Here is a 288358-nt window from a genome sequence, read left to right as displayed (position 1 = left end):
CAAATTTGTTTAAAAAAATAAATCTGCTTTAATTTAATCAATGAAACTTAAACTGCTTGAACTTAATCTTGTATAAAAAACCACTTGAAAATAAAGGGAGGCAAAACCAAAGTGCAAATCAAAACCTAATCTGGCCAAGCGCAAGGCTGGGTAAAAAAGATGTTGAGGATTTTAAACAACCTTTGAATCTGTGTGAAAGACGCAGTCGTTTCCCAAAAGACTGCTAAGAAAGTAACCTAACTACATGCCATGTTTCAAAATACAGCAGGACATCTGCCTACCCTATTTTGTATCTGACATTGCAGTCAAGTACAGAAGTACATGACTTCTTACGTGCAGTAAGAAGTTCATGGAGCTTGTAATAATAACTCTAATAATGAGAATTCAAGAGGCCATGGTTTGTCACTTGAATTTTGGTGTAAAAATTCATTATAGAACAAGAAAGTCCTCTTTCATTAAACACTCTTTTGTGCTTCTCCAAAGTTGAGCTTATTAAACTGGTCCAATGATACATGACCCAAACACCTTAGCTTGATAATTATCAAGTTGTTAGTCTAATCCTGGCTGTGGCAATGGTACAAAAAAAGGTGTGAAGGCTTTTTAATCAAATTATTGACTGAATAGGGTTCTGAAGAAGTTATATGAGGAAATATTTTTGTTATAAGATCACTTGAGGATTTTGCTACTGAACTGAAATGGGCATAGGTAATTCTTATTTAACAAAATGTTCAAAAACATTAGGGTCATAGAAAGGGGCATATAAAGCCTAAAAAGGGGTATTTTCCACCTGTGGATATAAATGGTGGAAAACATGATCGCACAAATCAGTAAAAATAGATTAGATTTCACCTGCACAACAGTCATTCAAAGCATGATTGATTGTCTGCCTAAAGAAGAAGGCTGCAGTCATTATTGGTTTAAGCTTGTTTTAAGCTTCAGGCATATATTAGAAAAATTCTATGCTTCAGGAAGGAATAGAATAGTGGGCCATGTCCCTCAGCCCTTCAGAGCCCCTCAATGTAGGACAAGACAAGTCTCCTTGCTAAGACTAATGGTAGTGCTGTGCTGGGGGACTTTTGCACAAAAGCTCAAGGTGAAAATAGAAAACAATGCATTTAAAGGCTAGAAAATCACTAACAAAGAGTAACATGCATTTCTCTAAGATACACAATGGCACTGAGATCACTGAGACAAACAGCCTCTAGGTCAAAAAAAGCCAGAAAGGTCAGACAGATCCCCACAGCTGAACTGATCTACCTAACAAGTCAGTAAGCCTAGCCTGAAAGTTCCCTATCGACAAAAGCTGTCACTGCCAGAAGAACGTCACTGACACTGCTGTCCCAGTGCAGCTAGAACATGGTATATTTGACAAAGGGTCACTGGGACTGAGCTTCAAGAAGTTGAACTGGCTCGGTTCCTACTGCCGGCTTAAAAAACAAGGTAGAGAAGCAACCCCTGGCACCAAGACCAAGTGGCAGTGGTGAGCACACAGCCACACTGCCAACACCTACATAAATTTGGTCTTAGAAGGAGCCAGCTGGAGAGGTCCAAAGCAGAGCTAGGGTCCAGTGCTCAGGGTCACTCCTTTTATTTAACTGTAGAGACATAGCCATCACCATAATACTCCATAATGCAATATCTGGCTAAACAATGTGTGTTATTTGTTTTACAGGCCTTGGAGATGGCCCTTTAGACAAGCAGTTTACAAGATGTAATGTACATAACATGACATTATCCCACTTCAAAGAGAGGAGAGACTCATTACTTACACTTATTACTGAAGTCTGATCTGAAAGCTTTTTTTCTTCTTAACTCTGAGGTTCCTGTCCAACCTAATGTTACACGGTACTTCTGAAGTCTTGACATAAATTAATAATGCTGTTCTGTGGCCATAATCTGACTCCCAGCACACCATTTCCCCAGATACTATTATGTAAAAGCATTTTGTTATTTATAGTTAGGCAACTCCATCCACTTCTACAATTTGAATTAAGAATGGTCTAAATAATTAGACCATTACTGTTCCCCTAATGATCAAATCTGTTTCAAGTGTAAACACAAGGGGAATAAAGCAGGTCAGTCTTGTTTTCATTGATTTTTAATGAAAAAAACATGAATTATCCTCTAACCTAGTTTGTACCTTCCTTTTTCAGATCAATAAGAAATCAGTAATAGTTTTGCTTTCAGCAAACACAGATTGTGTTCATTAACACATTTTGCTTCTCCAACCTTGATCTTACTGAATATATTAAAAAGTAGGTCACTTGGCAGGTCTTTTCGTTTTCTTTTTAATTGAAATCAATGAAGCTGACCCTGGCAGGTAAAACTAATTAGATCATTAAAGAAGTAGCAATGTTTTTAATTATGAGATATCTTCTATTCAACTTGGAGTTCTTTTTAAAGGAAATGAATTTGAAGGCAATGTAAGGGAGAAGTTCCTGAAAAAAATTCTATGAACTTTGAGGAAGAACTTCAGATTCAGCCTTTCATAGTCAGTGGCATTGTAACAAAGCTGAGTATGACTCTAGCACCTCTTCTCCACTCATGTAAGCAGAGGAAAATTCACAAACACAAGGTTATTCTGTCTCCTTCATTTGGGGATTAAACCTCTTGTGACTGAATTTAATAATGTCACATCTATGGACCAGGCAGTCTGTCAGCTCTTGTGTCCTTCAAAACGTCTCAGGCCCCATGAAAAAATGCCAACTTCTGGATGAGCTTTAGTTTGAGTGAATCAACAGGCAGTGCATAAATCAGATCATCATGGTGGCAGTGGCTTGTTTTATATGGCAACAAAAAGAGTCCAACCAATACTTGCCCATCAAGAAAATTTGCATCACTCACCTAAATGATTTTATTTCGATAGAGAAGATAATCAAATATTTGAAAAACACATCAAGCAGGCTAATTAACAGATCTTGAGGCTATCCATGAAATTCATTCAGATCATGAGAAACTGGATAAAAATCAGGCTTAAAAAAATTACTTCATTATCCTTACACAAAAAACTTTCAAGCAGCTCCATACAAGGACTGAAATGAACTCTAAGGTTAGCTTACATTGCTGAATAATTGCAAGAGCTTTCTGTCCATTCTGATGCCCTGAAGGAATAAATGCATATAACACTGTTCAATTTTATGCATAAAATGTAATCAACATCATCTAATACATTTTTTGAAAGTGAAGGGATTTTCACAATTTTTGAAAAGAGACTATAATTGCACACTCAGTTATGCAAAATTAGCTCATCTTTCAGGAGAACAGTTATTAGTGGAATGAAAAGCATTGTGCTAAGTAAACAGCTATAATAACATTGGCACAAAAGCCAAACACATTTCAAAAATAAATAGTTATTAAAAAATAAAATAAAGATAGCTTATGGATAATTTTGGAAGTTGTTTGGGTTTTTTTTTTTTGTTATTAGTTACAAAAAAATAGTTGTAATATAGATAAAGCAGAGGAAAACACAAACACATGAAGGGGAGGAATGGGTTCAAAGTAAATACATTATTAAAAATAAGCCAGAAGAAAAACTGTAGAAAATCAGTAATGAAGTATTTATTATGAAGAAGTTGTTAATATAGTGTATGCATTTTCTGTATTGCGTGGCTGAAGAGCATCTCTCTCAAGGAGCTATTTTCCTAGAGCAATGTAATTAATATGGGATTTAACAGCAGAACTGAGGCATTCAAATGCAGGTTCTGAGTGACATAAAATCAAAAGCTGGGTGATATGCAATAGGACCTCTGAGAGTCCATCACCTCTCTGAAGTGGCCCCTAGGCCAGTCGGTATCCCCAGGAGCATTTGAAATGGCACTTGACATCTGTGTATGGGGAACTGAAACCAGCACTGAAAGGTAGCACTGAACACTTTGGGAGGGATTTACCCTAGATTGTGTGTTTTCTAAATATGAACTGGGTGTCTAAGCTCCCATTTCAGCCCATGGCAACATAGTCAAGGCAACTGGAGACTCAAGAGTAGCTCATTCTAAAGTAGACATCTATGTCCAGATAGCTGATTGTCTCCCAGATTCCAGAGACAGTGACTTTTGTGACTGTACTGGACATAGAAATTATTTGGGTAGTATAAAAAAGAGATTGTATACACAGATTTGAAACTCTCCACTGCACTGGGATTTTGTTACTTGGTATTATTGACAAGTTTGTTTGGGAAAGGAAGATGTGGGGAACCGTATCTTTAGAAAGCCTTGACCTAGCCCAGGTAGAAATAACTGCAGTATCCAGAAGCTCATTAGCTCTCATCAGACAACACATCATATTAAAAAAGACCCAAATGTCCAGCTGAATCACACCCCAAAGCTTTCTCTGATGAAATACAATTGTTGCTGGCGTGGAGCTAATTCAAAGCCTATGAAAGTACATCAACTTCAGTAATCCAAGAGGAGAAAGGGAAATAAATCTCTAAATACTATACTTAAAATACCACGCAGAGTTATGGCTCCCCATAAATGTTTAACAAAAGGCATCAATAATAAATGCCTCTTCATTTCTACTCACATCTGACTCTGTAAAGTTTTATTTTGGAAAATTTAATCTACCTACTCCATGGAAGTGGATTGCTCTCTGGTGATCAGTGAAGGAACTTGGCAGGCAGTGGCCGCTGGGCCACGCCATGGCTGGGATTGCTCTCTGATGCATGAATCCCCTTATTCAGACAGGGAAGAAGTGCCTAAAATGTCAGAAGACATATTGCATAACAAGTCTAAGTCTTTCCTTAGGAGCAAGCATGAAATTCCCACGGAAACCAGAGTTCTATGGGTAAATGACTATCCAGGGTCTGCATAAAGCCCAAGACTTTCCATAAGTCTTAACCAATGGTTGTAGGAGACCTTACACTTCAGAGTATAAAACTCAGCTCCTTAGACTTCTTTAAAATAGAAGCATCTGCTGTGCATTTCACCTGGAGCATTTCTGGTCCCCAGAAATACATCCATTTGTTTCCTTACTGCATTTTGTCCCCAGCTGCAATTTTGAAACTCCATCTGACATGCCTTCCACTTTAGGTGACATCCAGGACATGCAAGTGCTTCAACATCTCTCTCAGGGTCCAAAGTGAGGGTTTAAGCAATTCTAGGATTTAAATTCTGAATATGTAAGGCTAGTGTCATGCTCTTTATTTAGAAATACACTCTGCTTTCAAAATTACTCAGAGTGCATGAAACAGTTCAATTTCAGATTAGATGACAGTGTTGCCTATTATTTGTATTAACAATTAACATTTATTTATGGAAGGCTTAGAAGACACAACAAGGTAAAAAGCCTTTATTCTAAAACAAAGCGTTCATCTTTTTATTCTTTAAGATGTATTTTTGGGTGTTTTACTGTTTAATGGATAGTGGAAAACCAATCTCTCAGTCTATGCCAACAGGAAATAATCACAGGAATCAATTATGTATTCCAGTTTATGAGGAATAAACCCAAGCTTGTTTCTTGTTTATGCTGGTGTGTGTGTTGTGGTTTAGAAAATAGTATTCTCCAGTTTAGTTCTCTCAGTAAAACCACACACTGCTCACTCCCCACTGCCCCATCCCCTGCAGGTGGCTGGAGAGGAGAACTGCAGGGAGGTACAATAGGCCAAGATCACCAATTAGGATAATAACAGTTTACAGGAGACAGCAATGAGATAGGAAAATTAACAGTACCAGCAACAATAATAATTTTTTAAAATGTACAAGAGACAGGCAAGTGATTCACATGCAAATGGTCAGAATTAGGGTTTCCCAACTGCTCCCTCCAACACATTTACTCAACAGGAAAGAACCCCTTTTCCCTGGAATAGACTCCCTTCCTCTGGCAATGGCGTGAGGTGGTGTAGAGCAACTTTCAGGTCCTAGCCATGCTCCCTTTGCTACTGCACAAATCAACCCTGTCATTGCTGGAACCAGGACACAGTCACAGGTGCTGTGATAAGGCTGCAAAAACTCTGGAAGTGAAAGTGAGAGCACTGCAACTGCCTTTGTGCTGGAAGATCCTTACCCAAGAACATTCGTGTAACAGCCTGTAAGGAACTATTCTCCACTTCTCCCTTTCAGATATTTTAGGATCTTTCTTATAGGTAACTTTATTAAAGGCATTGCCTGAAAGCATGATCCTCATCAATCACCAATAATTCTGATATGCCCAAAGGAGAAAAAAATACATGGAAAGATCTCTTTCACAGATAGATAAAAGAACTGCCTTGTCCTCTTAATGGCTATAGTGCCCTTAATCTAACCAGAGAAACTGCAGAAAACTAGGAGTTGCTTCTGAATCACTCATTTTCACATGAGCAGCTAATTTGGTTTTGACGTACAGATGATAAAAGACAGAGTTTGTATTCAATGGTGTAAAAAGAAACTGTCTTTGTTCATATTTCAGACTGCTGCAATATTGATCTTAGGGGTACTAGGCATGAAGATGCTAAAAAGCATTATTGAGCATTCTTTTTTTGTTCCTTCATATCAGTGTGTTCCACTGCAAAGCTACAGAATCCTTTCTTTTGCCAGCTGAGTTAGATATATCACCTCTTAGATATGCTCTTATATTTTTCATCCTTACCAGTAACTTATGCTTTTACTGTCTGTTTTACCCTGTGGTGCAGCGCAGTAGAATCCAACAGCCTGCTCATAATATTAACATACATTAAATAAGCTGTCCCATGCACTGGGAATGCATCCCATTACCACTCTACTGCAGAGAATATGTGAAGACTGATGCATATTTTAACCTTAAATGTGTGTCTCAGACACAGCAAAATCAGGCCAAAAGACCTACTCTGATCTAGGTAAGCACCCATTTCAGAAGAAAATTGAAGGCACTAACTTTATTCCAAATGTTCAGCCAGGCAGAATTATAAGATGAAAAGCAGTTCTTGATGCCACAGAATAGAACTTTGCTTACTTTAAACAAAGCACCTGAATCTTTGGTAGAGAAGTTACTGGAAACTATTCAATGTCTGAATCCTGAAAAGAGTAGGAGACTTGTCTAGGCAAATTGACTCTCTGGAACCAGGTTTGGCACAGCTGCCAGGGCAAAAACAAACAGAAAAGCAAGGCAGGATGACTGTTTTTCAGTATTGTCACAAGTTGTGCCTTGAAACACCTGGTAGGATTTCCAGACTTGACACACCCTGTGAAAAAGAATTAAAGCAGCAGAAGCTGTGCCTGATAGATTACAGCACTGCCTTGCTTGCTTCCATACTAGTTGCTGCAGTAGACTGGGATTTTCTTACCATCTCACTACCTCCTCCTGGTGTCACAAAAATGGTCTGTGCCCACCTGAGACAGAGTTCACACAACCCCCCAGAATTTGGGCATTCATGTACATGCAGGCATCATTGAGCCCTTGCTGTCTTCAAGTTTAAGTGCATACACATGAAACTATATTTCAACACTTGTCTCAGAGATACAGCATCCGTTCACCACTAACTGGACCCTTTCAGTCTTAGACTACAAGAAAACAGGCTGGTTTTATATACATTTGGAATTGTGACACTGGTGATTTTCTTAATAGGAGAGCAGAGCCCAGAGGGATAAAAATAAGTAGCTTTTGATTCTGAGGATTTAATAAAAACAGACATGTCTGCTGTGAAAAATTCAAAGGTTGAAAATTTGTTTTGAAATCCTAGCCCCATGGAAATCTACATTTTCCATTTGCTCGAATAAAGTCTCTGTTTCATTTCTATAAGTCAGCTGTCGCTCTCTTTGGCTTGCCAAGAGATATTTCCTCATCAGAGATGTCCACATTTCATATGATAAAAAATAGCATTTTTTTACCCCTGGGCCCCTCTGTATCCTTGTCCTGCATAGCCTGCTGGTTGCAGTCAAAGGCAGGGTACAGGACTAGACAGCCCTTTAGTCTAAACGAAATGTTCCTGTGTTCTTAGAAGACAAAAATGCTGCATGTTCTTTAACACACCATTAACTCACAGGAATATTTTTCTTGCATCAGCACAGATGGATTACCCTTGTCCAACTGATTTTAATCACACTACAAAGTCACAATCCATTTAATGGGTCTTCTCTGGTACTCTGCTTATGCATGTTATCTTTTAAGCCTTCAGACATCTCCTGTGGTTCTTGACACTATATTATGCTGAGCTACTCTGATCTTTCACTGAGGATGGTTTGGGAACTTGTCTGTCTTTCTGAACTTGCAGGGGGAATTGTAGGACTGCATTAGTGGACCATTAGCTCTTGAGAATGACTTAGCCAATATAAATGGAAGTGGCATCTGAGCCTAACTGGACAGATAAATTGATTTAAATATGAAGCATCAGCACAGTTAGATAAGAGCTAAAGCTGGGAGAACGTTACCATTTAAAGACTCAAAATCTCACTGGACACTCATAAGGCACTAACAGTCTGAAAACATGGGAGCAGAAGGACATCTGTTTTCTTCTCTAAACAGAAAATGCAGTAATGGAAGGAAATGCATGGATCACAGTGATAAAACCCACAAACATCACAGGCACCCACACTATCCAGTCCTTTTCCTTCTCTGTTCTATCTAAAAAGTAATTAACTTTCTCCCATCATTTCTTCAGGAAGGCAGTCACAGGCCCCCATTGCTTCTAATTTCCAGTCCAAATATATTTATTCATAGCCCCTAAATACATGGGAATTAGAATGTCAGCACTGAGAGTTGTGACTGGGAGAGCCTAGAAACAAGAAGTCTTTTACTAAGTCTTTTACTGGTGTCTGGGGATCCATTGGCAGATCCACATCATCATCTGTGAGCAAAACGTCTCACAAACAGCATGGATGACGAAGTCAGTGACTGTTGTTGTTTAAACCCAGCTGGAAATTAAGCACCACACAGCCACTCACTCAGTCCCCCCTTCTCTCCACCCCTACCCCAGTGGAATGAGGACGAGAATCAAATTAAAACTTGTAGGTTGACATAAGAACAGTTTAGTAATTGAAAAAAAGTAGAATAGAGTAATAATGGTAAATAAAAATAATGATAATAAAAAGGGAGAAAACAAGTGATGCACAATACAATTGCTTACTGCCTACTGACCGATGCCAGACCAGACAAACCAAACCTTCCTAAATCCAGATGGATCCCCCTTCCAGGTAATTCCCCCATTTTATATACTGAGGACTGTGTTCTTGAGTGTGGAATATCCCTTTAGTCAGTTTGGGTCACTGTCCCAGCTATGCTCCCTCCAGTTTCTTTTGCACACTTCCTTGCTGGCAGAGAACGAGCCAAGGAAAAAAGGTCCTCGACTTAAGATAAACACAACTTAGCAAAACCAAAATCCAGTGCATTATCAATACCATTCTCATTCTGAAACCAAAACATAGCACTGTAACAGATACTGAGAAAAAATTTACTCTACTGTAGCTGAAACCAGGACAGTAACACACCTGGTACTTGATTTCCAGAGATCTGCATGGAGACATTTGCTTAAAAGTCCATCAGTTGAGGAGTCTTGCTACAAGAATTTAACTCCAGCTGAAACCCAGTGCATGGTCCATCAAAAAATTAAGAAGGAAAACCACTTGCTCAGGGGCTGTTTCTTCTTCAGCAGTTATGAATGAAGAGAAACCCATCAGCAAGGACAGTAGTCTGGCGGTTCTTGTTTCAGCCAAGTCTGACACTTCAGGGCTGCAGAAGGGGAAAGGGCAGGAGACAGCACCTCTGACTTCACCATGGACAGGTAAGAAACATCAGCCTCAGTCGTGGTGCAGCATTTCTCAAATTGGTGTTTTCAGTAAACACTGAGAGCTGGAGCCTTCCCAAAGGCTTGCTGCAGTCCAAAATCAGTCTGGAAAAAATCAGATATACCATTCTGATATCAAGGAGTATCAGCCCGAGTTCACACATTCACACTTTCCTGGGAATTCACTGGGAACTGGGTGAGGGATGGCTGTCTCCTTAGGCCCCAGGTTTGTCAGCAAGCTCAAGTATTCAGCCATGGGTGCCACAAACCACTGAGCCCATCCAAATGTATTGTAATGCCCAGCAGTGGGGAAAAGGAAGGTACCATATTGAGTCTGTCACAATAGGACACGAAATGATGACATGGACACTGCTGCTCTCTAAGTGAACAAAAAAGAGGGACCGTTATTTTTTGACTCTAACATTTATAGTTTTCTAAAAGTGACAGTGGATTGGAGGGTGACAGTGCCACCTCTCCAATGACACTGGACAGACTAACAGTCCATCAATTCTGTCTTCCTTCATGAAAAAATGCAAAACATAAGTTATTTATAGAATTGTGTGTGAGAAAGTTTGTTACAAGAATGCAAACATCAGAAGGCTTAGCAAAATTTTAAAAAATCCGAGTGACACTGAGTCTGCAGCCTCCAAAGCTCAAAACACATCTGTCTTTCCTTCTCCAAAGCAAGAGGGCTCCTAGGAAAAGGAAAACATGCTTGAGCCTGGGAGAGAGGCAGATTTACTCTCACACCAGGACACAGCCAAGAGTTCCACACAGCTTTGGTGGCAGTGCTGGGATATAGCCCTGGGGACGTAGGACCCTCAAAGGCTCTTGAGTTTTCTACCCTTTTAGAAGGCACAGGGTGGTTTGTTCATTTTTTACCCTGTACACTTCATGCACCTGAATGGTCCTAACTGTTCAATTTGTGAAAAAAATCAGAAGTTCAAACCAAGCATTTACCTTATGGTGCCACTTGATGTGATATAACGTGACATATGGTGCCAGCTGCTGTCACAACCTATGCCCTAAAATAACTTAATAGAGTGTGTCATGACATGAAATAATACGAAATTATGCATGACAAATTAATACCTAAAAAAGCAGTAGCAGCTGGATGTGCAATCCCTTCTTTAACAGTTCTCACAACATGCTTGTTGGAACAGTTTCCCATCTAAACAATAAGAGACACTGCACATCAACTCCCTTTGCAGTACACCAAACCATGGCAAATCCCTTAGCTTTACACTGCAAATCCTTGGCTTCTGAAGCTTTTACTTTTTAATTGGTAAGATACAGGGGGATCCTCCTACCAAGCATTTTCACAGTTCACCATTCATGATTGAGAGCACCAACACACCAGCTTCGATTTTGGTACAGATATTTTAAAGGCTGCCAGATTCTGCTTGATTTCAGGGAGTTAATGTGAAGAGTTTTCCATGCACTCCTTAACCCAAAGCATTTCAGGAGCACTTGAAATGTCTGCATTGTAAGACTAAGTACTGCTTCACCTTGTTCTTTGTCAGTCTGCTTAGACTTGGTGTATGAAGGGTACTTTTTAGACAATATAATGCTTTAAAGGATGTCTAACACAAGTAAAGGTTCTTTCCTGACACTGACATTTCCCATCACACCTGCTGGACAGCATGGAAGGCTGCAAAGAGCACAGGATTGTCCTTCCCAGACAATGAAATGTGCTGCTATTAGATTTTGGGAGGAAGATAATATACTTTATATGTGCACCAAAGCAAATAACCAGTTCCATAAACAATTGGTTTTTCAGGCAAAAGAAATGTTTGTACAGTTGCAGAAGTGAACCCACTGGTTCACATTTTTATGGATTAACATGGGCATGATAATGGCACATGTTGCAGCAGACGCTGTGGTCTTAGGCCACTTATGTTGTTTTAGATCAAATAAACTACATGTATTTTTATTTTCTAGCTAAACTTCACTACTGTGGTTGTTTAAACCTCTGAGGTGAAAAATGTGTTATTAATTACAAGCCATTTTAATAAAGAAGTATTTTACAATGAGGAGGTTTTATATAAATATATATAAATATACAAATATTCTATTGAATAAATATGAAAAATAAACAATTTTAAGCAGATGCAAGTATCATCTTTGTGGAAATTTATTCTTCAATCACATATTCTTTTTTTTTATCATGTGTTACAGATGATCTGGAGTGCAGAGTCATGTACCTCTGTCACCAGCAGGCTTTGAAACTTCACTATCAATAACCACATTGGTTGATAAGAAGGAATGCATCCAGGCTTCAGAATGATTTTATTTCCCACAAGCCTTTTAATCTCCTTATTAAGAATCTGAATATCTCTCATATTTAGAGAACTGGAAAAGTCAGTTCTCTTGGATTCCATTCCCTTTTATTGACTACCTTAGCTTTTTCACATACTGATTATTCCCTAGCATTACTTTGTAGAGTCACAGACATTATTCACCCTGGCATGACTAACACTGTGTTGCTGTATCTCTCTCCTGTGTCTGGCACATTTGCCCTACACCCACAAGTGCCCTCTGTTTGAGTTAGGTGCAGAGCACTCAGCCTCTGGAGCTCAGGCCAATAAAAATTCCCATGTGCTACGAAAAACCAATCTCCAAGTCAATCCTGCTAAGACATGCTGTGAGTAACTGTAAACCAAACATGCATATATACTCTTAGCAAGTTAACCTTGAAGAGGAGGGAGAAATAGGAACTGCTGTTTCATTCCACAGAATGTACAAGGTTTGTGGCAAACAGATCAGTCATTTTAAGCCTTCACACACTAAGCATTTTTCTACATAAAAGCCTTTCTGGACTTAGGAAAGTCAAAGAACCTGCCTGATCCTTTTATGGAACTTTATTTTCAATTTTGGGAAAGGAACCACAAATTCTGGATCTTTACCTACAGTGCTTGAGCGCTGCCAGTTCTATAAAATATAGAGCAAAACTAAACAAAATTTACTGATAATCAAACATAACAAAAAGTTGAACAATGCAAGCTTTCTGTGAAAATATTCTATTCACTGTTCATCATATAATACTTAAAGAGGCTTCAATCACCAAAGGTTAGGCCAAAATACTAAGAAATAAAATGTTGTCTAAGCCAGCTTCAGAATTATGAAGACAAGTTGGGAATTGTCAAATACTTCAGAAAAATGCTATCAGCTGACATATTGAATTTTCCACTTCATACCTTCAAGGATAACAAACAGCCTGTCACTTTAGCTCCTGGAATGCAATTAGCATTAATAGCTGCATAAAGTAAGCAACTACTTTCAAAATGTGATGGACACAAGTACAGTTTCCTTACCATAACAACCTAAGAGTTCCTCTTTAAAACCCCAGCAATTCATCTTGAATGACTCATGTAATATTACTTCTACAGTTCAACCAGCAGAGGATGCTGATTCAACCCCAACAATGCCTTTGCTTTCAGAAAAATAAAATCCCCAGAGGCAATTTTCCAAAACAAATATTCTTAATCCCCCATTTTATGTGAAACAGGGTGACAATATCATCACACAAAAGTTTTAAATGTATGGATTTAATTCTTGGTCCGTGGAAAACTTTGGTCTCTGCACTTTTCCCTTCATAAACACAAATGTTTGTGACAACCTTGAGAAATCAACTTTCCTTTAGGAATTATCATGGACTTCAGTATACATGTCTTGGCAGAGATGCTAAATAAGGGTTTAAAATCAAACAAAAATTCAACCAAAAGTATAAGCTTTCTTTTTTGTTGCAAATTTAGAAACAATTTCATTGCATTTTTCAGTGTTTTCAAGCTCAGCTCTCAAAGAAAATATAAATAAATTGATTATACTGCACCCAAAAGTAATCTGTTTTTAGCAACATGAAAGAGATAGTGATAACAAAGCTTAAAAACATAATAGAATATTTTTTACAGTATTCAAATTTGTCTTTGAAGAAACAAAATCTGCAATGTACAGATATGGTCTAAAGCACAAACCCACTGGAACAAACAATTTCATTTTGAGAAAACAGCAAAATCTCTATTTGTAGTACATATACACAGGGTGGGAATGTCCTGGCTGCACTTTTATTTCAGAAGAATCAATTAGAATAAAAGCACAAATATATTCATTGTATTCCTGATACGTTTTGTGAGACTTTACCCTGGTTTATCAAGGTAGTTTGGATTTCTGATTCTATCCTTCAATGTGATTTCTGTACCTGCAAGGTACACTTTTATTTTTTCATTGAAGTCATTCATGAAAATACTGAACAGCCTCACTCCATTGAAGTACTTTTCTCTGCACAGTCCCCCGTGTGACAGTGAATGACAATGAGGGACCTTTCTCTTGATGTGGCACGCTCTGCAGTTCTGCTTTCACTTTGCAGTAGTTTCAGCCAATTCAGATTTCCTTAGTTTCTTTATGACACTGTTAGAAGAATATGACACGGCAGCATCAGAGATCTTCCTAAAGTCATGGTAACTTTCTGTTTACTGCTTATTGACAAAAACAAAATTAAAACTGTGACCTGATTTTACATTGATGGAAGATAGGCATCATGTTTGTTCATCTGTCAGAGCTCACTCAGCCTCCAGGAGTTCTCAGGAAAAGTTACTACACACTCCTAGCTGCCTCAGCCAAATTTGCTGCTGCTGGGATTCTATTATCTTGAGATAATGTGATGTGGAGTGGTCTGAGTAAAACAGAAGATGTTCTGCATTTCCTGGCTTTGAACGAGCTGCCTGCTGTCAGACACAGCAGTCAGCAGAGCTACAGAGTGCCCACCCTCACACCCAGAGAGGTCTCCTCTGGAACTTCCAGCATTACTGAATCACGCAGCTCTCCACTTCCCCTGCCCACTGATAGCTGTCCTACAACTTTCAACAGCCTAAAACAAACAACTGAAACTAAGGAAAACTTCAGGTCTGGCAACGCGATAGTTCAGATCCCAGTAACAGCCAACTTCTGCAGCTCCCTTCTCAAGAGCTTTACAAGAACATAACTTAGACATTTTGAAACTTCCTGCTGAGCAGCTAGCAAACCAAAACCTCCTGCTGAACAGCTATCTGGTGGAGAAATCAAATCAGAATTTTAATAATCTATTTTTTTTTTCTCTCTCTCTCAAATGAGACAGATACAGGAAGTTATTCCTGTGGAGATAGAGGCAGACTAAGAATCTTCCACCAAAGACAAGGGAGCCTGGAAGTCCAGAGACTTCCACAAATTTCCAAAGGTTCTGAAGTCAGAATCTCTGAGCCCAGGGCTTCCATGGTACTAGGAGGTGGCAGATTTCCAGCAGGATATCTGAAATACTAAAACATATGCTTAAAATCCAAATAATTATTGCCTTTTCATTTGCTGGATGACTTAGATTACCTTTTACATACTTCCAATGACAAAAGATTACAAAGGAAATTACTGAATGTTTGTCATGTGATTTTCACAGCAATTCTTTCCACCAGTTAAAAACAGGGTGGGGATTTTTTTTCAAGGAGCATTGGTCAAAATTTACATTAAAAAATTAATTAGACTAAAACCAATGGACAAAGGAATATGTCAATTAAAAAAAAACATTATTTCAAAAAACCACATAAATTAATTTGAATCATTTCAATTTTCCATGACTTTCTGAGTTAGAGCATATTGTTTCAGATATGATTAAAATCATATTTGCTTTGTGTGACTCACTCTGCTTAACTATGCAAAATATGCAAACTACCATTTAATTAAGTTACAGTTAGAAAACATATTTTGCATTATAATATCTTGATGTTATCTGATTAAAACAATTAAATGATTCTGCATATTTTTCTCATTCTGTGTGAAGCTGGTAAATGATACTTTCTGTTTGATTGTCAAGTAAGTCAAATCTGAAAGTGTCAAAACTAAATTATAATCTTACCAGCTCTGAGGAGAAGAGAGAAATGTACACACCCTAAGTACAAGTTATGGTATTTCCATCCAAATGAAATGCTTATTTATCCAACACAGGTGAGACAAAAATTTTACTTAAACATCTAAATTTTGTTTGCATTCTTTCAACAGCTAGTATGGCTGGAGGGAAGCTGCTTACATGTGTTTACACATTTCCTACCTGTATTTGTTTCTATTATTTCCTATAATGTTTGCAAATCCTTTGTTATAAATATCTTTCCATGCTTTGTTCTACATTTCATGCCAGTATATGATAGTTGCAGACATAAGGAATTTTACAGGTAAAAGCAACTGCCCTGGTTTTAGACTTAGGGCTAAATTCTGGGCCTCTCTTTTCTACCCAAAAAACCAGTGGGATGAGTCCTTGGAGAGAGTAAACAACATCATTCTGTTAATTTTAGAAAATCCCGAGGATCAAAACTTCCACACCCTTTACAGAATGCAAGCAGGGATAAACCCACTGTCATTATTATGTGAGAGAAAATTAGTCTGAAAAATACAAAATAATCAACTTGGCTTTAGAAATACTTCAATTTTTTTAAAATTATAACAATCACTACAATAGAATGAAATATATGATGCTAATACAAAATTATAAGCACTGTTATCCAATACTGATATTTGTTCCTTGGCTCTGGAAGATTAGAGACTTCTTTCAAAAACTGTTGTGCAGGTAATTCCACTTGTACAGAGAAAAGGCCTTTTTCTTTCAAACTAACCTTCAGAAAAAAAGAAGGAGGGAATTACATTTGAGTATCATCTTGAGATGAAGCTGAGATATCACCTGAATATGTATCCATACATAAATGGAGAAGCACTCCCAGTTCTCAACATTTACATGCAGCCTGGCTGCTCAAAAGATAAATAAATAAATATAATCTCTAAGTACCATGGGGAGTCAATTGCTCAGATGTGTTAAAAATAACCTCCTGACTTCTCTCCTGTCAGAGCAGATTTGTTTGTAAGGATGTGAGACACAAGCATGCAATGTAATACAATCTAGATAATCCATTTATTAGTATAGGCAATTATTTGAATAGCCTGAATGAATAAGGAGATTCCTAAAAGGACTGTTTCCAAGAGATCAGTGGATAAATGGACAGCTGCTGTTACAGAAACCTTTAAGGAAGCTTAGAGAGACCTTAACCCAGGCAGAACATCAGGTACCAGCGGCATCCCTGAAGGTAAAGAAGACCTGTCTAAAGAGAAATGGTACTTAACTAATTCTTTCCTTACCTCTTCTTCATGGGAAAAGGTGTACTGTGTGATAGGATATCTCTAAATGACAGGAGAAAAGAACAAAAAGCTGATGATAAAATTAACATAAATGAATTTTGGCTCTCCTCCATATATCCCACCTAATTTAGTGTTAGTAATTAACAATGAAATTAGGTACACACTCAGTTTCCATGAGATGATAGGCAGTGTTTGCTGACTGTCTCTGTAAAGTTAGAGGCATGAGAGGATTCTGTCACCAAGTGTCAGTGAACTTGAGTCTAGAATTCTCTACATAGAAATTTTCATAAAGATTTCTATTCAGCTGAGGTCTCAGCAATAAAACCAACAGCTGAATACTTTAAAGCCTGATTTCTACTGCAGCACTGCCAGCGTATTTATTCAGCTTTAATAACAGCTGCTGGTTTATGATTCTGCTGATAAAGTAGAGCAAATACACAGTACCCTTCTTCTGATAAGAATACAGAAATATCAGTATGTGATTTTGTAAACAGATAATCTTTAAAGAGAGGTTTGGTTTTTTTACCTAGACCTGGCAAACAAAATTTGATAACAAAAGCACCAAAAATAAATGTATAGAAAGGCTTTTTAAAGGGAAACGAAAACTCAGAGGAATTTAGATACTTGAGTAACATCAGTCCCTGTTATGCTGGTGATGGGCACGAGCTAAAATAGACAATCACACTTTTAATTAATTATTTTCACACTTCTTTAACTAAATATTTGTTTTGGACAAATATGCAGATTATTTGTTCTGGAATCTGCATCCTAATCCAGGAGTCCCTATGTTCTGGCTGATATACCCTGGGAGCTGAGAAGGGCTCATGCCTGAGAGAGGCTGCTCAGCTCTGACAGCTCCTCTGGCACGGTGTGCTGGCCCTACCCACGATCTTTCTGTGCCAGTATTCCTTCCCATCTAGGTGCTGCAAACATTTGCTAAGGAATTATGAATGAGCCCTTTGCATATGCAGCAAATCAAAGGCTTTGGGGAGGTGGCTATTCTGGGCTGTGGGTGGTCTGTGTGTGCAGCTGAGACTGTGCTTCAGGACGTGGGGGCTCAGGCCCAGCAGCTCACTCTTACACTCAGAGGCTGCTGATGGTGACTGAGTTTTAGCCTTGCTGTCCTTACAGTGCACGCTCATCCAGCATGTGTGCTCAAGGTGTGTCTGCAGCTCACCAGATACATGCCTGGGCAAACATACAAACTCTCCCAAAGTCCTGCCCGAAAAATAGGAGGATAGGTCTTCAGTGCTCACAGTGTGCCAGCTCTGAGGCTTGCTCTGAGTTTTCTGTGGGTGTTTAAGAGAGAAACAAACACAAATGTCTTTGGCTCATCCAAGCTGGGCAGGATCATACTCAAGAGGGACACAGGGAGAGGGTAAAGTAAAACAAACCTCAGAATTTGTCTTTCCATATCTGGGGCCACACTGTAATGTGACTTCCCAATCTCACCCCTCTAAACTACAGTAGCCCTTCTAAAAAACAGGTGGCTACATCTGTGCACAGACAGAACCTTGCAGAATATGAGAAACCTTTCCCCCTCTGGTCAGCTTTAGGTTAAACAACTTCCCCTGCTTCTCTAGAAAAGATCACTGCACTGGGCCAGTCAGGTAATGCATTTCATGAGCTGCTGGCAAGGGATCAGCTCTCCTGTCCAAAAGGCACGGAAGTTTTCTGCTTTTCCAATCTCAACACCCAAGGCAGAAAAAAGCGTCTGGAGGCAAGAGGCTATTCAGCTGCTCCCTGAGCAGAGACAAGATGCCCTCTCACAGGGTGGTGGCAGGCAGAAAGCAAGAGGAAGCCACCTAAGCCACAGGCCAGGCAGCAATCTGCTCTTAGCATTTAGACACCTATCAAGTGCTTTACAAATGTATTATATCCCTACTTAACCTCTCTTCAGCTCCAGGTCCCCAAGCTTCTTCAACAACCTGGTGGCTGAGCTGGAAAATGTATTTCTTGCTGGCTTCAGACTTTGCCAGGAATACAGGTGCTACTTCAGTAGCTCCCTGTAGATGCTCTTCACGCCTAGAAAAAATAAACTGGGGTTTTTTGGGGGTTTTTGTTTGTTTTGGTTTGGTTTTGAGAGCGGGTTAATTATAGGGAATTCCAAGTAATAGAAAAGGCAAGTGCAAAACACCCAGCTTCAAATTTTAAGGCAAAAGGATAATCCAGGGTCATCTGTATTTTCTTTTCTCTGCCATCAGTACTAGGTTATTTCCTACTGCCCCTTCAGCCAGAGGATTAGAGTTCGCCTGGATTTTATTCCACTGTTCTGAGGAATCTTTTATTCCACCATTTCTGCCAGCAGTACTCAGCTAAATCCTTTTTAAAACATATAAAATCAGTGGGGCTCCTTCATACTCCATCCAGACAGAATTTGGTTCAGGTTTTTCCTTTCCTCTAGAGACCCTGATGTCCTTTCAGCAAGCAGCACTATGCATGAGAAGCACTTGTCTGAAAGGCTCCAGTCTAACATGAGCATTTAGGCTGAGTCCTCTAGGGAAGAGCTCCATAGTGGTTTTGACAATTTCCATAAAAACTTCTGAGTGTCACATTTTGAGTGAACTTTGCCTCAAAATATCACTTTTATAGGAACCACAGATGGTAAAAACAAAGCAGACAGCACTCTGATTCAGTCTGGACAAAGTTCAGACAGAGGGTGAAGGAAATAAACTCAATGTGCTGAGAGGAAAATCATCAACATCTTCTAGGTGGCATTACAGGACAGCACTAGCAGGCACCAGAGAGATTTACCTTAGGCAGAATTAAGCTGCTTGTCTAGCCCAAGAGAAATTCAAACACTGAGCAACAGGGTAACCAGTAAGAAGGAATTTGTACCTGCTGGGATGCTGTTGAAGTTACCATTTTTAAAATTTCCTCTAGAATGCAACCTCTCTGTAAGATAGTTAAAGATTGCTGAGGTGATATGATCCCACACAACTCTAGACTTTAACATGAGTTTAACTTGGGGGCCTTCATCATCTGTTTTAGATATTTCCTTCAGGATTAGGAGAATTGCTCACTTTTCTCCTTTGACCACAGAGAGAGTTGGACAGCAAGCACTGATACAGAAGGCTGTTGTCAGCTGAACTCCCCTTCATCTGTCAAGGGACAGTTCTTAACCTAGAACTACCTTTTCAAACAAAACAAGCACTGCTTTTCCCTCTGCAGTTAGGAGGAATCAAACTTCAACAAACTGAGCTAATCCATTCTCTTTCTCCTTTTTGCCATGGATGAATTAAGAGTAATTGGTTTCCAAGTCAGGAGCAGAAAAGAGCTGTGACACAATACAAAGAAGAAAAGGGAAAAGGAGAAAGCACTTGAAACTGTGCAGAGAGGGATTTGTCCCAGTGTTGGTGCTGGAGGTACCACGCTGGTTCAGCTCCAGCAGGCTAAGTGTTGTATGAACCTGTGGATGAGGGAGATGATAGCCAAAGTAAAGCTACCCAGGAAAAGGTGAAACATGGAAATTGTCAACAGGTTTATCAACTGTATTAACTTTTGGGATCCAAAACACATACTTGAGCTAAAAATTTAGGTGCTTTTAAAGATCAATGTAGGAAATACAAAAAAAGAATATTTTACATTACGGGCTATGAAGGACCAGGAGGACTACGAAAAGGACAAAATGCTTAAAGAGGGGATATAGAGAAAGTGGCAAAAAATCCAAGAGGAATAAGAACTTGCCTGAAGCTGACAGCCAGTATGCTAAGTCTCCTAAAATGGAAAGAGCTTCACTTGAGCTCCATGAAACTTCACTTTATGTAAAGAGCTTAATTTAGACTTATTAAATACCAATAAAACACTTTTTTTTTGTCAAAACAAATTAAAAAAAAAATCTTTCTGGGAAAAGTATTTATATTCCTATATTGTGGTTCTAATGTCTGCATATTTTTTGCAACTTCATTTAAAAAAATTAAGTCAAGAAGAACATTTTCCTTGAATGCAAAAGCATTTAGATTTATTAAGAATGCAAAGGCATATATTCCAACCCTTGTGTCTGTAGACTAAAATCCAGTGCCCTGGTTTTAAATTGAGCAGAATGCCTGCACTTTCCATGAGGTTCAGTGAGGGTAATACAAAAGTCAGAATAAAGATTTATTAAAAAATCACCCTATGGGTTTTTCTCCCTTAAGGCAGTCAGTGTTTTTTTTCTCCTTGTCTGCTGAATTTTGGCAGCTGTACCAAAGGTGTCTGCACTAACTGGGACAACCTCAAGTGAAAGTGCCTTAGAAATGACTCCTGTGACTACTGCCCAGGCCTGTATCCAGCAGCAGGGACTAAAGGGGAGTGAGAGTTACACAAGCAGCACCTTGTGCTTACTCTACACTCTGCCTGTGCCAGGGAGCAAGCAGCTCACAGGGAGACCCCCAACCCAGTGCAGGATTTGGGTAGGGGCAGGGCAGTCTAGGAAGGGGTTTGTCTGAATTACACAGCAACCTGGCTTTGAAGGGTGGTCTGTATCAGGTTCCTCGAGAAGCCTTATTGAAGGCCTGTTTATAAACCACAAAAAGACTGAACAGACCAGAAAAGCTGAGATGACTTCCATCTGTTCATCCCCTCTGTGATCTTCATGTACCACAGAAAGAAACCAGCGAAAGAGAAGGGTAGGGAAGCAAAGTGGGGGTGAGAAACAGCAGAGAGTGAAGAGATGAGGAACTAAGAAAAATTTCAGCCCAATGTTTACATTTGGCAAAACAGTGAAAGAAGGGCTGAAGTGGATCTGTCTCTGTCTCTCTAACACAATCTTGTTACTGTGCTCTGGATTCCTGGTTTTGACACCACCCTTCACCTTGCATCAGTTTTGGTTAACAACCCCCAGCCACAGCTCTCCTGATCCCAAGTTTAACAGCCCTCTGGGGTTAAATGGGATCGGCACAGCTTGGTGAGACTGAGCGGGGCTGCTTGTTCAGTTTATGTCAACTCTCTGCCCTAAGGGTATTCTTCATCAGAGCATCTCATTTTCCATAAACTGTTCTTTTAAATGCTTGAGTGATCACTCAAAGTCAGTCATATGACCAGTCATGCACAACAGCTACAACAAAAGTCCAGGGAACAGAGCATTCATTCTCTGACGTCTTTATAAAATAGATACAGTTGTAAATAGACACGGGCTATTTCACAGCCAAGGTGGGCTTTTTACTTGCTAACCGACGATGGACTCTCTATGGGTGAAAATAGCTGCAAGAGGGATTTATCCAAAAGTCCTTGGGCATTTGCAGTGCACACTTTTAATCTTGACCCAGTTCTTATTCCTGTTTCCTCCACTGATCATCAAAGGCATTTAAACACTTAGCTCAAGTTCTCATTTTAGATACCTAAGGTTAATAGTCTCAAAAAGCCACTGCCCAAAATTTTACAGCTGATCAGGCTTCATAAACAGCACTACAGAAGAACTGCTGGTAATAGACCCAGCCCTGCTTCTGTATTTTCAGACCTCCTGTTTTCCTTCTGGAAACCCAAAGAAATCTGTCCTTCATCAGCTCTGCCCCCAATGCCAGTGATCTCAGCAAATTACCAAAACCAGCCTTTATCCCTTTAACAGTCTCTCAATGCAAACCAAGCTCAAGTTGCACTGTTTGGCTGCTGAGACACTGGATTAAAATTGAAATTGTGGGGATAAATTAGTTGTGACATTTGACTAGGAACATTAGAACCCCAGAATCTGAATAGAGAATTTGTGGACCATGAAAATGATACCCTGATGAGGTAAGAAAGGACTTCTGGATTGCTTATGGCTGTTTCTCCTCTTGCAGCAGAAACTCAGTCAAATTTCTTCAGCCTCTTACTGATTTTTTTAATGATCATAAATACTTCTAGCAGTAACCATGCCATTTTTTCTCCCTGAGACTTCATCTGGAAACTGGAAGTACATCCTGTTTCTTCTTATCTCATTTGCTGATTTTTCTGGAGTATTTTGAGCATCAGTGAAGCCTACATGGATTTGGATGAGTAGGTGTGCAGGGACTGGAGGAAAATTTTAGGATGCATATGTTTTTTGCAGCTCCTTTGACTGGAACTTGATGGAAATCTGGGTTCTTGACTGTGTGCATACACTGAGCAAAAATAACTGGGACATACAAGAGGAAATTTTCATGCACTTAAAACACATACACGGATTACTGAGACAATTGGAAATTAAAATTCCCCAGGGTATGGTATTGGGAAGACTGTCAGAGTGAATACAGCTTTGGGGAGCAGCAAAGATGCTCTCCAAGGAGAAATCAGATAAAACAGTTGAGCATGAAAAGCATTCACAAGGGCATCCCTGATCACGACAGCCATTGCACAGGAGATGGATCAAATCCATATTATAACTGAAGTAAAACCTGCAAAGGGAGCTCAGAATTTCCTCAGCATAGGGGGATTTTCCCCAAGGAGGAATTTTGCATAAACAGCCCTTGTAGAGGAGGTGGATATGTTACCCAAGACAGCATGAACAAATTCACCTGAGAGATGCTGTATAAATATTTGAAATGTGAGAAAAGCTTAACACAAGAACTGTCTCAGACGTAAGGAATATGCCAGGCTCCCCTGGCTGGGCAGCGGGCAAAATCACAGATCTGTGGTGAAATAAAAACAAGGGTCCATGCAGGAGAAACACAGATCAATGACCTATGAGAGATGAAAAGCCATCCAAAATCTGTCCTTGCTAAATCACAGACCCCATACTGAGGTGATGAACACCGAACCTTTCTGATGGAGACTGTTGTGTTGGAAACAGAGAACCCACACAGAAGAGAGATTTGGGAAACCAATCATATGGGGAGACCCCTATTCACTGGGGCAGTCCTTGCAGAAGAGAGGCCAAATTGCACCCAAAGATGATCCTCCTTTGCTCAGGCACCAGGAGTAAGGTGTATGAGTTCATGTGTAGGCACCTGAGGAGGCTTCCTGAGCACTTTGCAGTTGGAGGGACAGGGTCTGAGGAGATGAGAGAAGGATGAGGAGCAAGATGGGCATTGACAAGTGTTGTGACACCAGGAGAAAAGAGGCAAGGGGCTGGAATCTGTGTTTTATCTCATCCTGGATGACTGCTGGAATAAGGAATCCAAGAGAAAGCAGCCAGCTCCCAGCCACATGGAGGCATGTTGGAGAGAGCATCCAGGTGATGAATGGTGCCACATCCAGTTGGCAGCCAGTCACTAGTGGAGTCCCTCAGGGATCAGTGTTGGGCCCAGTCCTGTTTAATACCTCTATTGATGATCTGGTTGAGGGGATTGAGTCCATCATCAGTAAATTTGCAGATGACACCAAGCTGAAAGCAAGTGTCAATCTGCTGAAGGGTAGGAGGGCTCTGCAGAGAGACCTGGCCAGGCTGGATTGATGGGCTGAATCCAACAATATGTGGTTTAACAAGTCCAGGTGCTGGGTTCTACACTGGGTCCTACACTGGCTGCAATAACCCCATGCAGCACTACAGGCTGGGGACAGAGTGGCTGGACAGCAAAAGGGACCTGGTAGACAGCAGTTGAACAGGAGCCAGCAGTGTGCCCTGGTGGCTAAGAAGGCCAAGGGCATCCTGGCCTGTGTCAGGAATAGTGTGGCCAGCAGGAGCAGGGAGGTCATTCTTCCCATGTACACGGCGCTGGTGAGGCCACACCTTGAGTGCTGTGTCCAGCTCTGGGCCCTCAGTTTGGGAAGGACATTGAGATGCTTGAGAGCATCCAGAGGAGGCAGCAAGGCTGCTGAGGGTCTTGGAGCACAAGTCCTGTGAGGAATGACTGAGGGAGCTGGAGGTATTTAGAATGAAATAAAAAAGGAGGCTCAGGGGAGACCTTATCACTCTCTACAGCTACCTGAAAGGTGGCTGTAGTCAGGTGCAGGTCAGTCTCTTCTCCCAGGCAACAGCAACAGGATGAGAGGACACAGCCTCAAGCTGCGCCAGGGGAAGATTAGACTGGACATTAGGAAAAAGTTCTTTACAGAAAGAGAGATTGGGCATTGGAATGGGCTGCCCAGGGAGGTGGTGTAGTCACCATCACTGGAGATTTAAAAAAGACTGGACGTTGCAGTCAGTGCCATAGTTTAGTTGATGAGGTGGTGTTAGGTCATAGGCTGGACTTGATGATCTCCAAGGTCATTTCCAACATAGTTAATTCTGTGATTCCGTGATTTATTTTGCCCAGTGGTTGTTTCTGGAAAAGAGGGATGAGCAGGGAAATGCAGATGTTTTACACAGGTCTGAGAACTCTGCCTTAGTAATGCAAGGAGTTTTAAATGCTACATTCTTATTTTGTTTCAACTTTTTTTCATATCCTGCTCCTGGGAATTTCCAAAAATTCCTTCTTTGGAAACTGCATGTCTTGCATGCAGTACATTTTCATTTTCACAGGACACATTTAAATACTCTCTGTCCTGTGCTAGAGCAAAGGGTTAACACTCCAATATATTCCAGTACTACAGTAACTCCAGCCCTTGTGAAGTCTAGCATCTGTTCCTATTGCAATGAATTAATTTAATTAAGGAAAATTAATTAATCAACAAGTAATCCAACTTGCAATCTGCCCCTTGATAAGCATTTTATATTGAGATTCAAGTCATCAGAACTACCTCCAGCATAGTTTTTAAAACCTGATAAAATGTCCCCTGATTGGAGTTTTCTAGAGAAGCAAGGTGACTCCCAGGAGAGGGGGCATGGCTCTGCTGGGCAGTCACACGCTGGCAGTGGATGCTGACCCAGGCAGAGCGGCTTGATCACAACTGTTGCCTCTTCACAATGAGGGAAAAAGGGGGAAAAGTGATTCTGAGCTTACTGGGTCTCAGAAAGATGAAAATTTGGATTTCTCTAGCAGACAGATACAGGAATTTGTTCTGAGACTCTCAGAGCACTGCAAAGAAAATGGTACATCAGACTGAGGAGTCTCCTGGACCAGCGTTTTTTTGGAAACAAGAAATCAAAGCCAGATCCTGGACTGGCAGGACCCAGAAAGTCTCAGCCAATGGTGTCTGCCACAAGTGTGGCCAAGTCATGGAAGAAAATCTTTCTGTAAACACCAGTGAATGAGGCACAGATACACATTAAGTCATGGCAAGCATTGTGTTGATGACATTAAAGGTCAAATGGAAGAAGGAGACAGCCACAGGAAATGAAATCTGATTTAACAATGTATTTCATTGCAGCTTCGTTTAGTTTCAAAACATCCCCATGTACAGTTCAAATCTGTGTATGCCTATGTATATGTCTATGCATAAATATATACCTATATATATGCATATATAGATAGATAGATACAGACATATAAATATATAGATATGATTTCTGTCCAAGGTGAAAACCTAATTTCAGAAAGATATAAGCATGTCTTTCTCATAGAAGTTTAGTTTTGTTATGCAAAGGGGCAGTTCTCTGTTCTTACAAGAAAAGAACATCCCTGTTCTTCAACAGCAATGGCAGATGAGTTTTGATAAAAAAAACTACAGCAGTCTATCTCCTGCTATCATAGAAGACTTTCACTTATGTTCCCAAAGAGTGCTGATGGTGTACCCCTTATCTTCTGAGGTAATAAGCCACATCTTGTGTCTGATATAAAGAAAACCATATGCTGTTTCCAGCAGGTCATTCTCCTTTAGAGAAAAAAGTACACTTATTATTAAAAACAAAACCAAACAAAAATCCAAAACACAAACAAAACAAAACTAAGGAGAAAAAAAATCACACAAAACAAAATCTACAGCCAAAGTAATTTATTAAATTCAATGACTGTGCATTTTCCACCAAAAACTCCACAAATCCTGCATAACAACTCCCCCTCCTCAGCAGCTGTGTGTGTTCAGTATGTGAAGGACCCAGAGGCACCATACAAGTTGGCTACTTGTCAGTCTGTGAGCTGCAACAGCCCAAATGAAGAAGTGTTCTGTTTCAAATTTCTAAGAATTTAAATCTACAGGTAGTCCTGAAGGCATGGATGCAAAGGGTATACATTGAAACAAGCTGGGGGGTTCACTTTATATTTTCACCTTACTTGTAGATGTAAGAATTTCTTTGTCATCCTTTTAAATGCTTTACAGGAAAGAAGTCAGGACTGCCTTTCAGGATGGTATCTCCTGCAAACTGAAGGGGGAACCTCACTCTTCAATGTCTTGCAAAAAGGGAAGACTTACCATTCAAAACTTATTTTTTACCTATATCCAATCAAAATACATTTATAAAACAAACACAGAATGCTTAAAAATGGCATTCACATTCAAAGCTCACTATTCCAAATAGCCCTAAAGGCTCTCAAGAATTTTACTTTTCACATAGTCCAGAGAAAGGGCATTGGGATTTGGTTTGGGGCTTTTTTTTCCTGATTTTCCCCTGAAGTTACTCAAACTTTATGAAAATTTATGCTATCAAAAAAGAAAAAAAAATTTGAGTTAAGCAATTATATACCAAATGTGACTGCTGTCTTAAGTGCAGCACTAAAAGCATTACTCATAACAAAAACCTATTCCGAAAGCATTTACCCGCTCCAAGTGAGTCACAGAAAGTTTCTGCGATTCAGCAATTAGAAAAATAAGCCCATAAGCAGAACATGAGGCCCAAGGCCTGGGGCAGCATATTAAAACAGAAGCATTTACACACATACAGGCAGTTATAAAAATTAGGTAGGCTTGTTTCCAGGTCTGTAGAAGCAGCCACCTTTCTGTCAGAAGGTTGTATTTTAAGATGCAGAGAAATCGATCTGCTGAAAGCTGTGGCTTTTACTGCTTGTAATGGGATACTGAGGCCCAAGTCCTATTTGTATCTCAAGAAAAAATATCACATTCATGCAATTAAGATGTGCCAAATATTTTCTGTTCCTAAGAGGACTGCACTGTTCCAGCACTGGTATATTTATGGCATGCATCAAGAAAAACATTTTTCCTTGTAAAACAAAACCATCAATTTTGCCTGCTAACAACAAATGAATGGCTAAAGCCCCGTGTAGTTCAAGGTGCTCTTCTGAGTCCTGTGGGGCTGTACTGAGTGCAGACTAGTCTGCTACCATGAGGAACAAACCCTTTATGATTTTTAATGGGATATTAAAAAGGGATTTCAAGAGAAAGGGGGGGAAAGGTCATAAACAGTGACAAATGACACTTTCCTTGCGGAAATTTATCTCAGTCATCTCCGGAGATTTTCCACGTGCTCCAAAGCAATAGACAAAGGAATAGTTCTTTCCTCTTCCCGGTATTATTGTGAATTTAAGTCTTTAAAGTTTTTGCCTTCCAATTGCTTATTTTTAAACTTGACATATCTAGGTGTGGGTGAAACAACATCTGCTCTGTTTTCCAGAGACAAAAATTCCCTGTACTCCTGACTTACTGAAAATGAATATAGAAAAAATATCTGAAATGTGGCATCTACTGTACATATTACTGTTTAAAGGACTTGGATTTTGAAACACGTATTTTGGTCCTCTACTGAAAGAAATTTACACCTTTTGTATGCCAAAAATAAACATAACTAATACTATATCACGTCAGTTTAAGTATAAAGGAGATCTATAAAATATATTGGAGAAAAATAGGCAATTTTTAGATTATAAAGTAGTCTACTTTTCTTATTGCTGTATTTTTAAAATATATTTTATAAAACATTTTATCCTTTATAATTGACCTTCGTTTTCCATTTTACTGCGAATTTTCTTTCACTGCGATGGAGCAGATGATAATGTGAGGAATAGACTATCTTGCTTCTCATAGACCTTGTTTAAAGTATACAGACATTTGAAGAATGTACTTTGCTCTATCTCAGGAAGTCTGTACTTGTTATCTTGACACAATAATCACTTTTATTAAAGGAAGAGTTAACAGAGAGCTACTGCTTAGACAGAAGATGGTTAATTTATCATTTTGATGGTTAATTTATCATCTAAATCAAGAAAATGGGTATTCTCATGATGAGGTACCAAATTGTTGCTTTATCTTGCTAGAAACTTGTGTGGCTTCTAGCAAGGTGTGTCAAACCAATATCAACAGTTATTTTAACTAAGTCTTATTCTTGTTAGGAGCACATTCCTATGGAATTTCTTTTTGTCCTTGTTATCATTTTTAAACCTCAAAGGCCATGAAGAATTGACAAAACAATACCACTGTCCTGCCTTTGTTAGTTAAAAAAAAAAAAAAAAAACCCACCACAAAAAAACAGGGGAAATGTGACTGGATTATACCAATGAACACAAAAAGGTAATCAAAGTGCAATTAGAAATATCATAGACTTCATCCAAAATATATATTTTACCAAAAGCAAGCTTTTAAGCATGAGTTAGGTTTATTTCTTTGGCATAGCTTAAGTGCATGTTTACAGGCACATAATTTTAAAGAGGAGTTTATCATTGCTGTTACACAGCATTCATTACACCTAAGGTAACAATAAACAAATGGAGTTGAGGGTTAATATTGCCTGCTGTTGTCAACATTTTCCAAACAGGTCTCTGTTTAAAGTGTCCTGTACTAGTTATTATATTATCAACTTTCCCTACTGTATCAAGTGAACATTCCTCTTTCTGGTCATATTAGTTTAAAAAGTCATGCTGACATTTAAATACTTACATGGCCTTTTACAAGCACAATTCCTGTATCAAGTCCTGTAACATACACACAAAGTGCTTGTTACAAGTTTACTACTATAATAATGTCATTATTACTATTATTATTATTATTATTATTGTCAGGGTCAGTGTTGCTAATAATAATGTCAGTATCAATATGAATTTATTCTTTATATTGGCATAATTTCAAATCAAGCTTTCATGGCCATGAGCCTCTTTCAGATGATGAAAAAGCAAAGCTCTCATTGCAGATCCCAGAAGGTTTTTCATTTAATCTTCTAAATAAGGACCCGTGTTTCAACAGCCACAAGTCATTTGGAGACTGTGACACCCTCTTATCAACCTTTCTGACCTCTACCTCACTTGTCATTTCTGTGCCAGAAAAAGATGTAGGCCACTTTTCTCAGTGTCTGGGAGCAACAGGTGGCAGAGATACCAAGACAGTCTGTAAACATAAACAAAATATTTACAATAAACTATAATTGCATAAACAATTGATTATTTGCATAAACAACTGATTGCCACCATCCTCACCTGCCTGAAACTAATGCTGGCATGCATTTGCCTGTGCTTCACTCAGTCCCTACAGCCATATATTGACATGCACACTTATGGGCATTTATAGATATACTTCTACGTACAAATGCATGTTTATGTACTTGATCGGGCACATGTTCCTCTACCTGTTCCTTAGCTTCAGAATGCCCTCAGTAGCCACATCCCACCCATGAATAAGTTTTCTGGGTTTAGAACTCATGTAGCAGCAAGCTAAGGGTGGAGGGAAACAAGACACATCTGAATCCAAATGCAATTAGGCAAATTTCAGAACTCCTGTACGTCACATTTACCAAGGAGCAGAGGTGTGATTAGGTTTAATCAAGAGCTTGCTTTGTTAGACCTATCTTTTTTTTTTTTTTTTAATTCTGTAATTAACTTCAATGGGGGTGCAGGCTTTGATAAGAGTCTGACTGATTTATATGCCATTTCCATACACATCCTTTGTATTTTAATTTAATTCAGTTTGTCAGGCACCTGGACATCTCCAGTCTCTCTGTGCCCTCTGGCAGCCCCATTCCCAGCGTAAGCACGCAGCAGACATTAAGCACAGAAGAGATCTGAAGCATTCCTGAACAGCCAGGAAAGATATGAGAGAAAAGCTGTTCAACAAAAACATGCTGGGCATATAAAACTTCGCCAGATAATGGGATTATTGTGTAGAAACACCCCACTTCTATCTCTCAGGCTCACAGTAGCTACAAAAAAAAAATTGCAATAGTGAGTACAATGTTAGAGTTGCAGCTAGAGTGAAAGAATAACGAATAAGCGTGGTGTTAAACTTAAATCAGGCTCCCAGCTGGAGTTTTGCTGTAGTCTGCCAAGCACAACAGGGAAGAAGGCAACAAGGACACCAGTCTGGAGATCAGAGAGGAGGTGTCTGTAAAGAACAAACGATACCCAAATAGTATTGTTGGCTGCAGACACTGCACTGATAAGTCAGGCAGCATTTGGGAAGAGGAAACTCACAGGAGGAGAAGAGAAAGCAAATGAAGGTGGCAGAGGGATAGAAGAGAACAAAATGGTACGAATGAAAGATAATGAGAAAAAGAGTTGTAGTGTCCTTCAGCATTTAATGAGAAATCAGTGACACATTATAACTATTGATCAATGGGCAAAAAGAAGTACAGGAAAGAGAGAGAATACTGCTGGAAGGGTCAAATGTCTTAAGGGAGGGGATTAAGGTAACTGAGACCTACTTCAGTTTTGCAGACTCTTGGGACAAATGCCACTAATGAAATGCCACACTCTCTGTGGCATGACCCACATCTGTGTCCAACCAAGTGGTCATGGACCACTTTATGAACCAGGTCAGAGAGTTGGTGGGAAAGGCAGAGAGAGGTGGGGAACTTCTTCCCTCATAGTATTTCTTGGAGGAAGGTAAAAGGGGATGTTGCCTCTTGCACCATCTCATCTTGACCCAGACTGACTTGCTGAGGGGAAAGCAAGACAGGTTCTGAATAAAAATATCCCTACAAGAAAAATAATCAGTGAGGATGATACTAACAGAGACACTAAGCCCCACATAGCACAGTGAGAAGTAAAAAACAGAGTTTCTATAGAAGAGCTGGCATAGAGAAAGAAGACTGTAGCCATAGATTTCCCCCCAGAATAGTTTTCTTGCACTACTAGGATGTTTAAATCCACTTCCACTGGGAAAATCCCCACATTTTTCACAAGCCTTTTACAATTACTTGTCGTTCTCTACTCTCCTAGGCTTCTAACACTTAGACATATTTAATTTATTAGCAAAATTAATTTCAGTTGCTTCAAAGTAATGAGCAAAGATACTCTCTTTGTTTAGCTCATTACTGGATAACTCACTGCTGTAGGCACTAGCTTGTAAGTGATGCAGAGAACATGTGCATGCCTTGTCCTTTCATCCTACCCAGTTCAGTCCAGTAGGGCAGATTCATGCTCTATACCCACCCAAGAACACTGCTTCCCATGTGGAGAGGTTTCTCCCAAAGGAAAGGAATCATCTGGGAAAAGTTAGACTTCTTTGGAGAGTGATAAGCAAAGTTAAATATTTGTGCAGAGAATTGTCAACATAGAGGTGTCCTCAGAAGGATTTTCCCAAGTTAAGTTCCCTACAGAGCTTTTCAAAGACTCCAGCGTAGGGAGCAGTGAGTCACATGCATCCTAAGTGATTCTGTGGACATCACAGGTCAGCATGTCTTCAGCCTTATTTAGATGGAGCTGGCACATCATAAATCAGGAGTCAAATCACTGGGATGTTGGCTCTCTGAGAGCTTTTCCCAAGCCTTTTCCTATAATAAAGCACTCCAAGGACTGACTTGCTCAGATGCAGAATGACACAGGTTTCCAGAAGTTCAATCAAACTGAAATTCTCTGGGGTCTTGGCCTATAATAAAAGCTGCCCAGTAAGGTACTGAGTAAGCATATTTTCCTAAGCACTCTGGGTATTGCACCTTCATCCTGATTCATAAATTATTGATGTCTCCCTGTTTTTCCTGGTTTCTTCTTCAGTGGAGACTTCAAATCTGTGATGTCAAGAAACTCACAAGGGGCTGTCCCTGACTTATACAGACATAAGAACTTCCCTGTTGGCTCTTCAAAAGCACCATGCAAACCAAAGACACTGAGGAGGGGCTTGTTTCTCTTTTACACTTCCCAAAAATATCAGTGATAAATATATCCTCTATAGCCTGCGATCATAACCAGAAAAGGAGAAGCATTCAATTTTAAATTTAAAGAATGCAATCTGCCTGTTTTTCAGTTTTCACCTTTCTGGAAATTACTAGATACACATAGTTCCATAACTATCACTTTGTGAAAAATTGTGTTAAACAAAAATATTACCTGCTATAATATTAAAAAAAAAATTCTTATCTGTCAGCTGGGTCCACTTCATATGAGATAGCCTCATTTACTTTTTGGTTGCTGACTTCAGGATCAGCTATCACAGATGCTCCATTTTCATGTTCTGTGAAGTCCTCTTCATGAATATTAGTCTTGGGGGAAGGATGCAGTAGAAAAGTAAAAAAAAGCTAGAAGCTTTCAGCATCATTTGACAGAAATGAAACTATTGTGAAGGTTCAGCAGTTCAGTAAATTGTCACTGCAGAATCTATGCCTTCTAGGCACATTAAAAAACTGATGCTCTTTATGCAATCCAGGTCCATAAACCACAAAAATTATACCCTGCTCTGTTGTATCTGGAACTGGAACTACTCTATGCCAGCACCAAGTTGACAAAGTAGATCAAGTCACCACGAAAGACACGATCAAAAATGAAAATATAATTAGACTAGCCTCTGCCAATCCATAAACAGCTTGGCCTCACTTTTAGAACCTCTCTTTCCAACAGGATATTGACAACCAACTAAATATTGTCTTTTGAGATGAGTCTACTTTGAATTGTTTCATTGCGTGCTGCAACATTAATAAATCAGCATGGTATGTGACATGTCAGATATACCACCAAGACAAACTCAGGCTGTTTGTTCTATCCCTGCTCTGCCTCTTGTTGTAACCTTGTGGATCTCTGGCAGACAAAGACCTACACAGTGAGGGACTTTGCTAAGAGAAACAAAACCACCATTGCTGTTCGGAGAAGGATGGCTTCCCTTTCCTGTTTGAAAAATTCAGATGGAAAATTCTCTGTCACCTTCCCTGTGTAGACAAGATCTACAAGAGCACTGGGGAAAATGCAATAATTGTATCTGCCTGCACTCCAGAACTTTGATCAGCACATCTCATTCTGAAAGATGTCAGTCTCCCAATGGAAAGGGAGTTAACAGACTTGATTGTGAGTCTTGCAATGCCTGACAATAGAGCCAGCTTGTTACATCAGGATACAGCTTTTAATCAGAACAAAATCAAACTCTTGGGGTTATTGAGTACCTCAAAGAATATTGCTTGTGTTCCTGAACAGTTACAGATGAGAAAAATATCTAGAAGTACAGCTAAGATGCCATTACCTGTGAGCCAGTTTCATAAGCTTGACTAATTTATTCAGAAATTTTTTATCTTGGGAGATGTCTATCCTATAGCTATGATAATAAAAATCACAATGTATACTTGCAAAAAATATTAGAATCATAGCTGTTTCCTTTAGTTACACCCAAACAGTTGCAAGTTGAAGTAATGATGTCACTCTAAATTTGCCACTGATCCCATATAAACATATGAGCATTTCTTTCCCTCTAGTCACTAGAAACCATATAGCAAATCTTTCTACATTTATTCCAAACGTTTTTTTTTCCCTAGAATAACCCACTAAATTATTATCATCTCTAATCTTTAGGTAATTTTATGCTTGGTTCTTGGATACTGCTCCAGAAGAGTCAGGTTTGCTGATTTTTGGAGGGTATTAGCTTTCCTTTCACCATTGCTGTGTTGCAGCTGTGATGCCCAGTGTAGTTCAAAAGGACCTTGGCCCCATCACCACCACACCAGATACATTTGGTCTGCAAGAGCCTGAGACAGACAGCACCAGCCAAGTGCCCAGGCAGAGTAGATGATATCATTCTTAAGGGAGCAACAACAAACCCAGATAAAGCAGGGAGGCGTCAATCAACTGATTTGACTGACTGTAATGTTGGCTTTGGCATTTTTGTCTGGCATCTTTCTCTGAAAAGCAGCTGAACTCTACTTTGGTCTTTTTGAATACTCGACTAGATCGCTCTCATTTGAGCTTTATTACCAGTGTGACATGTAACACTAACTTTCAGACATGTAATTCACTCTGGAAAACAGCAAAAGTCATGAGTACAGGCCTTGTCTTGCATTGTCTTACCTCACTGTTTAGTTAGATCATATTTCCCACTAGCTTACAGGTTGTACTAAGAGTACTAATTGAGAGACAAAGGACATCATCACTTTTAAAAATTTTCCTCTAGTCAGACTATTAGAAGGGGCATTAATCACATTGCACACAGTGTCTACCACACTGTACTGTGAAATCACTAGTCCACCAAAAGCCAGATTCAGTTAAAGATTTCAGCTCTTAGCTACCCATTGCAAATGTTGATTAGGAAGCTGGGAGCTTGCACATCTTATCAAAGCTACAGGATGAATAAAAAAAAAGTTGCACTGCAAAGAAAACTGAGTACCCCATGATTCCATCCTCAGAGTGATGTAGTCTCCCAGTTTGGAGGGTTTCTAATGTAATAACAGAGGTATTTGAAATGTTTGCAAATATGCTTTTGCCTATGCATACTTGTTCTGGAACTGTATTTGTGAATTTTTTAATCCTCTTGCCATAAGATTTTGTAAGCAAACAATCTCAGAGAAAACAAAGGTTCCTTTCTGCATAAAGGTGTGCAAGCCCAACTTACCATGATGACCAATGGGATTTTATCAGTTCCCCACTATGCCCAGGTAATCATATCTACTGATATGATTATCTACTGACTCTCCTTTTGGAGAGTCAGTATCTACTGACTCTCCTTTTGGGCAAAGACCATTTTTATGCCTACTTAAAACAACAAGTACAATAGCATCTTGGTCCACGCTTGGTGCAAATAATAATCTGGCTTTTAGATCTTAGATAAAAGAGGTTTTCAATCTCTGTAAAGAACAAATTAATTACTGTTATTTCTTAAAGCGCCGAAGCATAACCAAATAGAAAAAAAAAACCCAGAAATATGAAGGCTGACAATGCTTTTTGCAGAAACCTAGAAATACTAAAGGAGAAATAGATGCCTCATATTACCTCAAATCAAAGGGAACTCAGGACAAATCGCCAAACCATGGTGTTTTGTTAAGCTGGAGTCATGAAAGCTGTTAAAAGCAATTGGAAAAGGCCTTATTATCTAAAGTTAGTAACAATGCTGAACCAAGGATTTCAAAAGAATCAAAACATTAAGGTGGACAGAGTTTTAACACAGAAGGATGGTATTATTTTTAAGCCATCCATCAAATCAAACTCAAATATTTCTAAACCCACATTGCAGGCCTGGAAATACCATCAGATGCTTTATATCAGCTTGATGTAAGACTAACTGGGTTAGTTCATTGTCTCCAATAGTCACTGTCTCTTATCTGTCACTGTTACCTTGCAAATTTAAAAGAAACAGTAAAATTCTAAAGTAAAGGTAAAGCAGTGAGAAAAGCAGTACATTTTCTGTTTTCTGATAATACCATCATGTTCTTTGATTTTACTTTGGACAATAAAGTGATTCTAAGTCTCCAAAGCACCCTGTTATTTCTGTTGATCCACAAAACTTAATCACAAAGTTTTCTGTAGCACATATTCTGTGTTCCTCTGAATCTTGGAACTATTTACATTACTCTAAGATCAAATAAATTTCTCAACACCTGAGCATCAAACTGCAGTCTAACTCTTGCTGATAGGAAAAAAAACTAACAAAAAACCAACCAAATAAAACCCCACACCTCTCGGGTTCTCTGCAGTCAGAGTGACCCCAAGAGTCCCAGCCTGATGGTCGAAGGAAGAGTTGGAGTTCTTCATCTCTGGTTCACAAGGTTGTTTATTATTTCTTATCTCTTACATTCTTTCTCTAGCCTGCCGCAGTCCATTCAGCAGGTCAGCTAGAGGCACACTGCCTGCCTCCTGGGCTGGTGTTGTCTTTTATACTAAAAACTACATGTACAATATTCATACTCATGTTCCAATACCTATCACCTATGGTAGACAGTCAGTCTCTACTCTGAACCAATCTAAAAGTGCCACCCAAATCACCCAAATCATGGAGGTTAGAAAGAAGAAAGAAGAAAGACAAGGCATCTTGGGACTTCAAACCTCCATTCTAAAATCCCCAAAATTCCATTTTTCACCCTGTGACAATTACTATTATGCTACTTAAACTTTTGTGACTTGTAATTCTTCATACAGAGTTGGTAATTTGCTCCATGGGCTAAGATCGAAACCCCACGTGTCTTTGGCTACATGCCAGGGTCTCAGAGCCCCCTGCCAGGGACTCGGGCCATCCAGGGCACCCAGAGGGGTGTCCTGGGTTCTGACACACACCTACACATTAAAAAGTGGCAGATCTTGCTAGACTTGATGATGACTCCCTTTGTCCTGGTGCACTCAGATCCAGACAAAGGCACATTGGCAGCCAGTGGCATAGAAATGAGTTGTTAAAGGTAAGACACCTCCAGCTGGTCCTCTGGGAGGCGTTACAGGCTGGAGAAGGTGGCCTTTTCCAGCAGGAGAAGCAGAAAGCTGTGGCTCCCCAGCCCCTCCTCTGGCATTTCTGCCTGGCCCCATCCTTTCCCTGCCCAGGAGACCGAGGCACAGTCAGGTGAGCAGTGGGGGACGCCTGTAAAGGGACTGGAGAAACAGCAGGTCATCACATGAGGCAGAGGACATACTCTGCTGCCTGTCAGGTCTCAGGGGAAGGTGGATGCCCTGTATTTAAGGAGAAAATGGGAGGAGGAAGAAAAAAAATCAGGTTCCTACACCCATCTCTGCTCTCCAAACTACTGTTCTTTTTCAAAGCCTCCCAAAAACTCTGCTGCTCTCTCCAGCCTAAATCATCCATACACCTGTTTCATATACTCATAATTATCTAAACCAAATATATTTCCTCTTTTCTCCTCCCATTACCCACCTGGAAGCCTCTTTGCAAACACTGAGCTTTCCACAGAGAGCTGACTGTCCCTTCCTACTCAGCATATTCTATGATTTGGAATTTACTCTGTGATTTGACTTCATCATTTTCTGTTGGGCATGACTCCTTCTTAATCGTCTGCTCTGCCTTCCTGTGTCTCTTTTCTTTCCTTCTCTTCCCCTTTTTCATCAGAGCATAAATTTTTTTCCACAGCAAGACTCAATATTTGAAGACAAAATTTTGGGGGTTTTGTTTGTTTGTTTGTTTGTTTTACCTCCAAGCATCTATTTCTAAACTGGCTGTTTGTTCAAATACAAAGCATCATGCAATCATAGATCTTAAACTTCTTCTTGTGTCCTTCTGTATTTTTCACTCTCGAGTGCCCTATCAAGGAGATCCACGTCTTTGCTTCTCTCTTGTGAGCTGTATGGAACCTCATTCTCAAGCTCAGCATTGACACCAGCACTGCCCTTTGGCCCTCCACTGCTGCCATGGCCGAGAGCAGAAGCACTACAAGGTGAAATCCAAATCCATGGGGCTGAGAATACTTTCTAAAGGTCTCAAACATCACTCTTGTATTGAAAGTAAGAGATATGATATCATATAAAAATAAGTAAAGATCTAAAGGTAAAATTAAATGTTTGATTCCATCCTTGAAAAGCAGTATTTCTTCCTGGTAAAAAGCAGAAGGCTGTTGAAAACTCTTTCTGTTAGGTGCTGATGAACTCCAGGAGCAAGAGGGTAGGTTTAGAAGCCTTATCCTTCCCAAATGAACCCAAGGGAACTTAAGGAAGGAACTTTCATCCCCAAGTTGTTATTCAGACTCAAGTTTCTCCTCGGAGAACGTAGCAAACCAAAGCTGAGCTCCTGTTTGTCCTTTGATGATTCCATCAGGGTTTTTGCTATGAAACATTTCCTCTGGGTCAGGGCAGAAGAAGAAGCTTAGATGTGAGTATCAAGAGAATGCACTGCTGTGGCTCAACAAGATGCAGTCTCTCCCATTGTTGCAAGTTTTCTGAATGTATGCCTAAAATATTTAGGATCCCTAAAATCCCTATCAAAATGTTCACAGCCCCAACATGCACACTTCTGTGGCTCCAGCTGGGAGTAAGGACACAATCAGAACTGTTTGCTCTTCTTTTGTTATTCCTGGGTTGGAATACAGAAATATATTAAGTTTGTCCAAGAAACAGTGGGTGTTAAGTCTTCTGTTTTCACAGATTGTTTTAGACTTGAAACAGTAACCAAGAAAGAAAAGTTTGAACATTTGGGTTGATTCAACAGAGAATAAATTAACTGTATTTTTTATGAAAAATGTCTGTGTTGCAGGGAAATATTTATTCCTTTGGAAAAAGGAACTATCAGAGAAATGAAAAGCAGAAGAAAATCCAAGAAAAACTTAGATCTGTCACTATCTGTAAGCACATTAAAGTGCTCATTGGAATATTGAGCCCATAAGATGTTTTTCATCTTTACAGGAAAGTAATGTTATGTGTGCATGCATATATATATGTATATATATATATATATATATATATATATATATATATATATATATATAATGGATGTATAAATACATAATGTGCTTGAAACAGGACTTTCAAAGAGCTATTATTTATGGAGTTTTACTCAGATGGAAGAAAACACCTAAATTCTTTTTGCAACTTTAGTGCTCACTTTTCCTTTCTAGAAGAGACCCCCTAAAACATTAAGAGCAAAAGCTAATGCCTCCATGTGACTCTTACAAACAGAATAGCAATATGAGTAGCTGGAAAAAAATATTCAAAGTAAATAATACAGATATTTCGGGACCAAACAAAAATGAGGAAAAAACACCCCCAGTTGTTTGCATGAGATGGATTTATTTTTCAGGACTTAATATTCAAGCTCATGCTCCACTCTGGACAAAAAGAATATCTGTGCCCAAAAGCCATTCCCAGATTTCTGAATGAAGCTTGCCTGAAGCTGCTCTCTGACACTGAGACCAAATGGCATGGAACAGACAGCGTCCTATTAAACTCTCTTACTATTAAACTATTATACTATTAAACTCTCTTACTCTGTAAAATAGGGTGGCTGCAGCTACATCACACTTGGGAGCAGTCCCTGGCCTAAGCCAGCTTCTTGGACTGTGCCTGAGAATCATTTGGGAGAGCACGACTTGGCCAAAAGCAAAGCCAAAGGGCATTTCAATAATTTAACAATATAAATAATCAGGTCCAGTGATGTGCCCTGGCACTGCTTAATTTATTAGAGCAGACCCAGCTGACAGGGCCAGCTGCTGATCCCTTATTAGCCCAGAGAAAGCCCAGATGGCCCTGGACTGCTGTGCCCTTGCAGCCGGGAGTGTGCCACAGCAGCTGCAGGGCTGTGCCAGGGACCTGCAGAAACCTGCTGGGTGCAGCGCCAGCAGGGCTCATGCTGGTAGCACAGCTGCTGCTTCCAGCACCACTGTGGGCTGTGCAGAAAAACAAACCACCTTTGCTTGGTCCCAAGTTGATGGGGTGCTGGAAGTGCTGCTGGGGCACTGGAGGAAGGAGCAGGGATGGCGTGGTCCCCTACAAGCAGCAGCTTGTGCCCAGGGGTCAGCGGCAAACCTGTCCACGCGTGGAGACCGAGCACCTCCATGCCCTGCTGGGCTGCTGGGGCTTACTCCAGCATAAACAAGAGCTTTGGTATCTGGCTTCTGGTTTATAAAAAGGTATAAATCCTCTCCTGCTGAGAAGCAGAGTTCAGCTCAAGCCTGGGACATGTGTCCTTTGCCAGGGTGCACTGAGCAGCCACCACAAGGGAACAGCTGCCCCAGGCAGGCAGTGGGATCCAAGGGAGCTTGGACACCAAGGAACCACTTTTCCAGGTGGCAGAGACTTGTCAAGGAGCAGGGAGGGAGCTGCTGGGACCTTGGTGTACTGCAGCAAAAAAAATCTAGAAACAGGCTTACAGGAGGGACTGGATTGTTTACTGCAATTTACATTTCTTAGTGCAGTTCTCAAAACAGGTGGCTTCTTTTCCTCCTGAGTAGTAGTGTAAGTATCTGTGGTGTGCACTTTTTAAAAATTACCTACTTTTTAATAGAATAGTTTTGTTACTGGACTACTCTGATCATTAATTTTTAATGAATGTCTGGAAAGACAGCAATTATTTTTTATAGGTCACTGGATAAAATCCTACTTTTTCTTCAAGAGTCTTCTTTTAAGAATTGTAATGACCTAAACCACAAACATTTGAATTACATAAAAAATTTTAAAAAATACTCAAGGCAGCCATGCATAGACAAGTTCCCAATGTGAGATTCAAATCAACTCTTTTGTGTCTGTCCCTCTGTTTTTGTCTGGAAGGCAATAGGCAGCCCTGAGGAATTCACCAGCCTCATTTGCCTCACAACACTCTGACTGTTAAACCTCCACAGATGAGGCACATGCCATGGACCTCAACTCCTTGTCAACCATCCTCTTCAGACTGGGATTGCAAGCTCCTCCATAATGCTGCTGGCTGGGCTACGGGGTGTACCCAGGAGCTGCATCAAAGCCAGATAGCTCAGCTCTGAGGGGGGCTAATCAGCCCAAGCTCTAGCAGTGCCCCCAGCCTGCACCTCAGCAAGCCTTTAGTGATATACAGCTCAGTGATTATCAGCTCATGAGTGATTTCAGCTCTTTGGGCTTGCTAGGCTTGGCTGGGGCACGCAGCAGGCATTCGGAAGACCAGGAAAGAGAGGAGAGCGCTGTGTGAGGTTCCAAGACGATGTCTTTATTGGTCTTCTTTGTAGCTCTTCCACGAAGGGTCTCGAAGGGTCTCAGGGACAGCGGCTCCACTGAGCTGGGCAGAAACAGGGGTTTATATAGGGCAGGGGAGGATTGAGAATTGTCCAATGGTAAGGGTTAAAGGAAAGTGACCTATAGCCTTACAGAGAGATAAGCCAGGGTCTGGAAGCGGGAGAGAGGGGCTCCTATTGTTCAGTCATCCTGACTCAGCATTCTGCCTCTGAACGCCAAGGCAGGTTTGCAGGGCCTGCGCCTGCTACACCTCCACATCCAGGGGCTGACCCTCATCACCCATCACTGAGCCCAGCCTCACATCCATCACACCCTGGACAGTTTGACTCAAACCTCCTGCTAGAAGTCTTCGCTCCAGCAGTCACCGCTGCCAGCCATTGTCTGAGACAGGCAGCCTTGATGCCAAGCTTAGTACATGTCTTCAGCAGCTTGTCTCAGAGGTAGTCTTTACCTTGCTCCAATGAAAGATGGGAAAACCATTTGTTTGGACCTTTTCCTCATTGTTGTTCATTTGCATTCAGAAGCTACAGCTGTTTGGGTTACAGCTTACCCTTCAGAGTTTGCCAACATCCACAAAAGGATTAAAAGGTTTGAGTGCGGAGGGACTCATGAAAACTTGCCACCATGGCATGTGGGATGAGGCCTGAAGATTCATCTGGATCCAGGATATAGGAAGTGTTTCTGAAATCAGTAATGCAACCTTAGATAATGTCTGCGAAGTGTGGGGCTGGTCTCAGGCCGCTATTATCTGTGGACAGATTGAATTGTGTTGGCTGAAATCACTAGAAAATGGAACAATCCAGCGATACTTAGTGAATGCACAACTATTACCCAAAGTGTGTTGGATCTAGGCTGCATTTAAGCCAATGGAAGTTATAAGGGCATAGTGGATATGGGCGTCTGTGTCCTGAGAACTTTGTGGAGATCCTCCACAGCAAAAAACTGTGGGGTGATTTCATCTCCCCAATGTCCTGACCACTGGAACAGAGCAACACCATGGTAAGTCAATTGAAAAAAAAGAAAAATATCAAACACCCAAGTGCTCAAGGCATTCTCTGGATTTCCAGGATGATGTCCTGGGACAGATCCTGGGGATTTGTTAGCGGGGACACCTGCATTCACTCCGGGCAAAAGCGCTGCTCTTACCTAAGCAGTTAGTTTTGAGTCTGGGACTGTGTTCTTGAGAGTCCGCCTGGAAGTTTCTGTCATTACATGGGATCAGACTATCTTTTTAACCAAGGTCATTGATCATCCCAGCAGAAACATGTTACTGCAATTCCTGAAAATATCATACAATTAAAAATCCTGCTCACAAGACCTCTAGCAGTAAGAATGAGAGGGGGAAATTTTTATATGAAATAACCATGAATCTGGAATGCACAATGCCACTGAAAAATCAAAAGTAGTGAATTTTTGATAGAGCTAATTTTACAAATTTTTGTATAAAAAGAGGAGGCAATTAATTAGATTGGTCCGATCCCTCTCAGTCACATAAGAGCAGAGTTTTCCTTAAAATAGGCTGTATTCCTAGGAATCTGAATAAACACAGGCCCATAAACATGTTATTATATTTGCTGAAAAAGGAACAGAAGAAGCAGTCTAATCTGATCATATTACCAACACAGAGTAAGTGTCTCATAAACTGTGAAACAGGAAAAGGTAAACTCCATTAATTTCCTCTCTGCTAACCCAGTTTGCTTTTAGCAACTGTAGAAAATAGAATTATAAAAGAATAACCTATATATATATATATATATATATATATATAGGTAACATAAACAGTCTCTTTCTGCAAATGAATGTGAAAAGCACAGCCACTGTTTTTTCATCTCCCCAGACAGAAATAATTCTCCTCTTCTCTATGCGGAATTAAAGATCCCAGCAGTCCTAGTAAGGACTACTGAAAGTCTTAGGCAGACCATATAAAGATCTGAGAGACATCCCAAAAGCCCAGATCAAACAGTTTAAAAGGGAAGCATTCATCTTCACTCCATGACTACTATTTTCTTGTTGCTGAGGAAAGAGGCAAACCTTCTAACTCCCAATGTGATATCTTTGTACATTAAGCAGTTATAATAAAGGCTAAATTCAAAACTAAATTGCTTGAGTAGAAATTGAGGACCTAATTTACTGTAATATTAGGCCCCTGGCTCCTATCCTCTTCAGTTCGTAAATGCAGATTGGCTGGAGGGACTGCAAAACACAAAGCAATAACATAAAATAAACTATTAAAGCAAAGGACACCATGTTCCTTTGATTCTCACACACACCCACATGCACACACCCACACATACACAAAAGTTCCTCAGGAATAAGAATTCTGAAATGAGAGAAGTCCAATGTACAACAAGGCTGTAAAATAGACTTATTGCTTTTTTTTTATGTGCATGTCCTGTGTCATTAAGCAGCTTTTTCTGAAAAAAGGCCATGGCATCTACATGCTTTTGGGTTTTTGGTTTTTTTTCTGCTTGATATGTAATTGCTTTTTCAATAGAAGTAATTTCAAGTTTTTTGCTACACATTGAGTGACAAACTGGACAAGTAATTTTGTGTTCCCACAACAGCAAATTAGAAAAGCAGCAGAACAGTAGAGTAACCACAGGACAAACTTTTTTAATTGTTGCATAGAAAGCAAACAATATAATGCCCAGCTATTGATTCCACAGTGGAACCTATTTCACCTCAAACTCTCTTGCAACAGTTCATGTCTATATTGCTTTTGAAAGGATTGCAAAGGTCTAGAAAGTTAAGCAAGAAAGTTATTAATGTTTCATTTTACAGCAAACCATTAAAAATTAGACTTTTTTTCCACTTGAAAATAATTTCTTGATTATGTCAGAGGACTGATTTGCATTTTAGAGTTCTTCTACCTTAACCAGCTCTCCATTGAGTCATACAAATTCAGTTGTGAATCCCATTCACCAAACCTTCAGCTCAAGGTGGTAAAGTTATTCCTGGAGAGTCCTTGCCTTCTCATAGCACAGTTATACAGTAGCAGGAACATACCACAGTTACAGTGAAAACATGCCCGTGGAAATGGGGAATCCTCTGCACCATCAGAAAAACAGCTTCCACCAGGACCCTTATTCTTTCAATTTTTTTTTATGTACCCTTCCAGATGCCACAGTGAATGCCTTCTCACCTTCTTCTTTATTGTGTCAGGTGTTTTTGGACAACTTTCCTGCCAGCCCACCTTTGCAAACATGTCTATGTCACCTGCAAAGAGAGAGGGCAGATAATCCCAGTTACATCATTTGCACAAGAATAAAGACATGGCTGCCCATGGAAAGCAAAACAAAGCTTCTGGGACAGATAGGAGAGAAAGGACTGCAGTTTTTGTCCTTAAAGGCAGGGGGGAAAAGGGCAAGAAAGCCTGGAGCTGTCACCTCCATAGCCGATGCTACTGTGCAGAACTGGATTCAGTGCTGAGCTCAGATTGCAACACTCCCCACATGCCATAGTAGATGCCTTGCAGCACTGAGAGGAAGAGCTGAGGAAGGCCAGTTTTATTCAAAAACATGTGACCCCTCTTAATGATTCTCCAGTGTTTGGCTTAAATCGATTCAATCTGCTGGAGAAGTGGAAAGGAGTTAAAGTAGCTTTATTTTTGTGTACTCCAGTTTAACTTCTCTTATCCTTTCCTCTTTTCCAGAGGTGTCAAACATACACTGTGGGTGGAAACAGGAGAGCCCCTTTTGAAGAAGATCATTTATTTTCACAATGTGCACTGATAGTCATAAGCATACAAAACAGAAAACAAAAGGTTAACATTGAAAGCATGCATATAAACCATTTCCAAGTGTATGATTTTACAGGACAGGCAGAGAAGTTTTTACAGAATAAATCAAAAGCAATGAAAATGGAAAAAGGAACATGCTGAAACCCATACTTCAGTACTTAGATAAAATACAAAAATTTGAAAGCAAGTTTTGCAAGCAATTCACTAACTGGTTGTTCAGATTCCATGACTTTTCATAAATAAAATGACAAATATGTAAAGTAAACATCCAGATGCAGCATGTCAGTTTTCCCGTCTCCAAATCCAAGTCCAAAACAAATTACTTCCCTTCTGTGCTTGGACTTGGAATTAGAAATAAGTAGAACTGGTTCACTTTTGGCTCGGGGGACTGGCTTTCAATTGGCTTGCTCAGTTAGAGAGCAGCAATAAGCTTCCTGTTTGTAGAATATAATCTTAAACTTGGCACTTGCTGTCCCTGCAGTCCTCTGGCACAATGGCATCTATTCAGACTGCCTACTTTACTTGCCTATCACGAGTGCTGAACATCTCAAAACTGGATGCCTGTCCACAGCAGGCATCATTAAAAAGATAACTCAGAGTACCCAGATTAGGGCTACTTAGCCAGTAGAAAGAGCCAGCCCTGAAAGAAGGCTCCTGAAGAATGATTCAAATCACTAAGAGGATGCCAACCTCCCCCTGGGGCCACGAAGGCCATAAGCAATGAAGAAACAATCCTGAGAGTTTCCTTGGGACTACTTCTGTGTAGCTGAATAGACAATTGTCTGAAGGAGAGGAGAGAGCTCACTCCCAGCAGGTGTTTCTCTGGAAGTTTTGCACTGTTTGTTGTCTGCAGGCGCTCAGAAAGAGGAGCCCTCTCCTGTGGGTGCCACATCAGCGATGTTTCTGCTCTCTGTGTGCCCTGGCAGAGCGGAGCCTGGCTCAGGGCCAGCCAGACCCGAAGCCTTGCAGCCCCAAACACGGAGTCACTGGGGAGCTGAGCCCATTGCTCTCTTTTCCCAGAGGGGTGCTATTTGTCAGCTCCTTAGAGGTGGTCTAGCAGAGCCTGTTTTCACACCATCCCACGCACCACAGCAGAAGAGCAGACACATTCCCTTAAGCAATTAGGTTAGTGAAGTACACAATATTAGTGCCCCGGTATTGCAAAACAAGGCGACCCCCTCAATGAGGGGAGGGAAAAATGACGAGGCATTTGACTCCATCTTCAGAAGGCTGATGAAGTACTTTATTCTATAAATCTACAATTGAATTTGCTATGCACTCATAAGCTCAACTGCACTCATCCATGACTCTCGCTGACTGTCTCTCACACAGTCTGGCTACAGATATACCCTTGGCTTTGATTGGCCCAGGGAAGAAAACATCTTCACTTTGGGTAAACAATCTTTACATTTTATTCTACTTTGGCACAACACAGGCACAGCAAGTGATGAGAACTGTTTTTCTTTCTCTGATGTTCAGAGAACGTGAGTCCCAGCTATATTCCTAGGAAAAGCTGTGCCTTGCTTTTCTCCATGAGGAGAAATGTGCTAACACCCCTGCTGCAAACCAGGAGCTGATGCACTCCTGGCAGCACAATGAAACCTTGTTTTGATACATCCTGCGACATATATGTGTCTACAGCTATATAAGCACCACAAAATACAAGTATATGCACTATATATTTATACTATATATAAAAGGTAGATTAAACATTATGTCATACATGTTACAAACTGTTGCATTCATTATAAATACTTATGTATTCTATATTAGCAATATATATAAACTGAATTCTTACTCATTCCAAAAATAATAATTTGAAGTTGTTTTCAGACTTTCTGGGCTGCATTCTTTAAAGCACCTGACACTTCAAGAAAACCTTGATCCCACCCCCCAGAATGGGATCAATAAATTTAATAATGGGCTTCAATAAAATACAGGGTCGCAGTGAAAATTTCATCAAGAGTTGGAATGATGTAAAGCAATCAGTTAAACTGAACTTCTACTTCCTCTGCTTGCATTTTTAAGCTGGATAAATGTAACATAAATGTAGAACAACCATAAGTCTTGCAGCATTTGCAATCCCATCTTTCTACTTTTTGATTTAATTTGTTTCATTTTGCGACTTTCATTTGGTTTTCCCAGTATGGCTAATCTTATTCAGTGCAATTTTCTGGCATTGTCAATTAAAAATTTGTAAAATGTACAAATAAATTTCATTCATAGTTACAAGTCACGCTAAAGCTAAGCTGCTTTGCCAAATATTAGCCTGTAAATACCAAAATGGACTTCATTCAGTACAGGCAAATATAGAAAAATTGTAGTGGAATCAGTGGATACTCCAAGTTTATATTGTCACTAGCAAGTAGAGAATGTGGATGAACACCTAATGTTATTAAGCTTTAGCAGTATTCTGTTCATTTGATGAAGTCACAAACATTTTTCGGGTTGCTGTCAGCATGACAAACAGAGAAGACTGTGGAATTTACAGTAATTTTCTTCAAAAGTAAAGTATGCAAAATGTGGCCTTATATTCTCTGTCCTCTGTTAGTCCTCTTACAGTCACTCCCTGCATCTTTTCTAGAACTTGTCTTCATATTTCTATCTTCCTGTGAAATATCCCTTTCTTCCCTTGCAAAGTTGTTTGGTTTTGGGGGTTTTTTTCAGAAAAAAATATTGGAACATCTGTTTCAGTATCAAAGTTGTTTTGTAGGATTTTATGGTTTTCAGCCATAGGTTATGTTCTCTCCTAGGCAGCTACATGCTTGGCTCCAGCCTCATCAGCAAATACAAAAATTCCCAAATGCCCAGATGTCATAAATGTCTGCTTGTCAAGAACAGACATCCCACAGATCTGGCCATAATAATTTGTGGGTTCAATGTCTTCCAGGAACCATAAATAAAATCCACTGTATCAGGGACAAGAATCAGAAGTCAGGAAGAAAAATCAAGATGATATAAAATTTAGCTGTGCACCTGCTTAGTGGCACAAGTTGTTTTGCCCTCAAAATATAGCACATCTGCTGCAGAGAGAAGGCTATAACTTCTAAAATCGTGCCATTCAAATTAGAGAGGTGGTAAACAGAGAAAAGTACATTTGAAAATTAAGTCATAAATGTAAGATTGGCAACTGTTATTTATTCTTCCATCATCTATAAGGCATCACGGGTGTTCAAAGCTGTATGCAGCCACTGAGCTGAGGTTAGGTGATGATCTGGTCATTACAGAGTCAGTTGAAATGCGTGGCTCATACTCCAAGACATAAAATACTGTGAATTCTATTCTGCCTGTAGGCTCACTGATTTGCCACTTCAGCCATGGCCAGCTGAGGCATGAATCACCCTATTTCTGGGGATCACGTCCTCATTGTTGCATACTTTGTGCCAAGGCATGTACACCTCAGTGTCAGTTTCCTGTGTCTATGATCTCTGCTTGCTCACAAGTAACCACCAAGTCTTTCAATTGTTCCACCTCACAGCTGTCTTGCCTCATCCAAGCTTTTAATGGGTTCATCACAGAAAAACATTGCCCAGACTAATATTAATCTTCAGTGCCACAGAGGTCTAGAATTTGATTGTTGTGGAAATTTCTCTGGCTCTGCGGTATTTAAATTCTCAGCCACAATCCCATGTTAATGTAGAAATTATTGTGTCTTGAATAGGTTTGTGCCCTCCCAGAACAATGTTAGATTAGAGCTTAACACTTCAGTGTCGCTCAGCTTCTTGTCACATGTGCTTTTTTTTTGGCAAAATTAAGTCCAGCTTTATCTAGTACATACTAATGAATCCAAGCTTCTCCTGTTTACATGTCAGGAGTTTCCTAAGGCTGCCATCACAGGTTGGAAAGTCTACTGTGTATTCTGCTCAAAAGAAACAATAAAAGAAACAGAGTGGAAAATTAAATCCTTAAGTAAAAAGACAAAACTAAGAAAATTCCCCCAGCCCCCAAATAATTGCTTGCTTATTCAGGCCTCATATGTTGCCAGAGACTACACAGTGACATAACCAATTTTGGACTATTTAGACTTGAGCAAAACTCTGTGAGTTTAGGAAGTCAGCATGAAAATCACTGGCATAATGACAAGCTCCAGCAAAAAGAAAATTTAATTAAATCATTACACAGAAACATAAGCACTGATGGAGTTTTCACAGCTTTAATGAGGCCAGTTTGGAGTTCATGACCCTCTATGAAAGTGTGTTTAATGATGATGGGCTGGGCCACTGTGTGCCATTATTTATTTAAAGTCCTAAAAGGGAACTTGTCTTTCACTCTAGATCATTCTAATCAGCATTAAAAAAATGTTGGCCTAAATAAAAGATATGTCTCTGCCTTTTTCAGCCTGCCCTTTACTAGCACCAGAGAAGATAGGAAAAATATGAGTTTTGCAGCATTCTCATATACTGAGAACCAGGCAACTGTTGGTGAATGAAGAGCAGAGTTCAGCTCTATCCATGGGTCATGGCAATATTTTAAGGGATGTGGGAAAAATTATTTTCTTACTTTGACTATTGTTAAATAAGTTGTCAAAGTAGAAAGAGGAGAGGTGAACTGGGGTTAGGGTGTACAAGAAAAAGAGCCATGTCTATGAGAAAAGAAACAGAGCAGGAAGTTCCTGAGTTTAGAAGTAAAGCACAACCAAATAAATCCAACATTTAACTGATGAGGCGTTTAATGGTGGAGAGCAGAAAATCAGAAAGGCCATGCCTATTCTTCTAAATCAAACAGCACCAAGGGCACATTTCAGGTTTAACACTGCTAGGCTCCATTCTTTGCCCCATTAAATTGTTATTGATCTCTGGTACAGTTCAGGAGCATTTCAGCTAACGCTATCCAAAAGTTTCCAGTTATGGTTCAAAAGGCAGCAGGGATAATCAGCTGGCACACAGCAGCTTGACTCAGAGAGGAGGGTGGATGCAGTGCCCACATCATGCAGCAACACCTGGCAGCACTTGCAGGCAGTTCCATTAACTGATGTAGATATAGCTGGAAGCTCCATCTCTATTGCTCCAGTCCTAAGAGTTGTACCTGGCCTCATTTCTGCTCCTGAAGAAAGACAGCAAGAGGTGATGAATTTCTGCCTCAAGACACTGTCTGAGAGTGCAAGATACTGGCATTTATTGCAGTGCTGAGCTCTGGGTGTATGGTCAAAGTTTTTACAAGAAATTGAATCAAAACCAGAAAAAAATTCAGCTGAATGTGTCATGAGACTATTTCCTTGGTCATCTTTATTTCATTTGGTTTATTTCAGATCAGCTCTTGGGAACATTAAGTACTTTGGACTCCATATGGAGTCCTCAAGTCAAAATTTTATTAAGATAAAATTGAACTCCCTCTTTAGGGAGTACACAAAATGAAATCCAACACCAAGAAAGAAAGAAAGGGAATTACATACTTCTGTACCCATGGGAAAAGTGAAATGCTATTAAAAATTGCACAGTGGGTAAACACAGCTCTTCACATTCTCTCTCAAATTGCATTTTAGAAATATTTTATTAGGGTCACCACCACTCTTACAGTTGTTATAAGAGTGGGGAGAAAACACTCCTTGGTTTTCAAGAAGCTGTGCTGAGCAGCCTTCAGTGGATCTTTTTTGATTTTTGAATTCTGAGTGTCTCCATCTGCTGCTCTTCCACATGCAGACAGGACCCTTGGTTGAGTGTTTATTGAACAGATATATGTTATGCTGCCACATAAATACTGTTCTATTGACATTTCCTAGCTAAATAAGCCTTTCTTTGGCTGTTTAAAATTCATCATGCAATACTCAGTGTTTGTAGAAAGGTGCTAAATAAAGAGAAGGAAGAAAAAGAGAGAAAAATGCTTCAGGCAAAGTTTTCCATCACCTTCTTACTGTAATTGTCACCAGAAAGCATAGCAAAAAAATGGTTCAGAGCACAATGGTTTATCTAACGTGATAAAATAATAAAGGTCTGATTCTGATTTTCTGATATTCATCAGTATTAGTAAGTATAGTGCTAATAAATTCATGTGTTCTGTGGGGTCAGTGACTGGAGACAGGGACAACACACACACCAATGCTTCATGTGACAAACAGCCTACTTTATTGTTGAAAGCCTTCTTATATAGGGAATTCAACATTCCCAGGTCTAGACAGCTCATTGGTCTGATTCTCACACACAGCCCAGCTCCTGACCAGTGAGATGTCTGCAGCCCAGGAGGGAACATGATAGGTAAAAGTCCCTGTCTATCAACCCAAGGACTCCAATGCCACAAGTAATATGAAAGTCAGGTCCTCAGTATTCTACATTCTTCTACACCCTGTGTAAATGACACCACCAAAGAGTGGGGACTGATGCCCTTGGGGATGTTAACCTTATTTCCTACCAGACTGATCCATCCAGTTTTGAATGCTCCCACTTCCATGGAAGCACTCAGCTGTGCTGTTTTCATCAGCATCTCTGTTCTCAAATGCCCCCATGCTCCAGGGGACAGTTTGCAGAAAGGCAGTTTGCTCAGGAGGACACTGTATATTGTGCTGACCATGGCCTCTACTCCCTCTTCACAGAGCAGAGAGAAACATCTGTGGAATAAGCCTGATTTTCTGAGGATCTAGAAGTTAGGGAAGTTATTGCTAAGAGAAGCAAGGCAAGAACAGAGGAAAAAAGTAGGATAGGTCCAGGAGGGGACATAGGAGAAAAACAAGCCCTGGGTTGCTGCGCTTTTTATAGATGTAGAGGGATTGCCATTTAAATGTAGATGTCTGCCAAAGTAAACAAAATATTTATTAAGGAAATCTCAGCCTAGGTGGAAAATAGGAGCTCTTCAAAACCAATGATGTGTTTACCTGGAGCAAATGGAGATTTATTCTTTTTTAACAAACCCACACTATGAGCAAAAGTAAAACCCGGACCTTGACAGAGCAATATTCAGAGCAATTCCTCTGCACTGCAACATTGGGAAATAACCCAGGTTATTTAATTCCAACATTTGCTATCTAACATAACTCAGCTTCCCATTTGCACTTCTAAATATGCTTCAACCACTGCTACAGGTAATGCCAATAAAACAGGTTGTGTTGCACAATATTCTGATGGGGATGATTTCTGCTTTGTTTTACTGCTCTTCAGCAGATTATCTTGCAAGTGTTTGCTGCAAGATATGATTATACCTGATTGAAACACAAAAAAACCCACCAGGATGTTCTTGCTGGGAACTGTAATAATTACATTTAATTGCTATGAGTTTTTTAATCCACGAAAAGGAATCATGCCATTTTAGTCTGAAATGCTGAAATAGAATTTACTATAAAAAAACATAAGAAACAAAAAACACCCACAAAAACTTCTGTGACAGAAATTCTCCATGTTTGTTTGCTTTGAGACAGTCAGACTTTATCAATTCTGCCCCAGGAATATCTCAGTTGCAAAGGAACTCTTTAGAAACTAGAAGGCAGAGCACAGAGAAAATCAAATGATAATTGCATCAATGTCTTCTTCCTCTTTACCCAGACTGGAAGCTCTTCCCACAGATTTTTTGTAAAACTTTTCCCCACAGCCAGTTAGATGCAGAATTATCTTTGGTTTTTTTGTCTGTTTGTGAGAGTCCTTGAATTTGATGCAGGAACACACATTGATGCACTTCTCAGAGATGGCTGAGTTTGAGGGTATTTAAACATTAGCTGTATATTGCACAGTTTTCAAGCACTTGAGCAGCAGATTTCATATAATTAGGCTTTGAAAAATAAAGATTTATTTTTTACAGCTTTCCTTCTTTGATGTCATTGTTTTTGTAGTTTCTTCTGCAGTCTATTTGTTATGTTTTGGAGCATGATCATGCAAGCTGTCTTGTTCATGGTCAAGGAAACAGCTGTGAACAGATGGAATATTTTATGCCCATTCTTGTTGCAGGGTCATACAACAATTTGTTTGAATGACCATCAGAGCTGAAAATTTTCTCTTGTCAATGTGAGTTGAAAGATACTTTGACCTATAGTAGCCTACATCAGGACTGGACATTTTAGAAAAGAACAAAAAGATAGTAGTGAGATTCCCAGTTTAAAGAAATTAAACCTCTGAAATTCAGTTGTTGTCAAATTGTGTCTCAAAAAAGATGTGATGAAAGCTAGCATGCTATTATTTTTGCAGCTATAGCAAAAACTTTGAAGAGGTGACAACTGCATTTCCAAATGCAGTATACATCAGGGTCCCCTTCCTCTTTCCTTGTGTTAGCTTGTCTACCTTCTTACTTCCACCTCCTTTATAAATATAGTTACCTTTATTCAGGCATATGCTTCTGCCCCTCCAAACTGCTGGTCTCTCCCTACCTTCTCAAATGTAGCAACTCTCACCTCTTTTTTTCCAAACAAATCCTTACAGTTTAAGCCATCCCAACCCTGTCTGTCCCAGCTTTCTTCATCCCTGTCAGGGCTGCAGCTTCCGGGAGGAGTTCCTGTCACTTCTCCTCACCCAGGTCTTAACATCTTCTCACTTTTTAGCCAGTTCCCTCTACATCTATTCAGATCATTCAAAAACCCACTCTTTTCCACATATCATTGGGCCTTATCCCTTTCTGCTTCCATTCCTGGTGTGGCCTACCAGCTGCGCCAACATCCCCCAGCAGAAATGTGCCCTTGCCACCACCACCCTACACCTGTGCTGCCCTCATGGCCCCACTCGCACCTTGGACATTTTAAATAGAACTGGTATTCACAATTATTTTTTAAAGGTTTATCATTTAATATATTTTATATTATTATCTTCTAAGTTCTGTCATCAAAATTTCTGAAGTAGCAGAGGGAGGAAATATTAAGAGAAGAAATTCTGGCTGTGCATCAGCACAACCCAACTAGATTTGTGCTCCTATTTTTCTTGTTTAATGAAGGTTGATGAAATGTGGCCCGGTTGTGTACATGTGAAAACTGTATCTCATTAGTTGATAACTCTTATAAATATGTCAAAGACTGTTACTTGTATTAATGTGCTAAGGAAAGACTTCTATAATCATTACAAGATAATGAAGACATTGTGATCTCAGTTACATCTATTTTAGGAAGATATAATGAGCTAAAATTCATCTAAACTAAAAAATTTGAAAGCTATGTGTCTTGAGAGTTTGAAAAATGTAATGTCTTAAAAGCAATGCCCAGACAATGTAACACAATGAATTTTGAGTAGTATTTAGATGCCAAGAAAAGACAGGGCATTCTATTTTAAAATGAAAAATATCAAATCACAGATTTCTGTAAATTCTAGAGCACTGAGAATGTAATGAGATAAATTAGAAGAAAGGAGTAAAAGGGGAAGAAATGAATCTCAAAACTTTATGATATAATGATTTGCATGTAGTTTTTCTGGTTTTACCAGCACTTTTGTTGGAAAAGTTTAAGGAATTCTGTGAAGATATTACATAACCAACACAGCATGTTTTCACCTAGAAAGGCTTGTTGCAATACAGACTTTAGGAAGAATATGCTTAGAGCAGCACCCTACAACTCTGCTTTTGAAACTCAACTGTGGGGCCTCCATTGTGACCACAGGAAAGGCTCTAGCAGAAGCACTGCCTCACTTGAACAACCTCTCACAACAAGATGTAAGCTTCCCTTGGCCACGTTCACATCCCACTATTTCAAGAAACAATAGTCAGGGTCCCTTTGAGAGCAGTAAAAAGTCCTTTGGAAGCAGTAGGACTGCTCACCTCCAGGCTGGATTGATGGCCAGGGAGAGGCAGCAGCCCTGTGCATTATCACTGCTCAGCACAGTGAGTGTGACCATCACAGTGACCATCACTGCCCCATCTTCACTGCAGCTGCACCCACCCTTTGTAATGGCACCAAAGGATGTCAAAGTGGCAGTCTTTCTTCTAGCCAATAAAGTGATCAGAGGTACCCTTAGGCCACACAGCCTCCAAAACTCCTGGATACAAAGATAATGAAAGTATGTAGTGCAGAATGTATCCTGTTAACAACCCACAGGGCTGGAACTAGACTGACGCATCAAAAATTATTTATTTCCAAGCAAGCAGCTCTGTGAGGTAGGACAAACTGTTCTGAGGATCATCTCATACTCAAATAACTCAGACCTTGGCATACAGCACCAACAGTTGCCATCTCCTACTGCTGCCCTATAAATATGCTGTCACACTGCTGCCTTTTCCTCCTCTCACACTCACACTTGCAAGTAGACATGCTGCTCCTCTTTGTTTTCTCCTGACCAATCTTAAGGCTGGCTCACCCATACACCTTCTGAAACACGGAGAGTAAATGAGGTCAGGTCAGAGTAACTGCAGCTGGAAGGAAAAGTGTTACCTCACCTGAGGATTAATGCAGTACTACAAAGATTCTATGGAAACTGTCATAATTTCAGGTGATGACAGCATGGCCTCCATATTGTTCAAAGTAAGAACAGGCCCTAGCTGCTCTGAAAAAGGATAAAACCTATAAACATGGTTGCATTCATTCATGAAAATACCTTCTGAAAACCTAACACCATCAAATCAATAGTAATAAAATAAGCCTTGGTAATTCTGTACAAGCTAAGCCAGCCAGAAAGATTCTGAGAGGATTTTCACTGTTTGTACTCTCATAAATTGTTACTTTCTAGAAATAGTATTCTAAATACAGCCAAAAAATTCTTGAAGAAGGAGTTTTATAAACCTGTAAAATAACAATGCAAGTGCAGAAGCTTTTTTTTTTTCTTTTTTTAAAGTGTATCTCAGAATGCTGATGTGTAGACTGGAATTATGTTCTCAGGAATAAATCTCTGGAACTACCTCTGGATCTATCTACTTATGTCATATTGCATCCATTACAGCAGCATTTGAACACCTTCCAACTACTTACAGTACAAATAATAATCTCTGTCTCCTTTTCCACAATAGGGCAGTGCTCATATTCATGGTTGGTTTGTGTATCTGCTGTCAGTATAGTGTGGACGGCAGCTTGATGCTGCTTCTGGGTACAACCTACAGTAAGTATAATAAGAAATAACAGAAGTGAAGCAAGTGGTTTGTTTGGTAAGGCTGTGTGTACATTCAAGCCTGGAAAATTGAATGGGCAAGTATTGCATTTGCTTTTCAAAGCAAGTATTATTTATCACACCAGCACATCTCTCATTTTGTAGAGGCAGATTATCATCTCTACTGCTGAAAATTTCTTGTCACACTGGTTCAATCCCATGTGCATCTCCTTTCTTCTAAGATAAACCCTCCATGAAATACTGGTAGTGAGCTTTTGATTTTCACAGGCATTTAATAAAAAGTACTTCATTATTCATTCTATATGACTCTCTCTGGAAATAGCAAGCTTTCTTTTAACAGAGAGATGCTTCAGCAGTAAATCATAGGATACCAAACAAGGAAGATAAAACTTGTGAAGAACTTTTTAATTAAGAGAATGAATGAACAATTCATAATTAATTATTTGGGAATTAATGCCACCTCAATTTATCATCAAACATCTGCAAAGGCAATAAATGAACTTGTATGCCTTTTAAAGTCTTTATAGTCTTTAGGGTCACTACTGAATGCTGGCCCAATCCAATACAGTATGACAGATGTAGTCAGGGCATTAGTTTGTTGACTGCTCTGCAGAAGTTGTATGAAGGATGATGTCAGTAATCATTTAAATGCTCAGTTCTTTACGGATAAAAGGACCAGGAAATTAAAACTTTGTGACTATTTATTATTTCAGTGTGACTGGCTGTAAATTGTTATGCAATGATTTGTGTAATCTCTGTAGGTACAATTTGAAAATAGTTTGATATTATGAATTCCCTGTGTTTAAGTCATGAAGACTGCAATTTCATTTCACATACAGAGTTTTCCTTCGCTTGCCATTGGTTGTTTTGTCTCTTCATTTTTATTCTGTACTGAAATTCTCAAGGATGGTGATTCAGGGCTAATAACTGAGCAGGGATGCCATCTTTCTGTCAGCAAGTGTCATATAACCTGTTATGGAGATATTGGGCAGCTATTCACTGCTAACTTTGTCACTCATAAAACCACACATGCAGCATCTCAGGAGCATTATCAAGACCCTTCCTCTACCAGGGTCACTATGTGCACCATTGTAGACATCACCTCTGGCCATGGGGTGGGACTGTGCATCAGGTCTTCTAAACAACTTCTCACACACATCTCAGACCACAGCAAGGAGATCCTGAGCATGTCAGCTGCAATAAATACATTTCATTCACAGTCTCATGATGGAAGAACCCACTGAATCTTCAGAAGGAAGAATGTTAGGGAAGGGGCTATGAGCTCCCAGAGCAATTCATCCAGTCCATTTCAGGCCCTTCCCATCTCCAGGCTAACCCCATAAAAGAAGTCAGTATGAAAACCACAGAATGACTTAACTCTTCTATTCATTACATTTTTTTTAATCCTCTGTTTGCATGGACATTTAATGGTCCAAAATGTTCATTAACACACTGGTCATCTTCTTTCCTAGACCTGAACATCAAGACAGAAGTAACCAAGCAGGCAACTATTGAGTGGGGATCTAGATAACCTTGAAAGGCCAATAAAAGTTTAAATTGACACAGAAAATTTTGGTCTAAGTATAGAGATAGAGATTAATCCAGGAGAGGAGGCATAAAGATGCCAGAACAGAGACCCTGAAGGAAAAGAGATATCATTGCTGCAGAAAGAGAATTCTGGGCACTCCAAGCCCAAGGAAAGCTTCAAAGGAGAAAACTGGAGTATGTGTATATATGGAGACATTCAGGTTCTGATTTCTTGTGCAAGGTAACAAAGCATTACCATTTTCTAGACCACTTGCCACTTTCATCTCCACACAGCCAGAACTTTGAGAAGGAGTGAGCAACAGTGTTTGAAGGACATCAAAGGATCATCATTGTTCCTGGCTAGTTCAGGCTTCTAGACATTTAAGACCTGTTTCTGAGAAAGATCCCAAGGTTTCATAGACAATGTTCATCAGAGACCAAAAAAAAAAAAATACCAGAATTATTCAAAAGGCAGAAAGTTAAGAAAGTTAAAAAGGACAGAGCATCAATAGCAGCCATCCCAGTAGTGTGACATATATCCAGCTTCTTTAAAAGTTCACATTTTTCCATCCTTCAAGGATCCTCAGAATGTCTCAGTGAAATGCAACCCACACAATGAGACCCAGAAGCAGCAATTAATGAATTCTCAAAGGAAAATACATTTGCTTCTATCATTACAAAACCAGCTTCTGTACAAAGACATTGAATTTAGATATGCCAAAATATTTTGAGAGTTTCCTACACTATTCTATACCAGTATTTTCCATACCTGAGGTTCTCCTGCAACTTTTATTCAGCTCTAAAATAGAAAGATTAAGTGAAGCCTTCAGGATTTGTGGGAACTTAGGCCTCACAAATCAATGTGTTACATGTAGGCCACTCCTTTGGGCTTGCATGCAGCTAGGATCTCCTGGAAAAGCTCTTTTTTCTGATTTGGGAAATTTTGGTGGAGGAAATCTGAGGGTAGATACATTGGTCTGGAGTTTCTGTACTGCTGTATGTACAAAGGTTCCTGAGGTGTTGTTGTCTATGCATAACCCAACCCCAGAGCACTAGCTTAGCCAGCTCTAGAACTAGGCTGCTGGAGATCTGCTGTAGTTCAAATCCTGTATTTCCAAGCTGCCTTGGTGTTCCTATACACAAATAAATAATCAGTATCCCCATAAACAGTTGATCCAACCTGAGTAGACCTCAATAGCAGAGACCTTCCTGCACATTTACCATGTGATGCATAAACAAGTACTTCTTACATTTCCAAGACTCAGATTCCACCTCTCCTGTCCAGAAGCAGAAATCACCAACAGTCAGATCCCATGGCTAAGATCTGAGAATATACTGAAGACAAGCCCAACATAACTCACTGCCCTCAGCACTTGCATAAGATTTTTTGAGAAAAGTTGTTTCCTTTCTTATGCCCTCATTCCTAGGGAGACCGTCACTGTGGTAGGTCTTCAGGTACTTCTGCATAAGGACAAACTACTCTGAGGGAGCAATAGCCAATGTTTCCCTGCAAACAGCAACCCAGCAGAGCATTCTCACTGAAATAACATAATGGAGGTAATTATACAGAGGAGTTGGGTCCAATTCATGACCAGAAAAATGAAATAAAACAAACTGATGATGCTCAAAATACTTTTATTCCATTAGTCATTCCTACTGCAACAAACATGCTATTTGTTCCCCTAAGTTGTTTTTTTTTTTTTTTCCTCTGTATTGGCCAAAATATTTGTGTCTGAAGCACTGCAGTATCCCTGGCTAAGCCAGTAGAATGGCTTGCCAAATAATGTCTGTGGACACATGCAAAAGCTGGAATGAAAAACAAAATGTTGATGCTGGCCTTTAAACAGGAGTCAGGTTTTCAAGGTCAGCGAGAGGTAAGTGATTTGTTTGTTCTCATGGGGGTAAGTATTAAGCCTCTGAGGCTTAGAAGGGAATTAAGCCCAGACATTTCATTTTCTAAGGAAGTGATGTACTCAGCAAGCTATTTGACAATCAGAGGGGGCACATTCGTTTCATTGCCACCTAAAGAGAGATGTGTTGTTTTTTGAGAGAACAGCTGCAGATAAAGATCCCTCCACGAAGCAGTTTCTTCACTTGTTCTCACCTACCTTTAAATACACAGCAGAAGTACCTAAGCTTGTATCTATATCTGCTCAAAGGTCATTGGAGGCAGCCAGAGAGCTTAGCTCAGAGGCCAGACATGATCTCTGTCTCCTGGAGATGCAGGACTTCAATGACTATAAAGGAAGTATAGGCACTACAGCTGGAAGGCTAAAGTTGATAGAATAAACACAGGTAGCAGTACAAATTTTTCAGGAAACTCCCTGGGACACCAAACTGCCTTCCTGGTTTGAACAGAAAACCACAGACATGGCTTTCAGCTTTGGATCCCACCTTGTGAATTAAGGGCTTAAAAGACATGAACCTGTCTTCTACTACATCTGTCTTTTTTCTCCTCTCCTCCCTGTCAGTCAGCTCCTCAGTCAGCTTCAAGTTTCACAAATCTAATGTTGATCCCTAGAGAACTACCCTGGAAAACCTCAAGATCCCTGATACTAACGAGGCACATGTAGGTCCTCAGCTACAGGATACTTATGAGCAGTTCAGAAGTCACTCTTACATGAAAGCTGTGCCTCCCAGGGCTGTGCTGGCCCAACAGCCAATGGGTTATCTAAATCCTTGGCTGCTAGAAGAAGCTGCTGAGACTGACTTTGCTGGGTTACAATCCACCTTTGCACCTAATTCAACAGCCATTGCCATCTCCTGTCATTGTGTCCAGAACATTCTGTAGCTTTTGGAGCAGTGTAACAAGCATCTTGTCATTCTCAGTCTGAGAGCAATGCATTTGCAGGCTCAGGCAGCCTCCCCTTACTTGGAGCAGGTGAACATGAGTACACACCCAATCTATATTCTGCACTCTTTCCCAGTGCCCTCCTAGTGTCAGCACAAAACCTCTGTGACTAAATCCACTGATAGCTGAGGATACAGATAACACCTCGTGAAAGAGCTCCTGTAGCACGGAGATTGGTCAGCATGCTGTGGTCTGCCTCTGGATCTCTGTGCAGCTTTGTGTAGAATAACTATCGCCCACTGTACTGAGAACAGTCATTTACAATTGTGGAAATTCAAAGGGTCATGGAAACACCATCAATGGGGCAGTCTGCAATAACAACTCATGGTGAGAGCGAGCTATGGCTCACAAACAAGCAGCCATCGTTACTAGCTGTCGACACAAGAGGTAGCCACAGAAAAAATAAAAGAAGAAAGGAAGAAAAGAGGAAAGATGGAGGGCAAGGCTAAGAAATCAAGCATTTACAAGACCTGACAAAGTATGTAACTGAGAGATTTTAATTGGATTCAAGGTGTTAATTAGCTCTTCTGTGATTAACCTCTGGTCAATTAAAGGCTTATTTATGAGGTTATGCCGAAGTTAATACTTGCAAAATAATGGCCCAAGACACAGGACTTGTACAAACACTTTCCACACATAGATGCCTATTCATTTTGGTAGAATCTGCTTATCCATACCTCTCAGGCAGTTCATGGTATTTCAAAAACCAGTAGAGACATTCAGTGCACAAATAAAACCAACAAAAATCTATAAATTATTTTAAGAAGCCAGTTGTATCCCTAATATGCCATGTTTATCAGAGAGGAAAACAAACAAACAAACAAGACACAACAAAACCAATCCTGACCAATGCTGTATTAAAATGCTGGAGGTTATGTTGTCATTATTGGTTATAAGTAATTTGAAAATTCTTTTAACAACAACAGACAACTGAGTGGACTAAATATTAGTCCAGGGAATTAACCTGTATGAGTTCTGTGGACTAGATTTTAGTAATTAGGGGAGGTGGTATTAAAGTATGTGTGGATCCTGCATGCATTTGGGAACATTTTTAGAGTTTGTAATGTTACAAAACTGAAGGAGAAGGGGAATAATGAAGATAGGTACAGTGCAGTTTGATTCAGCACTCTTTCTTGGGGCTACATTCAGGCAGGAGAAGCTGATATCAGACACTTTGTATGCAGCAGCACTTAAGCCAGCAGAATTGCTGAAGGGGTGGAAGCTAGACAGACCTGCTGACTGCCTGAATTTAAAGCACTTCTGGCAATATTAATGTTTTCCCAGTTAAAAAAATAATAATGGCAAATGTGAAACACTTACATTTTTTCATATAAAAGAAACAGTACTAGGCCATCTGTATTTCCTAATAAAAATTGCTAAATGCTCTTGTATAATAATGCCAAAATATCATTGACACATGAAATAAAACCAATTACTAAAGACCAAAAGAATTGAATCCAAAGAAAGATGAAAATATAAGATTATAAGGTTTTATTGTGTGTACATACTGAATACAATTACCACACAGAATTCTCATATAAATCACTGTAAGCTGCTATGCTACATGGTCCAGTGTCAAGTGTCCGGGAACAGAAATTTAAGAGTTACCTGAATATTCAGTTTTCTTTTGCTTTTCAGACTCTGGAAATCTGCATGGTTCAAGATTCTTTTGTTAGCTCTCAAGAAAAAGGTAGACTTTGTGCCATCTGGAAGGTGAGAGGAGAGGGAACATTTTAGTAAGGCAGATGTACGAGGCAGGGCTATTCGGCAGAGCTTTCACTCCTGCAGAGCAGCCAGCTCAGGCTCCCTTGTGCCGCGGTTTCAGACAGAGGGCTCTGCTTTACCATTTACAATGCTGCCATCTATTGACGTCGGTGGGCTTGGATCTCACGATCCGATTTTCCTTTAGCAAGTTTTTGCACTTGTATTTGCACTTGTATTTTTTCTCGATGGGATTTATCTGACTAAACATACACACCTGCAATAACAGCACCATGTAAGAATTGCCTCGGGCTTCCTTGAAAATCACTGGAAGAAAAAAGCACTTCTGGGGTGTGATTCACATCTACCCCAAGTAAATATCTAACATATACCAGATGAACAGCACCCAAAATGCATTACTGTGCTTTGCCCGTGGCTATAATGATATCTGAAGAGTGACTAGCTCAGGTGTAGAGATCACTGTCAGACTCTAAGTGAGCACAGGAAGACAGCAAAAGGAATATTACCCCCTGTCCCAGTGGGGGAAGTTTTTAGAGGTGCTCCTGATATTTCATTTATCAACATGTATCCATGTACAATGGGGCCACAGGAGCTACAGAAGAGAGATATGAACTACATCTAACTTTGGATAAAAGTATTGGCATTTGGTCTAGAAGTCTACCTCCACTTCATATTTTCTTTGGCTGTGAAATTGTCTTAAAAGATATTTTACCTCTCCCCACCTCTGCCTCTGGCAGCCTGTCCCTCAGAAAGTCAGAGGTAAGAGAAGCCTCACATGTAGTTTCCTACACCCAAACACAGCCACACACCTTCCCCCTCCCCCACCCCTCCCAAAAGAGGTATCTTTTCCTGTAAATTTTATGAATTGTAGGTTCACATTACACAGGAGCTAGACCTAAGAAGAATTTCTTTTTATCCAAACAAATATTTTATATAATGATTGAAAATATGCTAGAAACAATGTAAAATATGGTTTTGTCTTAGTAAAGAACAAGTGGAGTCAATAATTGCAACACCTTGGACAATGCAGTTCTAAATGTGACTTATTTTGAATTACATTTAACTCACTTCAATAACACAAACTTTGCAAAATAATGGTCTACACACAAACTTGCACAAGTTTGCAGAATCACACACTTGGTGTGGCAGATGTATGATTCTTGAACAGTGGAACAAGAAAAATAGTTTACTGCCTACTTTCCAACTTCCAGTCATCGCCACTGCGTACTGGAAATGACCTCCCTTCAGATCTAATGCCCAGAACGCTTTCTCAGTTCATGTAAGTGTGCTGCAAATTTAAACTTTCTACACTCCTTTTTTTACAAACCTCCAGTCATTGAACTCACAGCTTCTTAAAGAATAAGTTAATGAAATTAATTGGCTAATTAATGAGTCTGAGTAGTCGACAAATGTTCTCTAAGACTTGACCACTGCAAATGCTGTTTCTTATGAGGAATTTCTGTACTCTAATAGGTAGCAACATTTTGTTTTCTTGCCAGGAAACATTACCCAGCAAAGAGCATCCTTATTTTTAGCCTATTAGAGCAACACTGAAAGCTGCAAGGAACACAGTCATGGAAGAAAGTAGTTCAAGAGGGACGTGCTGCATTATGGGACACCATTGACAAAACTGACCAATAAAACCAAGGCTCCCCTGTGATGCTTCTGGCCATCAGCCTGTGAGAGATGTCATGCTGGAATCAATAGGAGCTATGCTTTCATCACCAAATCATTATTTTTGAGAAAGAAATTGCAGGGCTATTCACTTCATTCTAGACTCAGTTTACATTTTTTATGCTTCATGGCTGTAGAGAAAATGTATTTACCAATCAAAATGAATGTGAGACCTTTTCTACTGTTGGGTTGTGGGAGGGACCATGAAGGGGGCTTCCTTTAAAAGCAAACCTTGCCAGGGTGCTCCTTCTCCTCTGATAAGACAGATTTTAAACTCATTAAATATTTATATCATCTTCCAAGGAAAACACAGCTCATACAGCAGCAGATACCTTATGAAGTGAAGGATTCAGAAGTGATCCGGGGAAAGTGATGAGGTGAAACACAGAGGAAGAAAATGGTTTTCAGCAGACAAGAAGTACTGATTTCACTTTTTTAAAATGCATATAATAAGAGATTTGTTTAATGTGATATTTCTGTAGATCCCACAGCATAACTTTTTCTGTGCTTCCAGACAATACCTGTGCAAGTGCAAATATGCATAAGTAAGGCAGATAGAAGGAAATAAGCAAGAAGAAGTGAACCAGGAGAATGTACATTTTATAAGACTACCCAAAAAAGTAGTATTTCAAACTGAAATATTACAAAACTACAAAACATTACAATGCTGATTTTCAAAATCTACATAGCCCCAACAGTAAGACATTACTTGAAGTCTTTGCCTGAGACTGATAAGTTTAACAAAATCAACACATATGCCATACCTTTGTGCAAGTTGATGTAACATAATCACCATAATCACCAAAATTTACTCCAACTAAAGATCTGCTCAGTCCATCACCACTTTTTCTGAGAGTGGCCCATGTCAGTGCCCTTAGGAATGAACAGGGCAAGCATAGAGCAGCTCTTTCTTAGTGTACCAGGACTTCTTAAGTCAGAAGGGTGTCTTGATGACTGACTAACAGATATTCCACTTCTGATTCATCTGCTTCCTTTTTTCACCTACTGACTCTCCAAGATAACCTCGATGTGCTGCTGTCCACAGCCTTCTGCTGTCAGTGTGCCATGTGTTAAAGCAGATATCAATGTGTGAGCATAAGGCAACCCAGATCTGCCTCCAGGAATACAACAAAAGGTGGAAGAGTCCCTGAGGGCACTGGGTGCCCATCAGACAAAGCAGGCTGGTAATTGTATAAAACACTTCTTTCTTGGAGACAGACATTCTCTATGAGTTATTTGGCCATACACAGGGAAATCACAAAACACTTGGGATGCAGGGGCTGAACGGAGCCACAATTAAAATCCACTGCAGTATCTAGACTTCTCAGCTCTGCACATGCCTGACTTCCATAGAAAACTATACAGTGACACAGTAGCTGGAAGAAAAGAATACACAGATTGTCACAATACTACACGAAATGAACAACACCCACACACTGAGATGTCCAAGGCAAAAAAGGCACGTTTATTTCCAGACCTCGATATTTATAGAATTCCAAAAGTGACCATGGATTGGAGGATGAAATTGCCACCTCTCCAACCACACTGTCCATCAGTTCTCTTCTCCTCCAGAAAGGAATGCAAAACAATCATTAGTTACAGGAAAAGTGCATGAGAAACTCCATTACAAAAATGTAAACATCAGAAGGCTTAGAAGAACTTTAGAAGAACAGGGTGACAACAGATGGACAAGCCACTAGAATTTCAGAAGTGGTGACTTAGTGCTCTGAATATGCTGAAAATATATTTACATCCTACCATTTTTACCACTTTTAAAGAAGATCTTGTGAACTATTAAATGTGACGCCCATACCAGGCAAATTAGTAACAATTATTTTTAAAAATAACTTTAGTAGATATATGGGAAATAAATGTAGAAATCTGCTACGTGAATGAGACTCAATATGAAATTTCATTTCACAATGGGATATTTTAATTAAAGCAGGTAACAAAGGGAATGTCTCAATATGATCTGCTGAAATTTTCAGCAGGCAAGCAGCTAGAGCAGTAAGCACACCAGGAGAGCTGAAAAACAGGAATAATCTTGTGCCGGAAGTATTAATTAAAAGCACAGAAATTAGAGAAGAGAAACATCCTTAGTGGAGAGAAGCCCTAGGGGAGCCCTTCTTGCCAGGATCAGGAGCACGAGCCATATTTGTGTGTTACAGCCCATCCGTGAGTTTTCCGGAGAAAGGCACAGACAATGGGGTGGCACAGTCTGCTGAGGATACTGGGCTATTCAGTATGGTACAGCTGAGTGGTTTATTGACCATGAAGAAACAGACAACAACATTATGGCACCAGGTAATAGCTGGCAAATTCAATACAGAGAGTGTAAAATGCTACACAGGGGAAAATGCAATCTCTGCTCTGCCAGCTGTGACAGGTCCCCAAGGGGAAATACTGGCTCAGTGCAGAACCTGAACAGAAAATTAGATATTAACTATGGAAAATATAATAACCAGAGGGTAAAGTATGGCAGTGCCACAGCACCACCACTGTAGCACACACGTTTTGAGTAATGTGTCAGCTTGGTGAGCACTGTGTGTGTGCTCTGGGACTGGAGCTGGTGACCAGGGGTCAGGTGGGACAGCAGGAACTGGAACTTGCCAGAGAAGGGCAATGAAGCTGGTGAACGTCTGGAGCACAAGGCCTGTGAGGAGTGGCTGGGGGTGTTCAGCCTGGAGAAAAGGAGGCTCGGGGTGACCTTACCACTCCCTACAACTCCCTGAAAGGAGGCTGCAGTGAGGTCTCTTCTTGGTCTCTTTTCCCGGATAGCAAGTGACAGGAGGAGAAGAAACTAACAATGTTACAGTGTGCTAGGGGAGGCTTAGATTGGACATTAGGACGAAATTTTTCACAGAAAGAGCGATTAGACATTGGAATAAACTGCCCAGGGAGGTGGTTAAGGAAAGACTAGACGTGGTACTCAGTGCCATGGTTTAGTTCATAGCTTGAACTCGATGAGGTCGCAGGTCTCTCCCAAACCCACTGAAGCTGTGACTCTGTGGGCTCGCAGAACGGCAGCGCCAGGGGCGGCTGCGAGGAGCGGGGCCCGGCCGCGCCTCCCCACAACACCACGAGATGGCGCCGCGGGCCCGGGGAGCGCCGGGCGGAAGCGGCGGGGGAAGCCTCGCTCGGCCGCGCCGGAACGGAGCGAGGGAGCGCGGGAGGCGGCTGAGCCCGGCTCTCCGTGCCCGCCGGAGCCCCACGCTGCCCGGGTGGGTGCGGGGACGGCGGTGCCCCCGCGCAGGCTGCGGCCTCCCGCCCAGGGAGGGGAGCGGGCTGAGGGCGGTGGCAGCCGGGGCGAAACGGCGGCGGGAGCGGGAAAGCGAAAGGCTCAGGAGGGAGATGTGGGAGCCCGGGCGCCTGGCGGGGCCAAGGCCGGGGATTGTGGCCCCGGGCAGTGGTTGTGGTACCGGTCCGGGCTCGGGGCTTTGCCGTTTCTCTGCAGTTTATGGGCCCGGGGCCTGAGGCGGCGATGAGCGGGCTCGGGCAGAGCGGCGCTCCGTGGCCGGGGGCAGCCGGGGCGCAAGGCCCGTGCTCCTGCCAGCCCTTGGGGGTAACTGTGTGCCCTGCTAGCAGAGGCGGGAGCTGCTCTTCGCTTCTCGAGGCTCTCAGCCACTTGCCGGCGTCTGGGCACGAGATCTGTGAGAGCAGGAAATTACTTACGCCTTCAAAAGCTGTACTGGAGAAGTTCCATCCTGTTCCTTGTTTATGACTAAATTGACCAGATATATATGAAGCATAAGCTAACTGGGCTACTGATAATTGTACGGTTTTAAGCACTTTATTTCTTCCTTCTGATTTTTGGCCAAAATAGCTTTTGGGTTTTTGTCCTGAAGCTCAGAGAATAAAGACACTCTTTTGGGGAGCCACAGTGGATTACACTGCCTTAGCTTCTGATAGAGTCACAAGATCTGTAATACATATGCTAAAGTTTGAGAACATTATTTTGCGTTATGGTAATTTGTTTTCTTCTATTCACAGGAGTTGCTGCTGTTGTTTTAAGGACATTGATGTGAACATCATAGTGATAGGTGGGTCTTCATAGAATTCCTCTTGGAATGAGAAGCAGCTGTAGCTGTATCCTGAGTGCTGGACAAGTCTTTATTTACAGCCGTTGGCAAACCAGACTGCAGGGTATAGTGTTGGGAATTTTTACCCCCTCTTTTGAAGAGAAATAACTTTTGCTGCCAGCAATCACAGGCTTGTGTTTCTGTGTGACTGTAACTAGGGCACTTCGGTATTAAAGTTAACGTCACAGCAATGCGCAGCGTTAATCTGAAGCACAGAATGTCAGACCACTGTTCAGACATTTCCCTCTTCTGGTGGTAATTCTGCATCAGAAGTATAAAATGAAATAGTGTTCATGGAAGGGTGCACGCTATTGATGTTGTTATGTTCACATTTTTTTAGCTAGTATGTACTAAGGTGAGTTCAAAATATACAGCACAAAATTATGTTTAATCCCTTAAACTGTGAAATTTACTGCCAGGGGATTTATTGGAAACACCTGTTACTCATGGGGGTTTTGGCTTTAAATGCCAAAACCAATTTGAAGATGAAAAAAAAAAAGTGTCTGAACTACCACTTGCTGAAATCAGGAGAAATGTACCTGGAAAAGTAATTCATTTATGAATATGTTAGCATCACATTTTACTGAGTATCTCCTACCAACCTTTGCCAGAAACTGGGTACTGAGTTAGGGCAGCTCTGGCCTGACTGAAGACAGTTCTCACAGCAGGGACAAAAGCAGCAGTGGGCAGAGGGGCTGGTCAGCTCTCTGTTGCTCGGGTAATTTCCAATTCAAATATTGGCTTTTTCATGAAAGCTCTGTATAAATGTGTTTTGTTGAAACAAAATTTGTTTCATTGAAATTCCACCTTCCTTCAATAACATACCATGTTTTTACCATAACACCATGCAATAGGTTAGTTAATATTGTGTCGATGGATATTGTGAATAGTGGAATCCTCACTGATCCTGCGCTGGGTTTGGAGTTGTCCTTGTTTCCATCATGTGGCCACGCTGTATCCAACACACCACTAGTCCCAGCGTGGGATTTACTAACCAAGTTACAAACCCCAGTGCATTGAAGTTGAGTCTAAGGTATGACAGACATTGTCTCAATTTCTGTTGACTCCAGGGGAATTAAATGCTCTCATTGCTTTGATGGGATTTATTTATTTTCTCTAATGCTCGCCTACCTCAAGCTGGTAAGGGGACAGGCCTGTTCTGATGAAAGGGAGTACATCCCTGGTTTGTTATCAGTGGAGAAATACTTTAAAACAGGGACAAGAAAGTAGAAAAAATGTCAACCATTAATGATCAGTATAAGCAAACAAATCTCTTTCCCATTTAAAATTGTACATTTGGTTGTGAGTTTCATATATTCAGTCGTTACATATTTCATTTTTTTTAAGTATAAATTATAGAAGTAGAACTATTACATTTATTTTTCTGCTGCTTGTCATGTTTCATATTTGATATAGTTTGTTTTGGAAGAGTAATTCAACTGAAAATAAAACAAACTCACTTTGTAATTTCGTTCCTCACTTGCAGCATTTTTATGCTCTGCTTTATATTTGTAGTCTAATGTTTCATAAATAATTTATGAAAATAATTAAAGTTTCTGTGTTTGGCAAAACAGGTTTTTCATATTTGGTAAACTAATGCAGTTGGATGGTTTTGCCAGGGTTTTTCCCCTCCTTCCCTTTCAGAAAGCGTAGGTACATGTTGTGTCTTAATAATAAAGTATCAGACTTTACCAATTACTGCTTTAAAAAATTATTTACATTGAGATCAATCCTGATTTCTGTTTATTCTGAAGCTGTTTAAAAGAAATTTTTGTCATGTAGGAATTAGAGTGAACATGAAAATTAAACACACCTACTTTTCTGACGTAGAAAATGAAAGAACTGGATATCATGGGCTTAGGTTTTTAAGTATGACAAAAAGACTTTATGGCAGCCTTGACAGTATCCAGAGTATCTGGGAAAGATATGTATGGGGAAGAGATAAAAAGTATATGTGTACATCATGAGAGTGAAGATGAAAGTTCTGAAGAAGGCCGTGGTTATAATGAGATGTTTGAAATGCACAAAGAGGGATGGCACAGCAATCTTTTATCTATGCCTGGGTTCTGAGTGTTACAAGTCACTGCAGTGTTTTGGTGCTGGGTTTCCTTCCTCCTCCAAGCAGGCAGGAGAGAATCCAGCATGCTTTAGTTGCCTAATGCCTGAATCTGCAGCCTTTGTTGGCATGAGTTGTTCCATCGACTGCAGTGGGACTGCTCCTGTATGCAGAGCTTCTTGCAGACACGAGGTTATGTGTTACCAGGGGTTTATGGCTTTGAGCTTAGTGTGGGCTTTGGACACATCCAGAAGGACAATCATTTGCGTTTGTAGTTGCTGCATAATTTGCATTTTGTGTGACCATTGCATTCTTCCTTCATGCAGTATGGTTTGTCTTAAGTGACAAAAAGTTGCTCTTTAATGAGTATTATTAAATATGAGGCAGAACACAACTGTACTGTATTCATATGCATTTTGAAAAACCCTGGCTTTATCCTGGGTTTTCTACAGCAGTTTTAAGTGCTGTCTTGGCTATATTCCAGTGTGTCTGGGAATAGCATTTGACCGTATCCTAAGAGTGGCAATAGGTAGTTTAGTGTACTTTATTTCTGTTACTTTTCACTAGCACCTAAAATAAAGTTCAGGCTGAGCGTGAGAATGTCAGGAGAAATATGCGAATGAAGCAGCTAATCTATTAGTGTAATGAAATAATTGTCAGATAAGAGGAGATTAAGAATATTTCCCAGTACTGGTAAACCACCCTGGATATGTTGGTGATTGTACATCCTGCCTGGTGGTTATAGAGCTCTTGTTCTCCCTTTCTACCCTCACAACCATTTTTTTTTTTTTTTTTATTTTTATTCCTGTCCAGTTGCCCCTCTTCCTTATGCCTTTTCCTTACATTTAAAAATTGTGGTTGCAACTTGAACTGACTTGTGTTTTCTTCATGGGTGGCAGGATCAGATGCTGGAGGGGAGAAAAAAAAAAAAGAGAAGCAAAGAGAAAGATGGGACAGTATGTGGTCAAAAGTGCACCACAGGTTAAACAGAAACCTCACTGCATGAGTGGAATCAGGATGGGTTTAATCATTTTATGGCAATTGCTTATTTTATACAAGTTCCTGTGCAGACACAACTAAAAAGGGAGAACAATTTGTTTCCTTTAAGTTATTGGTTTTTGTTTGGCATTAATTTGGAGAATAAAGGTTGAGGAAACATGAAAAAAGAGAAGAGCAATGGGAGAAATGTTCAGTTCCAGCATTTCAGGCTGTATTTTGTAGAAGACTCTATTCTAACTTTCTTACTGTAGTGGAGAATTTTAAGGAATGGGATTTTTACTGCTGCTAATCAAAATCTATCAGTAAAAGACTTGAACTTGCCCCAGCAGAGAAGGGATACTCAACAGCTGTAGATCATAGTACTCAAATATAACAAAAAATATATTCAGTGCCTGTGACCACCTTAATAGATATATTTTTATGAATTAAAAAGCTACTCTTTTCTTTTCTAGTTCACCTTGATCATCATCAGAACAAGCTCCACAAGAAATGGTAAGAGGTCCTCCCAGGTTTCTATGGAATAGCTTCATCACATTTTATATATAAAATGCATATAAACACTTTCATTGAACTGTGAGTGCAGAGATGTAAAAATTAGATGTTAAAGTCACTAAATTGCTTTGAAAATAGAATTCAGATTACAACAATGAGTGATTTGTCTACTCCTGGGAAGACTCCAGAGAAATAACAGGAGAATAACAGAGAACTCTGATCATTAGCCTTGGATTTATAGCTTTTGTTTCCTTGAGGAAATCTCTTATTTCCATTTATTCCACAGCTGAAAAAGCACAGACACAGAATTAAGTGAGACTAAAAGTGTTCCTTTCCCTTTTCCACCCAAATGTAAAACATTTCTGTAATTTCTTTTCTAACAGATGTATTTTTAAAATTCAAATGTAAGCGAGGTTTTCAAGGGTCGCTTTCAACAAAAAAACCCTCACAAAAAGTAGTTGGACAAGCACCAGCATCACAGTTCTGTCTGTATGAACTGGCTTTTTGTCTTCCTTTCCCCTAAATTAACAACTGGAGCTAGTCAGCCAGACAAATCAACCAACTTGATTCCAGGGCTTTCAGTAAAGTCATCAAGTTCCTTTTTAGAAACATTTTATAAGAACTGGAGATAATTTTTGAGCTGTAAAAGAATATATTGTCTTTTTTGCACATATATAGAATGTAGGAGATACCTGCTTTTGTCAAGCGTCGTGGTCTTTCAAAACTGGATTTTAAAGTATTTTAATATTTAAGGAAAAAAACAGTCAAAATGCTTTAAAAGTAACTTGTTAATGTATCAGGTTTGGTAATAGAACATTCTCATCTGTCTGCTGAAGGATGAGAAGTCAGTATGACATTCTTAAGCCAAGGGAAGCAGTAAATAAAGCATTGTTCATCCTAGCTGTTAGGTAGTTGGATGAGTAAGGATGAAGAAATTCCATGTGGAAGGCAGATGCTTTCCTTCTACCCACTCATCTTGGGAATGATGCATTTTGGGAGCTCCAAATGCCTGGTCTTGTAGCAGTGCAGTGTTAGACCAAGAGGAGTATAGCAGTGAAGTTTCATCTCCATGAATTCTTTCTTTTCAGAAAAGATAAGTTGTCTGCACTTTTAAATCATATAGCTGAGCTACACAATCCTTCACAAATAGGCTGCAGTTTTTGATCAGGAATACCTTAAAGAATGCAAATTTGTGGTGGTTTTCTTTATGTACTCTGTTAGCTGAAGATATTTTGTTTCTGAGAGCACTTAGCAATGACCTAAAAAAGATACAGCATTGATCTCTTATGGAATAATAGGCTCAATTTTCCAGAAAGAAAGGCAGCATGAGAGTTGCAATTTTTATTCCAAGCTCACTAGCATTGTCTGAGAACCAGAAAGTGAAAACAAGTGTAAGTAAACTAAATGAACCTCTCTAGATAGTGTTAAATGGAATGTATTTTTTAGATTTGAGTTTTCTGTTTTGCCTTGGGATTTCTTTTCCCCACAGAATCATTTTTTTTAAGGGACCAAATGGTGCCAGGGCAGATCAAGAAAACAGACTTAAAAGATTTTTGTCCTGTATGTCCTTAAAAGGAAGAAAAAAGAAAGAAAATAAGCCACTTTAATAAAGGACTGTAAATGTCACATTAACCTCTGAAAACGTCAGCTAGTTTTGCCATAGCTTTGAGTGTTTGCCAGAGCATGGCTTAATTAAAATTTTCCTATTTAAAGTAGAGGCATTCAGTTTTACTCCAGATAAAGTATTTTCTATGGAAATTAAGACATGAGAGAAAGGGAGAAAATATTTGCTATTTAGTTTACTTGTTCTAGGCTCTAGTCTACTTTATAGCTTTGTTTTTTTAAGATCCCCTACTATCCTGCTTTTTGAGAGTAGGATAAGGTGGGAGATGAAATGGCTTGTATGAAGGGACCTTAAGGCTACAGGGACTGTGGGGCTTTGTAGTTGCTGGTGAAATCTGAACAGCATGAAACTTCTTTAAGGAAAATGAAGATTAGCTGGAAGACAGGAGAAGGTGTGTTACACTATGTTTCTTTCTATAGAACTGTTTTTGTACTTCATCAGTGGTGCTTTATTGCCTCTTTTCATGTTTTGGTTGGTGATGGATACAAATGGAGATTTACTGGCAGCTTGCATTTGGCTAAATACAGTCCTGGTTTTGATTGTTGCCATGGTGGATATATGAACTTGTCTGAATCGCTGTTTGACCTTTTCTGGGAAACTTTGGCAGGCAGATGGAGGAAATACATTACTGGAGGAGATAGGTTACTGGATAAAATGAATGCATTTGTTTAATGCAGAGGAATCTTAATCTCTTGTGTTTTCTGTCTGTGGAGGTGGAAATGAGGTATAGGGCGTAATATCTACACCTTGGAATTACTCATTCTTAAAACTCATGTGAGTGTCTAAGGAAGTATGGATTATATCCACACGGCATATTTCCTAAAATATTTCCTAAAAAAAACTGATTCTTACTGTAGTAGCATGAACACTTGGAAAATACCTTCTGGACACTACAGCTTCTCTGCTTCTAGTTCTTCAGTGGTAGTTGATGCCAAAGGAGTCTCTTGTAGGAGTAATGAGGTGTGGTACAAGTCCACTGTGCTCATACACGTTTTTCAAATCTCTGTGTTATCACAGCTAAAGGATGACTTGCATTGTGCTTGCATTTAGTTGCTCCCCTCATTTCTCTCTCTCTTTATACCTTCTTTTTTGGTGGGGGAGCATTAGTGCTGTGGTGTGTGGTTGATTTGTTGTGTTCTTTCCCCCTCCCCGTGTGTTTTGGCCGCAGGGGGACGCGGAGCCGTGGTACTGTCAGCAGGTGTACGCGAGGTACTGGAGGCACTATGACCTAGCCATGCGCTGGATGCGCAGGCACCAGAAAGCCTACAGGAAAGCCATGGAGTCCTTTTACCGCGTGCCGTGGCATCCGTGGCATCCTGCTGCAGCCTCTCCAAGCAGCCACTACTCAGATTGGGATGGGAATGATCTCCCACATATGCAAAACTATTCTTCCAGCTACAGACCAGATGTCAGAGTTCCATGTCACGGGGGAGCTCAGCAGTACGCAGGTGCCTGCCAGGAGAGGGAGGATGCTGATGAGGACTCTGAAATGGAAGAGGATGCTGAAAGGGACTCTGAAATGGAGGAAGACTCTGAGTCTGAAGGAGAGATAGAATATGACTTGAGTAACATGGAGATCACAGAGGAGCTTCGCCAGTTTTTTGCAGAGACAGAGAGGCACCGGGAAGAGCTGCGTAAGTCCATGTTTGTTCTGTGTTTTGTGGTATTTGGTGGCCATAACATTGAGTGCTGGGTAGCTTCATCATTTACAGGTTTTGTAAGAATTCACGGAAGTAGGCACTGCAAGTTAGCAAGCCAGCTGACTAAAATAGGTGGAACTGATGGGTGCACTTAAGTACACTCATCAGAAACAAGTTTTAGAAAATGTTTAAAAGTTTTTGGTGAGAGAGAGAAAAAATTATGACTGCAAAGAGGAGAGTAACACTTTTGTCCAGAAGACAGTATTAATCTTCAGTGATGAGGAAAAAGCTCCAGGATGTTTGTGGTTAAATCTAGTTAATGTGCTATATGTCTGAGGGGGAACCCACAGGAACTGCTTGGACACATCACTGAACCCTAGAGTAAGCCTCAATGTATTTTATAATGTGGAGCAGCCATTTTGTTTGTTATGCTTTGGCTAACCTGGCAGTAAAATTTTATTACCCTTTTCTTCTCCCCCTGCATCCTCTTCATTCTGTACTATACCACAAGTTTCTCTTTGTTCAGCATCTTGATCTGGACCCAAGTCCTTTGGTAGGTAATGTAAGTCTTAAGATTTTTCTCAGGTCTTGATCATCAGAGGTATTGGTCATCTTTGTTTCTGTGAAATCCTTAAAAGAGTAAAGGATTATTCTGTGCTTTATTGATACTTAACTCATATACAGATGTTGCAGAAAAATTTATCTAAGAAACCCGAATAATAAAAATAACTTTTCTCACATTACTCCAGTAGAAAATATGTAATGAATGTTTAATAGAGCTTTTTCTGCTTCTCTGAAAGAGAAAACATTCTAAAAATGTATAATAAAGGCAATGATTGAAAGGGAAAGAAAAAGTATTTTAAATTCTTGATCAGCAGGTATCAGAGGGTGAGCTGGTAACTCAGCTTAACTTCACACTTCTCATCAATGTGATGCACAGTTGATCTAGATAGCAGAGGAAAGTGAGTTAAGGAGTTCTGTGGTACTGCCTGATATGAATCCCTTTCTCATCATGCTTTGGCAGAATCAGCTTGGTGTTCTCTGTTGAAATGCTCCTTTGAGATACATGGTTGCTTTAAGACACTGGGCTACTTCTGGGAATGCAGAACATTTTCTTTGGATTTTTTTTGACCAGTGTGATTAGTGGTATTTAATGGTATGTGAGTAATTAAAAGTGGTATCCTGGAAATTGGGAAATCAGGGCTTAGAGATGTTCTGTGTTGCAAATGTCCTGTATGACCTTGGTGTAGCTATTTAGTCTCTTCCTGGCCCCTCACTGGCTGCGCTTGCTAAAAATATGATTTGTTCTTTATGATGAGCAGGTGAATTGGGAAGAAGTTTGTGACTCAGAATACAGATTTTACTTTTGTTCCTTCCACCACAGTAGTACTCAGAGCCTTTTAGAATGATTTGGTCTCTGCTCTGTGCTGTGGAGTAACCCAGTTCAGGATGAGTGTAACTCCGTGTGCTTCAGTGTCACTATTGCAGATCTTCATGCGAATTCAAGCAGGCTCTGGTCTTTCACTACTGCGTGCCTCAGTTTCTTCAGTAGCTTTCCTGATAAAGTGAGGATAGTGCTGAGAAAGCATCTATAATTCCTCAAAGCATGAAAGAGTAAACAAGTACTTGACTTAAATGAAATTTAAAAGTGACATAGAAATCTAGGGTGAATGGTGCTTTCTAAATGCTAATTTTGTGAGGAATTAAAAACACACTGTGATCTTGTTTGGAAATAATTTTTTTCTTGCATGATGAGGGGAAAAGGAAAGTAGAATATTTTTTTATTCTGTTAAAGTTTCTCAAAAGAAGAAACATAAGCAGCAGGAGGAGGGGAAAAATCATTGTTTCTCTGATGGTGTAGAAATGAGCTGTATGGAGACCGTGTTGAAAGCAGTAGTACTCTGCTTTAAGAGGTAGTTTTATTAATTTTCCTGATTGCTGTTTATGAACAAAATTAAATTTAGAGGTTCATTAAGCTGTGATCCATAATGATGCTATATCATGTTATATCTGTCATACTGTTTAACAGTTGACATTCTGTATTGATGCTTGAGAAGATTGAGATAATGCATCTGCAAAAGAAACCCTCAGTTACTTGAGTATTTTCTCTTTAATGACTTTTAATCCCAAACTGCACGTCCTTAGGAGCAGATTTATAGAGAAACTTGGGTAGCATAAACCTCAGTAATGCCTGAAATTTACACCTCTACTTCCGAGAGAGACATTTGTATGGGTGAGGCAAGAGTTTTACTTAGCATTTAAAGCAAATGAGATTATTTGGGTGTGCCATAGAATACCAATAGGGACCTTGACGATCAGTTAAAGTAAAAGCCAGTTGTTAGGGAACCTTAAGGGGAAGGCTGTGTCTCATATTTTCTTCCTCTGGCAACAGTAAGGGGCTCTGGGTGGAATTCTCAGCCTCTGACCCCTGCACCTTGACATTCACTTGGGAGAAGACACACAGCTTGCTCTTCTTCTAAAGGCAGAGTTTGCAAGAGTTAGATACACGCTTATGGGCAGCTTAATGAGGTGGGAGTCACAAGGGAGCACGGCAGTAAGGAAGGGGATACCAGTCTTTGAGAAGTATGACCTCCATTAGTTTGGTGTTTTTCTATCTGTCCAAAGTTAGGAAATACTACACAGCATTAATACATCTATTTTGGACATGTGTAGTGAGTCTTGATTTTTCATGTCAGATATAGCTGGTTCCCACACCTGATCCACAGATATCTCATCAACATGTAGAAGGATAATCAAATAGATTAAAAGGAATCCTACCTGATGTCAGACTCTTCACTTATAATGCCTGATCTAGAGCTTGCTGGACATAAATGATCACAGACATCAGAGGATAAGATCTTGCACACTTCAACTGTGAAAGACTTAAATAGGCCTGAGGTAGGTGGGAATGAGATGACTCAATCTTGGAGGTCTTTTCCAACCTTAATGAATCTATGATTCTGTGGCTCTGTGAAAGGCATTTGAGCCTAGATGGTGACATGAAAGCCTTAATGTTAATTGCAAAGAGAAAAGCTCTGCAGATAAGAAAGATGTTGTGTCAGACTAGCCAAAGAAGAAGACTTAAGCTTTATTCCATTTCTTGGTAGCTGCCATGAACTTCAAGAACAAACAGATCTCTGACTTCTGTAGAATTTTTGGTTTAGTTTTCTCAGTGGGCATTTGCAGTGATTGGCTGACTTGCAGAGTAAGGGCTTTGAAACTGGCAAACTTGCTGCATGATTTAACACTTCTGCAGTGATACAGGTCACAACCAACCTCTTTTAAAACAATCTTTTTTTTTACTTTGATGCCACATCAATTTCTTACTAGTTTTTGTATTTGTATCATTTGTTGTAGTCAATTACATGTTCCTGGAATGCCCAGAAGTAATTATGAGTAAAGTTTAGCTGAGGCTGTATGAACTCAGACATACTAATACACTACCAACTTATCTCATGTTTTAGATAAATGGCTTTTGGTTAAAACCCTTACAGACCATTTTAATTCCTCTTCATTTGTTTCTTCATATGCAATCATAATTATATAGTGATTCTCTTTCTCAGAGGGTTTTCTTGTCAGGCTAGTCTGTTGTTCTGGTTCTTCATGTAGCTGGTGATCCATGCATACTGTGCATCTTGGGAATGTTTATGGTTGCATTTAAGTTTTCCCTCTGGCAGTTGAAAAGCATGAAGTTGTTCTCCTGGGTTACCATACCTGTCAGACCTAAGTAGGGTAGCAGATTCTTCAGGCATCCTGGATGTAAAGGACAGAATGCAGTGAGTTGCCTTTTTACATTTGCAAGAATTAAAAGGGCAAAAATCAAGAAAGGAAGATTCACAGCCCTAACAGTAAATGGTCTAATTGCACATATTTATTCCACTTTTAAATTTAGCCTTTGAAACATGTAGTTTGTCCTTATACAATTTTTCCTTGTTTCCTTTTGCATATAAGAGAAAATCACTGCTAAAATTGAGTGAGGACAGCATTGCAAGTACATTAAGGACCATACTGTGGTAGTTAACAGGACACAGACAGAATCCTTTATTTAAAAACAAAGAAAAGCAAGGGAAAGTACCATCATGTCAGTTCATTACCGAAGGATAATAGTCTATCATTTGTTAATGCCCTGACTGTTTTTTTACATCAAAGCCTCTGTTTCTGTTGCCCACACATAGCCTCCAGCTTTTCCCAAAAATAATGTCTGAACTTAATTTTTTTTTATGCTAGATGGAAAATATTTTTTTAGAAATGAACGGAAATGGTGAATGAAGATGTTTGTTTCAAAACTTCAATCTCCAGGCTTTTCCCCTCAGGTTTCTTTTTCTCTGAAAGATGGTAGTTGCCACTGCCTCTTCTGTGAAGAGGAAGTAATGGAATTTTCCATGTTTTGTAATTTGTTTGAATCATACCAGATCCATGAAGCTTTTGGTTTTGTTTAAAGCCTGCATGCCCCTAGGAAAATAGACTTTGATTCAGGGGTTTTGCCACCATGTTTTCCTTCTTTCCTTCATTTTTAATGTTTTTCCCTGGTTTTTATCTGCCTTTTTCATCATAAGACTGTAGCTCAAATTCTTGGAACTACAGACTCCCCACCGTTTCTTTTTCTTTCTTCTGTACTACCCTAAACTGTCCAAGCAGCGTGGATGGTGAACCTATAAATATCTGCTCAACTTCCCTGCCTTTAACAGACTTTGTTAACAAACTTTTTGACAAACAAAAAAGCCTTGTTTGGCATGAACTTCAGCTACAGTCTGTAGAAGCTGAGATGCTGAAGCTTCTGAGAAATGCTTGTGAAATAAGAGTGCTCTCTGCAATATGTGTGGGTGCTTGAGAGAGGATTTTGAAACATGTTGTTTTGTGAACTGAAGAAGAAATGTGAAAGTTACTCTTTTTGTACCACATCTCTGATCCTGATGATTGAACCTTTTGCAGTGTAGCAGCAGAATCTTCTCAAGTGCATACACTGTCCAGCAGAGGCTGTGTTATTCAGCACCAGAAGCCAAAATTGAGAAAATGCCTCCTTACGAGAGAAACAAGGAAAAGTGCCAGAATTTTCACTGCTTTAATATTGAAAATTAATCCCTACTTGCAAAATAAGAGAGTCTGAAGAGCAAGAGTTGGGCATAGTTTTAGATCTGTTTCATGCCAGACAAGGTTATCTTTTTACAAAGCATATCAGTTTGTAAAATATTGTCAATAAAATGTCCTTGGATCCTGTTCTAAAGACAGAATTTGAGCTTGGGAGAATGTCTGTCTTTGCTCTGTGAAGCTATGGCTTGCTGCTGCTGGAAGTAGTGGAAGAGAGACATTGGAAGGCTCAAGGTACTGCCGAGGAAACTGAGCTGTGTGCTCTGGAGAGGTGCAGAGGAAATTATAAATAGTGTCTTTCTTATGTGTATGTGCCTCAGGCTGTTTGACAGTGTTGGCAACCAGCCCCTGAAAGTACACAAGAGCAAGGCCAGGCTTCTTGTTTTCTGCTAAGGGATGCCGCAGGCTTCAGCTCCTAGGTGGCATCTGGGGCTTCTGTGGACCAGGCTCCCATGGGTGCAGCCTGGACAGTTGGGTGGAGCTGGGACCTGGAATGCCAATTCCCTATCTTCCAGTGTCTTCGTTTTTTCTAAGCATGCTATGGAGTACTGGTATTTGAGTTACAGCAGGTTTATAGCTGGGAGTGTGGGAAAAGAAGCTCATATGGTTCAGTGTGACTGTAGTGTAGATGTTGCTTTAAGAGGAATGCCAAGATTATGAGCACCTCTATTTATTTCCTCTTAAATTTGATAGAAATTAAGAATCTGTCTTAATATGAACATATATATTAAACTTCAGAAACCTGTGTTTGAAGTTGTCTGCCTGATGTGTTCCTGCTATTGTAGTGAGACAGTACATACACTAGGGGGCTTGTTGAGAGGTTCAGTTTATTCATCTTTATAAGGGGTTTTGAGAACCACAGCAGGAAGAAAGCAAAAGTCTCAAATGCTAGAATAATGAACAATCTGATCTAAGTGCTCTTTGTAGACCTTTTGCTTAACTGTTAACTTAGATGTCATCCCTGTGACCAAAATGCATCTTATTGACAACACCTTTGCTGAACAAACACAGAATTTGATCTACTCTTTCTCCCAGGAAGCTATCCCTAAGTTATTCATGACTCATTAAGAGAAGGCTGGTAGTCTTGTATTGTTGCTGCCCTGGTAAATCAGTAATGCAGTAAAATTCCTTCTGACTGGACTTGTCTTGAGGATACAGGAATAAAAACAGGAGAGACAGATCATTGTTCCTCTCAGCAGCTTTGTCCCTCTGCATCTGAGATCCATTTGATATCTGTTTTTGGTAGTTGCTGGTTGCAGAAGAATCCCATGGAAACTGGTCAGTAGCTTGCTCTGATGGATCAGCCACTGGAATGTTCTCTTTACGAAGAAAATACATGTGGTAATTCCATTTTAGATCACACAGAGTGTCAGTGCCTGTTTTGTGTCCGTGAGGTTTCCAAGGATTGAAGGTACTGCTGTGACATACTTGGGCTCTGCAAAATTTTGGCAAAGAATTAACAGGTGGGCCCCAGGGCTGAGGCCACGTGTGCAGCAAGGAATCCTTGTAAGAGCAAACATTCCTTTCAGAATGCTGTTACAGATGATTGCTTCATATGGGAACAGTTTGGTGTGGGAAGATGCAGAAACTACTTACACTCAGAGCTGGTAATTTTTTGAAGGCAGGTTTGCCTGCTTGGTTGTTCCATTAGCATCTGCAGCTGCTCTGAGTGGCTCCTCTAGTCTCCTCTTCATTCTTTGTCCTTGCAGGGAAGGCTGTTAAAGCAGCTGCAGCTGCTGTGGAAAAGAGCAGGCGAGACCATGCAGACAGACACAGCTCTAGGGAAAAGTGGCATAGAAACATCTCTGTGCTAATCACTCAGCTTGGGCAGTCTGTTTTCACAGTTGATGCACTTTTCCCTTTTCCCTAAAATTTCTTGGTTACTGGTTCCATCTGGGTGCCACATGTAGCATTTCTGGTTCTGTAAATGATCTTAGGGAAAAGCTGTGTCTCAGTTCTCTGCTGATAAATCTGAATTCATCTGCCTTTAGTGTGATACTTTCAACCTTGTAAGTGGACAGTGATATTGTGGACTATGACGTGTTTTCTAACACAAGCTATTTTGGTATCTACTGGGGGAGCTTTTGTTGTAGAAAGAATGTTTAAAGTTTCAGGGTGTCCAGCACTGGAGTAATAGTGAAAAGCAAATGCAGGACAGCATTTGTAGGTAGAAATGGATGTAATGATGATGTCTTCTTTCTACACTCATGATGTACAAAATCTGCTCAGAAGCTGAAACAGAGTGTGGCAGCTTGAGTGTAACACATTTTAGGTCTCTCTGTTATAACACAAATCTCCTCTACAGACAGATTTGCTTGGAGACCGGTAATTTACCCCAGCTAATTTATTGGGGTATTGTTAGTGCCAAGACTTCAGAGGCACCATTTGCTTTTCAGCATCTCTCACTGTGCCTCAGTTTTGTCAGAAGTACCCAGATGGAGTTCACATCCTTTGTCATTAGGGCAATGTGGGTGCTGGCGTGGCAGAAACTGACAGTTCAGAGGCTTCCATCTGCCTGGGTCTTGTCAAAACTCATTTCCTTGGATGCTAAAAATGAAGTGAGAGAGGCAGGCAGACTTTGTTAGGCCACCCATCTCAGACTTGGGTGGCCTGTGCAGACTTCAGTCACAGCCTTGGGTGTGCCATTTGTGATTAGATCCACAAAAGCTTTCAGCGTAGGTAGAATTCAGAAACAAATATCTCAAATAATAGTCTTTGTCTTCCACATGCCTGCCAGGAAGAAAACAGCTAGTTATTTATACCCAAAGGATGATGCATCTTAAACCCTAGGATACAAGGAACGTTGTCCTTGTCTTTTCCAGTGACAGGGTTGAGCGCCTATGCCACCATGTGATGTCATCTGCTGTAAAGCTCATTCCAAAGAATCTAGAACACGTCCTTCTCTAGGAATTTGTGTCCATTTTCTGTTTATTTATACCTTTAGTACAGGGGAGATAGCGCTTCCCTGTTGCTCAGAGAAATAGAGAAGGTTGATATAGCAACATACTGAGAAACACTTATGCTGTAACTCTATGAAGTACCCAGTACAGAGCAATCCAGCTGTTCATCAGTGTTACAGTTATTACAATTGTTGCTGGCCTCCAAAGTACCCAAAGCTGTTTATGTGACTGTCAAAATTTCCCGCAGTATTTTCAAGGACACATGTCTGAATTTGTCAGATCACTACTCTGGTACACTGAAATCATGGAGGTAAAGTTAAAAAATTAAGGCTGAATAGTAAGTGGATATTTTTACTGAAATAAATAATGTGGGTGGTACACCATTGAGTGTTATTGTTCATATTTAGCTGGATAAGAATCTCCTGGGTTTAATTTAATTTGTAGTTGCTGAAGTGATAGTTGCTCTGAAAGTCATTTCTGTATTCACAGAAGTTGTAGAAAGGAGTGTAGGTCTCCAAAGAGCATGCTGGGCATCAGTTTTTCTGTGGTTGTTCAAATGCTGAAACTAATGCTGCTGTTCTCACTTTGTACGAGCTTTGCAGAATACCTTGATTTCTAGAAGGTCTGATGTTCCTCTGCTGAAGAGAGTGTTGGCAGAACCTCTCTAAAATTCATCAGTTGTCATATCCTTGGGATTTTTTGCCACTGGTAAATGTAGAAGTGTCCAGACTGTGAAGATTGCATCATGTGCAACATGCTGATGGAGGAGGTGTTGAGGTGGTAGATTGCACAGCAGCTGGCTGGCTTTGGAGGAGCATCTGCATTTTTCTGATCTCTCAGTTTCTCACTAGGTGATGCTGGTCACACATAGACTTTTGCATTCTCTGCTTTTGCATCCTTTCCTTGGCGTTCGGTACTGACCTTTGTCATGAGCAGGCTGTCAGACTAGGGCTTTTAGTCTGGTGTCTCACCTTGTGTAAAGTCTTCATCAAGTCACTGAAATACTTTATGTAGGAATTATCCCGTTGAAGTGACAGAGAGGAGACAGAAAGCTCCCAAGTGGTAAGAAGTACAACTTAACTTTCTGACAAGTGAGATGCCAGCTGTCTCTCTTAAAAAACAGTGCTCACATTTGTGCTCCAGCACCAAATCCTGGAACTACTTTTGAAGTCAAACATTCCCATTTTGTGGAAGGTACAATAGGGTCACATCTGCAGGTTTCTTCTGGCACACGTCCCCAATGTTTTTTGTTGTGTTTTTAATACTGGGCATAGCAGTTACCCTCATGAGTTCAAGTACATTTCATTTAATTTATTAGAGTGCTGAAGTGAGCAATGAGAAATTCAGAAGGTCAGCGGTAAACTTACATTTCCAAAGTTACCCTTCAACCCTTCCTTCCAAAATCTGGGATATGTTTCACCAATTCCTTTAGTTTGACCCTTTTTCTAGATGTCTCTTTGCAAATGCTTGGTCAGGCAGCACACGTAGTTTACTAGCAGCATGGAGAAAATGCGTATTTACTTGCTGAAATTAATTTTCTCTGGATTAGACCTTGTTATTTAATTCTGCATGTCTGTGGTAATACTGAATTCTGGACCTGCCAGTTAACTGAAAGGTCAATTCATAGCCTGACTATACTTCCTCCCTGAAAATCAGCAACATGGCTGCAGGTTGTTCTCCAAAATGTTTTTCAAGTGTTTTTGATAAAGTAGCTCTCTCATATTAAGCAATAAACCAAACTTGAATTCAGCACTGTAGTGTGTCTGGAGTCAAGAAAGAAATTTCAGGATGAAGTTCAAATGTGTTGAGTTTGATCTAGAAGACTGACACAGGCTACTTCCTTTCTTTTTTTCCTGAAAGTACCAAACTCAGTATTATTTAGCTATCTAGCAGCTCAGTGCATCATGAAACATGTTCTTCCAAGAGCATGTGTTTAATTTCTATTCAGGGCACACATAAAAAACTATTGTGAAACTCGTGTTTCTTCTGTGTTTGCTTTTAAAGTAGCACTTTTACATTTTAACGTTTCCTTGTTCAGTCTCCTCAGACTGGGCGATAAATGTATGTGAAGACACAGTTATATATAGATTTAAGTAATCCTTCTGTTTACTCTAGCAGTGTTGTCTTTGTCTAGTGTCAGCATTGTTGCCATCAGTGACAGATTGGAGTTGTTTTGGGGGATGGGAATGCAGAGTCAGCTGGTCTGTATTTAATCTTATTGAAGTAGACTTGATCCTTACTAGAGGCAGCTGCTAGTGCCTGATCCTGTTCTAATTTCTTAGCAGGGGTCGTCCAGCAACTTCCTATCAGTTTAATTGTGTCAGATGGCACCAGGGTACAGACGCCTTGGTGCCTCTGGTGTGCTGCTGACCCCTGACTGCACAGGGCTCACCTCTGAGTTTTCTTCAGCAACAAATCTGTCTTCATCAACAAATACCTGATTGTGAATTACATTTTGAACAATCAAATTCTAGAGCAGGCTTTCACTTGAAGTTCCATCGACTCATTGATTGTTTCATATTCATGGGATTTAATTGTTTCAGTGCATTTTCTGGTTGGACTAAAAATATTCATTTTTAGGGGTTTCATTGTGGAAGGTAACAGAAGAAAATAAAGGTGATTTGATGTTTAGCTGGGCAGTAACCAGTGTAGCCTAGTGCTAATGTAAACATGGACATGAAGGCTCATATTGTTTCTGTGTAGGATCCTTGGCAGTTTGTTTTGGAGACTGAAGAACAATCCTTGGTTTTTAATCATATTTCTAAAACAGAAATTGGTTTCTTTATTCTCCAGTTAGCTGTTTAACTTTGTGCCAGTTGCTTAAACCAAATAACAAAATAATATGAGATAATTAATTCTTTAAGCATTAGATTAATTTTACAGATTATTTACAGTGAGGCATGTGTTTCATTAACTTGAGAGTGACACATACCTTAAAGTACCAAACCTGAAAGTGGAGCACCTTAGTTCTAATCTTACTTGCTTGGTTTCTATTCATTTTTATTTCAAAGGCAATTTTTCTCCATTTGCTGTCTTGGTAAGTAGTTTTGCCCTGTTTCTACAGAGCTGTCCTCTTCAAGCTGAGTAGAAAAATTGGATTACAGTGAAAGAAGGTATTGGAGTACGTCAGATGTGCAAAATCTGTTTGCTGTCTGTTTAGACAGCCTGTTGCAACTGTGTCTGAGGGAGTGCACTCTCTTACCTGAGATTATTTCCTGCTCTTAGCAATAGGTTTCAGTTGGGCTGTGCTTCAGTAAACACATCTTAGTGCCAAAGCCAGGCTAAACAATTCTTCCTAGACATTCGCTCCTGCTCTGGTGTTTCCAGGGCACTGAACTGTACCAGAACTAAATATAATGTGTTGAAGTTTTGTTTGTTTGGGGGAGTTGTTTGTTTTTTGTAGGATTCTTTGTGTTGCCCCTTAGACAATTGTAGCATGGGGGACCTGGGAGCTGGAGCATGCAGCTAAGGGAGAAGAGCAGAAATTGCATAACCTGGTTTTGTAGCTGAGGAAAGAAAAATGTCCATGGAACCATGGGTTCAGGCTGCCACAAGCTTGCCAAGGAATCACATCTGCTCTTACTTCAAAGCCTGTAAGGGAACGTTTTCCTTTTTCTTGAGAATATTGCATTGCTTGTAGATATGTGTGATGAAATAGTCATTTCTTTTAACTCATTCTTTCCTCAACTAGCAGATGGAAATTTTGTCAGCGTAGATATTTGTGGTTTTAATGTCCTCAGGATTTTTGGTAGTTCTCTGTCATGATTGTCATGACTGGTAACTGAAAGCTTAACATTGCAGGCAATTACTCCCACCAAAAGTAATTTTTATTCTGAATTAGTGTTTTTCAGTCAGCTACAGCATTTGATTTTTCTGTATAGGTGAGAATGCTTGCATAGATAGGTCCTAGCTGTCCTTGGAGATCAGACTTCTCCTAAAAATGGGAAGGGGAAAGTTATGTGGTGTCATGGGGAATCAATCGCTTTGCCACATCTCTGAAGCACAAAGTTTTAAATTTAAGAAGCTTTAAAAGAAGTCTATTTTCCCCAAGCCAGCTAGAAGAAGGCTGTTCTTTCTGCTATAAAATAATAATTCTCTTTCAGTATGTTTCCACAATTTCAGTAAGTTACTTAGTGTTCCATAGTAGCCTTCCAGCAAGCAGGACCATGCTGGTTTTAGCAACCAAGAATATTTTATCTTTACAGATGTGGGGGTAAATCACAATTGTTTGTATCTTGTAGACTCCCACTGATGGAAACTTGTTCTGCAAAACTTTGCACTTGATAAAGAGTAGTACTTGAGATTCCAGCCCTGTGGAAATCCAGAACTCTGCAGAGCTCTGCAGAAATTAAACTCCTTGAATATCCTGTGTACAAATCCTGATTTAAATCCCTTTTTTGGTGGAATTCCTTGAGGCAAAGATTTTGATTTTCCCCATGTTATGCCCAGTTCATGCAAGTATGGAGACAATAAAATGGTCTGATTCTATCGCATAAAAAAAACAAAAACCACTTTTATGTAGGTTTATGGTGAAGGTATTTAGCTTTTCTAGGAAGATGAAGAAGCTGGCATTTTGCATGGAGAAGCCTGTGTGGGCAGAACACTTAACACAGCAGATAGGCTCGTGGGAAGTGGCATTCAAAGAGAGAACTAGGAGTTTCTAATCAGTAGAAATGGGTAGTGGTTTTAACTGTTAGTGTGGGCTGCTCAAGATCTGCTCAGGTAGCATTTAACATGAAAAGCTCACTAAGTGCACACGCAGCAGTAGCAGAAAATAATTAATCATTTCAAACAAGCAGACAGCTATGTGAACACACAGTCTGAAATCATGGAAAATTAAAAACACCCCAAGACTGGAGAAGGTGCAATATTTCCTTGAAAAATAATGTGCTAACTAAGCAAGCAACTGAAAGTCAGTAATGGCATTTAACACTTGGGAGGAGCAAGCCCTCGGTGTCTTACCACACCTACTATTGTGTGGGGCAGCACATGGCAGGCTGCTGAGTGTGGGCACCTACCGACTTGTGGGGGAGAATGTCTGTTTAAGAAGTGGTGTCAGATGGAATATTATCACTGGCTGCAGTGAGCTGAGGGTTGGATGTATAAATACCAAGAGCTAAAAATGGTACAAGAAACCACACAACGCTGGGTATGAATCTTTCATTTAAAATCTGACATAGATAATTACCCTCCCTACTTCTATCTCCTTTTAATGTTGCAAAGTCTCTCCATGGGGACTTCTTCCTAAAGAAGGGAATTTATTTGGGTTTTGGTTTTGAAGTTGTTTCTTTTCCTTGGTTTGTTTTTCTGGGATTTTTTTCTTTTAATAAGAAGAGGATAAGTTCTGGACAGGAATTTTTTTATTATTAGTACTTAAGCTTCTCAAAGGATATTACAAAGAAAGAAATGTAAAGTGGATCAAACTTACCAAAAGTGTGAGACATTTTCCCTTTTATAAAATAAGAGAAACAAGGCATCTGAGTTTCTAAGGACCTAGGGGGAAAATCGCTTATGTCCTAGTCTTGTTGAAAGTAAGGAAGAGGTCATTTTTGTGCATATGAAGGCCCAAATGCAGTGAATGGCTAACACAGTAGTTAGTCTGCTCTTTTGGCAGTTCCAGAGCATGGAGGTAGCTGTCTGTATTTGTTCACTTTTCTTTTCAGATAGTGCACACCAGATTAAAAGTCATTCATAAAAAGTGGGAAAAGTGGTGAAGGGAGAAACAGTAATCCAAAACTTTCTTTCATAAGGCCTAGAATTACTAATGATGGCCCAGGAATGTAGCATGAGTTAGGTAGATGTGCTGGTTTTGGCTGGGGTAGAGTTTGTTTCCTTCACAGTGACTGGTGTAGGCCAGTGTTTTGAATCTGCACTCAAGACAGGATTGATAATATAGAAATATTTTTGTTATTGCTGAGCAGGGCTTACACAGAGCCAAGGGCTTTTCTGCTTTTCCTGCTGCCATGCTGGTGAGGACCTTGGTGATGCTTGGGAGACTGGGAGGAGAAACAGATGGGACAAGTGATCCCAGCTGACCAAAGGATATTCCAGACCATCTGACATCATGCTCAGTATATATAAAGTGGGGGGAAGAAGAAGGTAGGGGGGGACATTTGGAACGATGATGTTTGTCTTCCCAAATCTCTGTTATGTGTGATGGAGCCCTGCTGTCCTGGACACCCTGATGGCTGAACACCTACCTGCCTCATAAAAAAACAGAAGAAAACCGGAGGTGGGCCTCCACCGGTGCTGCCTCAGCTCTCTGCCTGCAAGAATGAAAGGCAAAGAGCAAGAGCCACGGGCAAGAGAGCTCTCCCTGCACAACCCCAGCTTCAAAACGGCCAGCACCTGCTGGCCCCAAGGTTCCATTTCCAGATCTTTCATCTTAAAGAGGCACTTCCCATTCTGGGCACAGATAGATACGGAATACAATAACCTTTTGGGTAACCCTGGACACTGGGTACATGACAGAGCTGGACTTTTTTTCTTCGTGGTTAAAGAATTCTATTTACTGTGTTTGGAAAAAGATACCCCAACTGGTTTTGGCCAGGTAACGATGACTTCCCAGCAGAGCTGAACTTGGTAGGAATAAGTTAATTTTGAAGAGAGCTTCAAGAGAGAGAAAGAGCATCTTTGAAAAGAAATGGAATGAACCAACTGGGAAAACGTCAGCAATGCTTTTCCTTTGTGTGGGAACCAGCCACCACTGCAGCTGCCTGCCTGCCTTGTCAACATTTGCAAAATACTCTTCCTTGATTAGGGGAAGCTTGCCGGTAGTTGAAGATGAATACTTTAAAAGAAAGCATGTATATTTTAGTCTGTGTGAAGTAGAAGGAGGAACTACTTAGAATTGTGTAAAAATTACTTATTTTACATTTATAACTTGGCAGCCCAATGACTTGAGAATTTGGAATGTGAATCTGATCTGAGAGTGAGCTGGGGGCTTCTTTGCTGCAGACTGAGAATTAATATTTTGGTAAACCATGCTATCTGCTTAGTGGATGAGTATGTGATGCTTCAGAGAAATTATTGTGGTTATAGACAGCTTATAATTTTGTTTGTGTTTCCATTGTCAGATTCTAGTTGACAGTTTTTTGATTAAGAGGTAGTTGCACATTTAGCTCAAGCTGTACTTCTTTGTGTTGTTTTTAAACTAAACTCTGAGGTAATGGATAGAACCCAGACTGCTGGAAATTAGAGCACTTTTACTTTCCAGCCCCTGCCCCACCAAAGAAAGTTTAGTGTGCATCTCAACAGGACAATACTTTCTCTGTTATCTACTACTTGTGTCTGTTTTTCAAGAAGCAGTAGTTTACCTGCCCATTTAGTTTCATGACTTCTTTCCTTGATAGTCTGTGAAAACAAATAATGCTGCCTGCTGTGGGGGTGGTGAAGCACTGGAACAGGTTGTCCAGAGAAGCTGTGGATGTCCCATCCCTGGCAGTGTTCAAGGCCAGCCTGGATGGGGCTCTGAGCAACTTGACCTGGTGGACACTGTCCCTTCCTGTGGCAGGGGGGTTGGAATTAGATGATCTTTAAGGCCCCTTCTAGACCCTGCCATTCTATGATACTGTCTTTGACTCTGGAGTTTATTACAGTGATATCTCTTCACAGATAACTGATTTGAAACTGCACCATATTCCACACAGCTGCAGTGGTATTACCAGCAACAGCTGTCATGTTCTGTGCTCAAATCCAGCCTTTGGTGCAAAAAACTGTGGGTCCCTATAGCACATTTCTGTCCTGAGCCTCTGCCTGGATTGAAGACCTGATTTATGTGTCTAAAACTCTGTAATACAATCACTCTGGGACTTTTTTAACCAGTAGCTGTGGAATAGCAAGAGTAAAGTTAGAAAGTTACAGCCACTATATCTGATCAGTGTAAAAGTAAAACACTCCAGACACACATCAGGTAATTCTGAGAATGGAATTTTAATTGGTTTTACTGTTTTGATTGTTACAATTAGGATCTACAGATTTATGAACTACTCTGTGTTGAGAAATGGAGATTGATGCACACTAAACTGTAATCCACTCATCCATCATGAAGCTTCTGCTAGAGATCCATTTAATTTCTAAACAGAAGAATTCATTATCTATCTCCAGAGAAATTTTTTTTTCTTAAGGAGCAGTGTGTGCAGTGAGCTATCAGACAGCGTTCTACAGCAAGCAAGCGAGGAAGCAGCTGTCTCTAGCATGCAGCTATGAAACTAAAGAATTAAAAATTCCCATGGGCAATACAGAAGTGCAAGGAATTACCTAGTGTCCCAAGAGAGTTAACAAATATGGGTCCAATTCATTGCCTTGCCAGTTTTGCTGTGTAATCTACAGTGGGAGACACTGGTTTGCCAGCGTAGTCTTGTTTGGTTTTATCTGTCTAAAACTATTCAGTGTAATGTGCATGAAGTTAGTGCTGAAAAGCGTGCCATGTAGTTGTGGGCAGCGTGGTGCCCCAGGAAGCTGGTTTCAGTGGGCTACAGGGTATATAGCCTGGGTGCTATACCTCGTCCTCGAAGTGCTGAGCCCTCTGTAGGCAATGTTAGTTTCTTTAATTCAGACCTTCTGGTTAAAATGGCCCAACACCAAATAAATCTGACTCTTCCAAAAACACATATGGACTCTAGTGTATATTTCCTTGTGAATTCTGGCAGTGCGGCCTAATGCAAGGGTGTACCCTTAAAGCAAAATCACAGAAATGGCTTTCTGGAATAGATGGCTAATAACTCCTCAAGCCCTTCTATGAACAGTACAAATGGTGTTTCAAATGACAGGACAAAAGCTTTCTGTGTCTGTCAGACAAACAGATCCCAAAACTGAAGTTTCTGATGATAGTGTTTAAAATATCTGTTTTCTGTGAATGCTGTTCAGGGGATAATTCCTTTAGGAAGGCTGACAGTCAGTTGGCTGCTCAGTACAGTACTTTCCAGTGTAAAAATAAACTGCAGATGTTTGACACACAAATGTCAGGATATTTAACTTTGGGTTAGGGTTTGCAGATGTCATGTGTGTTGTAGAAGCTAAATCTCTGTGTTAGGGTGAAAGAGAGAAAGAAGTACAAACGCTGAGAAGCATGTCTTGTGTGTGACCAATGCATCCTGACCTGTGGACACTCTGTCCTTTTTGAAGTTTAAAGAAACCCGACTGCTGTCATTAGTAGTGAATTGTGCCTGTTACACGGTTTTGAGGATGGTCATTTGTTATTGAGGAGTTCAGCTGCTGGCTGATTTTCTCTCTCTTGTAGAAATGTCTCCCTAAGAGGGGAGTTTTGTGTAACACTTTGATGTTTTAACTGCACAAAGCATTGGTTTTTTCATCAGAGCAGTACCCAGGAAGCAGAGGTAAATTTGGACATGCACAACCAAGTTCTTGCTTCCAGTCAGGCTTACCACAGAGCATTTTTGTTGACTGATTGCCTGAATGTTTCACCTCTTGAATTCTTTTAAATCCTCTTTAAAAGACCTGATGCATGCTTTATGGTGGTGGTGTTTTGTTTGTTTTCAAAGCAGTAGAGTAAGGGTGCCAGCTTTGAACTTTGTAAATCTTGAGAAATGGCTGAGTTTGGACAGTTTATCTAAGCATGATGCTTACAGCTGTGTTTCATTGAATGCACTTAATGGCTGACATGACAGACCCATTTGTTCGTTTTCACAGAGTAGTAACTGATTACATTTTCTCTTGGCTGTCATTCAGCTAAAGTTGCATTGTCCTGTGCATTGTTTCCTTTCTCAGCTGCTAAGTCATTATTTTGGAAACAGTTCTCCTTTTTGTTTGATTTTTTTGTATGGGGAGTGGTTTGTGATTTTTTGGTTGGGTTGTTTCTGCTTTCTTGGGAGGGAGAGGAGGATTGTGTTTTGGGTTTTTGTTGTTTTGTTGTTTGAGTTTTTTTCAGGGCCATGTGTGTTTTGGGGAGAAATGGAGCAATGTTGATTTTTGCTTAGTACTAACCCAGGGGTTTCCTACACTTTCAGGATTCGGTTCCAGGATCTTCATTTCTCCCCATTTAATCTAGCATGCTTTATCGTGATACTCAGTAGGAATTTCTTTATGCAAAATGAGTGCAGCTGCACCCTAGAACATGGGGATTTTTCCTTTTACACCCAGCTAAAATATGAATATATAACATTTTTAAAAATTAAAATAAAACATGATTGGTTGACAGCCCAGTAACTTACATCTCTTATGGTTTCTTTGTCTAGGGAGGCAGCAGCAGCTGGAAGCTGAGGACCCCTACGTGGAGGCTGATCAAGACCTGCACAGGAGGGTGGAGCGTTCTGTGGAGCCGCCCACAGAAAGACCTGGGGAGAGGCGCGTGGCAGAAATGAAGAAGCTCTATGGTGCTGAAGCTGCCAAAATCCAGGCAATGGAGGCTGCCATGCAGCTTATCTTTGATAGGAACTGTGACAAAAAGCAGCCCAAATACTGGCCCATTATTCCCCTTAAGCTGTGAGTACCTGCACTGTGCTCTGACATGGCACAGGGCTGTAGGGTCAGGTGCCTCAGGTTGGGCTGCTGAAAGAACAAACTGCAAGTTTTGGTTTTGGGCTTTAAAGGAGAGTCTGGCAAGGACAGCATGTATTTCTTTGGCCTTTTTTTCTTTTACAGTGTCTGTCAGTGATGCTTACAGTCCATTCAACCCACATACAGTTGTCAAGTAGTAATAGGAGGGACAGGACTATCAAACCTGTGTAAAATTCACTCATTTGATACCTGCTTGCCTTGACCATACATGCGAGAAACATAACAACATCCGTATCCAGTGAACTGGGAAAACTTGAAGCAATGCAGAGGAGAAAAAGACTTTATGAATTGTCTGCTCTTCCTGTTTCGGAATTTGAGTGATCCCATTTTCTAGTCTTTCTTAACATAGTAGTTATTAGGATCTTGTTTCACACCACATAGCTTGAAGTGTTATGTCTGCTAATCTTGGATTTTTTTGAGAATTGGGAGCCCACTGGCCAAGATACAACTTATCAAATTACCATAGCCCAGACATTGGAATTCTTTTTCAAAGGTTTATAATAAAGCAGGAAGTTTTTCTTCCAGACTGATACTTGTCTGGCAGGAGTTTGACTCTAAAACAACATTATATAGAAAAATGTTCTAATGAAGGGGTGGGAGGATCGGGCAGAAGCCTGATGTGGTCCTGTCTGTTAGAGATCTGTTTAGCAGAAGAGAAACTTAAGAGGACACAGTGCTATTGGAGCCAGTGCCTACAGTGATTTTTTCCATTCTAATAAAAAGCAGCAATGGGCTTGAAGGCTTGAAGCTTTAAAGAAGGCTTATTAGAGTGATAGAGTGATAGCCCTGTGGGCTATATGTCTGTTTTAGGTGCAGTTTCCAATGGCCAAGTGCATAGGACATTCACAAAATTTAAACATAAGCAAGTAGATGTGTTTTCATCCATCTGCACGGAGATGTGCCTCTGTGTGTGTGCTCATCCATCTGCACTAGCTGTTTTGGTTCTGCTTGTCACTCTTTACTTTGGGCCAGTTGTGTTTGCCCTGTACTGAGTGAGGCACACTGGTGGTTTGTGAAAGAGAGGCCGAACTGGCCCCTCAAAACCTGTGGCTCCTTAGAAAATGGTACCCTGAACACTTAAAAGGACTCTGTGAAGCTCTGCTGATAAATATTATTGTGTATTGAAGGGCAGTAGTTTGTGACATTGCTGCATTTCCATGCCAGGGCAAAGGAATCCTCTGCTGGTTTCATAGTGACATAACTCATCTGCCTTCCTGGCAACAGAGGAAGGTTACAATTAAAATTTTAACTTCAATTCATGCTGACTGTGTGTCCAGAGTGTCTCTGTAGCATATGTAGTTTGTAATGCACTCAACAGTTGCTGTGCCCTCTGCAGCAGCCAGCTGCAACAAAGCAAGTCTGTAGTGCAGTTTGGAATATCTTTGCTTTCAGTAGTAGTTACTGTTTTTTCAAAGCAGAATTTCCATGTCAATTCCACCTCTTTCACAGATGAAGTTAAATTGAACATTGAAATGAAAAAGCCTCCAGTTTCCAAGACTTACTTCCGGTGTGATTAATCTGAAAAATTTCAGTGAGACAGGAGAGAGAAAAGGATTATTAACAGTTCTGCATTTGTTGTCACTCTTGTTTTTGGTTTTGTCAAAAATTCACTGGGTTTTTATGGGTTTCCTTCTTCCTTTGACCAAATAAATTTTCTTCTTAACACCTTGTAATTTACTTTTATTTTTTTATATAAACAAACTTCCATACTTGGAACACTTCAGTTCTTAGATGGTAAAGCTTTCTTTTAGCTGCTTTATTGTTTAAGGAAGATTGAACTTAGAGCAGGAGTGATTTTAACATATGGAGAAGCACGAGGAGTGTTGACAGGACTTTCACAGCACTGTCAGGCAATACCACACATGCATGGTGTGGTGCAAAATGAATGGGAGGGTTGCTGTATCCACTGGGGGAAACCCTGTCACAGATTAACGTGCATAAATTTCTCTGTTCCTATTTGAAATGTTTCCAGTGTGGTGATGATGTTCTCCCTGTGCAGTTCAGTTCAGAAAAAAAAAGGAAGAAATTAGTAAGGTAGAACTGGGCTGTTCTTAGTTTTCAACACAAGTTCCAGTTCTTTCTGTGGTTGATTCTTCATCCAACTGGTTCTGCTAGGAGAAGCAGAAATTCTGGTCTCAAAAAGTATTTGTGGAGACCTCATATAAGACAAACGTTGAAATTTTTTTCCCTGCTTCACATAAAATGTAAAATAAATCTATAAAAAGAAATATATAAAGGAAATTACCTAGCCTTTGATTCTTTTAAGTATTTTTAAGAGGGTTTAATATGCTTAAATATGCTATGAGGTTAGAAGGAGAGAGAACTGGATGAATTGTTCCTTAGGAGCCATGTACTAACTCCTGAAATACCCTACTGCAGATTTAAAAGTTGCTGCCAAATAATCTCATTTCAGGGGATGGGCCAGCAAAATGGGACATCTGGCCAACTACCCCTAGATTTCCCATTTCTCTGGAAATTCAGCAGAACTTGAAAATTCTGTGTTGCAATTCTTTTACTCTATCTTCCATGTCATTTTACATTTCTGATAAATACCTCACATAAAAGCATGTGATCATGGAGGAAATGCAGCAGGAACTCAAAAATGGCACTTCAGTCATCTGTAACATTCACCTTTCTTGCACACATGTATTGTGCTGCAGTCCTCAGTCATGGGAACATGTGCACCTTTTTTGCTGAAAGACACAATGTTCCTTGACTAGAATGCCACTGTGGTGCTGCAGACTTGATTCTGCCTTCTCCAGAAGGTTGCACCTTCACTTTCAATTATGCCAGCTGTTGGTATAGTCCTGCCCAAAGGGAATTCTTCACTTCCTGGTGGTACTGTTTCTCATGAGCTTTTCCCAGCTCCAGTAGAAAGAATTATACCCTGAAGTCAAAAGTTGTCATCCAATCAGTCCTGATTTCAAAAACTGGTTTCCTCATTCATTACAAACAAATCAGCTTTATTTTCAGGAGGAGTTTGAGATTGGTTGAAGATGCTTTGAAGATAGGAGAAAAATGTAATAAGTCTTTTCTACTAAAAGTCTTCTTAAAAGGAATGAGGAAAAAAAACCCTTTCAGAATTGGTGTGATATAAATGTAACATAAAAATGAAGCAATGACCTGTTTCCTGCTGAAAGAAAAATTGCTTACTTTATGGTGAGGTTGTCAAGGGCTCTTGTTCTTTTAGAATTTCTTCCCCATACAGCAGCTGATGGCTCAGCGTGCCTGTGTGTACAGAGAAGAGATTCAACCCTTTTGATGAGCATCATTTTCTCAATCAACGTTACGAGTAAGTATTCATCCTTTTTGACAGGGGTCTCATTAATGGCTGGCTGCAAACATCTCACACTTGGAAAAAGTGTTAATAAAAAGCAACCTAAATTTCTGTAACAGCCTTTATGAAGTATAAACATCACAAATGTAACACATACAGATTTGGTCACTTGTGTCTTTCTCTTAGTAAAAGCTCCTCATTCATTATGTGAAATATGCTGTAAATGTTGGTATCTTCATCTCTTGTTGCACTAAGAGCAGTCTAGTTCTTGGTGTAGAAATTGAGAAATGCAAGACACAGATTCAGCTGCTTGAGTTTTAAGTGTGATTTTTGGCATGCTGGGCTGAACATTTTGGCTGAAAGAATTAGAGAGGGGCCAAGATTATTGCCCAAAATGTGAAATACAGTCTGTCAAAATGGAACATCCCAACTCTGTTTTCATTCTGGTTTCTTAAAAGTGTGAGCTCCTGGAAAATGTATTATTTGATAAATAATACATTCGTGCTGTGACAAAAATATTTTTTCATGTTTGTGTACTAATCAATCAGCTGTCCACGCTGTCTAACCTGTTGTCTCCTGTGTTCTTGCATGGATAGTCCAAAGGACACTTAATTCTTACAGGCTCTTTTCTGGGTAGAACAGCAGCCTGTAAGGGAGTCTCAGCTGCTTCTGAAGGGTGGTTGTAGCCAGAGAGTGTTCAAAGCTTCACACCTCTTCCTGTATTCTCACTTCGCTGGAATTGCTGAGCTGGCACACAGTGACACGTGCAGAGGAGCTCAGGGTGGGTGGGTGACAGACCATGATGCTCCCATTTGAGTGTTGTCCTGGCGACCTGGCTGTCGTGGCAGAGGAATTGCTTGGACTCAGTCCATTCTTTGGAATTGGTTGTACAGGCATCAGCCTCCACTATTAATATTGACAGGCCAGGAATGGTGCTGTCTTGCTTGGGCAAAAGTGGAGAAAGACTTGCTTCTCTTGAGCTTGTAGGGACTAATGGAGATTCTCTGAGATTCTCTGAGCATGGATTTCATTACACAGTCACAGAAGAAATTTTTCTCCTTTAATCATACATTTTTTTCTTCTAAGAAGGCAAGCAAGCAGAGTAAATGCAAACATACATAGTTTTTGAAAAGAAAATTCCTCTCAGCCTAATAATGCCAATACCACTGCTGGTTCCCTAAATTACATTGAGATCTTTTGCCCGCAAAGCCTTTTGAAAAACCAAAATACACATAACTGCTATCCCCGTGACTGTTGTTTTCAGCCATCCCAAAGACATATATTTGTGGGGAGGAAGGAATGAGAAAAGAGGAAAGGATTGTTGGGGATTTCTTCTAAGTAGAGTTACAACTGGTACTCCTTAACTTTAAGAGTTTGTTTTAAATAAAAGCAACAATTTCTTGAGTCAATAAGAAGTGAGGCAAAAGTTTATGAGGAGCTATTAAAAATAAATTACACCGCTGTCTTTGGATGTCCATAATCTGGACCTTACTGATAGCTAGGGAAAGCTAAAAAAATAGTGTTTTATTCATATCCCCTAAACAGCTGCCATCAGGTGTTGGCACAGGAAGATAACTAGATTTCTGATCTGTTTATGGGGATGTTTAGAATCTTTCCACACACTTCTACTGAAGATGAAGATTGAAATCCCAGTCCTGATGTTCAGCTTTCAGCTATCTCATGCATTTTCTAGTTACAGCAACCCCTCCTGTTTGGTGACTCAGCTCCACCAAAGTTTACTGCTATTGAGGTCAAAAGGAGTCAAGTTGGAAGACACCTAGTGCTAAGCTGTTTAATGTAATCCCATTTACTTGTTATTTGGCCCAAGATTCAGTAAACTCTTTTGGTCTAGGCTTCTACAAGTAGCCAGCATGAAAAAGTCTCTGTGTTGTATTTCAGCAATTTTGATACTCATATAGCTCTGTTATTCCCATCCTTTGCATTGGACAGGAAAATATCTCAGTCATCATGTCTGGTTTCTGCTACCTCCAGCAACATCATCTCATACATTTCAGAAACTAATTAGGAAATTCCATTTCCTGTCACCTCTATGTTTGCTTGTAAAGGCTGTAAGGCCTGCTTCTCACTTGCAAAGTGTAATAAAATACCAGGAAATTTAAGTTGTCCTTTGTCAGAGAGTTGCAAAAATGTAAATGTGGTTACAGATTATGCATATTGGGCTTTTTTAGAATTAAGATCCTGTAATATCTTCTATGTGAACAGAAGGCAGGAGCTTCACAGAAATAAATGTATGTTTTTATAAAAGTATGTTTTTACTTAAGCAATAACTCATCAAAGGCCACACTTCTGGTCTGTAGCATATTCCATGAAGTGGCTGAGTAATAGCTGAAGGCTCCCCTTCTCCTGTCCTTTCCTGAAAAGTGGTGAGGTTGAGATAAAACATCAGCCATTTATGCTGCAGTGCACTTGAAACACAAGTTATGTCAGTGTCTCCACACAGAATAATTCTTACATGACTGCAGAATATAAATCTGAAATGCACTTTAAACCAATAGCAGTCAAATGAATAATAGACTCTCTAATGGGAAGGTAGTAGTATTCACTACTTTTTATCAATTTTTCTCTATATGTGTTGATGAATTTAGGATTTCCAGTAATGCCACACTGCGCTAGAGACAAGAAAATATTTGTTGAGCAAAACATGACATTTTAATTGATACTGCTCTGCAACAGAGTTGTGTCAGCAGTGCCACAGCTGCTTTGCTGTCCTGTTTTGATGTCACTGCCCTGGATGTTGGGGGCACACAGGAAGCCCTTCCTCCTCAGAGAAACCCCATAGCTGAGCATGCTCATGGCAGCTGTTTTTGTCATTGTATCCTGGCCCTGTGGTCCTTGCCACCTTTTTCTGCTGGCTGCTGGACTCGGATGTGCCAGCTGTACTGTCTTGCTCTGAAAGGATGCTGAGTGTGGGATATGTGTGATGACATGATGGTCCCATGGCAACAGGCTGTGATATCATCAATGCCAGATGGTGAATTCTTTCAGGGACACATCAGAAGGAACAGCTGTGTTGTGCTATAGAAAATCCTTACTCCAGAACTGCTCTTCTCCATCACCACAGAAAATAGAGAAAATAGAAGACAAAATTTTCCCTCCTTTGCCTTTTGTGTTTAGCACATCCCTCTTCAGGTCACATACACTCCTGTGTGAGAGCATAAACGTGTATCTCCAGAGTGCTTTATAGAGAACATGTTAACAAGATTAGTTATTTGCCTTTCCTGAGTGTGTTTTACTATGCAGACCTGCTTTAGAAAGATGTCCTGTACTTTCTCTGTCAACAGCAGTTAAATCTTGTTCAAAAGCAGAAAAAGAGCTGCCTTACTGTCTCTTCCCTTCAATAGCTCTTTTAGTCTAGCTGTGTTACTTGCATTTTCAAGTCTAACAAAATGAAATCTGTTTCTCTGGCATGGTAAGAGCTAAAGTTTTTGGGGTTTTTTTGTGGTAAATACATTGATAATAATTAGCAGCACTAGTGATTTGTGTTACTTTTGGAAACTGTCATTCCAGGCACAGCCTGCAGTGTGATAGTCCCCGTCAGCATGGCAGAATTGTTCACCTCAATCCAAGAAGATAGGATGTCCTACTGGAATAAAACATACCAACTGCTTATATTGTTAGAATTTTTTAAATACCTTACTAAAAGCCAGTAATTAAACAATTTTGTTTTGCTAGTTCAGCTTCCCTTCATGACAGGCTTTTGAATTTATGTAAAACCGTTAAAATGCTAAAAACATTCAGCAGATTCTCAAGTACAATGCAGATTTTTTTCATTCTAGTAGGGGGCCCAGAATTATTATAATAATTGTAAAGAAAATGTATCCAAAAATTGTGTTGTGTTTCTTGATTTTCCAACATTCTTTTGATTTCCTGGTTTCCAGTATAAAAATTTGAGGCTTTTCTATATACATTTCTTAGCTGAGCAACCTTTAAAATGTTGAGTGGCTTAGCAGCTGCACTTTCAAGGCCTGAAATACCATCTGAATGTATACTGAATGTAGGAAAAACACCTACACTGCCTCTCCCACCACTGTCCCCCTCATGAAGCTACCTGGAATTAAATGAATATGCACTGTGATGCCTTTTTCTGGCCACATCCGTGACACTTTATATCTCCAAGAATCCAACTGAGCGGTTTCCCAGGCTTCTCATTTCCTCTGTTTTTTTCAGCACACCTCTCTTCTTGCTCCCTCATGTTCTTTTTCACAAAGACTCCTTCCTGACTGTGTCTCTCCACCCCAGCACATGCTGTTCTGCAGCCTGATGATGCCCTCTCAGCTCCTGCACTCCTGCCTGCCTCGCACAAAAACTGTTGCCTGGACCCTCAGTTGCCAGCAGAGCACATGAGAAGGGCTCATGAAGATGACCAGATCTTCTGGTCAATGCCTCTGGCACCGTAAATGCTGAAAGCAGAAAGTACCAAGACCCTTCCCACAGCATTGCCCCTGGCCTGTCAGTGGGTAAGGGGAAATTTTTCTCTCCTCTTTTTCTACCTAAATGAAGATTTCTTCGCTGTTGTGCAAATGGTGGGAATTGTGTCACTGCCAGTTTGTTTCTCTCTATTGCAGCCAATCACCCAAAACCTTTCTAAAGTTGCAGTGCAATGAACCACCACAATCCCGTTGAACACCAGGGAAAGCTTTTGTAAGACTTTTCCCCTAGTGGGAGAAACAATTGCTGGATACAGTGCCTGGCCTGCACAATCCATCTGTTAAATTTATGTGTCTCAACAGTACATCTCAGTCAACGGCACCTCCAAGGGCAAGGAGTAACTGTAACGTGGGAGCTCAGCCATTTGGAAGACCAACCAGGCAACTGTGATCTATTACCACCCAGCAGATGAGGACGTTGCTAAGGCAGTTTCTCGATACAAGAATGATTTTATCTCCTTTTTCTCTCTTTTCTCCCCTCTTGGCCAGCTGGCATCCCGTTTTTTACTTTTCCAGCAGGCATTGGTTCAGTTTGGCATGATCCTTCAGAGTGGGGAGCAGTAGCCTATTTAGAGCTTCAAACACATAAAGACTGACTGGCTGGAACCCCAGAGAACAACCTAGCAAGAGGCTGATGAGGGCACTTAGCCAGACCATCTCTGAAACACTATTGTTAAAAGAACCTGATATGCATGTTAAGTAAACATCAAATATGCAAAACCCAGTACATGTAACTTGCAGATAATAGCATAAGGTAATGGGCCCTATCTCCAAATAAATAATAGCACCCTCATAACCACAGGCAGTTTCAATATTTTCTGTTCACTTTCAATGTCCTCTGGATGGGTCATATCTATAACACAATAAAACTCCCACAGGCTCCAGCGGGAGCTGGATTTAGTATTAAACCCTGGCTAAAATGAGGGAAAGAAATTTCTCTTGCACACAAACAGGCAAAAGCTCTAGAATAAATGTGATCCAGGAAGTTATTATATAAAGGCATTGATAATTTCATTTGCATATAAAATAATAACAACAAGAACGGAAGCTAAATTATCCCGTATATACAGAAACCCTGGGTGTTCAGGATTGGCTATTCATTATTCTCTTGTCATATAAAGCAATTCAGTCTGCAGCTGCATTTCTCTTACAAATCCAATTCAATCAAGAGAACCGAAACATCATTAGCAAACCCACTGATTTATCCACCAGTAAAGTGCTGATACAGGCCTCTGTTCCTGCTGCTAATAAATTTTCTGCATAGCAGTATTGGCTCTCTCTAGGGATCTCCCATTATTCTAATGACTACAGATTTCTAACTTAACCACTGGAATTTTTCAACTTGAAAGTCTATAACAGTAGGTTCAAAACCTGTGGGAGTCATAGGAAAGAAAGGACATGAGCCAAACCACCCAGCTGCCTCAGAGATGTGTCTAGATGAAACTGCAGATAGAGCAGCACCTGGTGCCTTAGAAAATTGCTGCAGTAGGACCTTTTTTTCCCCTTTCTGAAAGACATTGTCCCCTGTTTTGCTCATCGCTTCCTCTCCGTATTTCCCTCAGTGGGCTTGCCTGCAGAGCTTTGCCTCCTTCTCTGTACCTTTCCCTGGCTCCTGCATGGTTTGTTGCCTTAATTTCCAGCCTGCCAGGCTTGTTTGCCTCTGCCTCAACGTCTGTTCTCCTACAGAACTGCAGGAAATGCTCAGGTAACCCCTGGTGGATGTTGTCTCCAGTTCCTCCTGCACATCGTCTGCTGCCAGGGCTCTGGGCAGCCACCTCTGAGCTCATCACAGCATCACCTCGTTGATACTTCATATGCATGAGCCCTTACACACTCTTTCAAGGCCTGGGCATGCACTTCTGCTTCCTTTTCAAGGTGGACTTCAAACAGTGTCACTTCTAGCACCCAATGGGTGTTAGAAGTACTGTTGTCTTTTGGGAATAATTTTACGAGCGGCAGTTTCTGTAGCTTCTTTAACGGTCTTGGGTCATTTTGTCTGCCGGATTCTTGTGATGTTTGGTTTGCCTGTAGCCCTTTCATCTTTTAAACACAAAGAAGCTATTTCCTTGGAATATTGGATGGTAGAATTAATGTTCTAGGCTATCTGGCAGTTACAAAACACTCATGTTCAGCCTGAACTTTATTAAATAAAAAGAAGTACAAAAAGTAAGAATCCAGATTCACCTATGACAGTATAACGTGTTTAATATAGTTTTAATAAAAAGTTTTATTACATTTCTCACTTGGAATATTATTTTTCTATTTGCTGAACATGATATCCAGGAGAACAAGAATCAAATAACAAGAGTCTTAAAAGATGTTCTTTCTTTAAAAAATACAGGCACTCCTATCTATTTATATATGCTGTAAATAAAGGATAAAAGTATTATCAATGTAAGATACTTGACACTTTCATTTACTTTATCTCTCCTAATTGAAGAATGGATACCTGTGGGTGACTAGTGTGTTCTGCTTTTATGTTTGAATCATGTACTTGTGCATTTGCAAAAAATTAGCTGTCTGTACTGAAAGTAGGAGGAAAATGTTCTTGTTTAGAATAGGTGTTTGCATTTTTTTAGGAAAAAATCACCAGGTTTATTAGTCTAGGGAATGAGAAGTTACACTAATCTTCCAAACTCAACATTTAATATCAAAATGTCGTCTTGTTATTTTTCAAGTTCCTCAGTTTCATTTATCAGGTTGGGCTTTCTGGGAGGGCTCTCGCTCATCTGACCAGAGTGGCTTGAGCTTTTTTACTCCTGAGTGTCACATTTCTGGCAGGTCTAATGTGTTTGGCTTTCTGTGAAGTTAGAAGGAGGTGAAGCATTTCCATTATGTCAGCAGATCGGAAGCCACACCTTCCTCCCAAAACCACATCTCACAGAGCTGATGGAGGATGTTGTGTCTTAGAGCCGCTTCTGTTACCTCCCAGTGAAAAACCTGCAGGGCTGTGCCAGCTCCTGTAGCTCCCACAGCCCAGGACACCCATCTGCAGCCTGTTGGCACTGTGGGCACAGCAGGGATGTTACATTATTGCTGGCTAATGGAGTCTTTCCCATCTTTCCTCCAACACATCACATTTTTACCACAAACCACAGCTCAGGGTATAGCCACTTGCCAGAACTGGACTGTGCAAAGCAGGAAGAGCAGTACAGAAGCAATAAAACATACCGTGTGTGGGGAGGGAAAATCCCAACACAAAACCCAAACCAGCATTTTGGAATGTGTGTTAGTAAAAAATTAAAGCTGATTGGCCCTTTAGGAGAGAATTTAACTCAGGTTTGTGATACAGTTTAAGGTACCATTCATGTTTACAGAGCAGCATTAAAACCTTTTGTAATCAGTTACGAGCTTGTACCTATTGACAGAAGTAAAAAAAAGAGAACTAAAGTGAAATCAGCTGGCTGTTTCTCAGTCTCCACTGCCCAACTAAAGCAGGAAAAGTGTTAAAATGACTCCTGCAATTTTCCTCTCTAGTTTTTTGAGTTTGATTTTTCAGTTTGCAAAAAAGGCACCTGAGAATGTTCTTAAATGCTCTCTGTGCCTGCCATCAAAGGAGTTTTCTACTTTGGAAAAAGAGTGAGAGCCTTGTCTCAAAAAGTACTTTGCCAGGAATTCTGTCCTGATTAGGCTGCCTTGGAGCGCTTTCTTGGGAAGTTGCCATGCTGAAGTTGTTGGATGGCAGCCATGTGTTCAACACTCTCAAAATAAAGTCTTTTCCCTTAATTTGCAGTGCAAGAGAAAACTGAGGTTCAACCTATTGGTGCCACTGGAGGGTGGGGCCAACATACATATGTATGCAATTATTTTCAGAATATTGCAATGAGTGCATATATGCTCACACAGAGGTTGCTCTGAAGTTGAATACTAATGTTCCTGGGGTATGTATTTTGCCCCCCTCTCGTTTCTTCATTCGCAAATTATTCCACATTCAAATCTCCCCAGTGGTTCTAATGAAAATGTTGGATAATCCATACTTTTGAGTCAGCTTCCCCTAAAGACCCTAGGCTGGCCTCTCCAGCCCACGTGGTCGTACCTCACAATAGGAACTTAGCAAAGCACTTCAGTAAGTGTTCATTTCCAAGACTTCTAGACTGAACTCATCATCTCTGATCAATCTCAAGTGAATTTTTGAGCCCAAATGTTTTAGAATGAGGTATGTGGAAGAATGCCTTCACAGGATTATTGTATCATGATTCACATAGCAGGAGGTAAGACTTTTCTCTCTCTCACTAGGAGAACGGGTTGTCAGCATTTCTACATTTCACAGATCCGTTCAGGAGGATGAAATGGCATGGGCTGCACATGAAAGGAAAGGTTGTATCCACTTGTGGTTTTTTCTGTATAACACTCATCTGTTTTCAGATTGTTGATGCACTCATTCACTCGCAAGCTTTCTGCTCTATATCATGCTTTACTGAAAACACTCATGCTCTCTCAGACCACATTTTATTTCCTACATGGTTCTCTACCAGGTGTGGGTTATATATGTGGCATGCAGACAGAGCAAGGTACAGATGCAACTGCGTGTATCCAGAACAAAAACAGCTTATACCATGATATAAGGTGCCCCCCAGAGCTGGACCTCTCAGGGACACTCACAGAATATCCTTGCACATAATAGAAAAATTCTGTGCTTAGGGTGAGGTCCCTTATGTAGGCCTAAGTAAAAGCAGAGATCCTAATCAATATATTAATCCTTTGTTTCCAATGATATCTCCTAATTTTTTTGTGCCTCTAAAATCATAAAGCAACATTGTTAATTCCACAATGAGTTCCACAAGGGGTGTATGAAATAGAGACGAGTCTGTCTTTTAACACCGAAGATGTATTTAGTGCTCCATAATTAACACCAAAATGGTAATCACTAATTTTCAGATAAAATTAACTGTGGTGCATTGGGAAAAAATATGCATTTTGTTAAATATATAATTATATATTTTTCAAAGCAGTCACTGCTTATATTTCCATATTGAGAAACAGTTGTTGGAATGTGACCTACTTGGTAATAAGAAGAAGTTTTCATTTTGAATACTATTTCTTATACTATCATACCTGAATGTTAAATTCCAGGAGAAGTAGCTACATGTTGGCTAAACTGCATCAAATTACTCCTCATTATTTATCTTTCCCTTTCTCTCTTTTTCCCCGGACTAAACAGTGCCAATGATCTGAACCATTTTTGTTCAGCATTTTGGATGAGCTTTGCAAACAGCTCTCTGCAGTGAGCACTAAAAAGTGGTTTTGGTAGCAGCAGTTGGAGTCTACAGTGGATCAGCTTCACATAACAGGTACAAAAGACAGGGGAGAGCATGAGTCATTCCCCTTGATCTACCTCGAGTTGCTGAGAGGTGACCACACAGGTCACCTCTTCTTTACACACAGATATAAAGTGCACAAAGTGTACAAAGGGATCCAGCTGTCACCTTACTTCTCTTCAACATCCACGGCCTCTGTGAACAGAAGATCACATGGGAGAGAAAAACCACAGTATGCCTCAACTGTACATGGAATGACAGAAGCTCAGTACAGAGAGGATGGCTGAACCCCCCTTGAGAAAGGCCTCAGAGAACACTCACTGCAACTAAAACAAGTTTTTATCACTTCTAATTTCCTTAAAGCTAAAATACATTCATGTTCGCATCCAAAAGGAGGCTGTTTTATGGGTGCCTGAGTTTATTAGGTTTTGGAAATTTGCAGGATTTTTGCAAAGGCAGAGTAGCACCCCATACACTCACTCTAATACTCTGGTAAGTGGCCATGACTGCTACCCACTGACACTGCCTATGTAGTAGTCAGAGGAAGGAATATCATGATTAACCATTAGCTTCAGGGAGCCATGGGATAGGGCCTCACATACAGCTGATGTGGGAGCTGAGAACCCACTGAAACACACAACCCATTAGCACATATTTTTATTAAACCACTGTCTTTGATGCACCAGAATGTTTAGTCAAAGCTGAAGCATTAGGTGGAAACACACTGCCTTTGATTCTGTTTTTAATTGGGAAGGTTTCCTACCTAGGGCAATCTGTCTAGTTAGATAGCCTGAGGAAAGAGTGGGAGTGGGAAACAGAGACAAACAGGTAACAGCAGCTATCACACCATTCCATCCCCAAAAAAAGGGATTTGCTTTAGAGCTAGGATGTTCTGCAGTGGAGAAGTGGAGAAACAGATGGAGTCTGGTAAACTAAGACAACAAAAAAAGAATTCTATGCATTGAGCCTTCCCTTAATCTAGAAATCTGTTTCACCATTAATTGCTGGAAATGGTCAAATACAGTAAAATATGCTACTTTGTACTGATGCTATGCCTTCAGGTACAGCTAGTGAGACCCCCCACCTTCTGTCTTGCCTCTTCTTGACTAATCTTGAGACTGAAGTTAAATCTTCTTCTGAACATCAAATGGTCTCCTTAAAACATCTCCAGAGAGGAACATACTGCTCTAGAATAAGTTAGGAGGTAATCCAAGCATGTTGCTACAGGGAGTGAAGGCATCTCTCGAAACATCTGGTATCATGATGTCAGTATTAGGGTAACTCTGCATGTAGAAAAATGTTTACAGGTTGTCACCTAAACTGTGGAAAAGGTTTTAAGCACCCAACATAGACAATGACATTAATCAGTGCAGAATTCTAACTTTCGCTTTCTCTTTTGTAGATCAAATCTGCAACAGTCGTTTTATAATCCCTTGATAAGAGATTGTTTGGATCAGTCTGGCTTCCAGCATCATTTACAGCAGGCCTTTATCCCTTCCTTACAGCTACCAGCTATAGCACCCAAGGAACCCTTCAAAGAGGGAGACTTGCTGAAATGCTGCACGCTTCAGCCTTTGTCCTCTACACTGTGTGCTAGATACGAGAGCAAGAGCATGGACCAGAATCCAGTCGTAAGCCTTTCCTGAACAGGGAGATACCTGTTTCTCCAGACTCCGTGGTTCTGAAATTAAATCCATTAGTTTCTATTCCTAACCGAAATTTCAAGTATTCCTGTCTCCTTGACCTCAATTAAATATTACAATGTAGTTTTGCTTAAGCAACCAAAACTTCTGTCAACTTCTCTCTCCACTTATCAGAGACTCGGTACCTCTGTGAGTGGAAATCCCCACTGGCCGCGGAGCCACAGCCAATATTTGGACAGCTGTTCTTTGCTTTACCCTTTGGAGAGAAAAATGACCAACATTTCTGAGAATGGCAGAAAGTGAGTCCCTCCTCTCACTGCAAATGTGTTGATATGGACAACTTCTTCTGCACTCCCTCAGGAATATCTGCCTCATACTTCAGAGTAAGTGTGTAAACCCAGCCTGGACAGCACTGACCAACTCCCCTTGAAGAACTCATCCTATGGATTTCAGTGATGTAGAGTTACCCATAAGTGCAAGTACAGTCAGAACTAAGGGGCATTTTTCAGCTTATTTCTATTATAAATCAAGCAGTATGCTGTACCAACTTCAAAGAAGATAAATTTCAACTAATTTTTATTTTAAAAAAGGAAACTAACTTACACCTTCACCAGCACATAGTGCTGCACACAGTGGGATGCTCTTACCATTTGCCTCTTGTTTCCGCCATATTTCAGTGCTATTTAGTGCCACTCTAGTTAAGGGTCATGCGCTATTTACATAATTAATCTAATTTTTCAAAGGTGCATAGCTCATCTGCTTTAATTCCCAGAGGGGTCTGGAAGCAGCTTGCTAGTGATCAGCTTAGCTATGATTTTTTTTTCTCCTATCTTTATAAAATGGCTTACTCCATCAATCCACTTATTGCCCATTAGAGGAGAGGCATTTACTCCCTGATCCCACAGTGCTTGCATGGTGTTGAGCCCACAGACCTTACTGGAAAAACATATATATTCATTAATCAATGCAAAAGCCTCAAATCATTTTGGCCCAGGAGACTGTGATTTTTTTGTTAATGGAAAAGAAACCACACATTAACATTGCAACTTTACTAGTGAGTGCACACACTATTTTGGGAGCAGGGGCCTGAATTTCCAAAGTATGAACTAATTTCCCTAAAAAATTAGTGTTCACACTTCTGTCACTCTTTTGCTTTTGAACATTATTAATATGTTCTCAAGCAATCGATCTCAATTTGAGGTGAAAAATATTGTTACATAATTGAATAGATTGATGTGTTAATGATCATAGGAGGAAATGAAAGATATCCTTACACTGCACATAAATGACAGAAGATTAGTGTATTATTATTGTGGCAAAGACAAAGGAAATGCATGTCAAGTACCCAGTTAATGTAAATAAGCACAATCTGATTGATATTAGTCACTGGAGATGTACTTAGTCTAAAGGACGGGCTTTTGCAACTGAGGCAATCAAATTGCTCTAATGGTAAAAGTCCAATTCAGGAAAGCAACTAAACTGACAAAGCTGACTTTGCCACTCTCTTCCATACCTGTCTTCAGTGTCTGTGAGGGATCACTCCTGTGTGACACTGTTATTTTTGCCTCCAACATCTCTAGGTATGGGGAAGGGGCTACTGGTAACCTCCAAAGGGAGAGGCCGCCCATATGCCCCCGAACTACCTGGTCTGTTACTTCCAGGGTCCCGTTCCCCGAATTTTCCCAAAGCCAAGACACATTCCTCGCAGTGCTTAAAGAATGACGAAGTCCCTGCGAGCATCGTCGTACGCGGCTGTGCGGCTGGAACGCCGCTCAAGTGGCGGCTCCCGCAGTGCTGCGTGACGCTGGGAAGCGGCGTGAGACGCTCCAGAAGGGGCTGTGAAGATAAGAATCACATTGCTGAGCACGGGTACAGACAGTAATGAATGAAACGATGTCGTGCTTGAGCACACGGTGCCCTTGCCATTGTCACAGAGAAACATTAGGGGCCAGGTGCCTCTGAAGGTCAAGAGCGCCCGCAGCTCAGCTTCCCAAGGTTTCCCAGGCGCGAGGGTCAGGGGTCCTGCCTGCCCGCGGCGGCTCGTCCCGGGCAGCCCCCGAGGACGGGGGATGTCCCGCTGGAGGAGGTCGGGGGATGTTCCGCAGGAGGAGGACGGGGGATGTCCCGCAGGAGGAGGTCGGGGGATGTCCCGCAGGAGGTCGGGGGATGTCCCGCAGGAGGAGGTCGGGGGATGTCCCGCAGGAGGTCGGGGGATGTCCCGCAGGAGGAGGACGGGGGATGTCCCGCAGGAGGTCGGGGGCGGCGGCGGAACCGAGCGCGCCCCCGGGCGGCGGCGTTGGCCGCGGGGGGGCGCTGTGCCCCCTGCCCCGCGCGGCCGGGCCGGGCCGGGCCCCCGGGGCGGCGCAGGCGGGGCCGCCCCGCCCCTCCCGCCCCTCGCTCCCGCCGCTCCCGCCGCTCCCGCCGCTCCCGCCGCAGGCGAGCCCCGCCGAGCCCGCCAGAGCGAGAGCTGCGGCCGCTGCCCTCCGCCTGCCCGCTCACCCGGCACAGCCCAGCCCAGCCCAGCCCAGCCCAGCCCAGCCCGGCACGGCACGGCACAGCCCGGCACGGCACCGCGAGCCCCTGCCCTGCGCCCTCCGCGCCGCCCGGACCACGCGAGCCAGCCATGGGTAAGCGAGCGCGGCTGCGGCAGAGCCCGCGCCCCGGGGCCGCAGGGGAGCCGCGGCTGCGGGGAGGGTGGGCGCGGGGGCAGGTGCGGGGCAGCCCCTGCGGGGGCAGCGGCAGCCGCCTGTTGAGCGCCCCGGCAGCGCGGGGAGGGGGAGCGGCCGCCCCTCCGCCCGCCTCGCTCGGCGCCGCTGCCGCGGAAACTCCGCGCAGGGAGCGGGAGCGGGGACGGGCGCGGGGACACCCTGTGCGGCGGGACAACGGGACCTTGCTCGCCAGCTGCAGAGCGCTCCCTTCCTCTGAAAGTAAATCACTGATGTGGGTGATGATGATGACAATAATGCAGAATGCGGAGTCTGTACTTTCGGAGGCGGTTGTACGCAGCCGGCCCGGAGCTTCTCCATCCCTCAGAAGCCGAGGAAGAGGCGCGCTCGAGGGGCAGGGGCGGCCGCGGGGCCGGAGCGTGCCCGGGGCTCTCGGCGGGTCCCGGTGCCGCCGCCGGGGACTGGCTCGGTCTCGCCCGGCTGCCCCTCGGCATTGCGGAGCGGGGGGGGCGCAGCCCCTCTTCGCCAGACCCGCGTCCCCAGAGGTGTCCCCCGAGCTCTTGGCGGGCTCTGAAGTTTGGTCGGCAGTGGGGGAATAGCCTCGGGACACAGGCAGGAGAGTGGAGGTGCTGGGGAGAGCGGAGTGGGCAGCGCTGGGTATTCCCGTGTGCCGGGCGTGATGCATTGAGGTGTGAGCGCTAGGGAATGCTGCGGCCATCGGGATAACGTGGTGCGCTGTTCCCTCGGCATCGGTGGGTGGAAAGTGGCAGCTTCTGTTCCCAAACTTACGGGGAGGGTAGCGCTTGCGTGAGTGTGTTAAGAGGAGCAGAAATGGGGCCCCAGGGAGGGAAAGATCCCTAGTGCACATGGGACCGTCGGCAGTCAGCGCTCATCTTCAGTATTCCCATCCTTTCAGCATGGGACTTTCAGTATATGGGCTACTTCCCGCGAACTCTCTTTCAAGCAACAATACATCAGAATTAATTAAGCACTAATGAAAGTTAGGAGGTTGGGAAAAAGGAAAGATAGAAAAATACAGCTGTATCTTGGTCTGGTTTGCCACTGGCATATTATTGCTTAGAGGTTGCAACTGCGAAAGCAGAGCTATCAGTGCGTGCCCGAGTGTTAATATGCACATACTGATGCTGGCACTGTCTCTGGTTTTAATTAAGAAGAAGAAAAAAATTAATTACTCAGCCAAAGCTAAAGGAAGCTGACAGAATTCCTATGGTTGCTACTTTGTTAAATTAATTCGCATCACCTAATTCCCTAATTTCTAAATGCTTATTAACTGGTTTGTTCCCTAGCTTAGTGAAGATCAGACTCCTCTAGTATTAATGTCTTTTCACTAAGCTTTTTAGAAGTTTTGTACACCCCTTTCAGTGCATGGTAAAGTACTGATTCCTGTAGCCTCAGCAGCTCTGATGGTTGAAACAAACCAACCAGCTGTATTAGCAGCATCAAAAACCTTATTTTTTGTGTCCATATTCTGATACTAATTTTTTTTTACTATTCTTTTCCGGTGTGAACTTCTGATATTAAATGAAATTGCAAAGTGGACAGCCCCTCCTCTTGTCTATATCTTACTATCTTCTTCCTAACTTACACTTTTACTGGCATGGGTTGATGTCCAATAAATCTTGGAATAGGGACGGAAGAGAGATGGAAACAAAGGAATGTTTTTACTGTCTTATTAAAGGAAGAGTATTGATTTCCATGTAAAATTGTTCTTAAATGTCTTTGCTGCTAAGTGTATGAAATTGGTTTTCCTTCAGTGAATGATGCTGTTAGCAGTTAGAAATCAAAATGCTGTTTTAAATCTTCGTGAGTGATTCACCTTAAGGAGAAGCCCATCTTTATTTCAGTCGTAAAAATCTTAAAAAACCACTAAAGTTAGTCTTGCACATTGTGGGTCTGCAACAGTGTGTGAAGTATATAATTTATGTCCATACAGAAGGTGTTATCCTGAATGTAGCAGTTGGGAAAAGGGGAGTAAAGACAAGAGAACTTTTCTTGAACGTTTTGCTCATAATGATGATAATAACAACACAAAATTCCAAGGTCTGCCAAGTTCTTTGCTTAGAAGCATTGTTGGATGACCAAGCTGTGCCTGAGTTAATGGCAGTTTGGTCAGTCAGGAGAGGAGACTTGGAGCAGAAATTTCATATGAAGTGCTTCAAAAAGAAGTCACAAAAAGAAGCCTTTGTCAGCTGGTGATCCAGTCCCCCATGAATACAACGTTTTGTTTCTGTCATTGCATAACTGTTGCCTTGGCATTAGGTAGACTGAGGCTGATGTGATTGTCTCACCAGGCCTTGTGTGGAGCCCCAGTGCTGTTATTGAGCTTCCTGACCTGATGGCAGGGATGTGTCGGACTGCTTCTCATTAAGACAGCTTGAGTTGTCCTTGCTCACACAAAACTTTTGTGTAGGACTGCATTACCCAGGCTGGTTTTTGTTTTCCTTTTTGGAGGCTGAGAGCTCTCTGCAGCCATTGATGTTCTTTGGGCTTTTGGCTCCCTCAGCACTTGTGAAACTTGCACTGGCTGGATGGAGGGTCCTCAGTAATGACCAGTGCATTGCTTCGTGCATCTCCTGTGACAAGTCCCACCCTTGGGCATCGTGGCACACACTCTCTAAAACACAGTGTTTCACATAGAAGTAGGGAGGGGGGGCTGTTATTTTACAAAATAAACAAAAAAATGCAGAAAGTTTTGGTTCCTAAAAGTTTGAAAAGCACGCTACAACGTCATTTCTTGGGAACTGTGTGTTTTCGTAATTTTACGCTTTTTCTTCTTTGTACTCTCCAAACTGTCGATTTTTACTTAAAAGAAAAAAAAAAAAAAGTGGTCAGAGCAGTGTAGGTACAAATACTATATTTGGGTTGGTTGGTTTTTTGAAGAGAAATATTGAGGAGAACACTGTCTGCAAACAGAGGATGAAATTTTGCCTGTCTTTATGTGGGTTCTAGTCCCATTTCCCTGAAGTCCCCATGCAGGAACTGCTGCCTTGTGGAGCCTAAAGGCCTGGGAATTGCCGGAGGTGTCACACTGGGGCCATCTCCTGTCCTTCACACCTTCTCCAGCCCATCCAGCCCCATCAGCAGTACTTGCTTCTGTGTCCCTGCAGTTCCTCCCTGCATCCTAGAGCAGACCATCCCTTTCTTGCAGGCATTATCTTCAGGAGTTCCAGCTTAGGAGCTGTTGCCACACAGAGAAATGGTCCTTGCTTTTACACTGAATGTGTCTGAAGTAGGTTCAAATATTCCCTAAACCAGGCTTCCTTCTTATAAACAGCTGGGAGCAAGTCCTGAAAGAGAATCAGTCTTCTTTCTTTCTAACCAGCTATACATTTCATTCAGTTAGGAGCTGAACTCTTTAGTGTCTAACATTAATAGTAAAATCTGATTAGCTTTGGTCATCAAGGGTGGCTGGATTTCAATTGCCAAGTGGTGTAGTCCGTATTTTCTTAAATACACCTCTTACACATATCCAACCTTATTCTTATTAAAAGAAAAGAAACTAATATTCAATTTGTCTTCTCATAAAACCTGTGAAATACAAAATTTTATACTGCTGCCCTTCCTCTATCCCCACAGCACCTGTTTGTGCTGTTAACAGGTACTTAATTTGCCTTCTCACTGTAATCCTTCTTGTCTGAGAAGGAGGTGGAGGAGAAAATGTTGTGTATCTTAAACAATTTGTGTTTTCACTATATTTACAGGTTCTTCCTCAGCCTCTCTTTTTAAGTGTGTGGTTCTGTAATACAGGATATCTGTGTGTTAATTCTGTGTCTGATAGATCTTGAACTGTGACATTTCAGAAAAACATACGGGATGATGAATTGCATCCCTGGGAGGTCTGAACTGTCAGTGCCTGATTGCCTGTCTTTTTCAGAATGTTTACAGAATTTTTAAAACCAGTTGAAGTCTCCAGGTGTCTTCTAATCATAGCATATTTTGGTTTGAGCTTTAAAGATCAGTTAATCCAACCCCTCTGCTATGTGCAGGGACATCTTTTCACTTGCTCAAAGTCCTGCCTAGCCTGATCTTGGATCTTCCAGGGAAGGAGTATCTAGGGATTGGGCATCCACAACTTCTCTGAACAATATTTAGTAATATCTAAAATCCTTACTGTAAAAAAATAAGTCCAGTGTCCATTTCAGGATAAGGTGAAAAAACCTGGAAACCAAACCCAGTGAAGCCCACTTCCTGGTATCTCTTTTTTTCCCTCTTACAGCAGCATCATGTTATCTGTGTGGTGCACGTTCTCATTAGCGAAGATTTTCTTTTCTCTGAGGTACACAGTTGTTGAAGGCAGATGCAAAATAACTCCTCTTATTGTATTTCCACTGATAGTTTATGGTTAAAAACGTGTTGTCTTTCCAGCAGTGGAGAGCATTGTATCCAGTGAAATTTCCCTGGAGTAGAGCGTTTGCTGAGGGAACTGCTGTGCGTTGCTGCGTTACCTTGCTCCCCACAATGGCTGCTCTTCCCACTGATGGATTTCTCTTCTGTTTGACCTCCCCCATGGGCACCCCAGCTGTGTGTGCCCTTTGCCTTTCCTCAGACATGCACCTGGTCCCCATGAGTGCCTGTCCTGCCCCTGCCCAGGCAGCGCAGCACCTTGCTCCCGTGAGCTCCTCGCGCCATTCCCACCAAGGTGCCGAACGCTTGCGCAGAGCCACGGGAGCTGCCTTGAGCCCAGCTGTGAAAAATTCAATTTCTTCGTGGCCCCACAGTGTTAATGTTGTGGAAGATGATGGAGCACATGGCATCTCGCTGGGGTTCCAGTCTGGTGAGGTGTGTGGTGAGACATGTGGGAGGTCATTTTCCAGGGTTTGCTTAAGCACGCTCGTGGCTGCATTGGTTTGATAGAAATCAAGATTCTTTCTGTTCTTCTGGCTGGTTCCTTAAAATCCATTTGTGTACCAATGCCTCTGGGTTTGCATTGGTATGAGCAAATGTAAGGAAAGATAGTTTTGTTTCTGTGTGGAACATCAAAGGTGGTTGTATTAAAGTGATGGGTCCCAGCTGAGCCTGCAGCTTCTCTCTGTAGAGGTGCAGAATCCTGTGCGGGAAGGATTACTTGGTCAATACCCTCAGTGGTCAAAGGGCAAAACAGAGCCCATCACATTCATCTCATAAGTTGGCTTCTTCCGGGTCATATGCAAGTAGCCTGTGGCCCAAAGGAAGCAAACTTGGTTTGCCAGTACCCAGAGAGGAATCCACGTCTCCTGATCCTTTTCCAGCCTTTGTTCTTTAGGCAGGTGTGAACCTGAGATAGCTCTGGTGCAGGGATAGCTGTGCCAGTCAAAATCCTGTCACCCCTCCCATAAAGACAGTGGGTGTCAGTGGAGATGTCACCATTCAGTGTAACAAATAGGTAGCATCCTGTGTACCACTCAATTCTTAGCTGTTTGTTGCTTTCTATTGCTGCTCTGTCTTGGTGCTTTGGCAGTCTTCCTCTCCATAATTATTTGTCTCTTGGGTTTTAGGCTCAAAAGCTTGCATGGGGAGCTGTGGCTTGGGAAACATTTACAAGCAACACAAAGAACTATGAGAATTCAACATCTTTTGTTCTCCCTGGTTTTGGAGCTCTTTGACGAGCAGCAAATTTCAAAATGTGAATGGAGCTTATGTTTCATTAACAGAAGGCTATGCCAGCCACAGAGCTATCAATAGGTACAAACCTCAGTGCCTTTCTCTGCATCACTTTTGGGAATATTTGTTTTATGCTTTGATAGTTGTGTGCATGTCGCACTTGGAAATTTTAGCCTAGAATGATATGTACAGAAAAGGACTTCCAGAAATGTGTTCGTACTTTAATATTTGGGATTTTTTAAAATTTTTTTTCTTCTCTTTTGGGGAGATGTTGAAAAGGACTGTGATTCAAAGCTAGCTGGGACTTGGGTCATGAGCAAGACTGGACTTCTTGAACTGCTTTGAAGTATCCAATGTAAGATACAGCCTTCCTAATTTTGTTTGGGGTTTTTTTAATGTCTGTTAAGTGCAGAGAGCAATCATTGCATATTGCAGCCTAAAGCTCTTGTGTTTGAATACACTCCATCAACGCCAGTGGAAATACAAGAATTGCCCTGGTGTAAACCATACATAAATCAGAGCTGGATTGCACTGAAGGCAAACAGGGCAAAAGTTTTGCAGGAGTAAGGAAGCAGCTGGCTTGCCTTCCAGGTGCTGGTTTGTGGATAAACAGAAAGGACACCTTGTGTTAACAATGAAGCTGGTCAGGAGATCCAAACCCAGAGTAAATGATGGGAATTCAGCCAGGGGAGGCTTATGTTTTGAGTAATGTGCTGGTTTTCCCAATATTAGAAACATACACTTGGGCTTACGGGTTGTTTTGCTGAGCTGGAGCAGTGGAGGGAGGCTGTCCCGATGGCTAACTGGGGAGGAATCTGACTGCCCCATGCTGCCAGCAAGGCATGGCTGACTGGGACTCTCCAGTGTCTGGCTTTACCCTTTAGTCTATGTTTTTGCCAGCTTACATGCTAACAAATTCATTGAGGCTTCTCATGCTAGTGCTGGGTGTGGATCAGCGGAGCTGCTGGGTGCGGGTGAGCATTGTTTGCCTGCAGTCACCTTCTGATACCCTTTGGGAGCCCGCTTGGCCGTGTGGCTGCTGCTGGGTCTTACCTATCGCCCCAAGAGAGATTTCACGTGCTTTTTTAATTCTGTGGGTTTCTATGTGTTTTCTGGTTGGGCACAAATGTTTCATGGCAGAAGACAGTGCTTTCATCAACTTAAGACTTCTTTTTAAGATTTCTTAAGTTCAAGGTTCTGCGAAATTCTGTAAGAATTTTCTGGAATGGAGTCCTTGGCACACACCATGCCAACAAACACTGTGCAAGTCTGATCTAGTGCAGAACACTGGCTGGATCTTCAATACTTTCTTGTAAATTCTTTTAGTAATGTAGTTTTAATTTTCTTGTTCTCTGTGTTTTCTGTATCTTACATTTGTGCTTTTCTTTTTCTTTGTTTTATTTTTTTTTTTGCAGGAATAACTTTTGGAAGGTTTTAAGTGATTGCTACTTGTGCCTAAACTTACTCTTTTGTTACCAAAACTGTGTTGACATAAATGTCATGCACTTTCCCAAACAAAAGCGTAAAATGATTTTTTGTATTTGTTAAGCACACAGCTGAAAATAATTCTGCCACATGGAACTTCCCTTGTGGGAAATTAAATGCTTTTCTTGAGCTGTTTAGGCATGCATTAAAAAAAAAAAAAAGTCATGAGGAAATAGAGATGTCTAGTGGGAGTATTTTGGAGTTCTTTTGGTGCAAGCACAGGGATCTACTCCAGCACATCTGTCAAGAACCCACAACTTGCAAGGTGTAAAAACAAGAACACTTAATGCAACATCTGCTCATGCTCTGTGACGGGCGCAGGTACAAAAGCCTTGAAATCTCTGAGAGATTTGTCATGCAGTGTCAAGGGAATGTAACAGAATCCAGTCCATACAATTGTCTGTCACTGCCTGCTGTCCAGCCAGGGAAGTTATTAGGTACTAAAGCTGATAACAGTTACATTGAGCCAAAGTTTTGCATAAGCGAATGCGAGGAACGCGGTGCAGAGGGGGTTTGCTATGTGTGACTGATGTAGCCCGTGTTAGTAATTATTTCCCTTATGCAATGTATACCTTCACTTCAAAGACATTTCCCCCATACTGTGCTGAAATTGAAGTGGTGATTTCTCATGCTTGGTAGTTGTCTGCTGAAAATCCCCCAATTCAGATTATGCCTGCAGACTTAAAGAAATAATGATGTGGAATAAAAAATATCCAGTTAAGTAATATTTGCTGGGTTTAGCCTGCATTTTTTTTTTTTTTGTTTTTCCCTTTAAATTATTTTTAAATAGTTTGAAAATACCAGTTTTTCTCCTCAAACTTTATCTAGGAGAAGCATACAATAGATACTTAATCTTTAACCTTCTCCTGAAATTAGTTGACATTTTTCATGTTATCTGCCACTGATATGCTTGCAACACCATGCTTGAGAAACTGTTGTAATCTACCACATACTAAATTCCTAAATTCCTCAGTGGAAACCTCAGAAAAAAAAAAAAAAAAAAAAAAAGGTAGGAGTAAAAAAACCTCTTGAAAGTGCTGATTTAAAGTAGCTGTGGCAGACTGAAGGTAGGTATTTGAGGAGTGGGTGGAACTGAAACAAAACACAAATGAAGTAGCAGCGTGAGTCAAGACTCAATTGGTTTCATCCTTAAACAGTCTGCAGATTTCATTAAAATTATTTTATTTTCCTGTAAAACTTTATTTGTGGATTTTTTGCTGTTTCCTATGGCTGTCATCATAAAATCTGCTGAATGTTTTGCCATTACCATCAGCTTTCCAGCTTGTCCAGAATGGTTTAGGCTCTTTCCATTATCCTCGCAGAGAGGAAGTGCTGGATATCATGGTCAAACCTTGTTCCTTCCCTCCCTACAGGCTGTTTCAGGTTTTGTGGGCAGGGATGTGTGTGGGTAGATAGTTCCCTGCCCCCTTATTCCTGTTGGCATTTGATCCTCCACTGAAGACTTTCTCCATGAAGTGACGTCCAGAAGGTTGCTTGCTGGTTTTTCACACATGGTAGGTGAGCACAGCTGTGACTTGTGCTTCCAAGTAAGTGATGTACATCTCTGAGAGACAGAAAACAGGAGAGACTTTAAAAGAAACAGCTTTAAAATAAACAGAAAGTCAAGAGACACTTTCTTAAAGCAAAATTAAGTGCTTTACTGGAGAGAAGTTGGAGTCTTAGATTTCTATTACCACAGTAACAGAAATCATGGTACATGTGGAATATTAAGTGTTGTTGCCAAGGCTAATGGAAGTGTCCCAGCTGCTGTTAAAACCTGACATATAACTGTGTTAATTACTGCACACTGAGTCTTCTGTTCCTATAAGAACATGCAAAAAAAAAAGGTTCGGGAAAATGCCAGGGTAGTTACAGTCAGCACTGGTTACTTGTCCCCCTTACAAAACCACATGTACTTGATAAAAATGCTTTGTTTCATGTTTGATTAGTTGATCTTGGATAGCATTGGTATTTTTTGGCTGTAGAGATACCTGCAAAATTTGTCATTACGATGGCTGTAGGATAGCTATCTACTTTCTGAAGATTACCTACCCTCTTAGAAAGAATTGTGTTTAAAGTGAGAAAATTAGAAATGTTCCTTATTTGCCACAGAGTTGTTAGGGTTTAACTGAAGGATGAGAATGGAAACAATACCTGAGTTTCTGTTGAAAAAAAACCCAAAGAAACCCTACCAGTTACTTGGCAGTGTAGCATCTTTGTTAATTAGTTGTTCCTCTGGCCTGCTAACGAGGCTCTCTGTGCAGGACTCCTGAGAAGAGACTGATGGGGATGTCCTGGTTTTGGCCAGGACTGAGGTGTTTTCTTTGCAGTAGCCATGAGGGGGCAGAGCCTAGAGCCATGTGGGTACATCTGGGTTGCTGTTCTGTACCACCCACATCACTGCCAGGGATGGGGGTAAGGGACTCCTGCTCCTGGGACAACCTGGGCATGGCTTGTGGGGTGGGGAAGCGTGTGGCATGTGGAGGGTGTCTGACACTGCTTTTCACTGTCCCCTGCTTGGTGAGCATTTTTGCCTGTAATTCACCCTCTATACACTTTTTTTATTAGTGTTGTTACTGGTACTGGTAATTTTCTTATCTCGTTGCTGTTTCTAGTAACTTGTTCTTATCTCAGCCTATAATCTCTGCCTTTTGTTTCCCACCAGAGTGGGGGAGGAGGGGAGTGTCTTGTTTTCTTTCTAGTGGGAGTACTATATTGGGGAGTACCCTTCCTAAACCAGGACAGTGGACTTAATAAGACAACCCAGAAGGGGAAAAGCAGTTCTCCAGCCAAAATGTGACTTCCCAAAGCACTCCTTCCTCTTTCCCATTGTATAAGGCAGGTTTATCAATTCAGAAAATGCCATCATGCTTGTTTAAGTTCTCGTCTACTGTAATCCTTTTAAAAATACTTGGTCCTTAAAACTCTTGTTTTTTAGGGAAGAGACTGGTAAGATTAGTAGGAGGGAAGCATGCCTTTTTCCTTCCATATGTGTTCGTGAACGTGACTGCTGTGCCCACTTCCCACATGGTCAGTAGTCTGTCTTCTTCTGCATGTGTGAAACATCCCTTATGTTGGCTCCTGCACCTTGTACATAAAGTGTTTTCTATTGCCTTACTCAGAAAATATGTCAAGCATTTTGTTACATATGCTTCATTGCTCCAACACTTGAGCTTTGCATTTGCATGTGGTTCTTACATCTCTGTGGAGATGGATTTATTCTCCCTATCCAAATTTAAACATAGGAGAAAAATCATGGAATTGTAGGATGGTTTGGATTGGAAGGTGCCTTAATGATTATCCAGTTCCAACTCCCCTGCCATGGGCAGGGACATCTTTCACTACGCCAGAACTCCATCCAACCTGGCATTGAACACTTCCAGGGATGGAGCATCCACAGCTTCCTTGGGAGACCTGGTAACAGAGTCTCACTGCTCACACAGTAAAGAATTTCATCCTGGTATCTTATCTAAATCTGCCCTCTTTTCAGTTTAAAGCATTACCCCTTGTCCTATCACTACACTCCTTGGTAAAGGGTCCCTTTGTATCTTTTCTGTAGGCTCCCTTCAGGTACTAGAAGGTGCTACAGGATCTCCCTAGACCTTCTTTTCTCCAAGCTGAACAACCCCAGCTCTCTCAGCCTGTCTTCATAGGATGCTCCAGCCCTCTGATCATCTTTGTAACCTCCTCTGGTCCTTCTCCAGAAGGTCGATGTCCATCCTGTGTTGGGGACGCTGCAGCCCAGCGCTGGATGCAGTGTTCCAGCTGGGGAATCACACTGCCAGAGTAGAGGGGCAGACTTGCCTCCCTCAGCCTGCTGGCCATGCTGCTTTTGATTCAGCCCAGAGTACAGGTTGGCTTTCTGGGCTGCAAGTTCACACTGCTGGTTCAAAGTCAGTTTTTCATCCACCAGCAGCTCAGGTCATTCTTGTCAGAGCTGCTTTCATTCTACTCATCACCTGGCCTGTATGCATGGTTGAGATTGCCCTGATTCAGGTGCAGGACCTTACACTTGGCCTTGTTAAACTGCCTTTATTTGCCATTTTAACACTATTTTCTTGTGTCAGGCTAAATCACTGACATCACAGCAGTATCCCAGAATTTAATTTATCCTGAGCTGTTGCATGTGGTCCCAGAGACATTCAGGATAGGCATTTTGTGCACTCAGGTGACTTCCACGTCATGAGGGGAGTTGTAGCAGTGACCTGTGCTCTTCTGTGGCAGACACGGATGGAACTGTGGCACTTAAAGCCAGCAGGCTTGGCAGCTGTTGTGTGCCCTGCTTTGTCCTTAAGGGGACAGCTGGGAAGAGCACCCTGGTGACAGCCTGCCTCTCGGGCCTTCCACAGCACTTGGCATGTACCGTGCTAGGTACATGCCAGGAGATACTGGTAGGGGATACTGGTAGTTAATTTAAAACTTCCTGCTAGGAGATACTGGTAGTTAATTTAAAATCCTTCCCTTAGGTCATCATGACTTCGAGGAGCTTTTGCACTTACTCAGAAACTGCCTTTCTTCCTTGAGTGTGACCTGCCAAGGCAGCTGTGTTTCTCTTAAGCACTGAAGCTAATGATACAAAACATGAAGCTTGAGAGGAGGAGATCAGGATTCCAGCACTTCTTAGCTGTGTACTCACCCTTCTGTGGGAGACCAGAATAATCAGGAGATTTTGTGGCTGCAGGACAAAGAGTAGGCCATGGCTTGGACATCTGTGATGCTTTCTGCAGTGGCTTTTGAGCAGGGACCTCATATGGCCTTTCTGGGCTTAGTGTGCAGGAAGACAAGCTTGCTTTTTTCTCCTGGTGTCTTTTTGTTGTTTTTTTTCTTTTATTTGTTTGTTTTGTTAATGAAGTACAAAGGCAAATACGCTCTTCAGATGTAACAGTAACGTTGCATAAGAGGGTCCTCCTTGTGTTTGTGGAGGCTGCTGACATACTCTTTGGTTACACCAAGCCCTGTGCAGTAGGTGTAATCAGAGGGTAATGACAATGCTCTTGTATGTGCTATGGCACAAGTTGCAGCATGTGGAAATCTGGCAGTGTTCTGCCTAGCTGTGTAGCTTCTGTCCTCTCAGAGTTCGTGTAGTAACCTAAACTTAACCTCTGTTCACATAATCTCAAATTGGCCGCTAGCTCAATCACACAGGCAGGCTTTTTCGTTTCCAGTTTTGCTTGGGAATGCCAAATATTCAGTCTCTTTTCATGAAGCCGTGTGTGGGCTTACCTGCATTTGCATGGTAGGAGCTTGCTCAAGAAGTACCTTCCCAAATGTTAGCCCCAGCAGCTGTGTTCCCTGCAGACCCGTGCGAGAGGCAGGGCAGCAGTGGCCAGCGAGCATCAGCACCATCTTCTGTTTCCCTCATAGCTATGGTGACCCTGGATGTGAGACCAGGAATGTATGCACTGGAGATGATTTAAGGAAGTGTGCAGCACTGCATACTAATTGATTCGGGTCATGGTACTCTCAGGATAAGTGCAGCAGCTTCCTGCCTTCCAAGTGGTTCCTGTGGTTCTGATGTGAACCTCTTTGGCTCATGCCAAGAAAAAAATAAAAACTGCGTAGTAATTAAAATTAACCTGACCTCCTTTAGAGGAGCCTGGTTTGAATTAGGGCATGATTATTAACTCTAGCAGTATTTGGCTTTGCTAACTCTTTCCCTGTGCTTGCACATCGTTCATTTCCTGCCATTCCATCAGCTCAGGAACTGGGATAGGATCTGTATATATGAGACCCCTCATCTCTGTGGAGGAGACCAAGGCTTGGCTAACACAAAGCACAAGCCTTGGTGGGACTTTGTTAGGGCACAGAGCTTGGTGGCTGACAGGATTTCGTGCTGTCCCATCTGCAGAAAGCCAGCACTGAGAGAGTAGAAAATGGGGAGTGAAAAGATAACTTTGTGTACATAACTGACCTGAAAGCTGTTCTTCTCATGGGTGTCTAAAATAGTTAACATAATTGGGCTGCTTGGAGTTTACTGCATTAAATCCAAGTTGTGTGCATTTTAAGGGTATTGTCTTTTTTATCTGCGTGTGGGAAATTCAAGAAAAGCAAGAGTACAACAGAGTTTTAATCTCAAACCATGGAAGCTTCATCAGTTTGAAGGCTCAAAGTCTCTTGCTTGGTGATTTTTGTTCCCATGAGCTAGATTATGTTTTTCATATTTTTTTTATATGAAGATGACACCATTTTAATGTCTCTTCAAGCCCTCTTTGTTGTCTGGGTAATAGATGAACAGGAGTTTTCATAAAAAAATGCAGTAAAGCCTTTTTGAAAAGGAGCATTTTGCATCTGGTTGTCTTTCCATCAGGTCACAACTGCAGAGTGACAGTTTCAAGGTCTCTCATATGATACCTGTGCTACTTGTTTTCCAAGGCATTTTTCAGGCAGGAGCCATTGGGAGCTGCTGAAGTGTTTTCCCGAATTCTTCCCTGGTGTAGTGCCTGGATGCCCTGATGCTCCTGCCTTGTTCTGCTGTGCCATACAGTGGTGTGGTAAGGTCCTCCATGACTGATCTTTGGTGATAGAGTGATTATTTTTCTTTTTTCATCATTTGTTTGCTTTTACAGTGTTTAAAAAGTTGATGTTGGCAGAAAACCAAAAACCAGTAGGATTATTTTTTGATCCAAACAAGCAGGATATTTGAATTAGGAAGATCTTCCTCTCAAGAAACTGGAATATTTTTTGGGAAAAAAGTGTTTAACATGCACATTGTGTTATGCTGCCCTTTTTTTCCCTCTGAAAGAATTGCCTCTGCAATGAAATGAAATTGATCCTTAGTTTGAAGGCTTGTATTGGACATTCCTTCAGCTTGAGAACAATTGGAAAGGAAAACAAGTGTGTGAGTAGTACAGAGAGGCTGTGTTTTTGGCTCTGGTTTTCCCTGATTCTTCCTTTGAAGTTCTAATTTATCTTCAGAAAACATGAGAAATTAGAGGTCACTAAACATAATTTTCTGTGCTCCTGCAAAATCATTAACCACTGATAATACCTAAACATGGCCGTCCCTTCTCCCTTTTTGAAGAATCACATTTTTGCAAGATACCATTAACCCCCACTAGCTGTAAGGTGTCTCATGTTCTCTAGAGAGCATCTCTTTGATGTCTCCTTGCAAGGATCAATGTCCTTCAGAGAGCTGCAGATGCCTAGTTCTTTAACACTGCAAAATTTTTGCTCTTGGTTCCTGCTCCTATTCAGCCATTGTCTGTTGTAGTCCTTGAATGCTGAAAAAAAAATCACAAGACTTGCTATTATTTTTCAGGCTTTTGTTTGCTGTTTGTTTTCTGAGCATTTAGTGGCTGGTACTTGCTTCAAATTTTCGTTCTTCCATAGTGATTAATGGAATTTTTTTTAAATTTTGTTTTGTTTTGGTTTTTTTTTGTATTTGTATTTGGTAATAGAATATGAAGGCTTTCATGAGTCCCAGGCTTTAGAACTGGGACTTGAGCTGGGCACCTGATCTTGATAAACTTGCTGATGGTATTGCAAGAGGCAATTCAAGTGTAGCTAGCGTGTTTCTTCTTACCAAACTCCAGTACCTTTGCTGTTGCTTTGGGAAAAAAAGGCTCAATGGGTTCCACTCTACCTGCCCTTGCTTTTTATGCTCTTCTCTTTTGTACAGGGATTACTGTTGCAGATCTGTAGGAAAGCACAAAGCCTAGGCAAACACTGAGCCTCCAGACACTGTGAAATACCTATGTTTTAAGGAAGCATGTCTGAAAGGAAGTTGTGGAAACAAAACAGGGATCTCTTCTTTTGGTAGGTGGTATCTATTTGCTGTCTGAAGAAGTACTGTGGTATACCACAGGGACAGTACATTTTAAATTCTGAAAATACTCTGAAGTGGGTTTCTTCCCCCATCTCTTCTACCTAGTCAGACAAGATCTTGCTATTTTCTTTATTTGTGTGGTGTTACATGTTTGTCTGATACTTCAGTGCATTCCCTCTTGGGTCATTAAAGAGGCTCCATCAGTTGTTACATCTTTGTTACAAATGTGTAGTTTAATACCAATAAATTTTAGAGTGTGGGAATGGGGATTTTCATATTAGGCCATTTAGGAAGTGTTTCAAGACTGATGTAAGGGTCATATTCTTTTGCTCTGCAAGCTCTGCATTTTTCAGGCAAACTTTGCCATAACAGAGCAGTTAGGAAGCAGTGGTTAGTGGGTCAGACAGGCCCAGGGGGCTAAATTGGGGTTTGCTCAGCCAAATGTTAGTGCTTTTTAATCAACGCTGAATTTTGCGTGCAACATTCTCTTCCTTCCCCAAAGCCATAACAAAAAAAAAAAAAAAAAAAAAAAAAAAAAAAAAAAAGGGCGTTCAACTGGGTCATGCACAACATCTGTCCTTTACTAAACCAGTTAGGGAGGTACCCCAGTGAGGGAGGAGAAGCTGCCTATAGCCACTGTTAGAGCATCTTTTCACCACTGTGGCTTTGGCAGTCTGGGACTAGCAGCTGTCGATGAAAATCCGTGTGCAGTCCCCAAACTCCAATTTAGAAGGAAAAGGAGAATTTCCTTTCAGATTTTGCGCCGCATTATTGCAACAATTGCAAAATTCCAATAAAACTGTGTCATGAAAATTGGAAGTGCAATTAATTTGCAGTGCTGTGAAATAATTGCATAGATTTCTTTTTGCCCTGTTCAGCTTCCTTAGGTGTTAGGCTGCTTCACACTAAGGAATTGTTTTGTCAAATCTCTCTGCTGCCACCTGTTCAGTCTTCAGGAAATGTAATTAATGTGATAGGTAGGAATGACAGAGGCTTTGGCCTCTCTTGTCTAGAGGGTTTATGTATTCTCCACCACAGCCTATGTGTTAATTGGGCTATCCTGATAAGCTTCAATTTGCTTTGGTACAGGCCTTTTTTGACGAAAGGCTCCATGGAGGCCAATTGAACTTTTTAAAAGTTCATTGCAGTAAAAAAGCCTCAGTGAACATATAGTGCAGGCGTCTTTGATTTGAAGTTTTTAAGTTCAGCTGAACTTCTGCCAATTAATGGGAGTTTATTAAATTCATCACCCAAAGCAGGCTGAGTCTGTGCTGTATATTTTAAGCTAAGAATCGTGATTTACTGGAAGTATCCAGTAAATGGATTACTGGTGGCTGCTGCAAAGGAGCATAAGAGCAAAAACTGGGAATTTTCTTTTTTGAAGTTCTGAAGTAATTCACTCTTCCATGAAGAGAAATATGAGGATGTGCTTTTAGGGGACTCAAGGATGACTGAAGTCCAGCTCCTGGCCCTTCACAAGACAGCCCCAAGAGTCACACCATGTGTGTGACAGTGTTGTCCAATCATTTCTTGAACTCTCTCAGGCTTGGTGCTGTGACCACTTCCCTGGGGAGCCTGTTTCAGTGCCAACCACCCTCTGGGTGGAAAAACTTTTTCTAATATCCTGTCTAAACTTTCCCTGACACAACTTTATGTTGTTCCCTTGGGTGCTATCACCAGTCACCAGAGACAAGAGAGATCACAGCCTGCCCCGTGCTTTCCTTCATGAGGAAGCTGTAGACTGCTGTTGATTTACTGTTGCAAAGAACAGGAGAGTTAACTTGCTTTTGCCTTGTTTTGGGTGGAGAGCTTAAAAAATAAAAGCAGTAATTATTTTTAGGGGGTGGTTTTCTACAAAATATGGCAGTGGATGACTTTCCTCTGAAAGGTCCAAAGCCAAACAGTTTCAAGGTAATAAAGATTGAAGTGGATGACTCCTCTGTGGAAAGCCTGGACTAATTGTCTTCTCATAATGCTCAGTGTTGGCCTCTTCTTTCCCATTATTTGGCAAGCTGCAGAGAGGCAGTGGGTGCAAGTGGAAGTATAAAATGCATATTGATAAAACCCCCTGAAACCAAAAACCCAAATATACTGGAACACAAAACCAAATGCACATTTATTTAAATAACTGACTCTCAGAGGAAAACTGTGTTTCAGGGTACATGTCACATCCCTATTAGTATGAAAAATTTTCCCAGTTCAGCAATGCACTGACAGACAGGTCTCGTCAGATGCACCAACAAGCAGCCTTGTGAGCTTGAGAGGCAATACTTGGTGTACTTGGCAGCAGAACATACAAGGAGTCTGCCTGCTCAGGGTCTCTGTGTGCATGCTCATGTTAAAAGACATGTCGGAAAACACCCGTGCACAGCAGGCAGAATTTAGCTGATTTGGGACTTTGCAGTAGTGATTTATTGCTGTTGCAAATGCTAGCTTGCTTTAATGGACAGGAAAAGTCATATTTTGTGTTAGGCTTAGAGGTAGAAAAAAATGGTTTGGAAGTGTGTATAAAGCATGACTTGGAATAATTTTTATTTGGCTGAAACATTGCATTAAAGACCAAGTGAAAGACTTCCTTAGCTTCATTTTTTGGGTAAGTAATTACAGAAATATGCATTGGTATGTGATAATCCAGGAAACAACTCCTGATTATAATGAAATCTACGAAACATGATTTATGCTTTGAGCGCAATCTTGGAGATGTGATTGAAGATCACCACCATGGAAATGAAGCACAGTGCAATTTGGATACAAATTATTAAGCTTATGCAGAGAAATGATTTGTGAAAGCATGATTACTGGCCCCTAACAGATGTTTCAGGCTAGTAATGGGGCAGTGTGCATACAAACTTTGACTTGGAATTTTTTTTTCCCAGAACCACACAACACTTTGTTTTTCCAGCTCTGTTGTTACCACTGGTTTCTATCTAGCAACCAATTCTAATAAGAAAAAAAACTCGGTCTGTGGTGGAAATTGTGGTAAAATTTCAAATGTTATGCTGTTTCATAGTTGCAAAATACATTAATAAAAACCAGGGCTTCTGACAGTCACGTATGTGTTGGGAAGTACTGTATTGATTACAAATTGCAAGGACTGCAGCAGAGCAGGCTTTTCCGAGTCGCATTTTTCAGTCTTTTGTAAAAATGCAGAAACACCTCCAGATGTGAGTTGATTTTTCAGTAATGTAGTGCTAGCAATTACTTCCACTACAACCTTCCTGAGTAATAATTCTTCTATAGATAACTCCCCTTGTATGTGCATCTAATGGTATCAATTAATGCTGTAATACACTATTTCAAAACTGCATTATATTGTGAATAAACTTTCATCTCTGAAATGCTGAAACTCCTTTAGATAAAATCATATTTAAACCTACATGTAGCAGCTAGGTGGCAGAAACTGTGCCTTTTAAAAATAAGATGGTACTGTAAATGCAGCAGTGTTGCTTTGTAGTGACTGTTCAGTTTCTTTAAAAGAAAACAATTTTGTGATACCTTTCTATTGCCAAAAATGTGTCCTTTGAGAAGACAACAGTAAGCAGCTTCCTTCAGTTTTATTGATGATATCTTTTCTCTTAAGTATCTGAATGGTCAGAAATACTGTTGCATACCTGCCATCTACATGGTTATAAAAGAGAAATAGCTGAGAGATGTCACCTTGTGCTTTTATAACTGTGACATTCTCAGTGTCTGCTGCATCATTTACCTGTCATGCCTTGCACGCCTATGTACATACAACAATTAAACATGTGAGTGTGCCCCTGCAGAACAGAAGCCTAGGGTGTTAACTATTTAAGAGCAGGGACTGTTTCATGGGTTTGTTTATCAATGATGGCCCAGTCTGCCGGGTTTTTCCTCTGCATAAAATGTTGGCCCAGCAATGGGTGAAGGTGCTGTCTAATCTGTGAGCCACTTGTGCTGTGGCAACAGCAAATAATATTTTAGCATGCACCATCTTATCAAAGTTACACAAGTTAGTTTGTTTTAAGAGTCCAGTAGACTTACTGAAGAACGACTAAGTTATTTTGCGTGACAGGTGGGGAAATAAGTGCCTTGTTACAAAATCGGGTATTTAAGAAAATGCTTGAGGATGCAGAACTCCTGACCTCTCTAATTGAACACTTCATGTCCAACAGCTCTCTTATCTCTTGGCTTTCCAAAAAGCTTGATTTCTTAACAGCCAGGTTGGTTAGAATTTGCAACACACGAGCTGCAAGGTGGTTCATTTGTCGTGATGTTTAACCTTCATTAAATGGGACACTAAATAGGATTGTATAACTTTACTAGGCACAGAAGACAACATGTAAGTTTTCCTTGTAGCTGAAATTGTCAAGAGGAGGGTGTCCTAAAGGGCAGTGAGAGGGATTAGCGTATCTCACGTGTATTGCGTATTGAGGAACACAAGTCTTACATGGCAGTTGAATAATTTGTAGGGTTATTGTAAAGCCCTTTCAGTCACTCTTGCTTTTTAATGTCAGTTTTACACATTAACATTATTGAGAGAGCATTATGTTTTTGAGTACAGAAAGTGCTGTCTGATTAAAATGTTCTTGAGAATCTTCCCAAGAGCTTTTCTTTGTGAGAACAAGCATATTGACTTAGCAAAATGCTAAGCTGTTCATTAAGGCAATATGCTGTCGCCAACAGACTCAAGTGATTTACATGAATTTGAAGTCATAGCTGTACCTGTTTCTTGGGTTTATGGCTTTGAGCAAGCGAGTTGAATTCTTTTAGCCCACTTCTCATTCATTTGTTTACGTATTCAAGGTGCTTTATGGGCAATTATTGTCTTCAAAATGCTTCAGTGCCTAAATGAAGGGTGATGCTGAAGAAGTTTCTCTGTGGAAACACAGAGTTGCAGATTTTATTCATACTTGTTCTTAGCATTATCAGCTAGTGTGTGTGTTTGCACTCTCCAAAAGAGTGATGTCTGAAAAGGCTCATAAATCACATCCCTTTGGTTTCTTCTGTTGCATCCATGAAATGGAAGACTGGAAGGCAAAATGAGCTGTGGCTGATAAAGAGGCATTGCCTTGCCTTGAAGAAACCAATGGCAGATTTTTCCTGCATTTTAGTTTCCTTCCAGCATTCTCATGGCACTGTCTTCTCTTTCTACGTGTTCTTGTCTAAATATGAGAGACTTACAGTTTTTTATAATTTTAGGGGAGACAGAAGAACAAAATGCCAAAACAACCCCCAAAAACTAAGCAAGAAAAAACCGTGGAGAAGTCCACTGCCACTTCAAAATTTTGACTTGAAACTCTCTTGGGGTTCTTCCACCACCTCTGGTGCTTCATAAATATGAAGCATGTCCCAGCTGCCAACCAGCCTGTTATTGGTTTCTCTGTTCACATGGGAAGGCTGAGTTCTGTGGTCATCCAACAGAGGGACCTCAGCCTCTGCTACGTGACTGAGAAGAGGTGGCAGACAGGGTTTAGGGTTTTGAAAAGAGTAGCTGCATTTCCTGGAGTTTGTATGCTTGGCTACTCTTGAATGGAGAAGCTCTTGTACTCCTTCTTGGCCTTGAGACATGCAGTCCCTTCCTCTTTGTTTACCCATCTTTAAAGATTAAGTTTTTCCTTGTGCTCTGCTAGTAAAGTTGGTGTAATTCCTGTGAAGTTCTGTCAGTTCTGTCAGTGGCCATCCAAAGGAAGGGAGAGAGCCCACAGCTGGAGCAGGGAGGAGGTACATCTGCTGTGAGGCCCTAGTCCCTGCTCCACTGGTGGCTGAGTGACCTGGGTTAAAGAGGAGGGGGAGCGGGTGGTGAGCAGGGGGATTACACTTAAAAATGGGAAAGGCTGCACATGGAAAAGTGGAAAGTCGTGGGAAAAGAAGCACTTCTTGCACATGAGGTTAATAAAGGAAAAAAAAAATTGTCTAAACGGGAAGTGACTTAAAGTTTGTGCTTGAGACCCTGTCAGTTAAATCTTGATTTATCTCTTCACACAACTTCTGTATGTAGTTCAATATATTATTACTGCCATAGATGTCAGTATATGCATTTTATTTTGGATACGTAATGCTAGTAATGCAATGTGGCATAAATCATCTGGAATTTAAACTCGTGTTGTGCCCGTTTCACAATTTAGTACTTCTTTCCACTGTTAAATTGAGTTATGGTTTAACATCTGTTGGGACAAATTGGGCTACATGGCAAATTGTGAGAGGGAAAGTGTGTGTGACTATTACTCATTACAATTTTAAGTGTAGCTAATTTCTCTTTGTCTTTCTCCCTCCCTCATTTCATAAACGAATCTCAATCTTGGCTTTAGAGCCACTGATTTACATGTATGAGCAGTTTCTCACCTGAGCAGCCTCTTCTCTAGCCTTATGGAAGAATTCATCACGAATTTATTATGGAATTCACAGTCTGGTTTAAAAGAATTTGGGAAGCTGTGTCAGTGCTTTACATTTCTCAAGGACACACAGGTCATCGTGGTATTTTCAGGCCAAATTCTAATATCTCTTCTTCATCAACAGTCTTCACTGTGAAAAGATCCAAATCCAAAGGCTGAGTGTAGCAGATCTAATAAAAGCAGCAGAATTTTACTCTTTTTGGCTTTTACATGTCCACTGCGAACTTGAATAATGTTTTTTCATCATGTTTGTGAGATAATCCCTTTTTTTTTTCTGCTTGATTTATTTCTAACAACTCTGAAGACCAATGAATATGGTATTTTCTGGAATGAAGTGTGTGTTTGGAGGCTGGGGGGGAGTGTCAAGCTGGTTTTTGTCCTTTTGTTTTGAACTCCTCTTCCACAGAAGACGCGGTGTCCTACAGACAGATAGAACAATGCTATATTCCGCTTTAGCGTCGAATCACAAGCGGGGTCTTTGGAATTAAAGCTGGCGAATTGCCTGGATATGTCCAGTTTTTAACAAGCACTGCTTTGTGCATTAGCACCCTACGCTTCCTCCCTCCCTCCCTCCCCCCAGTGCTGCCACTGAAGAGAGGAGGAGAAACAAAAAAAACCAAAAAACCAAAACTAAAAAAAAACCCAAATAGAATAAAAGCATCTGTTAGAGTGAAAATAGGGAAGAAAGAAGGGATGAAAAGGGCAGAAAAAATGTATGCCAGAACAGCTGTCAGATTTGTCAAAAGAGCTGGACATTTTAAGTTAGTCACACTCCTGAGTATCTGATTACCTATGTATAATTTTTTTTATTAACATTAGGAACAGTGTAGATGCAACACAACTTTTTGTGCAGAATGCAGCTCAGTTTTCATCAGGATGTTTGAAAGCTCATTTACCAGGACTTTGTACCCAGGCATGAGCATGTGAAAATTTGACAGATGTTCTTTCAGAGGAGGGCACTGAAGCTGATAAAGGCTCTAGAGAGTGAGTCATATGAGGAATGATTGAGGGGGCTGGGGGTGTTCAGCCTGGAGAAAAGGAGGCTCAGGGGAGACCTTGCTGCTTTCTACAACCACCTGAAAGGAGGCTGGAGCCAGGTAACCAGTGACAGAATGAGAGGTCATAGCCTGAGGCTGTGCCAGTGGAGGTTCAAGTTGGACATCAGGAAGAATTTCTGCATGGAAAGATTTGTTAGGTGTTGGAATGGATTGCCCAGAGAGTGGTGTAGTCACCATCCCTGGAGGTGTTTAAGGAAAGACTGAGGATGGCACTCAGTGCCATGGTCTGGTTTGCAAGGTGATGTTCATAAGTTGAACTCTGTGATCTCAGAGGTCTTTTTCAACCTAATTGATCCTGTGATTCTAGGGTTCTTTTTTAGAGCATGCAATCGAACATGTGTTGTGGTGAAGAATATAGGTTATTTTTGAGCATAGCTAAATCAGAGTTTGGCAGACGTTGAGGTACATTTTAAAACAGCATTTTATTAAATATTGTTTGTGCTGCCTTTCTTCTTAATTTCCTGAAGGATCAATAAATGGAAGTCCCAAGCTCAAAGGATTATTCTTCTTGAAAGAGATCTGTGAAAGTATTTATCTGGTCACCTGAAAGACAGTTACCCATGAAGAAAAGTACTATCCTACTGTTGGTAAGCTTATTGACAAAATGGTGGGTGAAGAGCCCCTTCTGACCCCCTGGTACCCTGTTTTACTGTGGTCAAGCAGTGTGATTGATTGCAAATCACCGTTAAGGTACTATATTTACTCACCTGAAAAAATGTTTGTCTGGTACATTTAATGCAATGTGTCATTTTAGCCTCCCTACAGAGAAAATTTCAGATTTAAATGAGGATGTGTTCCTAAAATCAGTTGCCTTGCAGTAGCTGCATCCAGTACTGCACTCCAAAGAGGAAGGAGTCGTGAACAAGTGTGCAAATAAGCCAACCCTTTAATGAGAGAGGGGATAACGAGGAGGTGGCCCTCTGTGCTCCCCAGCTGGGCTAAGCTCATGGGAGCTGCAGTCACCAGACAAAGCTGAAAACTGAGAGCGTTGAAGCTGAACAGAATTCTTGTAATTCTTTTGAACTGCAGGCAAAATTATTTGACAGTGAAAATTGTACCAGAGGAATGTATAAGCTCAAATATTTTCAGTGTAGAGAGCAAAGGGAAATCTGTAGTCAAGTAAATGACCATAACAGATGGCGGGTGTTTTCTGCATTTGCATTTTATTTTTGACCCAGGAATGAGACTCTGGAGCAAATCTCGTTCATCCTCGTGCCCTGTGCTTTGGTTCAAATCTCAGAGCAGTCCTGGAGTCCATGACCTGGTTTCCTTTTGGATGAAAATGGCCTGAAATTTGCCCTCCAGGAGGGCACTTGGGAAGTGCCCACCATTGAGGGTTGCTCAGTTCATGGGATCAGGTTAGAGTTGGTTTGAAGTCACCTCCTCTCTCCTGAAAGTGCATGGACACTGAGACCTCAGCAGTGCCTGTTCCCTCTGCAAGTCTGATGCTATTGCTTTGCAAGTTTACTTTTCTGTTGAATCTCCGGTGACTACTTTAAACATGTTGACTAAGCTATAGATAGCTTTTATGGTAACTTTGCACGTGGTTTTGTCATGCATACAATATGCAGGTCTATTTTCAGAAGATGCACAATCTAAGTTTTTTAATGTATTAAAAGATGGAGGATAAATAATAAATCAGTTTAAAGTCATACTTGGTTTGAATGAAGAGCCCATCATTTTAATGCACTGCAACACCTTGATTATTTATCAGTTAACTAAAACTACTGTATATCACATCTGCCAGCACGTGTGGAGCTAGTAAGCAGAAATAGATGAATCTGATCACTCTTGACCATGTGTTTGCTGTATTTTAAACTTGCATGTGATCTGCCACATGCTGCCGGTTATGCACACTTGTTTTGGCACAAGTCTTTGTGAGAAGGTGCACTCGTGAGGGAAGCTGGAGCCCTTCTGAGGAGCTGGGAGGTCTGGGGAGCTCATCCTTGTGCCTCTCTCTGCAGTGAGGATGGGCTGTAGGTGCCAGGGCAGCCATGGGCTCACCTGGCTGCCTTCAGCAGCATCCTGAGGAGTCCTGCAGGGTTGGTGAGGTCAGGGCACTCGTCCTTGGGCTGTCTGGTGCAGCCTGGCAGTGTGCTGCCTTGGCAGGGGGTGTGCAGGGCCAGCCCTGGGAAGCACTTCCTGATCCTATGGGTTAAGGTGGTGGCTACACTTGGGGTATTTTTTCCAAATCTGAATTACTCTCTCTAAGCAACTGGGCTAGCAAATAAATAAAATGAGCAGGAAAATGACAGTTTAAAAACAAAAAGTCATTTCAGTAGTCTCTAATTGTGGGTACTTAGCTTGGAACTGCTGCTAATCTGATTTGTCTTTCTTTGAAACCTAACCAAAAGCATAATCTCCTTGAGTATGTGCTACACACAATAATCAAATAGGTGATAAATCTGTGTAAACCTCAGCTTAGGTTTTCAAAGTTTCAGAGGTAGCTTTGCTTATGAGGAAAGCTTAAGAAAGTATTTTATTTAGTTTTTTATTTGCTTTTATGGCGCATCCCTTTCCACCCACCATAGCTCCCCAGCTGTGCTTGAATAGCTGATCAGGGCTCAGAGGAGTATGTGTGCCAAGAAAATGGTGCATGTGAAAAAATCAGGAGGTAAAAGTTATGTCACAAGGGAGTCAAGTTATCGTGACTCATTTCACTCTGATAATCCTTTAGATACATGTTTTTTTTAAAATTTTAATTAGTTTCTATAGTTCTCCTTTTAAACTGTGTTTTGGTTTGGCAGAGCAGACAAGTAAAAGTAAATGTATTTTGGTTTGGCAGAGCAGAACAAGTAAAACAATCAAGTGATGCTGAAATGGTGGTGTTGAATAGGCTGTAGCACAGCTTCTGAGATTCCAGAGAGTTTATTCAGGTAAAAGGGCCACCAAGTTGATCAGAGGGATGGAGTACCTCTGCTGTGAAGAAAGGCTGACAGAACTGGATTTGTTCAGCCTGGTAACAAGTAGGCTTTGGGGTGACCTAATGGTGGCCTTCCAGTTCCCAAAGTGAGCCTACAAGAAAGATGGAGAGAGTCTTTACAAGAGCGTGTAGTGACAGGACAAGGGGGAATGACTTCAAACTGAGAGTAGGTTTGGATTAGATGTTAGAAAAAAATCTTTACTGTGTGGGTGTTGAGGCACTGGAACAGGTGCCCAGAGAAGCTGTGGATACCCCATCCCTGGAAGTGTTCAAGGCCGGACTGGAGCTCTGAGCAGCCTTCTCTAGTGGAAGGTGTCCCTGTCCACAGTAGTGGGGCTGGAACTAATTTATCTTTAATGTCCCTTCCAACCCAAACCATTCTATGATTCTATGATACTTTTAGTCAAAATGGAGACATACCATGGCTTGTTACAGCCCAGCAGTGGAAACCCACATCTCTTGCTGGGCCCAGTGGGAGCTGTGGCTCTTCTGCAGGACGTCCAGGTCTGATGGGGCAGGGTTGTGCACACCAGCAGGTGCAGCCAGAGGTGGCTGTGTCTTCAGTACTGTGGCTCATTAGGGCTGGTTCTGTGGAGTGAAACCACTGTCCATAAGGTCCCAGTGTCCCTGCTGAACAATTTACTGGAGGGGGGAGGGTCATGTCAGGTTAGCTCTGATCGAGGCGCTTTGTGTGCTCCTGGAGCACATGTCTGGGTTTAGTTGCACTAAAAAGGAAGTCAGTTTGTGTGCTCCTAGGCTACACCACAATGTGGGACAAGAGGAGTGGCAAGGGGGATTGTGGTGGGAATAGAGTATAGGATATGTGTAAAAAGCAGCTTTACTCCCAAAGAGTTGCAACCAGGCTAATTATCCAAGATCAGACACAGGCTTGACTCACAGCTGTAACCAATAAGGAAGACCAGTCCTATAAGACAGGGAGAAGCGGGACCTAGAGTTAGTTGCTGTCTGTGCTTTGAAGAAGAAGGAGCAGTGTTGAGGAGAACTACCCATGATAAATCACTGAGAAGGTATGGGTCTCTTGCAATAAGATAACAACACTTTTGCATTGAGAACACAACGGGGGATGACTGGGAGATGTGTCAGAAGTGCACTTATCTGTTCATCTAAATAGTAATTGTTAGGGATTTTTGCTCCCCAGCTGTTCAGTCTCCGTGTGTTGTTGTAAGAGGTCAGTGCTGATTTTGCCTGTTGAATTTAGCATTAGTGTTCCCTGGCTATTGAAAGGATCACTGCAGTGTCCCGAGCTTTTTGTTTGGTTTTGGCTGAAGCATATCACTTAGTTATAATTCACATGATATTGTCTGTCACTACTAAACTGCAGCGTTGCTCTTGTCAAAACTTGGCTTCAGCTGTTCACCAGAGTGGTGTGAATGGTGTTTGAGTGTGCACATCTGGTCATTTTGGAACAGGTTTAGTACATTCTTTTCTGTTTTAGAGTTCAATTTGCAGCTGTAAAGCAGACAGACACAGCACTAAATTATTCAGTTTCAGATAAATGCTTTCTTTGTGACTGCTTTGTGAAAAAGATTTATGGCAATACTCTGTATCCTGATATGTTTCTTCCCCTTCTTCCACCACTTGCCCAAAGTCTGACATCCTACAACTTGTGTGTTAGTCTTAGCATCTACTTACCAAGTATATAATTATTACCTAAGCTGAAGATACAGATTGTGTAATTCAAGCAATAAGCTGAAGTAGAAATTTAATTTGCATACCTTTTGGCAGCTGTAGTAATTGAGAAAAATTTAAAAACGGAACTTAAGCTCGTGAGTACCAGCAACTTCTCTGTCCTGTACTTGAGGAACATTTTGTGTAATCTGTTTCAACAGTCTTAAAATAAAGCTAGGAAAAAGGACTTTCACTGTCTGGGAGAGCCAGAAATTGATTCACAAAAAGCAAAATTAGATTTTTTTTTTTTTCTCATAGCGTTTCACTGGAATGTGTTTCAATTAGTAAGGCCATTTTCTAGAGGGGAGCATGTGCAAAGATAATTACTGATCTGGTGTAGCTCTCAGTGATGCTCAGATTCAGCTGAGCTCTATTTTAAAGACATAAAATAATAAACTGAAAGTATTTCTTTTCCCTTGTAGGCTTAGATCTTGGTATTTCTTTCTAAGTAATACGTGATGGAGAAGAAATGGAGGGTGCCTTTTGGCCACAATTGCATCTTTATCTCTGCTCAGCTGTTCACCTTGTCGCTGGTAGTGTCTTTGCCTCTTGCTTCTTCTCTGAGTGAAGATGTGAAGGCTGCACCTGTTTTACCTTTTGCAGTTCTAGGAGGATCAGTCCACTTAGGTTTTCATTAATAATGATCAATCCATATTAATTTGGTTATAAATCATTGTAAGAGAGAAGTATCATTTATTCATTAAATTTGAGCAAAGAACTTGAACACTTACAGTTACCTGTGCCATGGAGGTGTAAACTTTCTGGGTTTCTAAGGTACAGTGTGTTTTACAGCAAGTTGTTGGACTCTGTGCCCTTCTTCAGTTCCCAGTTGACTGGTTGAGAATGCTTTTTGTCCCACCTCCTCCCAGCAATTTCTGTCTGCATTGTTGCTAGAACCAGCTGCTGTGAGCTGTTACCACTTTGCTGCTTTAGCAGTTCTTGGGATAGAATGCTCAAGAAAGTGATGTTTCCAGGACCAGTCAAAACAGGTGGTAAGGGCTCGACAGAGAGAGAGACCATGGGAAGTGTGGGTGGTGATAACTTGCTGTTTGTCACCTGACCTGAATTATTGTACCTTATTGCTTCTTTTTGCTTGGGATGCTGAGAAGAACTTGCTGCAATTATCTGTAATCTTATCTTAAAACCCTCTCAATTTTATTCTGCTTTGTAAAATGACTTTGAAATATACCTCATCCAGTTCCAGCAAAGGGCAAGCTGCTTACCTGTTTGTTGGTTGAACCATTTGGAAGATGGGTAGTTGAGAACTGGAAACAGAGGTATTTGCTTTGTACCCTCATGAGCCAAACTGATCAGGCACTTGATGGTGGAAGCTGCATATTTGAATTCCTCTCTGGACACAAATTACGCTGCTCTGTGATCTCTTGACAACCTTTCTACTTGTACAGGCTGAAAAACAGCATGAGTGCATTGACCATGATATCTTTAGCATTATACACTCCTGTGTGTTCTCTTTGCCAACTTAATTTAGCTAAGTTAGCACACTGCTCACTTTAAATCATTAAAATGCACTTACTAAGTAAATCACTCAAAAGTATTTTACTCTTAAACTATAAATGTCTGCTATATGATTTTCATTTGGTGTAGGTCAGTTTGAAGCCTCATGCTTTTTGTGAACTCCTGATAGGGAGGTGTGAGGAGAAGCACTTCCTGAGAATTTTTTGGTTTTTTTTAGCTGAAAGAATTTTACACCAATGTGGAAGGTCATGTTTTGCTTATTGGGAGGGAGGCAGAATGCTGTTTCTCAGATGATTTTACAGAGCTGAGTCGGGGCTTGGACAGTTAAATTGTATTTATTTGCAACAGATTACTACTCCTGTAAAATCAGTCAGAACACAGTCTTTGGGTTTTCCCTCTTCTAAGCCTTTGAGAATGCTTAGGGCACATATGTGCACTGGCGCATCTATACGTGCATATAAATAAAACAAATCTCCATGGTCAGAGTACTTATCTGGTATTGTAATCCTTCTGTTTTACCATGAAATGCAGATTTGCTGGAATATTTTATGTGAATTGCTGTTGAACTTGCTAGGTGTCTGTTGCAGCTCATAATAAAAAAAAAAAATTAACTCTTCATGTCCAGCAAGTTTGGTTTTTATCCAAATGCTGTCTTGAAGGCTCTTGGTTCTTTTACAGTGCAGTTAGATTTTTTTTCCTCTGCTATGGTAGAAGACTTTTGACAAGTGTGGTGGCTCTTAGCAAGAGGTCAATGAGACTGAAGTTATTCAAAAACCTCTGTTGCAGGAAAAGAAGAGCACACCCTTTGGCGTGCTTTGTTATGGTCACTGCTTGTTCAGAGATGGATTTGCTGGTGCTGCTCTGTTCTGTCAGCGTGAAAACCACTAAAATGTTCAAAGCAGATTAATAATGACTTTTGCTCCTTGATCTGTCACTTCTTTGTAACTGCTTTATTGAGAGATCAGAGAGGGAAATCCAGCAGAAATCCAGTGAAATATTTAGGGAACCGGAGTATATGAGAAAGGAGTCAGAGGGAAGGAGGAAGGCTGGGCTTGAGGGGCTGGTCTAATCCTCAAATCATAATGGGCATGTGTGAGAAAGTGGAGGTAAATACTTCTTATATGTGCACACCACAAGGACAGGGATCAGCTGTCACTTACAGCAATAAAAGCAATTTTTTTTATTGGACACAAGAATAAAAAACTGTAGTGAGAGTGGTTAAGTGCTGGAAGTCACTCAGGTTATGGAAACTTTGATCTTGGATATTTTCAAAACTCAACTGGTCAAGGCCTGGCAACCTAGTCTAACTTCAAAACTGGCCGTTTGGTAAGCAAGAGATGGGATTCATTCACCTCCCAAGGCCCCTTCCAAATGACTGGCTTAATTTGCACAGTTCATAACACACCTTTGTGCGTTGTTTCTTCCCCCATTTCTCCTGCACCCCCTGCATCCAAGGAAATATGGACACACAACTGTGGGAGAGAAATCCCTGGCATGAAAAACTTTGTAGGTTTATTACCAGTTACTTGAGAAGGTCCTTTCAGACAACTGGTCTTTCGAACTGCTGCCAAACTTCACAGGGAAACTTAATTATGTGATTTGTCACCACACTCTAGGTGAAAAAGATGCAAGTCAAATTTTAAATAGATGCTAAATAGATGCTATGGAGTGGGCATATGTTCCTATAACTCTTAATAGCTTTATGTGACCTTGTAGTCATATATAACTTACCATACATAAGTTATATACATACATACATCATTTTTGCAATGTCATGCTGTGAGGCAAAGACTGCAATGTCAAGTTGCAGCTCTCAGTTAATACACATTTGGTATCTCATCACCCCTTATCATACAGACTTAGAGCCTGTTACTAATTTTGGTGATGGCCAGCACTTTGAAATACTTCATTAATGGAAGATTTAGTCCGAGTGCTTGTTGTTTAAGCATTATGTAACCAGTCAGGCCATTTTATGAGTATTCATTCACATGATCACTGCATAATGCTGAAACTAGGCAACCACAGATGGATGATGGAAATGGCATCAATCAACACAAGATGATTTTCCATTTTCACCTTGAAATAACAAACATTTATTTTAAAGAGTTGAAGAAATTTAAATCATTTCTCTATACATTAGCTAGTCAAAGTAATTAATTGCTTTACCTGTGACCACCTCTGCTCAAGGATCAGGTCACTATTTTAAGAAGCCAGAATAAGTAGTGTTAGGTATTGAAAAACTATTTGTTTGAAAAACTATTGTGTTTAAGCTAAGGGTTTTTCACATTCTCTGCCATGTGGTATAAGCAGTGACTCTTGTGTTTCAATTAAACAGAAAAAGAAAACAAAAATAAACAGAATGCCTCCTACAGTGCTGATTGGTAGCTGGGAGCTTGTTCTCCCTGCTCAATCCCATAAAGGATCTACATCAAAGTTGTCAGTGCCACCAGGCTCTCATTAGGCACATTAGCTCCCTAATAGGGTGAGAAACCAGGGAGCCTCAATCCTCTGTGTCACCATGGAATTGCCCAACTCCTCAGCTTCTTCCATGTATGAATTGTGTGATGTAACTGATTTCATAGACACACAAAATATTTGAAATTATTATTCCTTGTTATTGGAATAAAAGATGTGTGTATTTTTGAAGTGTTTCCATAGACACTCCCTGAAGTGTTTTCTGACATTCAGAAGAGCACTATGGAGTGTTTTGATCCATCCATCGAGACAGGGTTTTCACTTCTTGTGAAGGTGTGTCTAAAATATATCTGTTGGTTTTAGACAACTGTCATTGAAATTTGCCATGGTTATCTTGTTAAGGTTATTGTATTACAGGTTCAGAACTGGACTTTTTCTGTGAATGGAAAACTTGCTTTTGAGAAACTGATGAGCAAACAAAGCAAATATGTATGTTGAATAGTTACATTAATGGAGTGCAGCCAATACCAATGTGTGGAAAGAATTGCGTAAGTCTTAGGAGATACTGGAAATATCTGGTCACTAATGAACTATAAAAGATTTTCAGAAATTCCTGGTCTTTTTAAAATATTTTTTATTGCTTTCTGTGACAACTTCAAGGACAGATATGCCAAAAAATCTGTGGACAAAAGCTGTTATACATTATCCAGAGCATTATGGTATCATTTCTTTAGCTTCATAGTTAAACAAAGAAAAGTAACTTCTACAAAATTTCATTTTAAAGGATTAGTATATATGAGCATAAAACAGGAAAAAAAAAAAAAGAGCTTAGTTGTACTATTCTTCAGTCAGTAAAAACCCTAGCATGATTGACCTTATTTTACTGACCTGATGAGAAATAATTGTTATGCTTTCAAAATGCAGTTCCTTACAGCTAAACAACAAAATGCCAAAGGAATTACCTTTTTCTGTCGTGTACCATCCAGTAAAAGGTATCTGGGTAGCTGAAATTGGTGGAGAAAGCCTTTATTCCCATGGACTCTTTGGATCAAAAAGGAAATTGCTGTGTCGCTGTTCCTAAAACCCTGTCAAATGCCTTGGAATGGGTCTTTGCTTCACGGTGGTAGTTCAAGTCTTGATGTGGGGCAGGGGTGAATTGTTGAGGCTAAGAGCTTCTCCTCCTCTCTTCAGACCTTTGAAAATGTCTTAAATTGCCATTCACCTCTGGTGAATGCATTTCCTTTAAGTGCCAGTCTCCTGTCAGCTCTCTAATAGATACATGTCTGTTGGTGAAAGCGCTTGTAAAACAAAACAAGGTGAGTTAAATGTGGTCATCAAGTCACCATGAGAAAACACACTGATATCTATCATCCCCTCTGTTCTCCCCCAGCTTATCGCAGTCTCTGTGCAATTCCAGCACACATTTGTGTCTCTCCTTCTAGAAAAGCTCCAGGGACTGACATTGGGGGCAACTCTTGGTGACCTGTTCCAGTCCTTACACCTGAGCTGGGCATTTGTCTTTGTTTTTTTCTTTTATTTCTCTTCCCTCAATCACCACCTCCTCATAGTTTCCTAATAACCAGTCCAAATTTCATTTTATCATCACTTCAAACCAACTGTACTGTTTGCCCTGAGGGAAGAGGGAGGATGTTACACTATGATCCTCTTTGCAGAAACCTTTCAGACATCAAAATCTTCTGTCATGCTTCTTTCTTTTCTTTATAGACTATCAATCTAGTGACAGAGAGAGGTCTATCAGAGTTTTAAAAGTGAAGATATCTGTGAGCTCACAGGTGTGTTCAGCAACCAATATGTAGGATAAGCAGCTCGGAAAAAGCATGTGTACACTTTCCTTCTGTTGATCACTCTTACCTTGATTTACATGACCTTTATCTATGATGGTCAATTAGTGACCCACAATGCTCACTAACACATTACTTGACAGAGAAGAATGACTTAGAAAAGCTGGGAGTAGTAGTTTCTTACAGTTGCTTGTTTATTCTTGCCTGTCCAGTCCAAGGTGGGCTTGCTTTGCAATAGCTGGGTTTGTGACTGAGGAGCTCCTCATGCCTGGGTCAGTCTCCACAGCACCTGCAATGAAATGCTTCTGCTGGAACCAGAGTGGGGGATTTTAATCTGGCCTTGCTTGAAGCTGTTGTTGTCATTTTTATGGAGTTCAGGCAGCAAAGAGAGGTAAGCATCCCCATCCAGGATCCAGGAACAGTGCCAGAGAGCTTGGCCTGAGTATTTCTGGTTTTATGGTTTCTCTAAAAAGTATATTAATGAGGTGGACAGTGCAGACTGCCTACAGAAGTTCTAGATGTTGTTGCCTGAAAATCTTCGTGCTCAGGAAATAAAAATGGCTTTTTAATGAAAGCTTCTTTTGGATTAAGCAAAAGCTTAATCCAATTCAGAGTGGAGTTTATGTTGGTGTGTATAAGCTCTGAAATAAGTCTTGGTTTGAGCTGCATTTGTTATTCCAGTGACAAATTATAACTTTAAATTGAAAGAATCTTGTTTGGGGGTACAGATGAGGCCTCTTGCATATTTTCTGCATACTTTCATCAGCCGGTAGTTTTCTGAGGAGGCAGTGGTATAAGGATGGGGCCTTTGTATATATAGGAGTTTGAGGCGATGATCTAACTGGAGAGAAAACAGAGGAAAAACAGCTGGCCTCTATTAGTTTCTCCTATCAGAAATGGGATTTGACATCAGTAGATGAGGCTTTATTGTGAACTGCAAGAGGATGTAGGGATGACAGCTTAGCCCCAGCCTCTTAGTGAAGATTCAGTGGGATTTCTGTTTGCTGAATGCCACAGCACTTTACATGATGCCCAGGAAATACTGGTGTATTATTTACTGGTTTTTCACTTCTGCTCTTCTCAGTATAATAATGAACTTCAGACTGAAGAGAAGAGTTAAAACAAAACTGAATAATACATGAAGAGATTCTGAAGGCTGCCAGTGATGAAGCTTGCTTTGATGCCTTGTTCAAACACTGGTCAAGACATAATTGAAACCCTGATCCTGTCTCCAGCCCTTTTTCCCCTTGATGTGGGTGAACCCACACACCTGCCTCTGTGGCTGAAAGCCTGCTCAATTGGGTTTGTGGTGGCCTCTACTGGTGCTCCTCTGCAAGGGAAAAAAGTCACAAGCCTAGCTGTTCTAGTTTGCTCCTTTGAAAACATAATAGTGCAGGAAATCTCTCCTTGTTAAGTGAAGTTATAGAGAGGGAGGATGAGAAAAGCTCATCTAGTGCATCTGCTGTTGTGCCACTTTGAATCAAGACCTGTCACCAAGAGTGCAGCTCAAAGCTGAGCGTTCTTCTGCTGAACATTATGGGTTTGTTGCCTCCAAGAGCAGATGTGGCCTGGGAGAAACTCCTCTTGAGCCTCAAAGCAGCTCCTGCCAGCTTTGGTTCTGGGTTGCAGCTGCAAGCCAGCTGGGGTTAGGCAGCTGGGGGAGTCGGGGTGCTGTGCCCTGTGTGCTCCTCAGTGAGCCTTACTTGCTTTGGATCACTCAGGCTTAACCTGTTCCTGCTCCTCCAGAATAATTCCATCCCACAGGTCATTAAAGCTACTTAGAAGCCTTCCAGCTGTCATGGAAGCAAAATTAATAAAATCAGGAGAGGCCTTGAGCATGTGTCAGGGAGAGGATGCTTTGAATTGATGTGAGTATAGGGCTCTTCCCTGCTCCTGCCAGGCCAGAGAAAGCATGTCAGTGGGTTTGCACACCAAGGGAATCATGGTGGGAGAACTTGGAGCTGGAGCAAGAGACATCACTGAGAGGAGTTGAATAGGTTGTGTCTCCATCCTTCTCAGCTGAAGAGCAAGGCATTGCTGTGAGCAGCAAAAGGCCTTCTTGCTTCAGGTTTAAATGACTCTTCACATGCTTATGAACATCACACCAGGACCTGTTTGTACCCTTTTGCCAGTAAATTGTCAGTGAGGGAGAGGGGATCTATGGGTGGTTTGTCCATCGGGTGTGTTTAGTTTTTTTCTAAGAGCTAGAAAAGTTTCCAAGCTCTGGGATCTTCTGGTCCCTCCTGGTAGTTGTAGGCCAGGGAAGGTGTAGGCTCCTTTCTTTGTTTGGTTGTTTTTCCCCCCTTGGATGCCCAAAAGTTGACTCCTGAGCTGTTAGAGCCGGGGGTCAGAACTTCCCAAATCTGTCTGTGAACTGAGCTGCTATGCTTATCTAGCTCATGAGGATGGCAGTCTGGTGCAGAAAGTCAGGCTGTTGCAAAGTCATGACCCAAAAGCACATGGTTTGATTTTGAATGTTGAGCTTTGAGTTTATCAATTTTGCCTCTTGGTCAATAGTTACATGTTTAGGCTTTTTATCATAAATAAAATCCAGAAAATTTGGGTTTTTATTTTGTTTTAAGCAACTTATAGCTCATATTTAATGGTTGAAAAGCTGAAGCCCTGTTAAAAGCACTGATATCATGAAACTTGAAATAAAATCATGAGATGGCAGTGTTGCTTCTAGCAGCTGATCTCTTTGGCAGTGCTTCATTTTCTACGTCTCTGTGCAAATGCTTTTTGCTTGCTAAAAGCCTTGTATTGACAAATTACAGCCAAGGCTAAATGCATGATTATTTCCACTATCTAACCTGTTTATCACTTTTGTGTCGCTTCTGGATTTGTCAGTTGAATTTCTCACAGGCGCAAATTAGTGCGCTTGTTTTCCTGGCAACGCATAGATTTTGAATATGGTTAAATATATTTAAATTAATCTGACATCTGGGGATGTGGGTAGTGAGAACAGGTTTCCATGATACCAGCTAACTTTAGCCTTGTAGCTGAGGAGACTCTCTCTGAGGCTGTGTGGGGTGGCAGGAGGGAGCTCTGGCAGTGCTGGCTGTCAAGAGTGCCTGAAGGGACTGGCCTCTTGACTGATGTGTTTCAATTTAGTCCAACCTATTTTGACCACGGTGGCATTGTTGGCGTAAGAGCAACCAGGGAGCTTTCCCGTTCAAGTTCAAGTGATCCTTAAACTCCTTCTGGCTGCTTGTATCCTTAGCTTTTAGCCTGAGTCCATTAAGCTATGATTTGAAGGAGAGCATTGCCAGTGGGTGTGAGGGTACCCTTGATCTGGCAGGCAGTGTTTAAAGTGCTTGAGATTTAAATGTGTAAGACCCTGCCTCCTTGGGCTTGCCAGGTACGTCAAGACTCAGCTAACATTTGCCACCAGAAGAGGTTTCTGTGAAGTCAGTGTCACATGCTGCTTGCTTACCGTGGTCTGTTGGCACTGTAATAACACTGCAGTGCTTCCATATTGAGCTTGGAAAAGGTCTCAGATTACTTGTGCAGCCCTTTAAACAGGATCCAGTCCTTAGCAAGATCTTTGTGCATCAAAGAGTAACTGTGCCCTTCAGGCACTTGGGAGTTTTTTCCCCAGGTCTTTTCTTCTTGCCCCAAAGCTTTCCTGTAGTTTGTATCCTCAAAGGGTGAGTTTTCTTTTTCCTTTCAGCTGGAATAATGGCTGCTCTTGCTGCACTTGAATAACATTGGTGTCCTTTGAGCAGGGGGAGGCAGAAGCATTTCCTGGCTAGACAGCAAAGCAAACTGGCACAGGGATAAGCTTTTGAACAGCTTGCACGCTGTGTGGGCAACCTTCTCCAGGGAATTCAGGGATGGGAACTTCAATATATGGAATCTTTGCATGGAAATCAACACAAATATGTCCTAGAGAAGAAGAATTGGCTGTGGCTGAGCACGGTGGTGGCAGCTGCTTCAGAGCTCTGGCAACTCAGGTGGCTGAGCTTGGCTGTGTGATACCCTCATGGTGGCCTCTTGGTCCTTTGCAGTGCTGTGACACTGTGGAAGCAGTGAAACGTGGCCTAACAGTGTGAACTCAGGAGGAGCAAGTACAAAAATGAAGGGTTGAAATAGAGCAATGAAGTGTAAAAATATTCCTTCCTGGAAAGGGCCTTCATGCCATTTAGAAAGGAAAAGAGATGTGCCTGCGTTCTTCTGCCAAGATCCCCAGTGCACGTTGGCTTGGCTTCAGTAATTTTTTAATAGAGTTGAACCTCAAGCGCTTCCAAATGAGCAAACAGGAGTTGAATTAAATTAAAGGACTCTTCTCCCTTTGAAAGACAGAGATAACAAAAAGAAAAATTCATTATAGATATGAATGAATTGCAGATACTTGCCTGTGTCTTGTTTTGGGGCTTTTTTTTTTGTGTCTCTGAGACTTGTGTGCAGCTGTTCAAGGTCTGTAAGAGCTGTCATGGCGAGGGTTAATTTTGGAAGGCTGTAATTTACAGGTAGGAAAGGATTCAGGATTTCAGGGAAAATTTCAGCGATATATGTTCCAAGTACCCACTAACAGCTTTAATATACCAATTCCAAACCCTCAGGGAGTATAAGGGGAAAGAGATGCAAAAAATGGCCAGATTCACTTTCTAACATCTGCTTTTGTCACTGAGTCAGAATACCAGGTTATTGCTCTGACACAGCTGGGCATCATTACTTATGTTTTTAAGCAACATGAAGTTCCTCTTCCCATGTTCCCACAAACATCATGCTATAGATATTTTTTCTGTATATACATATGGACATGTTTATTTCCTAGGGGATGGATGGGTTCTCATAGTGCTTATTTTCCCATGCTGTTATTTCAAGACTAGTTGATGGTTGCAAAAGATAATTCCCCAAAGAGGAAGATACCAGATCTAGCTTCTTTCAAAGCTTATCTTTGGCTCAGTGCTCCTTAGTTAAAGGGGAGGTTTTTTGCCTGTGTACTGTGGGGTTGAGAAACCTGAAGGGGACAGCAGAATATTTTGTTGTTCTTCTATGTTGTACAAAGAAGAAAATAATTTTGTCCTCCAAGTTGCTCCACCTAATTTTTTCAGTTAGGTGTTTGCATCAGGCTGTGTGGCTACAATGTGTACTGTAGGCTGGATATAATCTCCATGAAAACTTTGAGTTGTCTTACACAGAGTACCTTCACTGATGAGTTTGTTAAAACTTTGTCACCTTGTTCTCAGAAATGTCAAGTGAGGAGTTTCATCTTGATTTTCTTAAGTGGATTAGCCCTGGCATAGCTGCAATGCTACTCAGTCTTCAAGGTGCCTTCAAGGTTGCAGTGTCATAATGGCTTTAGCAATATTGCTCTCAAAATGAGCCTGTTAGCAATTTTCAGCATTAATGATAAACAAAATGAAGTGAATTCATGTAGAAAAACTTTACAGGTAGTGTAATCTATCACATTAGATAGCTAGCTGATACGTAACTTTTTGTGCTTTAAGTGTTGTGGAATTCTGGTTCTTTTAGCAAATCTCCTGTTTCAGAAACTGTTGCAGCTGGTTTACAGTCAATGTGTTTGGTTCAGTTGGTTTTGGAACTGAAATTCTAGTTCAAGGTTTTAAAGAGCCAAGACACAGCAATATTAAAGTGGGATCCTCTAATAACTTCAGGCGTTTATGAGCAAACTGGGGGAGGGAGGGTGTGAAATTCTGTGCTAAGGACGAATGACTGGGAGCCTGACTTGGATTCACCTCATGGGTTTGTGTCCTGTTGAACTTAAGTGTCAGTCCCCTCAATGCTGAGGAGGGATAACATTTGTTTCACTGGTGAAAAGGAGCTTTGAATGGATGTTGGTTTTGATGTGCAGTTTTCACAAGCAGATCAGTACAATGTTTGTCAGACTGTTTCAGGTAACAGTTGACAGTGTCGCAGAGCGTAGATTAAACAAGGGCTACGCCTGACTTTGAAAATTGTTAAAACTATTAAAATTGCTGCTGTTCTCATGCAGATGTTGGCTGTTGCAAGGGTGCTTTGGGATTACAGCGTTATGACTCAGAGGTGCCATCCTATCTCCTCCAGTGCTGTTTATCCATCTGTGCTGACAGTTTTCTCCTGACTCTGTGCAGGGAGAAAGGGAAAGAAACAAGTCTAGATCTGATGATTGGCTGTATAATTCTCATACTTCAAAGGCTATTGCTTGTTCTTGTCACCTTCTGCACTATTTATGTTGTATGTAAATCATCTGATCCACGTTGTGCTCCTAATAATTCTCAAGCTGTTTGCCCGAGTTGATCATCACTGTCTTTGCTGCTATGGAAACAAATTGTTCCCAGTTTCATACGAAGAATATTTACTTTTTCTGTGATTTGGTTACGATGCATCAAAAATTGAGAGCCCAGGCATTGTTCTCTATAACGAGGTGCTTGTGGAAGAGTTTTTGGATGATGGGTGATGCTGCCTAACATTTGGTGTTTGTTCTGTTTGGAAAATCAAGTGAAAGAGGCGGGGGATGGGTATTCAATCATATTTGCTGCATTCTGTTAAGGGAAGCACTGCCCAAAAGTCTTGCAGCAACACGTCATTTTAGAAAATGAATGACTGCCATTGTCTTTTGCTTGTCCTTTGTACCTTCATGACAGTATGACTAGTGTGTTCCCATTGACTTTTTCTATGCCAGCACTGGGCAGCCACTACTTATTTCACAGAATCACAGAATATTCTGAGTTGGAAGAGACCCACAAGGATCACTGAGTCCAGCTCTTAAGTGAATAACCCAACAGGTAGCAAATCCACATCCCTGGCATTATTAGCACCATTTTCTCACCAACGAGTTCTTTGCATCATTGTGCAGAGGAAGTGATGAGTGCAAGAAACAATCTCTTTCCTAATTGTGGTATCCTGTGCATGCGCTAATGGGATTTATGGTGGCAGAATGCCAACATTTGCCTGCTCTTAGCTAACTTGCTGCTGGATTGTTACTTAATATGTTCCCAAAAGCATGAAGTGTATTAAATTGCTTATCCTTTTTAATATATGTGAACAATGCAATTTTTTATGCATGCAAACCTTTTTTATGCATAGTGAAGAGTCTGGAGGAAAAGCTGTATGAGGAATGGCTAAGGTCACTTGGTCTGATCAGCCTGGAGAAGAGGAGCTTCAGGGAAGTCTGCATCTTCCTCACAGGGGGAAGCAGAGGGCCCCAATCTCTTCTCTCGGGTGACCAGTGACAGGACCCAAGGGAATGACATGAAGCTGTGTCAGGGAAGGTTTAGGTTGGATATTAGAAAAATGTTTTTCATTCAGGGAGTGGCTGAGCACTGGAATGGGCTCCCCCAGGAAGTGGTCACAGCACCAAGCCTGACAGAGCACACAAATTTCTCGGACAATGCTCTCAGGCATCAAATCACAATCTCATGGTGTCATTCTTGGGGCTGTCTTGTGCAGGGCTAAGAGCTGGACTGTGATAATCCATGTAGGTCCCTTCTAACTTAGAATATTCTGTGCAACAAGGTATTCTGATATGAGTTGGATTGCTACTCAGACAATTCTGTTGATTTTCATTGTGCAGTTTTTTTTGCACAGACTTTCTGGTTCTTCATAATGGTGCCATGTGTATGTGGAAAGAGCTCCCTGTCTGGAAAAGTGATATTTAACTAAATATCCCTTTCCTATCAGGCCATGACCTCAAACTTCTGAAGTCTCAGATTTTGATAAAATGTGCCCTGGTTTCACTATTGCTTTGTCATTTTAGTCAAGGGATATTCCCTCCCATCTGTTTGGTTTGGGTTTTTTGGGGTTTTTTTGTGTTCAGCTCCACTTATCTGTACGGCAGAGGATTCAGTCTACGATGTCAGCAGTCTGCTTTCTTCGCCTCATGCAGCAGGAGCCTTCACCCTAACTGAGCATTGTAGGTGCTAATGCAGTAATATCTTTGCTGATCGTGACAGCTGACAGCATATGGCTGCTTCTCAGCAGAACAAGAATGCTCTCACACAGCAGAGCTGCAGGGTGGGCAGATCGGTTGCATTTTTGCATTTCACCAGCTGGAGCAAACTTGCATCAAAATGGCTGTGGATTCCCCTTCTTGGTACCTTCAGTCGATTTTCATCCTGCTGTTATTGAGTACCTCTGTTCTGGGTTCTACCTGTCAGTAAAACTGTAGCAGTGTTTGATTTCAGATTTGGTGGGACCCACTGCTAACAAACTGAAGAAAAGGGAGAGGGAACAGAGGAATTCAGGATCATTTTGACTTACTGGGCTCACAAATCAGGTCCTTGAGTGACAACTGAAGTAGAAAAAGGAGAATGAACTGCTTCACTCCCGCTCTGTCTTTCCCTTTCAGTAGTTTGGACCTTTGAGGGTACATTGTTTTAAGCATATCTAAATTATTTGCTCAATTTTTCATCCTTAAATTTGGCAGGAAATGCTTCAGAAAGAAGCTGCCTTTTTTTTTTTTCTTTTTTGACATTGATGGTTTTAATGTAAAAAAGATTTCAAATGAAAAAAGAAAAATTGCAAGTAAATAATTTAATTGCATACTAGCTAATGATCTATGCCTGTCTCATACCATCCTGAAGGTAAACCTTGATATTGGACATTGAAATGAAGATGAACTCTTTGCAGTCTTTGTGATTTACAGCCAATGAAACTTGACAATGGAACAGGAGAAGACAAAGCTATCAGAAATACCCTTTGGTCTCCCAGTATAAGCAGGGGAGAGTGACCAGTGCCCTGCCAGGAAGATTTGGCTGTGTGGCATGTGCTGCCATCCTGTTTTGAGGCGGATCAGGTGCAGGGCTCTGCAGACGCTCCAGAGCGCGAAGGGTTTGGGGGCGAGCGGGTGAAACACTGACTGACTTGTGTTGGCAGATGGGACTTGAGGGATTCATTAGTCATGCTGTAGTCTCTTGTTTTGCAGTTTGTCATGATGAAATGAGAAAAAAGACTTGCCTTTCGAATGCTGCAGAGGGCTTTTAAATACTGCAGGTTGAAGGCCGCTGTGCTTGAACAATGTTTTCTTCTACAGCGTTTGATCATTGAGACAGTTGTCTTGCAGATCAGAGGAGACATACATGATGGGATTAAGCATTACCAGCTCCTGTTGATTGCAGAAAATGCTAGATCTTATTTGGGAATAAGCAGAGAATGGTCCAAAGAGACTCTATTCTAAATGCTTTTTCTGTAGATAAGACCACCTCTTTCAGCTGCTGAATAATCATGCAACTGCAGTTCTCATCTGACTGATTTAAGGTCTGTTCCAGTAAAAAACAGTCAACTGGAAGATAAGCAATTTATTTTTTTCCAAAGCATCTTACTAAACGGTACCTATTTGATACCCAAATGCGTATTCTACATCTGTCTTCGCTTGTTCTCTCCCCAGGAGGCTGTAATGTGCTTACTTATGAGACACTTTGCCTTGCTGTTCTTCAGTGATTCACTTTTTTGTGTGGAAATTGGGTCTAGACCTGTGCTGTCTGTCAAAGAAGTATAGGATATGAGATATGTTATCCTGGTCACATCATTTTAATTTTAGATCACAGGAGGGAGGAGGAAGACAAGCAAGTCTTTCCAACCACCTACATCTTCAGGGTTGAAGTCACAAGTGTCTGAAAGGGTGTTAGTAGAAATGATTAGCTATGAAATCATCCATGTAGGTTAATAGACGGGTAAATATACAATGAAGTGAAAAATGCCATAGAATTAATAGCTGAAGAGATATGAGCATTTGTAACCTCGCTAATGTCTGTGGCAAAATGAAGTACTCTGGAATAAATTAGAATAACAATGAGAGGAGTAAGCTTATAAAAAGTTTGAAGTATATTCTATCAGAATTGGGCAGCATTTCTCAACCAGTCGCATCTCAGAGGTACACTTCTGTCTGAGAAAACACAGTCAAGCCTTATGAAACAATCCATCCAAGAGGAAACCCAATTAATGGGGCCATTTTGCAGTGCTTGCTAGGTACAGAAAAATGCAAAATTCCTCCACAAAGTGAGATCAGTTTACAGGGACTAAATACTGTCAGCCCCTGGGCGAGAGACTTCAAAGCTCGGTTTCACCCCTTCTCTTACTGAAGTGTAAGTAAATAGAAAGGTTTTAAATAAGTGTTCCTTTGTGTAGTAAATGCAGTTTCACAGAACTCTTTCACCAAATCTTCCTCTTAAGACATTAAACGTTGTGCTTTCCCCATGCTCTCTTCTGTCCTTGTTGCTCTGCAAGCACTGGGAATTTTTCATGTTAGCTGTTAGCAGCTACTCTTTGGGTTATGGTGCTTGTCACAAATACCCTTTTAGCTCTTACAGGAAGGGACAAAACCTGCCCTGTTTTAGACAATTCAGGTAAGTGAATTGTCTAAATGATATTTGGAGAGGATGCCAGCCTTGGACATTTTTCTTGAATTAAGGGAACTGGTAATTTTTTTCCCATTTCCTTCTTAGCTGTGAGTATCCAGTACCAGAAGCTGATGGCTGAGCTTTCCAGGAATGGTGTCTTTGGGGTGCTTAAATACAAACCAAGAGGCCACATTTGCTTATCTCTTAAGGGGCTGCTTCTGCACAAACACAACCAGGGTCCTCTCAATGCCGAGGAGAATCAACCTGACAAAAACTGAAGCCCCCATCTTTGAAGAGCTTCTGGATATATGTGCAGTGCGGGAGCAGCTTTTTTACACGTGTATGGGGGGGAAGAATTGAAGCATTCGGTATATCCAAAATGTTCTAACCATCCTGTCAGGGTTGCTTAGCAGCAGAGGGTTTAAAATAGCGGTATTACTCAACAGTGTGAGCCACATTTGCACATGGTAATGTTCTGTGTCCTGTATTGACTTGCTGCATTATAAAAGTGCTAAGTTAATGTAAGGAAAGTGAAGATAGCTCACCTCCTCCTCTCCTAACTTGAGGAACAAATGGCTGAACAGCGACATGTCTTCCTTATGGTTTTAACAAGCAGATGTCCAGCACAGGGATGCCAAGGTGTTTCGGTCCCCAGGTGTGTGCGTGCAGACCTCATTTGTGTGCAAAGGCCTCTCACACCCCTGCTTGCCTCTAAGCAGGTGCAGCTCTTGAGCCAGCACCCTGTGCTGGTGCCAGCTCGGGCTGTGTGGTTGGTGCAGCATCAGCTGGCTTGGGGGGCCCAGCGAGGACCAGCAGGGACAACAGCAGATGTGAACAACGCTCAGTGGTGTCCCAGCAGCCTAACTTCTCAGTCCCTGCTAGTGCACATTCCCACCACTCATCTGCTTCCTGGGTGGTTTGGTCTTCTGAAGTGATGCTGAGAGTACCTGAGGTGGAAGTATCACTCCCCCACTGTCTGTGGGAGTCCCAGCCTCCATTGCAGTAAGTCAGAGGACTTGCAGGACTGCAGCTGTACTTGCTGTCATCTCCAGAAGAGTGGAATACTGTAGTGATGAAAGCAGCAGATCATGGTGGCACAAGTGGTAACAAGGAGTTCAAGAGTTTTGTCCTCTACAGGATTAAACTTAAGGGTGAATGGTGGATAAGTTGTATGGTAGCTACTGAAAAACACTATAGATTAATATGATAATTTTATGTAATATTATAGATTACTATAAATAATACTATATATAGGTAAACAGCTCAGTGTATTACATGTTTTACCTGCTTTGAAGATTTTCAACTATTGCTTTAGAGCCATAGCAGTACTCCCTTAGCCTTGCTAATAATTTTCTTAACAAACGTGACTACATATTATTGTGTCAAAATAGGGCCGTATTTTAAAGCTCTGAAGTGAATTAAAATAGCAGCTGGATCTGTCTTTAATAGTTTTGTATGCTGTACCATGGAAATAAAATGTTCACCAGATGCAGATATTTAAATGCTGACCTTAAAATAAGGCAATATGTTTCTTAAGCGGATCTCTCTGGGTTTTTTTTCATATTTAAAACCGTGGCCTATTTCTTCAGTGAAGACTCATAAACAACCCATCTTAAATTGCACAGTTAGAACATCATTTAGATTTACAGCTATTTTATTTATGCTTTGCCTGAAGTGTGGACCATGTTATGACAGGCATTCCCTCACACACATGATATGAACAGTGGAGGAGTATGGCCATTAAGTGTTAATCTTAGACTGGGAGTTGTGCATGTAAAATACTTCATTTTACCACTTGCAGTTTACGGGGCAATGTTTCACAAAGAAATGTGGTAGCGCTTGTGACAAATAGCACCGTATAAATTATGATGATTCATGTTCATTTAAACTGCTGCTTTAAAGTTTCTGAGGAAGAGAGCTGAGCTCAGTCAACTGTTTCGGGTTGGGGAAAGCAATGGATTTAACACTTCCATGACTTACCAGCCATTGCTTTACCACTGTAGAGACTAAAGACACAAGAGACAAGAACACTGTAAAAATTGGGGTTTTTCCCATTGCTTGGAAAGATGATCATTTTCAGTTGTTAAAAGAAAACAAAACAGACATCCCATCTTAATCAAAAAAAGATGTGCCACAGGCTGATGCATTTTTTTTCCCCTGGAATGGTTATGAAAGACATGAAGGTCATATGAGACACCTCAAATTTCCCTGCACACATGCTTTGTACTTCAGAAAGCAGCAAGTCTCTTGAGATGTCAGTTGCTAAGAAAAATATCCTTGTGTTTCCAATCAGGCAAGTGGGGCTTGTAAAACCATCTCTGCACCTCCTGTAGCTTTGTTTCAAAGTTCCTCCCAGTGGAGGTGCATTTACTGAAGCCCAACTTGCAAATTCTTCAGGTGCACAGGAGATGCTGCAAATAATTTCTGCACTATTGGCTTTCCACACTGGGGCCATATGTTACCTGGCTGATGTCATATGCAGACTGAGGATGTCGCTGTCCTTTGCTGCCTGGTTTGCCTCGGAGCTGGCAAAGCCATTTAGAGTGTGATTCAAGGGCAGTGCTTAAGGATACACTACAAAGAGGAGAGAGCTTTTTTAACTGGGATCCCTGTCAGTGAATTGCTCCGAACAGATTCTTGGCTGGAGGAGAGGAAAACTGGGGGATTGGAAAGTACTCTGTACAGCTCATTGGTGCATAGGTATTATTTACCACTTCTGTTAGTCCCTGAACAAATGATTCCTCTATATAGTGTACATGTACATACACATGTGCTATGACCAGCTTTGAAATGTTTATTCTGTATTTCAGAAGTAACTTGTTCTTGTGATTTCTAGTAACAGTGCTCATCTATGATGTTTTCTGGATGGTTTCCAATGAACAAAAAATGTATTTAGTTGGAGGAAAGCAGCTGAATTAAAATTAGCTGTCCATATACACAATATTGTGCTTTATATGACTGGCTGCACTTACTTACACACAGAGATGAGCAGGAAGTATTTTGTTTGTCGTAGATCAAAATCTTGCTAGAGCTTGAAGTTTTTTGCAGGTTTGTAAAATGAGTTTTTAGTAGCTTTACAGGAATCACCTGGGCTTCAGCAGGGCTTGGGTTCGGCCCTTTGACAGCATTATTTCTGTGTATGTGTTGTCTCAAGGTTTGCGTGTTGCCAGTTTGTTTTCTCAGGGACCTGATGACTCCATACAAAAGGAGATATGGGATTCCAGTTCTTTCTACCACGTCCCTTTACTAGGTTGGTTTCCTTGTTCCTTTTTTGTGTCTGTGTGTGCTTAGGATCACGAACGTAAACCTCAGGCCTGTTGCTATGTAAAGGAGGAAGAAAGCTCTGCGTTCGGACTGCTGCTGGCACGAGCCCAGGTTTGCCATGAGTGTCTCGCATTAGGCTCTGAGGCCAGGCCAAGCTGAGAGATACATTTCCGGGTTCCCTTTGGCTTTAGAAACTCGTTTCACATCTGGAGGCAATGCTTCCATGAAATGCTTATTCCCTTTGGGCAGAGGCAGCTGTGGGCCCTGCGCACAGGCCACGTCCCCACACCCGGATGTTTGCTGTGCTCTGCTCAGCTGCTCCTCTGAGCTCCTGCTGCCCTCGGGGGTTGTGGTGGCCGAGCTGGGGGAGCAGCACCCTCCTGCTTACACACGGGGTGATGGGTGCTTCAGGGCAGCCAAGTGAGCCTCTTCTTAGTGGCACCCAGGAAGGAGCCTTTGTCTGCATCTTCTACCTCTAGGCATACCCAGGTGGATTTTTCTGGTCAACCAGACAAGTGTTGTAGTGAATGGGGTGGTATTTCTCTTTGTGATTAAGTGTTGCAGAAAGTACTGCATGAAGTACACTGCTGAAGTGTACGCACATGCCTGACCTAAGTGTCCAAGTTCTGTTCTTGTGCTTTTGCACCTTGCCAATTCAGGATCTAAATCATGAAAAACAGAGCTCAGCTGCATCGGTATGACTTCACTTCCCTGAAGTTTGTTGCTTTCCCATGTTTCCCAGTTGCACTCTCTTTGCCAGATGTGCAGGTAGTCATCAGCTGTGGGGATCTCTTACACGTCATCTCCTGTTCTGGGATGAGTTAGCCTTTTACTGTTCCTCACTTTCCTTCTTGCTTTAAAGAGAATTTTTCTTCTTAATTTTTCCCCGCAGCCAAATGAACAATGTGGTTTCATGTTTTTGTTTACACCTAGGTCTTCTGCTTCTAAACACGGATTGGCTTTACTCTGTTTTTCTACCCTGGAGCAGCAGTTGAGTACTGAAAAGGAATTGAGCTCTAACTGTTTTAAGTGTTTCCTTAGTGTGTGCTGTTGACATGCAATTAAGGGGCAGGCCAGAACGTGGCAAGCTGTGACTTTGTGTTCTGTCTCTGGCTGCCTGGTAGATGCTTATGTTTAAAGCATCTTGGTCTTTGCTGTTGGGGGAGAGTTTGGGATGTCGCTCAGGTGCAACTTCTCCTCCAGGGTGAGTGTGCTCCTGACAGCAGCTGTGTGCAGACTGGTATGGTTTGATAGGAAAAGCTCGACCCGAAGCAGAGCTGGGATCAGCACTTAGCTACTGGCTGAGGTGTGCTGTTCAGTGCCCTGTTTCTTAAGCCTGCATTTTTCTTCTGATGGGTAGAAGTATCTAGAAATCAACCCAGGAGCTGGTACTTGCAGAACTCAAGCCAGTGCAAAGTCCACTTATATTGGGTGGATATATTTGGGGTCTGTCTGCATATTTCCTGGTGGTCTTCCCTCTGCAATTTAGATGTCTTGGAGCTGCTGTACTCAGTGGTGTGTATGAGCTGCGGGATGGGGGGGTGCAATGCGGTCCTAGATATCTCCTTGCTGCTTCCTGCCTCCTCCAGCCTATCTCCGTTGCTGTGGCAACTCGGAGCACCTACAGGCATGGAGCTGTTGTTGCCTATCCTTGCCATCATGCTTCATAATCTTCATATTTCTGTGCCTCTCCATTTATCACGTTTTAGGATTTGGGATTTCTTTTGACCAAGGCTAGAAACTGCTAAATTTTTAGGAAGGCATTTGCCTAAGACAAGACGCCATAGATTACTTTTGGTCACGCTGTATTTTGTGTTGTGATCGTGTTTGATTAAAATTCCTCAGGCTTCTTTTCTGAGTAAAGCAAAGCACGTGGTCATGCAGTGTCCCAGTCACACGGTAACAAAGGACCCCATTGCAACATTTCATTAGAAGTCTGTGTATATCACAGTTGCTTCTCTTTCCAATAAGAAACCCACGAACAACCCAAGGGAAAGTCAAATGTGCTGTCCAGCTATCTGCAGCTGTCTGGAAAGTGTTTTTGCATTCCCCATCCTCTGTTTTGTTAAAAATTTCTTGTGCTCTTTTCAATATAAGACTTTTTTTTAGTTTCATCAACTATTAGAAAAGGAGAATGATACAGTATCTATTTTGCTGTCACTTCCCTTAATATAATACTTTATCTTCCACTAATTAAGGTCTTTATCATGAGCAATTACTGTCATCTTATACAAACAATTGCCAAAAGGTTATCTTCCTCTAATAAGAGCACAGGAAATTGTGCTAGGGATTACAGGCTCTGTGGAGGTTTGCCAATAAATCTTCTACATAAAATATTTGTAGTGGTTGTAATTGCATACTGTACTTCATGCTAGTGGAGAATCACATTCTTCCCTCGAGTTCATCATGCCTGAGTCTTAGGGCTTTTATGGTGCTTATGTGTTTAACATGCACTTGCTTCTGCAGCCAGAAAGTAGATTTAAATTACAGAGGAAAGAAAATGGCAAATATTTTGCTGATGTCCATTACTGTGCTACAAACAGTAGTAACACAGATGCAGATACAGGCCAGTGGAGGGGAGACTGTCATGCCTGAAGGGCTGTGGCAATCCCTGTTGCTGAATATGCCTGAAGAGAAAGTGCAGGCCAGAACAAGGGGCATCAAAGCAGATTTGGTTTCGTGGGGTCTGCAGTGAAATTGTAGTGTTTTATCCTTCATTTCAGATGAAATGAATTCATGCAGCTGTTCTTGCATCTCTTTCCTTCTGACTTGGCTTGTGGTTAATAACGACACAAGCTAGAGAGGATGAAATTTGTGCATGTCCTCTTGTTCTACCACTGCACCTCTGACAATAATGTGTGTGTGCTGGAGAAAAATGTATGGGAACTGTACAGGTTGCCGTGGATACTTCAGCCGTCCCCACTCCCACTTGACTCATGCTTTGGTTAATTAGATTGTTCTAGTCAGGAGTCCTGCAAAATTAAACATTGGGTGTTAGAATACAAACAATACTCTTTTTTTTTTTTGTTTGTTTAATGGTCTTTTGACTAATGGAATGCCTTCTTGATGATCGAGATAAAATGAGGTCTCTGGAATACGATCATTAGTTTGGTGTTGACCCCAAAATGTGTGGTTCAGAGACAGCTTTCACTAGCAAATTACTATCTGGACTTTGCCAGTTGTGAATCCATCTATAGGAAAGGCTGTTCTTAACATTTAATTCTGTGCTGCGCAGTTGTGGGGTCCACCTCTCATGGCAGGTCCATTCTGCAGCTGATCTGTCCAACCCTCTGGTCCTGTAGTTCATCACCCTAGCTTTTCCTCAGCTTTCCTTCATATGTTATGTTTTTCTGGTGCAGATATGATGTCTTTTGGCTCTTACATGGATTAGAAACCTAGAAGGCAAACTGCATTCAGGAGTGTTGACCATACTGTGATCCAACTCATTTCCTTTAGTACATCAAGAGCTTTTTTCTCATTTGTCTAAAACATCTTCTTACTTATTTAAAAGATAGCCTTTGAAATTGCCTTAAGTAATCCAGTTCTAGTACTTATCAAAATACAAAATTAAAATAAAAGCTAAATTTCAGATTTATAGTACATTTAGTATAAAAATAACATATTCCAGCCTCAGTGAAGACTTCTGAGCCTGGTTCTTCAATGCCTCAGCAGGCCCCCAAATCTGCTGTGCAACTTGCAAAAGGAAGCTGCCAGTTACTCTGAAGCCAAAACTGGCCATTATAAAACCTCTGTAAGCTGGCTGCTAGACTCAGAGTTCATTATGAGGGAGGTCATTCCTCCTTACAGCAATGAATGTAGCTTTTGAGTACATTTTGAAAGTTTCATTTAATCACAATGTGGATGAATTGTTTCAGTTGTGATCGCCTGATGGGAAACTAACTTTCTTCTTCCTGGGAGAAAAAAATACTGTGTTGGTTCTCGCAGCAGCTTTTAGAACTACAGGATGTGATTGCCTTTATTTTTTTTAAAATTTTTTTTAAGATTTGAAGATTTTGGTACTAACAAAGGAAATTTTTCCTTTCATTTTTTTAAATACAGAGTAGTCAGGTTTTTTTTGAAATCGGGGAATATGCAGAATAAGATCTTCAACAGGCCCTTTCTGTACATCTTAAAGTTTTTTTCCCCCAAAGTGTTTTCTAGTCCTCCATAAAAAAAGTATGATTGCAAAATGCTTCAAAGAGTGTATCAGTTTCAGATTTGGCTGAAATGGTTTAAGGGGAAAGAAAACAAGTTTGTTGTTGATTTTGTTTGTTTGTTTTTGTGGATAATCTTTCGTTGGCCCTAATTGGCCCATTGGCCCTAATTGGAAGAGTTTGAAGAAGACCCCAGGTTCATCTTGAAGATATATAATATTAGGCTGAAAAAATGTGTCCTCAGGCCAGAACACAAGAATTGCCAGTGAGATCCAAGGAAATATTTTCTTTCCCCTGTGAGAGTGGTTAAACATTGGAAGACATTGTCCAATTGGCTGAGAACCTCCTTAGAGATACTCAGTGCAGAACTGGAAAAGCCATGAGCAATCTGCTGTAACTGACCCTGCTTTGGCCTGGGCATTGAAGTGGAAACTACCAGGAATCCCTACAACCTAAATTACTCAGTGATATTAATCTTGTTTGTTTGTGCAATATCTATGGTATTGGATAAATTTGCTGTTCTATTATACAGTTGTATTTTCTGAATAAGTGCAGACAACCGCAGAGAAATGTTCAGGGGGAGTCTCGGCAGAAGTGAGAAGTCACCAGAACAGATAGCTGGTGAGCAGCTCGAGTCAGGAGTCCAGTGCAGCTGGCTGCTGCTCCTTCAGGATGTTATGCTGCAGCCATGGATTGATGGGGTGGGTCTGCCAGTTCTCCTTGGCCACTTTGTGAGGACTGTCACCTTGTAACTATCTCTGAACAAGTATGCCCAGCCTTAATTTTCATCATGCACATCAAAATGGGTTGGTGAAGGGAAATGGTGAGTTTGAAGTACTGTGTAGCTTTACTTTCCCTCATATAGACCCTTTGCCAGGACCAATGTAGAAGAATCCTTCTCATACCGCTAGGCCCTGTGTGCTGGGAAAAAACAAATAGCAGTGCTTTCTAACGTGTCTTCTCCCAGCAAAACTCCAGAACTTTTTCCAAGTATGTGCTTCAAAACATGTTTAAATGTTAAACTTTCACATGACTTACATAAAACATTTAAAGTATCAAGGATATTCAGTTTTAATCCTCTGTAGTATTTTTGATTACTCTGTGGTTGTTGGAAAGGCTATTGATTGCCTGTTGCTGGAGAGATTCAAGATGATCAAAAAGGCATGTATTATGTATTACTTCCCAACCCAACAGATCAAAAAGGGAAAATTCCTTGGCATTAACTATGTTTAAATATTTCAGCAGAGTATCATTATGGTTTCCAGAAAAATGTTGTATTCTCTGTTCTGTGTTTCCTTCCTTGCTATTCAGAAGTAATTAATTAATTCAGGTTATCTTAGTTTTTAACCTGGATGTGTCAGTGCTGTCCTATTGCAGGTCCATAGAAATTCTGAGCTATAATCATCAAAGAAATTCTATATCAATGAGGTATGTGGTCCAGGCTGGAAGGAGATAGGTAAGACAATTTAATTTCTGGTCAAATTCTTGATATTGGTGTCCTTAATACTTGTTTTCTAAGGTGGTTGGTGACAAGGAGGACTCCAGACTTCAGGAAGCACTGCATAGCATTCATGAAAGACAAACTGTTTCATTTTCAGATAGATCTGAAGAATTTATTTTTTTTCTGAAAACTCAGACAAACAGCATTGAGATGTATCTTCTATGCTGTATAAAGTTGCAGAAGCTATTTAAAACTGTCACACTGCAGAGCTGAGATGAAAGTCTTTGTGGCTGTTAGCTGTAACTCAAAAAGAAATCCCTGCATTTTTTTTTGTCTCTCCTGCCAGCCTTAGAAGTGGTAAAGTAATTCCTTTAATACTAGCTGTTCATGAAGTACCTGAGCTGCATAGTACAACCAGTCTAATTAAGGGTGACTGTTACATTGTTATTAACCAATAAGGGAAAAAATGCATAAGAAAATTTTGGTCACACCATTTAAACAGTGAAGAAATGCTATTGTGAATAAATTATACATGACATAAAATGTCTTCATAAAAATCCAATGGGCTTCAAGTAGATGTTGAAGCAGAGGAAGCGGTGCATGGGTAGAGGAGAAAGAGAATCTGTTTTTTAATTAATTCAACCAGCTTTAGGTGATGAAGATAGAGTATTGATATACTTGAAAAAGGCATTGCATCTAGAACCCAAATGTCGGTCCCAATCCACGACAAGAACAAATTGCAGTTTGAGGCCCACAGAGTGATGGATAATGGAATATAAACTCCAGTGTAGAGCACTGGAGGAAGGGACGCAGCTGATTGCCAGTTACAGGAGAGGAGAAGATTCAGTACTGTGTGAAAAGGTTTGATTCACATGAGCTGCAAGGAGAACAGTAATTGTAGAAAAGCTGTGAGAGAGTGAGGTTTTGTCATGATCCAAGAGCAGGTCAGTCTCTGTGTGGGGGAATATTTCTACCAGTGGACAGAGTTTGGATTCATAAGGCAGTGGCATAACAAATTCCAATGTCTGGAAGCTGGAACACAAAATGCATGCTACTAATAAGTAATACTCTTTATTATGCTGATGATTCATCTATGAAAGAACGAAGCCATAAATTTAGTAGGTCCCTCATCTGGCCAATTCTTTCAAGATACCAGATTAACTGTCTTTCTCCAGAAGAAATGTCATAGCCTTGTTGGAAAGGTAGAAGACAGTGAGATGATGGAGGATTCACTAGATGAAGTCTTGTGGGCTATAATAATCTGGAAGCTTTGTGATCTGGAATAAGTCTGTCAGGAACTGGAGTGAGGCCATCAGGTTTTTTTCAGATAGGCTGCTGAACAGCTGTCAGACACTAGCTGCCAGATAACATAAAGAATGTGTCCTGCGTTGCCAGAATGTCTAAGTGATTTTGGCAGTAGAAAGAAATGTGGGCTTGCTTCATAGTCTTTTCACCACAGGAAGGGATGATGCACATTATAATCTGTTCTAGCAGAGCATTTGTTTGGGCACCAGAGGAAACAAAAGAAAATACAGGACAAAAATCCAGATCAGTGCCCTGTGGAGAGAGTAAGACCAGGTCTTGGAGGCTTTTATGTGCAGTTAAGTTTCACTCTTCGGATAAATTTTAGAAGCAGATCACTAAATCATTTAGTACTTTCTGCTGACAGTTGTGATATGTTTGAAGCTGTTATACATCATTGCTTGAGAGTAGCTTCTACTGGACTCACCAAGGTTAAAGATGGGAAATATGTCTGCTTTTAAGTTCCTTTTGTCCAGCAAGCCTTTCTTCTGTTTGCTTAGACTGTGCCAGTTTGGGGCTACTGCCCTTTCACAAGTGTCAGATGTGAATGTTGTGCTTTATACCCAAACGGGTGCTAATTTCCTGCTGATTTAAGTGTCCACTTTTCTCAAACTCAACCTCCTGGGGACTTTACTCCCCTCATCATGCATGGTTTGAGCTGCAAAATGTAGACCATGGAAATGTTGAGAGGGAAACTGAAATCTCTTGTACTCTAAACCTTTTCATTTTCTTCGTGACTCCGCAGTATCATGTAAGCATGTGTCCTGTGGGTTTTGGAAGGAGTACCAGCCTCAGTCTAGCTTGATGGGTCTTCATGTGCACATACTACCTCCAGTTAAATTCCAGTAGGAAAGTCATCTTCTGATGCAAGTCAGTCTTGTCCCCCTACCTGTCTTGTGATACCCTGGCCTGTTATAGCACTGTATCACTAGCAGGGCTTGGGCTGGTGCAGTGCTTTGTCTCCTGCCTATTGGAACAGGCTTCAGAAAGACCTGGAGGTCTCCAGGTCTTTCTCTAGAGCCTTCCATGTGAATATCAACCATGTTCAGTGATTCTTCGTTATCAGCTGGCTCTTGTCACTCTTCTCAACTTTCTTTGGAGAAAGGGATTGAGATGGCAAAGATATTAAACAAACCCGGAATTCCTCAGTTTATAGAAACAGTGATGCAGTCAAGGGACATAAAGTGGGTAACAATAAGGAAGCCTAGATTGTACAGACACCATTGAGTGCTGTCTTGCTCCTGCTTGAAGGTGCCTCATCTTAAGAGAGGTACAAGGAAGATACCAGTGCTTGTCAACAGAGATAACTGTCAGCCATTCCCGACTTCACAAGCTGATAATGAAGGTTTACATTAAAATAATGACTGCTAAGTTAACTCTAACTTAGCAGTTATTGTTATTTCTAACAATAATTTCTAATTATTGTTAATTCTAACTTAGCAGTCATTACTGGAAATCAGTGAACTGATCGAATTCAGGAATTGGAAATCAGGATTGGTTGATTGGAAATCAGGAACTGAGGAAGGATGAATATACTACATAGGCACAGCATTATTCATATAGCATAGAGGTTTAAAATATAACTTTCCAGCTAGTACTGAGAATCTGCTGTAAGTCAGTCTTAAAACATAATCAATTGCACTGAAACACAGCAAAGAAGTTATGATTAATTTTCCAATGTAATAATCATATTTATATGTAATTTGTGACTGTTCAGTTCTGTGAGAGTCTTAGATCTCTAGGAAAAAAAATTCAGGAAAGCCACCAAGGTTCACGTGAAAGCAGGGATCTTTGCACTTTCAAGTACTTTTATTTGCTGAGCCAAAAATGAGCATGTGCAAACATTATAGGGTTCAAGGGGAAACCAGTGAACCAGCTAGCATCCAAAGAAAAGATCTTACTGATTATCTGTTTCCACAGAAAAGCACCTCTAGCCATTGCCATATTTTGAAGGGCCACTAATATTGGGTATTTTATTCTGTAACTGGTGTATAATCAAGAACTACTAATAGAAATTTAAAAATGTTTTTATAGTGATTTATAAGTAGTTCAGTATCATCAAAGACACATCATTCAATTGGATGCTATCCCTCAAATGCCTTTTCTGTTGTTGTTGTTGTTAAATCCTCACTTATTTCTGTGAAGTACCTGCTTTGGCTTGCTGAAGATTCCGCACATTCCACACAGAAGGTCCTCTCCCCCACTGACTCCAGGCTGGTCCAGTTGGTCAGGTCTCTCTCCTCATAAACTGGCAGTTTACACCTCATATGTTACTGGGAAGTTGTTACAAACTTCTTTGAGTTGTGCTATCTTCCTTCATCATGCACAGCACCATGCAGGAGTTTGCAGCGCAACGCTGTTTGCAGAAAAGTGCAACAAATTAAAGTTCTTCTTTGGGCCATCTTGTGCTCTGGTTGCTTCTGAGTAGCAGCCCCCCATCTGGGGCTGTATATGTGCCTGGTGGTGTTTTGGGCTGCTGTGCGAGAAAATGGAGCAACGTGGCAAGATCTGAACAAAAATTTACCAGCTTTTACCAAAAATTTATTTTTTCATACCAACTTTTCGGAGTCTTCAGCCTTAATTAATCCTTTTTCTTGATTATTCACTTGAAAATGAGTGAAGTGCAACAGTTCACAAAGTCTACTTAGGTACATAGAGAGCCATGGGGTGTATCTGCATATAGGATGATTGCTTCCATGTACTTTCCCAGGGGTTTTGTGACTAGCTCTCCAGGCATGGCAGCAGGACTGAATTACTGGCATTATAATGCCCTGCTGAGCTGTGATGGTGCTTTTGGAGAATATCTTGGGTATCACATGCTGGAGGGAGGGAGAGGAGTACCCATGTTCTACTTGTAATGAGAACTAGGGAGAGCTAGAAGAAACCCACGGGCAAGTTCAGGTGTGTTTACACTGCTGTACCTGTATTTGTAATAAACAGATATTTCCCTAGTCACAGACGAAATTGTTGCTTTTCCTCATCAGATGAGTCACTTCACAAAGAGACTAAGTTTCTATACCACAAGGACATTCCTGCCAGAGGACAGATTTTTGTATCAGATACATCGAGCAGGCTGAAATTATATCTAATTAATGACTGTGTAAGCTGGCCTTGTGCTAGAAGGCCATATGTTCATTTGTGTAGACATGATGAAGACAGGCAAACAGCATCTGCAGAGATTACAGATCTGCCCCAGAGCTGCTTACTCACTGTGAGGCACTTGATGAGGAAGGCACTGCTGATGCCAACTGCCTGAAGTAGCACTGATACTCACGGATTGCACATGATAATATGTGAATTTTCATGGCGTGTTGCTGCCTGCAGTCTTTTGTCACTATGGGATGGGGTCCTCAGCGTGCTGATTGGTTGGGGGTACCTCATCTGTAGAAGGGTTGTGATACAAATGTTCAGATAGTCAGGGAAACCTGTGTGGGCACTAATGTGGCAGGTAGTGTACAACTGTTTGTTTTTAAAGAGAGAAAGGAAGCAGGTATGAGTGGGAATGGCTCACCTATGTGGACTTGGAGCTGAGAGCTTTCCTTCAGCCTATTGGAGCAAAGAGTCTTTCATTACCAGGTCCACTAGTCCTGAAGATGTGTGCCATAGCTAGCAGAAGTGTGTGTGTGCCTGTAATTCTGTTACATATATTTCTAGCCAATGAGGGAAGGGAAAGGATGTTTTAAGGGTGTTCAAATCGTAGCTCAGTGTAAAATCTGTCCTGGAAATCTCAGCCTTTGAGAAGGAACTCAGAGTGATTTTTAGTTGTTTTTCTTTTCTGGTGGTAGACGTTGATATCAATAATATTTCAAGGAGTGAATAGGAGACTTTGGGAAGGGCCAGAGGAAAGAAAATAATTTTGCTGGGATCCATTTTGCTAAGATGAATGGTGACCATTTGCCTTTCACTACAGTTGTGTTGTCTCAGTGGGGACATGATGGCTTGGATTGCATAGGCAGAGTCTGGAAAAATTCTGTTGAGCTAGAGGAGAAAGGCATTTCTTTGTCCTTGAAGAGTTTTGTATTTGTCCTCTGGGATGAAGGATAAGTCAAACAGGCTAATTTTGGAAAACTAAGAAGTCACATCATTTTTCCCCTGGTATTTTTGCCATTTCAGACAGCTCCTTTTTTTCTTCTGACCCTTATTCTGCCAGAGACCAGCATTCTGGGTGGATGGCTTCCAGTGCTCTTCTGCCTGTGAAGAAGAAACATTAGGCCCAGTCAGAGAAGGGATATTGCTCAGCTTTGTGGCCACATATATCCTCACTGTCTCGATACAGGAGCCCTTAAAGCCTTCAAAAGTGAGGATTTGCATTAGAAGATGGGAAGGTTTGTAGTTACTTGGCAGTGATCTGGAACCACTTTTACACTTTTCTGTACACCATAAGTGGGCAAGTGGGCTTTTCTGATCAATTGCAGAAGAAATTGGAGAGATTTTAGTTGCCTCAGTATCTCTCTGGGTTTAGTTCTTAATTATCCTTTTGTGTCATTCTGCTGAAGCATGTTTGTTAATCACTCCAGAGTACTTCAGCTTCTTTCAATATATTGAATTCCACTTGGATGCTTTTAAAAGTGTTTGCACAGCATATGCCTTTCTTAGGAGTATGGGAAATATCCACAGTCTGAAACAAAAGTGCAGTGTTCCAAACTCAACATCCATGTTGTTATCCCGTAAATTAGTACGCACTGTGCTGTTACGTAAGTTTGCCTTGTGTCAGAATAATAAAAGCTGAGTGTACTAAAAGGCTGATAAGCCTGCCATGAAGAATTACATTGTTCAAAATTTTCTGTCTTAAAATAACACCTGTTGCATTACTGTCATGCTGGTAGTATAGAGTGTCTTGAGAGCTAGTAGAAAAAAAGAAAAAAAGGCAATTTTTCAGGCCGTTCAGGTCTGAGCTTTGGCAGCCTTGAATTTAGTATTGTCTCAGAGCCACTCTTATACAAAAGGACTTCGAGAAAGCACAGCTGTTCTGTATTTTTGGATATTAAAAATGGACAAAGTCACTTTTCAGTAATACTGCCATAGCCTCGAGGACCGAATGCAAAAAAACAAGTGCTCCTTCTGTTGGCAGGTGGGAAGTTCAATCCCTTAAAAAGCAAAATAAAAAATAATAAAATGGACGGTTGTGCCGATTCTGAGGGTAGCCTGCAATGAGGGTGAAGGGACAAGTACCCACAGCTGCCAGAGAAAATCACTGCTGGCAGTGTGTGCGTGTAAAGTGACAGCGCGCTTCCAGCAGCCCTTAAATGAGTGGTGGGGGGGAGAGGGGAAGTTCACCCCTGCTACCACAGTCATGCACAATGATCGCCTTTCTGGGTGCCGAGGTCACAGCTGCTGTCTGGAGATTACGTACAGAAGCACTCTTCTTCTCTGGAGAATGAGGTTTCCTGGAGGATTAAGCACAGGCTGAAAGCAGGAGGAGTTATTCAGGAGGGAGACAAAGACCATGAGCCCAGGGCTGTGACAGGCAACAGGGGCGGAAGACTGAGCAAGAACAGGACTGCCAGGAGTTGCTGCTTGGATGGGAGAGCCGCCAGCCTCCAGTTAGGGATCCTGAAGTGGTCCAGTTGTGGAGTGAAACCCACTGAGGGTCTGGCATGACCCTGCCTGCTGCATGACTTGAAGTGTTGCTTTCCCACTCATGCAGGAGGTGGATGAAGTCTGGAGGGCTCTGCCACCTCCTGCATCTGGACTAAAGTAATTTCTTGCTCTCAATCTCAAGCCCCATTTATTATTCAGAAATTGGGATCAATGCAGTAATCTGAACCCCCATGTAAAGGTACATATGCACTCCCCATCTGCTCAGAAAGTGATGCTTTTTGCATTTTCTTCTGTCACTGACGTGTTTCACCATGCCTTCTAAACCCAATGCTTTAGTGCTTCCTTCCTTCTTCCCTCTTCCTTCTTAGCTTTCTTTTTTATCTCCTTTTTTCTTTCTTATCCTACTATTTCACCTCTTGGGTACACACATTCCCAGGCAAGTATCCAGAATATCCTTCACCCACGTATCATGTGCCAGCACCTCTGTTTTGTGTAGGAAGGTCTTCTATATTTGAAGCCAGGGCCATCTGTCTCAATGCTAAAAAAAAAAAAAAAAAAAATTAAAAAAAAAAAAAACCTAGAACAGGTTTCTTGCAGTTTTCTGCAAGGGCAATAGCCATAGTTCTTCTGCATAACTGTAAAAGGAAAAATGCAACCGATTCTACAGTAATAATATCTGAAACTTCTAGTTATCAGTTCTAAAGTTAAGTCTTATTTCACCTACTGGATCAGATTTCCCACAGATCCCATATGCTGGCAACTTCTTTTTAGTGGCTTCAGAATCCTAGTGCTTTTTATAATCTGAAACAAATGAGCGCTGCATATAATGTAGGGAAGGAGAGGTGGAGGCAGAGGAGGCTGACAATGCATGCATTCAAACAAAGTGAAAGTGCAAGTGGGAAAAATCTGACTGTGTTGGTAGAGCTTGTCAGAGGGCGTTTCAGGCATATCATGTATTAGGAAATTTAGTTATTTTAAAAGCAAAAGAATGAAACTTCTTAAAAGGAGCAGAATTCCAAAAGGATGTTAATGAGTAAGTATTGGGTGCCAGTGTTTTAATGTAATGTCATAGTTGCTAGTTGTCCCTGCTATGTGGATACTTCCCAAGTGCAGTGTGAGTCTTAACCAAATCACATTTTAAACTCTATTTCTATTTGCCTCTCACTCTGTAAAATCCTCTCTAAAAAGAAGCATTGTCAAATAAATTGGTAAGAATTAAAATACTGCGGTTGTAGCTGAAAATAGTTCATGCTTTTGATGTTGCATTTAGTCACAAACAAAAATAAACAGGAAATCATACAAAAACTGTTGAGAGGAGAAACTCAGTGTGAGGTAGAAATGTAACCTGTGCTACTCACTTCTGGCCCTGGTTGATATATCATTAAGAGCAAAATGCTGAAGAGTGCTCCCTTGCAAGGAGGAACTGAAGCAACTTTGATTTTTTTTTTTTTTTTTTAATCACCAGTCTTGTGAAGAGTACTGATGACTGCCCACATCTGGTGAATTGGATTAGAATCTAATTAGCATGCAGAGTTTAGAAAACTTTTATAAAGTTTCAAAAATAATGTGAAAGAAATAGCTTATCTAAAAATTCAGAGAAGAATTACTGAAATGTTCCTCTGAGCATAACTTGAAAGTTGCTTTCCTGCTCCTTAATTATGTAGCTCACATGAATGGTAACCTATTTTATTTGTTAATATTTTCTGTTCAGATAATTGGTTAAGTTTAAAGATACCTGTAGTATCTAATTGACCCCTGTAGCTAAGAGTCCATCTGGAGATCTAGGCACATACTGAGGAAGATCAACAAAGTGATTTTGCTGTTGGTAAAAGCAATTTTTGTGGCCTAGTTTAATGGATCAAAAAGGATAATTCACCTGTCCTACATTTGTGAAGTACCTCAGCAAACACAAAAGGATAGTCTATTCAGTTTATGTACTTACTTTTTCAACGCTCTGTTGTAATGGCATGTTTCCGAGCAAAAATATACTTTCCTCCTTAATCTCATTCACTTACATATACATCAACTATTTGGTATAGCAAAGTGGTTAAATTCATGCTGAAATGTGGTCCAAAGGAGAAATGGAGGCAGAAACACCTTCTGTAATTCTTGCTGTAGAGGAATAGAAATTCTTTCCCCATGTCTCTAAATTTAGGGCTTACACCAGCACTGAGAAGCAGGATTTTTAAAAAATAAAATGTTGATTTGTGAAATAGAAATTACAAATATTTCAAGATGCAAATGGCTGCTTTTTTGTCTTCCTTCTTCATTGCAGTTCTGAGTGTCTGCTCAGCCTTAGGGGTGCAATCTCTTTTTCTGTGGGACTGCACAGGGCTTATTTACAGAGCATATCCATAACAGTGCTTCAACTTGCAGGGGTGGAAAGTAGAGCCCACTTTGTATTGGCAGTATATCTTTTGTATCCTGAAGAAAAAAATCTTAAACAATATTTATGAGAAAGGATCAGCATAACACTACCAAATGATTCAAACTGTGGAAAAATTACACCACACTTCTGTAGGGCATCCCACATACTTAGTTGCTATGTCTTGGCTTAGTTGGGATTCTTTTACATATACATATATCTATATATACACATACATATATATATATACATATATATAATTTTTTTTCTCTTTGATCTATTTAGAATAGAGATAAAATTCTGTCAACATCTGTAGTTATGTTACATTGCAGAGCATAGGCAGAAAGACAGGAGGAGTGTGTCTTCTGGGGAGAAAAGGGTTTTTAAGTATCCAGGCCCTTGAGTGTTTCTGGGCTTCTTGGCTTCAGTGGTACAATTCTGTGAGGAAGCCCCTCTGTAGGGCTATTTCTAGGCTATTCTACATAGGCTGTTTCTCCCTGGGATCAGCTTGTGCAGCAAGTCTGGGACCATGCAGGATCCATGTGGAAACTGCAGTGCTGTAGAATCATGGGTTCTGTCCAGCCAGTGCACTCTAGCTAGGATGCAGTAGGATGATGTGGGGAGGCATTTACTTCTTCTCTCACTCTGCTCTATGCCTGCTTGCATCACTCTCCTGATCTTGGTCGTGATGTAGCTGGTGGCCCAGCTCTTCACTATTTGGCATTCTCTGCTTTCCAGCCTTGATCTGAAAGGAATTTTCTGGTTTATGATCCTGATCCTCTCTCCAAGTGCAAATTTGAAAGCCATGGTACTTTTTTATTTAACATCTGTGTGTCTGAATAAATTCTGGGACTTTTGCATTTGGAGCAGAAAATTCACACTAGCAAATTTCTACCATTTCCTGAAAGGACTGAAAATTACCTCTGCCTTGATACCTGCAGCAAGATCCTCCAAGTCAGGGCAGTGTTTAGAAAGTAGCAAAAATAGTAATGATCCTTGAAATTGGTTTTGTTAGACTGAGTTAAAAGGACAGGAAGGGAAATGTATGGAGCTTGTCCTGCTTCATAGCACATCAATCTCTTGTGTGAGTGCCAGTAGTTTTGGGGTTTGGTTTTTTTCATGAGATTAATATAGAAGGCCAGAAACTATTTCTGCCTACAGGAGCAGGCATAGTATATCCTGCATTCTCTGTGTCTTCCTCCTCTGAGTGAATGCTGAAGCGTGAAGCATATTCTGAGATGTTTCTATGCTGTGCATTTGCACAGCAGAAAACAACGGTAGGTGGGATATTGGAAAAGCTAATAGCACTTACTCAATGTAGAGGTGAGAAGGTAGTTTTGTTTCAGCAAGATAGTGACTCATGATGCCAAAATGAATGTGATGAGGCTGGTTTATTTTAGCTTAGATATCACACATACCTGTTGAGGTCTGACATAAAGCAAGCGAACCCTCAGTAAGCATACTGTCAGAGTTCAATACCCTGTAGTGATCCAAGTTGTAAAAGCCTGCCTCATCACATGAGAGCACAGAGCACTCTTTCTGGGGCGCTTTGAAAGGAAGAGTGGTGCCTTTGTTGGCAGGGTGCTGCCCTGTGCCAGAACACCACAGCGGATGGCGGCATGTGCTCTGCATTCATCGTTGGTCTGAATCCAGTGATTCTGAAGAATAAATGAAATTTGAGAATGTTTCCTGGATTGGGGAATGCTATGATGAGGTCCCATTGGGTGTCAGCAACATGAAAGGCACTGCTTTACCCTGGTCTGAGTTTGTTCACTTCGTTTCTTCTTCACACCCCAAGATGCTGAAGAGAAATTCTGCAGGTGAGACATAGTATTTTTAAATACATGGAGGGCTTTTTTTTTTTTTCTCAGCTTTCTCTTTCCTTGGTTTAAATTCAAAGTTATGACACTGTTTTACCTGAAGTTTCTTTTAATAGACCTTCACTCCTAAGAAGCCTAAAATCTCATTGCTGAGTTTACTGGGGATATCTCTTACCACCTGTGGTGGGTTGACCCTAGCTGAACATTAAGTGCCCACCAAAACCACTGCCCTCCTCAACTGCGTAACGCAAGGAAAATGTAGCACAAGTCTCATGGGTTGAGATAAGCAAAATTATATGTGAATGGAGCTGAGATGTGTTTTCTTTCCTTTTCTGTATCAAGCTGTTGTGACATTTGATTCCAAAGGACTCATCTCAGAGTGGTTACAATCTGAAGTTCTCACTCCAGTGTGAATGAGAAAACCGGTCTCCATTTTGGTTTTTAATTCCTCTTTTCTCCTGCCTAGACTGTTTTGTTACTCTCACCCATCTGTTAATGACCTAATGAAGGCCTCTAAAGGGTTTCTTAAGTCCCTTCTCCTTTCACTTTGACATTAGACCTTCCTGTGGTAATATGTGGTGACCTTGTCTACTGTTTTGTTACCAAGTTGTGAAATGCCTCAGAGCCTGGGAAAACCATGTCCAACCTTTAAAGGCTGTGGTGCCAAATAATGTGTAGTCCTCTCCAGTCCTCTCTAGCCTGATTCCTTTGTGCCCCTGAACAAACACATTGAAAGTGAACCTGTGGCTACTGGAGACTATGAAAAAGCTTTGCAGGGAGTCAAGCTGGCAGAGCTGGTGCATCAGAGAAGAGTGTAAGTCACTAGGGGTCAGTCACTAGGGGCTGTAGATGCTCAGTGTTGCAGAGGACCTTGTGGGGAGAAGGGAGTGTCCCTACCGGAGGAGGAGGATGTCTACGGTCAGACCTCAGTCGCTGCTGCGCACTTGCCATATGGACACGGTGATGTGACAGTGCCAGCAGCTCTGTCACTGCGGTGGGGACCAGTGAGTGACGTGCCTCTCCTGCCAGGTTGTGCAGATCTGCACAGGCTGGCACTCTGCAGGAGGCAGCACGGTGCTGCGTGGGCCACTTGGCACGTGGCAGGGGATGGTTGAGAGCAAAGTGCTTGTGCACAGCAGACACTGTTGAGTATCTTGAGCTTTGCTGCAGAAGAAATCAAGGAGGAGAGATGGATCCTCATCCTCAGGAAAGTTTCCTGAAACAGAACAAAAGAGTCTGAACAAAGCAGAGATTTCTCCTACAAGACTCCTTCTGCAGGCTGCAACCCAGGCTTTTTTCTGAAGAGCTTTTATATCCACCTTACTTGCAAGCTGCCTGACTAGGATCTCATTGGCATTCTGCTTTTCTGCTGTAATCTTATGTTGTTAAGGAGTGTGATTTTTCTTCTCAGCTGTGCCACATATAGAAGATTACATAAATACTGTGGAAATTTTGGGAGAGGGAAAATGAAGAAGAAGACGAAGAAAAACCAAACCCAAACCACAAAACCCTTCCTCTAAGAAGCATTTTGTCTTTGTAATCTTATGTCTTCCTCACAGAGGAAATTGTTTAATGTAGGAGGAAGGCAGACATGCCTCTTTACCAAGAAAACCACAAACTGGCTTCCTAATGGTCCAACTGTGCTAATGAGCAATTACAGACAAACACACTGAGCTGAGGTAGATTTATTCTCCTGGCAGCTGTTTCCCAAAGATGGTTTGATGCAGCAGTGCTTTTTCCTCCTCTTCTGTGTTGAACTCATTTCCATCTCCTTCCTCTTGCCCTCTTTTCCTGGGTAAATAGAAATTCACTTTCTAGGTTGAAGCCATTTCACAAAGGTGATAGTTCTGAGGTTCAGCTCTCCTGTTAAACCAAAGGATAATTCCAGGATGGATGGAAGGGGGTTTTTTGTTCCTCCTTACAGCACAGTGCTTCAGTTTCTCATTTTCAAAACAGGTGTTTTCAACAATGTGTCCAGGATACAGGGGTAAAATTGAGCTTTGAATACAGGACCCTTTCTACTGGATTGCCGTGAATGTGTTCGAGTTCTGAAATCCTTGATGACAAGGACTGTGCAAGTGTTGAGGGCAGCCAGGCCAGCTCTCTGGGGGCAGCCCTGGGCTGCAGTTCAGTGCAAGCAGCGCACGGACACCGTGTTGCTCTTTGCAGTATCGAAAGACTGTCTTTTAAAGTCCGAAACCGATCAAATTATAAGATTTTATCGGTTGTGCTTCCTTCTTTACAGAAAGAGTGAAAATTTGTTAAATATGCTTGCAACTGGGGAAGGAGAGGAGGAATAATACTTCAAACAGCGCTGCTAAAAGCAGCCTGGGCTGCTTTTGTTTGGACTTGCAAAACGCAGCAGCTTAATGCCTCCATTGTATGCAGGGGGAAATATGCTAATTCAAAGCACATTTCCCATCAGAAGCCCTTTCAGGCCTGTCATCGCTGAGATATGAAGGATGATAAAGGCGGGAGCAGGGGAGGCCCGTGCTGTGGGAGCGCGGCTGCGGGCATTGTGCGCTGAATGCGGCTGCCGAGCCCGCTCACCCGTGAAGGCCCGGCCCGGGCGGGTTCCCATGGGCGCCGCCTGCCCCGGCCCGGGCCCCCCGCCAGGGCACGGGCCTGGGGCGGCCGCGGGGACGGGCCGGGGCCTGCGGCCACAGCGGGGACGGGCCGGGGCCTGCGGCCACAGCGTACAGGCACCGGCAACCAGCACCCATCCCGCAGCGCCGCGACCCGGGGTTTCTCTCTGGGTAACACAGACAGCTACCTTCTGTTCGCTTTAAGCGCAGTTTAAGCTGAAATAGCAGATTTTTCGTGACAAGGCTTCCATCGGTTCTTTTCCAAGTTGCTGATGCGTGCAGGGCAGTGGCGCTGAGCTCTCTCTGTAAAGAGACGCCTTCAACTCGGGAAATGGGGGATGCTGCAACTGGCAAGACTTTTTTTCTTCTCAGTTATGCAACAGAAGGGGGTCTGTGAAAAGCTAGTTAGTCTGTTACCATATCTATATGGTTATGTTTGAGGTTGAAATAAATGCATTCATCAGTGTTTGGTATGTATTAAATCTCTAAACACTAGTCTTTAAATACTGACTGATATGTATAAAAGGCTAGAGTTTGAGTTTTTTTCCTTCTCTCCTAAAGTTGTCAAAAGGTCTTTAAATGATGGGGTTTGTCCCAGGACCCTGTTGGTCCAGAGCTAGGGAGATGCTTAGTTTACTCAGGTATACATTTTCTGTCTTCCTTTAAACGTGTGTGTGTTGTTTTATTGTAGAGAATTTGGGCTTTAGTGAAATTGACGATCTGATAATGTTGCTATGATATTTGCTTGGAAACAGTTTGAAGTGGCAGTGAAAAATCAGTTATAGTTTGTTTGGCTCTACAAACCTGCAGTGTACTAATGGCAAATTAAACTAAGAAAATGGGCTTTTGATTGTGTTTGCAATCTGGTGGTGTTCTGTCTGCAATAGAAGTATGTACTGCACTTGAACACACAATTAGTTTCTGAGGACCATGGATGGAAGTAAGTGCTTATAAATACTGTTAAAGCTGTGGCTGCTCTTCAGTTTCTTCCCTGTACTAATAAACTCGTGAACAAGCGGTTTGGGCTGGGTGATTTTGGCTGAGCATGAAAATCTATGGTCTTTTTCTGCAACCTGTGGGCAAGTCTGCGAGCTGCAATGTGCCATGTTGAGCAACATGCCTTTGGTCACCTCCACCTACACTTGACGTAGTAGTTTTTTCCTACAGTGTTCTTCTTACAGACCACAGAAAACCTGACCACCTTAGTCAGAGCCTTGGGTGTTGTTTCTGCCTTGTGCTTTTCACTTGTTTTAATTTCAGGGTTTTTTTTTTTCAATATATACATCCCTTCTCCCTTTCCCTGGTTCCTCAGCTCCTTTCTTTTCCTCTCCAAATGGTGCATAAAGGTGGAGCAGATAATTGCATTTCAGGAATCAGTAGCAGTGAGATATATGGAAGATGTGTCTGTAGTACTACTGAAATCAGAAATGCCCGGGGCATTTTCAATAACTAATGTGAGGGTCTCCAGAGGAAGCACATAATGAGAATGCTTACTGTTTACACCTGGGAAGGTCCAAGCGCAAGAGAAATGGTTACAAATGTGCTGAAAGCCAGAGAGTAGAAATAAAATGGGATGGGAATGATACAAGGAACACATGAAGAAAATGGGATGCTAGATGAATTTCACTCCGAGTCATGACAAAGTGAAGAAATTAGTGTCTTTCAGCTGTTTAAAACAAGTGAATGTCACATTTGGAAAGAAACAGAAATGGGGATGTAAGTAGGCATTGCTCAAAAGAGAGTCTGGGTGGTTTTCAGGCAGCAGGAATGGAGGCCATTTCAGAGGCTGGGACCCTGCTCCTTCTGGAGAAGCTGCTCCTTCTGCACTGACTGCAGTGGGGCCCTGGCCATTGTGCAAGCCCTCCTTTGTGCCAAGCCTCAAAACCTGCCGGGCCACCGAACGGCTCTTTCGCCAAACACTGAAAGGCTCCAAGCTTGAGACACTTAAAAAATTAGGCAAGACAAAATGTTGGAAATACATACTCTAGGGGATAATCCTGCCCTGGCAAAGGATTTTACTTGACAGCCTATCTGGGAATCCAGGCTGAAAGCTGCTACTTTGTCCTTAACTCACCCTATAGCAGCACTTTTGTCTCCGAGCTCACTTTGTATGCAGGATCACCCACTGCTGAGGCTCCGCAAAAATTGAGGCGTGACATGATCCAGACGGAGCTCCAACCACACTCGTTGTTAGCAGGTTAAGTCATTCCTTGTTTACAAAGGTAGAGGGGTGGGGTTTTTTCTTTAATTGTGCTGAACTCCTTGAGTGCACACTTAGCTTTTTGTGGGCGCAAGTGAAAGACCTGTAGAACACTTGAGCGGTGTTGTTTGCTGTTCACAGCGGCGCTCTCAAAGGCTTTGCAAAGCGCAAAAGAACCGCTGCTTTCGACATGACTGGGATCCCAATCGCTGCAGCTGGAAAGAGGGGACTGGAAAAGCTAGAATGGAGAAGTTGCTTGGCACATATTTAGTCGATGAGTTAATTGGACACTCTCAACGTGGGACTTGTTAATGTCCTGCTGCTTTCCTAATGAGGATATCTGCTGTTGCAAAGAATACAGTGATTAATTGGGGACCGTTTCGTTAGTGTCTTAACTGAGGATTTCATGACTGGTGTCTTATATGTGAACAGAGACTACATTTGCAATTCAACAGGCAGTACAGCACTGCATGACAGAACTGGCCCAGGATCTTTCCAAAGTATAGTTTAATTACACTGGAATGAGAATTTTCTATCTTGGGGAAACAGTTACAGTCGTCGTGACTTACAAGGTGCTGAAACCTGAAACAGTGAACTTCAGTACCTCATACCAGTCATTATTGTGATGCTTTCTTTTATCTCAACATTTTGACTTTTGAGTTCAGTGGGCTTTTCAAAAAGGTGATGCGCAACTGCCCACAACAATCTATGAGTTGCTCTAGGAGCAATGTATGGCAGAGCCTGGGGCTGGTGGTGCTGGTTTTCCAACCCTGGATACTGAGATAAATGGGTGACAGTGCTCCCAAGGTGTGGTTTGCAGCTGTGCTGCAAACTCCAGCCTGATCTTGGCTAACTTGGTTCCTGGCCCTGAAACCTTGAGCTGCAGGAGTCTGTAGCAGTCTGTACTCTGAGATAGCTGTGCATTCACTATCAAACTGAATACCCATTGCATGACTCTGTAAATTAGTATGCATTCCTCACAGTGGTTCCAATGGTGCTCATATGGTTTACTGTTCAATAAAAATACATATATAATTGTATGCATTTTCTTCATATAAATATGAATATGCAGACATATGTGTTTTCTGCATGTGTACATACACAAACATATCTACGTCTGTAGTTTATGCATGGACTCCTTTGTGACATTCTAGGAGGATTCTTCATCCTTGTCCCTCCCCATGTGCACCCACTACGCAGTGTGAGGTACCCTTCTATTATGAGTGCCCCTGGTTTCTTTTTGGGGAGCTGTAGGCTTTTGCATTTCTTTTTATTTCCCTGCTTTTTCCATGCTTTGTGAAAAGACTGGACTGAAGCCAAGACTGAAGAACAAAACGAGCACTGAATAGATGAGAGATTGTAGGTGGGATGCTGAAGTCTATGCGAAGAGTGGGAGGGCAATTTTGAAAATCAGAACTGGATGTAAAGTTAACAGAGAATTGTCTGATTAAATCTGACTATGTGGAGCAAAAGGCTAAGTTTGTGTCAAGGCTGAACTCAGTGACATTTATTTATAGACAGAGAAAAAAAAAATCAACAGGTAGCCTCCCAATGCCAGTCCTGTGTCAAACTCTTGTGTTTTGAGATGGAGCAGCTGCATTAACAGGAGTATATTATAATGATACCTTTGCTGCCTTCTAAATTGCTGGCAGAAATAGCTCTTCTACAAGTACAAGAGGCACTTCTACTTGAGTGCTGGCAAGTGTGACATAAATATCTGGGATGCTATTTCAGTATGTCCAAGTATTCAGAAGCTCCAGTTAGTTTCCTGAGATGGCAGTAAGCTTTGACAACAGTATTGGAGAAGAGGGTTCACAGCAAAAGCTAAGTATGTTGGATTGTCTTCAAAGTGCAGAATTAAGGCCACAAAGACAAAAGACTTGAGCATATTTTTTTCCTGCTGCACTACAAGGCAGAGGCACGATAGCTGAGAATCTCCCCTCAGTTGTGATGGACAGACAGAGCAAAAAAAAGTGGTTATGTGTGCCAAAGTCAAAAACGCAGTCCTTAAAATTCTGGAGGAGCATTTGAAGTACTGTTGAAGGCTTCATGTACTAGTCATGTGTGTGAGGATCTTGCCACTGATGAAAAGAAAAATGTATGGAGATTGGGTAACTCAAAGGCTTGTTTTGCTACTTCATTGTAAAGTTCAGGCCTTTGAAACCTGCCATGCAGTACACTTGTACAAAACTGTGTCATAAAATTGTGGAGCTGGAGTAGAAGCTGAGGACAGCCACTGGAGCTGGAGCTCTGAACACTTGTCTAATGAAAGTTCCTCCCGGGGGAGATGCTAGGAAGTCTTTGCTTTCATATTCTTTATTTCCATGCACTTTCTACTAAATCGGCTCTGGTTTGTCACCATATTTTTTTCTGGCTTGCCAAAAGGATGGTGCTACTCCAGGCAACCTCACAGGAGAGGGATGCAAGAGGTGATATTGATTCTTAGTTTCAAATGTGTCGTATTTTGTTTTTCATTTTTATTGCCTTTCCTTAGAAGTCTTTGGAATGGTTGTGAGTCCTGTATTTTGTCTGTCAAGAGTTTTGAATTATTTTCCCCAGATTTTTTCTTTTTTAAATACAAGTTTCTAAAACCCAGGAAAATGTTACTAAGGCACTTAGATAAATGAAATCCATCACTTTTAAAAATTATTTCCTTCTGTGCTGTTGACTGCCTTTCATAAGTGGAAATGGAGCTCCCACCTGCTTAAGAAGACATCAACATTTTCTTTCATTTTGACTTTCATTATAGTTCTTCAGACTTTTTTCTTTGGTAGATTTCATATCTCTACAGCCATCTTTGAGACTAGAACTTGATGAGACCTAGCTACTGGGAAAGCCATACAGAACCATCTGCTCACTTTCTAAGGGATTTGTTTTTTTTCCTTTTGTGTTCCAGCTAAATGTTAGCTGTTGGTGTATGTTCTGGATCTGGGCTGTTTATTACCTTTGATTCTCAGCCGTGGCTGTAACTGTAGTGGTCCAGCTGGAAACAGGCAGGCTGGATAGAGAACTGTATGTACCCCAACAACTGAGTGTCATCTCCTTTGCCTGCTGCTCGTCACCAGGCGTTTAGCTTGGCAGCAGTCATTGACATCTTCACCAGGCTTTGTTAAGGGAGTCACAGCACTGGCATCTTCACACTGTTAAGGTTTGCTTACCCTCCTGGACTTAGCTCCATTGGTTAACTCGGTGATTTTCTTTGGCTGCAGAGATAACCACTATCCATGCTTAAGCCTTTATTTTTGCTCTTACAGAAATTTGAGACTGAGACCCCTAAGTGCAGTGCAGACTCATGTCTGTGTTTTATACTGTGGTATAAGTGCAGGGATTTTCCACTGTTATTTGTTAATTTGTATTCCATTTTCTTAGTAATCTAGTATATCTGAAAGAATGAACCCCAGTTTTTAATTTTTTGGGAAGTACTTGCAAGATGTATGACTGCTGCACAACTGAAAACTTGTCATGCTTTGATTTTATCCACATGGAAAGTTTGCCTGCTTTTGCATAAGTATTTGGATTGGGTTTTGTAAGCAAGTCTTTGGTAACTGGTTTAAAGCTGAACACAAGCAATACATTGCACCAAGTGGCTTCACGTGTATTTATTCTTTCTCTTAAATATAAAAAAAAAAAAATTAAAGTATTCTACAAGTTGTCTTTAAAATCAGTTGTTTGGACAATGTGTCAGTCTTGTTTGAGGGACAGTCTCTGTATTTTAACTTCTGAGTCTTGGATCTCATAGATAATCTCAAATTGCTCTTCAGCTATGTGAGAACACTCTTTATTACAGCTCTGTGAAGCCTTTGTAGAAATGGCAAGTGTGTATTCATCTCCTGAAAGCTTGTGAAGAATTTGCTGTAGCTTATGGTAGAGCTTCTCAGCCTGCAGGAATGTAAACTAGATTCAGTGACATTAAAGATAGATGTTCTAAAGGAACTGGCACACGAACAGAATAGGGATTCTAATGTATTTCTTAACTTCTGCAATTGTGCTATTTTAATATACTGAGCAAAATGATTAAATGTGTGGTTTGGGTTTTTTGGGGTTTTTTTATACTTAGATAAAATAGATTTAAGCCTTTTTTTTAAACTACTTTGCAGTAAATGTGACTTGGTCTGCAGTGCCTTCACATACTTTCCTCCACTGCTATTCATCCTGAGGTTTGGCAGTAGGCTCAGAGCTGTGCTTTAGCAGCAGAAACCCTTGCTGCTCAGCCCCTCTCCTCATTTTCACTTTTATCTTGTTCTGCAAAAACAAATTGCTGGGCCAAACTTCTCAAATGTAACTAGCTGCCTGCCCTGGTTGCTGGTTATCTAAATCAGCTTGGTCTGTACAAGCAGGCTTTTGCTGAATATCAGTCTTTAAAGTTTTGGGTTTTTAAAAAATTTTTCCCTTTGTGGCTTAATCTTGTGCTTTGTTGTCATAGGCATAAACTTGATGTCTCTCAGTCTCATCACATAATATGACAAGGATGTATCTGTTTAAGAGAGGGAACATTGAATGAGACAACTTGCTGGCTGAGATTAGTGCTTGAAGCACAAGATCAGCACCCATGTTAGCACCAGAGGAAATAGTACAGTTTGTTTTATTTGCTGTATTTTTCAGTGATGGTTTAAAAGTTTGAAAATCAAGAAATTACTTGGGATGATAAGTGCTTAAAACCTGTCATACATTGCAGCAATCCAGAAAATAAAACAAGGGAGGGGAGAGAATTTTACACTCATATATCACTTGAAGCTTTTAGAGGATGATTTAGTTGGTAGGATTAATGCTTTTGAACAGTTGGGCTTGATGACTTTTGAAGTGTTCAGTTCAGGTTCTTGTAAAGTTAATTCTGGTATTGTGCACTGATTTTTCATTGGCTGTTTGGGCAAGGGGTTATTCTGGGGAAACAGGTCAGGAAATAGTCTCCCAGCCTGTTAGTTTTGGGTTTCTGAAACATCACAAACTCTGAAGTCCTGAGCCTCCCTAAAATTCTGCTCACCAGTAGGAAAGCATGCAGCTGTTTGAAGGAGTAGGTCTCATTGGTAAAGAGGGAAGGGCTACAGTCGTGAGTTTCCTCCAGGGACAGTCTGTAATCCGAGGTTATGTCTAATGTATTTTCTGTTTAAATAAAGAAAATTCCAGATTATGTTTGTATTTTCCGTGTATTTATACTGATAAGTGCATCAATATTGCACCACTTGAAATTAGGTTATGAACAGGCCTTTTGTAACTTATTATAGTCTGAAGGGAGGTTTCAGCCTTTTAAAGCTTTGGACCTTCCAGTCTAAAAAAGCAAAGATCATTGAGAGATCTAGACTGTGACAGAAGTACCAACTGCACAATGAGGCATTCCAAGAAGAGAATTTTATGTCAGTAGCAATCAAGTGTTTTGACCAGTTACTAAAATTTGTGTGACTTTCAGCAAGGAGGGTGTATTTGGTATGGATTTTCAGTCTCACTGATGTTAAATGGGGAAAAAGGTTCCACTCTTTGTAGAACCTTTTCTTTGTATAATCATTATACCAACAACTTTTAGTAATGGTTAAAAGAATATAGCAAACACATCAGCCATGCTTTCACCTTTTGGCTGATTGTTTCAGGGAGTGTGTTAGCAGTGCATGGTCTTGCTGGGGAGGGATTTCAGTCTGTGTGTGGATTGCTGTTTTAGCACTGGAGAGGAAGGTGGGGGAGGTATGCCTTGCCACCTGGATTGAGGTCTCTGCTGTGCCTACTGATTTGATTACTTTCAGGAACCCAACCCCTTTCCCCACATTGGCTCTTAAGGATTCTGCATGCCATCTACAAATTACTACCATCATCCTGCTTACACAGAGGTCTGCTGAAGTGGGAGCTTCAACTGCAGACTTTTCCTGGACTCTGAGGAAGAATTTTAGGCAAATGCTTGACATCAGGTTTTTATGCTGTGATACGAAACCTTAGGGTATGACCAAGACCTCCTGGCAGCTGAAGCCTGGGGTCTGAGCAGTAATGCCCATAGCAAAGTAACAGCTGTGCTGGCTGTGGTGAGGGAAGAGGGTGTGTGCACTAATTTCTTGAAAGAGACGGGAACTTACTCTAATGGTTGGGTCTGAGGGCTTTTGTGCTTTTCACTTGACATCTAGAAATAAAAATGCACAGCAAAATTGTGGGTTGTAGTAACTTCAACCAGAAGAGACTAAATTGCAGCTACAAATCTTTGGACTGCTTCCCTCTTCCCACTCTCCTGTTTGAATCTGTTATAGGGAACACACAGGGTGTAGGTTTGAACATCTCCAGCGTTTGCTGAATCTGCTGGGCATCTTTGCAGGCTGCAGGACTGGCTGCAGTGGCTGGACCACGAAGGCCATTACTCCACGCTTGCTCCATCATCCTACACACACAAGGGGTGCCTTTGGGCACTTGTGCCCTGTAAGGCATTGAGACAAAGTGACAGGTAAAGTTAATTAGCCTCAGTGCAGCCTTAAATGTGTCAGTTGTCCTGGGTTTTGGGAGGGGAACAATACCCCTGTGTGGTGTTGCCCTGCTCTGTGGCTCTCCAGCACAAGAGTGGTCTGGGGACACCTAAAGTCACCTCATGGAATGCAAGGCTTGCATGTCTTGAGTTTGTTGCTCCCAAGTGCAGCTTATTTGATCATGCTGCAGTCTGTCTGGATTGAGGGGAATGATCAAACGTGCTGAACAGCAACTCTGTGCTCACTCCCAAGTATGGCTTTAGGTCTCTAGCGGCAGACCTCCTTTTAAAGCCCAAGTTGTGTTTTCTTAAACATTTTATCCTTTAGAGTGTTGCACGTGCATTTTCGATCACTTGAACCGGCTTCCTGTCTCCTTGCTTGGATATTTTTTCTTCTTCTTTTTTTTTCCCCCACTGTGCTCACGAGTCAAAGAAAGAATTAAATTTTCCCATGTACATACATATATATATGCCCGCTTTTGCTTTTATGCTTCTCTCACACAGTCTTTTACCGTGGGTGAGCGGAACTCTCGGCAAAGAAAGCAAATAGAGAGAACAGACCCATCACCCCCCCACCCCTCGAAAGAGCAGAGGGCATGTGGAATAAATCAAAATGCAAAGCATAATAACAAGGTCCCATGGGAAAGGGAGCCTTGTGATTGTGTGCCGGCGTGCACTCCCCTTAGAGACGGCGGCCGGGGGGCTCACCTCACCGCGGCCGGGGGCTCCTTTCTTTCTCACTCGCATCTCCCCTCCCGATGTCACCAATCCATTCACTACCCGCAGAATTGATTAACATTTGTTGGGAGCGAGGGGGAAGAGCGGAGGGCAGGAGGAAGGGGGCGCGAGCGGGTGATGCTGGTCCCCACGGTGTGGCAAGGCGAGGCGCAGGATGGCTATTTTATAGCTGGGGACCCTGGTGACGTATAGCTGAGCGAGCTGGCACGGCTCCTCGTGGACCAGTCAGCGGAGCGAAATCGAAGCTGACAAGACTTTTCTGGCATTTTGGAAAGGACTGTAATCTACTGTAGGGGAGAACAGAGCCGCTCAATCACCGCCGCTGTAAATAGGAGACGGAAGGGAGCGAGGAAGGAGGCGAAGAGAAAAAGTGCTTGCTGGGGGGGGGAGGGGGGGCGGCATTTTTGGTGGATGGTATGAAGCCAGCCATGGAAACTGCAGCGGAGGAAAATGCAGAACAAAGCCAAGAGAAAAAAGGTACCCAGGGGTCTAACAATAGCCTGTTTAAATCTTTTCATTCAGGGGGCTTAAAGAGGTTTAGGCCAGTTTTGTCACTTTTTCAAATAGCTCTTAAACAATCATTACTGCGTCTTCAGGCTTTCAGCCGTCCTTTCCTGCATGGCTTGACAACAAATTAATAGAGCATCAACCTTTCTGTCTGCGTCTGTATTTGCTCTGAATCTGTCCTAACCCTACCCGAAATGATGCTTGCAAAAGAAGTCTCGTTATTGCTGCGTCTTTCACAGATTTTGGTTAATTTGGTTTGCAGAGGTAGCGTGTGCCTGTGTGTTTGCATGTTGTTTTCGGAGCCGGAATCTGGTGTTTTCATCGAGACCAGCTAGCCATGTAGCAAGGCTTTACAATGCAGTGTGGGAGACCTCGGTTATAGCAACATACAATCGATTATAATGTCACACAACCTTCTTGTAGCGAGCTCCATGCCAAATGCTACTCTTACTTTAAAAATTCCTTTTCTATGGTGTCATCTGGCGAATTTTACTTCTGTAGCTATCTGCCTGCATTATGATAAGGAACAATGCAGTGAGTTTTGCAACATTAGATTTCAGGATGTGTTAATCACTGAGAATTGCTGCTTGATTGAGAGAACAATTCCATGGTAATGGTTCTGTTGTGGGGAGATGGCAGCGCTGAAAGAGAGGTGCTTCATCCATCCCAGCTTTACAGGTTGATTCTGTTTGGTCTGGAGTGCTGAACTTTAGAGCAGAAATTCAGCTACCAAGGGATATTTTCTTTCTGTGTTGTACAATTTGTGTCAAATAACCGTTCCTCTTCAGTGTAGCAGACTACTCTACAGATCATAGCAGTTTGTTGGGTTTTTTTTTTTGTTTGTTTGTTTGTTTTTTTACCGAATGGTACAGCAGCAACAAAATTATTTAAATTTCCACTGTCTCTTCACTTGAGCCATGGTACATTTTTTAACCTGTTGTGTATCGTTTGTAAACAATCTGAGTCTCTCATCTGAGTATCTCACAGGCTTAAGCAGCTGATAAACAACTAGCGCATTTCCCCAAGCAGAATTCTTTCATCGATTGTTAAGCAGTTCAGATATAAACATGATAAATCCCGCTAGTGTCCAGTAACAGATTTTGTTTTCCTGCTTTGAATCCGACTCCTGCTGCACACTTCATATAAAACAAGCTTCAGTTTCAAGTAAATGAAATTTGTCAAGTGATTAGACATAGTACTACATAATCCCTTAGGGATTTCACAAAAGGAGGTCCACTGATGAGAGATTAAACTCTGAAAGCCATTAGTGTATGCGGACAATAACCCACCTCAATGCAGATTTTGAGTAATTAATGTACAAAATGTCCTGAATAGATTGACTATAAAACCACTTTGAATTGATATATCATTCTTCAAAAATTACAGCAATTCTTTATTCTGATTGAGGAGCTTCTTTTAAACCAATGGCATTCATGTTACAATGAACACTAAAGAAAGTTATCCGCATGCATTAGCAGCTGCTCAAAACAAAATGTGTTGCTGAGTGTGTTTATGATGAGTTTATGGCTTCCCTTTTGTTTTGGCAAGGATGAAAGAACAACATGTAGAACAGTAAATCTGCTTCCAAGTCAAGGAGGTTGATCTGTTGCCTTCATCAAATGCAAGCAGGGAGCCTCCTATCCCAATGTTACCACCATTTCTTAATTTTTTTCTATGATAATTTTACACTATGGATCTGTTACATAAGTATATGTATGTAACACTTGTAGGCTTTGTTCTTGCCGATTCTCTGATTCCTGAAGGTAGCACATGGTCTCTCACAGTATGCTCTGTATTTCTCTTCACTTAAATTCTCAATATGCTTCACAGCAAATTAAAATGCAGAAAGCTGAAACAGTCCCACTCCTAATTTCTGTAGCAAAACAAATAGACCAGATTCCCTGCAAAGTTACTGCTGTGAAGTGGTCATGGAGAAGACGTATTTGGTTTTGAGGGGCAGGTTTTCCAAAGTGCTAAATCTGTCGAGTCCAGTTGGGTTTTCAGATGGGCTCAGCAGGCATCACGTACCTCTCAAATGTCAGAATTTTTCAATAGGGCTCTTTCACCAACAGCTTCTGTGGAGGAAAATGGGCTTTTTCTCTGTGTAAAGAAACTTGCAGGAAAATGCTGCTGCTTTATTTTGGGGTACAGAACAGAAGATTTCATTTACTCTCTGGACATCTCTCACTTGTTATGCCTCACATGCTTGCCAGCCTTGCAACATTTTCTTCTTCCTCTAGGATCCTACCTGGACTGGGTAATGGCCATCCTTTATGAGATGCCCTAGATCCAGTGATTTCAAGGCAACTGCCACAGTTTCAAGCAGTTGAAGTCCTATCACAGGGTCTTTTAAATTCTTCCTTCTAGAAATTAATTGCAAAGCCTAAGGAGATAAACCATCCTCTGAAGGGGTTTGGGAGATGCTGCTATTGCTAGGGCTGAGCAAGGGGAAGATCACGAGCATTCTGCTTTGGGTACTCCAGTTCACACTCAGTATGCTTTTCACTGCCAAGTTCTGGGAAAGTATCTGCATTTATCTAATAGCAAATCGTGCTTTTAAGTTAAGAGATATTTTCCCTTAGCCGGAATTTTAAACTGCATGTTTCCTGGGATGTGCTTTCAATGCAAGGACCTTCTTGATGATGTGCTGCAGTTTTGTGGAATAAATACTTGGAGGAAGTTGGGACTAGGACTACATGCTGTCTGTGTACAGGTCTCGCCAATACTTGGGAGAACCCTGGAGAGCAATGCTGATGGAGCTCTTGGCATGAAAGCAAGGTCTGTTTTCAGTTTGAGCACCCAAAGCAGTCGTAGGTGAGCAGTGGTGCCACACAGGTATTGGGTTGGGTTTCCCAGCTCTGTGGCAAATGTGGACAGCCAGCTATTTTGGACTGCAGTGTAGCTGAGACAATTTGCACAAGGTAATGGGCTTTATGAATAATTACAGATTGATAAATAAAATAAATAATAAATATTTGAAAATAATTGAAAATTATTTAGACTTTTTAAATTTCCTAAACTGTATAGACCTAAGCTGTGCTCTTTTAATAATTTTCATGAATTCCCTGCCTGTTTCAGGCAGCGATACTACCCAGCTGATGGATTCAGTGTTTATCTGACATTTGTTTCTCTGCACCCAGATGAGTGGCTGCTGTCCCAGTTTTTTTAATTGGAATTGGAACAACCGTCATGTTGATGGAGATAAGAAATAAGTCAGCTTTATGCTGTGTATCAGCAGCCCTTATCAGAGGAAAACACCATGAAAGCTGAAGCAAAATGTTTAACAGATACTTTGCAGGGCTGCAGGACAGATTGGATGCATTTTAAAGATGAAGGTTTACAAATTATTACAAATGACAGGGCTTATCTTGGAGGCATTAAATTAAATCAAAACGTGAGGACTGGGCAGGCAGATTTACTGAGGTGGAATAAATAAGAAAAACGAAATGCCGTTTTGCATCAGCAGTGAAGGATATAGATCCTGATACACATTAACAGAGACAAGAAGTTTCCCTTTTCATTTAACTGTGAGAAATACTACCAAGGTGCAAAATAAAAAAAAAAAATTAAAAAATAAAAAGAAGAAAAAAAAGAAAATAAACCCCAAATGTGGATGACCATGGTGAATTCACCAATTACACACAGGATGGAACAAAGCCATGATACTAGGGTTTAGGTTCCTTATATGAATACATATGATATTCAAATTGCCTATGCTGTGCTGAGGAATAATGAAGACCAGTTTGAGCAGCTGTACCAAAGGTCCCTTTTAATTGGCTCTTCCCTGCTTGTGTTCTCTTGATAAAAGAAGACCTTGTCCTCAGTAATAGCTGTGAGCTTTATTATTTTTATGGTATATGAAGCCAGCTTTTAAGCTCTAAATAGACAAGTATATACAAGTCAAAAATAGAAAGAAAATACGTTGCTTGTCTTTCACTATTGCCCACAGTTGTACATTTGTGTTTAAATGAAAGTGTAAAGTGCAATGTGAGAAAGGAATGGATTGTCATACAGTTTATTTCACTTTTAGTAAAGTTATTTTTACACTGTGAGCTTATGACATTTTGATACATCACAGATGTATTTTTCATTACAAAAAATTGAAAAAAAAGGCATTTTTAAAAATACGTGTTATGATCATCAACCAAAATTTCCAAGGTACACACCTAATGTAAGGCTTACTCAGTGGTATCAGAGCTGTCAAGCCATTCAAAGATATTTAGTACTATTTAGTACACTGCATATTTTCCCCCATTTTAAGCAGTTGATTGGTGTTTCAGATCCACTGACAACAATAACTGCTGTAAGTCCCTGAAGAATATGACTGTAGGAAGAGAGGTCCAGCCCTGGGAGAATCTGGGACACGCGATATTCTGGGGATAATAATTTGGCAGGCTTAGTGATTTAGGTTTTAATGAATAGGATTTGGTTTCTAAATAGGAGGGGGTTGAAAAATACTCGGAGAATGTACTCATACTGGTCTGAACAACCTCCTGAAAGCAGAAAACCTAGACATATGTGCCATGGGATATGGTAATGGGGGTGGAGGAAACCCAGATGGCACTGGATGCGCACAATGGATTTTGCAACAGGAGCAAAGGGGGCAAAGAGGGGGGGAAGGTCTCCTTCAGTTACTCTGACCCTTCCCCATTTTCTGCCCAGCCTTGCTCCTTGTCCAGTATTCACACCAGACCATCAATGACCAAACGACACCCTCTCTTTGCTCCCGTGGACTGGCTTCATCAGCTGAGACAGATGAACATCAAAACTGTTTCCTCTAAAACCATAAGATAAAGGCGGCAAGCATGAAGATGTTGAGCGCTGTGAATTGCATTACAGGTGTGCAAGATGATTCATCCCAATGGATACTGAACACCACAGTCGCCATCCATGTGCCTGCGTGGTGTGACGTGCAAACATTGTCAGTTCTGTAGCTGCTGTGTCTGTGCAGCATTGAGGACAGCCTGGTTCTGACAGGAGGCCTCGAGCTTGGCTGTGGGTGGAGGCTATTGTAACCTCGACCAGGGAATGCAATTAGTGCAGGTAGTTACTCAAAAAGCAAAAGGTAAAGACACCCTTAAACCTGTTTCCTTTCCCAACTATTCAGGGTACAGAACTAAATTCCAATGGGTATGGACTGTGTGCAGTAGTTGTTAAGACACTGAAGCCTGGGGAGCTTTTGACCTGGTGTTGATTTTACATGAGTGGGCCTGGGTGGGTCCCAGCAAAGTCACCCAGAGATTTCACTTCAGCTTCAAAGGCCATGCCAGGCATGCACTAAGGGCTACCAAACAGCCATTGCTAAGTGGCTCTTTGCAGAGCAGTGGAAAAACTGAGATTCCTTATGGAGTTTGAACTGCCTGCTAATGAAAGGAGCCCTGTTACTGCAAAGCCAGAAATTGCTAATTAAAGAAACCAACTCCATAGAATATTTTCACTTACAGAAATGATGCTACAAAGTTTACATGATGTCTCTGTGTTTCAGGCTTTGATGTTTGTACCGCAGCAGACAGGTGACTTCACCAGCATTCCCCCAGGCTAAGGGAGAAAAGGAGCTGCCTGCTGTGCTGCTCTGAACAAGTGCTTTTTGCGGCCACTGCAGGAGAAATCTCAAACTGTGGGTTCAAGCTAGTAGGATAAAATCTTCTTGATGTTGAAGGTTTAGCTTAGATGCTGCTGCAGTACAAATGAACAATTATTTTCTTTTTTGAAGTCTTTGCAGCTGGTTATTTTTAATCTTAATTTTTCTTTAAATGTGAATCTGTTACTAGTGTCCAGTAAGTAGCCTCAAAAAGGCAGGGGGCAGACACTGGGGAGGCAGAGAAGGGGTGGTATGCTGTTCTAGCAAAGAATTTTGTTTTCTGTTTTGTATCCAATTCCATTTTTATGGCTTTCCTTGTCATCTCCCAAATAGGATTGTTTCTCTCTGAGCAGAAGGAGATGATATCATCCTGAGAGTGTGCAGTCATTTTGGAACAGTACTTTCAACACATTTTGAATTTTGTTATGCTCATAGGATGTGGAACTTGTCTTTCCTAAGAGGAAGAGTGAGCCATACAATACAGGATAATGTCTTCTGTGGAGGATTTACTGATACCTGCTTGATGGTTTGTATGTGAGATGCAGAGAGGGGAAAATTACCAAGCCACAAAGTACCCTTGATGCTAAATGTATGTACAAAACCCAAAAGACTTTTAGTATTGGAGTTCGTTTGCTGACAAAGAAGACCAACAAATTCTTGGTTTAAATCTCTAGATCCAGTATTTGGATTCAAGGCCAAGATTTTTTTTCTCTTCTTGACATATGCAAATGTGGCTGTGCCAAACTCCTCATTGCACAAGCAGCAAAACCATATGAGAGGGACTGGGTCCAGGACCTTCTGAGCTCCTCATAGACTAGAAATTTATGGCATTTCTACTTCTCCTGCCCCTTGAAATTTGTCTCTAATCTAGTCTGCAGTAGATGGGGTTATCATCCTCAAAACCTTCACATTCTCCACATGCCCAAATGCTGCTGAATTACATTTGCTTCAGCCAGAAATGATGGTTACTTTCTCTTTTAGCCACTGCAGAGGGGGACTCTGGTGCATTTTGAATCAAGGTCTGTCAGTGTCACCCTGACAGCTTTGACAAGGCCATAGTGGTAGCAATGGAGCCATGTAGGCTCAAAAGTGGTTTGATGCTGTTTCCTGCCTCCTCAGGGGCACAGAAACCCTTGCCAGTGAGTGGGCCATGAGTGTGTGAGTGGGTGAGGTGAGTTACTGCATGTGTGGTCTTGTTGCTGGGCTTCCTCTGAAAAGACAAGGAGAAGCAGGACTGCTCTTCTTGGCCATGAACCTGGAACAAATAGTTTTTAACACACTTGGTCCAGATTTTTGGATGTGAGCAGAGCCTAGGTGAAATAAAGCCTAGGTGAAATGAAACCAAACTGTTATTTTTTAATGTAAGAAAGTATCAGTGCAAACCTTTGTGTTTGCCCTGCCTTGACATGAAGCAATAACATTTTTCTTTGACAGCATTAGAGTATTTTTAAAAAAACAGGTAACATGATTTTCCATGCCTTTATCTTCTTTTTCTGCTGGAGCAGAGCTTTCTGTCATGGACAAAGAGAGAGAGATGTGAGAGTGGGTGGGGGTAAGGGATAGAGACCCCTTCCTTATGTGTCTTAACTCAAATCCTAGGTAGAGTTTGAGCTATTCAACCTTTCTTAACACCTGTGTGAGCATTTCCCTCTTGATCATCCCTCCTAATCTCTTCCCTTAGTCTGTAAGGTTATGTTGTTTCAGTTCTGAAGCTACAGTGTGTTTTTTGGGCTCTTGTTTTTAAGATTAAATGACTGAAAGTACTGAACTAAAACTTGCTGGTGACACTGACTTTTTACCACCTAAAATTGGCAGTGATCACCAGACCAGAAATGGAAATTGGCAGGTACCACTGGATGTACAGGAGTTCAAGGCCACACCGGTACCATCATGTGCCAGCATTGAGAGGCAATATTAGTCCTTTGGGGATTCAAGGTAAATAAAGGGCTGGGTGAAAGGGAAATGAAGAGTTCAGAAATGGTAGTAGCATAAACTTAATGCTTTGCAGTAGTTCTAACAATTTAAGATAAACATTCCTGTGTTTTTTCTTGTTTTACTTGTTAAGGCTGCAAGGCATCTACTTCTTTTTGTATGAATACTTGACATAAATTTGAATTTCCTTGTTAATGCTTGAAAGACAATAATGCGTGGTGTGAGGGACAGCTTCCTTTTAACTGTGCTCCCAATTGCTTCAAAATTGTTTACGGATGAGATGAAATAGTTTGGGGGTTTATGCGGATGAATCTATCAGACTTATCAGCCACAAATGCACAAATGACACTAAAGCAGCGACAGCAAATCTGACTCACTGGTAGCCTATGCTTCCTAGACAATATTCTGTGGTTTGGTTTGCATTTTTCCCTTGCTAGAAGCACTAAATGAATATGTGAGAGTCTAGAGGAGGATTTCAGGTGAGGCTGTAAAAATGGTTTGGTGATTCTACATGCCTGTCCTTTAGATGTCTGGCTTGAGACCTCAAGAAGATCCTATTTACTTTTCATGAAGCCTTATTTTAAGGGTCTGCCGGAGAATTGAGTTCTGAAGCATCTCAGAAAGTCACCTGAAATCAAGCCTATGATTGATCACATTAGAAAATTCCAGTCTGACTGATGGATAGCACAGCAAGGGGTGTATATGCTCAGAGACAGCCTTAGCAGCTAGCTCAATCCAGAATTCTCTTCTCTTTATGGAGCTGAGTGACTGAAGGCTGCTTGACAGCTTGTTTGCTGGAGAGGCCTGCCTCCGCATCACAGACTTTAATAGCAATGCAGGGAAATATTCATCAAAGCTTGCTGCCTCATCCTTCTCTCTTCCATCATATTTTCCTACTCTTGTGCTTTCAGATTCAAATGTTTATGTATTTCAAATGGCTTTTTTTTCCCCAAAAAATACTTAGGTCACTGTCTTCAGTATCAATATTCATTTGACCGTATTTTTTTTTAAATTACCTGGGTGACAGGTTTGGGGCTGCTAGAAGTCATTTCCAAACCTCACGTTTAGTACACATGGGATATTTCACACACAAAAGAAATGCTTCAGGGAGTTGTGGTACATTATGAATGCTGCCTCCCTGAGCTGTGAAGGATGTGGAAGGAGCAGGCTAGACCCTGGTTATCAGGGTCTTGGGCCCCTTCAGCTGTCCCCAGTGATGAGATATGTCCATATGTGCTGGCACAGATGAGCCAGGACACAGAGATGCACAGCCTTCTGTTACAGCAGCTGGGAGTCTGGCACCTAAAATGGTGCTAGAAACCCTTGTTTAGGCAACTGAACTCTTTTCAGTCTGCCTTGGGAATCTTTCTGAACTAGCATGTAGGTGAATATGCCTGTCATGGAGGAGTTGAGGATGAAAGGGTTCTTGGTGATGGCGTTACCCCCCCCACCAGAGCCCAGAAATGCCAGCTCAAGGGCAGATGTTTTAAATGGCTACACTTAAAGAAATTAAAAGTCTTTTAGGCAAAAATTAAACCTCTCTGAACAGGTCTTGAGTAAAACCAACCTGCCAGTGATGGATTAGCCACTGTGAAAGTGCTAGCCTATTCTCTTGTCCCTTAGCTTGCAGGGAAGATGTCACTTCAGTCCCAACACAAATTCCTGCTAAAAGATGCCTCCCTTCAGCACCACCTACAGCTCCCCACTGCTGGGTGGCACTGGCTGGTGTGCTGAGATAACCTCAGCTCCTTTGACAATCCACAGGATTTCTTGGGTGCCTTTGTCTCCTCTGTCAGTGTCCAAACTGGCATCACTATGAGGCCACCTCTGTGGCAGTCCTCATGGCATCCACCTCTTCTCCCAGGGTCTCCATGTACAACATGATCTCCCTTCCCTAATTTAAGCTTGAATCCAGCTCTTGAGCAACTAGGGAAGAGTCAGTGTGGGAGATTCACTGCAATGCTGGAGCCAAGACATCCCCAGAACACCTGCAACCTTAATGAGCCTTTCAAAATGCTGAAACAAATTTTTTTCCCAGAAAGCAAAGTACCATCTTTTTTCTCTAGAAAGAGAAAGTTTGCAATAGTTGTTTAACATGAGCTTAGCTGTAGGCGCTATGCACATAAGGGCACGTGAAGGTGGAGTATCTCGCTGAAGCAGCCTTACTGCTCCTTTGTTGAAACAAGCTCAAGTTTTGGAAATGATGTGGGGATTCAGCTGGACAAATAATAGCATGAAAGCTGTTGCAGGGCAAAAGACTTCTACAGTTACAGTTCAGTTTTCTCATTACTCCTCTTGTTCCATAGTTTGGTGAATGTCTGGGAAGATCTTCGCATCTTCAGTTATCTCTTAAATTGAGAATTTACCTTCTGAATCTGAGATCTGCCAGGCTGGAATACATACACAGACACACACACACACATATGCACAAACACAAGGTTTTGGCTCAGTTTTCAGCTCTAGGGAGAGAGAGGTTGTGTTTCTTGTTTGCTTCTTTATAGCTTAGGGAGGAGTCAACAGGGGAAGCGGTCAATAGTGGTGGCTGAAATCCAGTGTGGTTAAAGTCTTGCTCTCCTGCTGGGTGCTGAAGGCTGTTGGAGGGTGAGGTGAGTTACAGCTGGCAAAAAGGTGGAGCTAAGAGTTTCAACTCCATTCTTCCAGGTAAGATATTTACCTTTGATTAAAGTACAAGTCAGCTTTCAAAATCATGTCAGCCAAGATGCAGGTGGGTCTGGAGGATGGTTGAATCAAGGAAACTCAAGTGTCCTTACAGATTTTAACAGAGCTGTGGAAGTCGCCCATGAAACCTTTGTATTTCCACGGAGCTTGTCTAGACCTTCAGGCATTTGGATATCTTTGGCAGTTTGCCTATTGCTTCATCTCTTTTACCTTTCTACTTTGAGTTTGTCCAAAATTATCTCCTGGGCTGGCACCTTTTGAAGCAGCAGTTCCAGCATGTCGAACTTCCTGAGCATTTATTCAAGGAGGAAAAAATAAGGGAAGCGAGGAGAGGAAGGCCAGAGCAAGGGCAGAAAAGGAAGGACGGTCTTCAGACCTGTTGAGCAGTGAGTTGTTGATGTTTCAGCTGAGAGCTACAGCCCCAGTTTGGACCACAAGCTGCCCCTGCTGGTGCAATGTGTTTGAACTTTGAGCTCTGCATGCCAGTGAGTATTTCCACATGCTCAGGCTGCACTGAATCCCAAGGGTTATTTTGGATAGTAAATGCTAGAAGAAGTCTCCAGGAGAAATAACGCCAAAGCTTTTATCAATAATGCCTGATCTGTCCTTAATGTGAGAAGTCTATTTTTTAAATCACCAGCTTAATTTTTTTCCTGCAGAAGTCGCTTAGAGCTAAGAAATATCCCTCAAGAATTCCCACTGAAACCTGTTTGAAGTAAGGCCTTTTCCAAGGTATAAATTAGGTATTTTTCTTCTGCTATGGATTCCACTGTTTCATAGGGCAAAAGTAAAACAGAGAAGACATGAAGTAAAATGAAGTTCTGCCTGACCTTTGTCCAAAAGCAATAAAGCTGGACAAGAGCAAGTCTCACATCCCACCATCTCGAGGGGCAGCAGTGTTCTTCCTGTGCAGGTCTGACTCTTTTCTCTCATACAGCAAACAGCTGGGATGGGCCCTTGCAATAAGTATGGATGTAGTGATTCCTATTCCGAGGATTTTACTGTCTGAAAAAGATGACTTCAGAACACCTGTGAGCTTAATGAGCCTTGCAGAGGTTGGAATGATATAGATGGGGAGTGTGTGAAGGTAAACTAGATAAGGCATGTAAAAAACACATTCAGATCATCTATCTTTGCATGAAACAGGTTTGGTTCCTGCAACAGGAATGCAATTTTTTTTTCCTGTAAGAACTGCTGATTTGGGAAGAAGAGATTTGGAGGAAAAAAAAAGGGTTATGATTACTGCTATCTGATCTTAGAGTCTTGTCTGCATCATTTAACATCATCCAGAAGAAACAAATCTTGCCTTGGTAAAACAGCCTTTTCTCCAATTTGAACATAATTTTTTCTTTAGTGAGAGAAAAAAATAGCTTTTGCTGTGGATGAACATTGATAACCTCTGAAAAGCTGTTTGATTTGTTTGAGCTTTTTTGTTTGTTTGTTTGTTTGTTTGTGGGTTTTTTTGTTACTCATGGTAGAAAAAAAAAAGTGCTTGATTTTAAACCTGTGCTTACTGTATTTTTGCAGACAAATTCAGGAGTCACTTATTATCATTACTCATACAGTACCACAGCAATACTTGGCACTTTGTGGATTTGAAGAAGGGTCTGCTAATGGTTCCTCCAGGCTTGGAGGTGCTTGTTCCTCGAGTGCACCAATTCTCCTACTTCCTCTCAGCACAGGATGTGTGGAGACTTTTAGTTCTCTTCCACACAAGAATATGGAAGCATCTAACTGATAACAGAGAATAAATACCTTCTCAGAAGAGGGGAACTAGCTGTATGACAGTGCTGAAACCAAATATTTTGTATCTGTATCAAGAATAACTGGAGAAGTTACAATTAAAGCTGATGACCCTCAGAAAGAGCTACTTGTTCTTCAGGTAGCTCTTAAATAGTAGAGGTTGGGGTGAGGTTTACTGGATGGATCAGGCTATCCCAGGTCTCACAGGTTTTTACTTGAAAGAAGCATCTTGTGCTGGCCACTTGGAAGGATAACAGAGGCGCTCTTGCTGCATTTCAGGTCTGATCCTTTGTGGCAGCCCTGATGGCAGTGTTCTCCAAAGGTCATGTCCCCTCCACCACAGGGACTCTGCTGGCCAGGAAGGAGTTATTGATTAATAACCCTGGAAGAGGGGAATGCAAATGCACTGGGGAGATTATCAATCTGGCTAGACTAAAGTGCATTTACATAAAGTTTTCTGGCTCGTATGAGTTAATTTTCAGTACAAGTTAATTTCACTTCTTATTTGTGTAGGACAAAAAGGCAAAATTAGGAAATACTGAAAGGAAGTTTCTGTGGAAGAGCCTTAAGCAGTTTGTGGGTGGAGAAGAAAGGATTTTCTCTATTTGAGTTCATCACTTATTTAATCTGTTTAATGTTAATCCAGTGGTTAGTGAACATTTATTCTAAGTAGTAACAGCAGTTTTTGCTTTGTGTCATGTTTTGTAAATCAGCAAAATTTAAGATGAACAGGAATGAGTAAGGATAGAGCTTGGACAAAGACTTCCATGTGATTTAATGCAGAGCCTTTTTATTTTAGTCTCTTACTAAAGCATGGAAAGAAATTTTTCACAGGCTTTAAACTTATGCTCGTAAGGTTAAATATTTTATCTTATTGTGCTGTTGCCACTGACCCTTGGCTGCAGGTGGGGGTGACAGATGTGAGGAGTTATCTTTTTGGCAGGTACTGGCTTAGTCTCATGCAGAGGAGAAAGAGGTAAATTTCAATTTTGCTTCTGAGGTATTAGCCTATTCCCTCATCCCTCACTGCTTCTCCTGTGGCTGCCAGTCATGTAGCAGGTCAGAAAATGTACATCCTAGCATGCATAAGCCATTCAGAATGGAAATTTTCAAACATACAGTGCGTGGCAGACAGTAAAATTGGCAGTTGCTTTCATTGACATGAAGTTCATTTTCTGACAAAAATCCATGGTGGTTTAGGCCTCCAAGGGTATTATTCATGCTTGGTATTGGGTAGTCTTCAGCACTGTGGAAAGCAGGAGGTCAATGTCAAGTACTGAGTTGTCCTCTTACATTTATTTGTGAATTGGGAGTGATGCTACCAACACTAGGCTCTGTGGATGTGTAGTAATGAGCCCTATTTGATGGCTGCATTTAAGATGTTATCTAGTGCTTTCATTTAAGGTGTTGTCTAGTGCTTTTTTTCCCTTGGATTTCTTGTAACCTTCCTTTTGTTAGAACAGTTCCTCCCCGCGTGATTGTGGTTCTGTGGTGGAACATGAAGTGCAATTTCTGCCGTGTATTAACTGGGCTGGTGTCTGACAGGCCAGCATTTCTTAAAATGTGTTACACAGTTACAGGAAGTAAGTGATGAGGAGAAAATGATGCCCATTGCTTTATCTTTCATGGGAGGGGAAGAAACCAAACTTCAAAGGAAAAGAAAGTGGGAACTAACTCAAAGACAGCCACAGGATCCTGGAAGTTTAGCTCCCTGAAATGGAAAACTTTTCAAAGCTCCTTTCAGGTTTTCTTGGTTCTGTGTTTTTTTGTTCCATAGTGACCTTGACTATGGGCCAGTGGTTAGAACCTGAGATGCATTGAGGCACTAGTTCAGCCTAGGAGGTGTTTGGAACATTAGACAATAGGCTGGTTTTCTGTCCAAGAGGTATGAATATTCCTTCTTTATGGCATGTTTTCCATGCTTTGCTTTGAGGGAGAGCTTTGTGAACATCAGCCTGTCTCAGCTTTTCGAGTCTGGGCTTCAACAACTGATGTATGATATTCCTAGAGCAAGCCCTAGGAATACTCAAGGAAGCTACCTGATCCTATTGCATTGTCTTTTGTTGTTTCCAAAACCCAGATTTGACCTTAACAGGATGAGGTGTGAGAACAGTCTCTTTTTCTTTCTTCATTTTAAGACAATCTTCCATTAATTCTCTATTACCTTGCCATTCTGAGTTTAAATCTTAAAGCTGAACTTAAAACACCAAAGGAGGTTTAGCCACACAATCACCATTTGCCATGGGAAATTGAATGGCTAAGCCCCTGCATGCATGCAGTAGGCTGTACACTGCTGAGCAGATTGTATAATTGTTCATCATACATTAAGCAACCAATTGCCGATTTATGTACATATGTAGGTTCATCCTCTACCAATTTCCTGTGACTGATAGCTGCCAGGAGATTAAAAGAATAGCCAGTTCCTGTTTCTTTCTCCTCTCTTTATTTTTGTCCTTTAGCAAGAATATTTGTGTGTGTGTGTGTGTTTAATAGCATTCATTCCCTAGAGAATAATCTCAGTCTTTGTTTTAGCTGGCCTCCTTCTGAGAGTGTGTTAAATCTGTAGCCAAGATCACAGGCAGCTCTGGGCAAATCATTGGGCTGTTATTAACCTGCCTCCATGGCAACTGCTGCTCACCAGCCTGAGGACAAAAAATGTTTTTATTCTGCTGAATTGCACAAAAGGTTCTAGTGATGCCTTGCACAAAATGGCCATTGAAAGGGAAGATGCAGTGATGTGTGTTTGCGCTGTACAGTTTCATATTTAAATTGTTTTATACTGTTTCGTTGGAAGTGGATGTGCAGCTGAACAGTGCAGCGTTTTGGCCATATGGAAAATAAAAACTAGCAGAAAATTGGAGCTGAGCTTATTTTAATACTACTTATTTTTGTCAGCTTGAGTTCACAGGCCTTCAGCCTGCAGTTGTCATCAGAGTGTTAGAAAGTTATTTTGTGAACATGAGCTAGGCAAACATCTTCCTGGGGTTTCAGTTGTACTGTGTGAAGATGGTTGCTGACTTAGAGTTGCAGAGAAAGAACATAAAGGTTTCCTGGAAAGCTTTCTAATTGTTTTCAGAAATCCTCTGCTTTGCTTCAGTGCTTCTTTGGGAAGCTTGGTAAGCGTGTCTCAGTTCTTGATGAGCTTCAAATTGTAGCTGGTTTTGAAGGCTGCTCTTAGCAGTAGTGTTTTAGGCTCGTGTTAAATTTATAAAATCAGCCTTATTGCTTGGGCTAGGCATGGCTTTAATCTGCTCATAAAGAGTGTTCACAGTGGGATCTGGGGGGAGGTCTGGCAGCCCCTGCACTGAGATGAGGTTGCATCCTGCAGTTAGTTACCCTCTCGCAGGAGGCTGTGCAGCTCTGCTGTCAATTTGGGTGCAGAATGACTATGTATGGATGGATGCTGTCTCTTGGAGGAAACATGCTGGTTTGGGATGCTTCATGTGCCGGCAAGCTGGCTGTGTGCTGTTTTCAGGTGTACCAAAGTCTCTCTGATTCCTGCTTTAGTCTTGGGGTCAAGGTGAGTAGTTCCTGCAGTTCCACATTTGGGTAGTTTTCTCTGTTCAAAATAAGGTGGTTGCTTTAGACACCCTCAGAGATACCCTTGGCTTTGTTCTGCACTGAGAAAATAAAGGCCACCCAAATTCTCTGATGCCTTTTTACTTGGACTGCAGAGGATGTCAAAGAGTATGGCCACAAAGACAATCTTTGTAGCTGCCAGTTGCTGATAGGTGAGAGGGGGTCTGCCACTGTTACCTTGTGTTTGAGGGTCTGTGGATTAGTGGCAGATACTGTCATGTGTTTGGGTAAGGGATCCAACAACCTCCTCAGGGCAAATGTTCTGCCAGTGGCCTGGAAAGCTGGCCTGGCAGTATGGGGTATTAAACATCAGTCCTGGGTCTACACCAGTTTTCAGTTTTGTCAGGCTGCTCCCATTTTCTGAAACCAACAGCTTTCCTTTTGGATCTGGTCATTCTATTGGTTTTGCTTCCAGCTGTTTTTATTTTCTGTCTTTGATGGGTTCCTTCTGCAAAGCAGTCTGCGGGATCAGCACAATTTAAGTGATCAACCTCTCCACACTAAGCAATGATCAGTGTTGGGGCTCCTGCTTTAGGAGTGTGGCTCGAAAGGTGGTTTGTTTGTGCTGGGCTGTGACCACAAGTGTGTTGTCTCCTGGGTCAGAGCATGGTTACTTTTAGATAATCTTTCATGGCTAATCCTGCACCAGGTGCATGCATTTCTTGGATTAACTCTGGGAGGTTTGGACCAGATGCTGCGGAGGAGAGCCAGGCTCATGTGTGTGGCTGCTCCTGCATGTGAGCTGCTCTCAGGCAGATTCCCCAAAGCAGAGGATTGCTCTGCAAGGTTTGTTGTCTGAACTCAGCTCTGGACCTCTGTGATAAAATGAGACCCAGAGATGATTTCCTCTGATAGCGTGCATTTGGATTTTGTTTGGCCCATCACTGCCGAGCTGCAGTGTTTGTTCATTTGGCAGTATTTTTGTCATGAAGATAGTTCCTACTGAGTGGACTCCAGCTGTGGACTAGACTACAAAACCTTCCCAGGCTTGTTTCTATACAGTCAAATCTTGTCTGCAGTTAGTGAAGTAATTTGGATGGTGACAGCTGCTTCAGCCTGACGCGAGGGCATTTGCTAGCGACTCTCTAAAAGAAGAGTTTCTCACTTATGAAATGGGAAATCTTTCAATTATTGAATGCATATTATTCCCCAGTGCCTCACAGAAGTGCCTGCTCTGCAACTCATTCATTAGTGGCAAAGGGAGGGGGATAAAAATAAACTTTTCTCATGTGGTGGCTGGAGACTTGCTGATCTTTGTGAGGGATTTTTTGGGTGGGAAGATGTGATGTCCTCATTTGCCAGCTGTCTCCTTGCCTTCGAATGCTTTGTCCATGCAGTGCCTTGCCATAGCAGCAGTGGCTGTCCTGCGACGCTGGCCGCTCCATTAAGCGTCGTCTTAATGGCTTGTGTTCTTTGCAGTTGTATGAAATGCACATTAATGGGGACAGCTTAATGCCATCACCCTGAAGTAATGAATTGGTATGGATTGCCATTACCGTTATAGCGCAGTTAAAAGCTGGGTTTGTTTCCGATTTACATTTCCCAGCTTTGTAAGCAGATGGGTTTTCAGGCCACGCAGTTGGAACAAACCTGGCAATTCAGCTGCAACCTCCTTATTACAGTGTTCATACAAATAGCAGCTCTGGGGGGGTGTTTTGTTAACTCAGACCAGTTAAACCATGCATTTCAGTTGATCATGATACTGCAAACTGTATTCAAGGATCACTGTACATCCAGTGTATCCTATAAAAAGCTGGAAATACGTAATACAGCTTCATACAGCTGCCCTCAACAAAAATTGTTACTCTTTGGGTCCTATTCAATTTTTCTGTTGTAAAAGTATCTGTATCCCTATAACCTCATGTGAATTTATATAAAAAGGTAACTTGGGAGTACTAGGAGAGTGTGGGGTAGTTAAGTTTTGTGGACCTAAATGTATTAATCTTCCAATGAAAGTACAAAGCATCTCCTACTTTTACAAGAGGCTTCATTGTCTTGAGTAGTTGCCTGTCTGGTTCGCAGAGTGTTGCCAGCATAGCTGGTGCTCCTGCCATTAGTAAAGCTGAAACATGGTGAGCTCTAGATGAGCAGCTGAATTGCAGTGGATCACTTTAGACAGTGATTTTTTTGCTTTTTCCATTTCATAGGCTGTCTCATCGATCTCCTCTTGATCCTGTAAAGACAGGAGCACTCAGCCCACTTTCTGGGCTTTGAGTCCATACCAACAGATCTGTAGGTCACTGCTTTAGAGGGTGATGCTGTCTTGTACCACCTATAGATTTTTTGCTTAGCATGTCAATGCCTGGGCCTTTTATTCCCTCTGGCTTTTACCAAGTAGAGGACGAATATTCTTTTCCTCATAATTTGCTTTTTGCTCATGACATTTCTTTTGCTTTCTCTCTTCTGCTTAGGTTGCTTTGAATGTTGCATTAAGTGCCTAGGAGGAGTGCCATATGCTTCACTCGTGGCAACCATTCTCTGCTTCTCGGGGGTAGCGTTGTTTTGTGGCTGTGGCCACGTGGCGCTCACGGGAACCGTGTCTATCCTCGAGCAGCACTTCTCCACGACTGCCAGTGACCATGCTTTGCTGAGTGAAGTGTAAGTATGCCTCCCAATCCCACCATTCATCATAACACCCTCATGCTGAACGAGGAGAGATGGATTCAAACCTCAGTCTCCATCCCTGAGTATTAGGTTGCTTGTTTTTGTAACGGTGCTCAGTCATTTGCTGGTGTTCACCTACAAAGAGCCAAAGCGTGTGTCCTGGTACATTGCTTATACTGGGACCAGAGCTATTTAATATCTTCATCAGTATCACAGACGGTGGAATTGAGTGTACCCCCAGCTGCTTTGCAGATGACAACCAAGCTGAGTGGTGCACTTTGCTTACCTGAAAGGGAGGATGCTACCCAGAGGGACTTGGAAGCCTTGAGGAGTGGGACTGTGTGAATCTCATGATGCTCACCAGTGGCAAGTGCAAGGTGCTGCACGTGGGTCAGGGCAATGCCCAGTATCAATGCATGCTGACAGAGGAAGGGATTGAGAGCAGCCCTGCCAAGAAGGACATGGAGGTGCTGTTGAGTAAAAAATTGAACATGAGTTGGAAATGTGCACTTGTAGCCCAGGAAGCCAATTATATCCTGGGCTGCATCCAAAGCAGCGTGACCAGCAGGGTGAGGGAGGTGTTCCTGCCCCTGTGCTCCGGTGAGACCCCACCTGGAGTGCTGCATCCAGCTCTGGGTGTGCTCAACACAGGAAGGACATGGACCTGTTGGAGTGACTCCAAAGGAGGCCACCAAGGTGATCAGAGGGCTGGAGAACCTCTTCTGTGAAGACAGGCTGAGAGTTGGGGCTATTTAGCCTGGAGAAGACAAAGCTCTGGGGAGACTTTGGAGCAACCTTCTAACACCTAAAGGGACCTACAAGAGACCTGAAGAGTGACTTGTAGCAGGGCCTGTTGTAACAGAACAAGGCAGTAACAGTTTTATTTTAAGAGTAGATTTAGTTTTTGTTGATGACATACAGTGGTAAGGTATGTCAGGAATAACAAAGAAGCATGGTTCTGACCATCCCTCTTCAGAAGAAGCTGGACTGGTATAGGAGAAAAAAGAGAGAAAAAATGGGAAAGATCTGCAAATGTAGCCTTTAGATATAACCACAGGTGAAATATTTGGGCCTTTTGTGTTCCCAAAGCTTCTCTGTGAGGTCAGAGGAAGGCCTGGAGTGCTGCCTCAGGTCCCATGTCCAGCAGCCAGCCTGGCCATGTGTGGCTGTGATGAGTGGCCCCTGGGATGAGCGTGGTGGGCATGGCACATACAGGAGTGCACAGGCAGCAAGCCAGACAGGTGATACTTGAAGACTCTGGTATCATGGCCCTATGCAGGACACTTAATTCTTATTTTCTTTTTATTTTCTGTTGTCACTGACTCCCTGTATTTGCTTGCAGGCATAGACCTGCCAGTTTGCTGCGTGCCCTCTGAGCACTGGTGCTGGTCCCACAGCACCATTTCAGGGCTTCCCCTGTCCACAGGACCCTCTGTACCCTGACCTGCTCTGGGACTGCTCCCCACTGGGGTCCCCCCTTGCAGCATTGCCCACACTCATCCCTGGCTGTGGCTGGCAGTGTGTCCCCAGCTCCAGGGCATGAGCCACCAGGGCCCTGCAGTTAGACATAAAAATTAGTGAGAAAATGTAAGCAGCTGTTCTTCAGCAACTGGGTAACAAAACACCCTGTGCTTGCATCAGTCTCCATTGGAGCAAAATAGAAGAAATTGCAAAAGCAGCAGTCACAGGCAGCAAGTTTTATGTTTTGGAGAGTTGTTGACAATGTTTCTTGTCATGTCAGCACCAGCAGCTGGGGAAATGCATAATTCCTACCAAAGCAGCTCAGGGCTCGCCACTGTGGAGCCAAGGGGGGTGAGAAGGGAAAAGAGGTGCTAGAAAGGGGCAAATTTGAGGCTACAGCAACATTAAAAAAAAAAAAATAAGAAAACTACATTAGTAACACACCCTTTGGAATAGACTTTCTTTAACCAGTTTTCCTATTACTGATTTCTGGTAGCATGCATTGGGTCTCTCCTGGACTATTATTGATGGTGAAATGATTTCTTCTATACTCTCTCAAATCCTGAGTTAATTTTTTTGTTCTTTACATCATAGATGCAACAGATTTATCCAGTTATTTTTAATCAGTTTGAAAAACAAAGATAACACTTCCCACATAAAATTTTAAATGAGCAATATCCTATTTTGATACAAGGGTAACATTTAACTATATAAATGGTAGTCGTCAATTTTCCTTAAGCTAAAACATTCAGATGCTCTTTGGAGATCTATGCCAGCAGCTGCTGCTTGGTGGAGAGTGGCAAGAATCAGAAAAAAATATATTGAGCAAAGCATATTTATCCTCAGAAAACCGGTAGTGTGGATGTATAAAATAAACCTCTTGGTTCTGTGAATAACTTCATCAAATATAACCATCCCAACAATCAAATTCATTCTAAGAAGTTCCAGGGAAATCGTGCTAATAACAAAATACGACTTTTGAAGAGTAGAAGTGTTGTATGGAAGATCTGGAATTCTGGTCCTCCAAAATAATTAGCTTTGGATACAGAATCTGATTGATAATATTTAGAAATTATTCTTTTCATCTACCTAGTCTAGCTAAAGGAAAAGTACTGTTAGAGTGTCAGTGCAGATGGTAGATTTTTAAGAAATCAAGAACTTTCTCAAACAACATCTGAGGGAAGTGCTTATACCATGTGCCCTGAGATGATCTTCCTCTGAGTGGTTCCAGAGTACCTAAAAGGAAGCATTTCCTAAATAACTCTTCCGTTAAAAAAAAAAAAAAAAAAAACATTTGGAGGCACTCAACACTGCTGTGACTTAAAGCACTGAAACTACCAGCTCACTGGGAACTACCCTTCCAGGCTGTAGGGCAGCCTCAGGAGAAGTCACTGCATGTTTGCTGAGTTCTGTATCAGACAGATATTGCTGAATTCAGAAATTTTTGCAAACTTAAGTTAATCGGATTCCACAGGTGGAAATGGTGAATTTCAGGGACTGCTTCCTTTCCCTAAACCCAAGGAATGACCACAGAGCCTGGTAGTTCAGTCAGGGCTGCAGCTCCAGGCTTTGCCACTTCAAAGCCCTGCATTGTCCCTGGCAGCCATTCTCAAGTGAGGAGCAGTAAGAGGAAAAAGGAAACCTCCATAGTGGAGGCGTGAAATTGCAGCTTTAACATGGTGACTAACACCAGTCGGTGTAAGGACTGCAGCACCAACAGGGGATGCTCAGGTGGGTGCAGGACTAATGCACATCAGGATTGCTTACCTGGGAAGGGCACAGTTGTGACAGTGTTTTCCTGCAGTCTGCTTGCTTAAAATGCTAAGGAGCATTGAACTTTGTTTCTAGGAGTTGTCTCTCATTTATTATAATTTGAGAGGACTGACTTTGTTTTTATAGGACTGAAATCTAATTATATCATTTCTTTCTTTTCCCTTTTAGAATACAGCTAATGCAGTATGTAATTTATGGCATTGCATCATTCTTCTTCTTATATGGCATAATCCTTTTGGCGGAAGGTTTTTATACAACAAGTGCTGTGAAGGAGCTGCATGGAGAGTTCAAAACAACAGCCTGTGGCCGCTGCATCAGTGGAATGGTGAGTGGGATCAGAAGTGGGAACATCAGTCTTTGCTGGCTAAAACCTGTGGGCTTGGTTTGACTCTTGAGTTTTGAGTAACAGAATGTTGCTGCCTTCTTTGTTTCACTCCTTGTGGGTGATCAGGGTCAATCCATGTCTTGGTTCTTCTCTGAACTTCAAGGGTGCTTGGTTAAATCAAAATGCTGCAGATGGGCTGAGTGGGGCCTGCCCTGTCACAAAGCTGAACCCACTGGTCTGAAGTAAACTGAGGAGACTGCTAATTTTAAAACACTTAAATGTGAACCAAAATGAAATTCGTGCTTTTAAACATGGAACACTTGAGTGATGCTTAAAGGCAGACTGTAAAATGGCTGTGGTTTGCAGAGCTATTTAAATATCAAACTGCAATGGCTCTGACTTCCATAGTCAATTGTGCTTGAGTGTCTGAATCCTTCAACAAACAGTAATGAATGAATGAAGCTTCACAACATTTTTGCACTTGAATCAAGTGTTGATTTGCAGATGGCAAAAGGCACACAGATAGAATAGCGAGGCTTTGGCTTTTTTGCAAAGCCTTAAAGTTACCAGCCATATTCTCTTCAGCATACTTCTGTGTTAGAACAAAATTGTAAGCAAAGTTTAACTAAAAATAAAACTTCAGATTCTCACCCACATTGTCCCCAAGGGCACACTCTGCAAGAACAGCCATAACTATGTTTCTGAGAGAAGATTTCAAAGCTATTACTGAAAATCTGAATTCAAAGCTCGTAGTTATGGAGGAAGCTAAGCAGTATGACAGATCGCCCACGGGAAAGTGTGGGTGAAAAGAGAAGAGGCTTTTGATGTGATTGTTGCATTTTAATATACAGTCTATATCCTGAACTTAAAAAATATGTACTTTCAGCTGGTTAAATACAAAAGAGATGCATGTTTATTTTCATGAGAGTTAGCAATTTTCCACTGTGCTGTTGGGTACTTACTGAATTTTTCAAGAGCTAATAAAAATAAGGCATCTGATAATTTTCCAGTTAAGCATCTATTTGCTCCCTTTTTTCCCAGCAAGTATGGTCTTCACCAAGGAGCAAAATTAGATCTAAAGCAGTGTTTTCAAAAGATCCAAAATAAAGTAGAAACATACACATCCATGCATCTCATCAGTGCAGACAATTGCTCGTGCAGTTGAGTAGTTGCAGGCACATGATTGTCAGCTGCTTATACAAATACCAGTGTGACACATGGAAATAGGGCAGGAAAACATGTTTTCATGTTTGTTCATATTTGTCCATACAATTAAGGAGAGAATTTACCAACTGAGGAATGGCTTGGAGCTCTGATAAGCTGCATTAATGTTTGGTGGTGACAGGGAAAGTGCCTGTATGCTGCTGTGTAAAACCTTAGGGCTAGAACAAGATTTGTGAGGACATAAAATGTTTAACAGACTAGTGACTGCAGCTGGGTACAGGCGACAGGCTTTTGGACATACAGTGACCTCTTGCCATTTTGATCAAGAGCTCCTCTACTTCTTCTTTCATTATATTATTGAGCAAAGTCATGAAAGGCAGTCTCATCTTGCATAAGGTTGCTACAGAAGACAGACTTCCATCTTCCCTAAATTATTTGTGTTGGCTCTGGTAATGCAGAATAGCCATTTCCCACAGTTATCACATTAAATGTGAGAGTGAGTGTATTTTTTCCTGGCTATTTTAGGATTTAAAGGCTTTGTGCACTTCCTCTCATGCACACTTCCACATACACATATGCAAACACATGTTTTATTTGTAGTGTATCTACAGAAATCCTTTAACTGGGACCACTTGGTCCTTCCCAAAATCCAAAGAGAGGATTTTCAATTCTCACAAAAAACATAGAGGTCTGATGTATAGTGCTATCTAATATGAAATAGGGTATTCCAGCTGAGTTGTCTATAAATTAAAGTTTAGCTGGGGTTTTATGGGCCATAGTTTTGCAAGAACTTCCACCTTCCCACACACCACCTCCCTTGACTGGAACCCAACCAGTTGTTCAGCTTTTGCTCGAATACTTGTAGGGTTATTCTGGAAAAAACCTGTGGGGATGCAAAGTTGCACCACTGCAGCATTAGTTCAGTCCCTTGGTTCTGGGTCAGGATGAGAATCCTCCTGTCTGAGAGCCTTTCCCATCCTTGCTGTTGTCCTCTGGCACACAGATTTTAAGATAGCAGGGCACCAGTGCTTTTCTGGAAGTGAAGCCTTTCCAGCCCACCTACAGCTGAGAGAACAGCCACAGCTAACAGTGAAAAGAGAGCCCAGGAGATGTAACAGCATTCCCCCACCTTCCAAGTGGGATCCAAATCCTGGTCTCACCAGGAGGAGGGAGCTAGGAACTGATGCCAGAGCTGCTGTTTCACCATAACACTTTGAAGATGAGGGAAAAGGGAAGGAGCTTAGTGGGAGGAAGCTGGAGATTTTCAAAGCAATCAGTGCCACATCTTTTAATCTAACTGAAGAAAATGCATGTAATGTAGTGGTTTTTTTAAAGAGCAAACCCAAACCAGCAAATTTTAGTGGATAAATCCATGATTTTCTAAGGTGAAGTAATTCAATTTCTGCTTGGCAGTGAGTATTAGACCAATTGAATCCTTCTGATCTGCTCTTAACGGTCATGGTATGTTTGCAAAAATAGGTATTTTCAAATGTTACATTCCAAATTGATTTCAATACATCAGGGAGTGTGGGGGAGCTCTGTGAGCATTGATTCACTGCATGGTTTTGATTTGCAAGTTGTATAGAAATGCTAGTATGTTACAGTTAATTTAAAAAAAACCCCTTAAATTGATTTTTGTTGAAATTTATTGGTTTTAGCCTACAACCAGCATCCCTGCTTAGCTGAGAATCTTGAGAAATCAATGGGCTGCTCTTTCACATGAGGGCAATCTGTTTACTCAAGCAGGCTGATGAAAAAGGAAATGTCTGAATTACTTTCTCTGTAGCACTTAAACTACCAAAGTATTTCTAAGCAATGAGAATACTGATTTTGTGTGCTTGAAAATCAAATGCTTTCTCACTTGAATTCTAAAAGTATGCTTAAGATTACTTTGAAGCATTTTTAAGAAAAATTTAAGCAGTCTTTTCAAAGAATAAACACTAAGTGTTTGTGTTTTCTCTGCCCAGTTTGTTTTCCTCACCTATGTGCTTGGAGTGGCCTGGCTCGGGGTCTTCGGCTTCTCCGCTGTGCCTGTCTTTATGTTCTATAACATCTGGTCAACTTGTGAAGTCATCAAATCTTTTCAGACCAATATGACAGTTCCAGGGGACCAGATCTGCGTGGACATCAGGCAATACGGTACTCGTTTTAATCCTGATTAAATCCTTTATCCGTCCTCCCCGGTCTGTCTTCAGTAGTTTTGTCTCAGCCTCATCAGCTGAATCAAATGCAGAAGCATCTTCTATCTCTGAATGTGCTATTACTTTTCTAATTAATTCACATTACACTGATCTCTTTCCAGATGCAATCAATTTAACTGAACTGACAAGTCACTTATCTGAAATGATTTTGTAGCAGGTTCCAATACTGCAATATTAGGTTTGAAAATAGATCAGCCTCAAAATAAACTGCTTGGACACAGTGCAGAGAAACAGATAACCAGATTGTGGATTTTGAACCCATATGCAATATTCTGAACCCAATATTCTGTTCTTTCAGAAAACTGTTTTACATTTAAAGATGAAATAAACGTCTAAATGTTGCACTGACAATTACTTTCAGTTAAAAAACAAAAAAAAACAACTGCAATTAAAAGTCTGCCATAACTCATAATGAATTAATACTGCTTTCTGAGGACAGGCAGAAATCTGAGGGAGCTGGGACAATAACTTATAATAAGGTCAGGCTTTTCATTTCTTAAGGTGAGTTTTTCATGAAGTTAATCTTTTCAGCTTCCCTTATGCAGAAGATCTTTTGTCACCATTACTTCTGGCTTCATTCTAGCTAGCATTTTCTAGGAATGTTTCTTTCTTTGGACTAAGTTATTCAAAGCTGAGAAAATGGATTCAAAGTTGAAAAAGTAAGAAAGCTTGGCTTTGCTCTCCTGCTCAGGTAAGTGCAGTAGAAGAAAAGACACACTAATTATAAAAGCAAGCCTTCAAATCAGTTAAACATATACATTCTATTTTAGCAACTCACAGCAAGAGGCTGGGAGGACATTTTCTTCAGCAGCAAAGCCTAGGAGTGAAGGGAGATGTGCTCCTCCACCTTCCTGCTTCTCCTGGTTGTTCTGCAGCTGTATTAGTGCTGTACAGGGTTGTATTGTTCCCCTGATCAGTAAAACCATTTGGGTTTCAGTGCGTGATAGGAGAGATCAGCTCCCCAACAGACAACATGTGTCACTGAACTTTCCTCACATTTTTGTGTGGAAGCAGTAGCAAAAAGGCTGGAATTGTATGTAGCAGTTGCAGAGAAGCTGACTGGGAAGAAAATCCTATAAAATCTTTTTGAAAGCCATGCCATCCTGAGATAATTTCAATGGCCTGCCGCATATAGACTTGCTAATTCCAACCAGCTGGGTTGAAATGCAAAGTTTTATGGGAAAACAAACTGGGTTTCTCTTAATTCTAATAGTTTTGCTTAAGCTTTACATTTGTTACTGGCCTAAAAGTTGATGTTGTTTTAAATCTGCTAGATTCTGTTGACTTTTCAGACTTGCAATCATTTAAGAGAAGTCATTGGGAGTATATGAGGTGCAGCAGACTGAACTTTCTTGCAGCAGTGTTCATTTGATGCTTTTTACCTATTGGAACTAAACCAGAAAAAAATCCTGTAATTCTTCCCTCCAGCTCTGTATTCACACCCTTCCACAGTAGTTTCTTGTTCAAGTAGAACCTCATCTAGTAAGTGCTACCCTGAAAGGTGCCAAGTACCTCTGAGATGCAGATTCTCTCTTCTGTGCTGAGTGGGGGAGTAGGCAGAGTGTGCAACTGGACCCAAAGTGCAAAATCTCAACCAACTGTTAGGCTGCCAGATGGGAAAACTACATCTGAGAGTATGGCTTAGCAGCAGCCCTCAGTGTGAGGAGAAAGCATAACCTGAGGGAGTTGTTTGAATTCCTGCTGCCAGCTCCAAGCTGTTCTGGTCAACACACAGATGCCCAGAATGGGAACGCAACTGGCAAGTGAAAAAGATGAGAGGAATGGAAAGCCTGTGTTGATTGCTAAAATTAGTGGTTTCTTTTCTGTGGTATTTCAGGTATTATCCCTTGGAACGCTGTACCTGGCAAAGCCTGTGGCCCAATTTTAGAGAACATCTGCAACACGAATGAGGTACAGAAATGTAACCTGTGTGCAGCTTTTGCCTACGAGTCACTTGGGCACCATGTAATAATTGATGAAAGTTTTTCAAGAGAACTCATGCTAGTAGTATAAAGAGATTGCTTTAACTGTAACAATGAAGTAATTGTTACATCATCCAAAAAAAAAAATTATTTTAACACTTTTATTTTCTAAAGCTTTGCTACCATGCTGGAAAGATGGTTTTATTATCCTTATTCTCTAGAACACTTGAAATGCATTTTATACTATACCTAATGAATTACTTCAATGTTTTTAACATGTTTTTTTCTCTAGTTCTACATGTCTTATCACCTGTTCATTGTGGCTTGTGCTGGAGCTGGTGCCACTGTCATAGCATTGGTGGGTAGTATTTTTTGTTGTTTTAGAATTAAAAATGTTCATTTTAGCCTTAAGATGCTTTAAGATTAAATTTTGTATATATTAAAGGTAGTGATACTAGACATGAAGGGGGGTGAGCTGTAATCACCATTATTTGCTGCTATGGTTTGGTCATCACAAGTCAGCAGGTCCCCAGCTTTTGCCTTAGGAAGTCGCCTTAACCCGCCTCCCCCACACTTAGGAAAAAATTATTTGCATGTCCTTTCAAAATCCTACTTCTATCCACTATTTCTGCTTTTATTTCCACTATTTATTTTCATTTTTGTAGTTTATTTGATCAGCTGCTTATAACCTCTCGGTTTCCTTTGCCTGGAGCCAGGCAGATTGACTGGTCCAACCCTGCAGTGCCCGTTCCAGGTAGCGGCGGGGAAAAGGGACGTTGACAAGATGACTCGTTCCTATGCCTAACGCTTCCTTTAGTGGCCAGCTTCTAACCCTGTGCCAGCCAAGCCCTGGTGTAGTACTCACAACTGGCTGACAAAATGGCCTTAGGGCTTCTACTGGGTTATCCTCCCCAGAGAAATGGCAGGTTATTTATTTGCATCTTCACCCTGGAAGGAGCTCAGAGTAACAGCTGTTGTAAAAGTATCGAGAGTTGCCCAAGTGGGCTTGAGCCGTCACCTTGTTGTATCTTACTCTCCTGTATTTTGTTCTCTTCCACCAGCTGATCTACATGATGGCTACTACATATAACTATGCTGTTTTGAAGTTTAAGAGTCGGGAAGATTGCTGCACTAAATTCTAAATTGTATAAGCCCAGTAAAAAGCTGCATTGCGTAGCTTGAAATACCACTGACACCCTAGACTAAAAGTCTAGCTTTTTGGATTTTGTTACAGTAATTGTAAATAGCTTCAGTAAGCCTCGTTTAGCTTATCAAATTAATGAAATGACTTCTTGTATATGAACTATGATGTGGATGAGATCTGGCTATTTTTTCATGTTGAGAGGATTCAGTTACTGTAGGGGTGTTTATAAAGCATCCTTCTGAAAAGGGGATGTTTTCATTTCAGGTCTCCACTTGATTTCTTACAGTCATCTCAAACAAATACTGGAACAGTTCAGGGTCAGATGCATTAATTTATTCTTCGCCATGAACACCAAATACAAATGCCCCTAAGCATGCAAAATGTATATGTTGTGAAAGAAAAGGAATAATAAAGTAGTGCCAGTCGATGTTGGCAAAGGTCAGAAGCCCAGGTATTATGAATTAATTTGCTTGTATTTCCAAGTGATTCCATGGATGATGAAATCAATTATTTTCTCTTACTCTTTAGTGCATGCCAAATGATACTCTTTCTCTAAGAAAATAAATCCTTGCCTTAGCGCTGCGTAAAACAATCACATTCTTTCTTTTGGACCCTGAACTAGTAAGAAACAGCATATAAATAGCTTCTGCTCTTGTATAGCTGCACTTTAGTAACTGATTTCTCAGTAGCCAGATCTCAAAAATGTAAGTATGACTGCACAGGAAGCAAAACCATGCATAGATCACAGGGACCTTTTCACAGTGTTGGGGGGAAAAAAGAAGGAGAAGAATCAATGTTTTCAGATGTAGATGTTTTTGCATGAAGTATGGGCAAAAGAAGTTGGCAAGAGACGAATGCACAAACTAGAAAAACAAACACGTAATAATTTTAAAAAGAGAACCATTTGCTATACACAACTCTTCACCTGAGGTTGGACAATGGAAGCTTAAAAATGTAGCTATAAAAATACAGGATTAAGACTTCTTAACCCAGACATTGCATGCTTTTGCTTAGTTTTGGATTCATGTTTTGATGTTTAATTTTTCGATGTGTTAATGTAGCCTTGTTCACGTGAATAAAACAGTTCACAGTTTCAGGTTTTCTTCCAGGGGGAGGGTGGAATTCTCATCTGCTTGTTGAGGGAAAAGACCTGCCGGGCTCTGGGCTTGGATATGCATAAACACCACGACCTTAGAGAGCAGTTCTTCTGAGCACCTCGTAGTTTACAGATTCCATATACTGCCACGTACAAAACTGGTTTTCTGCTTCCCCCCATTCTGCATTTTAATTGACCGTACAACTCTGTAGCTCATTTTAATATTGTTGTACTAACTTTCTCTAAATTGTGAATAACCAACTGAATTATTAGCATGCCAAATTCTAGAGATCTTTGAAAAATAGCCTCTGTGCCTGTTTTAATAACAGAATGCTTATTAACGTAGAATAACTATTTTTTTTGGTCGTTATTTTAAAGAGCGTCTATTAATCTGACTAGCAGCTTGCTTTGCCTCTTGACATGCTCACTCGCCATCATGCTCACCCTTCTCTTCCAGATCCACTTCCTCATGATACTGTCTTCTAACTGGGCCTACTTAAAGGATGCAAGCAAAATGCAGGCCTACCAAGATATCAAAGCAAAAGAAGAGCAGGAGCTTCAGGATATCCAGTCTCGGTCTAAAGAGCAACTCAATTCTTACACATAAATGTTTGCCACAATAATTCAGCAGAAGAGTTCTGTAGCTCTGACAAATCAGCAAATAGCTGCTCTGCAGTACAGATGTGTGTCTAGCAAACGAAAATAGAGAGAAGTGTAAAAGCTTCACATTCCAGCTCCTGGAAAACTTTTTCAGGGAAATTGTCCCATTGGTAATCTTCCATCCTTTCTAAAAGAGAATGGAGGGTTTATTCCAGGCATTTTAAAAGGCAACACTTTACAAAAAGTGACCAAATTATTCTTCTTTGAGACTTGGTATTTAATATTTGACTTGTTCCAGAGCATGAGGCCCTGCACAAAACGGTGGCGGGTGCCCCAGCCGAGCAGGCAGTAGATCTGTGCAGACCTCGGGCACGCGCACGGTGTGTGACTGAGCACCTCCCAAAAGAACCCATGCCCAGCTGGAATTTCTGAGAGGAGCTCGTGTGTGTGTGTGATGGCACAGCTCCAGCACCTCCCAGGTGGTGCAGGGGGGCTGTTTGGGAACGCCCCGCACCTGGGCCACGGGAGCAGCTGCACTCCTGTGCCACACACTGCCACGATGAAGCCGTCGCAGCCCTGTGCTCACCTGAGGGTCCAGCAGATCTCCCAAGTTCTAATCTTTTTATTAACTATTTAATGGAATGTAGATCCCTGGATCTGGATAATGTTCCCCTTCTTTGAAAATAAATGTCAGCTTTGCCTTAATATTTATTTTCTATAAATGTTGTAGCATTTATATAGTGGCAGGAGACCATTATCCTACATTTTAAGTAAGTGAAAGTGTTACCTTATTAAAATGACACTGATCTGACAATTCCAAATGAGCGGATGAGAAAGTTTGCAGAGTTTTACACAAACAATAAAATTTGCAGCCATAAAAATAATACAGGATGTCCACCTTTCTCTATCTTGGTGCTTAGCAAATTTATAGTCAGTGCTTATGTGTTTTCCTTTTTACAAATCAGTTAGCACACTAAGAAAACGTGGTGTTCAGAAAAAAAAACAACAAACAAACTGGTGCCATTTTAAAGTCATTTCCCATAGAAGTCTGCCTTCTAATTAATGTTTTTTTTCAGAAGCATTCAGTGATATCTTGAGTATTAGTGATGGTATATTTGGTGTTTGTTCTATATGATATATATATATATATATATAAATGTTGGGGGGGAAAAGTAAAAATAGATCATTCATTTGAAAAAAATTAAATATTCAAGTCATACCCCTGCTAAGCTGACGTGTGGTTTGGTAGTTTTGACTGGTTGCTGAATATACATCAAAGGAAGCACAAATTCCTTCAAATCAGTATTAAGAGAAAAGGCATTTTTTGGGGGGTATTAACTTCAAATATAATTTCTTTTGTTAACTATTGAAGTCTAATTTGACAGTTTCAAAAAAGGGGCAAAGTTGATTGATGTAGAGCAAATATGACAAAATAGCCTAGTGTATGTTCTTACCTGTTGCATGAAGGAGACATTTCTACAGCAATGCAGGTGATGTTCTAGCCCAGTGTTTGCATAAGGGTAATAATGGAGGCAGTGTCTTAAAGCCTAATTCTTTTCTAATTCAGTGTAGCTATTACTGGGAGTTTTTGAAGTTTTGTTTAAGTAGTCTAATATTTTTATGTAAAGAGCATTAAATTTTGCTATGTATAAATTTTTGTAACCTAACAGTGAATCAATATTTTCTATCAGTGCCAAGGGCTTCCTGTAGTTACATCCAAGTGTTAAAATAAATATTTGTAGATAATAGACAACACTTGTGTATGCTTATTTGAACCCAGACCTACAGTTACTCCATGGCAGTGCATCTCTAGGCTTTATGTCTCTAGCTGAGGTGAAACACATTCTGTTCCAGAGCTCCCTGCCCTCCTGCACGGGGCAGGGCTGCTCTGCAGGTGCAGCTGCAGCAGCAGTTGTGTGCAGCATGCAGTAGTGGTAGTTGTTCCAGGCCAGCATAATGCAACAAGCACTACCCCTTCCCAAAATCCAACTGGAGCAGTCACTCAGAGATTCTGTAAAGGCCAGAGTGGCTGCAACGGCAAATTAAGCAACATGCAAAATCAGAGTAACCACATCATCACACTTTAGCTTCATTTCAAAAAGCAAAGTTTGTATCTGTCACAGTTTTGGTACATTGTGTTTAAACATCCAGCAAATTCAAGACAGAACTTTGGTTTTTTGCCCCTAAATTCTGTCAAACTCGGCTTCATGTTCTTGTAGTTAGGTCAAGAGGAGCAGCCTCAAATGCAGTGCAAGTTGTAATATATGCTGCCACCCAAAATTACTTCATTGATAAAAACTACTGTATTTTATACTGTAAATAAAGTTTAATGATCTTGCCTATAATCTACCTACAAAATACAAAGCTTAAATAAAGATGAGTTAAATAGCATTTTTATTTTAATCTCTCCATTCTGGGCTGGTTAATACCAACGAGGTGATACATGAGAGGGGCTGCTTTTGAAAGTGGCTCCTGCCCCTGCCGTGCAGCAGAAGGAACACCTTATTTTGGGTCTGTCACACTCAGTGCTCTGAAGCTGTGTGAGCCAAGTGCCTCCATGTGACAGCAGGTAATGATGAGAGAATTTTTTCTTCCTTTCATCCACACTTGGAACCATTTGGAGAAGGGGTTGGGGGGCGGGGGTTGGCAAAATGGACAAAGTTTAGAGGAATTCAGTGCCAACACAAATCTACCCAAACATACTGATCAGCTTCTGTTCCCTGCTTTGTTCTTTCTCTCACCCCACCCAAGGGCTTCCTCCTGGATTAGTAACACATCAGGACTCCCTGTTTGAAATGAATGACTGAAGTGATGAAACAGATCAAAATCTGCTTTATTAATTTATAATTACACAGCCTGTAGTGTTGGTGCCTAACATTTATTAAAGGCACAAAACTACTTTAAAAATATCTTTCTCATAATAATAATAAAAATTTAAAAAACAGTAGCTGTTGTTCACCAGAAGCTTTCATCCACGTCTCCATGAGAAATGTCTGCAAGACTATATTGATTACAGGAGGGAGGAAAATAAAAGTGGTATGAGTCCAATGTAGTTTATCTTAGATCTTAATACTCATTTTAAAACAGAAGTTAAGAGACTGCCTTTGCTGTTTCAGTGAACTGCTGGCAATAAAACCAACCCTAAAGGAGGAGGATTTAGGCCTTCATTTACTGAAAGCCATCACCTATACCTCAAAGAGCAGAACTATCTTCTGTAGTGCTCACCAAGTGAAAACAACACAACTGGTGCCAATTCAGGAGCAGCAGGGGAGGGTCTGTTATGTTTAACAGCACAGACAGTAGTGAATCATTACTATGGTTATAGTGAACCTCTATGGGTTTTTTTTTTCCCTAACTGCTCCATATTTTTTTACTAATTTTCAATTCTACATCTTGGAAAAAAATGAAAGATTTGGAGGAGGATTGTTTGGTTTTTCTCTTGCAAGCAACTAAAAGGCACATCTGTTTCTATCAATGCCTAGAAAGAACCAGAGGAAATGCCTGGGTTGTTGTGACCCAGTGCAGGCAGACAAAATCTCTGAATAAAGCATCTTAAAAGTCCACAATGCTACTGAAAAATCAAAGCTAGGAACAGACTATAGGTGAGGTGCAGCACAGACAAACTTTTACCCAGGGTGTCACCATCCAAGAACAATCCCTCAAACTCCAGCTCTCTGTGGAAAAGTTTGGAGTGCCACAACTAGTGAAACAGATCATAACTGCAGCTCTCAGATGAGAGTTACATACAGTGCTTAACTTGCATGTACAAGAATTGGAAGGATCCTCAATTTTTCTGACACAATTGCTTTTGATTAATAATTTATTTTGGTTTCTAAGGAGGCAGATGTCTCTTAACATAATTCATACTAAATCTATTACAACTATATATAGAGTTATTATTATTATTTGTTAATATAGAGTACTAGAAATGATTAATACATGAGCCTTACCTGTCATCATTTTCAGTAGACAGAAGTCCTTCTGAAGGTGACCCTTCTCTTATTTCTTCTTTTTTTGAATCCTGGTAACCAAGAGGAAAATACACTTCATCTAACCAGTTCTAATGTCAAAGTGATCTAATAATAGTATCTGGATTTTTAAGGCTCGTAATTGAAAATGAAAATCTTCCAAAGGACCAAACCCATTTCTACAAATGCTACACTGGATCTAGAATAGTAACACTTTGGAAATTTAGACTGGGATCATGGCAGAACAAAAGCATCCTGTATTCCTTCACTGAAGTAATGTCCACCCATACCTCTTCTTTGACAGTCCAATTTTCCATTTTGCCAGAATAAATTCTGTTGTGTTAGAAGAACACAACCTGGCATATGTAGGTTCAAACTGTATTTAAACACAGTTGAAGCTAAAAATTGAGGACTTTTAAATACTGTCCTAGTACCTTAAAAAACAAATTAATAAACCCCCCCACCCAGAGGATACCAGTAACCCTTACAAAACAAGGTTTTCTGTGTTTTTTCTTTTGGCTCATCACACTTTTTCAATACAAATCCAAACACTCTGCTCTGCAGGTTGTTACATAAAGTTTATAAATTAAGAAAAAATTAAATGTGAATATTGTTTTCATTCTAAGCATGCCTAGCAAGACACAAATGTGGTCAATATTATGTTTGAGACCGTGTTTTGAGAATAATCACCTTGTTTGCCTGTTCCTGCTCTCTGCTCTGCTGAATTATTCTCATGTATTTTTCTAATGGATTGGAAGGAGGATCCTTTCCATTATTTTCAGCAGCAGTGTTACTATGCTCAGATTTTACTCCCTCTTTAACTTCTGTTTCTTCATCTGTTTTCATCAAGTCTTGGATATACTTTAAGACAAAAAAATAAAAATAAATACTGATTAGAAAAATACATTTATACCTTACTACCTGCAATACATGCAGAATTTCTCATTAAAAAAACTCAGTAAAACATGCCAGTCTAAACAGTATTAAACAGGACCTAAAAATCCAGAACACTAAACATTAAGTGTTTAGGCTCAAAGGGATTGAAGCAAAGTCAAGGTCTCCTTATACCCTCTGCTTCCCAGAGTACCATGGAAGTCCTGACAGATGGACATGAACATATTCTGGTGGTGTCCCCAACCTGCAGTGGCCACACCACAGAGACAGCAAATGTTCAGTTTGTTCCAACAGCATGGTGACAGTGGCCATAAAATTGTAGCTTCCATGAGGCAGGGAAGGAAAGGCATCTGTTTTCAGTGAAAAAGTCACTTGGCATAAGGAGACACTCTAGTGAGACTCTGGTTAATCACACAAGTACATAAAATAACTTAGCCTCTACTACTTTCACTTTATGGAATAAAAATCTACTTTTAAACAAGTAACACATATAGCAATCCTAAAATGCCAGCCACTACAAAGCTGCATTACTGTCAGAAATTAAATTACCGCCTCTTCGTTAAGCTTTTCCACTTCTTTTTGCTCGCTTTCCAAAGCTTCCTGTTGTTCTTTCTCTTTCCTTTCTTCTCCCGCTTTCCTTTCTTCTTCTAAGTTTTCCTCAACTTCTTTGTTCTGTTCTTCAATCTGCCTTTGATCCAGCACCGCTGTGAAAAATGATTTCAACATCTGTGCTTTGATTTATGCAGTTCAGTACCCACTACGAGAGCATACAAATCAGTACCAGGTTCCTGTACAACGTTAACAGCAAATGAAAAACAACTGCATACACTGTTTGTACATGCACTGAACTTACTCTTGGGTATGGGGTAATGTGTTTTCCCACCTCCAAACATTTTCTAGTCTTATAAACGACTCATCAAGAGTTAAAGAGTAGAGCCAAAGCACAGGCCAGAGATTTGACAGATCTGTATGCTTCTCTTGCCTTTCATGGCTCTTCTTATTAAACAAACCTTTATTATCCCAAAGTCCATGGTACTGTATTCTTTCCCCCTCTGCTTTATAAACATAAAGAATTGTATCCAACTACACTGCAAAGTATCTAAAACCCCTTGCAAAATTATTGCAGGACATGCTGCTGATACAACCAATGTATTTAAAAAGCTGTGTACAAAGAACAGCATTAGATAGCAATGAGATGGGCAAACTGAGGACTGGGAATCATGAGAAGCTAGAAAGCCCTTCTCTAAAACAAAAATAACCATAATGTTTTCATCTAGAACAATTATAAAAGCAGCGTATGCTGACTATATTTGAGATATTATTCTCATCTAGCCAAAGAATTCAAACTGCATTGTGATAACACAGTTCACCAGCAGAGACAAGAGTAAATTTAAAAAAAATTCAGACAAGCAGTACATAAAATTCTTCAAAACATTTAATGTCTCATTCCTATCAAGAGCAGAAATTATATTTAATAATTATCCTAAAGAAAAAATAATCATCTCACAAGAGGCTGGATGGTGGGGTGGGATGGGTGGCAAGAATGTTTAAATTAAAAGCAAATTTAACTAAAACCACGATGAAAAAAGTCATCCTCATACAAGAAAGCAAAGCACTCCTTTCTCTTTATTACAAAAATGGCACTTTCTGGAAAATTTTTCAACCACACCAGTCTACATACCTACAGACTCTTAAATATTTGGCTTTCTGTGTTACACATTTGACATTTTAAAAGGGTACTTTCTTTTGTGTCTGAGTGGAGAACTCACTTAAGTCCTGCAGTGAAGTGGCTGTTGCTGGCACAGGGGCTGTGACACAGTTTCCATCGACAATGTCCCCAGATGGATGCAAGACATCACTTTCACACTCCTCTGGTATGTCCCTCTGATCTGGAGAAGAAATTGGAACAATGGCTTCATTATATTGTAATTGCAAAAGTGGAGCACAGCAATGGACAGAGAGTGTGGGAATGGCTAAATTAGAACACAAAAATATCAGCACTAATTGAGCATTTTCCCTTCAGCTCGATCATCTCCCTGCGAATTAAGAATTATCCTAGGCTGTACTTGCTTCCTTAATTACAGAATTGTTAGTTTTGAAATTGGCTATTGGAACACATTTGTTTATAAAGCCAAAACTGTAGAAATATACAACAGAAACCCAAGATGTTTTCATTTCTTTACATAATCAAGATACAAGTAACAGAAAAATTGTATATCCAAGTTCAGCTCATCGTTTTTATGCATATAAAAATAATCTTCAACTATGTGGTCACACACTCTTTAATGGGGTCCTTGCCTTCTTCAGTGCACAGGATGGATGCTGCTAACTCAGATATTCTACATTATACTGTCTTTTCACTGTGCAAGGTTGGCTCTGAATTCACAAAAACACAATCACTGTCCTTTCTCTTTGATTACTGCTGTGATATTGAACTGCTTTTAAATTACTGATTTGCAAATATGCAGAGTGCTATTATTTCACTTGATGGGAGACAGAAAACAAGAGCTAAAACAAGATGTGGCCATTACCTCTAGATAGTCAGCCTGGAATACACAGGACCATTCTCCCAAGCACTTTGTGTCACATAGCACAGATACTCTATATAGCTCTAGGTTTTGGGTAAAGCTTTAGAAAACATCCATTTTCATCCTTCATATACTAGCAATGTCTCAAGCTTTTGTCTTTTTCACATAATAATAAAACTGAAATATTTTACATGAAAAAACCCAAGTCAACCAAAGTGATCAGCCTCTCTCTCTCTCTCTCTCTAAATGGTTGAAATTTCTTTAAACTAAAACTCTTTTAAAGGAACTATAGATGAAAGCATAACAGAAAATTTTTGTCAAGCTGCCATTCTAAGTTAGGAGAATGTTTTCAGTTTCTTATCAAAGCAAGAGGAATTCCTACCAGCTTCACCTAGGAAAATAAATTCTATATATGGGGTATTTTGTAACAAAAACAATGGGCCATCACACTCAAAAAAAATCTATTGTGTTTTGTTGCTCTCTTAATTCTAAAGCTATCAACGACAACAATGACAACATATGAGGCACCAATAAGCATCAGGTGTATTTAAATTAAAAAAATAATTTCATAAATTTGTCCCAGTTAAATATTACTTCTAACTTCAAAATGACTACTAACAGCATAAACAAACAAACAAACCCAAACCAGAACCATTAATAATAAAAAAACAAATTAACTACTCTGCAAAGGAGGAAAAAAGGTAACTGTACACTTTCACTCCCTTCTTAAGGGTGGACAGCAAGAGATACATTATTCCCTTAAGACAAGCACATCACGCAGAAACAGTTGCTGCCAAGATAATCTGTTGATCTTTTCTTTCTAGAACTCACAGCAGGACTAAAAGACTTCCATATTTTCATATTTTCTGGTACCCCTTTAAATCACTGATTTTTTTTTTTTTTTTACTGTTATTAACTTCATCCTTCACTGTATCTTTTTTTTTTGTATTTACTTCTTACATTTTACTTTCTTACCTACCCTGAAATTACCCTGTAACTTCTCCTGAGCCACTTCCTCCCCTTTTCAGCCAACATGATTTCCTCCTACATATTGAGATTGTCTTTTGATGTAGGCTCACCCAACTGAAGTACTGTTGATTGAGAAATCATCAGCATATGTGAATTCTTACAATTATTGACCACCACAACCACCAAATGATTCATTAGTACCTCACTTGGGCATAGCATCTACTCAGCCCTAATTGCCAAGAAAATGCCAGTCTGTTGTCAAATGTAATAAAATAAAAGTCAAATGTGTAATGTATTCCCAAAAGTCTCCCATACAAAATTTAACAAATAAATATAAGTCTAATTAAAATGTGAGATGAGTAGAAACCATTAGTGGCTACAGGCTTGGTTCATATTCAAATAATGCATTTAAAGCTGATAAAAGAAATAAATGAGAGAAATAAAACCAGCTGAGTAAGGACTAAAGCTCCACAGAGAAATGCACAGATGAGGCATTATCTGCTGCCAGTTATCACTAAACACTAACAGCACATCTGCTATTTAAACAAACATAGTTTTTGGGTTGCTTGCTTTTAAAATACTGAAAGCCATATTCTCACAGGGTCAGGAGAGTGAGCAAGGGCTCCACTCCATCTTCCATATGACCTAAACACAACCGAAAGAATTAGCCATTCTGAAAACATTCACACCAGATAGAATCACTGGTTTCAAAGAAAATACCCCTAACTCTCCCATACAACAATCACAATCTCATCACCACCTGTGAGTTTAGTCACACCACACCATGCCACATGTCCACCAAGCCTCAGGACTCTGCAGACCTTATGAAATCTGGAAATAGGAGGGTGAGCTGGCTGTTCACATCTTCCTCATCTTCATTTACCTTAAACCCACAGTTTCATGGGAGATAAGGCTGCTAAGGTTCAACATTAGGATGTCACTCAAAACTAAGTAAGGCCTGTAACTGCTTCTATTTCTCACTCCATATACAAATGGCTATAAAGGAAATCAAGTTTGATTACCCTCTTCTTTCTACACTACCTTAGTTACAGCAAAGATTTTTGAAAACCAACCCTGCAGCATACAGAGGGAAGAAAACATTTCATAGCCTGCAATCAACAGAGAGAAGAAATGCAAATAAATGAAATACTGACCTCAGAGAAAAAAAAAATTCAAAAGAATTCAGGTTTCAGTAACTGAACCATGTGTTCCAAAACTACTCAGAGATGCTGATTAATGACAGCATAACTGCAAGAATTCTTTCTTCCCACATTTTCATGCAACCTTAAGCAATTTCTAATTCATACCACTATTTAAGCCTCAGTTACTGAAGGAAAAATCAAGAGTGCATGCAATAGCTACAGAAACCTATCTTTAGGCTTATAGAATTTAGTTCACATACTAATACACTTTTCTGTTTAAAAAAAGTTCTACACCTTTTCAAAACATTCAAAAGCAACCATCAGACCTACAGTATAAATCAGAACAAGGTTATGCAAGATTTCTGAACAAATTTATGTTAGAAATTTCAGAACCAACTCAATTTAATGTCTGCTTATTACTATATACACTTACCTAAAGATGCAAGAATGAAGAAATTTAATACCCCATCATCTGAGACACTGGTTTTCCCTAATTCCAAAATCAGTCAGAAATTTTTCTCTCCAACTACATTCTTAAAACTATGAAGACATTTTTCCTATAACTGTTAAGCCTTAAGGTGTTAAACAAACTGTCTGAAATGCACTAAAACTTACCTTCAAGAGTAGAAATGTGTTCTTCAAGATCCTCATACCTTAGTTCCTCTGGTTTGTGAATATCACTGAGATCTTGTTCATCTGTTTGTTGACTCTGAAGTCTGAAAAAAATAAGGAATAATATAAATAAGTTAATAAACATAAATGCTGAACTTCTAAGCAAATAGCCATCTGAAATTCACTCACATGCTAAGGAACAGACTAAACCAAACCTAAAATCAGTGAAACTTTCTGACTCAAGGTATTTCAATCCAGTTCTCCAACTTACACCCAAAGTCCACTGCATTCCCCTTCAGCCTTTCCCTAAGGTCTTTATGTGACATAATTTTATTACATTAAAATAAAATAAAGAGAGTACAAAAATATGTAAAAAAGGAGAAATATAATGAATTGTGACAGTCAACTGAAACGAAGAAATTTGCCTTTTTAAGCTTTGTGTTACAGTTTAATTCCCATTTTGATGTCATCTTAACAGATGTTTTTGAAATGTATTAGGATTAGATGTCTGGCAAAACAAGAGACGCAGGGGTGAAAATGTGGGTTCTATCAAAATGGGGTTAGTGCCCTCGTTCTAAATCCCCGTTTATCTCATCACAAAGATAATGTGAAAGAACAATGCCTCCCACGTGACCCAGCTACTAAACTCTGGCCAGAACCAGAACAGCAAAAGGAGTGCAGGTCACTAATGAAATTCAGCATCAGCACTTCATAAAGGGGCTTACTTCACACCAGCTGGTGCTCTTCATCACAGCCTGTTTGTGCTTACAATTTCTAAGGAATACAGGTCTTCCACAGGGCAAGGGTGGAGAACAAACAATACAAACAATACAAAACCCCCAACAATGAGATTTGTTCATAAGCAAAAAGTGAATCTGGGCACAGACAAAGAAATCTGCATTGCCAGAAGGATAGTTCAGTGATTTCAGTGGGGAAAAATACCCTGTAAATTAAACAGGACAGAGTTCAAGTTTGGAAATCTATTTCATGTTTTGAGTCTTTCCTTCACAGAAATGGTTAAGTGCTAAATAATTCTTAAGGGTGTGAAGTTCAAAGACATGCATATCACTTTCCTCAATACTGTGTCCTGCAACACTGCTAGAAAGACAGAGGACCCAATGCCTCAGTGACGACCCTCAACTGGTTTCTTCTGGCCTAAACAAATGAACAAACAAAAAATTAGGTAATTATCTGCCTTATCACTCCAGTCTTCCTGTCTGTGTTTACTGGTTTCCTTCATACCACTCCTATCTTGGAAGATAAATAAACAAGGAGCTCCTGTAGTTGCAGAAGCAATTGTTCTTCCCCACCGACTGAGCTCTGACTTCTAACAGCTTGTCACGCATGTTACAGCATCACGTTCGCTTTTCTTGCCTTTTCAAAGTTCTTCCCATTGCCACCTAAAATCTACAGGTCATAAACTAATCCCACAATAAACATCAGTGATGTGGCATTTGCCTAATAATAAGAGTAAATAACTGGAAAAGCCCACACATGCATTTCTCAAATATTTCATGTAACAGAAAACAGTCCAAGGCACACGAAATTAGAAAATACGCAAGAAAAGAATGTTTTTCCTTTGAAAAAGTCTTGGGAAAGCAGCAAGTTCAAGACAATTATTGGGACCTTAAACCCTTGCTTTGTCATAAGAAACCCAAGAAAGCAACAACAAACTATAGCTGCCTTCCCAGACCCGGGTCTGTCCTCTGCAACACAACTTGCTTATACTGCTCACTCTTCAAGCAGGATGGAGTCTACAAAATCCTTCAAAGAAGGGTTAGAACATTTTTCCCCATCACCTTAACATGCAGGTTAACATTCAACCTCCACTTTCTAAGGTCTACCAGAGAAGTACAAGCAATCTGAGACACACCACAGAAAATGTGAAGGGGTAGGGAAAGGAGACACAGCCTCAAGGGAATACTTAAAGGAAACTCACCTCAGAGTCCCTAAATATCCCAACAGCTCATTTTAAAGACAAAAAACATAAAGGCTTTCCCAAAATTCTAACCAGATAAGAGACCCTCTCTGCATTAAATGTATGTTGAGGCCTTGATAACAACAAAATAAGAAAGGCCTACAAATGCCTGCTGGAGTTGCCCCAGCATAAGCTGTCTTTCTTCAGCCACCAAATCAGAAATGATGGCTAGCAGGTTAAGGACAATTTAGCTGTCTCTTCTGAGGAAAAAAATATTAAAAGTTAAATCCTAGTGCTGCTTCTGAATACACATATTCAGGATTCTTAGTTTTGTAGAGTAGAGGCAACACTGGCCATAAAGACCAGAAGAACTCCAGACATTGAAATAGAAGATACAGAGACAAAAGAGAAGTCACTTTAATGCAGCTTAATTTTGTCAAGTTATTCATTTACCTTAAAAAGATCATAAAAATAAAATAAATAAAAAAAACCCAGAAAAATAGAAGAGTTGTGCTACCCATCCCATTTCCACATGCAAAGAAGACTGGAAAATCCTACTTTGAAAACAGGCACGTGAACAAACTCTTCAGAGAGAGAAAAGAAGTAATAAATTTAGCATTGCAGCTTGTTAATGAATGAAGTGAGAATGTACAATTGCCTTGATTTAAATTCTCAAATAGGAAGCAGAAATTCAAATGCTTCAATTAGTAAAAGCTCATCAGTCAGGTCATAGATGTGAACAGAGACACAATAAAGAGACATGGTTTTGCTCAGAGCAAAGTGTGTCAGGTTTTCTTTATAACTAGGTTCCTTTTGAGGCATAATATTTAAAATGGAAATCCTTATTCATCTTTACAAAAGTTTTCACTTATAAAATCAATGGCTTGCTTGATTTGTAAAGCAGCTATCACTTTGAGCAATTAGATAAATGTTTCTTTAAAAAGCAGGTTAAAAATGTTGCTTTGTAAACAATGTTACCTGATTTTCTGGGCGTGACTGGATGGTGAGGAAGGAACAGACTCAGAAGATGAAAGCAAACATGGCTTTGAAATAGGAGAAAGAATCTGGTCAACACTGTGCTGTGAAGAGGTGAGGGATGAGCTCTTGATGCTCTCTGCAGAATAAAAATCCCACAAGTTGTATTAGCTATTTATCCTACTATTTCTCAGACAAGGCTGGTTGTACAACACATGCATTATTGGTTCAATGTGCATGGACCTGGGAAGGAAAAGAGTCACATGCATGAGCTAATTTAAAGGAAAATAAAAAACTGCATAATCCTTCCACAGATTATGCAGTAGAACAGCTGTTGGATCTGCCAACTGTAAGTATTTTAGAGTAGGACATACTTCTTCCTTTCATTCTCCAGAGACAGGTGCTGACAAATGAGCTGCACTTAACCTCACTTAAAGGAAACACAAATCTCAGACTCACATGCATGGTACCTTCTACCTCTTTAAATTTACCCTGAGTTCAGACTGGTATTTCCAACAGCACCAAAAAGCTCCACAGAAGCTTCCAGAATGACTTTAAGAGTTTTCTAGCAAAACCACACCTGGTGTTTCAGTCATCCCTAGCAAAAAAGAATAATATATATACACCAGTATAAAAGCACTCCTCAGAAGACTCGTGAGAGAGAAGTGACATCTCAGCGGGGAAGCAATCTAACTGGGAGCTGACAAATCCCACTAAACAGCACTGAAGCTAACCTTAACATCCTATCACCCAGCTTCAGCCTGGTTTCCTACACTCCACACCACTCCCTTTCTGGAACTCCTGAGTCAGGTAATGCACTCCTTTGTTATTCAATTCTTACCCCTCTCCAGAGCCAGTCAGGTTTTGCATTAAGCAAAGAACAGATCCAATAGAAAAAAAGAGATCTGCCATCCTGTAACTAGTTTCTGAACAGTACAAAGACAGCAAGGATTGCTCAGGTTATGCCCAAAACTATAGTTTTAACATTTCCTAATATTTCAACAAAACCCCAGTATTATGAAAGCTTTTGTCTGTGTGAAGTGCTAAACAAATAGTCTGCAGCTATTTTATATGGAAGCTGACAGAGAGAACTTACAACATGAAAGATTGCTCTGGAAGTTCAAGTCTCAAAGATGTTTCTAGTAACAGAGTATGATGCTCTACATACAGAAACACAGGGCCAGCCACAATCAGTGTTTGTAACCTGTTTCAAACAGTGCCCATTACCAAAGAAAACTGAACTAAAATTAAAAAAGGAGAATACTTGTATCTTACTTCTGGCAACACTCATCCCAGCCTTCCTCCAATCAATACTTTTTTGGATCATCCTGACAGAGAAGTTGTATTCCTGCATCTGTACTTGTTCTCACAATGAATTACACAATTTACTCATGGTATGAAAAAGCTTTTAATTTTATTTCCTTTCAATGTCAGGGGATTCTGGGGTCTGTGAAACAGTAATCAGCTGATTTCTTTTCACCTTCTTCACATCGCTCATTGTTTTCCAGATTTCCCACAGCCATCTTTCTTCCAAACTGCCCTTGTATTTAACCTTCCTTCATGGAGCAGCTGATCATTATCTTTTTTGTTACTGTCTCTTTTTCTATCCTATTAAATCCACTTCGAGTCAGGGTGAAAAAAATCGCATCACTCAAGAAGCAGATGGACTGCAGATTTGAAACAACAGATTTTTTTTTAAATTTTGTTTCTATTTTGCTTGTATTTATGAGTACTGTCCTTAAAAAAAAAAGACTAAGCAATTATTAGAAACTGTGATATTAATAGCAGATTAAATTTTTTTAAACATTAGATCCTTCCTCCTTAAAATTACTGAGGGGTGTTTTATAAAGATGTCACAGCAAAAAGAACAAACTAAAGGAAACCTGGACCTTTCAGACTGGAAAGCTCTATTTAAGAGAAGCCAAAGACATCTTCTGCCACACACTTTAATTACAACAGTTAAATTAAATGTCAGAAATACAGGAGGGTTAAGAAACTACAATTAATGTTCAAAGTAGATATACATAATAGCAAGTTTTGAATTAAACCCTGTATATCATAAAGTTACACCTGTAGGGATTTATATGGCACAGTCTTCTCTTGAAAGCTGCCTAGAGCACATTTAACTTCCCTCAACATACTTCTCCAGTACTTGTTTCCAGGAAGAAGCAATACTCCAAGCAGTTGGTATATTCTGTCTCCTGCAAAACCACATCTCCTGACTTCTCCTGCATCTTAGCAAATAACGAGCCCACGACTAACGCTGCTGAATCCTTCTGTTCCCAGAGCACAAGAGGAACAGTAAGCAAAACCCATTACTGCACCCCATTAACAACTGAGACTTACCATCTGGAATTTTCTTGTTACTGAGGTCTTTCTTCGGTTTGGAAATGGGAGTAGAAGAAAGGCGCCTTGAAGATGCTCCTCTGTGTGGTGGCGAGAAGGAAGTTTTAAAGATATCGACCTGCCCGGTTCTTTTGATGTGTTCCTCACTTCTTGGACTGCTCAGAGGGGAATGTGGGCAGCTGGGATTATGCTCTAGCAATTCCTGCTGGACAGTCAAAGGGTTGCTACTAAGAGGACGCTGCAGAATTGAAGGAGGCTGCATCTTGCTCGGTGTTCTGTTTGCAGCTGCATTCAGCATGACTCTGTGCTGGTAACTCCTGTAGGCTTCTTCCAAGTACTCGGCCTCCTTTTCCAGCTCCTTCACCCTGGCGCGGGCCTGCGCGATGCACTCCAGGTCAGAGTCCGGGGAAGCGCTGCGTGGCTGCAGCTGCAGGTGACAGCCAGGACCTGGCACGGTGCTGGCCGTCCCCACATCGGGCAGCAGCGGCTTCCTCGGGAACGCGCCGTCCACGTAAACGTCGTGGGGCACCATCCTGTCTCCAAGGAAGTCAAGGACGGAGCGGTCGACGAGCGACGGCTTTGGGTTCCGATACACCTCATTCTCCAGAGCTGAACGGGAGCAAGAGGAAGTGAGTGACACTAAAGAGAGAGAGTGAAACTCCCAGCAAAGCAAAAATAGTAAAACATGGCATTTCAATTCCAATTTGATCAAAATCATTCTACCATGGCTCACATTTTGAGAATTTAGTATTTTAATTGAAATTGATTTAAATGTATTCTTAATGCAGCTCCAAAGCTGCAAATTATCACTGCTATTTTTAAAATATATAATTCTTCCATGTAAAACCACTGTTAAGTACGTACTCTACAATGTTAATTTTTTAAATTATGTTTAAGTAAATAAATAAAAATGAAAACATTACCACTTTGGACATTTTATATCTTATCATGCTGGTAAAGTCTAAGGAACACAGGGCATGTCACAAGTCTTAACAGTTCCCCTTTATTTAAATAAAAAAATAATTTTGCAGAAAAACAACACAGGACATAGAAAATGTTTTGGTTTGGGTTTTTTTTTCATTAAAATAACTCTAAAATTGTCAATTAAATTGAATGTTTTGAGGCAGTCCGCTTCCATACACTTGCATGCTTCAACAAGCCCAAAAGACCAATCTGCTGTATTTTTCAGCAAATTCACAACCTTGTTTTTATTTGACACAAATGGTTCTTCAATGGCTTCATTAACTCTGATGTACAATGAAAGCTCCTACAGTACTCTCAGTCATTTAATTAAAATATATATTTGCTATTTTCACATAACAAATTTCCAATTCTAAATGGCACTGATACGTGTACCACAAATGTATGTGTAAGTCTAGTGAATAGTATGAAATGTAAAATATTGCGTATACTGAACTATGAGACAACATGTTGTATGTAATGTATAATCACTGCAGAATTGAATTCCATATTTTTACAATAAATACACATACTAACCCTTTTATTTATAATACTTGATATTAACAAACTGACAGACAGGCATCTTTAAAAGAACTTTTCCTCAGCAGACTGAATCGCTTTATGTAAGTGCCCCTGTTTCTAATGTTCTTATAAGTTAAGCATAAATTAGGCAAAAGTTATTAGACTTGACTAAATCTGTTTAAGAGTTAGGCCTAAATTTCTGAGGTACAAAATCAAATTTCAAATTGATTCTTTTTATTATGAACATTCAAGAATCAAAACACATTAAAAACAAATTGCCTGCTGGAAAATGTTGTTTATGTTAACAGCAAACATTAATGGCCTAATACTGAGGAAAAACAGACAATAAAAAATATGCAAATGCTCAGGGAGGAGTATTTTTCTTCCTCTGCTAGGTTTGTTTTCTGAAAGGAGGTTAAAATGAATCCCTTTTTTAAACTGTGCTTTAAATAGATTTTGATTTTAAACTTTAAAATACTCCCTGGTGATGTGTTGGTTCTACACAACTGCAGTTTTTTTAAGCTTCTGGAACTTCTTACACTTGTCTTTCATGAAGGATTGCTCTGGTGTAAGATACAAACCTGCCTGTGTTTGCTTCACTTGCAGTTTCAGTTCTTCAACCTGCATATTTAACTTCCTGACAGTAGCCTCAGAGTCTAACAGTTGGGCCTTTAACTGGGAACAACGCTCAATCTACAGGAAATCAAGAGAAAAACAAAAACCAGCGTAATTCAAACAACAAGAATAATCTCAACTGGCTGAATACTTGGTTTCTAAATGTTTTTCAGGTCCAGTCAGGTCACATATACCTAGTATCCTACTGAAAGTCAGCACTGACAATTTGGTGACTCAGTACGACTTGGTCATGTTGGGTTGGTTTTGGTTTTTGGTAGTTTTTTGGTGTGGTGATAGTTTATTTTCTTTAGAGTTGTATACATAAAAATAAGTACTGTATGCCAAACTGGCCTGCACAGGCAGATGGGTAATTGTGAAAGAGATGACAGAAAGAAGAAAGGATTCAAATCATTTTGAAATAATAATTTACCTCACTTTGTAGCTGTTTTTCCAACATATGCTTATGACTTTCATATTCATCCAGCACCAGCTTCATGGAATGCTCCACTCTCCTCAGCTCCACTTGGCAGGCCAGGTACTCTGCCGAGGGCTGGGACAGCTCTACCCCAAAAAGGGAAACACTGGACACTCAGACAAAGAATAACAAGTGTGCACTTTTCTACACCACACCCCATGAACATGTAAAGCTGATTTGATTTTAGGAACGCAACAAGGCTTTGTTTGAATAAGTACTTGGGAATATTTTTTTTCTTCCTTTTACAAAGGACCAAAATCTTCGTTGGTGTAGTCCTTTAAGAACTAGACCCAGACTATCCTACACTGGAAGAAAAATATATATCCTTATCTTACACAACTGCACACACATCTCTACTCTCCTGTACTCTGAAATGCACATTAAAAACACTTTGTATTTATTACTGTAGTCGGGCAAGCACTTAATAACAATGCCATTTGACCATTGTTAACCATACTAATGCAATGGTTAGAAATACTGCACTGCTTTTTCCAGAGGGTGAAAGGGATATCCTTCCAAATTACAGCTACCACTTAATTCAGGATTTCCCCCATACAGACAAAAAAAAGAAAATAAACTTACACCAAGGACTGCTCAATTATATGCAATCACTAGCTTGGGTTTCATGCTAACTACAAGCAAACATAATACAAAGGAAGCATTTTAATGAAAATTTACTTCTAAACAAATACTTGTAGAGAAACATAAACAAGAAAATAACTAAATCATTCACACTGACTGTCTCGAAGATGCTGGTTCTCACTCCGAGTCTCATCCAACTGTTGCTTAAGTAGTTTATTCTGCACTTGGAGCTCCACTTTTTCCTCCTTTAGCAAAGGATAGTCTGATACCTCTTTCAGTTTTTCTGTCAACAAATGATTCTGTTTATTTACCAATAGAACCTGGGCCTTCACTGACTCCAAGTCCAGCTGCAGACAAAGAACAGTTTACAAACTTATGAACTGCTGTACTACTCAACAGTTATTTTTATTTCACATTTTCTTTTTTATTTGTAACATATCTGAACTGCACCAATTAGAATATAGGCTTCTTTATTTCATATTTACAATTACCTCAAGCTCTTTGGCGCGTGATATAGCTTGCTTGAGTTCCTCCTTTTTTGAATTAACAGCAATGGCTTCTTCTTGCAAAAGCATAGCTTTCTCTGCAGGGAGGATTACAAATGCTGAATTAAAATTAGTAGAGTATTACAGTGAAAAAACTGTATCAGCAGAAAACATTTTTAAGCTGCTAAGCCCAAAATTCAATTTAATTTATGACATAAAAATGACTGTCATACACACGCCTTCAAAATTAACTAAATCATGCTCAATATACAAATGTACATATATGCATTTACACATTTAGGATTAAGCAAATCAAATTCATATGCCTGTGATACATCATTTCTCACAATTCCCTAACTTTAAAGTCTAACCCTGTTATCTGCTCTGCTCTCTTCCGCAAGCTCCAATTAAACATTTTGTGCACAGCAGAAGCAGAAACCGGCAACTGTGCCAGGGTACAGTACCAGAGTTCAGTTAAAGCCTGAATGAGCCAGCAGGACTTCCAAAGGAAATGGGACACTGAAAAACCAGGAATGCTTGGCAGCCTCTGTGCAAAGCAGCAGTTTATGATTCCCACTGCATTCTGAACAGCAACCAGTTGCTGAGCTGCCACCTGTTCTGATGGCTCTTCTGTCCCTTACACCACTGACCACCAGGACTGTTCAGGAACAGAAGGGGTTTGGCATTTGACAGTAAAAGCTCTAAAGATAAACAGGTACTTTATCAATCTCAGACAGATGGTTACCTTTATTTTTTTTCTCATCTTCACTAACTTTATTGGTTCTGGCTATGTGTTCTTCTTTTAATTCAAGCTGGTATCTAGAAACAAAAAGGATTATGTACACCAAAGAATGCGTGTGCACACATGCACAGGCATTTGTATTAACTCCATTCTTTGCCAAACTAAACTATAATCGCACAATTATTTATTAACAAAATAATAATTAACCATACTATAACTATCACAGAACCACCAAAATGGTTGGAAAGGGCCCTGCCAATCATCTCATTCAACCACCTCCTCAAAAAGCCAGACTATTTCCACCTGTACAGCAGGGCAGATGTGGCTCTTCCTAGCCAAGTCCTGAGAACCTCAAAGGACATATATTCACCATCTCCCTGGATGATCTGTACTAATGCTGCACTATTCTCCCAGATTTTTTTCTTATGTCCAAGCTAAATCTCCCAAGCCGCAACTTCCAGCCCCTGTCATATGAACTCAGAGGTCACATTTGAGAATCCAACTCAAATGGACTATCCTGGCAGACTTTACCAAGCCCTTTCCAGTTTCTTCATTACTTTATTGAACTGGGGAGCCCAAACCTGGGCATGGCATTCCCAGCATAGCTTTCCCCAGTACCTTTCAAGGGACACTAAGTTCCCTGAGTCGGCTGGCCATGCTGCTTCTAATCTTACCCATCATACTGTTCTGCCTTATTTGTCAGAGCGTGCTGCTGGCTCATAATCAACCTGGCATTCACTGTAAGTCATCCACCTCCTCTTCTGAAATTCAACTCCTCAAACTCCTTTTTCCCATTTATACAACCTCATAGGGCTATTCTGCCCCTAGCACTGAGCTTTGCCATTCTCCTTGTTAAAACTTCTAAGATCTGCACTGGCACAATTCCCAACCTTGTCAAAATCTGCCTGAACTGAAACTCTGTCATTCACTGTGGAAATGATTCCTCTTAATTAAGCCTCACGTTCAAAGCTCAGGATGCCCTGTGCCCATATCCAGATGAAGGTGTTGGACAATAAGGGCCCCAAAACTGGCCCCAGGGATTCTCTGCACACCACCAGTCACCAGCCAGACACTGAGCACTGCCCAGTAGTTATCCAACAGTGCCATTCCATTGAACTGGAATTTACAGGAGCTAAGAAAGCTCAGCATTCTACATGACTGGGACATATTATAAATGGTTACAGATATAGCCAAATCCATCCTCCTGCATTTCTACAAATGGTCCAGACCACTCAGATTCTTCTCCCAAAAATGGGACTTAATGTTTACTGCAAAAATAAAAAAGCAAGCATCACTACTTCTGTATAAGAAACAGCAGTTCTTCAATACTTTTCATCAATGATTTGGGACAAAAGGACATTGATTTTGTCTTTCTGAGCACCTGCAGCATGCCTTAAAATATTTTGTATGTTGATAAAATAAGCAAAGCAGCAGTTTATTCTTAAAATGCTTTGCTTCTCCTCATGTACTGAAAGGACTTTGCAACCACTATTTGTAACTCACTGTAAGGTGAGTCAATTAATTGCATTTCACTGGTCTCTAACAAAATTATCAAATACCAAGGGATTATTTTTACCAAAGCCTACTATCAACATCTGTGCTCTTTAACTTAAAGACCTAAAAACACAGATAATACTGCTCACTGGCTTGCAATAAAAACTAATAATTCATCACTTGCTTGCTTTAACTGCCCGAGACAGGTTCATGACAAGCCAAGAGCTCTTGTCTGCATTGAAGTACTGAGGAACCCTTCAAGTGAGCAAGGTACTACAAGGAAGTACAATAGCAAAGTTAGGATATACCCACTGCAACACCCCAAAAGAAGTCACAGGTGACTACCAATTCCTTAGGACCAGGTTCAAACAGAAGGTAACCAATAAGAGGGAGATCTGTATCACACAATCCCCAGTTTCAAAACTGGAAAGGGGCAAAGGTGAGAGCCAGTCTGTCTGTACAAGGGACTAGTATGTCTCTCACTCCTTTTCCAAGAAACTTGTAACATCTCTTTAATGCCGATTTCCCCTTCATGCCTCCTCTGCATTCATAAAATGCTCACTTTTTGAACTGTAGTCAAAGGAAGTAACTAATACTGCTTTAGATCCTCTTCTCTAAATACACAAGCTAATGTCAGATCTCTTTTCCAGATAATGACACAGAATTTAAACTACAGCAACAATATAACCTATAACCAAAAGAGAATTATTTTCTATAGTGACCTTACTAGCAAATAGCGAAGCAGTAATGTAAAAGATTCAAGAACACTAAAAAACATAAATGCACATTTTCAAAGTCCTTGCTTTGCTATGTTTTTCAAAATAAATTCTACAGAATTTATTATTCTGTTTTCATAGTAAGTATTAGGTGTAGTATTAGAGACAAAAAAAAAATTTACTTTAAGAGTTCTGTCTTCAGCTTTTGGTCATATGTCTCCTCCATGTTCTTCACAGCAACCTCACGACGCCGAAGTGCATCTTCTATAGCTTTATTTTTCTCCTCCTGAACTTTCTGGGTGCTGAAATATCCAGAAATATACAGACAATGACCAGTTATAAAGTCAAAGTTTTGTCTGGGGTTCTGTTTCTTTTTCACAATAACATTTATAGACATCAAAGGGCAATGTGCTTGTTTGGAATACTGTTGCAATTTGAAATCATCATCAGACTCTGTCACTGTAGCTCATTAAGAACATGGTGATGTGACAAAACTAAATTGCCCTATTTAAAATTCAGTACCAATCAATTATGCAGCTATCCCGGGTTAACCCTGGCTCTGTTTCCCACACTAAACACACTTCAGAGGAAAGAGTTGAATAGCTAGAATAGCTGAGCATGCTATTCTATCAGCACCCTCTGCTGGGTTGATAAAAAACCCCAAGTTTTTGTTAGCAGGATACTCATTTTGCTATGAAAAACAGATGACAAAGTAACAACATTAAGTAGTACTGAAAGTTTGGCCAAAAATGGATTAGTCACTTTTTTTTAAAATTTCACTACAGAAAACAGATCTTATTAAGGACAAATAATAAAAAAAAAAAAATCAACCCCAAAATATAGGACTAATGAGGCAAAATATTCGTGTGTAGATCTCATGAGTGTTAGGGTTACATACTGCGCTGTTTGGAGGTTTGTTTTTTTTTAATTTAAGCACTTGAAGTAAACATCTGGTTCCTTGCCTGCAAAGCAATGCTGAACTGTTGTGGTTGGATGAGGTGGAATAGAAAAAAAACCAGAAACATATTTTTGTATGGGGTATCCCTGCTAATAGAGACAGTATACAATACTGCTCAAAATGTAAAACTCTGGGATATATAATCTATTTCAACATCACAGAAGCAGAAACATCTTAAGGCGAGTTTTGCAGAAGCATCATTTAGCATTGTACATATCCATCAGGAACTTACATTTCAAATGCCTCCATCCTTTGCTTCAGTTCTGCCTCCCTGGTCCGTACGGCTTCAATATCTTTCAAAAGACTTTGTCTCTGAGCATACACTTCCTTTGCTTCTATCTGAATCACAAAACATTATCCTTAGTTTTAATTCACTGTAAAACTTCATTTACTAACACACTCATACTTTAAAGGATCTTCTTCAGAGACTGACTGATCTTACTCCCAAAAATACTATTTATATAGTCATTACATGAAATAACATCTGGAATCAATTTTAAGTGTCTTTTTAAAATTCCCTTTCTACTTTTCACTCAGAGTAAAAATATTTTAGATGGAGTCACTTCTGCCTACCCCTAAACACCCTTCCTTTAAGAAATAGCACTGATTAAAACTCAAGAAAGAGGAAATTTTTTTTTTTAAATTGCAGAATAAACATGTTCAAACACTTGACTTTTTTTAATAAATAAGTTTTGTATATTCTTCACAAAAACATACTTGAAGAAACAAATACCAAAACCCACTGATAAAACATGACTTAAAACTAAAACTGAGTAAACCAACAGCCTTTCAGTTTTTGCAGTTTAATTTACAGAACGTATAAAAAATTGTAAAAGGGATTCTCCAAGTGATGAACATATTAACATCAAACCCCACATATCTTCATATTAATAAAAATGGCTTTTTTTGCCCTTAAGCACAAAAGACATTATTTCTCTAAAAAAAAAACCAAAAAAACGTTCAAGAAGAAAATTGTGGTTTTGCCATATGGACCCTTATATCAACTTTGAAAGCCGTGTGCATTTGACAGTGCTGACAGATTTAGCTGCTGCTCCTGGTACAAAAAATAGAACAGTTTCTCAATCCACATTTCCTAGACCTAAAGTCATCATAGTGAAGGGTTAAATGACTTGACATCTTTAATGTAAATATACCTGAACTCTGTTAAAAGAATCCCCAGGTAACTGAAACAAAGTTCTCAGTGAGTGCAGAAGCTGACAAGAGAAATCAAATATTTATACAAAATACTTGACAGATACATTGATCTAGTCATTGGTAGGGGTTTTTTAATTACTGAATTAATTTCATGCCCACAGAAGAAGGCTGATAGCGTAACATAGATGTTTTCTTGTCAGCTTCAAAGTACATAACCATGAAATAAATTCATGGCATGGTGATAAAATGTTTAATATTATAGTAATTTATATAAAGACCTGCACAACTGCTTTGTTAACCAATACCACATGTTCTCAGGGAAAAAAACCAAGACAAACCAAACCACAATGCCACCACACCAAAGCAAAAATACAGTTAGCATTTCTGAATGACTATTATTTGGATATGAAGGTCTACTGCAGATAGGAGGGAGGTGGCAAGGCAAACAGGCAACAGAAGAGCAAACAAACTATTCTTTCAAAAACTGAGAAGTAACTGAGATCAGGATAAGCAGTTGAGAACTACACACAAATTATTGCGTGCTGTAGAAACAGTTACTACCCTGGCAAAAAACCAAGAGTTGACAGCCCAGAGGAGTAACTCATCAACACAAAAGTGTCCAAAAAAATGAAATTAGATGCTAGCTTACAGTAAAGATGGAGGTTATTCATAACATTCAATATACAAAACCAAACAGAAACAGCCTATCTGCACCATATGAGCTATTTCTTCCATTTAGGTTAGAGTCTTCTGAGCAGCTAAAAGAACTTAAGAGTGTAACTAAAAGCTATGTTTGACTTTCTGTGGGAAAAAAACCCCAGTGATCTGAATTCAGCAAAAACATTAAAACAGATTTTAAAGTATTTATTACATTTAGATCCCAGCTTGCAGACTTGTTCCTTTTCCAGCCATCTCTACTTAGATGTTTAACCACCCTCACTCTGGCAGTTGCTAAGTGCATTCCTCTATTTATAAGAAAAAATGTGAATTCTAAGTTTTCCCTAATCAGCCAAGTAAGATCTGAAGGTAAATCTCCCAAAGATAAAAGAACAGTCTAACCAACTCACTGAATCATTTTGCAATAGATTAGGAAAAAAATACTAGGAACTTTACCTCTTGCTGCTTTTGAAGCCTCTCAATAGCATTCTTTTCACGAGAAATCAAGGCTTCAGACTTTGCTTGATGTGTCTTCTCTAACTCATGGCGCAGCTCAGAGATTTCTTTCTGGGTCTGCACTTTCTCCTCCATTTTAATCTTTGCTATTTCAACTTCTTTAAAATGTTGAACCTTTTACATAAAGGAGGAAGAGAGGGTTAAGTAGGGCCATCTTCAAATCAAAAAAGACAATTCCTCCTAAGACAATCCAAAACTTCACCTTGAAGTTCGTGTTAGGAAATGATAAATTGATAATAAATAATTACCATGATAGCAATATCTTAGCAGCACATACTATCTGCATATCTCACATAGTTTTCATGCGTTTATCTGGCAGCCCAAAGCAGATCTTACACAAAACTATCAGCTTTAGACAAGAGCAGAACAGAAGCCTATGAAGAAAAATGCACTGCAGGAGTGATACTCTGCTTGGAATTAAGGAATGGCCACAGCCTTTTACTCCCCTTCCGACTCTGTCTTTATTCTTGCTCCTTTCCCAAGAACCACTTCTGACTAGTGATTCAAGAAATGGTCAAAACAGACCCACACCCTGAATTGCTCAGAAACCACAGTAATTTACCTGGACACAAAAGAAGTGCTAGAAATGTAAAAAAATGCAGAACACGTAACTTCCTCTAAAAGAGGATTACAAAAAGAGAAGTCCGAATTCACTGACTTGTAAGCACAATTGAAAAAAAGTAAATGCACACAAACAGGAAAGTACAAATCTTGCAACTGCACAGAAGAATCATTGGGAACATGACTCCCTACAGCGTGTGAAGGACAATATTTGTGAGAGCAAATGGGATTAAAAAGTATTACAATATAAATTTGGAAAAAAAATTGAAAGCAAGCATACAAGACAAAAAATGTGAAGAAAAACTGAGCAAAATAATCAAAAGAGAATGACAGAAAAATAGTGAGAAAGGAATAGAGTGGAAAAGGCACAGCAGGAATGATCAAGCAACTCAGGTGTGTGGGCACAAATTTTGTGAAAAATTAAAGAAACACTGAGACAATACAGAATCAATTGTATATACAGAAATGTGATTAGAAATGTCCTACAGTAATTCCCATCATGTTGTTAAGGAATTAATGTCAAGCTAATTGAATGTAGAAGAGATTCCCATCTCCTTTGTTACAACTGGTTTGCTTAAACTGATACAAACTTAACAACACACCAATTAACTTGTTTTACATACTAGAAAAGACAGAGCCAGCTGAGGAACAAAGACTAAATGAAGAATGAAGGTAAAAGAGAGGTTTAACTCTCCCTGTTTCTACTTGTCTGGCTAAATAAATGACGACTACACTGAGTGCCTTTAAAAGTGTGTGGAAGAATTCTGATTACCAGATTATCATCTTTATATCCCAATGAATGATTGATCATGACAGAAATTAATGAAAAATGTATTGAAATGAAATACAGTTGATTTACTTTTTCCTACCTAAACAAACAGATGATCTTGACCAAAATTTATGGAAAGAAAGATGTATTTAAATAAAATGCAGTATATTCCCTCTGCTCCATTTTTTCAGACAGAAGGATTATCAAAGGATTATGTGACAAAATTTTAATCTGATTTCCAAAATGAAGGAAAATTCTCTAAAAGAGCTGTCTTCAAATATAGGAAGAAAATAAGCTAGAAATTATTCATAACACTGTCTTATGACTTCAGTGCTTCTCTGCAATGTTTTGAAATAGAATGCAAATTCTCATCAGTATTAAAAATTAATTATCTGTCAAGCTGCACAACAGCAATTCACACCTCTCAGTTGCTATGCACCATACTGAAATTCAAGCATCAAACTCTTATCTGGGAAGGAAAATTAAAATTGTGGTATAAACATTTCTCCATAAAACAAAATAATCAAATAGCAGATAAAATTTACCAAATTAAGACAACCAGAGTAAGTAAATGTTATGTTACAAATTAACATCAGAATACAAAGCTGAACATTCTGTGCACGTTTAACAAAAAAGGGGGATGACAAATATACATGTTATATCATCAAAGTAACAACAGATATTGGATTAATTTAGCCTTCTATGCTTGTTGTTACTAAGTATTTGATTTTTTTCAATTTGCCTTATTTGAAAAGTTTACAATGTGTAAAGTCAAAATTAATGTCTCCCTCCAATTCATAAACCAGAGTTATACCTTTTGATGCATTTCTTCTTGAAGCTGCTTCTCTATTTCTTTTCTATACTCATTAAGTTTTACTTCTAAAGATTCATATTTCTGATGCAGGGGATAGGAGTCTGCAAACTGTTCATCAATCAGCTGAAGCTTCTCAGCTATAAAAAAGCAACACATCCATCATAATTTAAAAACATTTGCTGCAGTTACCTTACCAAGACTGCAGGAACCTCACTCTGCAGGACACTCCTCGGCGTATTCAAGCAGCACTATCCTAGAAAGACTCTGCCCAAAAGCAGAGGCAGCACAGAAATGCCATTTATCTGCTTTACATATATATATATGAACACAACATATACCAAGGAGGAGGTACTTGGCTGTTTAGGCACTATTTGTGGTATTACATAGTCATTCATCCTCTTTTACCATGGGTGGACAAGAATTTCCTTTTGTATGCAACTTGTAGCTTTTTTGTATTAATATATTAATTATGCAACCTTTAGCTTTTTTTGTATTAATATATTAATAATAGCATGCATATTATACATTCAAGAACTCCCAATCTATGCCTAACTTGGTCACAGAGGGCACACATTTACAAGTCTGTTCTCCAGAACACATTTCAGCACATAACATTTACAGTCCATTTGTCATAGGTCTTAGATAAATGCCCAGGGAAACACATGAGTGATTTTTAAAAAATCCTATCCTGACTTTGCCTTATGTTAAGAAAATTTAGAAATTTCATGTTCTAGCCACAGACCTGACCTTACTCATTGCAACTTTAGGTTGCATTTGAGTAAGTAACAAAGTAACACCATTCATTAAGTATTTAAAAAGCCATACCATAAACCAGTATGAAAATATCTGGGGAGACTTGTTTGCACAGGTTGCACTTACCAAGAGACTCTCTGTAAGGAGGCACAGAGGTTGTCTGAGTTTCTGTGTTGTGAGTTTCCCTGTTCAGATGATGTTCAGTAAGTCCAATTAAAATTTGCATAAGGAAACCTGGCGAGATCCAATAGCTTAGTAATTAGTAAATCAAACAGATTTGTAATTAACAGAGCAATTTTCAAGAAAACCTATTTGATTTACAGAAAGAACAAGTATTTCAGTAAAAATCAACACTAATGAACAATTATGGTTTTGTTATAAGCATAATCCAGTCCATCTCAGTCAGCAAAAGCTGTCCTTTTGCAGCTTTTCCTCCCATCCATGTCTCTTGACTCCCAAGTTCAGTTGAGAGTGAAGATTATTAGTACTTAATTATGAGTCCTTTAGGCAACAGGGGGTTTTGAAGATCAAGCTCCTTTAGGTTATACAGTATAGCTAGGTTTTGTTATGCAGATAAAAGAATTAGTTCTTATACAATACAATGGAAAATCAATTTAATCTGTAACTCGTTTTTGAAGTATATTCTGCAAGCTAATACAGTGTTATAAAGACAACCCAAAACCTGAGTTTTCCAAAGTTAGTATGAAAAGCCTCCAAAGAGCATTATATGTAATACCTGATTACAGATTTTTCTCATATTTCTAATGTACAAGTCATTTAATTTATAAGTAAATGCCAACAGTTAATCCACAAATATGAGTTGGATAATCCTAAAATATAACATTAATCATCCTGGTGTACTGCAAGTTTCAAAATCCAACTGAATCCAAATTACTCCATACCAACAACACATTTAAGAAATCTGCTTTTTTATTGCTCACATCTTAATAAAAATGAAGCTAACACAATTATCCCTGTCTGCATTGCATGCAAACATTTTGTACCTTTATTTTTCTTCCGAGTTCCTGAAGTCTGTAAGAAAGAAAAGAAGTTTTAGCCAGTCTATCTTCATCACCACTGTAATTTAAGCTTATTTTCAAAATCAAAATAACTTTACCAGTGATTTGTAAAGACTGGATTCTGGATTGATCCTCATTAATTGAAGAAGATCTTGCACAGTCCACAGCTGTGGGGAAAAGAAAGATCAGTTGGAAAAGGTTAACAAATTTAAAATAATTTCAAGTATGCAAATGGCACTATTTCACAGTTGTAAATGTTTTCAATTTGTGAAAAATCTATTTACTCCCCGTAAAATAATTTTCAGCGGCCTGCTGTTCTACATTTACTTATCTTCACTACTTCAGACATTCAGCAGCCAGGATGTAGCTTCATCATCAGCTAAAGCTGTGAAAAGAGAGTTTTGCTCTCTCCTCAGCAACAACACGTGCTTGCTACTTTCCTTGTCTGTTTTCTTGATTTATCATCTAAATCAAATGAGCTCACTAACCCAAATGATGGTTAACTACTCACCAGGTCAAAAAACTAATTGTCAGTTAGAAACAACTTCACCCTATCACACACTTATAGAGAAGCAATGGGAAGACAAGAACTGCCCTTTTCAGCCATGTTTTGTAGTTAGAACAGCTTGAACTAACCAGGAACCACATTTTCAGGGAATTGAAGGGCCAAACAAACTTTTATCAGGTTCAGTTCCCAAGGGCTCTGCCACACAGCCAGATTGTGGCTGCACCCTTCCAGAACAGCATCACTAGCTTATTGCCAGTTTTAAGTATTCATGAAAATTACCCCGAATGACAGAATGTTTTGTGGAGATGATCAGAAGCTGTAATTATGTTTGTACTTCCTGTCACAAAAAATGATCTTTTCAATTGTTAGAATATGGCAACCTCCAGAGAACAAAGCTCTTAGACATCGTGGAATAGGCAAAATATTGAGCTTACCTTCTTCTTCTCTAATCCACTCTCTGGAAAGAAAACAGAAAGTGAATACTCGTAGCCACATCTCTCTAGATGATCTGCCACCAAACTGTTGGAAGCAGTGATCAAAAGGGAACTGTCTTCACTTGGAACCATCTGTGGCTGAAGCTCTCCACTCAAAATTGGGTGCATTAGTTCATGGACAAGCTGGTTTCGGAGGTGTGTCTAATACAGAAAAAAACCCACTGTATTATCAGTTACGTGTGATTCAATGAGAGTTTTAGTTTTTCAAAATCCACAGGGAGCCTCATTTTACTTATACAACTTACAAACAGAACAGGGCAGACTAATTTTAGCAAAATCTGGAAGTGCACTATGAACACCCTGCCCTTCTTCAAAACCTTCTAATGGTGAATACAATGAACTCTGACTTTCCCTCAAAATGTATCAAACGTAGGACTACAAAGAAGTGCCAAGTCAAGAGCTCACATAAACACTACTCTTCTACCATCATTTTCAGATCACTGCTTTCCTGTTTTCCTTCCCTTTGGCTTAAATAAAGCTTTCCTGATGTGGCCTCCACCTCAGGTGTTCTTGGAACCCTCACTGGTCCTCTTTTGAGTCTCGTATCAAGAAGGTGCTCATGCCACCATAAAAGTAGATGGCAAAATAAACAAAAAAATTCAATGTCTTTAATATCAATTACTTTGTAGGGAAGCAAAAGAATACTAACCAAAGAGACCTACAGGCACTAATAATAACTAAATGTCATTTTAGAATTATTTATTTGCATTCTGTGAGTTACAATAGAGGGAAAAAAGTAACCTAAAATCAGAAGATCTCTCCTCCATGAAAGGAAGAAGGAATTATTTTCATTATACAGTTATTCAAATTGTTTACACAAATTGTTTAGAGGAAAAATCATGGCACAAATAGTGTTTTAAGCTTTCAAAAACAGGTATGCAACAGTGACATAACTGAATAAAGAGGCAGTGTATTACCAAAATGCAACAAAATAATTACCAAAAATTAACAAAGCCAGATCATCAGACCAGCCTGGTATTTTAGCATGGTTTTCAAGAGAAATTAGGCTGACAACAAAATTACAGAACTACAGAACATTCTGAGTTGGAAAGGATCATTGAGTCCAACTTTCAAACACAACTGAAGAAAACTGTTTGCCTTATTAATTTCTGAACTTGTCCAGTCTCAACCAACTTTAACAGATGTAATGTTGTCTCAAAAACAACGAAGAACAGCAATCTCTTATACATCTTGTGGCAAAGTGAAGGTGGAAAGCACAGGGCTAAATCCCTATCCCCAGGACAGAAAAGGAAGGCAGAAATAACCTTCCAGACAAGTTAAACAAAGCAGAAAAATGAACTTCAACATGAAGTAATCTGATAGAATATTAGTTAAATCAAACAAGAAATGGTTCAAGCATTGCAAGATAGGTATGGAAATCAGTAACACAGAAACAAATTGTCCTGAACAGGAAATTCCTAGCTATTGGATTATCAATGATATTTTTGAAATACTGATCTTGATTTTTTTTTCCCTATACATTCTCCTGAACGAGCAGATAAGGACAAAACAGCTCAAATAGTTTTAAAACAGGATTGTAATATTTCAGAAGTATTATTCATATCAGATACTTAGTTATCATAGGTAACAAACACATCCTGTAACCTGAGAGATCCTTTCCTATTTTATATTCTAATTTATTGTTCTCTCCCCTGCCTGACTTCTTTTTTCAAGTCTGGGTATTTCCAAAGACCTAAAGCAGGCTTTTTAACCTTCCTGAAAAACACTCCGAGGCCAAGGCATAACGAGCAACCATTCTGTTTAGGGAGAACCTCGCAAATAATAGGGGGGAAATCCCCAAACACAACACACCCCACCCCCCAAATAATAATTAAGTTGTGGCAAAAATAGTACTCCATGGAGAGAGCGAGACGCTTGTACTGGGCATGGCTTTTAGGGCTCTCTATGTGAAAGCAGCACGGAGGATCACAGGCGGCACCTGCTGAAAACAAAGCACACCTTAAGTGTGTCCAGTACGCCTCGGCTCTTAAAAGTCTGATACAGCCTTTTCCGGAGTTCCTCTTGGGACAGCGCCTCCTTTTCAACCGATGCCATCCTGCCCTGCGACACCGAAACAAAAAGGGGCAGTGCTGACTCGCGGCTCGACCTACGGCCAGCGAGACGCCGAGCGCTCTCGCCGCCCCCGCCTCCCCTCGGCCCGCTCGGGCTTTCCCGGGGCAGCCTCCCGCTACCCACGGCAGGGCGGCGGGGCCGGGCGCGGGGCCGGGCAGGGCAGGGCCGCTCTGGGCTGCGGGCGCGGCGGCGGCGGCCGCTGAGGCGTCACGGCGGCGCCGGATGGGGCGGGCGCAGCGCGGCGGTTCCGGCGGCCGCGGGCGGGCGGCGGACGGGGCGCGGCGCAGGGTAGGCGGCGGGCCCGGGCAGACCCTGCGGGCTGGGCCCCTTCTCCCTGCCCGCCTCCCTCTCCCCCTGTGCCGCGGGCCCCCCTGGAATCCGGGCCTTCCCCCGGGGAGGCCGGGGGGCGGTGGGACGGGTCGGCCTTTCCGGGCACCCCTGGAGTGCCCGGGGATGGAGCCGTGGGATTGTCCCACGGCCGCCGTGTGCCAGGGAGGAGGCGCCCGCCGCCCGCCGCCCTTCCCCTTCTGCTGCCTGTGAGCAGGGCCCGGGGAGAGGCGGGCGAGGAGGCTCCTCGGAGGCGGGTGCTGCGCGTTATGGCCCGGGATCGCTGTGTCTGGGGGCTCCCGGGGGGAAATCATCGGTGAGCAGGACAGGAGTCGGTTTTAGGTACCTAGGTTCACTTCCAGGTCCACTTCCCAAGGATATTCTCCGGCTCCCGCAGATTCTGTCAGGTTGGGAAGGAACGCAGGTATCTGGCACAGCCTGCTCTGACAGGGTCATCCTGGAGCACAGGGCACAGAATTGTGTCCAGACGGTTCTGGAGTAACTCCAGGCTTTCTGGACAGGCTGTTCCAGTGCTCAGTCACACGCACAGCAGTCTTCCTCGTGTCCAGGTGGAACTTCCCGGGCATCGGTTTCTGCCCGCTGTTTCTCATCCTGGTGGGTGGCTGCACCAAGAAGAGCTCGGCTTCATCCTCTTGATGTGCATACCTAAATGTTTATCTCTCTTTAGCCTCCAGTAAATATGGATGGGAGCACACTGGCTGATTTTTAGGAGCTCTTCTACATGGATTAAAGAGTTTGTACGTAGACTCATCAGCGCTTTTGTCTTTTCTTGTAGGGAGCGTTGTTTTGAAGAATGTCTGGAAGTTTTTACTTCGTGATAGTTGGTCATCATGATAATCCCATATTTGAAATGGAATTTCTGCCTCCTGGAAAAGTAGAGTCAAAGGTGTGGTTTTTTCCCCCCATGACACTCCTGTGATCCTTTTATAATTTTACAGTGTATTAGAAGTATGACCAGCATTTTTGTTAAAAGAAGTATCTACTATTTTCTGGGGTTTATTGAACAGAAATTTTGTCATAGGGAGTAGAAGTCTGGATTTAACTCAAGAACTCAAGTCTCTTAAAAAATCTTTGCCAGATTATACTAGTTTTTTCACAAAACAACTTCCTTATATATTCCCTGCTGTATGTTATAAAATATAAATAACTTAGTTTTGCTTTGGTAATTTCTCTTAGTGTGCAGAGGTTTTATAGTAGCTGTTCATTGTTTAATGCCACTTACTTTTAAGACATATACAGTAATAAGGTAAAGTAAGAAACATAAATTTGAAAGCTCTAGTCAGTCCTTTATGCTATAAAATACCTAATTTTTTAATCATCTTCATTAGTCATACTTGCTTTTAAGTTAGGAAAGCTACAAACTTATATTGATAAATAAAGACTTTGAAAATGTGCTAAATGCAATGCTACTCAATAAGTATTGTATCCAGTGGGAAAAGAACAAATCTTATAAGTGGCATTACATCAAAGAAAAAATAGACTTCAGAATAAAAGTGCATGTATCTGAGAGTGTATCCAAAAATGGAAGTATATGCTGTCACTGATTGGAACTGCATGGCATCATCTTTATTTTGAACTAATGTCCCATATAGATCATAAAGAAGGCTACTCAGACTAGACTTTGTGTAAGGATGTGTAAAAGCTGATTGCAGGGAAAACCTGAGAGGTGAGAGTGGCAGTAACAGCATCCTGTTACTATGAGAAACAGTACAAAACTACTTATTCTTCCAGTCTAACAAAAGCTTCCAGTGTGGTTTTGTCCTGTATCTCTTCTTGGCAGATGTCCTCTGGTGTTCTAGATTGTCTGCAAAGTACACAGGCCAAACACTGTGATCTCTTGTTTATTATAGGAAGAGATGCAGTTTACATCTGCAGGCACATATTTAATACTAGTTGCAGAAAAAAAGAAGACCCCAAAACCAATAAAACTATCCTGTTTTTAGGTAAACAACATGAGAAAAACAGACTCTTTAGATGATTTTATCAGCATACTTGCCTTCTGCATTTCTGCTTTCCACATCTGTCCCCCAGCTTTTACACATTGTAACTTATGGGTCAATTTCTGCCAAATTTGACTGAAATGTAGCCCAAAAAATGCTGCATTTTGTGTATGCTATGTAAATATCACAAAAACAGATGTCTGTAAAGAAGAGAAAAAGACATATGAGGGCCTATATTGTGGAATAAGTTAGCAGTGGGAGTTTGCCCATCAGTAAACAAAAGAATTCATGCTTGAGTTCATTCCTGAGATGTAATACAGGCTTTACTGATTTTGTTGCTCTCAGGACTGGTTTTGGGATGATCTTTTTATTATGACCTTTTTTCTCCCTTGAAAGCAAATACCATGAAAACGTATGCTACTTTCATTTAGGTACAGGATGGCACTTGTGACAGAAAAGCAGGGTAAATGTAACATTATGTAACTTGAACACTGGTTCTGTAGCAACTGGAGCAAATGATGATTGTTCATATTTCATTCCTTTCACTGAGTTACTAATCTGCTGTCTTCTGGGAATGCACCAGGATGATCATCGCCATCTCAACCAGTTCATTGCCCATGCTGCTCTTGACCTTGTTGATGAGAACATGTGGCTTTCTAACAACATGTATTTGAAGACTGTGGACAAGTTTAATGAGTGGTTTGTTTCTGCTTTTGTCACAGCTGGACATATCCTTCATATTCTCTTTCCTTATATTTATATAAGAAAACCCTTTTCGCAGAAAGAGGTAAGTTAGATAAAGTGAGTTTGGAACAGATTTCTGTGGCTATTCGCTGTTATTGTTACATCAGCTTCAGGAAGAACCATATTGGGAGGGACAGCAGCTGGGAACAGTTGGAAAGGTGAATTTTTACTTTTGTAGGAGCCAAAATAGCATAATGAAATGTGGTACATGGAGTAAAGAGGTATGAGAGGCTCTGAGCAAGCTTGTAAAATTCTCTGTTCCCACCCCTTTGACCGTGCTGGGGAGGAGAAGGGGCAGTGAACATGCCTGGTGTCAGTCACTCCAGTGGTGAAAATGCAGTGCTGAGGCTTGATACTATGTACAGAGAGTCCTAGAACTGTTTGTTGAGAAACAATTGTTACACATAGCAAGTAACACTGAATGACATTTTAACTTTCAGGGTGCATGGCTGAGGTGCTGGGAGCATCATCCTTGTTCAGAATTGCATCGTTTTAAAAAGACACCTTGGATAGAGAGGTGATTATTTTCAAATAGGGGGATGTTAAAATATAAAGGTAGTGCTTTCCAAATGTCATTGCTTCAATTACTTTTTTTAATGCTTCCTCCTATGAGTCACTGCTATGTTGTGTGCAGCTAAACATTTGAGGTCTATGTTGAATTAGGTGTAAATGCTTATCTCAGGATAATGTCTCTTTTCTTTGTAAAAGTTTTATTCTCCTTAATTACCATACATATGAGATTTATAATGCTTCATGATGTAAGGCAAGAAGATGGAATTAAGAACTTCTTTACTGATGTATATGAGTTGTATATAAAGGTAAGAAGTCATTTTTTATGGTCTTGCTGCACTACTTTAAGCGTGTTCTGCTGCTTGTGCTCAGGCACAGCTGTATTAGCATGTTTTCTCTTGGGGGCCTGTATAAGCACCTGCGCAGTCCACATCAGCCAGAGCTGGTAATGTGTGACACAACAGCTGTATTTTCCATTAAACAGAATAGGTTTTTTGAAATTGTTATAAACTCTGCTCTTTTAGACTTCTTCACTTTAGTCCAGTGATTTTTTTTGTAGAATAGATTAGAATGGTTTGGGTAGGAAGGGACCTTAAAAACCATCAGCAACTTCCCTGCCATGGGCAGGGACACCTTCCACTAGACCAGATTGGTCAAAGCCCCATCCATCCTGGCCTTGAACATCTCCAGGGGTGAGGCATCAACAGCTTCTCTGGGCAACAGAGAACTTGTGGGGCAACTTCTTGTGAAGCATTTTGTGGTAGTATGGTATCATTAATGATGATAATGAAAGGACTCTTCTACAGAGCCCGGTAGCTTTGCTCTCGGAACACATAGCCCTTGTTCCCAAATCCTGGTGGTGCTTCCACTAGACAGGGTCATGGCAAACAGTCATGGGAAGCACCACCATCTCAGCCTCCCACAGGCAGTCAAATGATCCTAATTTCCACCAGTGTGGTGGGTTTGTTCTGAGGAGCTGGTGCTATGGGATGGCTCTGCACATGTATGGGGAGAATGCAAGGGCCTTGAAAGCAAGGACTGTTTAGGAGGTCTCTGCTCTTAGTGGCACTAAATAGGCTGAAAGCTAGTAGTAGATGTCACCTCAAGTGACATTTTCCAGGGCTGGGCATTGTGCTTACTGACAGATATTTGTTCTTTCCCCAGTTTGCAATGAATCCATTTTATGAACTCAATACTCCTATTCGATCCACTGCCTTTGAAAGGAAAGTCCAGTTCCTTGGGAAGAAGCACCTTTTAAGTTGAATAAATAAATCTCCTGAGTGAGTGCTTTTGTTGGAACTGTACTTCATCTGGTTAGTTCCCTGCATGTTTTATACTCATCTTCTGAAGACTGACTAATTGGATGCTGAAGCAGCTTTTTCTTTTGCTGATCTAGATAAGAACAGCCAGGCTTCTCTGGTTAAAAAAAAAAGGTCTAGCTCAAGAAGTTTCCTTTTATGTGATATGAAAACAAAGTTTTAAACTGTCAGAGGCTGCAGAGGTACAAAAGAAGAAATTAAGACATTATGTGTTAATGCATATGCAAAATGTAAGCCTCTGACACAGAGTGGGAAGAAATCAGACCTAAATGCAAGAGATGTCACCAGTCACCTGGTTTAATATGAGCAAGAGGAACTCTTGACTGTTTGGCCTAAATGCTTAATTTTATTAGAAATTTTCCTGGTTGTAGTCCTTCAGTAGAGAGCTCACTCTGCAGACTAACCAGACTAAGATCACACTCTGTGGTAGTAAATCAAGCCTCTATTTATTGATGTGTAGTTGTATGTATATAAAGTGCTCAATAAAAAATGGAAAAATCAGAAAAGCTGTCTCCAGTACATCAAGAAATTTTGAGGAAAACCCCTAGTTTAAAAGTGTCTAATTTCAAATTTTTCACGTATTCAGTGCAGTACACATTTAGCTGCAGTGTTGCATCAATGAATGAAATAGACCAGAAGAGCCAGACGGGCCCTGACATTAATTCCAATTCACACATGAAAAAACCCCAAACTCAGTTTACATGTTGAAACCCACTGTTTTTTCCCATTATTTCTTCAACTGCTGAAACTTTCTTTTTGTAAATAAATTTAGAGGAGGATCTTTGCACCATGAAACAATATTTGTTGAGGTTTCAGAAAGGCATTATTTGGCCTGTCTGGCTTCTGTTCCATTGTGAAATGTTTTAGGAAGCATTTTGCAAAACTTACCATTCCAAACCAGTAATTTTTAAACAGATCATTTGGCATTTATGTTCCTAATACTTTGCTTGGGTTTACAATCTTAAGTTTTCTGTTTATTTTTGCAGCAAATCTGTATAAACGATCTTGTACTTTTTTTTTTTCAATGTCTGAAAAGTAATTTCCAAAGGAAGTGGCATGCTATTCTGAGAAGTATTTTGCATAGTCTGTATAATTAAGGGGACCACATCTGTATGTGCTGTAAGTGTATAGTCAGTCATTATTTCTGCACTTACTGCTAAGCTGTCACTGTAAAATGTTCCATGAGAAAAAAGAACATATTTACCTTTAATAAAACATGAAATGTTGTAGTATGGATGCTTGTTGAGTATACTTGAAATGACTTAGAAGAAAACTAGATAACCACAGTAACAGTACCTGCTGGGGTGGCCAGTGAAGATGGGAATACCTCTTTGCAATGTTTTTGCATATAAACTGCATTGCGCAGCACTTTGATAATGTCATGTAATTTTATATAAATCAATTTTTTTTTTTTCTGTATACATGGAAATAACAAACACACTTGAAGTAAAGCATTCTTGATCATGTGATAAGGAGCCTCTAAGCTGCAGTTATTTTCTGCCTCCTCCCCTGGAAAAATACTAACAGTTAAAGAGTCACTGAGGAAATGCTTTAATTAAATAATCATATACTTAGCAGGAAGAAAAGGCTTCGCAAGTGTGAAGGATTAGTGCTAACAGTTTCTACCACTTTTAGAAGCTACATTTTTTATAATTGCATTTGCTGCTGCAGTAGGACATTAAGTAAAATGAAAGCATTTTCTTTCTTGCCTGATTTCTGAAGGCAGTTAGCCAAATGGTGCCTGTTCTTATGCCTCCCCTACATCTTTCTCTCTTTCCTCTGAATATAGGAATTGTAGGTGAGAAATGCAGACTCAGGTCCACCTAGGCTTTATGAAAACAGACTGTTACTGGCCACAGGAATGGAAGAATTATGTCTTAACTCATCACCTTTGACCTAGTTTGTGGTTCAGGAGCACTGTCTTGTGACAGAAGCCTGAAGGCCTTGGCAAGGTAGCTCCAAGTTCTCTGTACATGGACAAACATTTGTTTATGCTTTAGTTTGTGGCTCTTCTCAGTCAGCTGAAAGACCACTGGCCAAAGTGATGGGTGAAAATTATCTTGTAGTCAGCTAAAGTCACAAATCTGCTCTAGGCCTGAAGGCTGCAGTTCCAGCATGCTTCAGTGAGCAGATTCTCAGTGAAAAGACACCTCCTTTGCAAGGATTATGTACCTACCCTCTCAGGGGCTTAAGAGGAAGAATTCAAAATAAAGTCTGTTGCAGTAGAAGAAAACAGAGATAATCTTCATTATGGAATAAAGGCAATAAAAAGCTTTTGAGTTAAAGGGACAAGAATTACCCTACGTCATTCAAAAATCAAGCATAAGGAGATGAGAACATTAGCACAAGCTAACATGAATCAACCTTAGTAAATCTGGGCTGGAAATGCAACTCAGACTCCACTTTCTACAAGATTCTATTACTGTTTAGGTAACCTGTCAGGTGACTTAAAGTAAGATCCATTTGAGGTATGGAGCAGCTGTTAAAGCAGCTTATGTAAACATTGATACAGTTTGTTGTGACATGAGCTGTCAGCTGTCCCATGAAGCTTCTTCTGCCCCTTCCCATTCTGCTCTTTAACAAGCACAGCTTTCAGCAGTCCCACCAACTTGCCACAACAGTTTTTTTTCCTCATTTAAAAGGACACTGGAACTTTGCATACCTGCTACACAGTATGCTCTGTCAATCTACAGAGCACCACGTACTGCTAACTGGACCCTGTAATATTTGAGGTGTGTTAGCTCTTAAAACAAATCAGTGAATTGAAACATAAGCCACAAATGCCTACCTTACATCCATGTGGAATGAAACCTAGCTTTTACAAAGTGCAGAAATTAATGTTTATTGTTAAGCATTATGATTTTATACCTGTCACCTATAAGTGCTTGTCAAAAGATTTTTGATTCTGTAGGCACCCAGTAGTTTCTCTCTCTGAGACCAATTCCTGACCTAAGCCTAATTCCTATCCTGTCTTAGTTACTAAGCATGTACACACCTGTTTATCTTTACTGGCCACGTTTGTGATGAGTGTACAGTTGTGGTAGAGCAGCTCCCAGTGCACAAGTAATACACTTCTATGGGATTATGTTTTAACTTTATTAAACCTATTTCTGAGATGGAGGCTTGGTGACCATGATGTGAAATGGAAACTGGACAGATGGGAAAACACAGATGCCTGCACAGAAGAAAGACCACAGTGGTTCTCATCCTTCATTTTTCCCTTTTAGCAATCTTACTTGAATGGTATCTAGAGTACTCTAGTCACAGTATCTTCAGCTCCTGGTTTGTTTCAACCTTAATCTCTGCTAAAATGAATGTAAAAAGGAAGCTTTAAGTAGTAAGGTAGTGGTTTTACAACAATTTCATGTCACTAGCTTAGTAGCTTAGTACCCTTTAACACAAGCAATCTTAATTTCTAAAGCTTTTTGCTCTCTCATCCTAAGATTAGGAGGAATTTAGCCAAGATTTTCTTCACAGATCTTTTCATTCATTGACTAGAAATTAAACATAAGTAGCAGTTCAACCTATATTTAACTGCTCAGGGACTGAACTTTGTAAAACACAGTTCTGTTGATGTAGATGCAGGACTGCAATGATGAATCAGACTTAGGAATGCACGAAAGATAAAAAGATGGAAGTTTTAAGCAGGAGTAGCAGATCTGCAGACTAACGTTGTCCTGGGCAGGTTTGAGCAACAATAAAATACATTCAGAAAAGTGTACTAAGAGCAACAAGAAGGGTTTGTTTTTGCAAGCTTTACTTCCAAATAATTACACCTGGTACAGATATGATCAGATATTTTTAAGATAAAGTGCTTGCTGGTAATGTACTCTCAAGAAAGGCTTTTTCATTGAGACACAAAAGTTTCTGTACGGAAAGCAGTTTAATAAATAACATGGCCTGTCCTGCAGCATCAAACTTCCTCTCTCAGACCACGTGCACATGTGTACCTGCTAGCAGTCAATTACAGATGGAAGCAATTGTAGTGCACCAGCAATTTTGCTATTGCAAGGACAGTGGTTACTCTGAGAGCCAGTAGCATTTCTCATACAAGTATTCTACCACTTAAACTGCAGCTGAAAGCCTCAAAAACACCTGTAGTTTTGTCTGCCTGACTGCAAAAAACTGTCCAACAAATACAGAGTTTGCTCTGGTTCATAATTATGAAATGAATTCAGTAATATAAAATACATTATATTTTAAAGATGCAAGTCCATATCCTAAAATAGCGATTTTAATAATGATCAAATTCAGCTCAAATACTATCTATAGTTATATACCTGCATAAGGGCTGAAAGCTGTCAAATCTACTCTAAGTCAAGACCTTCCTGAGTTCTCTACATATTGCCAATCCTTAATATCACAGTGCAGATATTACTGGTAAACACATTCATAGCTCAGGTTAACAGGAACAAGAAGTTTGGAACTTCTAAGGCTGTACACAAGTTTTCCTAAAAAACTGTCACAATGTGGATCCTTTCAAGTGCTATTAAAGCTGACTGAATAAAGCACTTCTTTTTCAAAAAATGGTTATATTTCAGTTACTCAGATTTTTCACCTTATCGATCAGAAACATGCTAAAATGGACTTAAGGCAAGGACACACATTACTTTTAAAAATTATCAGTATTTTGCATTAAACCACTGGAAAAATTAGTGCAGCATTAGAATAGTATATGGGAGAAAATGGACATTAAATATGTAGGAAATTCACTTCCTACTTACAAACCTACACAAATTACAGCAACATTAGGCAATTAGAAGACCTGGACGTAATTTATATTAACTTATAATAACCACATTAGAGATGAAGTACCACTCACAGCAAAAGGAATGTAGTGAGATTGAAGTTTAATATCTAGCATTGTTAAGAAACTGATATCTAATGAAACAAAAGTGGAATGCCGATTTCATAAAAATATACACATATAAAAGTATCTTTGTGCCTGAATTCCAGAACAGCTTCTCCAAAGTAGTGCTTCTAGAACTTTCAAGTTTTAATTATATTCAAAGTATTTACCATTTGAATAAAGTTGGCAAATTATATTCTTATATTATTTTTTTCCTTGATGTTTTCCTGAACAGAAAGCATCACTAATTCAATAACGGGTCACTCATGAATGGAGATTTTTCTTTCTCTCCCCCATGAAAGCAGCAGAATATTACGATTTTAATATTAGAGTGAAACCCATTTGTTATTCTATCCACTACACCTTCTCCATTCTTTTATAGAGCAAGCTAGTCAACAGTAATTTGGCAAAAAGAAATTTAAGTCAACAACAAGATGAGCTGGGCTTCGGTTTCCGATGAAGGTTTACTGTATCTGTTTGAATAAAGTGATCTGATCTATCTTCAGAGGCTAGAACTCTTCTAACAGCTTCTTCAAAGGCTGCTGCAACATTAGTGGCATCTTTTGCACTGGTTTCAAAATAGGGATGGTTGCCGTTATTCCTGCACCAGTCTTGGGCTTCTTCTGTAGATACTTGCCTTTCATCGATATCAACTTTGTTACCCAGTATCACAAATGGAAAACTTTCAGGCTCCTTCACATCTGCATAATAAATGAACTCTTTCTTCCAGTTGCTTAAGTTTTGGAAGCTTTGAGAGTCATCCACACTGAAGGTTAGCAGGCAACAGTCAGAACCTCTATAGAAAGGAGTCCGCAAGCTCCTAAACCGTTCCTGACCTGCCGTGTCCCATATCTGCATTGTAACAAAATGTCCATCGACTTCCAATTCTTTATTTAAGAATTCCACACCTATTGTATGAAAGAGCTGTGCATCAAACTTGTTGGTGACGTATCTGTTCATAAGAGAGCTCTTCCCAACTCCACCATCTCCTAGCAGTATTACTTTAAGGAGTGATGATTTTGCTGCCATTGTTACGGGAAAAGATCCTCCTGTTTTCCTAGACCTGTAAAGATTAAGGAAATCATTAAAAAGGAAAATAGTTGTGAGCACCAAATTTTGCATACATAACTATTTAGAATGTGTTTTAAATTCCAACAACATCAAGTTCCATGTACAAAACAGGACTCCACTAAACAGGCTAACTGTAGATACATTCCAGTAAGAGTACCCACTCAAGAATATCAAATTGAAGAGGTGTCTCTTCCACAGACTGCAGTCTGCATCTAAGCATATGCTGCATAAATTACTGGTCTGTCACTTAGAACTGTTTTTAACCCCCAAATCCTTCAAACCACCCCCCTTTGTACTAAAGGGGTATCACATCACATTCAACAAGTGCTATAATTCATTTATGTTCACTGGAAAAGGTTCGTGGAAAAAAGCTGAGTGAGAGAATTTTACAGAGCATGTGCCTTGAACTAGTCACTTCAGTGCTGTATTTGATTACCAAAGTTACTTTTTAAACCAAAGCACTAGCAAACACAGTTATCTATAGACCTAATGCAAATGCTGTCATTTTATTTAGATGAGCGTTCAATAGTTTATAGTTTACTCCTTGCAGAACAGCATTGATGAATGGAATACTATTAAAACTACCACAAAAGAAAATTTGCTGTTACTACTTCAGTGATACTCAAAATGCCACATACTGAGCCCAAGCCCACAATGACAGTTAGGAGGTGTCAACTTCCCATAGTAAAACTGTCAAAAATTCTGGAAGTGCTAGTGAATAGTCTGGCTGCCAGCATGGGGATGGCAAATTAATGACACCAAAGAAGGCTTTTTAACTGTTAGACTTAAAAAGAAATTTAAAAAAAAATCCTTTAGCACTAAAGTAGTTTTCTTATTAGTGCTTTGTACCCAACCTTTGCCCTCACAACTGCAGTGTCATCTAATACTGTAAAATGGTGTTTTAATTGCTCGGGGGTAAAGTTTCATTTTATCAAGCCCAAACTGACTGTGTTCCTAAACCTACCTGATAGTCTGGGCTTCAGCCCTAACAGGCTTCTCTGAAAATAGCATCTATTTAAAATGGAAATGGGTCATAAGTTGCCTAGTCCCTCTCTTTCTTTGAAGGAAGGAATGTGGTCTTGCTAGTTGTAATTAGCATTACTGGCATATACATCACCCACAGCGTGGCTGTAGAATTAGTACCTGATACAAGCTGGCATGAGAGTCATATGACTCTGTGCTGCCTTACAATCAAGGCCTACAGTAGGAACAAGAAATTTCAGCATTTTTTATCAGTGATTTTCCATCTTTGAATATTTACTTGCTGGACACAACCTACAGTAAGACAAAAGGAGTAGTTTGAAGCCTCAACACAAAAAAAAAACCAAGTCAAAATACAAGGAACTGACTGCTTCCATTAAAATTTTTTTCAGAGCAAGTAATTTAAATCCTTCAGACTGCATAATTAACTACAATGTTTATAAAACCTTAATTCTGTACAGGTTTGTATGATAATAAAACTTCTTAGAAGCCACAGTAAGATAGTTCATTTACCCTTCAGAGAGCTACAGGATAATGGCTTAGGTTATAAACACATACATTTTAGTGCATGTGAAAAGCCTCATTAGAGTCACTGGACTACTTGCATAAGAATTGCAGTTAAGAGATGCTTAACTCTGAAAATGGTCCAGGGAATTTATTTATGTCTCCAGTTTCTACATCAATAGATAGGAGCTGCTTCTTAATAAATAATGCTTTCTTGGAAACAGAGGGTACTGAATGTTCTCCTGTTCTTCCCTACCAGTGCAGGGAACAAGTTATAATTGATTTTTCCAGTCCTGCAGAAATTGGAAGTTCCGTGAAAGACACAACGTGCATAAATAACTGGCCTCAGTAGTTCTGACTGGTACTATGCACTCACTTCTTTAGCATCTGCATTTTAATCAATGGCACTTATTATCATGAAATTGTCCACAAGGCCACATTTTAAACAAAATACATGTAAGGGAAGTGTTAGCAGTATCTTCTGCTTTGTGCATCTAGAACCTGCTAAGTTGATTTGCACAATTTCAACTACATGGGCCATTCCAGTGAGGTCTGAGAGACTGATGACCATAAAATTAGTTTTATGGGCAGACAATTACAGACCAACCACAAACTACTAAAAGTGGACCAAACTGGTCGTTTCACACAAAAGCTACAGAAAGAATCTTCCGTGACATTGCAGGCAATGTTGCTTTTCAGGACAGTCAGTTTCCACAGCTGCCATGCTAGGCCAGAATTAAGTTTCTGTAAAGTTTTTAATCCAAAATAATGGAATATACATTCAGTCATTTAAATAGATGCTGACAAGCTGTATCTGAAGTACCCAAGAAGCATATTTGAAAGTATTAATAAGTATTTTTGTTTGAAAGCAGCCAAGACTTTATACATTTATAGTTTTATTACTGTATAAGGACTCATCTGCAGCCACAACTGATAATGTGATTTAGAGTATCTGCTTAATCAGGGTTGTATTTTTCAGAACAGTAGACTGCTGCATTTATTTTCTGATCGTGCATCTTTAAATAAGTTAAGATTCGTAAAGAACTCAATTTTTGCAATTGTTTTTTTCTAAAGTTATGAAGCCTTAACACTCCAACAAATAATACAATGATAAAATACTTAAGACATCACAAGAATTAATATTATTTCTCCTATTATACATTTTATCTGTATAATGTGCATTTGACAGTGTTTTTGGAAGAGATGATTAACATACAATATGATGTTTCTGAAAATTTACTACATCAGTTTTTCAGTTTAAATCACCATTCATCATCTGAAAACAAAAACAAAACAAAAGCTTAATTCCTAATGTGCATCTGATTGCTTTACCCAGCATCAGGAATCACAAGACAGTACAGAATTACATGTAACTGTTTGCTATAGTTATTTCTTAGTGAGCTGCACAATTAGTTAAAGTAATCTCAACCTAGTAGACAAAGAATCTGTAACAAGAACAATTTTCCTCATGTTCTTCGATCATTTCAATATTCAAAGAAAGTCAGAGCAAATAAAAAGCAGCCCCACTTTGGTTCATTTTGATAACCATTTCTGAATTGCTTCCCCTAACTCAAAGGGATTACAGTGCTTAAATCACTGACTTCAATATTCCTGTTAAAAGCAGGGAACATTTTCTACTAAATGTAATTTATGACATGATCATATACCATAACATAAAAAAGTTAATTAATTGTTGCCTTTTAGGATGTCCCTTTTAAATAGTAAAATGAATTGCAAGTCAAATATTTCCACTATCAGTTCAAATATTTGCTGTCACAATGAAAGACAAACAGCTAAGCAACCTCAGAAAAATCAGTTTGCATTACGAAATCCAGTCCTGCAAAGCTTAATGAAATACCACTGCCTTGTCCAGTCTGTCCATCTAGATTGTGTTACTTCCATATCTCTGCTTAATATCTGTCTTTATTTTGAGTGCAAATACTTCTCTTGCTTAGGTACTGAGGCAGCACTCAAAGAAAAGCAAGATTTTTGGTCTAGAACACCACAGCAGCAACATGTGAACTCAAGTCTAGGCATTTGTCCTTTTTTACTATAAAAATAATTTCACAGATTAAGGAGGACCTGCTCACACCAGTGTACTGAAGGCTGAAGACATGCTGAAGTCAAGTTGTATGGAAAAGCAGTGCTGGTCAACACGGTAACTGCACTGCATCTGTAATGTCAGCAAGCTGCAAACCCCCTGTAAACTATTATGCAAACCAAGGCAATTGGACCTATTTACAGTTTCATTTTTCCATGCTGATCCAAGCCACTGCAGCATGTCATTAAAAACCCAAACTAAAAAAACACATCTAGCAACTGAAATCTCATTCCACTCAGCATTTTTAATAGGGCACCAAAACCTGGATCTATTGTAATACCACCACTGAACTGCCTTAGCATTTCTGAAGTAACAGATGTAAGGGATACTTCTAATTTTCAGAAAATTGCTTCTCCACTTGTATTTACTTTCTAACTTGGAAACAGGCGAGAAAATTTGTTTCAGTTATCACTGTTATTCAGTGGTTACTGATGAACCACCTGCTAGACAAAACCAAGACTAAACCTTAAGGTTTTCTTGAGGATATGTAGTACACTGTTCTTTAACTGAAGCTGTTAAACATGAAACAGACTCAAGTTTATTCCCATCATGTAAGTAATCATGTTTACTTACAACCTAATATGCTATCAGCCAAAAAGGGGCAATCTTTGATTTAAGAAAAAGACACTAAAGTCATGGACAAGCAGAATTAGCAGTTCTACGAGCGTAACACTGACCGTGTTTCACAACTTCCTATCTTCAAATTTACACATATAAGCACATCCATTTCATCTTATTCACAATTTTACTTACTAAGCCACCATATTTTGTTAAGCCACTGGTATCAAATTAGAAGTTCTAAAAGGCACAACACTGCAAGTATTTTGACTGAAAAAAACACTTGCCTTTCAATAGAAATGTAAACTCCGTCCCTCATTAGTAGTTGGGTTTTTTTCCACACGAACAAAGCGTTTGACAATAATTGCCAGGCTAGCATAGAAAACGTTGTTTGTTAGTTACAGTAGCCCATCAAAGAATGACATTAATTGCTTCTCTGTGAAAGGTCTGAAAAGAAGTCCCAAGAACTACAAGAGTAGCAGCAGAAAGGGCAGAATCCAAAACTACATAGTTTTCAACACTTACTGTTTGCGGAAGATTTACATTTCTCAGCCCTCAATCACTACAGTGGTTAAACTTGTTGCCTATAGCAGATCTGCAAGTTTCCAAAAATCTGAAAAGAAAGGACAGAAGCACATTTTCGCACTTTTCTCTCCTTAGTCAATCCTTGTTCTTGTATTTGGGAGCTAGTGGTTTACACCCTGGTCAATTAAGTGGCAGAAGAATACTTTTTTAGTGCATAAGAGGCCACAAACATTTTCACCTTGAAAGACTTTTTTTTCAATTGAAAGGAAAACAACCAGATATGAAGCCAAGATGCTACAGGCTTTGTACTTTTGAACGTGTTACAAGCAGAGACATTAGCCAGCCTCCAAACTGACCCTCCCCTCCATGGGGCATTGACGTAAGAGCTGTGGATCAGGAACGCCCAGTCTGACAGTCACTTGTCAGCTGCCTCAAAGCCCTTCTGTCATACAGCTACCAAAGTCCTAATCTCCTCACATGTCTTCCTTCCTGTATCTCTGATTTCACTACTGCACTATGAAGATAACCTGCCTGCAAATTATTAAACATCTATCCAAAAGAAAACACAGACTATTTGAAAGTGCCTCTAGTTGTAAGCAGCCTTGATCTAACACCACAATATCACTAGAACTTACTTGTAATTTCTTAGATGAACACAACCCAAAATGAACTGTTATTTAGCTGTTGCCACTCATTTGGATACCAAAAGAGTTTTATTTGGGGGGTTTCTTTGTAAGGTTGTTTTTGACTCCTTTGAAGCTCGGGATTCTAGCTCAAACAGTTGCCTGGCATCACTCAGGACTATGAAAGAACCAGTGGCCAAGGGAAGGAATCCTGAAGTTCACATAACCCTTGGATCATTAAATCATTTCAGTACCTCCTGCCAGAATCACTTTGTTTATTCTAGCTTTGTTTATTCTAACTTCTAGCTAGACACAAAGTCAATCAGCAAAACTTGTCAGGAGAAATACCTACATTTATATCTCTGCCATTTTAATCTTGCGTAAGCCTAACCTTCACCTCCAGCCTCATTCCCCAAATTCAAGTAGAATGAGCAAACTTATTTATTACGATTTAATCAGAGTTGACATTTCTCAGCAGTTCACAGTTAAACATCTTCCAGCTTAAATATTCCATTGCTTTCAGTCAACTTCAGAACACCCTTCAGTGCTGCTGCTCCTGGTCCAACACTGCTAACAATGCCTGAGCTATTTGACATTCTCCTTGCAACCTACTTCTCTATTACTGCTTCCACTCTTTCAATAACTTATCCAGCAATTATTTCTGCCCAAATGTGCTCATCTTTCTCCCTTGCATCAGTTTCCCTTTTCCTTCAGGGAATCTCAGTAAGAGCAGCCTCTATTGGTTCAAGGCTACCTTGTACATTCATACACTTCCCAGTGTAACTCTTGTGACAAAAGCCCATCCCTAAGGCATTAAGTGGGTTACACTGCACCAGGCCAACACACTCGTCTGCCCTGCTCAGAAGGAAAACAAAAACAAAACACAGGGGAGAATGAACACTATTAAATAAAAACCAAACCAAAACCAAACAACAAACCCTAAAGACTTCTTACAAGCCTTTTTGCTGGGAAGTTTTTATTCATTGTGAAACATTTGTGTAAAATTCCAATCTCAAGGAGCTGGAAGATCTGTTTCCCATAATTTATTACCAAACTGACACAAAATAAAACAAAGCTTGAAATTTAAATATCTTATTTGACCCTCTGAATTTTTTTTTACACATATTTTCAATTTAAGGAAACTGATGGTGTTCGAGCAGTCAAAAGTAAAACAAGGATTGCTAGCGCAGGGTGGTTTTTTTTGTTTGTTTTTAAATAAACACTGTCTCTTTTTAACTTTATGGAAAAGGCTTTACTAATATTAAGACAGCAAAGACAGCTCCATACAACCTGAATGAAGACAGAGAAAAGTAACAGCTCATTATAAATTTGATGTTGGTATGAAACACAGATAGAGCTGTATCATCCTTTGATTAGGTTCCTCTGAAAATAAAAGTGCTAAGAAAAAAATTGTTTGGATTTATTTTGGGTATGTGTGCTCTCCCTCCAGTCTGCCATTACAGCTTGTTACCTTTGAAGCTACTAAAAGTAATGGAAAAACACTTTGAAAAAACAAAAAACCAAAAAAAAAACAACCCCAGTCACACATAGCCACCCTTGCTCTAAAAAAAGCTAGCACTGACAACTTCAGTGTTGCACAACACGTTAAAAGTAAAGACAAATAAAACCCACATGCTTATTTAGTGTAGCTGTAAATTATTATGGACAAGAAGGAAAACAGGTAGGATGGGAGGCTGCATGACGGCTATCTGCAGACAAGCATTTCAATTCCTGAACAAAACTTAGCCAAGAAGTTCCCTACTTTAATGTCCCACCCAAGGTAATAAAACTTAAATGCTTTCAATGTATCTAGTCATATGTAACCTTTCTATAAAGGCACTCATGGAGGTTTTTAAAACCATTTCTCTTGCGCTATCCTGTTATCCACGAAATTGTTTCGCACAAGTTACATGTAACACGGATTTACTTACACCAAGAGCAGCCCATTACCCACGCAGACGTAAAGGGCGATTGCAGTCCCGGCCCATCCCTGTCCCTGCCCACACCTGCGCCCCGGGGAACTCCCCCGGCCCCGCAGAGGGGCTGAGCCGAGCCGCTGCTTCCAAAAAGGAGAACTGAAAGCCAAGGGCGCGCTGGGCGGGCGGCCCCTCTCCAGCACAGAATCCACTGGGCTGGAAAAGACCTCTGAGATCACCGAGACCAACCTATGGCCGAACACGGCCCTGCGAACCAGCCCACGGCCCTGAGTGCCCCGTCCAGCATCTCCCTAAACACCTGCAGGGACGGTGCCGCCACCACCTCCCCGGGCAGCCCGCTGCAAGCCCCCGGCAACGAGAAAAAGGAGATAAAAGCAGCTTCAATACTTCTGTTCCCAACCCGAAACGTGTTGAGAACACAGGTACGAAGTCGAGCTGCACCCTGACAGACCAGCGGTGTCTCTCAGACGTGAGGAAGCGCTCCGGGGTCGGCGACCGGCCACAGGCCAGCTGGAGCCGCTTCCCAAAGGAGCCACCGCCTGCCCCGGAGTCACGGGATCCCGGATCACGCCACATTCCCCGCCACCCGCACCGGCTCTGGGGAGCGCCCGGGGTCCCCTCCCACCGCGGGCCCGGCCGGGGCTGCCCTCCCGCTCCCTGGAGGCTGCGCCGGGAACACCGGGGAGCGCGCCTGGGCTCTCGGACAGCGGCGGGGCAGCGAGCGGGGAGCGCGCCAACAAGGGAAAGGAAAATAACGCAACCTGACTCGGCTCCGGACCGCGGGAAGGGGACTGCCGCCGCTCCCGGGCGCGCTGGGGACGCCGATCCCCGCCCGCGGGAAGGAGCTGGGGCCGCTCCTGCCGCCGCTCCCGGTCCCGGGCTGCGCCACCGCCGGCGGGCGCTGCGGAAGGAACGAACATGGCGGACGGGCCGGGGGCGGGGCCGGGCACCACGTGAGGCAGGGCCCGCCCACCGGCCACGCCCACCGGGCAGAGACCACGCCCCGGCGGGAACGGGGGGAGCCGCTCGGCGCGGAGCGGCGGGAATGGGAACAGCGGGAAGGAGCGGGAAGGGGGACAGCGGGAGCTGCGGGAATGGGGACAGCGGGAAGGAGCGGGAATGGGGACAGCGGGAGCTGCGGGAATGGGGACAGCGGGAAGGAGCGGGAATGGGGACAGCGGGAGCTGCGGGAATGGGGACAGCGGGAGCTGCGGGAATGGGGACAGCGGGAAGAATGGGGACAGCGGGAAGAATGGGAACAGCGGGAACAGCGGGCAGCGGGAAAGACTGTGCCCATAGCCAAACCAGGGCCGGGAATGCCATCGAGGGCCATCTCCCATCCAGCCCTATCGTGCGCCGTCTGAGAGCGTTCCTCTGGAAAAGATAACACTTTCACAGACTGGATGCAGGATTGCAGGTGGAGTCTCATGAGCTCAAAGAAGAGGAGCAGAACCACCTCCCTCAACCTGCTGCTCATGCTGCTTTTGATTCTACTTTTTGATTTTACTTGCTCTAGATTGCCCTGCATTATTAAGCCCGAAGATGCCTTTATAAAGTATTTGCCGGCCAGAGTTATTTATTAAAGGCAGTAGTCTCCCTGTGCTCCACACTCAGGGCACCAGGTATGCAAACTCACAATTATAAGGCAGCTTCGCTTTACAAGTAGAAACTTTTATTGTGTCAATGAAGGAATTAATCAAAATATAAAGCACGCTATTTTAAAAAGTACCCAGGTGCTTTTTTTTTCCTGTAATAATTCAGAATAACACCAACTTGACTGTTAAAACAAGATCAAAGGGAAAAAAAGCTAAAGGAGACAGTGATAAGAGTCTTTTCTGTGCTCTTACAACCTCCTCACGACGGCAAAGTATAATTAAAATTAAAAAAAACCAAAAAAACCTAAAGAGGTTCTCACACCATCAGGAGGAATAGGTGATGACAGGCATAAGTGCACCCATTTGCTCAAGCAACCATCACATGCTTCTGATCATAAGGCAGATGCAACCAGACTGGAATTGCCACTTGTAGAGTTGTCTTGTTTTGGATCAGACGGCCCAAGGAATGGAAAACAAGATCTCAGTATCATCAGAAGGAGATGTCTCCTACTGACAGGAACAGGATTATTAAAAGGCAGACCATGCTAGAGGCAAATTTGATGATACCAGACCCACTTTTATCTAACAAAGCTGGACTTCAAAAAAATTTTAAGTGCTTTTTTCCTGGAATCTGCTTTCATCCAATCTAGAATAAAAGACAAGCAAGGGCTGGAGGGATAGGAAAGTGGACTTTAAATTATAGTACTTCTAAGGTATATAAGTTCTGATCAGTTATAAATCATTATTTTATTATTTATAAGGAAGAAAAAGCTGCATTTAGAAATGCAGGAAATAATTACTCTGTTTTGCACTTAATATATTTTGGGGAAAAGCTACCATGTTTTTGTTTTGAAACACATTGGATACATGTGAGAAATTTAAAATTGCAGGATAGTTTGGCTTGGAAGGGACCTTTAAACATCATCTAGTCCTATCACCCTGCAATGAGCAGAGACATCTTCAGCTAGATCAGATTGCTCAGAGCCTTGCCACCATCAATTTGGGTAACCTGTTACAAGGTTTCATCACCCTTGTAAAGAAACTAATTCTTAGCCTAAATATAGTCAGTCTGTCCAGTCTGGATCTATGCTCCTTTCTCATCCTACTGGAACAGGCCCTGCTAAAAAGTCTGTCCCCATCTTTCATATAAGCCCCTTTTTGGGTCCTTGAAGGCTTCAATGAGGTCTTCACAGTCTTCTCCAGGCTGAACCACACTAGCTATCTCATCCTTTCCCCATAGAAGAGGTGCTCCAGCCCTCTGATCATCTTGGTGGCCTCCTCTGGACCTGCTCCAACAGGTCCATGTCCTTCCCATGCTGGAGACCCCAGAACTGGATGCAGGATTGCAGGTGGAGTCTCATGAGCTCAAAGAGGAGCAGAACCACCTCCCTCAACCTGCTGCTCATGCTGCTTTTGATTCTTTCTGGGCTGCAGTTTCACATTGCCAGCTCATGTCCAGCCTCTGATCCACCAGCACCCCCAAGTCCTTCTCCTCAGGGCTGTTGTCAATCCATTGAACTCCCAGCCTGTACTGACATCAGGGGCTGCCCTGACCCCAGTACAGCATCTTGTACTTGCCCTCATTGACCCTCATGAGGATCCATTTTAACCCAGCTCTTCAGCTTGTCCAGATAGCTCATTTTTCAAGTTCATTTAGAAACGAAATTCTTGAACTTCTCAGATAGGATGTATTTTTATTTCCTTTACATGGGAACATGTAAGAAAATAGAAAATAACCATGGTGTAACCATGGCTACTATGCTTATGATTTTATAGGCACACTGGAGCATCGTAGGGTTACTCTCATGGTTAATACACATGCATGAGTGCTTGAGGATCAGGAACTGAAGGCCCTTTTCCTTGTGTCCACTCTGTTACATACCACGTATGTAACAAACCCAACAGTTGCTACAGAACAACACAAATTGTAGAACAAATAATGCCTTTGATAGGGCTGTTCACACCAAGCACACCTGCCAGTCCTGAGGTCAGACAGAAGAACATGCCCAGTTAGGATGCAGTTTGAAACAAGCGCACCAAAATCTCTCCTGTTTAAATTCTGCACACAGGCAGGGTCCCTAGGGAGGCTGCTGTGGGGCTGCCCCTGTCTGACCACCCCAGTGTGGGGGAGCAGGGCTGGGGCAGTGCTGGTGGGGGCAGCTGCTTCAGAATCCCACTGCCAGCAAGAGCCGTGTTTTGGCTCAGGCACTGTACAAGCCTGCTGGCCCTGTTCCTGCACCCCACCTTGTGCACCAATCTCTGTCCGACAGCACGTCCCCAGACTCGCCCGGTTCTCACTGGAGTTTTGGCAGGATATTGTCACCAGACCTGCCTTGCTCTTGTCCGGGTGCTGCCGGACAGTCACCCTTATGACTGTCCCTGCACGCCTTGTCACCCACCATCCTGCCCTGGCTCTCCTCCCCCTGTGCAGCATCCCACCCTTGCTGCTCCCTCACATGCACCTTCATCTGAAAGCTGACTTTGCACTTCAGGGATTTTGTGGTGAGGTGCATTCATGTTGTTACGCCATGTCAGAGGGAACAGCACAAAAAACATCCAGTGGCAAATAAAGGGCAACTTTTTGTGAGTAGGAGGAAGTTCTGTATCAGCAAAGCTCTCTTATAATAAGAGCTTGTGAATAATACTTTTTACCATCTGTAGCTGGCAAGGAGACTATGTCCCATCCTGGCAAGTGATGACATGGCCTCAGTAAAACATGACTTTGTCACCTCTTGGCTGAATTACAACAGTACAAAAAAAGGGGATATGAAGTCATTTATGGCTCTCTTAATATCAGAATGCAGTAAGCCAGCTCCCAAGCAATCCAAGAAATTATCAAAGTGCTCTTGTTTGTTTCCTTATCTTCCAGGCAGTCAGTGAATTGAACCATTACACCCTGGAGATTCCCTGAAGGACTGTAATATTTGCTCCTTAACCACAGCCTGTTACCAGCTAACTTTCCTTCCTGGCACAAAAAAGAGCTGGTTTTTGTTTAAAGAGCTGCAGTTCTTTGCTTTAGTAACAAATGTAGATAGCATAGCAGACAGAGAGAAATACACTTTAAATGAAAAATAAACAGCAAAATTTTCCCTTTGATTTTGAAAAGAAGAGTTATAAACAACAAATGGCAGCTGAGTACCTCCCCAAAAAGTGAACAGTAAGAGGGATATGACAGAGATAAAAAAGGCACTCAACAGAACAGATGGAAGTGGATTTGGCAGGGGATCTCCAGGAACCAGGAGGAATTTAGTTACTGGTGTTAAAGGAGCAGCATTGACTACAATTAATAGAGCATTTCAGATAGAGAATAGTGTCTTTGTTTTTACATTGAAAATTGTGTGAAATTCATTGTTAATTCAGTTCTCATCTTCTTAAGATATGTATCACAAGTTCTGCAGCTACAGACTGCTTGATCTTTGAGAGCAATTTATTTTTAAGACCTTATTGCTTGTTAAATCACAGGATTCAAGGAGTTGAATTTATAGCACTTCTGGAAAACCCCATGGAGACAAATACAGACTTGAGCCTTGTTCAGCATATATTTGTCCTATGTTTGTGGGGATCACATCTACCAACACACTCCTTTGTAGGAGTAGCAGCACAGACATGCTAAACATCATACCCAAATTAATGGTCTCTGCTTTAAAAAGTTCAGAGATCTTTTTCTTGCCCAGAATGAACTGAAAAAAACCCCAAAACACTTCAACAATATAAAAGAATCTCATTTTTCAAAGCTTTTCTTTTGTTTCTGGACTCCACTTCCTGTACTCCAGTGATCTACACCCTCCTGCTGTTGTACACACTATGCAGTTGCAAGTTGGCTTTTTAAAGACATTTTGAGACAAAGCATATAATATGGCATATAAACTTAACCAGCTAAATATTTTAAGCCTGCACAGTTACATATTTAGTGATGGGTAGTTCAAAACAAAATGATTTTACATATTACATCACAAATATAGTCAGCGTTACAAATTTTACCCTTGGAATATAATCTGTCAGAAACACCCTCCATGCCTTGTAATATTTCCCTTTGCCAAGATAAGACTTGGATGAGCTGTACAATACTGGAATGGCTTCAAAACCAATTGCAGGCAGAAATTATTTATAAATTGTTCAGAGCTAAAATAAAGTCTTCTGCTACATGGTGTTCTGACACAGCACAATGCTGGCATAAAGCTCTCCTCAACAGGACCATGACCTTCAAAATGACTGCACACAATCCTGTGCTTGCTGTGATCCACTGACACAGGAGTGTTTGCTTTCCTGTAGTTTCCCTGAAAGCTAACAATAATACTTTACACAAAAGAACTGCCACTAAAGCAGGACTACTCATAAGCATCAATTCCAGCACACAAGCAAGGGCTGGGAAGGAAGGCCACATAGTAACTCCTTGGTTACACAGCTGAACACTGGGGGTCTGGCCTAAAGCTTTAACGTGCATTTTACATCAGTGCAATTCTCCAAAACCACATGTTTTTACATGTTAAAAATCTAACTAATGCTGCTGAAAGGTAATTGTTAACCCTCCACATAATAGAAAGATTTTTCTTCTTTTTTTCAGTAGAATACTTTAAGTGTCTCTTTGCAACGTCAGGTTACACATTATTTTCCCCGTATACAGATAAAGGCCCATCTTTCAGTCCTGGCTGGCATTTAGTTCACCAATACCTATTTTCTCATCTCGTGCCCCCAACTCCTCTCTCTAAGAGGTCATGCAGCTCAGCCCAGAAGAGCTGACCAGCCTCAGCTGTGTCACAGTCAGATGGGCACGGAACTGTCCTCAATTCCTTCAGCAAATACTCAGCAGGTTTCTCTGCTCTGCTGATATACTTTAACCTTGAAGTGCTAAATGCCTGTGGTGCATTTATAAAAGATACAGGTCACTTACTCTAGTGAGAAGATTTTTTTTTTAATAATAAATACTTCTAGTGAATGATGAGTGAGAATCCTGTTTATTCTGGAACAAAAATATGCATAAAAACTTCTGCTATTGGATTTCTTTCTATTCATTGTTTGTGGGTAACGTGCACTATATAGAAACTTTCATTTTCTCAGTTCAGGACTAATGTCCCAGTTCCAGAGAGGATATCCACTCAAGAAAGTTATTAACTCCTATTAATTTTATTTTTAAATAAACATACATTCAATAATATATTCACATAATTTTCTGAAATAATTCATTGTCTCATCCTGCATTAATTTCTTTGCAGTAGCAGGACACACCACCTTACATTGTAAATCCAGCCTGCATACTGATAGACTGTCACAAGTCCTGTTTTCCTTCTAATGGCTAAAAACACTAAAGCAGAATCTCATTCTTGCTTTCATTTTCTAGCTGCTTTCTACCCCCTTTAAACTCTACTTTTAGGGTTTTTTTTTTCCCTGTTAGAAATCACCTCTCAAGATTAATAATCTAACACTTGCTTGCAAAAAGTTATTTAATTAAGGAGTGAATCCATGCTGAACATTCTGCAATGCACATAAGTATGTGAACTGCAGTTTTAGAAACAGTTTGTTTATTGTAAATTAATTATTACATTATTATTACATTCCATGAAAGAATTACTACTGAAGTTAAAAAAAAAAAATTCCAAATATCCTGTCCCTTCAGGAAAAAACTCAGCACTTGGAATAATTTTAATGGATTCACTAGCAAACATACCACTCAGATACAGTGTAACCATTTTTCCTTTTACCCTTTATTTCTTTACATATTTACATTACTTAAAAACATATAAGATCCATTCAAGCCGTCTTTAAAAATACATGAGCAGTTTTTTAAAACTGATTTTGCAGTTTTTAGTGGCAGCACCCACACAATATCAGCACAGAAGTTAAAATTACAGAGTTTCAACAGAGGTAAGTTGTCATAAACGTTTCCAAACCCCTTATTATAGAGGGACAGCATTACAAACAGATCCATCTGCTGTGATACCACTGTTCTCCACATTCATTACAAATAACGTACGTCAACATTTGTTCATCTGGATTTGTGTTTCGCACCCAAGCTGGAAGAAAGAGAGTTCCTCTGGCAATCATAGTGACAGTGCAATCAAATTTTTCACACCGTCTGCACTTTATTTTGTTTGTCTGCGTGCCATTAATCACCTGCGGAAGCTGATGCTCCTGAACAGATGATTTTGTGTACAGAGCCCTGAGCTGTTTCAGTTCATCGCTGGCCATTTCCATCACTGTCATCTCAGCAAAAGCCTTTGGGCTCAAAGTTCCTGAAAAAAGGTTATGCTTTAGGTGGAAACTTTTAGGGTTCTTAAGGTTAGAGATTTTACTTCTGATACAATTTTTATACTTTTTATCATTTTTAGCATGAAGAGCAAAAATATGTTCTTCAATCTCTTTAGCTAACTCTAGCCATTTGACAGTTTCTTCTTCATCTTTGGCAGAACCAATCAAAGCTTTGTAAAGAAGATCCACACATTTACACCTCAGAGCTCTCATCAGATCCTGCTGCAGACTTGCTTCGCTAACAACAGATTTAGAATCTTCATGAACAGTGTGTTGTTCCTCAAAAGAAGAATGCTGATTAATACTGCCTTCTGCATTGTTACATACCACATTTTTAACAGTTTGTGATGGGACCAAAGTGCTGGAACTAGTACCATCTAAGGCCTCCTGCTGACATGGTCCTTCAGACAGCGAATGCTCTCTAGGAACTACACTGACATGCTCAATTTCTTCTTTCACATACACAGAAACTGACTTTTTAACTTGCATTGACTGAGCACAGTTATTCTTGTAAAGTGTTTTCCACCTTGACAATAACTGCTTTGCTTTCTTTTTCAACTCTCCTGAAGGGCAGCTCTTGAGTACTCTATATACAGCCTTGGTAACATCTGTCCCCTGAAGATATTCTACAGTCATATCAACATCTGCAAGTTCTTTAAGATGATCCTCAATATCTTGCAAATTGTTCTCAGACAGCAGTGTTTCAATACAATGGGTTCTGTGTACAATAGCTTTCAGATCAGACATTTTTAGACCTGGAAACAAACAAAAAGATCATCACCTTTCCTGCAGTTATGACATTAATTCATCTTCTGTATATTCACACAAGGTCTTATTTTTATTTTATGCTATTTTACACTATTTTATTGGTATATATCACTGGGTTTCCCACCATTTTCTTAAAAACACCATTCTGGTTCCTACATTACCCTCAACTTTTCACTTGCTATACAAGAGATCATGTCTTTCAGAAAGTTTCTCCTTACAGCTACCAGAGAAGTCAGTGTGTCACGACTTTTACCTGAGGTCCCACTGCTGCCCTTCCCCTTGCTCGCTCTGGCATCATATTACAGATGGATTATCAAGATGGGGCAGCTCAAAAACAATGACATCTTCAGTGTTTCAAAACACTGACATCTACAAATTTTGAAAATTCTCAAAGGTTAAAGACAGACCCCTCCATATTTTCTTGCAGCTGTAGCACTATTAAAGCATGCTCCCATATATTCTCACACATAAAGGAAAATCAAAGGGGGTCTTCAGAATGCAGAATCTCATGGTTTCTATAGTACTTCCTTTTGATTCCTTTTTATTAAGCACTTTGATCAAAAAATGTTCAGTGCATCGTTATTGCAAAATCACATGCAAAAAATAATTTTATATTCCTAACAGTATTCTTCTTCTTGCTGAAAAGGAGAATTAAATGTAGAATGCAGAAATTAATGGTGTGTTTTAAGTGTTGTGTTCTTCTTTTCCACAGTCAGTCTTCTAAGTTTATGCAGGAAATCAGTGTTTTGTCTGAAATTGCATCCATCCTGATTCTACTCCAGAAAAACTCCTCTGTCTGACAGAGACAAGGCTAGCTACACACATCCCTATGGGAAGAAGTCATAAGTCGGTTTCTTGCAGCAGCAGTGTGTCCATGATGAAAACTCCCGAGAACAGGAGTAGGGAAGGGACAAGAGATTCAGCTGGGTAATTTACACACTGTTGTTTCCATGACCACCACCAGCTACCTTGTCTTTTACATGACAGAAACAAGTTCAAACTTTAGGTAGGACCTCAGAGCTCCACAAAAGAAAAGGACAGAGAGGATAAAACTTCAGGTTTTTTTAGGAACAGAAACAACCCATCCTCCATAGTAAATGTTCTCAGCATTCCCTTAATCTTACATTTTGAAGTCCTGCAAAACCTCAAGAAAGGTGATTTCAAAAACCAATTTATTACTCAAGAAGTTTCAAACTCAGAGAAAAAGGATGCAGTTTTCACATACTTAAGTTGAGCCCTCTGCATCATCATGTTATAAAAAGAATGTCAGTGCATCCACTCCTCTGCTCTTCTACAGGAACACAGAGGCTGTGAACAGAAAGAAGAGCTTTGTCATGCAGGAGAGCCATCAAAAAGCAATAACAGTTCCCTGTCTCCAGAATACCAAGAAGCTGACATCAGAAAATTATTTTCAGCCAATTTACTGTTTTCCATGCAATCCAGGGTAGAGTTGGTGACAGCTGTATGTTAAGCCAGGATGATTGCCCTATGCCTTAGAATCAGTTCTGCTTCTTCCAGCATACTCCACATTTTCTTCAGATCTTGTGACTATCTATGTATGCCTTGTGTTATGCTCACACACCATAAAATAGACTTATCTAAATGCAAGATGAAATAATGAACTCTCAATATTTAGCATACAGGACTACGGACACACAAAGAAATTATCACACACAAACCTCTGCTGATAATTTGTAAGTGGATATACTTCCATTCTGTGGCAAAGGTGAGGTATTTAGATCTTCCATTGAGGGCTATGTGTCATAGAGGGCTTCCTCTCTAATACTGCAGGTTGAGGATCTGTGTGTGAGAAATCCACATGCAAGATCTGTACACAGAATCTGTGGGTATCACCTGCTTCATGGCAGTGGTCCTTGCTCATCATTATCAGCCTGACCCTACACAGCCCCCCAGCATGGCAAGGCTCTACCTTAGGACTCTTACAAGAGTAAGAGGCAATAAATTACTTATCAGGAATTTAAAATTTTCTTAGTCCTGCACTGACTTTTTCAAGTTCATTCAACATTAAATTCAAGTCTGTAAATGTTTTGGCAGCAGTTAAATAAACAAAGTGAAATCACAATATGGACATCAATTGATAAACAATTATTTTAAATAATTTTGGAAATTAAACCACCTAATATTTAAGTTAAGATGATAACTTCTAAGGAAATGCTTTTCTCAAAATGTACAAATTATAGCAAATAGGCAGGATGGACTGACTCCCTTCAAATGTAACAAGCAAAATTAGGAAAAAGTAGCAGAAAAAGTACTTAAATATTTTAATGGAGACAGATATTCACTGGTAATTGGGAGAAGCATAAGAAATAGCAGAAGAAACCCACTGAATAAAGGTGACATCAGAGAGGTTTCTGCAGGGAAAATGGTCTTGAAATAGTCCTGGCTATATTGTGTGTACCTAGTTTGCAACAAATTTTAAAATTTCAAGGTGAAAAGCAACATATACTTCTGAAATATTACACTAACCACTGAAATATTACACTAACTACTCAAGCATAAATTTCATCTCGATTTCCAAATTAAAAGGAAGTGTGCTGAAAACAATAAAATGTTGTTTGTATGTTTGTTGCCCTCTAAATCAAGTAAGGACCAGATTGATCACCAAGGCTGACACAGATCCCATAGTTTTACACAAACAGAAATTAAATAGAGATTCCTGAACTTGTCAGGAACATACAAAGTAATCCAACAGTTAATTTTACTACCATGGTTTCTTTTAAAGGATGAAGCAAAGTTCATTATTACTGGGGAACCTGCATTGCATTTCATATTAAGTCTGAATGTCAAGCACCTTTTCTGCTTTCCTAATCAAGGCACCACATGATTATGTCAGAAAACTGTAGAAAATGTGGTTTTCATATTCTTATAGGGAGAAACTTGAAATTACTGATGCCATGGTAAAAATGCAGTGTATTTTCTAGCCAAAGTTCACTGGGAAACCAAGTATAGCAAGCCTAATTTCTTCCCTGTTTAGACTCCTGTTCTTTGAACTCTGACGTTTCTGTTATAAATCAGATAGAACTTTAAGCTGGGAGAAGCCCCAAAAACTTTTGAAGAGAATGCAAGTGTGTCACAGAAATCAAGATGCAATTCCAAATGGAAAATTTTTCTGCCTCTTGAGGGAGCTGTGGTATAGCAAACCCATGGAATCTTTTGCAATGTGCATGAGAAACTTCAGCCTGTGAAGAAAAAGGTAAAATAATTACACTATGAACTTTAGGAGATTTTTAAAGTACATATTTGCCTAATTTTGGCAAACAAACAGTGCAGAGTCCACAGATGCTGGAATACAGACAGGAGGGAAAGAGTATATCCCTTATCCAGTTATTGTCTCCACACTGCACTTTTTTTTTTTTTTTTTTAATTTGGAATTTGACCCCTTCTCTACCTGACTTAATGCAATTTGACAAATGCTGATGAGCAAATATTTATAAAATTAACTGAATCAAACTCAGTCAGCACTGCTCAGCTGTGTTCCTAATTCTAAGAGACAAGAAATCTGAGAAAGACTAGTTTTTTTCTTAAGCTACGAAATGAATCGCGCATCTCTGTTAAGGTGGAGCTGTAAGAAAAAGAACAAACAAATGATAGTGTCACAATTTTGTGCAGGAGAAAACAAACATCCTCAACCCTCCCACAACGGACAGGGCATTTCAGTTTAGCAATGACAGAATGGGTTGGGCTTACAGAATACCTAGTTCCAACCTCCCTGCAATAGGGAGGGATGCCATTTACTAGACTTGGTTGCTCAGAAACCCATCTAACCTGGCCTTGAATACTCCCAAGCATGTGGCAGCCACAACTTCTCTCTTCTTCTGCTCTAGAGCCTCACCACCCTCTGCATAAAGAATTTCTTCCAAACATCTAATATAAATCTGCCCTCTTTAAATCCATTGACATTTGGTCTGGCACTATCTACCCGTATAAAAAGTCCCTCTCTCTCCTTTTTATAAAGGCCCTAAGGTACTGGAAGGCCACAGTAAGGCCTCCCCAAAGCCTCCTCTTCTCCAGGATGACCAAGTCCAGCTCTCTCAGCCTGTCTTCATGGGAGAGGTGCTTCAGCTCTCTGAGCATCTTTGTGGTCCTCCTTTGTACCTGCTCTAACAGGTCCATGTTTTCCTGGTGCTGGACCCCACAGCTGGATGCAGCATTCCTGGTGGGGTCTCATGAGGGCAAAGTAGAGGGGGAGAATCCCCTCCCTTGACCTGCTGTCTGGGCTGCTTTGGACGCAGCCCAGGGTGCCATGGGCCTTCTGGGCTGCAAGCGCACACTGCTGGCTCATGTCCAGCTTTTCATCCACGGGAACCCCCAAGTCCTTCTCTGCAGGGCTGCTCTCAGTGACTTCTTCTCCCAGTCTGTGCTCATGTCTGGGATCGCCCTGACTCAGGTGCAGCACCTTGCACTTGGATTTGTTGAACCTCAGGAGGTGCTCACGGGCCCAACTCCTCAAATTCGTCCAGGGCCCCCTGGATGGCATCCTGACTTGCTGTGGTGTCATCTGCAAACTTGCTGAGGGTGCACTGATCCCACTGCCCATGTCACTGATGAATATATTAAAGGGTGCCAGTCCCATGAGTGTCCTGGGGGACACCACTGACCACCAGCCTCTACCTGCACAGAGAGCCACTGACCACAACTCTGGCTGCATCCATCCAGCAAACTCCTTATCCACTGAATATGAATGAGCCCGTCCACCAAACCCATGTCTCTCCAATCGGGAGATAAGGATGTAATGAGGGACTATAATAAAGGCCTTACAGAAGTCTAGATAGATGACACTGGTCAGTCTTCCCTTGTCAACCCTGCTATCACTCCATCATAGAACGCCACCAGATTGGTCAGGCATGACTCACCATTAGTAAAGCCTTGCTGGCTACCTTGAATTACCCTCCTGTCTCTTATATGCCTTAGCACATCTTCCAGGAGGCTCTTCCTAGGCACAGAGGTGAGCCTCACCGGTCTGTAGTTCCCTGGATCTTTCCTTCTCTCCTTTCTAAAAGTGGAAGTGACATTTCCCATTTTCCAGTCACCAGGGACTTCATCTAACTGCCATGACTTTCCAAATATGCATGAGAACATCAGTTTGAATTCCAAGCGTACACTGAAGGTTACAAGGCTCATATTTACAATGAGACTCGGTAATGCTGTGCTGATGAAGCACTTTCTTGCCAAATCATTAGGAGCTCTCACTCTGACTGCACGGTATAATGAGTCACTTGTGTGTACAAGAATAAATTATGACAATCAATAAAAACCTTGTAAGCCAGTTCGCTTCCAAAAAAAAATAAACATCAGGCTACCTCAGGTTTAAAATATTGCCATCCTGTAATAATGCCAAGTTGAATCAGAACATTTTTAAGCAGTAAAATCACTAAGTAAGAGAAAACCAACAAACAAACAACAAAAAAGCAACCCAGCCCAAGACATCTGCTGTTAAGTGCAAATTCAGTCCCTGGGAAAAACACTGCCCTCTCCAAAAGCATTTGGGATAAATGCTTGTCTTTGCTTTACACCTTATCTTGTACAAAGCCATAGTCCATTTTGTCTTAACCCTGAAAAACCAAGACAAACTCAGAATGCATCCAAGCAAGTGTGTATGAATGTCTTCAAAGGGTGAACACATGTCCTTTTCTCCTTCCTCCCAACCTCCATCGTAGCTGAGCTTTTCTTCAAGAAAAGCTATGCAATTGGAAAAAAAATCCAGACCAAAGCCCAGACAAGGATCAGAAGTCAAGTTGTCCAAACAGTGTGTCCTGGTTTCAGTTGGGGTAATTTCCTTCACAGTGGCTGGTATGGAGCTGTGTTCTGGATTTGTGCTGAACACGGGCTGACAATATGGTTTTGACAATATGGAGATGGTTTTGCTGTTGCTAAGCAGGGCTTACACAGAGCCAAGGCCTTTTCTACCTTTCCTACTGCCACACTGGCAAGGAAGTTGGGGGTGCCTGGGAGACTGGGAGGAGAGACACAGCCAGGACAGGTGACCCCACTGACCAAAGGGATATTCCAGACCATCTGACATCATGCTCAGTATATAAAGTGGGGGGAAGAAGGAGGAAGGGGGGCACATTCAGAGTGATGGAGTTTGTCTTCCCAAGTCACTGTGACACATGGCAGGCTCTCCTGGAGATGTCTGAACACCTGCTGCCCATGGGAAGTAGTGAATGAATTCCTGCTTTTGCTTTGCTTATGTGTGCAGCATTTACTTTTCCTATTAAACTGTGTTTATCTCAACCCATGAGTTTTCTGGTTTTTACCTTTCCAATTCTTTCCCCAATCCCACTGCGGGGGTCATGAGTGAGAGGCTCCATGGGAGTTGGGGTTGAACAATGACACAGAGGAATAAATGTTCTGCAAATATTGTGTTAAAAAATGTTAATGCTATAGCAGAGATGGTGCATAGCATAGTCCTGGAAACACCAGCCTACTTTGGGCAACCTAAATCCCATATAAACAATTAAAATTACCAAATGCTATTTTAAATTCAAGAGCCTAAGCAGAAATCAGAGAATTCTCTCAGCCAGCCTCCAATCCCAAATACATTTCTTCATCCTATCTACAGTGGGAGAGCAGATATCAATGATGTCACTAAGAAGCTATTTACTGGAGCTTTTATTTCATTTCATTTTATTTAATTTCAAATCAGAGCTCTTCCTGCTTCTCCACAGGACTGCCTCCCACACCTAAAAATTTGGAACTAGCCACAAGTTCATCTTCAAAGAATAGGAACATGAACAAAACTACACGGATACAATGAGAACTGAGGCAATACAACAGCATAATTTCCAGTTGACCATGACCACTGACATCTCACTGACCAAGAGTCACCTCTCACTCACAGATCCAGAAGCACTGGAGTACACAGTACTAATATGGAGAAGTAGCTTTGTTTTGCATCTTTTACATCAGTGACTGCTTGAACTACAGCACTCTTAACTAATCTGGCGCTATACTGTCTTAACCCTGTGTTTCTGCCAGTGAAATCATTCTCCCACAACTTTCTTCCCAAATTAGCAAGTTTGAAGAGGAGAGTAGGTAGAGTGTATCACATTCATGTGAAAATGCACAGAGTATCCTCTTTCACAAGGCCAATTTTTAATCCTTATTTGGAGTTGCTTCTTCTAGACCCTTCAATTTTTAATTAAAATGGAATTATTATAGTCTTAAAAAAAAACTAAATTAAACAATCAATAGAGCACATAATGAAATTCTCAAGCCTCAGGGATCAATCCCAATGCAGAGCTGTCAGCACTTTTTTCTAATAAGACCGAACATGCATAGATTTAATGAGATAGGAAAAGCTGTTGTCCTTACCAGACTGCTTAGCCACTGGCTTCATTTGACACCAGTAAGCCAGAGCTCATGAAAAAGTTCAATATACTACAGCTACACCAGATAAATTAAACCCTGAGTTGTTCCATAGCAAAAACAAAATGAGAAAATATCTACAAATTGAACAGCTACAGCTGTTTCGAGTTCTAGGATGCTCTGCTGATGTTAGAGAGGATCCCAGCAGACATTACCTTGCTAATGGCTCCTATTAATAACTTCATTTACAGTTAAACTGATTCCCACTGGTAGATATTTTAGGTTTTCCTATATCCTGTCTTCCTTAACCATGTGATTTTTTCTACTGAATGAAGTAGTTAACTACTTGAAAAACTGAAAATGTTACAAGTAATGCATTATTCTGCTGACAGGAAATCTTTATTTTTACTGATATTGTTGACCTTGTTAATAAAATAATTTTATGGAGTTAAAAAAATTACGAAAATTACTTTTAACAAGTTACAGGTTACAAGTGTCAAGTGGAGATATTAGCTAACCTCTTCCACAACTGGACAGATACACAGACTCACAATACATTCTAATACATTATGATTCAGGGGGCAATAATAAAACGTATTTATAGTTCTGAGAGATTAGTCATCAACAGTTTTATTGGCAACTATGTATAAATAAAGTGTGTGTCTACTTGCTTTAAAATTTGTACCATTTCACATAAAGAAACACATGTAGATTTTCTCTAAGGTACAACCAGATTATTTTTCAATATTAATTAACTTTATTCTAGAATTCATTTCCTAGTTTGGGCACAAGGTCACAGAAATGTTCCACGGAGCTCTCTGTTTTTTCAAATTTTCATGACAAAGCCTTGTCAAAGCTGGCAGAGGAATCCCTTTTCTCCCAGCCACTTTCCACTACTTATCAGTATGAGGTACTAGCTGGGGCTTCAAACAGGTCAAAAGTCAGGCTTTTGACACACAGGGCACATTTTCTAAAGATGAACTCCCATTGTGGCCTCAAGTGACAATACATAGGAAAAGAAGTGTGCTGAATGGAACTTCAGCAGATGACTCAGATATGACTTAATGGTGCTACAGTAAAGTTTATCACGAGATTCAGGCTTTTGGTGCAGCTGCACACAGTTTTCCACTAACCATACAGCAACTTTAGTGATTATATATAAAGTCTCCTGCAAGCTAAAGAGTACAGCTTATCATCTGCATAAAAATCCAAGCTCATTAGAAATCTGCCATTTTCCCAACACGTCTCTATCATGAAGGGCAAAACTTAAGCTGAGCCAAGCAGAAAATGCTAATATCAATCCTTTAACATCACCTGCCTCTGTACTGAACCAAAACTTCACTGTGTAAAAAACATTTTTTTGCATTTTGTGAAATCACTGTTTCATTTCCTAACATTCATGTTTTTTCAACAGTAACATTTTAGAACAAAAAAGAATTGTGGTTACATCTGACAGACAACATGAACAATGTTTCACTATTTTCCCACAGCAAGAGGGTACGATAAACAATTCTTCCTTACTCAAGAAACATATCTGGCAATAGAAATATGTTCTAAGTGGATTTGTGTAATCATTTATTAAATAACTGCTTTTATACAATATAGTTTAGTCTCCTAACTGTTCATCTGGATGGATGTAAATGTTCATATTCATATTTCCAATCACTTCAGACAGCGAACTAGCCAAAAAAATTCAGGAAGGCTGTGGAATCTCCAAGTAGAAGCCAGTTTCTTCAACATACTTTAACTGTTGGCCTTGGACAGGTAACAGTTTCAGTTCATTGTATGTTTTGGTGCTCTTTCAACACCATTGGGGTTGTATCATTCAGCTGCTCTGCTCCCTCTACTCAATGTCTGTGCAAGGGAAGCATTTGCAACATTGTTCCCCAAAGACTGGGAAACCATAATGCAAAATTCCTAACACACCGAGACTGGCTTATACACTATGATGCTCTTAGAAGTAACAAAGTGGGAACGGTTCTGCATTTCTTTTGAAGTTGTAAGCCTCTAGTCTTCCCATCTTTCCACCGCAGACAAAATGACTGGGAGTTTACACCTTTTTTAAAAAGGAAAGGTTACAGTATGATGCACAACATGGCTCCAGCAGCCAGTACTTGAAAATTCAAACTTTTACATGTTCTATTATAACTACAAAAGACAGAAAAGTCCCTGTTTCCCTATAAAGGCATTACCTTTCATGTTCATTCTTGGCTTTACAGCTTTCCTCCACTATTTTGTAACTGTGTCTCAAATTCCTTGTTCATTTACCCAAGGAGAATTAGCACTTTTTAAACCTACAGAAAAGAAGAACATGTCATGAGCTACAGGTATAACACTGGCTTTTAAGTGAGAGATCTCATCAAACTTTCTTCCATCTATTTTTTAGTCTCCATAAATATTGTTTATATCCTCTTGCAGATGCACCTATTTGAAACTTGGACCACCTCAATCTAAACAAAGCTTTCCTGAGGTGGATCACACTTCCTTGTTTCACTGAGCTCTGCATTGGCACAGAGGTCCAACAAAACAGACTGCCTTGAAGACAGAAGCCTAAATCAGTAAGTAAAAATGTACTTAAGGCACATCCATCCAAAGCACATTTGTTAACTTAATACTTCAGAATGAAAATATGAATCGTTTTGGAGAGAAATAAGCAATACTTTCTCTTGAACACATTTCCTTGACAAAATAGCTTTAAAGATTATTCTTAATCACATACAGCTACCAAGGAATTAAATTCCAGTACACTACAAGCAAAGGTAAATATTTAGTTTGCAATGTCTTTTTATGGAAAATTGTGCTGACAAATTCATATAAAAATGGAACATGTAAGTAATAAGAACACTCTTTATGAACTTCTGCAAGCTTTTCATCATTTGTCAGATGAACACTGTATTTTCATTGCTTTAATATTCTTTTTTTTAGTTAAGTCTTGGCTCGACAATATTTCTATTTGTCATTCCATTGCTGGGGCCATACTTAGATTAAATATCACTGTTGTTGTTTTACAGGTTTTCCACTGAAAAATTATAAAAGTTTTTTCCTTTAAAAATAAATCTTTTGTATGCAGGAGAGGAGATATGCTCCTGAAAAGGCCATCCATCCTGAATGGATAGAATATTATTTAAACAAATGGTATTTGTAAAACATTATTAGCGTCTGCTGACATTCCTTATGCCAAAATATGAACACTTGGAAGTGAAAGTACATAATTTCTTACTACTTCAGAGTCTTGATCAAAGACCCATGATGTACTGGTTCAAGCAAAGGGTGAAATATGCTTGAAATGAAATGGATTGTTATATATTTAACTATTAAAATAATACTACATTTAAAAGCATGTACTCTAACTCCTTTCTATGTTTATGCCAGCATATGTCTTATTTCAAGACATCAATGATGCATGGAGACCAATATAAAAAATACATGAAGAATTCCCATAATAGCACCATTACAGATATTCATCCTGCAGCTTCCAATCCAAGGTCAGCCTCTTCTGTAAGTGGAATTACAGCCACTTTCGGTATAAGCCAGCAGGGAAGTTATGGCAGCAGCCATGGGAGCAGCAGCCCAGCCGTGCGCATTTGGAAGCAGCTCACATTCCCTCGGCGCTGAAGCCAGCCACAGGTGACAGCTTGTCTGACCGAGCTTGGGGGACAGGTTCATGCCACCAGCGGCTGAGAATCACCACTGAAACATTCATCTCGGTCACCAGCCCAGGAAACTTGGGGGAGATCAGCCTGCAAATCTGCCCGTGTTCGCTTCCCAGGAAACGGGTGGGCCCGCGCACGCTCTAACTGTGACCCAGAATGCCAGGGGCACGCTACCTCTGTGGGGTTTCCTCCAAATTCTTCATTAGAACTTCACAAAATCACAGAATTAATTAGGTTGGAAAAGATCTGAGATCATCGAGTCCGACCTGTGACTGAACATCACCTGTCAACCAGACCACGACACTGAGTGCCACGTCCTCAAACACCTCCAGGAACGGTGACCCACCAGCTCCCCGGGCAGCCCATTCCAGCATTTAATCACCCTGGTGACGAAATTCTTTCTAATGTCCAACCTAAACCGGCCCTGTCTCCTCACATCCGTTCCTGCTACACATCCCAGGACCCGTCTAGCTTAATTCTGACCCACTGCTGTCCTGCTCAGGGGAGAAATGCCGGCCTGCACAGCCGGGGCAGGAGGAAAAGCAAGCACAGCCCTACCTACCAAACCCCCGCTTCTCAGGGCGCTGTCCCGCTGTTCCACGTTCCCCTCGGTGCCGCGGGCTTGCACTGCGCTGAAGGGCAAACCAGGGCTGCGGAGCCTCCTGCGACTTTCCCCCAGCCTCACCGCCAGCGCCAAGGCAAGGGCGGCAGCTCCCCGGGCACTACTGAGGCGGGGAAGCCGCACTCCTGCTGCCCCCGGCGAAACACACAGCGCCGCTCCCTCACGACCCGTGCCCCGGCAGCCGGGCCGGCGGCCTCACCACCGCAGCGCGGCCCGACATGGCGCCGCCCGCCCGCTTCCTGCTCCGCCGCCATCGCCGCGCGGCTGCGGCCCGGGCGGCTGCGCTGCTCCCGCCGCTGCCGGGGCGCCGGCGGACTCCGGGCTCGGGCAGCTGCGCTCCGGGAGCGGGGTGTTCCAGGAAAGAGAAAGCAAGTTGTACCAGGAATAGTGCGGCCAGCAGGTCGAGGGAAGCTGTTCTTCCCCTGTACTCGGCACGGCTGAGGCCGCCTCGAGAACTGTGCCCGCTTCTGGGCGCCTGACTCCAGGGAGGGCACTGAGGTGCGGGAGCGTGTCCAGAGGAGGGTTGGGAGCATCTGTCCTGTGAGGAGCGGCCGAGGGAGCGGGGCTTGTTCAGCCGAGAGAAAAGGAGGCTTAGGGGTGACCTTATCACTGTCTACAACCACCTGGCAGGAGATTGGAGCCAGCTGCGGATCGGCCTCTTCTCCCACTATCCTCCCAGCTGGAGGATGAGAGGATGTAGCCTCAATGTATTTCACACAGGTGTTCAAAATGATTTTTTAAGAGATTGCTACTTCCAGAATTTTGGCTCTACAGCAAATCTGTAGATGATGCTGGCGTTTATACTCCTGTACAGTAAAATGCTGGTATGATTTTTTTGATACATGTTTGTGGTTTTATTCACTAATGAGGTCTGCGTTGCCCTCTGCTGTCAGTAATCTGATTTTACCTACCTGAAGGCACCAAATACGTTTTGGCAAGAATATAATGTACATCTCTCTAATGTAGAATATAATACAGATCTCTTTTTCCTTATTTTGATGTAATGAACATCACCATTAATAAACACACGGGGGGAAAAAGCCTTGCATTATTGTATAGGATGTAAAATAAACTAGATAATTTATTAAATTATTGTAGTGAACCAGTTTATCAGTGCTCACCACTGAGTGATCTCAAACCTTTCCTTGCTAGTGCTGAAGTGGTTGCATTATACACTGATTGCTAATGGTGTTCATTTCTTCACTCTCAGTGTGTTTGTGCCAGACTCATGAATTCATTGGTGATTGAACATGTGATACAATGAGTAGCTGAATGCCACAGTTAAAATCAGGCCTCCTTTTTGCCTTGTCTTTGTGTCTCACATGCCAAAGACTTTATGAAACATGAGATCAAGCATTTGAAGCATGACTGTCCAGAAATGGCCCAGAAACATACTAGCAGAACAGGATCAGAACCTTCTGGTTCAAATGTGGCATGTCATCCAGTGGCCTGTGTCACATATTTTGAAGTATTTCTGCAGCCTAGCAGTCAGGAATTCAGCAGCAGCAGCTCTCATTGCAATATCCAGTAGTTTGCAGTTTCATTTCAGTTTGGGGCTCCAAGGCTTTAAATGCCGTTTTTGTTTAGTCTTTCTGCACCTGTGTGATTGTGAGAACAGTACATACCCTATTCCTTATGTCCTCAGCTGAAAGTGCCTTGCCTACTGCAGAGGCACAGAGCTCCCTTGGCAGGAAGGCAAAAAAGGAGCATGGCTTTTCCTTGTGATTAGCCCTCCTTTGAGATGGGATCAAAACTGAGGATGCTCCTCCTGGAGACTGGTTTCTCACTTGAAGGACTGTTTGGGCATCTCCATTAAATTGTCTATCATCTAATGAATAAGAGATCATAATTCTAGTTTCCCATTTATAGAACAGATGCAATAATGCTTTTCTCAATTACCTCTGAAATAAACCAAAATTAAAAAAAAATATTAAAACTATACACTCAGTAAATTCATACATATATGTATACGTGTGTAATGATAGATGTCTTTGTGTTTGTATGGTTTTCCAGGATAATATCAGCGCTACTGTAACAGTCATAACTTCCTTGAAACTTCAGTACTGGCTGTGATAAGTATCTGCATTTCTAGATAAGTATATTTACATAAGTATTACTACTACCACTAGTATAGTAGTACTAGTACTAATATAAGTAGTATATAAGGCTGTGATAAGTATCTGCATCTACTCAACAGATGGAGATATTCTGCCAGCTGGTAAAACATTGAGTATCCAGAGAACTATTTGGAAAAATGTTGGTCCATCATAAGGTTTCTGTAGAGAAAAGTATGTGCTTCAAACAAGCCTCTGTAATTTTTTTTTTCCTAAAAGAGTTGTTATTTTTAAAGAAAAAACCCCAACAAAACCAAATGCATGGATATAATTTATTCATTATTTTTTAAAATATTTTTACTTTATTTTTAAAATTATGTCCTATCTTAATGTCATAATAGGATCTATGACATTCATTTTGTGGTCTGCCACTGTAATTATTCCTGAAGAGCTTTCTTCAGTTTAAAGTTTCTTTGTTTAAAGGTTATCCTGTCAATAAGTCTGAATTTGTATT

The 288358-nt window shown here is 40.7% G+C and overlaps 5 protein-coding genes across 37 annotated transcripts; 3 read left to right on the top strand and 2 right to left on the bottom strand.

Annotated features, from left to right (window-relative positions):
- Positions 1 to 66743: 66743 nt before the first annotated feature.
- Positions 66744 to 96917, top strand: GEMIN8 (gem nuclear organelle associated protein 8). Its single transcript, XM_038146025.1, has 5 exons — positions 66744 to 66873; positions 67643 to 67692; positions 71239 to 71278; positions 74071 to 74536; positions 92727 to 96917. The coding sequence occupies exons 3-5, from the start codon at positions 71276 to 71278 to the stop codon at positions 92975 to 92977; spliced, it is 720 nt and encodes a 239-aa protein (XP_038001953.1). The 5' UTR covers positions 66744 to 66873; positions 67643 to 67692; positions 71239 to 71275; the 3' UTR covers positions 92978 to 96917.
- Positions 96918 to 109728: 12811 nt separating this feature from the next.
- On the top strand, positions 109729 to 217738 carry GPM6B (glycoprotein M6B). Of its 9 annotated transcripts, XM_038141771.1 has the most exons (9): positions 109729 to 109760; positions 109880 to 110209; positions 110240 to 110301; positions 203469 to 203655; positions 207064 to 207220; positions 210352 to 210523; positions 212423 to 212496; positions 212800 to 212865; positions 215205 to 217738. In XM_038141771.1, the coding sequence occupies exons 1-9, from the start codon at positions 109744 to 109746 to the stop codon at positions 215352 to 215354; spliced, it is 1215 nt and encodes a 404-aa protein (XP_037997699.1). In that variant the 5' UTR covers positions 109729 to 109743; the 3' UTR covers positions 215355 to 217738. The 9 variants fall into 9 exon arrangements, with proteins under 9 accessions (XP_037997699.1, XP_037997693.1, XP_037997706.1 ...); XM_038141765.1 differs by having other exon boundaries at positions 109880 to 110301; XM_038141778.1 differs by having other exon boundaries at positions 109880 to 110301; positions 213569 to 217738.
- Positions 216476 to 247793, bottom strand: OFD1 (OFD1 centriole and centriolar satellite protein). 3 transcript variants are annotated; one of them, XM_038141742.1, is made up of 22 exons: positions 247454 to 247793; positions 245435 to 245635; positions 244591 to 244659; positions 244478 to 244505; positions 243600 to 243707; positions 242721 to 242857; positions 240517 to 240690; positions 238481 to 238587; positions 237473 to 237592; positions 235084 to 235157; positions 234345 to 234436; positions 234011 to 234200; positions 233227 to 233357; positions 232763 to 232874; positions 230700 to 231308; positions 228357 to 228492; positions 225464 to 225564; positions 221979 to 222098; positions 220759 to 220913; positions 220006 to 220176; positions 219298 to 219368; positions 216476 to 218348 (listed from the first exon to the last, which is right to left on the bottom strand). In XM_038141742.1, the coding sequence occupies exons 1-22, from the start codon at positions 247547 to 247549 to the stop codon at positions 218303 to 218305; spliced, it is 3048 nt and encodes a 1015-aa protein (XP_037997670.1). In that variant the 5' UTR covers positions 247550 to 247793; the 3' UTR covers positions 216476 to 218302. The 3 variants fall into 3 exon arrangements, with proteins under 3 accessions (XP_037997670.1, XP_037997681.1, XP_037997686.1); XM_038141753.1 differs by having other exon boundaries at positions 220759 to 220910; XM_038141758.1 differs by lacking the exons at positions 216476 to 218348; positions 219298 to 219368; positions 220006 to 220176 and having other exon boundaries at positions 220838 to 220966.
- On the top strand, positions 247793 to 253662 carry TRAPPC2 (trafficking protein particle complex 2). Of its 3 annotated transcripts, none has more exons than XM_038142066.1 (5): positions 247793 to 247855; positions 248691 to 248801; positions 250439 to 250583; positions 251332 to 251417; positions 252274 to 253662. In XM_038142066.1, the coding sequence occupies exons 2-5, from the start codon at positions 248709 to 248711 to the stop codon at positions 252370 to 252372; spliced, it is 423 nt and encodes a 140-aa protein (XP_037997994.1). In that variant the 5' UTR covers positions 247793 to 247855; positions 248691 to 248708; the 3' UTR covers positions 252373 to 253662. The 3 variants fall into 3 exon arrangements, with proteins under 3 accessions (XP_037997994.1, XP_037998015.1, XP_037998004.1); XM_038142087.1 differs by lacking the exon at positions 247793 to 247855 and adding an exon at positions 247899 to 248210; XM_038142076.1 differs by lacking the exon at positions 247793 to 247855 and adding an exon at positions 248351 to 248588.
- Positions 253663 to 256168: 2506 nt separating this feature from the next.
- Positions 256169 to 286423, bottom strand: LOC119702978 (ras-related protein Rab-9A). 21 transcript variants are annotated; one of them, XM_038141944.1, is made up of 4 exons: positions 286170 to 286262; positions 275866 to 277386; positions 275412 to 275494; positions 272849 to 274173 (listed from the first exon to the last, which is right to left on the bottom strand). In XM_038141944.1, the coding sequence occupies exon 4, from the start codon at positions 274163 to 274165 to the stop codon at positions 273083 to 273085; it is 1083 nt and encodes a 360-aa protein (XP_037997872.1). In that variant the 5' UTR covers positions 274166 to 274173; positions 275412 to 275494; positions 275866 to 277386; positions 286170 to 286262; the 3' UTR covers positions 272849 to 273082. The 21 variants fall into 21 exon arrangements, with proteins under 21 accessions (XP_037997933.1, XP_037997943.1, XP_037997980.1 ...); XM_038141924.1 differs by lacking the exon at positions 286170 to 286262 and adding an exon at positions 283708 to 285724; XM_038142005.1 differs by lacking the exons at positions 272849 to 274173; positions 275412 to 275494; positions 275866 to 277386; positions 286170 to 286262 and adding exons at positions 256169 to 258340; positions 259492 to 263105; positions 266339 to 266479.
- Positions 286424 to 288358: the final 1935 nt, after the last annotated feature.

Source organism: Motacilla alba, chromosome 1 (assembly GCF_015832195.1).
Source record: "Motacilla alba alba isolate MOTALB_02 chromosome 1, Motacilla_alba_V1.0_pri, whole genome shotgun sequence".
Lineage (NCBI taxonomy): Eukaryota > Metazoa > Chordata > Aves > Passeriformes > Motacillidae > Motacilla > Motacilla alba.
This window is presented reverse-complemented; position numbering and strand designations above follow the sequence as displayed.

Coding starts and splice junctions, on each gene's coding strand:
- GEMIN8 (XM_038146025.1), top strand. Junction 74,537..92,726: donor GAGGCACCGGGAAGAGCTGC/GTAAGTCCATGT, acceptor TTCTTTGTCTAG/GGAGGCAGCAGCAGCTGGAA.
- GPM6B (XM_038141765.1), top strand. Junction 203,656..207,063: donor CATGCTTTGCTGAGTGAAGT/GTAAGTATGCCT, acceptor TTTCCCTTTTAG/AATACAGCTAATGCAGTATG. Junction 210,524..212,422: donor CGTGGACATCAGGCAATACG/GTACTCGTTTTA, acceptor GTGGTATTTCAG/GTATTATCCCTTGGAACGCT.
- OFD1 (XM_038141742.1), bottom strand. CDS start 247,549: ATGGCATCGGTTGAAAAGGAGGCGCTGTCCCAAGAGGAACTCCGGAAA. Junction 240,691..242,720: donor AAGAAGAAATGCATCAAAAG/GTATAACTCTGG, acceptor TTTATGTAAAAG/GTTCAACATTTTAAAGAAGT. Junction 228,493..230,699: donor TAACAAGAAAATTCCAGATG/GTAAGTCTCAGT, acceptor TTTATTCTGCAG/AGAGCATCAAGAGCTCATCC.
- TRAPPC2 (XM_038142066.1), top strand. CDS start 248,709: ATGTCTGGAAGTTTTTACTTCGTGATAGTTGGTCATCATGATAATCCC. Junction 250,584..251,331: donor TGCTTTTGTCACAGCTGGAC/ATATCCTTCATA, acceptor TAATTACCATAC/ATATGAGATTTATAATGCTT. Junction 251,418..252,273: donor TATATGAGTTGTATATAAAG/GTAAGAAGTCAT, acceptor TTCTTTCCCCAG/TTTGCAATGAATCCATTTTA.
- LOC119702978 (XM_038141852.1), bottom strand. CDS start 286,323: ATGCTCCCAACCCTCCTCTGGACACGCTCCCGCACCTCAGTGCCCTCC. Junction 274,174..286,169: donor TGCTGGCCGCACTATTCCTG/GTACAACTTGCT, acceptor GTTTGTTTCCAG/GTCTAAAAATGTCTGATCTG.